Source organism: Heterodontus francisci, chromosome 1 (assembly GCF_036365525.1).
Source record: "Heterodontus francisci isolate sHetFra1 chromosome 1, sHetFra1.hap1, whole genome shotgun sequence".
Taxonomy (NCBI): domain Eukaryota; kingdom Metazoa; phylum Chordata; class Chondrichthyes; order Heterodontiformes; family Heterodontidae; genus Heterodontus; species Heterodontus francisci.
Window position 1 is genome coordinate 190,605,975 of NC_090371.1, and position 288,358 is coordinate 190,894,332.

The 288,358-nt window shown below is 43.7% G+C and overlaps 2 protein-coding genes across 2 annotated transcripts; both read right to left on the reverse strand.

Annotated features, from left to right (window-relative positions):
- Positions 1 to 4,860: 4,860 nt before the first annotated feature.
- On the reverse strand, positions 4,861 to 141,048 carry ap1ar (adaptor related protein complex 1 associated regulatory protein). The gene is made up of 10 exons (XM_068039817.1): positions 140,761 to 141,048; positions 76,903 to 76,951; positions 71,762 to 71,788; positions 68,822 to 68,847; positions 51,817 to 51,913; positions 45,504 to 45,602; positions 42,865 to 42,929; positions 41,168 to 41,244; positions 16,490 to 16,612; positions 4,861 to 5,768 (listed from the first exon to the last, which is right to left on the reverse strand). Exons 1-10 carry the CDS (start codon positions 140,892 to 140,894, stop codon positions 5,503 to 5,505), a joined length of 963 nt encoding a protein of 320 aa, XP_067895918.1. The 5' UTR covers positions 140,895 to 141,048; the 3' UTR covers positions 4,861 to 5,502.
- Positions 141,049 to 200,257: 59,209 nt separating this feature from the next.
- fam241a (family with sequence similarity 241 member A) lies at positions 200,258 to 241,915 on the reverse strand. Its single transcript, XM_068039826.1, has 2 exons — positions 241,716 to 241,915; positions 200,258 to 201,694 (listed from the first exon to the last, which is right to left on the reverse strand). Exons 1-2 carry the CDS (start codon positions 241,800 to 241,802, stop codon positions 201,461 to 201,463), a joined length of 321 nt encoding a protein of 106 aa, XP_067895927.1. The 5' UTR covers positions 241,803 to 241,915; the 3' UTR covers positions 200,258 to 201,460.
- Between the last annotated feature and the right edge of the window lie 46,443 nt (positions 241,916 to 288,358).

The following is a 288,358-nucleotide window of genomic DNA, read 5'->3' on the forward strand; positions in this document are numbered from 1 at the left end:
AGGGGTCAACTTTAAAATAGCCAACTTCTTTTGCATTGTCCACCACAGCATTGCTGTTGGCTGCTGCTATTATATTGCACATCTATTGTAGAAATAAATTGCTGTAACTTTAGTCAATCAAATGACCAGTGGCTGACCTCATACTGAATGTTACAAGAATGATTCTTGTGAAGTGAATTAGTGACTAGGCCTGAATTGGAGGACTTTCATTAAATAAATGGAAACTTTGATGCTGGAAAAATGGGCTTGACTCATTATTCTTCAATGGTTCTGTAACGCCTATTGGGAAAGCAGTGATTGAAAAAAAAAAATTCCTTTTTTTGATCTTGTTTTATATATAATCAATCAAAGGGTGCTTGGGGAAAATTCCTGACCTGAGCCAGGCAGGGTTCAGCAGCATGACAATGTAAGGGCTAGCAGCCTTTTAAAAATGGTGCAAGCACCTGCTTCTTCATCAGGTGACTCTGTGAACAGTGTCGCCGGTGACGCCCCCGCCATGAGATTTGGCTGGGGGGGTGAGGGGTGGGGTGTGGCTGCCATCCACATGCTAAGTGGCCACCAGACACAAGATCGCAGCGGGGTGGGGCGCGTGCATGGTGACCATTTTCTGCATCTGCCGCCACTCCTGGCAGCAGGAGAACAAGATCCAGCCCCTAGGTTCAAACTGCCCATCATTAATGAACCCCTCAATTTCAATTCACAACCCAATTGGTAAAAATCATAAAAATGGGACATGGCAGATTCTTCATTGCAGACGAGGAGCCTTAATAAGCTTCGCCTGGAGAAGGGACATCCGGGTAGAATAAATGTCAGGAGCAATGAGCGCGCTGATCACTCTTCTGTCTTGTCATTGAGATCTTAGATATAAAAAGTCATATGCATTCATTGATTTGCTTGATGTTTATGTAAACTGTGTTAATGCTGTGGACAATGTTTAAATCATTAAAGGTAACTTTAACTAATTAATATACAGCGAATTGTGACGTTGGCTATTGTGCAGGTGCATTAATCACTGGAACATTCATATCTCTACATGCCTTTGAATCCAAAATACAAACAGAATGCCAACCACCATAATGGGTGTTTTTGATATGCACACTCGCATAGTGAGTTCATTATTGCCATTAAGAGCAATAGATTTCTTAGTGAGAATAATCACATCATTAAAAAAAACTTCTACTTTTAAAGCCTGGAATGTGGTCAAAGCACGTTTTAAAAAGTTTTTTTTTTTACTTCAAATGCATCTTTATATTTAGTTATTGATGCATTAGTTTTGAGTGTATTAGACAAAAAAACTGCAAAATTCCTTTTTGACAAGCCATTTGAGTATAGGGCTAAAACACATTAAACAAAAAAAACTGGGGCAATAGAAGACGATCAATTCAACCCAGTCCATACAACAATTCAAAATGGTGGATATTTTTAGTAAGCGTTCATTACATGCCTAAAAGAGGCACCATTGCATTTCAAAATGTTCCATCAGTTTACATTTATTTGCTAACACATGATGGAAAAAAATTCTAATCTGCAATGTGAATATGCAATTGCATCAATGATCAAGGCTGCAGGAATGAAATGAAATGCATCAAAAAAATGTTGTACAATGACAAATCTTTCAGGCCAACATAGCAGCTCTGGTAGATTTTTTGAGTATTTTTAGGAGCTAAAGGATGGATCACCCTACAGCCATATAATTCACAGCACAGAAATAGCCCATTTGCCCAAAACATTCTAGGTCAGCTTTTATGGTCTACTTAAACCTCCTTCCACCTTACATCATCTCACCCCATCAACATAGCTCTCTATTCCTTTCTCCCTCATGTACTTATTAGCTTCACTTGGTTTTCCACCATCTACTGCACTCTCGAGTGAAAGGAGTCCAACTTCTGCCATTCTGACAGTACTTCTTTCTCCTGGGTCCTGCAAGCTACTGCTCCCTGTGCTATGCTGCTGAACAAGCAGAGTTAGTTTTATGTGTAATAAAAACAGCAAATGCTGGAAATATTCAGCAGCTCTGGCAGCAACTGTGGAGAGAAAAACAGTGTTAACGTTCCAGATCTGTGACCTTTCATCAGAACCCTGATCTTATGAAAGGTCATCGACTTGAAATGTTACCTCGGTTTCTCTCCACAGATTTTGGCAGACCTGCTGAGTATTTCTTGCATTTTCTGTCTTTATTTCAGATTTCCAGCATCCACAGTATTTTGCTTTTGTACTGGTTTTGTGTGTATTTATTCTATGTCCACAGTGTGCTATTCCTCAAGCTTGGTCTCCAAGTCTTTGGGATTGCATGCCGGATAAGAAATATAAATTAGGAAAAACACAGAGCCTGTTAGTGCAGCTCTCTCAAGATCTGATAACAGACAACCTGAAAGATAAAAGGCCTATCAGCCTACCTAAAAACAAATCAAAAAGTTGAAAATATCTTGCAGAACCAAAAAAAAACTTCAATTTGTATTTGCTGGATACTTTTCAGCTTAGAACTTCACCATTTCCTTACAAAAACTACACAATTGTTCTTATTCCTTAATGTGGTTAAAAAGAAACAGCAGAACGGGAAGCAATTTTTTGGTGAACTTCCATTTGCTCAAAGTTAAATGCCAGAACTGGAGAATGGAACACTGATCTACAGATACCAGATCTCAAGTCTTTCCAGGCCACATTTAGCACAGGTGCAAAGTAAAGTTTACTCTGCCACAAGAAGACATTATCCTTTAATCCGAGAATAGTTCCCTCTGCTGCACCAATATGTTTTTCCCCCCATTTCCTATACCAGGTAATTTTTGTGGTTTCGGAATGAAAATGCCAATTTAATGTCAAAAACTATGGGCAGTTTTGAGTTTTCAGCCTTTTCCCAGTAGACTGATTCCTGGGTTGAGAGGTTGTGCAGACTGGACCTATATTCCCTGGAATTTAGAAAAATGAGCTATGATCTCAGTGAAACATATACAATTCTTAAGCGGCTCGATAGGGTGAATGTTGGGAGGATGTTTCCACTGGTTGGGGAGTCTAGAACTAGGGGGGGTTACAGAGTCTCAGAATAAGCGGTTGGCCATTTAGGACAGAGATGAGGAGAAATTTCTTCACTCAAAGGGTTGTGGATCTTTGGCATTCACTACTCCAGAAAGCTGTGGATGCTCAGTCGTTGAATATATTCAAGACAGAAATCAATAGATAGTAGAAACAGAAGATGCTGGAAATACTCAGCAGTTCGGACAGCAGCTATGGAGAGAGAAACAATTAATGTTTCAGATCAATGACCTTTCATCAGAAGATTTTTGGATACTCAAGGAACTAAAGGATATGGGGATAGTGTGGGAAGGTGGAATTGAGGTAGATTATCTGCCTGATCAGTTTGAATGGCAGAGCAGGGCTGAATTGCCTACTTCTGTTAATTCTTATGTTCTAAAATTGTTCAAACTAATTTCACACAGGACCCCTACTGTCAGCACCAAAAAAGGCTTCGTTCTGAATGGAGGGCTGTGACTAGTGGTATTCCGCAGGGATCAGTGCTGGGACCTTTGCTCTTTGTAGTATATATAAATGATTTGGAGGAAAATGTAGCTAGTCTGATTAGTAAGTTTGCGGACGACACAAAGGTTGGTGGAGTTGCGGATAGTGATGAGGATTGTCAGAGGATACAGCAGGATATAGATCAGTTGGAGACGGGCGGAGAAATGGCAGATGGAGTTTAATCCAGACAAACGTGAGGTAATGCATTTTGGAAGATCTAATACAGGTGGGAAGTATACAGTAAATGGCAGAACCATTAGGAGTATTGACAGGCAGAGAGATCTGGGCGTACAGGTCCACAGGTCACTGAAAGTGGCAACGCAGGTGGATAAGGTAGTCAAGAAGGCATACGGCATGCTTGCCTTCATCGGTCAGGGCATACAGTATAAAAATTGGCAAGTCATGCTGCAGCTGTACAGAACTTTAGTTAGGCCACACTTAGAATATTGTGTGCAATTCTGGTCGCCACACTACCAGAAGGACGTGGAAGCTTTGGAGTAGGTACAGAAGAGGTTTACCAGGATGTTGCCTGGTCTGGAGGGCATTGGCTATGAGGAGAGGCTGGATAAACTCGGATTGTTTTCACTGGAATGACGGAGGTGGAGGGATGACATGATAGAGGTTTACAAAGTTATGAGCGGCATGGACAGAGTGGATAGTCAGAAGCTTTTTCCCAGGGTGGAAGAGTCAGTTACTCGGGGACATAGGTTTAAGGTGTGAAGGGCAAAATTTAGAGGGGATGTGCGAGGCAAATTCTGTACACAGAGGGTGGAGAGTGCCTGGAACTTGCTGCCGGGGGAGGTGGTGGAAGCAGGTACGATAGCGACGTTTAAGAGGCATCTTGACAAATACATGAATAGGTTGGGAAGAGGGATACGGTCCCCGGAAGTGCAGAAGGTTTTAGTTTAGACAGGCATCAAGATTGGCGCAGGCTTGGAGGGCCGAATGGCCTGTTCCTGTGCTGTACTGTTCTTTGTTCATACATACCAAGATATATCTGAACCCATGTTAGAGGGCAACAGGACAATTCGTTAACCCACTCTACCCTCACTCTCTGTAATTTAGTCTTAGTAGTAAAGTTACAGACCCCATACAAGCAGATCCAACTTGGAATTGCAGCCTACATGCATCTGAAGTTGCATGCACTCCTTTTGTGAGCACTGCAATACTTGGTCAGGCTGAAAGATGCTTCATTTTAAAGGAAAATTTTTACTTCAGCTAAGGCCGGTCAGGACCCTAATCACACAAAAACAGAGACAACACCTGCGCTTCCATCTACTTTCCTAGTTTGAGGAAGTAGCAGGAACTGAATGTGACAAGGAATATAGAAGTTGACATACTCATAGATCACTGAACCAAAGTAATTTTACTTGACCTGCAATATTGGAAGATTTTTGTTTGAAAAAAACATGTAACAAACAATATGTTGGAGAAATATAATCAACTAAGAATAACTAATAAAAGGATGACAGTACAACTTAACACAAACCAAGGCTTATTTCTGTTATGCAAAGAAGAAAATACCATCTCATAAGGCTTCATGATATTTACATATTATTATAACAAGTTATCAAACCTGATGAATAAACCAGTTTACTAATCCAGTGTATCCATTATTTGTTACTCCTTATACAACCAGAACAGTAGTGACGCATATAAAAATGAATACCTACAAACATGCATCTTGTAGCTAGAAAGTTTCATCAATTAAACTTCACATCACATTTTCCCTTCACAACACAGGCTTTTTAAATCAACACCCAAGGTAATGGCTTAAAAATTCATTCATAAGCTGGAAGTTAACAAGAATTGCACTTAATTATAAATTGTATGTGCTAGCACGATACAAAGCAGACATGTCCTTTTGCAGTCTATGTAGAGTCAGACCACCAGTCAAAAAGGTAAAAAGTCCCACCAGAGTTGAAATACATTCTTACAACGTCTTAAATGTTTGGTCTCAACCAATCCCCATGTTATCTGGCAAGATCACTATCTACTCTGCTGATCACCATCTGTACTTTGCACATCACTAGGAGAAAGTTCTAGAACTGGGTTCACAAAACCTGCATATTCAGAATTCCCATTATCATCCATTTCAGCACTGACAAAATCATTTTCCCATTCGAGCCCAGTTGAGTCATCTGATGCAGACAACGGGTTGCTCCCAGGTCTACGGCTACTGTGCCTCAAGGCTGCTTGGAGTATGTCTTCTTCTGTTCTAGAGCGCTCTCTCATTGGAATCATTCTATTAATTCCTTGAATAAAAACAAAAGGCATTTTTTTTTAACCCTGGAAGTAAATACTTCTCGGATTAAGAATCTCAGTTTTTATAGCAAAGTGCATTGAGAAAATTATTTTCTACTCCATTCTTAGAGAAGGGATTAAATCCAATTTTAATATTTAACGACAGAAAATGATTGTGGTCGCGTCACAATCTAAAATAATAAACATTTATATGGCAATTTTAACATAGTAATAGGTCTCAAGGCACTTCACAACAGCATTATCAGACATTTGACACAACGAGGAGATATTAGGAGAGGTGACCAAAAGCTTGGCCAAAGAGGTAGGTTTCAAAGAGCATCTTAGAGGTAGAGAGGTGGGAAAGGTTAGGGATGGAATTCCAAAGCTTACAGCTTAAACACATGGCTACCAATAAAGGTGGGAGGGGTGGGGCGAAAGAAATCAGGGATGCACAAGAGGCCAGAGAGAAGGCCAAGAGTTCTCAGTGGGTGGACAAACTAGAGGAGGTTAGAGATAGGGAAAGGTGAAGCCATGGAGGGAGCTGAACAAAAAGATGAGAATTTTAAATTTGAGGGATTACTGGACCAGGAGCCAATGTAGGTCAATGAGCACAGGGATGATAAGTGAAAGGGACTTGGTGCGAGGGAGGATATAGGCAGCAGAGTTTTAGACGAGTTCAAGTTTATGGAAGATTGGAGGCTGCCCGGGAGAGCATTAGAATTGTCGAGTCTGGAGGTAACAAAAGTATGGATGAAGGTTTTAGTAGCAGAAGGGCTAAGGAAGGAGGTAGAAATAGGCAATCTTGGTGATATGAGTGGATATGGTCAGATGTTCTGCGCTGGGTCAAATAGGATGGCGAGGTTGCAAACAGTCTTGTTCAGCCTCAGATAATGGCCAGGGAGGAGGATAGAATTGGTGACTAGGAAACAGAGTTTGTGGCGGGGGCCAGAGACAATGTCTTCTAAATATTTAGTTGGAAAAATTTTTGTTCATCCAGTAATGGATGTTAGACAAACAGTGTGACAAATATGACACCCTTATTCAAGAAAGGGTGTAAGGACAGTCCTAGCATCTAGCCACTTAGTGCATCAGTGGTGGTCAAGGTTTCAAGGTTTTAGAAGAAAAATCAGGAAAAAAAAAAATCAACACGCACTTGGAGAGGTTTGAGTTAATTAAGGATAGCCAGCATGGATTTGTAAAAGGCAGATCATGCTTGACTAAGCTAATTGAATTTTTTGATGCAACAAGGAAGGTTGATGAAGGGAATGCAGTGGATGTTGTTTATATCGATTTTAAGAAAGTATTTGAGAAGGTGCCACATAGAAGGCTGGTTAACCAAAGTGAGGCTCATGGAATAGGAGGGTCAGTGTCCAATTGGATAAAAAATTGGCTTAAGAACAGAAAACAGCAAGACATGATAAACCAGCACATCTGTCAGGCCTAGATCATGAATAACTGGTGCAAATGTTAGAGTTCTGTAAATCACAATTCCTACATCATCGATCCTGCACAATTTCTTTATTAAAGCCATATTCTAAGGGTTGATCAGCACAATTTGAACTCCCATACTCCAGTTCCGATTCTCAGTTGCATTGCTGTGAAAAGACAAGGACAACCATGCAGGGGCTGCTGATGTACATGGAACGGTCAGTTTAGAGTGACATTGGCATAGATAAGAAAACAGGCTGCTTACTTGGACTCTGAATTGTAGTTTGATGCATGCCATGGCATAAATAGTGGTGCACCATACCATCAAAAAATAAATTTGTAACATGACTTTTTAATTCTACGTGCATTCTATGAAAATACTTAGCATGGTATCATTGTTTCTAAGCCTCTCCAATACACCTAGCTGAAAGGACAATGGGGGAAATTTTATGTTCTCCACTGTGGCGAGTTTGGAGGCAGGGAGAGCATAAAATCGGGTGGGATGGTGGTGGTGGGAGGAGGGGGGGGGTTGTGGGGGGAAGGGGAAGAGAACCCCACCACCTTCCTGCCTCCAAGATTAAGTCCAGGGTGGGAAGGCCTGTGAATGGCCTTCCTGCCCCGCTGCCAGTTTTAGGCCCTTAACTGGGCAATTAATTCCCAATTAAGGGCTTCATTCTGCTGCTGCAATTAACTGTGCGGCGGGTGTCCCAGTTGCATGGGAAGCAAGGCGCAAGAAACCGTGTGGATTGCTTCCCGGCTCTGTGGGGGTGGGGTGGAGTTCCCTCATTAAAAGGCACTTAGTGCCCGAACGAGGGACCTGGCATCAGGATTGGGGAGGGGTGGGGGGGGGTGCTGACAGCCACCCCCTTACACACCGCACTTCCCCCGCAAGACCCCTCTCACCTTGATCTACCTGTGGCCTGAATCCAGTGATGCTGCTGGGCCTTGGGTAGGTGCTCCACTGGCAGCAGCCACCGCCTCTGATTGGCCAGCAGCTCTCCGAGGGAGAGAGATCAGCCACCGGGGTCCTTGATCCCGTGGAAGGCCCGCCACTGTCCACTTAAGTGTCTAATTGGCACTAGATTCGACGGGCCTTCCACAGAAGAGGCGATGCAGGATTCTAGGCATCACTTTTTCTGGACGTCAAGACCCTCGTCGCCAGGATAAAATCCCACCCACTGTGTTTGCAGACCAATGTCAATACTACACTGTATTGCCAGCACTCATGGTATGGCTCACAGTCCAAATGTGGGGCTTCATGAGTTTCTATTATCGACGTTCTGGATTGGAACGGAATCGAATAATTCGGTTTTCCTAGGGTTAATTCTGTGCTTGGAGGAATAAGTTGCTGTCTGCATGTGCCGAATGACAGCATTTAAGTTACTTGCGCACAACTCACCAGATGTCACACAAATGCTCCCGCAATCTGCTTTTGAACTTGACAAAGTGGCAAACCTTTTTTCAATCGTCAGCACCTTCTTATGGGTTCGAGACAGCAGATCTTGTCCAAGTCACTGCTTGGATCTGTGATCATTGCCAAAAGTTAACACATATCACTGGTCTGGACTGTAAGATTTTTGGATCTTTTCTGTTCTTTCTCTAAATTTCCTTCAGCCTCTGAATTTCAAATCACTCTCACAGGTGAGCAATAACTCCTCGTGAGAGTTATCTTCACTATCTGCAACAACTAGGTATGCTTTCAGCAATGTGTTCCAAGAACACAATATAATAAACTAATCCTATTATCACACCATCAATGGAGCATCACAACTTCAGATCTGGTTTTAAATTATGCAAATTTATTTTACAAAAAATGATCAAGTAACTTTGAGATATTAATACATAAGAAATCTTTCCATCCTGCTTCTTGAAAGGAAAACAATAAAAGGTTGCAATCTAATGCAAAGTTATGCTTCAGTACAATACTTTTATATACCCACTGTTTACTTTCTTCTTTTCCTACCACTGTGGGAACAGATGCTGCCTTAATTCCTAACCAAATCTCCTATGAGCAGTTATAGCTCCTTAAACATCCCAAAAAAACAGCTACTGGGATTTCCTGGATTTGAAAATAACCGCATATTGAAAAAAGGGTATTAAAATATGTAATTAAATAAATTATGCTGTCAGTTTGCTCAAAGTAACTTGATCGCCCCTTCAAGCTTTGCAGGCAACAGAACAAAAATTGAAATATCTGGATTGAGTTAAGCTTGGTATAAGAGTCTGGCAGCAGTTGGCTTTTAAAATGCTTACGTTTGTGACTAGATTTAAAGGAACATTACCAAGTTAAATCAAGACAAAAAAGAACTTCATTTTTGTCACAGATTTGCCCTCCAATTCTCCCTCTATTTAGAGAAGCACCAGACTTTATAATCAGCTCATGGAAAGCTGCAACATAACACCACATTTTACTTTTTGTGCTCTCTCAGGCTGTGACACCTGTATTAATTAAAATATTACATTAGACAAGAAAAACAACTTGCAAATGAGGGGTCAGTGAATAAACTTGTGATCCTCAGTAAACTGGCTCAGGTCACAGCACTGCCCAACATCACCACTGTTTGCAATTTACTTATTAAAGAAAATATAAAATACACTTGTCAAGTTTCAGGATTTTTTTTGATTATTTACCATAGCAAGGATTTGAGGGGGGGGGGGGGGGGGGAACTGCTTTTAATGTTCGGTTTGTGCATTCCTACATGTTTAAAAAAGGCACCTACATGAAAGGTGGTCAAAAATACTAAATGGAAGTTGGTATTCCCCAGAGATGAAACAAGAAGTTTTTTTAAAGCTGTACGGATGATAAAAAGCAGAGAGACAGAGAAACATTTTAGGAGAATTGTGAAGGCAGTGAGGGCAGTCTGGTTTTTGAATAGAAAGGTTTAGGCAGCCTAAAAGTCAGAAATGCTAGTGGTACAGGTGAGAACACATCTTGCAAGAGAACCAAGGCGATCCACTAATATGGGGAAGCAAAGTGGGATGTTTCTTTTTTTAATCATCATGCAAGCATACATTGCATTGATTGAACCAACTGAATCTGATAGCTATTGCTCACTCACTGTGAAATAAAGCAACTTAGCAGTTCATATCATGGTTTTCAAGGTGCTTGCTCAGTTTGTCTTTGGAAACTTGAAGAAACATTTGTGTGATGGGACACAAATATACAATCCAGTTCACAAGGGGACGTTATCATATAAGTACCTCTCGGGCATGTCCATTAAAAAGAACACTCCAGTGTGGATACTGCTATCATTTAAAATAAAATTCAGTTTCCCGCCCAGCAGCTGGCCAAATTGACAGCCTGGAGGACAGCCAAACAAGTGGCAGGAGACTGCAGCCAAGGACCCCTGGGGATAGTCCGCGGCAATTGGATGGGTGGGGGGGGGCAGGCGCGGGGAAGAGGGGCCACAACTGGCAGGGAGTAGGTCGAAAGCTCCCCGGCCCACCAGAACTGCTACAAAAGGCACTTAACTCATGGACTTGGCAGCTCCCTCCTCCCCTTCACTGTCTGATTTCCCAACCCCCAAGAAACCGGCTCAGCAGCATGAATTTTAAATTGGGCTGCCAAGTGCACACTGGGAGCCCAATTTAAAAATGGCAGGTCACTTGAACGCCCCGATATCCGCAGCCATAAAGGTGGTGGTGGGCATATGCATACTTGTAGTGGATCATTTCCTGTATTTAATTCATTAACAGCAGCCCCCATCTCCTCCAAAGAATGGGTAATATCGAGGTCAATGTTTCAGAGCGTCGACTATGTTTATATTAACTGTGGTCATCTTGATGTAGTGTTATCAACCTGCTACCAAACATTATTTAGTTCCAACAGTGGACTGCAAAATAATATGCATTAAAAAAATTTGAGTGTTGGGGAAAAAGACAATTTACTCACATAGCATGGGGAAATTTCAATTCAGGGCAAGTTCAGATCCCCAATATTAATTGCCATTCCCATTATCAATCCAGTTTAATTCATTCTTGGTTGGGGGTGGGATGTTGGTGACAGTGTGGGGTAATACTGACTAGACCAATCTCATGTCAATAACTGACAGAAAGTGAACTGGAGTAGCGATATAAATACCGTGGCTACAAGAACAGGTCAGAGGCTAGGAATCCTGAGGTGAGTAACTCACCTCCTGACTCTCCGAAGCCTGTCCACCATCTACAAGGCACAAGTCAGGAGTGTGATGGAATAGTCTCCACTTGCCTGGATGGGTGCAGCTCCAACATTCAAGAAGCTCGACACCATCCAGGACAAAGCAGCCTGCTTGATTGGCACCCCATGCACAAACATTCATTCCCTCCATTCATGCACAGTGGCAGCAGCGTGTATCATCTACAAGAGGCATTGCAGCAATGCATCAAGGCTCTTTAGACAGCACTTTCCAAACCCACAACCTCTACCAACTAGAAGGATAAGAGCAGTTGATGCACGGGAACACCACCACCTGCAACTTCTCCTTCAAAGCCACACACCATCCCGACTTGGAACTATATCGCTGTTCCTGGGTCAAAATCCTGGAACTCCCTTCCTAACAGCACTGTGGGTGTATCTACCTCACATGGACTGCAGCGGTTCAAGAAGGCAGCTCACCACCACCTTCTCAACGGCAATTAGGGATGGGCAATAAATGCTTTCCTAGCCAGCGACGCCTATATCCCATGAACAAATTAAAGAATTAAAAATTAAAAATAACCGGTAGAGGCATCATAAGAAAACAAATGAGACACTGAAAATGAAGTGAAAGGATTAACTTTACTACTTACTTCTCATTTTTTGAAAAGAAATCAATCATTACGAAGTAGATGCTATTTCAAGAATTGTCATTTACTATATTAAAATCAAAACCAGAAGAAACTCACTGGGTCAGTGAGTAAAAGTACAATCAGTGCACGTTAGAGCAACAAGTTTAATTTTGCTTCAATTTATACTGACGTATAAAATACAGCAGCAAAATTCTAATAGCTTGTTCCATTTAAAGATCAATCTAGGTCTTTAATCAATAAATTAGAATGATTTGTTTCTTTGATTAAAGGAGCAGAATTGTTCCCTTGAATGTAAAAGAACAGGTCTAATCAATGTGGAGAGCTTTTTTGTTCAACACAGAATTGAGAAATATTGGTATCTCTCAGGATATTCACCCGTGTATCTGAGACATTTCCATTACTGTAAAAAAATGTTTTAATCATTCCATTTAGTGCTGTTTAGTAACAAATTACTTAGAAGTCCTCTTTCCTTACACTGATAGATGATTAGCTTACGTTGCCAATGATTCCTGTGGCAGGCAATGCCCTCAAGACTATTAAATCTGGCTCATGGAAAAGTCTCTACATATTTCTGAGTCAATAATTGTGCGTGTAATAAAATATTAAGAGGAAAGATTGATTACCTTCCTGAAGCTTCAGATAAGCAGCTATTAGTAAAATCACTGGTTCTCTTCTCCCCAATCCTTTGAGCTCCAAATAAGTTCTAAATAAAATGACCCTTTTTAAAAAAAAGACTTTGTTTTTTTTCAACAGAGCATCTAGCAGGTTCAAGTCAGTTATCACTCAAGAGAAAGATGGCAGAAAGGACACAAAAGAACAAAAACAGATGGAATTTACTTTTCATAAATCAGAGTTTTGGTCAAATATAGAGGACCTCACTCAATAAAAGTAAACTTCAACTCATTCAAAGTTCTGCTGCCCATATCCTGACTCATGCTATTCCTATTCATGCTATACTCCCCCATTACCACTGTGTTCGCTGACCTACATTAGTTCCTCGTTCAGCAACCCCTCAAGTTTAAAATGCTCATTTTTGTGTTCAAATCCCCCATTGGCCTTTCCCCTACCTATCTCTATAACTTCCTCCAGCCCCACACCTTCCAGGAACTCTGCGTTCCTCCAGTTCTGGCCTTTTGTGCATCACTGATTCCCTTCATCTCTCCATTGGCAACTGTGCCTTCAGCTGTTTAGGCCCCAAACTCTGGAATTCCCTAAACCTCTGCCTCTCTCTCCTCCTTTAAGATGCTCCTTAAAACCTACTTCTTTGACCAAGCTCTACGGCACCAGTCACAATATCTCCTGCAGCTCAGTGCCAAACATTAATGCTCCTGTGAAGTGGCTTGGGATATTTTACAATGTTAAAGATGCCATATAAATACAAGTTGTAGCGATTCTTATAAAGGTAATTCACCCATTACAGATTTTTATATAATGTATATATAATATATAAAGTACTGATGGTATTTGCCATTTGCATTGTTTTATATTCCTAATTAACAGTAAATAAAGATATGCTATGTGGCCTGGTCCAATCTGCACCTTCTCCTTTGTTATCTCTTGCCCAACCCCCACCTCACTTGTTTATAATCTGTGACTTTTCTAATATTTGTCAGTTCCGAAGAAGGGTCACTGACCCGAAACGTTAACTCTGCTTCTCTTTCCACAGATGCTGCCAGACCTGCTGAGTGAATCCAGCATTTCTTGTTTTTGTTAAAGATATTATTTGCTTTGGTTTACAAATTGCTTACCCATGTACCAGTATATAACTTCAAAGAGTGTTTGGTAGCAAAATCCAAAATGGCGTTAAATCTAATAAACAGCAAACAGACTACTGGAAGTAGAGTTACTGCCAGGCTCCTGACACTCGCCACGAACAGCAAAATACAGAAAAATTACATCTTCTGGATCACAGGAGAGAAGATGGCCTTCTCATGGAAATAGCTTGTGACAAAAATGAGATATTTTTGTTTAATTTGGGTTTAGTGACTTTCCGTTAAATCCATATACAATATTAAATCCTTATAGCAACAAACCGAAGTGCAGTTGCACTGTTGCAAGTTTTGATGGTTAGAGGTGAGGAATAATTCAAATTGAACACTATTATGTGATTGGTTCAGTTAGCAGATGATTGATGTTATCCTTTTTAAATTGAAGTGGTGGGTTTCAAAATCTAGAAGAAAAACAATAATTCTGTATTTTTTCTGAATTGGAGGGAGTGATGTTTTTTTTTAAGAACATTAGAACATTACAGCGCAGTACAGGCCCTTCGGCCCTCGATGTTGCGCCGACCTGTGAAACCATCTGACCTACACTATTCCATTTTCATCCACATGTCTATCCAATGACCACTTAAATGCCCTTAAAGTTGGCGAGTCTACTACTGTTGCAGGCAGGGCGTTCCACACCCCTACTACTCTCTGAGTAAAGAAACTACCTCTAACATCTGTCCTATATCTATCACCCCTCAACTTAAAGCTATGTCCCCTCGTGTTTGCCATCACCATCCGAGGAAAAAGACTCTCACTTATCCACCCTATCTAACCCTCTGATTATCTTATATGTCTCTATTAAGTCACCTCTCCTCCTCCTTCTCTCTAACGAAAACAACCTCAAGTCCCTCAGCCTTTCCTTGTAAGACCTTCCCTCCATACCAGGCAACATCCTAGTAAATCTCCTCTGCACCCTTTCCAAAGCTTCCATATCCTTCCTATAATGCGCTGACCAGAACTGCACGCAATACTCCAGGTGCAGCCTCACCAGAGTTTTGTACAGCTGCAGCATGACCTCGTGGCTCCGAAACTCGATCTCCCTACTAATAAAAGCTAACACACCATATGCCTTCTTAACAGCCCTATTAACCTGGGTAGCAACTTTCAGGGATTTATGTACCTGGACACCAAGATCTCTCTGCTCATCTACACTACCAAGAATCTTCCCATTAGCCCAGTACTCTGCATTCCTGTTACTCCTTGCAAAGTGAATCACCTCACACTTTTCCGCATTAAACTCCATTTGCCATCTCTCAGCCCAGCTCTGCAGCCTATCTATGTCCCTCTGTACCCTACAACATCCTTCGGCACTATCCACAACTCCACCGACCTTCGTGTCATCCGCAAATTTACTAACCCACCCTTCTACACCCTCTTCCAGGTCATTTATAAAAATGACAAACAGCAGTGGCCCCAAAACAGATCCTTGCGGTACACCACTAGTAACTAAACTCCAGGATGAACATTTGCCATCAACCACCACCCTCTGTCTTCTTTCAGCTAGCCAATTTCTGATCCAAAGCTCTAAATCACCTTCAACCCCATACTTCCGTATTTTCTGCAATAGCCTACCGTGGGGAACCTTATCAAACGCCTTACTGAAATCCATATACACCACATCCACTGCTTTACCCTCATCCAGATGCTGAAACATAACCCAAAATAAATTTGGAAATTTCAGAAGGAACTGGCCAACGTGAAACTCCTGAATGAAAGAAAATTGGTTTGACATATCCAACAAACAACTTGGATCACTATTAGCTCCTAAATTGGACAGAAATTCAAGGAGAAATAGAACTACCCTGTATCTTCAAAATTTATTTACAGAAGACTAGGATAGTTCTTACAGAGGTATTCAGTACAGAAACAGGGAGGTTATGCTGAACCTTTATAAAGCCCTGGTTGGGCCACAACTAGAATATTGTGGCCAAGTCTGGCCACTGCACTTTAATAAGGATGTGACGGTCCTTGAGAGGGTGCGAGGAAATTTACTAGACTGATTCCAGGGATGAGGGATTTTTAGCTGCAAGGTTAGACTGGAGAAGCTGGGGTTGTTCTTATTTGAGCAACGGAGATTGCAGGCAGATTTGACAGGGGTGTAAAAGATTCTGCCAGGTTTAGATAGGGTAGGTAAGCAAAGATATTCCCATTAGCTGATGGCACAAGGACTAGGGGACACAGATTGAAGGTATTGGGCAAGAGGTGCAGGGGAATGTGAGGAATTACTTTTTTATGCAACGAGTGGTAATGACCTGGAAGTCACTGCCTATGAGGATGATGGAAGCGGAGATGAAGAAGGATTTCAAAAGAAAATTGGTTGAGCACTTAAGGAAAACATACATACAGGGCTACGGGGATTGAGCCGGGGAATGGGACTGATTGGATTACTCCGCAGAGAGCTAACATAAAGTTGATGGACCAAATGGCCTCCTTCTGTGCTGCTATTCGTTGTGATGTACTTGAGATAGATAATGGACTTCTTACCGCAGACCATAATTGTGCACCATTATTCAAACTGTTTACTTAACATTTACAAAATATACTTCATACTTTAAACTTTAAACTTAAAACAAGGTCTGATGTGATGCTATTCTAATCTTGAAGACTGGGGTGAAAATTTGTGGAGCCATGCGTCAGTTTAGTAGCCAAAAGCCATTCCCAGATAAAGTTTACTTGAGCTGATTTTCCTTTCCTGTCAGATTCCTGGCTTCTGCTCAGTGATAAATTGAAATTAGAAATGAAAAGCTAACAAATCTAAGAAACTTTACCTTCTTCATCCTCCCATTCGAGGTCCAGTGAAGTACTGTCATCATTTGTTGATTTGGTTTTTGTTGTCAAGTCACAGCTGCTTTCAGTATTTGGTGTCAGAATAGTAGGTTCTGAGGAGATTCCTAGCATGAAGGGAGGGACAATTCTTAAAATGAGATTAAACAAATGAATTTATATCCATTCTCAAAATATGCAGCTTCTAGGTCAACTAAAATCTGTACTGATCAAACTCCTTACAGTTATGACACAAGGCCAGAGGGACTGCATTTTTATAGTATCGTCAATCCAGCAATAACATATGGAGACTGGAGATTTACCACTTTATATTATAACCTTTGTAAAAAAAAAATCTAAATTTTTTAATGACGGTTGTTTGTACTGCAGACCACTTTGTTATTCAATAATGTTTGCATTGTGCTATCATATCATTGTGCTCATTCTGTAGTTGAATATTCTATAGGGATAATGTATCATTATAGATTAATCAACTAAGCAGCCAGAGATAGTAAGTTAACTTGTCAATATTTTATTACATAAGGTTGTGCAAAAGAATTGCTTTATTTGGCATCACTCTTCATCTACAACATTAATCCAGCTTTCACAATTTATAACAAGCTAGGATAGCATATCTGAAATTGCTAGACAAGACAGAATATGAAATAGAGCACAATGCCATCCAATATGTTAACACTGGACTTAAAATATGTAATTGTATTTCAATTTCTTTTTTTTCCCATTTGCTTTAGTTTGATATTCTAATACGAGGAGGAGATAGATAAGTAATTTTGCCAGCAAATTTCAAAGATGTGTAACAAAAATAGAATAGCAATATTAGAAGAGTTTTAAGTACCCTAATATTGACAGGGCAAAACATAGTACTAAAGATAGGTAAGAAGAATTTGAGATATGTGAGAACTTTCTCGATCAATATATCTCCAGTCCAATAAGGAAGAAAACAGTGTTGGATCCGGCTCTGGGAAATGAAGGAGGACAAATAGAGTGTGTTCCCGTATAACACTAGACTGTTGTTAAAAACCCATCTGGTTCACGAATGTCATTTAGGGAAGGAAATCTGCTGTCCTTATCTGACTCTAGACCCATAGCAAAGTGGCAACTCTTAACTGCCATCTGAAATGCCCTAGCACGCCACTCAGTTGTCAAGAAGGCAGCACAGCACCACCTTCACAAGGACAATGACAGATGGGCAATAAATGCTGGCCTTGCCAATGACGCCCACACTTGTGAATGAATAAAAAAAAAAAATTAGCCAACAGTTGCAACATAGGTCATAGTAATTTTGGAAAAAGACCAGAAAATATCGAAGCTAAAAATGCTCAACTGGTGAAAAACTAATGTCAGTGATTTAGGAATGGTCCTAGCACAGGTAGTTTGGAAAAGGCAATTGCAGTTTAAAGCAGTAACAGAGCAATGGAGGGCATTCAGGGAAGAGACAATACAGTTACAAACTTTGCATATTTATTTGAAGGGAAAAGCTAGAGCACCCAAAGCTAATGTGCCCTGGATGATGCAGGAAATAAAAAGTAAAATTAAAACAGTAAAAGGTGGTTTATTTCAAATGTCAAGAGCATGATTCTGTTAAGAATCAGTAAGATTATAGAAGTTTGGAGGGAACTGAAAATGTTAAATGGGAGGCAGAGAGAAGTTACGAGAAAAGATTAATAGACAATATTACATTGCAATAAAAACAGAAAATGCTGGACATACTCAGAAGATCTGGCAGCATTTTGGAGACAGAACCAGAGTTAATGTTTCAGGTTGATGACCTCTCATCAGAACTGGAAAAGATGTAACAGGTTTTAAGCAACTACAGAGGCAGGGAGACAGATGGTGGTGAGGTGGAGAAGAAAAGGGAAGGTTTGTGATAGGATGGAAGGCAGAAGCAATTAAATGACAAATAGGATGATGGTGCAAGGCAAAAGGAGATGGTAATGGGATAAGTAAAGAAACAAAAAGACAAGTCTGGATGATGTGTAAATGGAAACAGCAGAATCATCACGTGCCATCCGAAAAAATGGAGCTAGAGGTTATGATCTGAAATTGTTGAGCTCAATGTTGAGTTTGCAAGGCTGTAAAGTGCCTAAGTGAAAGATGAGATGCTGTTCCTTGAACTTACGTTGAGCTTCATTGGAACATGAAGGAGGCCGAGGACAAAGAGGTCAGAGTAGAAGTGGGGCAGAGAAATAAAATGACAGCTAGTTTGCAGTTGTGTTTCCCAAGGGTCAGTTTTGGGACTGTTGCTCTTTTCAATTTTTATAAATGTCCTAGACTTGAGGGAAGGGAACATTATGAAGTTTGCAGATGATAAAAACAGAACTTGGAACAGTAGATAGTTTCAGGATGACAGACAGGATGGTGAAAGAGGCAGAAGCATGGCAGATGGAGCTCAATGTAGAGAAGTGTGAAGTGATGCAATTTGGGAGGACCAATATGGAAAGACAGTATATCATAATGGCACAATTTTGAAATGTGTAGATGGGCAGAGACACCTTGGTGTACACATACATTCCCAACTTACAACACTGTGGGTGTACCTACATCACGGACTGCAGCGGTTCACCACCGCCTTCTCAAGGGCAATTAAGTATGGGCAATAAATGCTGGCCTTGCCAGAAGAGACCTCATCCCATGAGCAAATAAAATCAACACAAGCCCTTAAAGGTGACAAGGCAAGATGATAAGGTGCTTAATAAAGCATATGGATTATTTGGATTTATAAATAGAGGAATAAAATATAAAAGCAAAGAGATCATGCTCAAACTTTATAAATTAATGGTTAGGCCTCAGCTGGAGTATTGTGGGCACCACTCTACAGGAAAGACGTAAAGGCTTTAGAAAGGGTACAGAGGAGGCTTTCCAGGGTGTTACCTGGAATGAGGAACTTCAGTTATAGAGAGAGGTTGGAAACGTTAGCCTTCTTTGTTCCAAAGAGAATAGTCCTAAGAGGTGATGAGAGGTAATGATAAGAGTAGACAGAGAAAAACATGGAGGAAGGAGTTCCATAAACTATTTTTTAAAAGTAGTTGGGCAGCTATTTGAATGATGTAGAGCTTCCCTTGTGGTTTTAGATTTGAATATAGACCAGACTGCTGGGGCGAAAATTATCTCCTCTCGATCAGGTATAAAGTGTGTGAAATAAGTGCAGCAGTTTTAATCCAGTTGGTTGGTAGGTTGGAAAACTACTTATTTGGCAATATCAAGCAGCATGTGGATAATTGGTGTAGAAAGTGAAAGTGCTTTTCTAAAGTTCGGATTAAGACATGACATTTGGGTATCCAATAAGCAGCACACAACATATCTTGAAATGAAATACCAACTGACTAAAGCCACGCGACAGGGCAACCTGCCTGCTCAACACCAAAACCAGCGGACTATAGACAGCATTCTGCAGTCCCATCATCAGACCAGTAGCTCTGTAACTCAACCACATCCACTTGAGGACAGTGGTGGACACAAGCAATTATGGAAGAAGGAAGCTCCATGAAAAACATCATCCTCAGCTATGATGGAACCCTGAATTTGGGTGCAAGAGATAAAGCTGAAATGTTTGCAAAAGCCTTCAGCTAAAAATGCCAAATAATTAATCATACTGGCCTTTTTTCCAAGTTGTCAATGTCCAACCAAGTTGGTTCAGTTCATGTCTCATTAAGGAGCAGCAAGGTTCCCTGCACACAGTGGACTGGATTTGGTGAACCCGCCACGGGTCCCAGTGGCATCCCCATTTGTCATGTGGACGGTCGCCCACCGCAAATGCGCGGCGGGTGGTGGCTATTTGCATAATGGCGGCGCGGAGCCTGCCCAATCACATGATTGGGGGGGGAAAGGAGAGAGGCGAGAGGCCGAATACGGTGTCAGATGACTCCTCAGTAGGTGCTGGCATCATATTTAAAGCCTTGCCAACCCTGCTTGCCTTGCTTCCTTGTATACATTTGCTGCTAGCTGCTTAAAACTATGACCCATTTTGTCTTGACATTGGACTCCCAACCCTCCTGAGGCAGATACCACAGGATGGCAGAGGCAAGACACAGGGTGGCCCCACGGTTTAGTAATGCCTCCCTCTATATTCTCCTCCAGGCTGCAAGGGAAAGGCGGGAGGTCCTCTTCCCCAGCAATGGCAAGAAGAGGTCCTCCCGCCTGACCAAGCGAGCCTGGATGAAGATAACTGAGGAGGTTCGCAGCCGTGGGGTCACCCCCCACCCCATGAAACTGGGTACAGTGCCGCAAGAGGATCAACGACCTCCTTCATTCTGCCAAAGTGAGTGCTCCTCACCCCTTTCTCTCCTTATTGATTACTGCAAGTGGCTACGCAGGAGGAAGGGGGACATGGGGAGGTTGGCACTACAACGGTAATGGCAGAGGGTGTTAGGCATCACCTCATGCTGACAGATGCATGGTTGCATCTCGGCCACAGGCCACCTTCTTTTGCAGTTCACCCCCATTAACTCTCCTGAAAGTGGACAGATGAGCTATATGTGAAAACCCAGTTGGTGATGAGGGGCTGATACTAGCAGAACTGTCATGTTGATCTGTCTGTGAAGTATGACCATCTCCATCTTTCCACTTGCAAGACAAGAGAGGCCACAACATGAGGGAGAAATTCCAAACTGGCCTCTCACCACAACCAAGGAAGAGACGTTTGAATCGGCAGGGACACAGGGCAGCTGCGCCATATCCGATGGAGAGACTGGAGTTTCCGCGCAAGAGAGTGAGGATTGGCTTCCATTGACATAGATGTTCACTTCTGGAGACCCACATCACATTTGATAGGCATGCCGAGATCTGCACAGCCTAACCCACGATTGCGTTCTCTCATGAAAGTGAGCGTCCGCAGGACACCCAAGCAGAAGGGGGCCAGATGTCCACCTCTAAGGAATAAAAGGAGCACTCAAAGGATGCACCGTCCCATGACTCTCCTGCACCTTCCACCAGCACAGATACTTTCACTTCAGTGGGTTTCCGCTTGGTTGTAGGATCAGGGTCACAAGCTGGTAACAACACCGCACACGCGTCCAAGCAGCTGGCTGAGACAGCTGAGGCCACTGACTGTCGGAGGCAGATGACGAGCCTCTGGTGTCGACAGCAGAGGGCATGCTGGAGTTGCAGAGAGGGGTAAGACAACATCTGGCGGAGATGCAAAAGGCAATGCGCAGCCAGAGTCCATCCATGCCATGAGTGCAGCCATGTCTCAGAGATGGCTTCCTCCATTGAGAGGTTGGTGACCCTCATGGAGAGCCAGATCCCATAAATACGTGCAGAACTGCTCACCCTTGGCTTGATGCAACAGTGGCAAGGCACCTGGAGTCTCCTCCAGCTCCTCGTCCTTCTCTGATGAGCAGGAAAGTTAAAGTGAGCCTTGAAAGGGAGAAGAGGCTGGCCTCCACAGCTGGGGGCTCCCCTCAGGGTGCTCCAAGTGTGGACGCTGGCTCCTTATCCCTTTCAGGATCGGAGAGCAGTTGGACCTGCGAGGGAGCACCAAGAACTAGGAGAGATGAAATACAGCACCAGGCTCGGGGCCTTCACTTACCTTCAGGAGCTGAGAGCAGTCGGACCTGTGAGGGAGCACCTAGACAGCTTCAGGAGTCGGCACCGCTGACTGAGTTTGAAAAAAATTCAAACAGTGACATCACTGAAAGCTGTAAGGTGACTGGTTGGTGAGTAACTGCTGTTAGGGAGTAGCTGTAAATAGCTAGGCTAGTACATTGCTGTTAGGGTATGTGTGTTAATAGCGTTACTAATTGGATATTAGAAAAATGTAAAATTAAAATTTATGTAGCTACCTCATAATTAATCATAATTAATTTTGACAGGCAAGCAGAAGAGAAGTAAGCTGGTGAGTCTACTGTTCTGCTTTATTTTTAAGTTGTTATGGTTTATTGTATTACCAAGGTTTAAATTAGAGCACTAAGTGCTGGTGAGGAGAGGCATTAATTAAAAAAATAATGAAGCAAATAGTTACTTAAAACACAATAAGGATGACAGGGCAGGTGATGTGTTTCAGCTGCAACATGTGGGAGCTTGTGGACATCAGTGTGATCCATGGCAAACACATCTACAGCGTCTGCGGCTTGAGGAGCTTTGGCTCAGAGTCAGTGAGCTGGAGGCCCAGCTACAGGGAAGGGGTAAGTTACCTGGATACTTCGTTCCAGAAGGCAGTCACACCCCATAGGATAGGGTCTTCTGATTTGGTCAGTGGTCAGGAGAATGTGACTGTGAGGGAGGTAGGTAAGGGGATTGAGAAGGCAGAAATGGAGGAGCCTCGGCCCTTGCAATTATCCAACAGGTCTGACGTTCTTTCAGCTTGCATGGATGAGAGCGGGGGCTGCAGGGTGGATGAGCAAATTGACCATGGCACCACGATACAGGAAGCCATACAAGTGGGGACAGTAAATGGAAATGTAGTGGTAGCAGGGGACAGTATGGTCAGGGGGATAGACAGCATTCTCTGCAGCCAAGAATGAGAGTCCAGACAGCTGTGTTGTACCAAACCCTGGCACTGGGCAGGCATCTGTTCAGGGCTGGAGAGGAACCTGCAATGGGAGGGGGAGGATCCAGTTGTCGTTGTCCACGTGGGCACCAAGGACATAGGCTGGACTAGGAAAGAGGTCCTGTATAGAAAGTATGAGCAGCTAGGGGCTAAATTAAAAATGGCGCACAAAAGTAATAACTTCTGGATTATTACCTGGGCCACAAGCAAATTGGAGTGGGGTAAATAAGATTAGAGTGTTAAATGTGTGGCTCAAAGATTGGTGTGGTAGAAATAGTTTCAATTCATGGGACACTGGGACCAGTACTGGTGTAAGTGGGAGCTGTACTGTTGGGACAGTCTTCACCTGAACCGTGCTGGAACCAGTGTTCTGGTGAGTCGTATAAATTAGGGCGATAGACAGGGCTTTAAACTAAATAGTGGGGGCGAGGGATTAAGTGAGAGAAAATGTGATAAATTAAAGAGAGAGGATAATGCAAGGGAGCAAAGTAGCAATAAGAAAAATAATCAGTGTTGCAAGAAGGGACAGAATGTACAAAGTTAAGGGTGTGCAAGCAGCTAAGGCTAGAGGTTGCAGAAATAGTAAAAAGACAGAACTAAAGGCTTTGTATTTGAATGCACGTAGCATTCATAACAAAACAAATGAACTGACAGTACAAATAGAAATAAATCTGTATGATCTAATAGCCATTACAGAGACATGACTGCAAAATGACAAAGGCTGAGACCTGAATATTCAGGAGTAAGTGACATTTCGGAAGGACAGGAAACTAGGAAGAGGTGGAGGGGTAGCTCTGTTAATTACAGATGACATTAGTACAATAGAGAGGGGTGATCTTAATTCTGAAAAATCCAGATGTAGAATCAGTTTGGGTAGAGATAAGAAATAGTAAAGATAGGAAGTCACTTGTGGGAGTAGTTTATAGACCACACTGTAGGACGGGGTATACAGGAAGAAATAATGGGGGCTTGTGAGAAAGGTACAGCGATAAACATGGGTGATTTTAATCTACAAATAGATTGGACAAATCAGATTGGCAAAAGTAACCTGCAAGATGAGTTCATGGAGCGTTTTCGGGACAGTTTCTTACAGCAACACATTCTACAGCCAACCAGAGAGCAGGCTACTCTAGATCTGGTAATATGTAATGAGACAGGATTAATTAATGACCTCACAGTAAAGGCACCCCTAGGTAGCAGAGATCATAACATGCATAACATGACTGAATTTCGCATTCAGTTTGAGGGCGAGAAGAGTCGATCTAAGACTAGTGTTTTAAATTTAAATAAGGGTAATTATGAGGGTTTGAAGACAGCTGACTGAAGTAAACTGGGAAATTAGGTTAAGGGACAGATCATTAGAAGTGCAGTGGCAGACACTTAAAGAGGTACTTCATAACACTCAGCAAAGATACATTCCAGGGAGAAAGACAGACTCCAGAGGAAAGACGCACCATCCATGGCTAAGAGGGAAGTTAAAGATAGTACTAAATTGAAAGAAAAAGCGTACAATTCAGCCAAGAGTAGTGGCAGGTCAGAAGATTGGGTAAAATATAAAAAACAGCAAAGAATGACAAAGAATAATGAGACAAATTAGAATATGAGAGAAAGCTAGCTAGAAATATAATAATGGATAGTAAGAGTTTCTACAGGTATTTAAAAAGGAAAAGAGTAAGTAAAGTGAGTGTTGATCCTCTAGGGAGACAGTCTAGGGAATTAATAATGGAAAATAAGGAAGTGGTGGATGAATTGAACAGATCTTTTGCATGTCTTCACTGTAGAGGATACAAATAGCATCCCAGAAATAATTGTGAATCAAGAGTTGAAAGGGAGGGAGGAACTTCAAAAAATTACCATCACCAGGGAAAGGGTACTGAGAAAATTATTAGAACTAAAGAACAAAGAACAGTTACACACAGGAACAGGCCATTCGGCCCTCCAAGCCTGCGCCAATCCTGATGCCTGCCTAAACTAAAACCTTCTGCACTTCCGGGGACCGTATCCCTCTATTCACATCCTATTCATGTATTTATCAAGATGCCTCTTAAACGTCGCTATCGTACCTGCTTCCACCACCTCCCCCGGCAGCAAGTTCCAGGCACTCACCACCCTCTGTGTAAAGAACTTGCCTCGCACATCCCCTCTAAACTTTGCCCCTCGCACCTTAAACCTATGTCCCCGAGTAACTGACTCTTCCACCCTGGGAAAAAGCTTCTGGAAAAATCCACTCTGCCCATGCCACTCATAACTTTGTAAACCTCTATCATGTCGCCCCTCCACATCCGTCATTCCAGTGAAAACAATCCGAGTTTATCCAACTTCTCCTCATAGCTAATGCCCTCCAGACCAGGCAACAGCCTGGTAAACCTCTTCTGTACCCTCTCCAAAGCCTCCACGTCCTTCTGGTAGTGTGGCAACCAGAATTGCACGCAATTCTAAGTGTGGCCTAACTAAAGTTTTGTACAGCTGCAGCATGACTTGCCTATTTTTATACTCTATGCCCCGACTGATGAAGGCAAGCATGCCGTATGCCTTCTTGACTACCTTATCCACCTGCGTTGCCACTTTCAGTGACCTGTGGACCTGTACGCCCAGATCTCTCTGCCTGTCAATACTCCTAAGGGTTCTGCCATTTACTGTATACTTCCCACCTGTATTAGACCTTCCAAAATGCATTACCTCACATTTGTCTGGATTAAACTCCATCTGCCATTTCTCCGCCCAAGTCTCCAACCGATCTATATCCCGCTGCATCCTCTGGCAATCCTCATCACTATCCACAACTCCACCAACCTTTGTCGTCCGCAAACTTACTGATCAGGCCAACTACATTTTCCTCCAAATCATTTATATATACTACAAACAGCAAAGGTCCCAGCACTGATCCCTGCAGAACACCACTAGTCACAGTCCTCCATTCAGAAAAGCACCCTTCCACTGCTACCCTCTGTCGTCTATGACTGAGCCAGTTCTGTATCCATCTTGCCAGCTCACCTCTGATCCCGTGTGACTTCACCAGTCTGCCATGAGGGACCTTGTCAAAGGCTTTACTGAAGTCAAAATAGACAACATCCACTGCCCTTCCTTCATCAATCATCTTCGTCACTTCCTCAAAAAACTCAATCAAGTTTGAGAGACACGACCTCCCCTTCACAAAACCATGCTGCCTCTCGCCAATAAGTTCGTTTATTTCCAAATGGGAGTAAATCCTGTCCCAAGAATCCTCTCTAATAATTTCCCTACCACTGACGTAAGGCTCACCGGCCTATAATTTCCTGGATTATCCTTGCTACCCTTCTTAAACAAAGGAACAACATTGGCTATTCTCCAGTCCTCGGGACCTCACCTGTAGCCAATGAGGATACAAAGATTTCTGTCAAGGCCTCAGTAATTTCTTCCCTTGCCTCCCTCAGTATTCTGGGGTAGATCCCATCAGGCCCTGGGGACTTATCTACCTTAACGCTTTGCAAGACGCCCAACACCTCCTCCTTTTTGATAACGACATGACCGAGACTATCTACACTCCCTTCCCTAGACGCATCATCCACCAAGTCCTTCTCTTTGGTGAATACTGATGCAAAGTACGCATTTAGTACCTCGCCCATTTCCTCTGGCTCCACACATAGATTCCCTCCTCTGTCCTTGAGTGGGCCAACCCTTTCCCTGGTTACTCTCTTGCTCTTCATATACGTATAAAAAGCCTTGGGATTTTCCTTAATCCTGTTTGCCAATGACTTTTCATGACCCCTTTTGGCCCTCCTGACTCCTTGCTCAAGTTCCTTCCTACTGTCTTTATATTCCTCAAGGGCTTCGTCTGTTCCCAGCCTTCCAGCCCTTACAAATGCTTCCTTTTTCTTTTTGACTCGGCTCACAATATCCCGCGTTATCCTAGGTTCCTGAAACTTGCCAAACTTATCCTTCCTCCTCACAGGAACATGCTGGCCCTGGATACTAATCAACTGACGCTTGAAAGACTCCCACATGTCAGATGTTGATTTACCCTCAAACAGCCGCCTCCAATCTAAATTCTTCAGTTCCTGCCTAATATTGTTATAATTAGCTTTCACCCAATTTAGCACCTTCACCCGAGGACTACTCTTATCCTTATCCACAAGTACCTTAAAACTTATGGAATTATGGTCACTGTTCCCGAAATGCTCCCCCCACTGAAACTTCGACCACCTGGCTGGGCTCATTCCCCAATACCAGGTCCAGTACAGCCCCATCCCTAGTTGGACAATCTGCATATTGTTTCAAGAAGCCCTCCTGGATGCTCCTTACAAATTCTGCCCCATCCAAGCCCCTAGCACTCAATGAGTCCCAGTCAATATAGGGGAAGTTAAAATCACCCACCACTACAACCCTGTTACCTTTACATCTTTCCAAAATCTGTCTACATATCTGCTCCTCTACCTTCCGCTGGCTGTTGGGAGGCCTGTAGTAAACCCCCAACATCGTGACTGCACCCTTCCTATTCCTGAGCTCCACCCATATTGCCTCGCTGCATGACCCCTCCAAGGTGTCCTCCCGCAGTACAGCTGTGATATTCTCCTTAATCAGTAATGCAACTCCCCCACCCCCTTTTACATCCCCCTCTATCCCGCCTGAAGCTTCTAAATCCTGGAACATTTAGCTGCCAATCCTGTCCTTCCCTCAACCAAGTCTCTCTAATAGCAACAATATCATAGTTCCAAGTACTAATCCAAGCTCTAAGTTCATCTGTCTTACCTGTTATACTTCTCGCATTGAAACAAATGCACTTCAGACCACCAGTCCCGCTGTGCTCAGCAACATCTCCCTGCCTGCTCTTCCCCTCAGTCTTGCTGGCCTTATTTATTAGTTCCCCCTCATTTATTTCACCTGCTGTCCTACTGCTCTGGTTCCCACCCCCCTGCCACACTAGTTTAAACCCTCCCGAGTGACGCTAGCAAACCAGGATATTTGTGCCCCTCCAGTTTAGATGCAACCCGCCCTTCTTGTACAGGTCCCAACTGTCATTGAAGAGATCCCAATGATACAGATATCTGAAACCCTCCCTTCTACACCAGCTGTTCAGCCACGTGTTTAGGTGCACTATCTTCCTATTTCTAGCTTCACTGGCACGTGGCACAGGGAGTAATCCCGAGATTACAACCCTCGAGGTCCTGTCTTTTAACTTTCTACCTAACTCCCTAAACTCCCCCTGCAGGACCTCGTCACTCTTCCTGCCTATGTCGTTGGTACTGATGTGTACCACAACCTCTGGCTGTTCACCCTCCCCCTTCAGAATGCCCCCTGTCCGTTCAAAGGCATCCTTGACCCTGGCACCAGGGAGGCAACATACCATCCTGGAATCTCTTTCACATCCACAGAAGCACCTATCTGTGCCCCTGACTATAGAGTCCCTATAACTATTGCTCTTCTGCGCTTTGTCCCTCGCTGAACAACGGTGCCAGCCGTGGTGCCACTGCTCTGGCTGCTGCTGTTGTTTTCCCCTGATAGGCCATCCCCCCCAAGAGTATCCAAAGCGGTATGCTTGCTAGAGAGGGAGATAGCCACAGGGGATTCCTGCACAGACTGCCTGCCCCTTCTAGCGGTCACCCATCTATCTGCCTGCACCTTGGGTGTAACCCCTTCTCTAAAACTCCTGTTTATGATGCTTTCTGCCACCTGCATGCTCCTAAGTGCATCCAGTTGCTGCTCCAACCGATCCATGCAGTCTGTGAGGAGCTGCAACTGGGTACACTTCCTGCAGATGTAGTCGTCCGGAACGCTGGAAGCGTCACGGACCTCCCACATCTCACAGGTGAAGCACGTTACCCCTCTAACTGACATTTCTAGCACTAATTAATAAACTAATTTAAAATAAATACTTATTAAATCCTTACTAAATTATGTTACGATTAACTACATGGTCCTTAGTGCTAGATTTCTACTATAAATATTAAATGCTAACTAAATACAGTAATCTCCTTCCTCTGGTTTAGTTACTCTACTTATTAATTAGTTAATTAGGGTTTTAATCAATTTTTATCAATGTTTTTTTGGTGTAATTGGATTTCCAGAAAGCATTTGACAAGGTGACACATCAAAGCTTACTAAACAAAATAAGAGCCCATGGTATAGGGGGTAACATATTAGCATGGATACAGGATTGGTTAGCTGACAGGAAACAGAGAGTAGGCATAAATGGGTCGTTTTCAGGTTGGCAAGCTGTAACTACTGGAATGTCACAGGGTTCAGTGCTGGGGCCTCAACTATTTTCAATCTTTATCAATGACTTGGATGAAGGGACAGAATGTATGGTTGCTAAATTTGCTGATGAGACAAAGATAGGTAGGAGAGTATGTTGTGAAGAGAACATAAGCAGTCTGCAAAGGGATATAGATAGGTTTAGTGAGTGGACAAAGATTTGGCAGATGGAGCATAATGTGGGTAAGTGTGAACTTGTCCACTTTGATCAGAAAAATAGAAAAGCAACAAATGCTTTAAATGGAGAGAGACTGCAGAACTCTGAGATGAAGAGGGATCTGGGTGTCCTAATTCATGAAACACAAAAAGTTAGTATGCAGGCACAGCAAGTGATTAAGGCAGCAAATGCAATGTTGTTATTTATTGCAAGGGGAATGGAATATAAAAGTAGAGATCTTTTGCTACAGTTGTACAGGGCATTAGTGAGACCACATCTAGAGTATTGTGTACAGTTTTGGTCTCCTTTCTTAAGAAAGGATACAAATGCATTGGAAGCAGTTCAGAGAAGATTCACTCGACTAATTCCTGGGATGAGGTGGTTATCTTATGAGGAAAGATTGGACAGGTTGGGTCTGCATTCATTGGAGTTTATAAGGATGAGAGGTGATCTTATTGAAACATACAAAATCCTGAGGGGACTTGACAGGGTGGATGTTGAAAGGATGTTTCCTCTTGTGGAAGATACTAAAACTCGGGGACACAGTTTAAAAATAAGAGGTCTTTCAATTAAGACAGATGAGGAGAAATTTTTTCCCTGAGGGTCGCAAGTCTGTGGAACTCTTCCCTGGAGACCGGTGGAGGCAAGGTCATTGAATGTTTTAAAAGCAGAGGTAGACGGATTCTCAACAAACAAGGGAGTCAAACAGGAAAGTGGAGTTGTGTCCACAAACAGCTCAGACATAATCTTACAGAATGGCAGAGCATACTCGAGGGGCTGAATAGCACTCCTGCTCCTAGCTCGTATGTTTGTATGTTCACCAGCGAATCCAGCTCCAGCAGCCGCGACCCAAGGAGAGTCCTGCAACAGTGCAGGAAACTCTAGGAAACCAGAGGATGGCTGCTGAAATAATCACATGCCAAGGGGCAGCCTGCCTCCAGCCCAGCTGCTGGTGATGGGGTCGCACCTCATAGAAGCACTTGTAACCATATAAAGAAAAGCATCAAGAGACACTTGGGAGTTCACGGGTGTTTGATATCTGACATCTGAGGCTTCATACAAGTTCTTTTGTTCAAGCCATTAATATTCATTGTGTAAAAATGATTATTCTATCATGCCTTAATTATGAGCTGCTGACTACCCCCTTCATGGAAAGCCAAAGTAAGCAGAGACCTCATTTAAATATGATCTCCCCATGGGCACTAATGTGTGTTTCAGCTGGGCACTAGGCAAGGAACGCAAATGGAAAGGAGGCGACAGACTACATGCATTGAGGTCAGTCTTTATTGGTTTCTCTGTGATTGGACATCAGGGTGGCTGGAAATGGGTAATTATGAGATTGTCTCTTGCCTCCTTGGCCTGCCACAAAATCTGCCTGGCCTCCGGTGCAAGGGCTTCACTATCCAGTGTTGCTTGCTCATCTCCCTCTTCCGCGTCCTCCTTTTTGGTGGAGAAATGATACTCAGGCATCTCATTGTCATAGAAGGCCTCTCCCCTCTGCAGTGCTAGAGCACAGCAGACCACAATGATATGCACGACCCTTGCTGGGGCATACTGCAGGGCTCCACTGGATTGACCTAGGCAGTGGAATCACATCTTCAGCAACCCAATGACCTGCTTGATAGTTGCTCGGGTGGAGCCGTGACAAGTGTTGTATCTCTTCTCAGCTGCATTGCGAGAGTTCCTCACAGGCGTCAGTAGCCAAGTCTTCAATGGGTAGCCTATGTCCCCGAGAATTCATCCCTGAATGCGAGCAGTGGGCCTGAAAAGCTGTGGCACCTGGGACTGTCAAAGTACGTAGGCATTGTGGCTGCTTCCTGGGAAGGTGGCACATGCCTGTAGGAAACGCTTACGGTGGTCGCAGACCAGTTGAAAACGTTGATGGAATGAAAGCCCTTCCTGTTGAGGAAGGCGGCTGGCTGGTCAGTGGGAGCCTTGATGACATGTGTGCAATCTATCACACCTTGCACCCAGGGAAATCCAGAGATGACCTCAAATCTGATGGCCCTCTCGGCCTGACTGTCATGGTCGGTCCGGTAGCACATGGTCACTGGCCCTCTTGAACAAGGCATTGATCAGCTCCTTAATGCAGTGCTGCACTACTGCCTGTGAGATCTCACACATGTCCCTGGTGGATTGTTGGAATGATTCAGATGCATAAAAATTTAGTGCCCATTGTGATCTTCAGGGCCACAGGCATAGAGCGATCCGCAAATCCCACCGGTTGCAACTCGCCCTGCAGCAGGGTGCATAAGTCAGTGATGCCCTCCCTGGAGAGCCATAGCCTTCACTGACAATGCCACTCAGACATTTGGAGGTAGCCGGTGTGTGTCCGATGCATATTCTGGCACAGATGGGCCCTTCTTGGCATGGCTGGCTGCTGCCATCATCGTGGAGCTTCATGAGCAGGCACAGCTACCTCCTGGCCCTCCCTCAGTCAGAGGTGACGCATCACGCCAAAGGGGTCCAAAAAGACAGGGTGTATGAGTCCCATGCCAGGTGATCAGTGGGTTTACAGGGCACAGTCAATGTAGAGATGATCCTGCCCTGGCAACTGAGCTTTTGTTACTTCTCCCAGCGAAATCCCTGGTGGCCCTCAATACCCACCCTTGATGATGGCCACCCCTCTCATCCAGCAGTATTGCCAACAATGCATCTCACCCAAAGGTTTGTTCATCCAATTCAGCCACCCAAACCCAAGCCCCCTCCATTTGCAGAGCACCTGAGACCACAATCCCGCCTTTCAAAGCACCCCAGACACCAACCCCCTTGGCAGAGAACCCAAAACCCTGACCCCCTTGTCAGCATGCAGGACTGCAGGCCGAAAATGGCATCTGCACCCCACCTCTTCCCCCATGCAGTGCTAGTCATGGCTGCCTACTCATTGTGGCACTGAAGCCTCACCTCGGTGCTGCCAGCTTTTAATGGTCATAAATCCAAAGGCACACGAATGCTGCCTGGTTTCCACTTAATCCCAAGCCCCCCATGAAACAGTGATGAATTCGATGCAAATGCATTGAAATTAACTGCTCAGCATTTTAAAATACATATCTGCTGCATCAGCAATGCCACCTTGGTGCTTTCCCGCCGCATATTAAATCCAGAACCGACATCATGACTCCAGATTTCTGGGCCGACACTTCTGACGCGATTCTCCGTTCCACAACCCCTTCCCCCCCCACCCCTTCAAATGGCCACAAAAAATTTTGCCCAGCGAAGGCAATGGACCCTGACAATATCCTAATTGTTTTGCACTAGAAATAGGTACCACAGCCAAGGAATTATAGTACAGCTACAACACTTGCATGTATTCAACAATGTGGAAACACTTCCAGACATATCATCTTCAAAAAGCCAGTTAAATCTTATTCAGCCAATTATTGTACTATCAGCCTCCTCCCAAGCATTACGCGATGGAAGGAATCATCAGCAGTGCCATCAAGTAACAGCTAATGACTAATAATCCTGTCACTGCAATCTTTTGTGTTTCACCAGAATCATTCAGCTCCAGACCACGTAATAACCTTGTACTAGACATGAACACAAGAGCTAAATGCCAGAGGACAGGTGAGAGTAACTGCCCTCAATATCAAAGCAGTACCTGACCGAGTATGGAAGTAAAGAGCCCTTGCAAGACTGAAGTCATTGGGAGTTAAGAGGAACACCTTCCAGTGAGTAGAGTCATACCTGACACATGGGAAGATGGCTGTGGTTATTGGACACAAAGTCATCAGTACAGGAATTCCTAAGGGAATTCACTGGCCCAACAATCTTCAGATGCATTCCCTTCACTCCATTGTAAGGTCAAGAGTGGTGCTGTTCACTGACGATTCCACAGTATTCATCTCCAAGCACAACTTAGCCAATAACGAAGCAGCCCCTGCCTACAGCAGGACCGAGGTAACATCCAGGTTTGGCTGACAAGTGACAGCTAACATTCGTACCATATAAGTGCCAGGTATTGACCACCTGGAGCAAGAGAAAGATCAGCTATCTCACGCACTCAGGCCTAATCATTTTCAGCTGCTCAATCAAGGACCCTCCCTCCATTGTAAGGTCAGAAGTTGGGGTGTTCGTAGAATGTTCTGTTCTATTCACAATTCCTTAGATAAGGAAGTCTGCGCCCACATGCAGAATGACCTGGACAACATCCAGGCCTGGGCTGATAAGTGGTAAATAACCCACACAAGAGGCAGGCAACGACCATCTCAAACAAGAGAGAATCTAACTGCCCCCTTGACATTCAATGCTATTAGTATAGTCAAATCTCCCACCATCAACATCCTGGGAGTCACCGTTCACCATATGGATTGCCGCAGTTCAACACTTTCTCAAGATGGACACCCTTTTCTGGTGACGCCTACATCCCGTAAATGAATTAAACAAAGTATTACATTGGCTACTGTTCTGTCCTATGGCATAATTTGCATATTTAAGTAGGTTTGAAGAATTATAACCATAGCCTCTATCTCCTCTTTGACTTCTTTCAATAGTGTCATGCAGGCCCCTACCTGCCAAGAATGAGGCATATTAATGTTGTCATATGAACATTGATTTTAAACTGTTGCTGGAGTGAAGAAAGGACTTATTAAAAAAAAATCACCAGACACCTGGCTGGAAAAATATTTGCATACTGACAGACAGTGCTTGGGGAGACAAAGGACTATTCCCTGGTCTACTTAACCCAAAATGGACTGTGATCAACAGACATTGAAGGTGAGGATTAGGCACACTACAGCCTGCCGGACTGAACATTGAATTCAATAATTTCAGAGCATGACGGGCCCCCCATTATACTTTTATTTTTAGTTACTTTTTCTTTTTTTTGTGTTTATTTTATTCTATTTTATCTTAGTTTGTTCAGTTTGCCTACCCACTGTTTTTTTCATGTTTGTACTTGTGGCTGTTCAGTTTTCAGTCCATTAATACCCTATCTGTACTAATGCTTTGTCTTTCAACACACCATTAACATATTGTTTTGCCTTTGCTCCATGACCTTCTGGTCGGTTATTCTCTGTGACCTTGTCCTATCTACACCTTCTCCTTTATTATCTCTTGCCCCACCCCCAGCTTTACTTGCTTAAAACCTTTCACATTCCTAATATCTGCTAGTTCTGAAGAAGGGTCACTGACCTGAAAATGTTAACGCTGCTTCTCTCTCCACAGATGCTGCCAGACCTGCTGAGTATTTCCAGCATTTCTTGTTTTTACTTCAAATTTCCAGCATCCGCAGTATTTTGCTTTTATTGAAGGTGAGAAAGCTCACATTCTGGGATGGCTGCTAAGATGGCAGAATCCACAAACAGAAGTGGGCAAACCAGCTAGTCACAGCTAACCTGCTGGACAACCTGGGTTTTTTGAATAGCGTCACAGAGAAAGACTCAGAAGGGAGTTTTGAACTGGAACCTGGAACAAGGAAGCAGCTCTCTCTCTCTCTCACTTTCGCCCAAGCCACTGGACCCATGGAAGACACGTAACTCTCAAGAGGGAAAAGACTCCGACCTCGAAACAAGTTGAAGCGTGCACTGGGCCCCAACGAATTGCAAGTCTGACCGGCAACCAAAGACTTCACTGCAACTCAAAGGACAGTAAAATAGAAACCCATCTATTGCCTCAAACTTTTACCCTTCATCCTTTTCTACTTTTCTGTCTCTATCTGCGTATGTGTTTATCGCGTATGCATGCTAGCCTGGTCGTGTCGCATATTCGTAGTCGGTAACCGGATTAGAGTTTAAGGTTAATAAACTTCTACCTTTCTTGTTTAAAATCTAAGAAAACCTGTCTGAACTGATTTCTTTGCCTTATGATTGGAAAGTGGTGAACAAGGATTCACTAAGGGAGAGCTAAAACACTTAAAAAAAATTAAACCCCGTTACGGTTAAACCAGGCAAAGGCTAAGAGGGAACCCCTAGTCTCCTTCTCACCTGGTCGGAACAACAGCGTAGCATACATACCATCAAGGTCCGGTGACTTATCCACCTTAAGCTCTGTTGATTCTTTCAGAAATATTTCCTTTTCTACAGATTTCTTCAAAAATTAGTCCATATCCCCATGTAGTGTCACTATGTTCTCAGTTACATATCATTTGTGAGAAACTCATACAAGGTATTTACTTTCCATCTCAGCCACACATTTATCCTCCACAATTATAATCTCTACTTCTTCTGAGTGGTTCCAAACTCTCAAATATCCTTTTAACATACTTATAAAAACCTCTTTTTTAAAATAAATGTTTACTAGTCTTTTTATATTAACCTTTATCTCTTCTAAACTCCCTTTACACCTCCCTGCTGCACTCTCTATATTACTAAAAATAGTCATGGATAACACTAAATTTGTCATATTCCTCTGTTTTAAGTTTCAGTTTAGGTTTAATCTCTCAACTTCTCAAAGGAATTCTACACTTTGATGGACACCCTTTTCACATTGACGGAGTTTTTTCCCCCCTTTTAAGTGCCGCCTATTTGAAGATTTTGCATTGCTGATCCATTGGCATGCTCGTTATCTTTCTTGCCCATTAATTTGGGCCAGATTCTCTTTTTGGTTTCCTATCTCTCTTGGAATTGTTACAATCAGAAATATTGGCCCACATTTTGCTGGTAAAATACTACTTTGTTAACAACACATATAGTTATTAATGAGCAAAGTGGCTAGAAAGTTCTGTGAATTTAAAGATAAGCCATGAGTTGCAACTCTCCAGAACTTGCTGGTTGATTTATACCACTCCGTCGTTTGACTCGCACAAACAGCATCTCCATTATTTTTAAGGAGTTGCTGGATTTGCACATTAATTGTCTATTAATATTCTATGGTGAGTTTAAGTCTGATAATTAAGAGCAGGTACCTTTTTCACACCACGATAATTGCTAATGCAATGTCAATCAACCTCTCTGGCCCAGAAAGTGATCAATTTAAACTGTTCAATTGCATTCCTGCATGTAGTAAATTGTTGGGAGATTTTTTAAAAATTAAATTAATTTTTCTTACTTTTCCTTCCTCTCTTATGAGCAACCAATAGCACCACCTACAGTCCTGAATCTGGCAGGCTGACAAACAGTAAGAGACCATTTAAATTAAGCTGGCATACTTGTTTGATGACCTATTTGAACACAGATAAAAAGAAAAAGCAGGGGAAGGGTTGGAAAAAGTAGTCACTACTCCATTTACACCAGGCTAATAGTTTGTGTCAATATCATACAATATTAACTAATCAGCTTCCATCGTCAGCATTGCTGAATGGTAGCATTTTTGGTCGGTGAGGCAGAAGGTCATGGGTTCAAGTCTCAATGCAGAGACTTGAGCACATAGGCTGCATTTGTTGACAATGCAACCACTAGGTGGTGCAGGACTGGCACATGCAGCCTCATCCACTGAAACATCACTGTCGGCGATGTCTCAGGCAGCTGCCAGTAATAAAGATGGCACTGCTCAATTTGTCACAAAAAACAAATGCAGCCTTAAACCCAAATCCCTTCAGTGGCTGCGATCGCTGCCTCCATCACATCTCAAGAGTACTCTGTTCCTTCCTGCCATCAAGCTTCTCTTTGCTGCTTCCTCCCTCGCGCATCTGTTCATCACTCACTCCTGCCCTTACCGCCTTCCCCCCTCGGCCGCTCACTCCCCGCTTCCCCACACCCCCGGCCGCTCACTCCAGGCATTGCCGCTTCCCCATTACCCAGTCACCCCTCGGCCACTTGCTCCCTGCCTAGTACTTCAGTAGCTCGCTCCCCGCTGCTTCTTCAGGCGGCGTGGTGGGGAGCGATTGGCCAAAGGGGGAAGTTACGAGGCTGGGAGCGAGTGGCTGAGGGAAGGTAGCGGGGAGCGAGCAGCTGAGGTGGGAAGCAGGAAGGGTGGGCGCGAGTGGCTGAGGGAGGACAGCTGCGAAGCAGGATGGAGCGGAAAGTTTAAAGCGGGAATTGAATCGGGGTCGGCGGGAGGGAGCAAGATGCTGTTCAGGGGAATGCAGCCTGTGATGGGGGCTATTGAGGGGTGATGATTTCATTGCGTGGCAACATCAGTGTGCGCATTCATACTGGCAAGATGGCAAATGTTCACACGCACTGATGACGCCCACGATCGCTCTGTGCACACTCTACATTGTCGGGAGTCACTTTGAGCACATAATCTAGGCTGACACTCAGGCAGAGTAGTGATTGAATGCTGTGCACTTGGAGATACTGTCTTTTAGTTAAGATGTTAGCCTGATGCAATATCTGCACTCTCAGGTGGATGTAAAAGATCCCATGCTACTACTTGAAAAGGAGCACAGGATTCTCAGCATTTACCATCACTACTAAAACAGATTATCTAGTTATTTATCTCATTGCTGTTAAAGGGATTTTGATATGCGCAAAGTATTTGCCAATTTCCCTCCATTGCAACACCAAGTACTATGTTTTCCAAAATATCCTCCAGTTTAAGACGCTTCCAATTATGCATGTAGTCAATAAATTGTTGACATTCACTGTGATGGGTTTTTCAAATTCATGCACCTTATTTCCCTTACTTGCACTGCTTCAAGTTGATATCTGAATGGCTCCTTATGCCATGCCATGTGAAGGACTGCACTGCATCTCCAATCAGTAAATTACTGATAGAAACCATATTTTATCCATCATTTCAAATCCAAGAATGCATTGGTCCTGTACTGATGAGCTACATAAGCAGCTCTCAGACTCAAGGGATAATAGTTTTTTTTATTCATTTGTGTGATGTGGGCACCACTGGCAAGGCCAGCATTTACTGCCCATCCCTAATTGCTCTTAAGGTGTTTAAATCTCTTATATTGGTTTAGAAAGCATTCAAACATTTTTGCATCCATTTAACTGATGTATGCAGCAGTCTGTAACCTATTTACGATACTTCATTAAAAATCTTAGATCTATTTAATCTTGTACATAAACAGTTTTGGAGAGACAGGATTTTTCCACATATATGTGTCATAAAATTTCAAGCATCGAGTTCCAAATCGCACTATGATAATTGAAAAAATGTCACAGTTGCCAAGGCGCTGTAAAGTCTGGTAATGTGTTCAAGTCATCTCCATGACTGCCTGATTCTTACCTGGCTCCAACAATTTGTTCTTGTATACCACTTTTAACAGAGGAAAAGTGCTTCAGAGAGGGGAAAAAATAAATTCGGAGTGTTGACTAACGGTATGGTCCAAGAGGATGTTTCTGAGAATGCAGAGATACAGCAAAGCAGAGGGATTCAGGAAAAGCATTCCAGAGGCACGGCAGCTACAAGATCAACCACAAATATTCAAATGAAGGTCAAGGGGGTAGAAAAAGGAGAAGGAGGCATATAGACCAGAACCAGAGGAGCAAAGGCTGAAAGCTGCAATGAAGAGCTGGAAGAGGTAGCAGTAAGAGGATGGAAGGATTTGCAAATGAAGATTCTGAAAGCAATGTAAAGGGGTGCAAAAAGCCAGTGGAAATCAGTGAAGATGAGGAAGGTAATTGAGCCAACACAGTACGGGCTACAATGTAGTTTGGGAGCTGGAGTATGTATAGGGTAAAACTTGAGACAGGAGCTTTGCAAACTCGAGTATGGAAGTGCCAAAGACATGGATGCGAGCTTCAGTGGCAGTTTGGGCAAGTTAAGGACAGAATTAGGCTGTATTGTTGAGCGAGAAATAGGTAGCAGTGGTGATGGGGTGTGAGACTTGAAACTCAGTTCAGCATCAAACAACACTGATGACTGTTGGGTTCAACATCAGAGAGCAGATGGAAAGAGTGAATGAATTGGAGGCATTGTTGCAAAACTTTGAGGAAACGGAACAACATTGCTCTTTAATTTAATTTTAAGCTGCAGAAATCTGAGGCAGTAATGATTTGATGTTAAGTCAGGAGATCAGACAGCATAGAAATAGTTCTGGTATTCAGGATGGCAGAAGAGAAGTAAAACTGCCTTCCATCAGCATATGGATGGAAGTTGATCCATGAACAGTGTTACCAAGTGGCACTATGCAGATATGGAAGAGGAGGGGCCAAGGAGGAAGCCTTGGGCAGCCCAAAGGTAACTGTGTGGTTATTGCAGAAGAGGTGCTTGCAGGAGATGGGCTGGCTATATTTAACAAGTGTGACTGGAATTGTGGTGCAGAGGTTTTGGAGGATGGAGTGGTTAATTGCATCAAAGGCTGAAGAAAGGTAAACATACAGAATATCACTGGTGATTGTGACCAGTGCATTCTTGGGGCTATAGCTGGTATATAAATGGTGGTGGGAATGATAGACATGGTGATGGACATCAATTACATGTTTGAGAGCCTTAGAGGGGGAGATTAGAGATTGTCTTTTGGAAAGGACGGAGGAATCTAGGGTGAACATCTTAGGGATGTAGTTAGGAACAGCCTTTGTTGACAGGTTTTTTTTTAAAGATGGGGAGTGAAGAAGAAATTTATGAGGTGAACAAATTAACACACTGGCAAAAATGATTGCAACAGATTTTTCAACAGATCCAAGAAGTTGGAACCCATCCCACCAAGCAAGGTACCATTAGAAGTAAATGGAGTGAGATTTTAGATGGCTAAGCATGCTGTTCAGCAGAAGGAGATAAAACGTTGCATTGGTATGAGATGAGAAGAGAGAGCACTTTTAGGACTTTGACTAGCTACACAGCCGTAATCCTCTCTCAGATCTAGTCGGCTGGATTTCCAATCACCCATGGGGGTGAGAACGGGAGTGGTTGCACTTTGAAAAAAAGCACTCCCTGATAGCGTGTCAGGGCCCCAATGCCACCGGGACGCACTGGCATTTTCAAAGAGAGGTCGGGGAGAGCCGGGAACTAGCTCGACTCCAATTAACTGCCCATTAAGCTCCTTGAGGAACTTGAAAACGGGCTGGGGAGGGCCAAGAGGCACTTTTCAAATCACAGATAGCCACATCTTAACAGTCTGGTGCACATTAGTGCAATATAGGGAGCCATCAAACAATGTTTTCACTGATGAAAAATGTTTGGAACTTAGGATTTTTGTCTCAGATCAGATGCAGTACCCTATGGTTGGCTGTTAGGTCACTTCTCTGTGCAGAGAGGCTGCTGGCCCTCCAATGTCTGCCTCCTCTATTGTGCAAGGCAGTGGCAGGCCCCGTTATGGCTGCCGTCCGCCTTTGAAGATCATGCTCAGCAGGCAGCTCCTGCCTCCTGGCAGAGTTCAGCACCACTAATTGGGCAGCAAGCTCACCTCTGGTGAAATTAGGGCATCTGCGTATGAAAATAGCATTGTATGAACGACAAAGATATGGTGCGGGGTCGGGACCCGGAAATTATCCAAATATTGGGTTCCTGACCCCAGACTGAAAATCAAGCTCACTAATTCTACCACACACCCTGAACTCAAAACAATAATTGAAGAAGCAGTTCAATTGAAAAAGATTAGCAAAAGTCTGCATTGAAGGTGCTGTATTGAACCAAGTCACACACCATTCTGACTTGCACCTATATCACTGTTTCTTCATCATGGCTGGGTCAATATCCTGGAATTCCTTATTTAGCACCACTGTGGGAGCACCTTCATCACTTGGGATTCCTTGGTTCAAGGTGCAGACTTCCACCAGGGCAACAACGGATGGGCCTGTGCCATCCACATCCCAAGAATTTAAGATATCTAATGGTTGGACTAATTTTAAGATGTTAATTGGCATGATGCCCTATCCATATTCTAGTACAATGTCCCAATCAGCATGTTCAACTAAACAGTCAAAATAGTGATTCATCATTGAAGAAAATACATGTGGTCAAAAGCATTTGGGAGAAAGTGGGCCCTTATTTTCCAAGAAGCAAACTTACTGTGTTGGTTCCTGAAAGCCTCAGATTGAGATTTTGCATGCTGTAGATATGATTCAAAGTCTTCTTCCCCTGTCTCACTGCCCAAAACAGAGTACAAAAATAAAACAATCCATTTAGTTAGGTGCACTGTCAGTTTATAGAAGTCTAGAACTGATTTAATGAATGTGCACTTCCATTGGGGAGCCATGCCAACCTCAAATGCAAATCAGGAAATTACGGGCATGTTGCCCATGATTAAGATGAATGGGGAGAAAAATATTGAGACAGTGCCTGATTTTCTGTTGTATGTTCCTGGACTGCAATACTCCCTGCAAGGTGGATATATTCGTAAAATTGATCCTTATTGTTCAGTTGAAGATGTGCTGCTGATGAAAACATAAATTCTATATGTAGGCTGCAGTATTGAGTTTTCCAATGCTTCGAGGTGCAATATTTAACTAATACTTATTACATTTGTAACAAAACTAATATATTACAGATGTATTCCAAATTTAACATGGGAATACACTGGCAACCAGGGTCTAAGATGAACTATAACAGGTGATTAATATGAGATGCAGTACTCAAACTGGCAGGATGTGACAAATGGTGTCCCAGTCTGCTGACAATACCAAGTTCGATGGCATAATAAATAGTGTAGATGGGAGCAGAAAGTTGTGAAGGAACATTGATCAAGTGAGTGGGCAAAACTGTAGCAGATGGAATTCAATGTAGGGAAGTGTGAGGTCATCCATTTTGGACAAAGAAAGGTACGAATATTTTCTAAATGATGAGAAACTAGGAACTGTGGATCAGCAGTGACTTAGGGGTCCAAGTACAGAAAATCTCTAATTGCTAGTGGATAGCTACAAAAAAAAATTTAAAAGGATAATGGAATGTTGGCCTTTTTCACAAATAGGGTGGAATAAAAAGGTTGCACAGAGCTCTGGCCAGACTCCATCTGGCACTGCACCTCAGGAAGGCTATATTGGCCTTGGAGGGGATGTAGTACAAAATCATCAGAGTTATACCGGGGCTAAGAGCTAAATTATGAGGACAGGTTGCATAAACTAAGCTTGCATTCCTTTGAATATAGATTAAGGGGAATGTTCGCCAAGACACTGGACAAACTCCCTGCTTTACTAGTACCAAGAGCTGTCTTGCCCCAACTGCTTGTTCAGGTGGATGTCTCTTATTTATCCAAATGATAGCACGTCCAGCAACGCAGAACTCTCTCAGTACAGCCTTGAAGCGAAAGCCTAAATAGCATGCTTAATATGTGTTGGCAGGTTATCTGACTGCCAAGTGCAATACAAGGATACCAAATAGAACCAGAAAGAACTGATTTTTCCTTCCTTAATCCAGGCAGAGGTCAATTACCTCCACTGGGCAAGATTGGCCAACTTAGGCCAGACACTTGTTTGTTTGGCTCAGATGCTAGTTGCCCTAGCCAACTGCACTGCTGGGGAAGCATACATTCAAGTTACTTTATGCTACTGTTTGTAACTCCTGTGTGCTTTGCCACCTGATTGTCTTAGGGCAAATTTCCCTCCAAAAGAATTACTGGAATTCAAAACACAAACCACAAGTAATGCTCGATCTTCTTTTGTTACAAAACCGACAAGATAGTAGTTTACATTATCTGTAAATTATAAACTGAACTGCAACTTCTTGATAAAAACTCACTGGAAATTCCTTTAATATTAAGAAGTTCTCACCCTTTTTGTTGATCAGGGTTTGCAGCAGACTTTGTCCTCTGTTTCATCTTTTGCAACCTTTGTTGCTATAAAGCACAGAGATTGGTTAATTAATAATCTTTGCATACAGTATAACTTAATTTTCAGACTAGAAGCCCGAGGAGGGGACGAGGTATTAAAATATACATGTCTACCTTATAAGCAAAACTGCAATCAAGGTTATCTTAAATAATAAACATTAGAGAGCTGTAAAGCAGAATAGCAAGAAAAGTTAAAAGTATAAACCTTTGTAAAGTAATTAGCATCCAAACACGATCAGTTTTCATATTCTGTCTCCGAATCAACTGTCTTATTAAATAATGCTTTTCAGAATTAGTTAAAATCTAAACGAATCTTGAAATTCTTTTTCTAGATTTTACTGTTTCAAGATACTTTAGGAGTATGTAGTTTCACTAAGTATTTATATTAGAACAATCAGTAAAACACACATTGGAATTCGACAGGTTTGAGTGCAATTTGACAAAGAAACATAAGTTGAAGCTAAATTTTACAATGATTTGAATTGCTTTTTGATTTTACATTTTCTAACATTGCCCAGGTGTTCTGACCAAAATACTTCAAAGGTCTTCAATAACAACTTGAATTTAGATAACATCTTTAATACAGGAAACTGGCCCAAGATGCTTCACACAGTATCAACTAGCAGATGTTGACACCGAGCCAAAGATGATGTTAGAAATGGCAGTTTACAGCTTGATTAAAGAGGTAGGTTTTAAGAAGGATATTAAAGGAGGAGAGAGGTGGATAGACAAAGAGGCTTAGGGAAAGAATTCCAGAGCTTAGGGCCCATAAGACTGAAGCCATAACTGTCAATAGTGGGACAAAAGGAGTGGGGCATGCACACGAGACGAGTGTTGGAGGAACACACAGTTCTTGCATAATTGTAGGGCTGCAGTAGATAAGGAATGGTGAGGCCAGAGAGGGATTTGAACATCAAGATGAGACTAAAGGTGTTGGTGGACTGGGAGCCAATGTAAGTCAGGGAGCACAGAGGTGATAAGTTAGCGAGACTTAGTGCAGGTTAGAATTCAGGCAAGAGGATAAGCACAAGCTTGTGGAGGGTGGAAGACAGAAAACTAGTCAGAACAGCATTGGCAGAAGTGGAGATTGGCAATGTTCCAGATGTGGAAGTAAGCGGTCTGTGGAGGAGGATACTGGGTCAGAAACTCAGCTCAGGGTCAAATAGGACGCTGATCTTGTGAAAAGTCTGGTTCAACCTGAGACAATGGCCAGGGAAGGGGATCGAATTGATGGTGAGGGAAAGGAGTTTGTAGGGGTTGGGACCCAGGAAGAATGGTTTTGGTCTTCCCAATGCTTAATTGGAGGATGTTGTGGCACGCCCAGGATGGATGTTGGAAAAGTAGTCTGACAACATAGAGGGAATAAGAGTGGTTGAGATAGGTGGTGAGGTAGAGCTACGTGTCATTTCTTCAGGTGATGTCAGTGAGCGGCAACATGTACATGAGAAATAGGAGAATGCCCAGGATAAATCTTTGGGAAACTCCAGAGGTAAGGGTGTAGGGATGGGAAGAGAACCCATTGCGGAAGATTCTCTATCTATGAGCAGATGGATAAGAGTAGAACCAGGCAAGGTTAATTAATCAGTTGTGAGTGGTTTCTTTTCGGAAATTCAAGTGTACTTAAATTTCTAATGTGATCTACTTTCCAACATTAAGTAATTTGGATATAATATTTTAAAAGTCTCTCAGTGATGTTTATATCGTTCATGGGATGTGGCCGTCACTGGCAAGAACCAGATTTATTACCCATCCCTATAATCAAGATCAAATTTCACAATAATCTAGAATGTTAAAATCAATGGATTAAATTTCAAGTGATGGCACCCAGTTGGCTACCCTTTTCACATATGGCAATTGTTCTGATCATAACACTGTGGATTGTATGCAGTCAAGATTATCAAATCAGAATGTGTAGCCAGGATGGAAGAAATTCCCTAAATGTTCTTGAGTTACTTAAACTGGCACCTGCAATAAAACACTAGCTTACACTTAGAGTGGCATGAACTGGCAGCACAATTATACCAGCAGTTCTGTACCTGCTCTGTAGTCAGGCAAAGCAGAGCACTGTACTGTGTACTGAAACCAAGTGTTCTGCTCACCAGCATTGGAATATCAGTGAAATTCTGATATGAACGATGAGCAAAATTTAAAAAGCAGTCTAGCAGACCATCGTAATCCGAGGAACTAAGTTTGAAAAGTTGGCTTGCATTAATTGCTGTTATACTGAAATCCAAGACTCAAGGCTTCCAAGATTTTGATTGCACTCAGATTGATAAACTGAAATTAAAGTTATTCTGTGCTTCATGCATCAAGTTGCAGTGATGCAGAAATTGAAGTTTTGCAGACTTATTTGATTACCATATCTGGTAAGTTCAAGGCACTATCAGTGACAACTTGTCCTAAAAGGGCACACTTCTGGCTGTGGATTTATAAATAATTAAACTATAGCCTTACAGTGCATACTAAACCAGACAAGGTGTTTTGCTCAAAAAAAGCTTACTGTAATGTGTATGGCCTGTTAACAAGAAATTAGTAAAGACTTTTGCAGATCAGAACCAAATAGGGGCTTCATGCCCTCACCTCCAATAGCTTTTTCTGCTTTGCTGCCCTGGCTGCTTCACGTTGTGCAGCATAAAATGCTTCTTCTTCTATCCTTAACTGCTCCTCTTGTGCAGCTAACTGCATGTGAACGAAATAAAAAGGGTTAACAAATGATAAACCTCTCTAGAAAAACAAAATTATGTTACAAGCATTTTGAGCAGCTGGTTAATGTTCCTATGTATGAATATAAACACAAAAACAAAGAATCTACAACTTAATTAAAAATGAAAGCAAAAGAAAAGGAAATCATAATAAATTGGAGAAAATAAAGTTAAAACAGGGTGGTAATGGTGATTTTTAGTTTTGCTATTTTCTACTGAATCATCTAGATTAAATATTGTTCACGTCAATACAAAAGCTCAACATTTAGTTTCAATCATAAGCAGATCATAGCACGGTTAGGAACGCAGGTATTTTAGGAACATGCAAAGAATTTGACCCAATTCCTTTGTGGTTGATCTCAACCCATCTTCTCATCATCTTACCCTAATATTTCCTAATCGGCTCTTCTTTCAGAAAAAGGCTGTCTTTTGAGCTATTTGCTTCATCGGCCTTCACTGGTTACTTACTCTGAGCATTTATTCCCCTTTGTGTGAAACAGTTCTACCTAAATGCCCAATTTACTTCTAGTTTCCAATTTTATTAAATTATATCTTCTACTTTTTGAACCAATGTTAACAATTTGGATCTTCAATATTAATGATATTTATAATTTTTGAATTTTGATCATGTTACTCTCCTTTCCAATGGGAAGATGCCCAGCTTTTTCGATCTTCTCTGTAACCTAGATTCTTCAGTCCTGGCATCATCATTTCTAATGCTGCACCCTCTCTAGGGCAGCCATATCCTTTCCATAGTATGACGACCAGTTCTGTACAGAACTCCAGATGGAGTAAACCAGTGCCCTACACAATATCATCTATTTTGATTCCCTTTTTGAATGCAGCTCAGTATTTTTTTTTGATTTTTTTCACATCAACAATTAAATGTATTTGACTGCGAATTCAGATTTAAGAGCACATGGTAGAAAATTGTGTTTTTTTTTTGGTTGCTAATCTTTTCCCTCATTTTCCAGAAGCTGTTGATGTTCAGTTCTATGGGTGCCAGTTACCCTCAAATTTGTGGGAGAAGACGGAATGATGAAAAGTAAAACTGTATTCACTTTGATGGCAATCGCCAAAAAAAAACTTCCAATCAAGTTGGCTTGCCTGTATTGCCCTTCTTTGCAGTTTTCCTGGATAAAGCAACTGCCAGTATAAAATAGAAATATCAACTTATTACCTTTAATATGTAAGACTATAAATGTGCTAAATAACACACGGGATTGTATTATATACTTAAATAAAGGTCCTGTAGCTTAAGCCATTTAAATAGCCATTTGCTAATATATACTTCCATTGATGTTCATGCAAGAAGTTGACTAATGATGTTTGGCAACCCCTCTTCAGACCTTGTAAATATTACACGCTTAAGTATTTCTTCACAGATTTTGAACTCAGCACAGTCCACTTAAAAACAATGCCCAACTAAGCTGGCTTGAGGGACAGTTGACTTCTATTAATTTTGATTCTGCTACATTTTCCCAATCTCAAAAGGCGCTCTTGCAGGCAACACAGTACACTATCGACTGGAGGGGCAAAAGCTCGATTTCCCATTCTGTAGAGTTCATCGCAAACACACTAAACAGGATGTACTGGGCAGAGGTCAATCAATCAAGGAAAATTTGGGTGCAGGTCATATAATCTATACCACTAGTGATATCCTCTTGTGTGCAACAAAGCATATACAACTCCAGAGGAAATATAGGAGGGAAAGGATAAGGAAGAACAGGATATACAGGTGTGAGTATATCCTGAAAATCTGGTTACCTCTTAACTTAAAGAAAACACAACTGCTAAAGAGCTGAAGGTCATAAAACACTTCGAAAAAATGTCAGCATTTAACATTTGTAGTCTACACTACACTAATTTACACTTTACTTAACTTCCCCAACTAACATGTCCTTTTCACATCCCCTTTAAGCCCAAATGACTAGTAGACTACTAGTTTATACTTCTGCCATCTAATACATCAAAGAGACATGAGAACCAGCTAGTAGAGCCTGCCATGGAAGAAAAAAAAACTTGCTGCAACATCATAAATTGTCAGTTCTAATTTAAAAAAAAGGAACAAGATATTATTTTCATTTCCTCCCACAGTATTTGCATACACCGGGCTGAATTTAGTTGCGCTGGCAGAGCTCCCAGCGCCAGGCCGAAAAGGCGGTTCGAGTCCCGCCTTGACCACTTGGAGCACCCTGGCACGATTCAACAGTGCTCAGGCAATTAACTGCCCAGCGCCAGGATCCCGCCTCCGAGAGCTGTCAGCCAGTCAGAAGGCTGGCAGCTCAGTACATAAGAACATAAGAAATAGTATCGTCAATACCATCGGGAGCAGCAGCCAATGCCGGTACTGCAGGAGACCTTGGAACCAAGCCCAGTACTGGAGACCATGACCTCAGGTAAGAGAGGCGGGGTTGCCAGGGCCAGTCCAGCAAGCCCCAGCGAGGGATGTTAAGGGAGGCATGTTTTTTTTCCAGCGGGGTCCTCTGTGGACCACAGATTGCCCTCGGAGGAGGGACCCTCGCCCAGGTCTGCAGGGAGGTAGCCTCTTTTTGCTGGACGACCTCCCCTTGTGGGGGAGGCCCACCCCCACCGCTGGCTTAATTCCAGCCGTAGCAGGAATTGGTCTCTGGGCTGGAAGACTGTCTTCAGCCTTTCCCACCTCCAACTTCATCATGTTGCGACAGGCCTTCCACTGCACTACCCCCACCCCCCACGCCGCAATTCTATAGGCTCCTCTATAGCCCTCCTAGCCTGTCTCCGACAGAGCCCACTAAGTTCAGCCCACTGTGTTGATGTTAAATCAGTATCTGGTTGGTTTGAGGCCTCAGGAGTGGGGGGTGGGGGTGGGGGGCACTGCTGAGGATTGGGAAGGAGAGAACGCGTGCACAGGGGTGAACTACAGGTCAAATTTCTGTCAGGTGTTTGACAGCCCTGCTTGGTTTGTAGTATCCGAGAAGCACAGAACCAGTTCCACAAAGATATTTTCTCCCTGCCCTCATCAGATATTTATGCTGTGAAACAAAAGGTATGTGTTGAAGCCGACAGGGACTTCTTTTATTCAAAAGCGACAATCTAGAAGCAGGAGGTAAATAGAATGGTGTCAGGCTCCTTGCTCCAATCATCTCAGCCCCTTTGTTGAGAATGATCTTCCAAATGATTTGCCTTGGGCAAGCCTAAAAGCAGTCATAAACCTCAGAAATCAGAGCTTTGGATTTGGCATTAGTTTGATCAGTTCACAACTGGGAATTGGATATCTTTTGAAACTGGCACTTGTGTCACAATATACTGCAGATGGAAAGGATGATTTATCTTATTACATCTTCTGATATAGTTAATTTTTTCATTCCATACAAAATTCTTTTTGTGCAAACATCTATCGCATTTTAAGGCTTATAGATAGGACATCATAGTGGAAGATCTTTGGAGTTTTATTTTCATATTTTAATGGATTTTTAGAAATGCAAACTGATTTTTATAGGAGAGAATTAATAAAGCATGATTACACAGACTGAGGTACAAGTGGCTTTCACCCATTCATGCAATAACAATGTGAAATAACGGAAACAATTTAAATGATTTACTTCCAAAATGCAAAGTTTAGTGGTCTCAAGTTGCAATAATTTTTCACTCTTATTTATCGTTGCTGAGCTAGTTTCACTTCTGGCACTAGTCATATTATTGCCCTTACCTGAAGAAAGGAAATGTTACTCGAATTCACAATGTTGAGCCAGTTAGGAGTATTGGGTTTCTGTCCCAATGGGGGAAGGGTCGAGAACCGGAGGACACCGGTTTATGGTGAATAGCAGATTCAAAGGCAACATGAAAAACTTTTCTATGCAGCGAGTGGTTAGGATCTGGAAGGCACTGCCTGAGTGTGTGGTGGAGGCATATTCAGTCATTGCTTTCAGAAGAGTACAGAATAATTATCTGAAGAGAAAAAAAATTTGCAAGGCTATGGGGAAAAGGCAAGGTAGTGAGATTAGCAGAGTTGCTCTTGCAGAGAGACAGCACAGACACAATGAGCTGAATGGCCTCCTTCTGTGCTGTAACCATTCTGTGATTTTAGACTGCATGCCCATCTGTTCAAAAGGTGTGTATGAAAATTATCTGCCCATCAAGGCGAGAAATGACAGCAGAAAGTGGATTTTCTTTTGTTTTCGTTCAGTAAATGTTGGGCTAAATTTCTATTCAAAAGGTGAAAGGATAATGTTTGGAATTTGCTGTATCAGCCAGTCTACTTAAGTACCAATTATATCAATATTTTAACAAATTTAATTGATTCAAGGGAAAGCATGAAGCAAAATCGACTTGGCCAGGCAGCACAGCACTGTGGTGTTCATCTTGCATGTGTATGGTTGAAGAGGCTGTGCATTCCCAATATTTCATGCTTCATTGCTTCATGCTTTTGGTCATTTGCCAACTAGGACAAGAGATGAGATACTCCAACCTGAGAGGTTTGAGGGACACATGGAACACAGTATTCTGAGGATAAATTAATTGAAATGTGATTTGTAGGAATATAATTTTTCTCCAACACAGAAGTCTTCGAGGCGGCCAACATCCCCAGCTTATACACACTACTGAGTCAGCGGCGCTTGAGATGGCTTGGCCATGTGAGCCGCATGGAAGATGGCAGGATCCCCAAAAACACATTGTACAGCGATCTCGCCACTGGTATCAGACCCACCAGCCATCCATGTCTCCGCTTTAAAGACGTCTGCAAACGCGACATGAAATCCTGTGACATTGATCACAAGTCGTGGGAGTCAGTTGCCAGCGTCCGCCAGAGCTGGTGGGCAGCCATAAAGGCGGGGCTAAAGTGTGGCGAGTCGAAGAGACTTAGTAGTTGGCAGGAAAAAAGACAGAGGCGCAAGGGGAGAGCCAACTGTGTAACAGCCCCGACAAACAAATTTATCTGCAGCACCTGTGGAAGAGCCTGTCACTCTAGAATTGGCCTTTATAGCCACTCCCGGCACTGCTTCACAAACCACTGACCACCTCCAGGCGCTTATCCATTGTCTCTCGAGATAAGGAGGCCAAAGAAGAAGGAGGAATTTTCTATTACCAATGTATTTTAAATCCAGGATAAAAGCAAAATACTGCGGATGCTGGAAATCTGAAACAAAAACAAGAAATGCTGGATTCACTCAGCAGGTCTGGCAGCATCTGTGGAAAGAGAAGCAGAGTTAACGTTTCGGGTCAGTGACCGAAGAAGGGTCACTGACCCGAAACGTTAACTCTGCTTCTCTTTCCACAGATGCTGCCAGACCTGCTGAGTGAATCCAGCATTTCTTGTTTTTATTTTAAATCCAGGTTTGGTAGAAATTAATTGATAAATGGAATAAGGATATCCCAGGCAAAAGATTTCAACTCTCATCTATTTAGATCACAAATGCCACTTCAATTCTGTGCCACTTCGACAAATTCGAACACCTTGACATTGTGCAAAATAAGTCACTAACCATTTCCAAAAAATTCCCACAGGTGTAGAAGTCATCTATTTAGTATGGGATCATGCATAAAATCTAAATTATTCTCCTTGCAATATACAGAAGGCTGAGGCATTTATTTTTTTCTACTTAAGTCATGGTGAAAATTTCTGCAATGCAATGTCTCATTTGAGCCTGCCAGCCTTCAAATTATTACTTTCTGCTGAATTTGAGCTACACACATGCTTTATGTAGCTACCAGTATTTAAAATGCAACAGGAATCAGTTTCCACACAGAATGTGAATGGAATCTCCACACACAGAAGTATCTTTAATAAAAATGCATTAGACATTCCTTCATCAATCCACAGAATGGACTGATGCTGAAAAGTGCACATGATTGGTCACTCAGTTAACAGAGGGTGCATGGAGAGACCTGCTCTCCAGTTAAAAGTGGGAGATCTGTATGTCTCTATATTCTCTGGCTACGATGCAAAATAAATCTAGTGCTCCTTGGGTTTAAGGTTCCAAAAACTGCTGAATGGCAGACAGGAACTTTACAAAAAGGTGCAAGAGGTTCCTGCTTTCATGCTGCCACTTAAAGTAGATACACAGATTCTACAGAAGTACCACAGCATGCCAAAGTTTCCAACACAGGTTATTTTTGGTATTAATATTTTAAAAGCCATTAAGTTATTTTTTTTAAAATCATTTGAATACTTGAACAGCAAAGAACAAACTAAATTGCCTGCATTGTACCTCAGTCTGGAGCTGGTTGTCCATCGCCACTTGCTTCTGAGCAATAACACCATACTGTTTATTGTGAAGGATTTGGACTTCATCTTCTGTAATTGGTCTGTAGAAATTGGAACAAGCAGTGACTGTAGTAATCAGATTCACATCAAAAGCACAACAGTTGTTAGGATTAACACAACACAGCAAAGGTATTCCTGATTTTTTTTTCAAAATTGCTATGTGTGACAAATTTTTTTTATTCGTTCATGGGATGTGGGCGCCACTGACTAGAACAGCATTTATTTCCCATCCCTAATTGCACTCAAGGTGGTGGTTAGCTGCCTTCTTGAACCGCTGCAGTCCTTAGGGTATAGGTATACCCACAGTGCTGTTAGGAAGGGAGGTCCAAGATTTTGACCCAACGACAATAAAGGAACAGTGATACAGTTCCAAGTCAGAATGGTGTGTGGCTTGGAGGGGAACTTGCAGGTGGTGGTGGTCCCACGCATCTACTGCCACTGTCCTTCTAGGTGGTAGAGGTCGCGGGTTTGGAAGGTGCCATCGAAGGAGCCTTGGTGTGTTGCTGCAGTGCATCTTGTAGATGGTACACACTGCTGCCACTGCACGTCGGTGGTGAAGGGAGTGAATGTTGAAGGCGGTGAATGGGGTGCCAACCAAGCGGGCTGCTTTGTCCAGGATGGTGTCGAACTTCTTGAGTGTTCCAGGCAAGTGGAGAGCATTCCAACACACCCCTGACTTCAGGAATCTCAGAATTGTTACCGTGCAAAAGGAGGCCTTTCGGCCCATCGTGTCTGCACCAGCTCTCCGAACGAGCAATTCCCTCAGTTCCTCTCCCCGCCTTCTCCCCATAACACTACATTCCTTTTCATGTAACAATCTAATTCCCTTTTGAATGTTTCAATTGAACCTACCCCCAACACATTTTCAGCGCATTCCAGACCTTAAACACTCGCTGCGTGAAAAAGTTTTTCCTCAGATTACATTTGCTTCTCTTACTAAATACTTTAAATCTGTGCCCTCTCGCTTTTGATCCTTTCATGAGTGGGAACAGTTTCTCACTATATACTCTGTCCAGACACCTCATGATTTTGAATACCTTTATCAAATCACCCCTCAGCCTTCTCTTCAAGGAAAACAGTCCTAACATCTCCAATCTATCTTCATAACTGAAATTCCTCATCCCTGGAACCATTCTTGTGAATCTTTACTGTACTCTCTCCAATGCCCTCACATCTTTTCTAATGTATGGTGCCCAGAACTGGACACAACACTCCAGCTGAAGCCAAAACATAATTTCCTTTCTCTTGTACTCTATGTGTTACTAACCGCTCTCTCAACCTGTCCTACCACCTTCAAAGACTTATGCACATATACACCCAGGTCCCTCTTTTCCTGCACCCCCTTTAGAATTGTAACCTTTATTCTATGTCATCTCTCCATGTTCTTCCAACCAAAATGAATCACTTCACATTTCTCTGCATTGAATTTCAACTGTCACCTGTCTGCCCATTCCACCAACTTGTCCATGTTCTTTAGAAGATCTACACTATCCTCCTCACAGTTCACAATGCTTCCAAATTTTGTATCATCTGCAAACTTTGAAAATGTGCCCTGTACATCAAGGTCTAGGTCATTAATATATATGAGGAAAAGCAAGGGTTCCAACACTGATCCCTGGGGAACTCCTCTACAAACCTTATTCCAACCCGAAAAACATCCATTAACCACTACTCTTTGTTTCCTGTCACTCAGCCAATTTCCTATCAATGTTGCTACCATCCCTTTTATTCCATGAGCTGCAAGTTTGCTCACAAGCTTGTTGTGTGGCACTGTATCAAACGTCTTTTGAAAGCCCGCGTACACCACATCAATAGCATTGCCCTCATCAACTCTCCCTTAAAGGCTGGCTCGGGTCTGCAAATGAAACCCGACACGAGCCCGACAGAACCACATCCGACCTAAGCCCGACCCAGCCTGAGTCTTTTCATTTTTTGCTGCGCCCAACCTGACCGGAATGTTCAGTTAACCTAGCTTTCGTTTTTCACTTTATAAGATTGTGAAGATAAGCAACAAAAAACTGTAACTGGACTTGAAAGATTGTTTAAAAAGTACATTAAGATTGGAGCTATACCGGAGGTGGTGATAGTGTGTCTGACCCGAGCCTGAACGCCGGACTGGGAAGAGCGACCCAACCCGAAACCGACACATCGTTGGGTCCCCATGCTCTACTCTCTGTTACCTCCTCAAAACACTCCAGCAAGTTAGTTAAACATGATTTTCCCTTAAGAAATCCATGCCGGTTTTCCTTAATTAACTCGCATTTGTCCACGTGACTATTGATTTTGTCCCAAATTATTTTTTCTAGAAGTTTTCCCACCACTGAAGTTAAACTGACTGGCCTGTAGTTGCTGGGCTTATCTTTACACCCTTTTTTGAACAAGGGTATAACGTTTGCAATTCTCTAGTCCTCTGGCATCACCCCCGAGTCTAAGGAAGATTGAAAAATTATGGTCAGTGCCTCTGCGATTTCCACCTTCACTTCCCTCAGTATCCTTGGATGCATCTCATCTGGTCACTTTATCCACTTTACGTACAGACAGCCTATCTAATACTTCCTCTTTATCAATTTTAAACCCCTCTGGTGTCTGACATACCTCCTCTTTTAACATTGCCTTGGTTGCATCTTCTTCCTTGGTAAAGACAGCTGCAAAGTATTAACTTAATACCTCAGCTATGCCCTCTGTCTCCATGTGCAAATCCCCTTTCCGGTCCCTAACTGGCCCCACTCCTCCTTTTACCACCATTTTCCTATTAATATGCCTATAGAAAACTTTGAGATTTCCTTTAATACTAGTTGCCAGTCCCTTTTCATGCCCTTTGCTTCCCTTATTTGCCTTTTCACTTCCCATCTGGACCTTCTATATTCAGCCTGGTTCTCAAGTGTTTTCTACCTGGTATCGGTCATAAGCACACTTTTTCTTCATCTTAATTTCTACCTCTTTTGTCATCCAGGGTGCTCTGGATTTGTTTGCCCTACTTTTCCCCTTTGAGGGATCATATCTTGACTGTACCCGAACTATCTCCTCTTCGAAGGTAGCCCATTGTGCATCTACCTGTTTTCTTGCCAACTTTTGACTCCAATTTATTCGCCCTGACTCCATCCTTACCTGACTGAAGTTGGCCTATCCCCAGTTAATTATTCTTACCCTGGACTGCTCTTTGTCCTTTTCCATAGTCAGCCTAAACCTTATGATACAAGGATCACTAACACCTAAATGCTCTCCTACTGATACTTGATCCACTTGGCCCACCTCATTCCCAAGAGCTAGGTCTAGCAGTGCCTCCTTTCTCGTTGGACTGGCAACATCCTGTTGTCGAAAATTTTCCTGAACACACACTCGGAACTCTTGCCCCTCACTGCCCTTTACACTACTATTACCTCAGTCTCTGTTTGGATAATTAAAGTCCCCCATTATAACTACCCTATAATTTTTGCACCTCTGTAATTTCCTTGCAAATTTGTTCCTCCACCTTTTTTGTTCCTTAGCTCCAGCCAAATTGATTCTGTCCTCGACCCCTCTGGGACATCCTTTTTCTCCAGCATTGCAATGCTCTCCTTAATCAATACTGGCACCCCATTTTTTCCCTTTCCTATCTGTCCTGAATACCTTGTATTCAAGAATATTTAACACCCAGTCCTGCCCTTCTTTGAGTCAGGTCTCTGTTATTGCCACATCATATTTCCACATGGTAATCTGCACTAGTACCTCACCAGTCTTATTAACCACACCCAGTGCATTTACATACATGCACATTAACCCTGATTCAGACTCTATTACTTTCTCCCTTACTCTGACCCCAGCTAACAACATACTTTTCCCTGATAGTTGCTCCTGGTTCCCACACCCCTGACAAGTTACCAGTTTTGCTTCCCTCCAATCGGAGCTCCTTCTCAGGTTCCCATCCCCCTAACAATTTAGTTTAAACCCTCCCCAATAGCACTAGCAAATCTCCACGTGAGCATATTCATCCCAGTTCTGTGACGATGCAACCCGTCCATCTTGTACAGGTCCCACCTGCCCCAGAACCAGTCCCAATGTCTCAGAAATCTGATGCCCTCCCTCCTACACCAGTTCACCAGCCACATGTTCAATCGTTCAATTCTCCTTTTCCTATGCACACTTACATGTGGGACTGGAAGTAATCCTGGAGATTACTGTTTTTGAGGTCCTGCTTTTTAATCTCCTTCCTAGCTCCCTAAAATCTGCTTTCAGGACCTCATCCCCCTTCTTACTTACGTCATTGGTACCAATGTGGACCACGACCTCTGGCTGTTCACCCTCCCCCAGAAGGTGATCCTGAAGCCACTGCCTAACATCCTTGACCCTGGCACCAGGGAGGCAACACAACATCCTGGAGTCACATTTACTGCCACAGAAACGTCTGTCTGTTTCCCTAACTAACAACTCCCCTATCACTACTGCTCTTCCACTCTTCTTCCTTCCCTCCTGTGCAGCTGAGCTACCTGTGGTGCCACAAACTTGGCTCTGACTGTAGTCCTCTGAGGAACCATCACCCTCACCAGTACCAAAACAGAAAACCAACTAGCGAGTGAGATTGTATCAAGGGACTCCTGCACTACCTGCCTGGTTCTCTTAGACTGCTTGGTGGTCACCCATTCCCTATCTGCCTGCATGCTCCTAACCTGCGGTGTGACCACCTCCCTAACATGCTATCCACGTAGTCCTCCGCCTCACGGATGCACAAGAGCGACTCTAGTCGCCGCTCAAGTTTAACTTTAAAAATTGTTCACCACATGAACTTCTGCTGCTCACAAACGTGGCCCACCACCAACTTCTCAAGGGCAACTAGGAATAGGCAATTCATGCTGGTGATGGGCAGCAATGTCCACATCTCAAACATGAAATTTTTTTTAAAAGATTTTTTTGGTTTGAACGTCATTAAAATCACTAACAAAATTATTCAATATTTGTTTCCCAGAGAGTAATTAATAGCTAAGTTTTCAGATACCGGACATTCTTAAAAAAACTCAACACAAGACAGCAAATTTCTGTTTCTAAAACGAAAAATGTCTTGCAAAGGAACAAAATAAATCCCCCCTTTAAAAATAAAGCTGCTACAACTCTGGCAATACAATTAAATTTTACAATAAAAGGGCAGGTGAGATGATTAGATGCCACCAAACATTCCTATTGAAAAAAAATGACGATCATGAATTAAGTTCCAATTACCTACTCTTAAAATCTGAACATACAAAAAGACATAGAAGACTGGATGGTCCATCGAGCTTGTCCCAGTCATGATGCTACCAAGATTGCCACATTACTACTGTAAGATATTATAGTTCTGATGAGCTTAAGGCAGCGTACAGCGCTTTGGCTGCTACATTTTACACAATGCAAGAGGCACGATCGGGTTTATGTAAATCCATATTCTAAACAGAAGACAAATAATTAAACGTATTAACTTAAAGCAGTCATATGCCTGCAGACTCTTAAAATGAGGGAATTAGTAACATATCTCCCACACCATTGCTCACAGAAAGTTGGAGGGCTTCCTATTTTCTAAAGATAGAGCATTACACAATATAAAGAACAAGGTATTATTTTGCTGCCAAGGGTTGACATTTTTAAGGTCGACGGTCTAATTGCTAAAATGCTCACTTCAACTAGAGGTTAACTATCTCAGGGAGATTCTAGCATTTCAATTAGGCATTTTCTGCTAATGGGTAAATTTCTCTACAAATTCAAAATGTTTGGCTTTCTTTTTCTACTCTTAATGGCCTGAATGTTGTGGTCAATGGTGAAGGAATGGTGTTCGCTGTTCATTGCGCTCACAGCTGCCTGCAGACTTCTCACGGGCTTTTGTGCAGCTATTTGCTGCCACTGGGCATCTGATCCAGTGCTGCACCCTCTACAGGGGATCTATGCCATGTGAGCAAAGCAAGCAACAGCGTATCTCTTTAAGCAGATTGAAGAATCCTCACTGAAACAAGCACATTTTAAACCAGGATGTGTAAATTAGAAATTCTTTTCAAGTAATGAAGATTTATCACACCATTAAAAAATCACTTACACATGAATACACCAGCCCTAACATTTTCTGACACATTTAGTGGGTAACTCGTGGGCTAGAACTGCAAATTCACACACTTACTTGGACTTCAACGCCAAACTGATGGGTACTGGAATAGCGAAGATTGTGGAGGAGCTGAGCACAGCAGACACCTTTGAATTTCTGCTTTTAACTGTGCATCTTTGAACAGCAGAAGTTGCTACACATTTGACTTCATGATGACAGCCTCACCATTATTCCCATTACAAAATACAGACCAATTTTTTAAAAAAAAAACAAAATGCGGTGCACATTGCAAAAATGACACTCGAGTGTGATGGATGTGTCTCAAGCATTACTTATACTGTTGGAGATCCATGGCATTGGTCACTTTAATTCTCTTACTAGAATCACGTTATACCATATAACGCAGAGGGTAATTTGCTGCAGTTAGAGTAAAATGGTTTCTTATGAAAACAAAACTATCTAATTGCTGTTGCATGCTTGGAAGGAGCTGTGACGAAATAAACAATGAACTGGAGAAATTATGAACATAAGAACACAAGAACTAGGAGCAGGAGTAGGCAATTCAGCCCCTCAAGCCTGCTCCGCCATTCAACACGATCATGGCTGATCTCATCTCAGCCTCAACTCCACTTTACTGCCCATTCTCCATAACCCTTCAACCCATTACTAATTAAAAATCTGTCTAGCGCCTCCTTACATTTACTCAATTTCCCGGCATCCACCGCACTCTGGAGTAGTGAATTCCACAGACTCACGACCCTTTGAGAGAAGTAATTTCTCCTCATCTCGGCTTTAAATCTGCTACCCCTTATCCTAAAACTATGATCTCTCATTCTAAATTGCCCCACAAGAGGAAGCATCCTCTCTACATCTACTTTGTCAATCCCCTTAATCATCTTATATACCTCAATTAGATCTCCTCTCATTCTTCTAAACTCCAGAGAGTAAAGACCTAAACTGCTCAATCTCTCTTCATAAGACAAACCCCTCATCTCTGGAATCAATCTAGTGAACATCCTCTGAACTGCCTCCAATGCAACTACATCCCTCCCCAAGTAAGAGGACCAAAACTGTACGCAATACTCCAGGTGCGGTCTCACTAATGCCTTGTACAGTTGCAGCAACACTTCCCTTCTTTTATACTCTATTCTTTTAGCAATAAATGCCAAAATTCCATTTGCTTTCCTTATTACCTGCTGCACATGCATATTAATTTTCTGCAATTCGTGCATGAGGACACCCAGATCCCTCTGCACCGAAGCACTCTGAAGTTTCTCTCCATTTAGATAATTTGCCTTTCTATTCTTCTGACCAAAATGGATAACCTCAGACTTATCCACATTAAACTCCATCAGCCAAATTTTGGCCCATTCACCTAACCTAGTCATATCCATTTGTAAATTTCTTATTTCTTTATTGCAACTTACTATCCCACCTATTTTAGTGTCATCTGCAAATTTGGCTATACTACCTTCTATCCCTGCATCCAAGTCATTAATATAGATTGTAAATAGTTGGGGCCTGAGGACCGAACCCTGTGGCACCCGACTAGTTATATTTTGCCAACCAGAAAAAAATCCATTTAGCCCGACACACTCTTTTCTGTTGGTTAGCCAATCCTCTATCCAAGCTAATAAATTGCCCCTAACCCTATGTGATTTTACCTTGTGTATTAAACTTTTGTGCGGCACCTTAACAAATGCCTTCTGGAAGTCCAGATATATTACATCTACAGGACCCCCATTATCCACTTTGCTTGTTACATCTTCAAAGAACTCTAGCAAATTAGTCAAACACGATTTACCCTTCATAAAACCATGTCGGCTCTGATGGATTGTGTTTTGACTTTCTAAATATCCTGTTAATGCAGTTTAAAACAAAATTTAACCTTTTTTTGAAAAAACTACGAGAAAACCTGTTGCTGTTTGTTTATTTGGTAGACAAAACACAATTTTGAAAAAAAAATACTGTCTTGGTCAGTTGGGAGGTGAAGAATGGAAGTCACCCACATCAATTCTCCACCTGCTGGTAACAGCTTTAAAATAAACACTGGGTGTAGTCAGACTGATTGCTCTTCAGGCTGCAATCACAACAGTTGTTGTCTTTCTCTATTTTTCAAAAGTGTGATCAGCAAGGTCGTTCAGAGGTTAGACATTGTGGGCTGAATTTTCAGGACCGCCGGGGAGCGGGAGATGGCCACCGTGCCGGTTTCCCAATGCAGTTTCTGGCAACAATCACCAGGGCAGGAGGAGGGTGGCCCCAAGATCCAGTCCGATACATTAACAGTGCTAATTAACATTGTTATGAGCTCATTAAGGGTGTTATGACCAACTGCTCCAGTCAAAGCCCCCAATCAAAATATACGATTCTGATTGCGGTGGGAGAAACGCACTGTTAATTCAATCCCATCCCTCCACAGATCACCTAACATATCATTTTACACTTTCCAAATTAAATAAAGACCCAGCCAAATTGTACCATCTATTAACCCCCGAATGAGGCTAACCAAACCAGGTGTCTTTAAATTAACAAATAACTGGGTTAGTCTTAGTGAAAAAGGCTTAAAGGGGGCGGAATTCTTAAAGTGCATCCAGGAGAGCTTTTAGAGCCAGCACATAGAAAGCTCTACAGGAGAAGGGGTGGTACTGGACCTGATCTTAGGGAATGAAGCCGCACAAGTGGTAGAAGTGTCAGTGGGGGAGCATTTCGGGGATAGTGACCGTAACTGGGTAAGATTTAAGGTAGTTATGGAAAAGGACAAAGAGGGACCGGAAATAAAGGTGCTGAATTGGGGGGGAGCGCCGATTTCAATATGATAAAACAGGATCTGGCCAAAGTGGACTGGGAGCAACTACTTGTAGGAAAGTCTACATGAGACAAGTGGGAATCATTCAAAAATGAAAGAGTGAGTTCAGGGCCAACATGTTCCTGTAAAGGTGAAGGGTAGGACCAGTAAGCCCAGGGAACCCTGGATGTCAAAGGATATAGAGGATTGGATAAGGAAAAAAAAAAGGAGGCTTATGGCAGATTCAGAGTGCTGAAAACAGCAGAGGCCCTAGAGGAGTATAGAAAGTGTAGGGGGGTACTTAAAAAAGTAATTAGAACAGTGAAGAGGGGGCATGAAAAAACACTGGCGGGCAAGATAAAGGAAAATCCCATGGCGTTTTAGAAGTATATTAAATGCAAGAGGATAACCAGGGAAAGAGGAGGGCGCATTAAGGACCAACGTGGCAATGTGTGTGTGGAGCCGGAGGACGTAGGTGAGGTATTAAATGATTACTTTACATCTGTATTCATTATGGAGAAGGATGATGTAGGTGTAGAGATCAGGGAGGGGGATTGTGATATACTTGCACATATTAGCATTGACAGGGAGGAGGTATTAGCTGTTTTAGCGGGCTTAAAAGTGGATAAATCCCCAGGCCCAGATGAGATGTATCCCAGGCTGCTATGTGAAGCAAGGGAGGAGATTGCAGGGGCTCTGACACAATTTTCAAATCCTCTCTGGCCACAGGAGAAGTGCCAGGGGACTGGAGGACAGCAAATGTGGTACCATTATTCAAGAAGGGTAGCAGGAATAAACCAGGTAATTACAGGCCGGTGAGTCTAACATCAGTGGTAGGGAAATTATTGGAAAAAATTCTGAGGGACAGGATTAATCTCCAGTTGGAGAGGCAGGGATTAAACAAGGATAGTCAGCACAGCTTTGTCAGGGGGATATCTTGTCTAACAAATTTGATTGAATTTTTCGAGGATGTGACGAGGTGTGCAGATGAGGGTAAAGCAGTTGATGTAGTCTACATGGACTTCAGTAAGGATTTTGATAAGGTCCTGCATGGGAGATTGGTCAAGGTGGTAAGAGCCCATGGGATCCAGGGCAATTTGGCAAATTAGATCCAAAATTGGCTTAGTGGCAGGAGGCAGAGGGTGATGGTAGAGGGTTGTTTTTGTGATTGGAAGCCTAATACCAGCGGTGTACCACAGGGATCGGTGCTGGGACCCTTGCTGTTTGTAGTGTACATTAATGATTTAGATGTGAATATAGGAGGTATGATCAGTAAATTTGCAGATGACACAAAGATTGGTGGTGTCGTAAATAGGGAGGAGGAAAGCTATAGATTACAGGACGTTATAGATGGGCTGGTAAGATGGGCAAAGCAGCGGCAAATGGAATTTAATCCTGAGAAATGTGAGGTGATGCATTTTGGGAGGACTAACAGGGCAAGGGAATGTACAATGGATGGTAGGACCCTAGGAAGTACAAAGGGTCAGAGGGATCTTGGAGTACTTGTCCATAGATCACTGAAGGTTGCAGCACAGGTAGATAAGGTGGTTAGGAAGGCATATGAGATACTTGCCTTTATTAGCCGAGACATAGAATATAAGAGCAGGGAGGTTACGATGGAGCTGTATAAAACACTAGTTAGGCCACAGCTGGAGTACTGTGTACAGTTCTGGTCGCCACACTATCGGAAGGATGTGATTGCACTGGAGAAAGTGCAGAGGAGATTCACCAGGATGTTGCCTGGGCTGGAGCATTTCAGCTATGAAGAGAGACTGATAAGGCTAGGGTCATTTTCCTTAGAGCAGAGAAGGCTGAGGGGGGACCTGATTGAGGTATACAAAATTATGAGGGGCACAGATAGGGCAGATAGGAAGAAACTTTTTCCTTTAGCAGAGGTGTCAATGACCAGGGGGCACAGATTTAAGGTAAGGGGCAGGAGATTTAGAGGGGATTTGAAGAAAAAAAATTTCACCCAGAGGGTGGTTGGAATCTGGAACACACTGCCTGAAGGGGTGGTAGAGGCAGGAACCTTCACAAATTTATGTATTTAGATGAGTACATGAAATGCCATAGCATACAAGGCTATGGGCCAAGTGCTGGAAAATGGGATTAGAATAGAAAGGCTTGATGTCCGGCATGGATACGGTGGGCCGAAGGGCCTGTTTCTGTGCTGTATTACTCTATGACTTTAAGACTCTATAACTGTTTAATTAGAAAAACTAAATTCTTAAACACTATGAAGATGTTAACAATATTTAAAGCAGAAAAAATTAGAGTCCTTGCAGATTTATGCTCCTGTCGGTTGTGAACAGTCCAAGGCTGCTTGAAGTCCTCACAGCCATCCAATGGGGAATAACAGGTTCTTCAACAGTGGAACAGTCCATCGTCTAATTCAGAAGTCGAAATAGTTGCTCCTTCTCCAGAGATGAATTTCAGCAATTAACAACTTGCAACAGCTTTTTATTGAGTCAATTTGGCTTTGGAATTTTTGAGAGATAAAACATTGTCATAGTCTAACAGCACTTCCTTCAGTTTAAATTATCTGAGATCTCTGTTTTGGCTTGGCTTTTTAGAATTTTGAGAGAACAACAAACAGACTAAATTCTCTTTCTTCAGTTTAAATGGTGAGAGAGATTTCCTTTCAGGTGCTAACACACAACTGTCTGTCTGTTTCTCCAGTTAGAACAGTCTGTTTCCACTATAAGCCAGTTCAAAATTAAATTGCAACAATGTACCTCTCGATCTCTGGTCCTGAATGGCTGCATCCCGGGGAACGAGAATGCACTCTTTGAAGCAGTTTTTGGAGCTTGCTGCCTCAAAGCAGTATGGGTCGCTTCCCAGCCTTAAAGGCACACCGCATTCTTCCCCAGCAAAAAACTACAGGATCATAACAAGGGGCGTATTCTGATTTTGACAGGAGCGCAGGGGCTGCATATGCCTCAGCATATGCAGACCAGGTGAATGGAGGCAGACACAAATAGCGGGGAGCCAGTCATGGCCACCTCAGGGAATTAAGTGGGACCCACGAAAGGGTGAGTGGTGCGAGGGGGACTCAGCCATTGGCACACAAGTGCTATTGAGTCAGTGTGGGTTGTGGGAGGGTGGGCAGTAAGTGCTCGAGCAGTTTAGAAGATTATCACCCACCTGGCATCATGGGGAGGGCATAAGCGGAGGGGGCAAGGCTGCCAAACGAGCACAAGGAAAGCAGCAGCTGGCAATGGGGACCGACTCATACTTTGGGTCCAGTGGTGATGAGGAGCAACACCCTCCACAAGAAGGGTAGAGCCCCGGGCATAAAGAGGGCAAAGGAGAGGGATGAGGGGCAGGAAGGACACAGAGGCCATACCCTCAGCACAGGATCTACCATCGAAGATGGAGTTACCTTGAGATGACTGGGAACCAGTGGCGCCGGAGACTGCAACTCTTTAGGGGAGCTGGTCACAGATATCAGTGCCCTCATCGCTGAAGACCTCACAACTTGTTGCACTGGTCGCCATGCCCTGCCAATAACCGTCAAAGTCTCGTGATCTTGAACTTTCTTGCCTCTGGCTCTTTCCAAGGATCAGCCGCAGACCTTGGTGGCATCTCACAAACGACTGCGCCCCACTGCATCTCGCAGGTCACTGATGCCCTATTTGCGCAAACTGGACAGTACATTCAATTCTTGAAGATGCGGTTTGCAGACACAGTGGGCAGTGGGTTTCGCCTCCATCACTGGATTCCCCCAGATGCAGGGAATCATTAATTGCTCCTACGTGGCCATCAAAGCACCCAGTGAGCGGCCAGTCAGATTTATCAACAGGAAAGGCTTCCACTCCCTCAACTTTCAGCTGGTCTGCAAACGCAACAAGAGCTTCCTCCTTGTGTGCATGTGCTTTGCTGGCAGCTGCCATGACTCCTTCATCATTTGCCAGTCCAAGCTGCCGCACCTCTTCACTTCAACTCCCAAAGTATGTGAATGAATCCTCGGGGGATAAAGGATTTCCCTTGAACAGATGGCTAATGACCCGCCCTACGAGAGCCAGAGACAGAAGCACAGAGGCGATACAACTAAAGCTATCTGCTCACTAGGACAACCACTGAGCAGGCTATCAGACTTCTGGAGATGCTGTACTGGTACCTGGACAGGTCAGGTGCCACCCTGAAATGCAAGGGGCTTGGTCATTGTAGTGGCCTGCTGTGCTCTCCATAACATGGCTCTCAAGAGTGGTGTGGACCTTGAAGGTGAGGCCCTGGAGGAAGGAGGAGGAGAAGGATATGGAAGAGGAGTAGGAAGAGGCGGCGGAGGGAGAAGATGCAGACCAGAGGTGACCCGGCTGCACAAAGAGGTGGCCAGGTCCGGTGAGGGGCTTGATGGTTTGGTCAGGATGCCAATTAACATTAGGGATCATCTTATTCAGACTCATTTCGACTGAGCCCATTTGACCCAGGGGTGACAGCACTATCTGGAACTCACTCTGAGCTGCCCGTGCTAACACTTCCATTGAGGACGCAGCATGGAACATGTAAATTCCTACCGCCATTGAAGGATACACATCTGCCCAGAGGTTTCATGGTCACATGGACCCTTGCTTGTCTTCACCACTTTATACCTCTTTTCTTGTCCCGACATTAATAAAAAGAGGCTCACACATCTGGCTTATGTCAATATTTACATGGTGCTCATAAAAAGAAAACAGTGCACAGTTGCATGTAAAAGATACCCCAGTAACCGACTTACTGCTCTGCCTGAGGTGGTGTCCTCTGCCCTTGGCTATCTACACAATGCTCACCTTGTGGCCTTGGAGCAGGTGGAGGCAGCCTGCTCACTTGTCTCTGCCAGTGGCTGAGATGCACGTGGCGGTCATCCTGGTCGTAAAGGTGACTGTTGTGGCATCTCCAGAGGCTACTGCATCATTGCAGGGACAGCCTCCGTCACGGCATCCTGCTGCAGAGATGATCCCTCCGTTAGAGGGACCAAAGAGCCTGATGATGCCCGAGGGGTGGCGCCTCATCTACCTCGGTGACTGCCTCAGCCCTTGGTTGGCGCTCCAGATGTTTGGAGGGGAGCACCAGCTGGGGCACAAATGACATTCGATCCAGACATCCTGCGCTATTACCATTGACTGGTCAAGGTTACATAGTTTGGAATGCATCCTGTGAACGTCAGTGTGCAGTTCCTCCATGCACTCCAAGTGCTGTTGCATATGACGCTCCATGAGGATGGCCACAATCTAAATGGAGAAGCTCATGCGTTCAAAGTCCTAAAACATGGTGGCGCACATGAGCTGGATGGACTCCTCCATTCTCAGCCCATGACCGCACAATGCCTCAGGGAACTCTGAGGCGGTAGCACATCGGTTTCTGCTGGTCTAGGTAGAGCCTCTTTCCTGTTACTCCTGAGTCATGCTGAGCAGGGCTGTGTCTGTCCTCCATCCTCCGCGGGGGACTGCCCACAGCTGCCTCTGGTACCTCCTCCAGCACACTAGTGCTGTGCTGTGATGGCCAGTAACAGAGGGGAGGTGAAGTGTGGGACAATTGGGGAATGGGAAATTGGGGTTACATTTGCTGGTATCAGAGTCAAATGAGTCATGAGTTGATCAGGGACAGCCTGGTCAGAAAGGAGTATGTGTTGGTTGTGTCCACCTACTTATCCTCAGCTGGTTGCTGTACACCTGGTGGAAAGGACTGTACCTTCATGATGCTGAAGTTGTGCAGCATGCAGACCATGATGAATCCTGACACGCTCTGCTGAACACTGCAGGACTGTTCCAGAGCAATTTAGGCAACAGAAGTGTCGTTTAAGCACTTCAATGGTTTTCTCTTTCTCATTTTGTGTGGCAGCATGGCTGTCACTGTCTGCATCCTGCGCACTTGGGCATGGATTGCACACAGGAGTCATCAGCCATGTGGTCAGTGAATAGCCTGTGTCACCCTATAGGTACCCTCTGGTTTGTCATGATGGGTCAAGTACAGATGGTACAGCGGACCGCCACATGACTGCTGCCAGGATACCGAACAATGACATGCATGATTCGCTGCCTATGGTCGCACACCAGCTGGACGGTGAGGGAGTGGAATCCCTTCTGGTTGCAGTACACCCCAGAGTTCACATGCAGTACTTGCAAAGCAACGTGTGCGCAGTCAATGGCACTCTGCAACACGTGGAAGGCAATGAGGTCCTCGACCTGTTCTGAGGTTGCAGCAGGTAGCAGATTTCAGTGAACACCTCCTCAGTGAAGTAATGACATCTGACATACTGTTCCTTGCTGAGGTTGAAATAGGAGAATTGCTCCCTGAGCACCCTGGTCGGATATGGCCTCCTGCTGATAGCCCTTCTACCCCTCCTCCAGCAGCTTGTCCTGATCTGTGTTATCTCTGCTCACTCTCCCTGTAGTCCAAGAGGGGTACAAACTACTGCATCCATGTTTTGTGCAGAACCCTTGAAGTCAGGACTATAGCCTTCACAGCATGCCCTGTAGACTTCAGTAACTTTAAATAATGGCATAAACCACCAAATACTTCTACAAACTCAGCAAAAACCAGTAGAAATCAATCAGCAACTAACCGGAAAGTAGTTGATGATCCCTTTAAATAGCACTGGTGGGGAGTGGGGGGGTGGGGTCCTTACAGCTGAACATGCATTCAGCAGCAGGATGAATTTAAGATGGGGCATTTAGCTGAAGCGTTGAACTCTAAAATAGCAGCGCTCGTGTCAAATCAGCATTATGCCAGCGGCCACGCCCTAAGTATACGCTACAGACTCCTGCTCAGGTCTGTAAATAAGACCCGATCCTAGCCCGACAGAACCCCATCCAACCCAGAGTCCTTCCATTTTTTCCTACGCCCCACCCGACCATCAGTTAACCTACCTTCCGTTTTTCACTTTGTTACTTACCTGCACAAGCTTAAAAGCACAAAATCACCTTTAAAGTCAAAAAAGTAAATTAATATTAGAGTCACTTACCTGAGGTGGTGATACAGCGGGTCCGATCCAGCCCGACCCCGACACGTCGTTGGGTTCGGGTTGGGTAGCAGACCTTTAGTGTACGCCTGTGCTGCGAACATCATTTTGGAAACAAAACAGCATTGTAGCCCTGAAGAAATGAGTGCTGCAAATCCAAATTTTGCGACCCAAATATGCGCTACCTTCCAGGATTTTAAACTATCCTAATCTTTTGTACAACAACATTAACACCTGCCACCACCCCGCCCCCCACCCCCCCCCCCCCCCCGCATCCAGCCGTCCATTTTATGTGACTTTCTTCCTCTGCCTCAAATTCCCAACGCATCAGCTCATTTTAAACATAGCAAAGCTTAATATGAAAACCAGAATCAATGGAAAAGCTGATTTCATTATTTGTCAGGATTAGAACTGTGAACATTCAAACAGTGCCAGTTTATTGAACAATTCAAGATTCATAGGTATGTTCAGTTTGGAAGACTGCCCAAATTTAAAGTTTTGCTGTCAAGACTGAGTAGCTGAGAAATTACGGTTGTTTGTTGGAGCAACATAAGATGCTTTTGTAATATTCCTTTGTCTGCCATTTTAGCACCAGTGTTAATTCATTTCAACCAACCACTGCTTTTTCATAGATCAACCTCATCTATCCATGTTTTCACATATTCCTTAATTCCTTCCCTTTCTACAAACATGCCCAATTGTCTCTTGAATCCATTTGTATGTAAGCTTCAGCAACCTTCTCTGATCATTTTTTCCATAATTCTCTTACCTTTTCAGTGGAAAGGTTGTGCCTGACTCCTTTTTAAATTCCTAACTGATCATCGGTTGGCAACAACAGAAACATAAGTAGCGCAAGCATTCCTGAGCTTGAGGGAGAGGAAATAAAATCATCCTCTACATACAATTAACTAGGTCATCATTCAGAAATAGGTGATTATCACCTTCCATGAGTTTGAGACTATATAGTGAGCAGAAGATTTCTGTACCTCTGCATGTGTAGGACCTCGAAAGGAAAGAACATTTGTTTGAGTGACCATTATGTACAGGTTAAAAGAGAAGGAATCTTTAATTTAAATGTTAAGCTGAATGATATAGCTAATTCCTGTGGATACACAAAGAAGTTAGGATTCAGCTTCAAAGCGTACTCCTTCAATTATACCACTTTTCAAGCTTCTTACCTCTGGTTGAATACTGGGCTTTCAGCCTGTAAAAATAAAACAAAAATCACAAAACTCACAATAGGTTTCTACTTTAAAATGCTTAAAGAATCATTTTTTTGCCCATCTTGTGTCATACATTTTAAACTTTTGCATATAAGACAGCTTGTTTCCCCTGTTTATAAATTACTGTAACGTTTGCAAATTATTAGAATCCATGCCTTACAGCTTGTAGCACAGTAAATGTATGCATTAATAAAGGACAGTGTTAACAATATGATTTCCATTTCAGAAGCAGCAAGCCACAATCAATACTAAAAATAAATATTCAAGAATAATTTCATTTATATTTTATGTTAATAGGAGACAAAATGTTTATGCTCCAAATCAAACTGTCAAAATTAATTCTAATACCTGTAACATAAAAATTATCTTTACTTGCATAAAGATCCTTAAAAGGATGATTTTTTTTTTTAACGTTACATCATGAAAACTAAGCAAATTTTGTGTGTTCATTTTGTTTTAACAAATATCAAGCAAATACTAAACAAAAAGCAGAGCAAATTTGCAGCATCTATTCTCTATTGTAAGCTCATGATTTAGTTATTCAACTGAGCCAGCAATTGGTGATGACACACAGTACTCTTGTTCATCACGGCTGGAGTGCGACTTTTGCAGGCGTAGCCTCTGGACACCATTAGGGCTGGTCCTATTCCAATAGCAATCCTTGCCTCGGAAATGTATTAGGTGATGAAACTCAAATATTCTGAGGATGCTCCATGTGTTTGGAAAATGTCTTCCTTGAAAGGGAAAAATATCTTTTCTTTCTCTAGTGTTTCACTGCATAACACAAGAACGCAAGAAATAGGACCAGGAGTAGACTATATAGTCCATCGAGCCTGCTCCGCCATTCAAAATGATCATGGTTGATCTCAGGATTCAACTCCATTTTCCCACCTGCTCGCCATCCCCCTTGATTGACTGAGACACCAAAAATCTGTCTATCCCAGCCTTAAATGTATTTAACGATGGAACATCCACAACCCTCTGTGGTAGAGAATTTCAAAGATTCACAACCCTTTGAGTGAAGTAATTTCTCCCCATCTCAGTCCTAAATGATCGGCCCATTATCCTGAGACTGTGCCTCCGTGTTTTAGATTCCCCGACCAGCAGAAATAATCTCTTCGCGTCTACCCTATCCAGCCCCTTTAGAATCTTCTATGTTTCAATGAGATCACTTCTTATTCTTCACTTTAGAAATTAACTTTAGAAAAACTTTAGAAATTAAAGGTCTTACACCAGATTAAATTGTGTCACTAATATTAGAACCTTACAAGTTTTTCCAACTGTAAATCTGGAAATGGTTATAAGGTCTTTATTTTTGCAAATTTCAAGTCAGTCTTTTGCCATAATTTTTTTTATTCATTCATGGGAAAGGGTGTCACTGGCTAGGACAGCATTTATTGCCCATCCCAATTGCCCTGAGAAGGTGGTGATAACCGCCTTCTTGAACAGCTGCAGTCCTTTCAGTGTAGGTAAACCCCAGTGCTATTAGGTAGGGAGTTCCGGGACTCTGACCTAGTGACGATGAAGGAACGGTGACATCATTTCCAAGTCAGGATGATGTGTAACTTGGAGGGAAACTAGCAGGTGAAGGTGTTCCCATGCATCTGTTGGCCTTGTTCTAAAATTGTGAATGTTTGTCATATTTATTTTAAAATTGCATAAAAATATTGGGGAAAGTGCACAGTAGTTGTATTTCAGCTATTTCTATTAAACAAAATCATGAACACAATATAAAATCACTAACAGTGACATGCAGTGTTATTCGCATAACTATTCATGTAGCAGTATCAATGCACAGCAAATGGTATTATTGTAATTTGATTTACAGTATCAGTAGTGTGAAACAGGGTATGTTTAATATCTTATATTCAATCCTTAGCCTAATACCTTTTCAAATCCCAGTGTAAGGTCGCTTGGCCATTTGCAGTGACCACCAGTTTGGCACGCAGCAGTCTTAACTTTGCTGTTGTGTAAAGTGATGAGCATAACCTAAGACATCTCGTTACGTAAAAAAAAACTTTAAGGACTGCATCCATGTGCTTCATAGCTTCTACTGCAGTCTGTTTTCACTCAGGCAGAACACTGCTAGAGTCTGGAAGCTACCAAGAACAATATTTTTAAGAGATCTGCCTGTGCACATCACTTTACACAACAAGGGTCAAAGGTGTATTATAACTAAGCAAATTTTTCCATCAGGCTCACTCTTGTAAAAACATTGCCCTGCAAAATTACCCAAGTTACACTACAAGCGAATATAGTTCTCTGTCCAACACATTCACCATATTGCAGAACCATTAACCTCACCATTTGTCAGAGAACTACTATCCCACACAGGTTAAAATATTTTGGTACCATCTTCACTGGTTGTCACTTATATTTTATGACCATGATACCAAAATGGGATGACCAATTATCACAGGCTTTATTTATGCTATATATCTTATACATTTGTATGCAATCACTAACGGATCAATACAGGATAGAAGCTATCTCAATATTGTTGTTAATTGTTAAGAGAACTAGGAAAATATTTTGTAAGAAAACAAAGTAAAACGACGTCACTTTAGTATAGTTAAGGAAAAATAATTCTAAATGCTTTTCCCATTTCTTCTGAAAAATAAATCCTAGAATTAATTCAAACAAAATCACAGAAATTAATGCTTGGAAACACGAGGCCTGCAGATACTGATTTTCAAGTACCAAAATTTGACACAAAGACAACAGAATTTCCAGCATTGTTTCAGGTTTAGACCTTGTGTCTAGCCACAATTGTAGTGATTAGATATGTCTCATAGTGATCTCATGAGTCTGCTGGGAACACAGCTGTGACAGTTAACGCTAATAGACAATAAGTGCACTTTGACAGATTCCCCAAGGGAACCGATGTAAACGTACCTCATCACTCTCCACCAAATTCTCAAACTGTAAATAAGCAGAGTGGTGGTTAATTTTAACTTAGTGTCATACATCATGAAGAGAAGCTTTTTCTATACAATCTGATATATGGGACTCAGTGGTCAAAGGACATTAGACAGAAATTTTGTACATAAGAGAACAGTGTGCCAAGTCAAAGCTCCCCAGTTTCTGTGAAAGGCATAAAGAAGTTGACCACAGCAAGTCTTCCCTACAGAAATCAAAAAGGTCAACTTTGTTATATAGTAATAATAATTTTAAACATTAGAAACAGGTGTTACAATAAGGATTCAAAAGTAATAAGGCGACGACTACATGTAGGTAATTTAGACCATAATGTATTGCAATACAATCACCACAACCACACCCTCAAAAAACAAGCACATCTATCAATGCACCAGCTATCAGCATCTAGAGATCCATTATTAGCACATCTCAACAGTGATGCCTAGTGAAGGAACTTCATTTTAATTCAGGTTTTGCACTTAACTATCTGTCAGATTACCATGACTGGATGGATTGCTGTTCTGCACCTCCAACTGGTGAAACAATTTGGATGGCGCATGGTGTGCTCATATACTGTGGTCAGGAAGACAGTGGCAATATAGTCAGCCTTTATGGTAAGTTGTGCTGCTCATATACCATTCGCGAGAAGACTTAGAGCCCTTGCCATCAGTTGTCAAAGGACTAGCTAGTCACTGATCTGTTTTGTGGGGAGGGGAGGAGGGGGAAAATCTCTATGGGGTTGAGGTGATTCCAAGGTGATACAATTGATAACAGAAGCTGAAAACAAAGTCAACCCTTTGTGGCAGACTGAATAATCCAATACCTGAACCAGGCAGTCTGCGATACCCCAGGGTACAGTTGATGATTGAGCAACCAGTCTGAGTCATTAACGGCACATGGTGCAATAAATCTGTCACTGGGATTCTTTGTTCTTGGCTCTAGATAAGCCTGTAAGCCAATGACTTCGAGTAAGCCAGTCCTTAATGGATAAATAGTGCTAGATGGTGTTATATAGCAGTTTTACCTTGAAAGTGCAAGACTTCAGCCCAGCACAAAACTAATTAGAATTACAAATATAGTACACATCAGGATTTCTAGATTTTTTAAAAAACAAATTATTTTCTTCTATATAAAAAGGGGAGTTACTTTTAACAAAAACCTTTCTTCCACTTTAAGTATCAGAAGTTTCAGATATATTGCAGTCCTCAAGAACTGGCAATGATGCTATAATGAAAGCACAGATTACATCAATTTGGCCTCCAGCTTAGCATGCTAGGATGTTCTTTCTGAAGGGTTCAAGTACGAGGATACAAGGAAATGTTTGTAGCATAAAAGTGCACTGATTGAGGTCAGCTATTTGGCTCCTACAGTACACAGTGCGCACAAAGCCTTCGTGCCCTTCAGATGATGAAATAGCAAAAATTTGAAGGCTGACCACTTGCTAATAATAAGACACTTTGTAAAAATTTATGCATATCTGCTAGCATTGTATAAGTTTATCTCACATACTCCACTTTTATCCCCTCGTTTTACCCCTTGAGCCTGTTCCACCATTCAGTACGATCATGGCTGATCTTCTGCCTCAACCCCACTTTCTCGCCCACTCCCAATATCCCTCGATTCCCAGAGACACCAAAAATCAATCTGTCTGGGCTTTGAATATACTCAACAATGTAGCATCCACAACACCCAGGGGATAGAGAATTCCAAAGATTCACAACCCTCTGAGTGAAGAAATTTCTCATTTCAGTCCTAAATGATCAACTCCTTATCCTGAGACTGTGCCCAGATTTCCCAGGCAGGGGAAACATCCTCGTAGCATCGACCCCGTCAAGCCCTTTCAGAATCCTGTGCGTTTCAATGAGATCACCTCTCATTCTTCTAAATTCCAGAGTGTATAGGACCAATTTACTCAGCCTCTCATCAGAGGACAACCCTCTCATCCCAGGAACAAATCTAGTGAACCTTCACTGTACCACCTCCAAGGTAAGTATATCCTTCCGTAGCTATGGAGACCAGAACTGCACACAGTACTCCTGGTGTGGTCTCATCAAAGCCCTATACAATTGTAGCAAGACTTCCTTATTTTTGTACTGCAATCCCCTTGCTCCTTAACGAATGTCTTTTGGAAATCCACATATACTACTATAGACAGTAGGATGTTTCCCCTGGCTGGTGAGGCCAGAACCAAGGGAAATAAGCCGGAATTTTACTCTCATTAGACAGGAGCCATCCACCGACCAAAAAGTTGGTGATGATCATTCCATTTCCACCGGCCTGGGGATCCAGATCATATTTTACGGTCCCCAGGCTCTTAATTGGTCTGCAGGCACGACTTCCACCTCAGTGAGGCAGGAAGTCCCGCCTAATGGAGCTGCTGGCCAATCTGCGAGCTGGCAGCTCTTAGTCCCAGCTGCGCCACCAGGACCAGTGGCCACTGCTGGGACTGCAACCCAGCTTCAAGAAGAGGAAGGACTAAATGCCTGCTACCCAACCCGAACCCGAAGGGACCCAACGGCATGTGCCCGGTTCGGGCTGGGTCCGGGACACACAGTATTATTTGGACTTGAAAGGTTGTTTAAAAAGATGAAAATTGGAGCCACGAAGTCAGTGATTGTTTGGTCATGAGTTAAACAGAAACCCATGGAGCTGTGCCCAGACAGATTGTGCCACACTGTACCAGTATCTGCATTGCTTAAAATAAACATAGCAATTGCCTGAAGGCTCAGAAAATGTTATACATTACCTAGACTCCTGCTTTACAGGTTGAAATACTTGCTGCAAGTTTATTCAGTGAGCAGCTGAGATGCAAAGACCAGGAAGGTCCTCAGTGATTAATTATTATAAATATACAGCATTTATATAAAAATATAAAATGGTCACTGTCAGGACTCTAGTCTACACACATACAGAACTATACTGTTTGTGTGTAGACTAGAGTCCTGACAGTGACCATTTTATATTTTTTATATAAATACTGTATATTTTATCATAATGAATCATTCAGGACCTTCCTCCTGGTCTCTGCATCTCAGTTGTGCACTGGATAAACTTGCGAGTATTTCAACCTGTGAAGTAGGAGTCTAGGAGGTAATGTATATTTTCACTTAAGGGCCTTGAATGACCTGGGGCGGACGGGCCTTTTTGCACCACTGCCGCCCTGTGTAAAATGGCAGTGGAGGCGGTAGCAGGTTGGGAAGGGCCCCCCGAGCCTCCCACTCCATTATATGCGCCCCTCCACCCTCGCCACCATCCTGCTCTTTTCAGGGGGGGGGGGGGGGGAGGGGGGGGCGGGGAAAGAGGGTGGGAATGGTGGTTGGTGTAAAGTTCTGGCCATAGGCTCAGAATAAGGGGTAAGCCATTTAAGACTGAGATAAGGAGGAATTTCTTCACTCAGAGGGTGGTGAATCTTTGGAATTCTCTATCCCAGAGGGCTGTGGAAGCTCAATCATTGAACAAGTTCAGGTCAGAAATCGATACACTCCGGATACTAATGACATCAAGGGATATGGGAATAGGGCAGGAAAGTGGCACTGAGGTAGATGATCAGCCTTGATCTAAATGAATGGTGCAGCAAACTTGACAGGCTGAATGGCCTACTCCTGCTCCTATGTTTCTACATCTACTGGCTCCCCTTTATCTATCCTACTTGCTACATCCTCAAAAAACTCCAATAAATTTGTCAAACACTATATCCTTTGCATAAGACCATGTTGACTTTGTCTGATCATACTAAGGTTTCCTCAGTGCATTAAGAGTTCCTTAACACAAGGAGGTAGCCCATGAGGTCCTGGAGATTTGTCAGCTTTTAGTCCCTTATGCTTCTCTAATACATTTTCTCTGCTTATATTACTTTAAGTTTTTATTTATTTATTGATACAGCACTGAAACAGGCCCTTCGGCCCACCGAGTCTGTGCCGACCATCAACCACCCATTTATACTAATCCTACATTAATCCCATATTCCTACCCCATCCCCGCCTTTACTCAATTCCCCTACCACCTACCTATACTAGGGGCAATTTATAATGGCCAATTTACCTATCAACCTGCAAGTCTTTGGCTGTAGGAGGAAACCGGAGCACCCGGCGAAAACCCACGCAGTCACAGGGAGAACTTGCAAACTCCGCACAGGCAGTACCCAGAATTGAACCCGGGTCGCTGGAGCTGTGAGGCTACGGTGCTAACCACTGCGCCGCCCTCACTCTTATAAGCCCCTTTGGTTTCCCTCTATTTCTGATATGTAATTTGTTTCTTTTACTGTGAGGACAGACACAAAATATTGGTTCTACCTCTGTTATTTCCTCAATCTTCATGATAATTTCTCCTATCTCTGCATATAAGGGACCCGAGTAAACTTTAGCTACTCTCCTTTTATATGCTTGTAAAAGATGTTTCAATCTGCTTCAATATTCCTGGCTAATTTATTCATTCTATTTTTTTTCCCCTTTTTAATCAACTTTTTGGTCGTCTCCAAAGGCCACAAGAAATCTCCTGACTGGCTCAAAAGGTTTTCAAACAAAAACTAGAAAAATTGCTGAAACAGTGAATGTACTGATTGTGTAAAAACAGGTTCAAGGCCTTGTGTAGCCTGAAGCCAAGACTGTGCACAATGCTCAATTCTCTATTGATCAATCACTAACAGCAGCTACTCTCTAATAAAACTCATTCACTTTTTTTATTGGAGTGGGTGGGGGGAGATGAATTTAAAAAAAAAAATCACTAAATTATGCCAATTTACTTCAAGGATTTGCAATCAGCAGTTAGGTTCACTAAGAACTGGGCTGATTCCGAGATCATTCCTCCAAGGCACGGGACAATAGTTAAGCTTGCAGTAGATCACAATGGAAAATGCAAACAAGTGTCACACCAGTGAACGGGATTTAAAAAAAAATCAATTTGGCATGCAGAAATATTATTTATACCTTTCCAATGGCAACATTAAATGATGAAGCAATGCAGTCTTCTACAGGCATGTTAATTGCATCAAATGCAAAATCTGTTGTGCTCAATTTTTACAGTAATTTACTCAGCCATCTTTGTCACTGCACAGTATTAGTCAATAAGGTGAATGGTGTGCAAATCAGATGATGTGTAATAAATGGCATATCACATACCTCTATAGTAAAGTGCTCCCCAATAGAACTGGTTTTAAAATACTTTGATCTAGAGAAAACAAAGATTTTGTTAAGTTTTGCTTGTTCACTATATGATGCCTCAGATAACTAACTAGGCAGCCACACAGCAATCAACATTGTGACTAGTTTTTATACTGTACAAGGCAAATAAGATGAGTCTAGATGATGGCACTTGCTAACCACTGTGAAATACAGCAGAGTGCATACATGACATTTTTGGTTATTTCTTTTGACTGATGCATTGTGTGTTTCCTCCAACAATTTTCATGGTAAATTCATTGTTTATATAGATTGCCAACACAATTTCACTTGTTATTAATGTCACCAATAGGCTTATTTACCAAAACATTCAAGGAAAAAACAAATCACACTTCACATATCATTATGCTTTAATGCTGCACAATAATCTTTCTTCACCACAAATTGCTTGCAGCACTACCATCATCACTGTCACGAGGGAACACACTTGCAATCATCAACATTTCAGCTTGATATTATACACCTAGTCATGTTCTCAACAACTTGCAATTTTATAGCATTTAAAATGTAGAAAAGATGCTTCACAGAGGCGTAACAGAAAATATGACTTATGACTTTAAATGAATGCTGAGCCAAAGGAGGAAATATTAGAAGGGGTGACTAAAAGTTTGGTCAAAGAGGTAGGGTTTCAGAAGGAAAGGAAGGTGGAGCAAACATCAGAAGACCAGCCTTGGTGGCTGAAAGTTTGGGACATACACAAAAGGCCAGAGGTACAAAGTGCTTCAGGGGTTGTAGAGCTGAAGGAGGTTGCAGAGATAGGTAGTCAAGGCCATGAAAGGTTTTAAACTCAAGGTTGTTCATTTTAAGTTAAAGACATTGGGAGACCAAGAGTGGGATAGGATATGAGCAGCAGATATTTGCATGAGCTGGTGTTATTGAGCATGGAAGGAAGGCTGGTTGGCGAGGAGAGTATTGGCATAGTCAACTCTGGAGGTGAGAAAGGCAAATGGGCCAAGGTAGGAATGGAAATGAGCAATGTTGGAAATCAAAAAAGACAGAGATAGCTAATTATCTGATTCAACCCAAAAACATGGCTGGGAGGGAGATGGAATCAGTGGCAAGAGTACAGAGTTTGTAGCTGGGGCTGAAGAGGATGACTTTAATCTTCCTAATGTTTAAATGGAGAGTGTTGCTGGACAAGCAGTATAACACACAGGCAGTGGAGAGGTTGAGAGGGGTGGTGCAGAGGTAGAGTTGGTTGCTTTCAAAGTTTATGTGGAAGCTAATCCCATAGTTTCAGATGTTGCCAACTGGTAGAATGTAGATAAAAAGATAGAACCATGGGGTGGTACTCCAGGGGTAATAGCACAGGAGCAAAAATAAAAGTGCTTTTGGCTACGATTAGATAGGCAAGAATAAAATCAAGCAAAGGCTGGCCTCAGGGGAGGCTGGAGGCATTGATCATGTCAAAGACTGCAGAGAGGTGGAGAAAGACACGGAGGGATAATGCAACAGTCACAGAGGATGTCATTTGTGACCTTGATTAGGGCCATTACAGTGCTGTGGCAAGGAGATAAAACTGATTGGAGAGGTTCAAACATGACGTTGTGGGAGAGATAGGCATAGATTTGGAAGGTGACAATATGTTAAAGGATTTTAGAGAAGAAAATTGGAAAATGACCAAGATGGAAAAGAGCAAGAAGTTTACTGCGTACAAGGGCATCAACGGTGAAGGTGAAAGAATAGCTAAGCAGATTGATAGCTGCAAAAGTATTGTAGCGATTAGAGGGCCAAATGTTAGCTAGCTGGCAGCTTGAAAGTTCACTTGTAATGACTTGGGGGAAGTGTTTTTTTGAGGGATGGTCACAGAAGAAAGTGGGGTTTGGAGGGGGTAGGATGATGTTGCTGGTTGGGCACACAAGAAGTGGTCTAGTGATTGTGGGAGTAGAGAGGCCATGTGAGATGGCAAGGTCAAAAGGGAGGCTATGAATAGACGTAGGGGAGTTTTAATGGAGGGACAGGTTTAGGGAGGACAGAAGGGCAGTGCAATCAGAGGAGAGAGGGCAAGATGAAGTGAGATCTCATCAGGTACAAGTTTTGAAGGACAAAATTTGTAACTATGTTACCAAAGGTAAGCAAAAGAATCTGTAAAATGCACAGAAGCTTTTGGAATTATTTCAATATTTAATCAGTCCTTGAACGAAAAGACTGGGGGGGTGGTGGTGGCGGTGGGGGGCTAGAGGTGTGAAGACAGAAAAAAAGTGTTTTAAAAAAATTATTCGTTCATGGGATGCGAGCGTCGTTGGCAAGGCCAGCATTTGTCGCCCTTGAAACAGCGATGGTGAGCCACCTTTTTGAACTGCTGCATGGTGTTGGCACACCCACAGTGGTTAGGGAGGGAGTTTCAGGATTTTGTCCTATGAGGAAAGGTTGGGCCTATACACATTGGAGTTTAGAAGAATGAGAACTGATCTTATTGGAATATATAAAATTCTGAGGAGGTTTGACAGGGTAGGTGCGGACAGGATGTTTCCCCTCGTGGGGAAATCTAGAACGGGGGAGGGGGGGAAAACAGATTCAGAATAGAGGGTATCCCCTACAGAAGAGGAGGAATTTCTTCTCTGAGAGTCGTTAATCCTTGCAATTCTCTCCCTCAGAGAGCAGTGGGGTAAATATATTCAAAGCTGAGTTAGACAGATTTTTGGTCTACAAGGGAGTCAAGGATTATGGGGGGCAGACAGGAAAGTGGAGCTGAGGCCAGATTAGATCAGTCTTGATCCTATTGAATGGTGGAGCAGGCTCGAGGGGTCGAATGGCCTACTCCATCTCCTATTTATGTTCTTATGTTCTGACTCAGACAGCGAAGGAATGACAACAGTTCAAATTCCAGGATGGCATGTGACTTGGAAGGCAACTTGCAGGTGGTGGTGTTCCCATGTACCTGCTGCCCTTGTCCTTCTAGGTGGTAGAGTTCATGGGTTTGGAAGGTGCTGTCCAAGGAAGCTTGGTGAGTTGCTGCAGTGCACCTTGTACTGCATAGTACTCCATTTGCATTGCTGAGGGTGCCTCCAAATTTTTATTTTATTTCATATTGTCACGATGGATTACATTGTTTAGATGAAAAGCAGCTGCACAATACTGATACTGTTGAGTAGTTAGACACACTTCTTGTGCAGCTGCTGAAAACTGTAATACCCTGTAAACACTATTTTTAATTGTAAAGAGAATACAATATGTCAATGTTCAGTGTAATGATCTGTGAGAGTAAGTTTGTGAATCACAATTAGAAATTTCAATTAGTGATTTCAAGGTTAATAAAACACAAAATGAGTGAACAGACTGTCCTGTCTCTGATCAAGTGTGCTTTCTATTAAACTGCCGTAAATAGTGAATCATTAGTGCAGTATCAGGAAATCATTTTCAATTTTTTTTTTGAATTGCAGGAACCTTGCACCCAGCATAATTCTAAAATCCATTTTTTTTTCTTCTCACTTTTAAGACAGACAGGACCCATTTCCAGGCCATACTCTCCAATTAATTACGAGGGAATAATTCAGAAAGATTGTGAATTATTCTCTTGCTGATTTTGTTTCTCTTTGGGGATGTATTTGGTTCCCTCTCTGAGCCATGGTCAAGATGAAAAACCTGGAACATGGGGCAGGGATATGGGGATAGAGTAGTGGAATGGGACTGACTGGATTTCTCTGTCGAGAGCCAGCATGGACTCGATGGGCCGAATGGCTTCCTTCTGCGCTGTAAAATGACTGCCTTTACGAAATCATTGATGTGACCTTAATGCCCATGACTTTCTACAGCATGCTGCAGCACTAATGCAATAAAGCCTCTTGTGCTTTCTAAATATCTAGCAAAGTATTAATTCTAAGAACATATTGAATTAGCATCAAGGCATTCAATTCTTTTCAACACTGGGACTAAATTGCACAATGCTGTATGCACAGAGACGAGAAATTAGAAATACCTTATGTAGCGCCACCAGCTATCAGAAAACTGCATTCACCATATGTAAATAGGAAATACAGCAAGTACAATTTGAAGGAAGGCGAGACAGATAGGTCTGTCAATGATGCAACAAGGTGATTGAAGAAAGCTTCAGATCAGCTGTATCTATTCCACAACTGCAGTTAGTAGAAATAAGGCATTATGCATATTTTTGATGCTAAATAGATTACCAAGAATTAATAGATGCACAAAATCCATTTCAACTTCCTTTGAGGGAATCTGCTTACATCACATTATATAGGAAAGCACTAGCAATATTTTGAAATCACCATAGTGCCAAATTGGGCAGCTCACAATGTAGCACTTGAAGGAATCCACACAGTAATACAAGCAGACTGATGCACAAATGTAACTGAGATACTAGAAACTCCACCGTCCAGCTCCCTTATGTGTCTATGCTCAGTTGTGATTTGCACCTGCAAGCTCAAGTCACGCCATAAAATCCATGGCACACCTTTTAGTTAAAAATAAATCAATTCAACACAGCTAGGATTGTGTTGTTTCTTCCACTCCAGTTTCAAAACTGTTGTCCACAGCACTAATTTCTTGGCATCCATTTTAAATTAAATTACACTTTAAAAAAAATCAAATTCTGGTGGCATGTAACATTATCTAAATGACAACGCTTATTGTCTGGGTAACTATTTCATAAAGTGTTTGTGCTTCAACAATTTGAAGAAACTACAGTGAAACCTGTGAATTAGGGCCATCTATGCAACTTAGAGCAGGTGCCCCTATTTTCAAAATGGTCATTTGTATGTACTTTTATCTACAGTATTTTGTCAGGTTGTAAAAAGATAGTCTTAAGTTGGCCACATAGGCTTGTTCACATGGTGCTTTTAGCTGATTGATAAATTTTACCCAGCGAATAAATACTAATAAATTCACACCAATCTATTAAATGGTATTTTTATTTTCATACAAATAAAACACATACTGTACCAACATCATTCAAGAGTCAATTAATGAAATAGTCAAATTGTAAGTGATTGATGCCTGGACAATGCGAGCTTCTGACTGCATGCAACAAGTCTATCACATCATAGTCAGCAGCATTAATGTGGGAAAACAATGTGTTGCAGCCTTTGTGGGAGACAAATGACTGAACCTTGGATATCAAGGAAAAAGACTTCTTAGAATGTAAGCTGTAGCACTTGGACAAATGAAAGGATCAATGAAATCTTGCTCCCAGGACTTGGTCAGAGATCCTCAATAGGAACTTCATTGTTAAAGGAGAAATACTCCTCTGCTAAAATGAGGAGGAGGCTGGGCAAGGGAAGATAGCAGGGGAGAGAAGTCAGGTATGGCAGGCGGCAGCCCTGTTTCTTCTACATTGACAGGGAAGCAGTTGGTGACAGTAGGCAGCTTGATCTGCTCTACTGCAGAGGCAGAGGGAATCCAGCAGTAGGCACCCAGCACATTGACTTTCCAAGTGATGAGGATTGTGAAGAGGATGCAGACTTAGAATCGATGTTAAGTGACAAGAGAATTCAGCAGACGCTTGATGTAGTGGGTTTTGATTTTGCCTTGGTCAAAGGGTTGAAGAATGGAAGTGGTGCTGGGTGGGAGAATTAAAAAGGCAATGATCAGTAGGGCAAGAAGGGTATTGTCCATAAACAGAATGACCGTGTGTCTTTGGCAGCGCATTTGACTGCTCTCGTCCTTAACCCAGGAAGTGAAGATTGCACTGCTCTTTTTGTTGTGCTCCTAGATGATTGGAAGGGTGGATAAGTCCAGATTACTAAAATACCTGGACTTAGCAGCACGGCTGACGATCAGAAACTCCCCCACACTCTTGCAGCAAAATGCTGTGATGCCTTCATTGGGCTTTTGCTGTCTTTATATTGCTCACAGGACAGCATGAGGTTCATGTCAGACAAGGCACAGAAAAACATGCTGATCTCCAAGTTATAGATGACCCTTGGTTCATATGATAAAAGCAAAATACTGCAGATGCTGGAAATCGGAAATAAAAACAAGAAATGCTGGAAATACTTCGCAGGTCTGGCAGCATCTGCAGAGAGAGAAGCAGAGTTAATGTTTTAGGTCAGTGACCTTTCATCAAACTGGCAAAGGTTAGAAACGTAATAGGTTTTAAGCAAGTAAAGCGGGGGTGGGGCAAGAGAGAAAATAACTGACCAGAAGGTCATGGAGCAAAGGCAAATGGTATGTTAATGGTGTGGTAAAACACAAAGCGTTAGTACAGAGAGGGTGTTAATTGACAGAAAAATGAACAGCCCTGGCTCCAAGCACAAACATGAAAAAAAGTGGGTAGGCAGAGTAGAAACGAACAAAAATAAAACAAATAAAAAAGAATAACTAAAAATAAAAAGGAGGGAGCTGTCATGCTCTGAAATTATTGAACTCAATGTTCAGTCTGGCAGGCTGTAGCGTGCCTAATCGGTAAATGAGGTGCTGTTCCCCGAGCTTGCGTTGATGTTCGCTGGAACACTGCAGCAATCCCAGGAGAGAGAGATGTGGGCATGACAGCAGGGGTGTGTGTTGAAATGGCCAGCAACCGGAAGTTCGGGGTCATGCTTTCAGACTGAGCGGAGGTGTTCCGCAAAGCGGTCACCCAATCTGCGTTTGGTCTCACCAATGTAGAGGAGACCACATTGAGGGCAGCGAATACAATATAATAAATTGAAAGTAGCACAAGTAAATCACTGCTTCACCTGAAAGATGTGTTTGGGGCCTTGGATAGTGAGGAGAGAGGAGGTAAATGGGCAAGTATTACACTTCCTGCAGGGGAAGGAGACGAGGTGGTGGGGGTGATGGAGAAGTGGACGAGGGTGTTACGGAGGGAACGATCCATTCGGAATGCTGATAGGGGAAAGAAGGGGAAGATGCCTTTGGTAGTGTTTCATATGACTTGCCGATGGGCGCAAGGTGCTGCTTCCAGTCATTGATAATATTGGAATCGACACGGGGATTCTCATCCAAGATGACTTGGCTGGAGATGGAATGACAGTTGCAGAACTCCAGCCACCCACTGGAGGCCTTGAGCGTTGTTACATCGAGGTACTAGGCATGCTGGAGGGCTTATTGTTAAAGGAGTGGATCAGAGATGGGAATGGATTTTGACTAAGCACAATGGAATCGCTCCCACACTCTGGAATTCACCATAGACAGTTCATATCTGTACCAGGGTCCTTTTAGGTAGGAGAGCACTGGGATTCATAGGCAACAAGAAACACATGTTTACACAGCAGGATGCTGGAAACTTGGTTTTGCCACGAGAAAGTTTTGCCAACTCACAGGTGCTTTGCTTGCCACCCTTGTGCTGATTGATGGGCTTGCTTTCTTGGTCCAGTGATAACTCATTAGATTTTGGTTTACCAATCATTTTCTCAAATATTTCCAGGTAAATGTTTTCCCAACAAACTTGAAGAACCAGCTGAGATCATAAGCAGCAGCTAAGCACTGCAACTACACCAAGACCTAACACAATGGACACGCCTGTACACTGGAACATGTCCGTAACGACAACCTCAGATCACGGACACCCATACTGCATGGGATTGGGTGCATGCACATTTTGTAGGTCCATGTGCAGTAGGGTGCATGCGCATCTTCTAGTGTGTGTTATCAAGAAGGCTGCAGCAGAGGACATTGGTGGTAGGTGGATTCAAAACCCAAAAGCAGCAGGAACAAAAAGGAATTCAATAACATCACGGCCTTCAGACTCAGATACAGTAGGTACTTTAAACATTTTAAAGTGTGTTGTCAGGTAGTGCCCCATGATTTAAGGTTTAAATGGGCTTGGCACACTGAAGGCTGCTCGTAGTTCATAATTTGCAAGTGTTCATAGCTCCAAGGTGATGTTTGTATCTGTTGCAATGCTTGTTTCCTTTTTTGTTTGCAAGCGCTTTTTTTTTTTTGGACATGTCTGTTCATACAAATTTCACTATAACTAGTTAACCTTAGAGAAGTTTAACTGGAGACAGCCAAATAGATGGCTGCAGCTCCAAACATAGTGCTACAGATACCAATTTAAGAAAACTGTCTCTCTAAGGGGTCACCAGTCACTCAGGTTTATCATTTTCCAAATGAACTGGAACGTGTTCACGTCAAAACTAATTTTCCTTATTTCTTTTCACTGCTTATTATGGACATGACTACTTTACTCTAGCTACTTAACTGTTGTCAGCATAAAATATCACAGCTAGGTTTACTAAGCAGATTTTATTATGGGACTCTTGCTGCAATTTGAGGTAAGCAGGATGCAAGGGTTTTAATGTTTAAAGGGCCCCCTTCAGGCTCGAGCAAAAAAAGTTAGGCAATACAGCTGCTCCTGATTGCTATCCAGTGTCCCCTGCTGGAATGTACATGTGTAGATGTTAAGTGAGAATAGGGATAGGCTCAGCTGTGATAGCCTCCAAGTTAGAAGAAAAAAACTTGCATTTATATGGCATATAGAACGTCCTGAAGGCCATGAAATAAGACTTCAGTGTCTATCAATTACTTTTTAAACTTCTTTTTTTAGACAAATAACCTGCCATTCCTAGCCCAGGATAACATATGAAAAGCAGGCACTAGATGAATTACTAGGCAGAGGGTACCCTGTGCTAGTGAAACGATAACTAAATTACAAACTATTAAAATTGGTATCTACAAGTATACCTTAAACACCAATACATCAAAGTAAATCAACATTTTCCCCTTTGGCCCAAGTTTCTATTATTCTTGCCCATTAATTGGAAATTTAAAAATGACTTTCTCAAATAAAAATGCACCCCATTTATAATGAACCATTAATTCAGTGTAGAAAGTACTTTTATTCCACTCCAAATTGGAGTATCCCATGCCTAGTTAGCTGACAGGGTCTGTCTAGAACAGCAGCAAAATGCAATTAATACCACCCAGCCACACCAGCACATTTGACCTGGGAAACTGGATCAGGAACAGTCTGCATGGCAGCAAACTGCATGGCAGCCAGAGTACACTGCTTGCACTTAAAGGATTAGGCCCTACAGACAATCTTATTCAAGTACTCATTTCAAAATAACGAACAATAATTATTTCTGCCTAAAGGCGATCTAATTTTGTGCAAATCCCCAAGATGATGTTTCAGAACTATGGCATGGATTGGTTCAGATCAAAAAGGGATGAGGAAGGGCCTTCAGCAATGTTCCCTCTAAGCTGTGTGGGTATGAGACTGCACAGCAGTAGAGAACTTACTGCACAGGGGACAAACAGGTTGTGAACAAGAAGTAGTCCATTTAAGATGTGCACATGCGCCCGCACAGCAATCTTAAGGGGACTGCGCACTGCAAATGGGCCGTGCACAGTGGAGGAAAATTAGAGGAACATTGGCCTTCAGCCCATTTTATCTCATTCTTCCAGAATAGTAATCCTACTGTTTTCCCAAGACACCAGTTAATGGATGGATTGTTCTGGCAAAACATTGTTTCCAGCTGCTCAATCATGTGGGTAGAGGCACTGGCCAATTTTGACACAAAGGCCATATTTGCATAGCTGCCCAGGTGTTGGGATTGCTGAAGGCAGCCCGCCCAGTTGGAAGGCTGGATTTCTAAGACCTGCACTGTTTAAAGGGTGAAAGCACTTCTTAAAGGGATGTCAAGTCACTCTGTCAAAAGTGTTCCCTGATGTCTTAAATTAACTTCTAAGCAATTGTTATTGGTCTGATTTGAGCACTGCTTGAAAATCATTCTCGGGATGTGGGTATCGCTGGCAAGGCTAATATTTATTGCCCATCCCTAATTGTCCTCGAGGTGGTGGTGAGCTGCCTTCTTGAACTGCTGCAGTCCATGTGGTGAAGGTCCTTCAAGAATGCTGTAAGGGGGAGGGAATCCTAGAATTTTGATCCAGTGAGCGATCTTATTCCAGGTCAAATGGGTGTGTGACTTGGAGGTGGTGGTGTTCACATGCGTCTCCTGTCCTTGCCTTCTAGGTGGTAGAAATCACAGGTTTAGGAAGTGCTGTCAAAAAAGCCTTGGCGAGTTGCTGCACTGCATCTTGTAGATGGTGCACACAGCAGCCACGGTGGCGGAAGATGTGAATATTTCAGGTAGTGTATGGAGTGCTAATCAAGTGAGCTGCTTTATCCTGGATGGTGTCCAGCTTCTTGAGTGTTGTTAGAGCTGCAATCATCCAAGCAAGTGCAGAGTAATCCATCACATGCCTAACTTGTGCCTTGTAAGTGGTGAAAAGCCTTTATGGAGTCAGGAGGTGAGTCACTCACTGTAGAATACACAGCATCTGACCTGATCTCATAGCCTCAGTAGTTATGTGGCTTGCCCAATTAAGTTGCTGGTCAATGTTGATGGTGGAGGATAAAATGACGGTAATGCTACTGAATGTCAAGAGGGGGCTAGACGGTTTCTTGTTGAAGATGATCATTGCTGGCCACTTGCGTGGTGCAAATGTTACTTGTCATTTAACAGTCCAAGCCTGGATGATGTCCAGATCTTACTGTATGTGGGCAGATTGCTTCATTATCTGAAGTTGCGACTGGAACGAAACGCTGTTCAATCATCAGAGAATATCTCCACTTCTGACCTTATGATAGAGAGGTGGTCATTGATGAAGCAGCTGAAGATGGTTGGGCCTGGGACACTACCACGAGGAACTTCTGCAGTGACGTCCTGGGGCTGAGATTATTTACCTCCAACAACCACAACAATCTTCCTTTGTTCTAGGTATGACTCCAACCAGTGGAGATCTCCCCTCATTGATTGCCACTGACTTCAATTTTACTCGCGTTCCATGGTGCCACCCTTTGTCAAATGCTGCCCAACTGTCCAGGGCAGTCACTCTCACCTGACCTCTGGAATTCAGCTCTTTTGTTTGTGCTTGGATCAAGGCTGTAATGAGGTCTGAAGGAGAGTGTGCCTGGCACAACCCAACTGAGCAGTGAGCATGATATTGGTGAATAAGTGCCACTTGATAGCACTGTCGACAACACCCTGTATCACTTTGCCAATGATTGAGAGTAGGCTGATGGGGCAGCTGGATTGGATTTGTCCTGTTTTTGTGCACAGGACATAGCTGGACAATTTTCCACTTTGTCGGGTACATGCCTGTGTTGTAGCTGCACTGGAACAGCTTGGCTAGAGGCACGGCTAACTCTGCAGCACAAGTCTTCAGCATTACATCCAGCCTTTGCCGTATGCAGCGTACTCGACCGTTTGTTGATCTAACATGGGGTGAACTGAATTGGCTGAAGACTGGCATTTGAAATGGTGAGGCCCTGAGAAGGAGGCAGCTGAATCATCATTCAGCAATTCTGGTTAAAAATAGTTGCAAATATTTCATCCTTGCCTTTTGCACTCACATGTGTGACTCTGCAATCATTGAGGATGGGGATGTTCATGGGTCCTCCTCCTCTTATTTGTTAATTATACACCTCCATTCACAACTGGATGTGGCAGGACTGCAGAGCTTTGAACTGATCCGTTGGTTTTGGGATAGCTTAGCAAGCTGCTTCTGCTGTTTAGCATGTGTCGTAGCTTCCCCAAGTTGACACCTCAGTTTTAGATACATTTGGCGTAGCTTCTTGTAGGTTCTACACTCTTCATTGAACCAGGGTTAATCACCTGGTTTGATGGTAATGGTCGAGTGAGACACATGCTGGGCCATGCAGATTGTGGTGGAATACAATTCAGCTGCTGCTGATAGCTCACAGCCAGATGTCCAGTTTTGACTTGCTAGATATATTCTGTATCTATCAGATTTAGCACGGTGATAATGCCACACAATACGATGGAAAGTGTTGTGTGTGAAGATGGAACTTTGTCTCCACAAGGACTGTGTGGTGGTAATTTCTATCAATACGGTCATGAACAAACGCATTTGTGACATATATATTGGTGAGGACGAGGTGAAGTAGGTTTTTCCTTCGTGTTGGTTCACTCACCACCTGTTGCAAGCTCAGTCTGACAGCTATATTCTTCAGGACTCAGCCAGATCGGTGAGCGGCGGTGCTACCAAATCATAGTGAAGGACATTGAATTCCTCCACCCAAACTGGTGTTCAACAAGGAGGAGCACTGATTCATCAGCTGAGAGAGGGCGTTGGTGGTAAACAGCAGGAGCTTTCCTTCCCCATGTCTGACCTGATGCCACAAGACTTCAAGGGGTCCAGACTCAATGGGTTGAATTTTATAAGATCCTGATGTCAGAAGACGTGGTGGGAGCACCTGGAAAATACTTCCGGGAGAGGCCCGCCACGGGCCTCAACACCGGGAAGGCCCTGCCCCATTTTACCGGCAGTGAGGTCGTGGGGTGGCTCCCCCTGCTGCTCAACGGCAGAGCCTTCATTTAAATAAATGTAAGTCAATGAATAAACACTTACCTTGCCCCAACAGCCATCCCACGCCAATATCCCGGCCGGTTGCCAGATGTCCTGTGCCTTTGGATCTCCATTTGGAGATCCGAGGCATGGCACTGATGGGGCCGGGGGTTGAAAAGGAGTGAATTTTTCAGGGCGGGTGGGAGAATGAAAGCAGAAAACTCTTTCAATTGGCTGAGGAGATGGTGGGAAGGGGTTGAAGGGCAAAGATCTGTATGTTTGGGGGTGAAAGGTCAGGATTGGCATAACATTTTTCGGGGGGGGGGGCGGAGAAGAGGAAAATTAAAAACTTGTTAGGTCATTTGGGGAGGGGGGTGCGTGGAAGAGGGGCTTCATTCGTTTTTCTCATTGTGAAAATTAAAAACAGTTGTATTTCACTTTAAAAATGTAAATGCCTTGTAAAGGCTTGAAGCCCTTTAAAAATGGTGCACCCGCTCCCTCTACGTCATCTAAATATTGTGGCTGCTCCATGCTGCATGTCTCGCACGCGCGCTGCGCCGATCTGGAAGCTCGCCGAGATTGGCAGCGAGTTATTGACATTCAGCGCAATGTTGAGGACTCCCAGGGCTATTCACATGTGACTGTATACCACAGTGCCACCACCTCTGGTGGGTCTGTTAGTGAGAACTAACTAATTTGTGGCAACGACTCGGCTGGTTGTGCCTTTGTCATGTCCTTTATCCTCAATCTGATATCTAGGTCAATTCCAAGTGGTCCGTCTGGTTTTATTCTTATGTTTTTACATAGCAGTTTGAAATATTTGAGTGGCTCTGACCATTTCAGAGGGCAATTGAGAGTAAGTCACATTGCTGTGATCTGGAATCTCACACAGGCCAGACCAGGTAAAGACAAGGTTCTTCCTAAAGGACCAGGTGCTTTTTTTTTTTTTACGACAACTCAATAGTTTCATGGTCACATTATTGATTGCTAGCTTTTTATTCCAGATTTATTTAATTAACTGAATTTAAATTCCCTGACTGCTATGTTGGGATTTGAACTCATGCCTCCAGATGATTAGTCTGGATTACTAATCCCATAACGCAGCCACAGGGAATACCACAGGGATTCATTTCTATCACTCAGTTCTGATCAAAGGTCACGGTCCTAAAATGCTAACTCCATTTCTCTCTCTCCTCAGATGTTGCCTGACCTGCTGAGTATTTCCAGCATTTTCTGGCTTTATATCAGATTTCCAGTATCCGCAGTATTTTGCTCACATATCGGCCAAGGCTGGTTAAGGAGTGCGGCTTTCTTTTCCAAAGTCCTTAGAAAATGGTGCAAAGCAGTTGCTGCAATTGAGAGGTCATCCATTGCAAGACAGAGCTTTTAAATTTAATACTAAATAAAGTTCTTAAAAAGAATGGATTTCATTTTTGAACACATTCAAGAATGGGGCTAGACCAATGCAGGATTTCATTGTGAAATACTTCTTTATTGCGTTAGTGAAAAAATAATTTAATAAAATTTGAACAAATATTTCAGTTGTATTCCATGCATTTGGTGGTTTGAGTTATGAATTCCTAGTTGGCTTGCAGCCCTGCACTCTTCTGGCAAGTTCAAGCTCTAAACTCGAACATTTCACTCACAGGTAACGTCACATGACAGGGAACAATTAGATTACATTCACAGAACTGTTCATGGATGAAATTTAAATTTCCTTTTTCATGCTATAGTACTCAACCTGCACGGAATAAGAAAAACGTAAAAAGTGTAGGCACTTGAATTTTGTTCTTTTACATTCTCCCTTTTAAAAAGATGCAACTGAAGTATGCTTAGATGTCAGTGCTGACACCCATTATTATTTCGCAACATTTTGGTGACAGCCCTGCATATAGTTCAGCTTAAGATTCTATAAAGTATTTCTGTTCATTGCAATGTTGCAGTTGTACAGAGTAAGCATCTGTATCAGGTTGTGATACCAATGTACGCTAATAGGTTTCCAAGCTGGAGGCTGTGTGGTCCTTAGCTTTCTGCTTATTTGCCTTGCGATTTCTGTATTTTTCGACTGACTAGCACAAAATATCTGTTGGTTTAATAACGAAAGAAAGAATTTGCATTCAGATAGCACCTTGCATATCCTCGTGATGCCCCAAGGCATCAAGACCAATTAAGTAATTTTGCAGTGTAGTCACTGTTTTAACAAACAAAGTGATTCCTGACAACGCAGCTCCCCACTGACGTCATCAGGCTGCGCCGGGGTGCGCACATGCGCAGATGATCTCCTGCTCTCTGCGCATGTGCTGCGTTCCGGCTTGCTAGGACTGGTTAGCGCATGCGCCGATGACGTCTTTACATGGACTTCCTCGGGCAACGCGCCTGGTCGGCCTCTGCGCATGCACTTTATGCAACGCCAACGGGTATTCACGCATGCGTCAATCTTCCGATATTCACGTATGCGCCAAAGCTTCGGCGCGAGTTTCTGAAAGTGGAAGGAGGAGAGGTTTCGTCGGGCATTTTCTCGCAATTATTTAGTCGTTTTGGAGATTTCAGTCTGCTTCATTTTTATTAGAAAGAGGAGATTGCTCCAAGGTAAGTTGCTCTGCTGTTGTAAGATTCTCTGAAAACATTACCATTGTCTGGGGCACTGCATGTGCTCCAGTCCCTGTTGTAAGTTGCTCTGAAAACATTTCGGTGAGGCTGTGCTGTGTACACTATGGGCAGCCACGCATCCGTTCTACTGGGGTGAGACTGAATCAGAGGTAGGTGCTGCTGTCACTACATTTCCACTTGTGTAGCTTGTCAGTCCTGTAAAGCTGTTCCTTGATGTGCATCGAACCAAGATTAGATTTGCAGTATCAATACATCTAGTCAGTGAGATCCTGTGCCCACAAAGCCACGCGCATACCACCCCCGTGTCTACGGACTGCCTTTGTTGTGATTTCCTGGATGGAGCAATGGCTGGTCAACCACCTCGGCGCAACCTCCTCTGCACTGCGAAACAGATGCGCGACAGATTTTGGGACCTTGTCATGGTGCACATGTAAACTGCTGCCAACAACACACCTGGGGATGGCTGACGTTTTGGTGAGAGCACGAGGAACTTGGGGCATGCTCATTGAATGTCTGTGTAACTTTTCAGGTATCTCGCCCTGGGCTGTGAGGTCTTCATCAGTGTGAAATTCAATACGAGCAAGAACAAACTGTGTGTCAGCTCCTACCATCTTGTACATACCGGTCATGTTTTGCATCCAGAATGTTTACGCTTCTGTGCAAGGAGACGACAACTGAACCACGATGAAAGGCAGAAGGTAGAAGAGTTGGTCAAGCTGCAGGCTGGGAACAAACAGCTGAAGTATTATATCGAGCATTCATTCAATAAGACCGTGACCCTTAGTGACATTAGAAATGTAAAATCCCGGCTCAAAACAGGGGATGACAGCATGGAAGCGCTGTGTGATACACTGGAGAAGATTCAGCAGGACGGGGCTACAGTGTGGGTTGGCCTGCAGGGAAGCAATATCCTCTATATTGCCTTCATGACACCAGCCATGAAGGCCCACATGCAGGCCTTTCCTGAACTGCTGTTCATGGACGGAACGTACAAAGTGAACAAATGCGGCTACCCTCTGTACCAAGTGATGGTGCAGGACAATGTTGGTAGAGGCAGGGCTGTGTTCTATGCCATGGTGAGGAATGAAACGGCTCAGATGCTGGACGAGATTGTGGGTGTTTTTGCCGATTTCATGGGATCCAGCGCCTGCTGCGTGAGATCAGCCATTGTGGATAAAGACATCAATGAGATCAATGCGATCAGGAAGCATCTCCCAGCTGCACCCAACAGAGCAGTGCACATGGACACACAGCCACCTGTTCCTGCTCCCATCAGAGCAGTGCACATGGACACACAGCCACCTGCTTCCCCATCCGCCCTTGAAACAACCATGCAGAGCCTTGTGAGACTCTACAATTGCCAGCTGCTGCCTGTCAAGCAGAGAGGGCGTCCAAAGGAGTCAAGCACTTGGGGAACATTCAGCAAGAAGAGACTGAGCACTAAAAGAAACAAGTATGCCGTGTCCAGTGGTAGCACGAATGTGAATGCTCTTGCTGCGTACACAACTAGTGAGGTGGGAGTGCAGCCACACCGTTCTCCATCCTCAATGTTGCTTTAAGGCAAAGGTAGGTAAGAGTGAAAGAAATGGAAGGTGATGCTGATAGTAGTAGGCAGGATTAAATGGGAATGGATGGGAAGGCGCAGGAGTAGCATAATCACTAGCAGGGAACAGCTGGGCTAAATGGCCTGCTTTATGTTCATAGTCCAAAAGAAATGTGCTTTGTTTTCCAGCACCCTCACATCATTCATGTTTTCCCTGAGAGCAGCATTGAACCATCACAAGTTGGGGCAGTTACAGCTGAGGTGGGTACTAAGTGATTCATTGGCATTGTTATCATTACATGCCTATACTGCAGAACATAAAGCATGCTCAACGGTAATTTAATTGGAGGGAGGGAAGCTCTGACACTCATGTCCTTTCCTTATTTCTTTTCATGTAAAATGTGCTCGAGAAAACAATCCTTGAGACTTAAGGACGGCATTCAAGCAAAGGAGGCAGTGCAGGAGAGGACGCAAGGATGTGCTGATTCCTGCATCTGAGGTGGCTAATAAGTGCTTCATTGGCGATGTTATCAATTGGTGCCTTCATTGCAGAACTTAAAAAGGTGTGCACAACAGTAATTTCAGTGGATGGAGGGAGGCAAGCTCTGACTCTGATTTGCTTTATTTCTTTTCATGTACATGCCGTTGAGAAAACAATCCTTGAGACTTAAGGTCAGCATTCAAGCAACGAAGGCAACTGGATCATGCTGCGGAGCTCATCACGATGTGGAAAGGAACATTGCATTTATGGATGAAGTGGGAGTGCACATTGGGATGCGCTTGGGGAACATTCACCAAGAATAGACTGAGCTCAGACTCTTGTGACTTTGCCTTCTTCACATGGACAATACAGTAGTGGAATAGAGAGCCAAGCGTTCATTCACCACAAGGCTCTCCAGGAACAATCTCTTTAGCTGTGCATAGCAGAGGCTCGGCCTGTCTGTCTCACGGGAATGCTGGCGACACAACACTCATGTATCCATGCACAGCAGTTCCTCGGATGCTTAATGAACTTAATAAAACTTCTCAATAATTAAACCCAGAATTGTTGAGGTTTTGTTTTGGATGCTATTTCCCCGACTTTGCAACTGCACTTCAGATATTAAACTGTGGGGGAAGAGGGGGGGGGGGGGAAGAGAAAGAAGGGGGAAGAGGGGGGGGGGGAAAAGAGAAAGAAGGGGGAAGAGGGGGGGGGCAGGGGAGGGGGAAGAGGGGGGGGGCGGGGGAGGGGGAAGAGGGGGGGGCGGGGGAGGGGGAAGAGGGGGGGGCGGGGGAGGGGGAAGAGGGGGGGGCGGGGGAGGGGGAAGAGGGGGGGGGCGGGGGAGGGGGAAGAGGGGGGGGCGGGGGAAGGGGAAGAGGGGGGGGCGGGGGAAGGGGAAGAGGGGGGGGCGGGGGAAGGGGAAGAGGGGGGGGCGGGGGAAGGGGAAGAGGGGGGGGCGGGGGAAGGGGAAGAGGGGGGGGCGGGGGAAGGGGAAGGGGGGGGGCGGGGGAAGGGGAAGAGGGGGGGGCGGGGGAAGGGGAAGAGGGGGGGGGGCGGGGGAAGGGGAAGAGGGGGAGGCGGGGAAGAGGGGAAGAGGGGGGGGCGGGGGAAGGGGAAAGAGGCGGGGAAGAGGGGAAGAGGGGGGGGCGGGGGAAGGGGAAGAGGGGGGGGCGGGGGAAGGGGAAGAGGGGGGGGCGGGGGAAGGGGAAGAGGGGGGGGGCGGGGGAAGGGGAAGAGGGGGGGGGCGGGGGAAGGGGAAGAGGGGGGGGCGGGGGAAGGGGAAGAGGGGGGGGCGGGGGAAGGGGAAAGAGGCGGGGGAAGAGGGGAAGAGGGGGGGGCGGGGGAAGGGGAAGAGGGGGGGGCGGGGGAAGGGGAAGAGGGGGGGGCGGGGGAAGGGGAAGAGGGGGGGGCGGGGGAAGGGGAAGAGGGGGGGGCGGGGGAAGGGGAAGAGGGGGGGGCGGGGGAAGGGGAAGAGGGGGGGGCGGGGGAAGGGGAAGAGGGGGGGGCGGGGGAAGGGGAAGAGGGGGGGGCGGGGGAAGGGGAAGAGGGGGGGGCGGGGGAAGGGGAAGAGGGGGGGGCGGGGGAAGGGGAAGAGGGGGGGGCGGGGGAAGGGGAAGAGGGGGGGGCGGGGGAAGGGGAAGAGGGGGGGGCGGGGGAAGGGGAAGAGGGGGGGGCGGGGGAAGGGGAAGAGGGGGGGGCGGGGGAAGGGGAAGAGGGGGGGGCGGGGGAAGGGGAAGAGGGGGGGGCGGGGGAAGGGGAAGAGGGGGGGGCGGGGGAAGGGGAAGAGGGGGGGGCGGGGGAAGGGGAAGAGGGGGGGGCGGGGGAAGGGGAAGAGGGGGGGGCGGGGGAAGGGGAAGAGGGGGGGGCGGGGGAAGGGGAAGAGGGGGGGGGCGGGGGAAGGGGAAGAGGGGGGGGCGGGGGAAGGGGAAGAGGGGGGGGCGGGGGAAGGGGAAGAGGGGGGGGCGGGGGAAGGGGAAGAGGGGGGGGCGGGGGAAGGGGAAGAGGGGGGGCGGGGGAAGGGGAAGAGGGGGGGCGGGGGAAGGGGAAGAGGGGGGGCGGGGGAAGGGGAAGAGGGGGGGCGGGGGAAGGGGAAGAGGGGGGGCGGGGGAAGGGGAAGAGGGGGGGCGGGGGAAGGGGAAGAGGGGGGGCGGGGGAAGGGGAAGAGGGGGGGCGGGGGAAGGGGAAGAGGGGGGGCGGGGGAAGGGGAAGAGGGGGGGCGGGGGAAGGGGAAGAGGGGGGAGGGAGGGGCGGGAAGAGGGGGGAGGGAGGGGCGGGAAGAGGGGGGCGGGGGAAGGGGAAGAGGGAGAGGGAGCATGCAAAAGGCAGGGACCAGACAGTTGCAATTTCTGAAGTAGAGTTGAGAAGTAGGGGAGAAAGCAACTGGATTGGGGATTCGCAGCTGGAGGGAACGGCTGGATGGAGGGGGCCGGAAGCGAGAGGCCGTAGAGCGCCGCGGGGAGCGAGCGGCCGAAGACCTTGGTGTCGCCGGGTGCGGGGACCGGCCGGTAAGTCTTTTGCTGTTGCGTTTATGGCGCATGCACAGAAAAACGCACTCATCCTCCGCTTCGCTGCTCCCCACCTCCGCACTGCTCCTCCCCGCCCCGCTCCGCTCTCACTCCAGCCATTGTATGCTGCCATGTGTTTGTTAGGTTGCCTCTGTGATTCTTTGAGCAGCGCCATCTTTAATCCTGGCAGCTGCTGCAGTCGCAAGCGGTGACGTTTTAGTGGCACATGCTGTATTTGCACATGTGCCACAACAGCGCCACCTACCGATAACTTTGTCAACAAATGCAGTCTTTAACAAATTCATGCAAACAGCAATGAGATAATCTGTTTTTGGTAGTGTTGGTTGAGGAGTAAATGTTGGCCAGAAATAGCAGCGCGGCATCATTTACACCTACCTGAGGGCACATTTGACACTGATATAATGTCCCATCTTAATGATGGTATTATGTGTTCACGATTCTGGAGTGGGGCTTGAACCCAAATCTTCTAACTCTAAAGGGGTGAGAGTGCTACTGATGAGTCAAGACTGATGGCTACTATTAATAAAAATAGTTTCTGCAACAATTGTACAGTTTTTATTTGGGACCTGACATCTTTTGTAAGTTAATTTGAGGGTTTCTGGGATTGTGTCAATATTTGTATTTTCTCCATACTGAAAAAGAATTTAAAGCTAAGGCACTGCCAAAGACAGCAGACTCCAATTCTCCACAGAGAATCACACAGAGGGAGGTAAACATTACTTGAGCTTCACACTGGCTGCAGCCCAATGCAAAATCGATTCAAAAAAGTTCCCAAGTGGCACTTGTTAATGGTAACATTAAACACTAAGCTGATCAGAAAACAGATTAGTTTCTCCGATTAAAATTTGGGCACCATTCTATTTTTGGACGCTACACCACTGACATATTTGGAAGTAAACAAGCACGCAGCTTTAATGTCCCAAGCCAGACGGTGACAAGGAAATCAGCAGTATGATTGCTGCACCAGAAGCAACGATCTGAGATCAGTGAGTGCAATATACCTGATTTTGTTGTCTCCAATATACATACATTCAGTTCCGCAGTTCTAGGAATTTTTCTGCATCATAATAGTTCAAAGAAAAATAAATTCATAAATCTACAACGTTCCTCCCTGCTTTTAATTTTACTTTATAATGGTTCAGAAACTTAAAAAATCAATCCCAAATCGCTCATATGAGAGAACCGACATGCATTTTGAAAATTGGTAAATTACTTTGAACCTGAAAGGGTCATAGAAGAGTGGCATACTCACCTTGCATAGTTCTTGTTATCAGGAATTGTCCCGGGACTCAAGGCTTACAATCTAAAAGACCTGACAAAATCAGTTCATTCTGTACTCTTGCTTATTTAACACATTTAAATCAAGGTTTTAATTACATGTTTGGGTGGGGGCAGTTGTTCACTGTTTTATCTTTTCAGCTCCAACTTTCATGTCACTCAAATGGGGGATTGGGGTGCTAGGGATGGAGAGAAGAATCCAGTAAAGTGCAGTGTATGCTCCTATGATTTTTTTTCAGATTCTCAAGATGTTCATCTTGTTCTCGGTTGCTCAATTACTATACCTCACGTTTATATATAAATACGCTTAAAATATAATCAAATTATCCAGTAAGTTACACAGAAACGCAATATATTCTTTGAGGGAAAAGTAACGTAGCTGCAACACTACATCATCGGATTGAAAAGTTTCTAATTAATATGGAATTGTGCCTAGTTTCAGTTTTCAAACTTTAATAATTGACATTATTTTCCTCAATGGCTCCAGGTTCTTTTTCACTCACCATTACGGTGTTGTACTGAGCCACATAGACTGAGTCCCAGGTGCTGATCCCAGCCAGGCCAGCAGTGTTCCTGAGCAGACAGCAGGGAAAAATGAAAAGATCAAATGGGTGGTCAATTCTTAACCGCTATCAAGTGGCCCACTCTGTAAAAAGGCAGCACATATCTCACTGTATGAAGACTCATTTGGGTTATTTTCCTGGTACTAGATTCCATATGTAGGATTACAACACTCAGCTCTATCTCTCTACCACCTCTCTCGACCCTTCCACTGCCTCACTGTTGTCAAACTGCTTGGCCAAAATTTAATCATGCATGAACCACCATGGCCTCCAGTTAAGCATCGGGAAGACTGAAATCATCTCCATCCCTGTCCCAGTCTCCATACCCTTCGCACAAACAAGAAATACCACCTCTGCCACCACCCCCTCCCCCCACGCCCCCACTTCACGGACTATGTCTCAGGCCATCCAAATGAGTTCATAATCTCAGCCTATAAAGTTGAAATGTCAGAGTGACATTTAATAAGCTTCAGACAAAATATAATTTTCCTTCAACTCAGTTTTTCAAATAAATATAGCTAAAGTCATCCTGCCAGAACAAGTAGGAGTTTAACTCTGCTTAAAAAGGTCCAGTGTTAAAGACAAGATGATGTATTACAGCTAACATGATACGGTTTACTTTTCCCAAGCAATTTTCAAATTATTATTTATTTGAAAGCTGTGGGGTCAGTAAACATTGGCCTAAGATAAAGGGATTGAAGGATCATCCCTCGATTGCTCTTGTACAACTCATCTACCAACAACCCTTTAAGCTGGGCATAAATGTTTGCCCATAGATAGTATCAAATATGGAGATACAAATAAAGAATCAAAAATTAAGTGAAAAAGTCCAATTAAAAGCATTACTCCAAAGGAACAATTTGTGACCTTCATTCCAGTAGCTTCTACTTCATACTTGAGGCTTCACTTATGTGCCGACTACCTGTTCTATGCACTGAAATAATGGTCATTATCAGATGCTCAAAATTTTTTTTTTTAGGTAAATTGAAAACTGAGGGGGAAAGAAACACATTAACAGGGTAGCCTATGGTTTTGAAAGAAGTTTAGACCACATTTTTGCTTAACAAATTTCAAATAACTTTATGAAGTCATAAATCTTCTAATAGCGGAAATGCTAATAAGGGAACACTTTAAACTGTTTTACAATACACGGTGTGGCTAAAGTCCAGGACTTGAAGTTCAGGTGTCAGCCATGGTTCAGTGACACCATTTTCACATTTCAGTGCAGCACTGAGGGAATGCTGCACTGTTTGAGGTACCAACATTTACCCATCAACTACCAGCACCACAAAACAGATCATCTGGTCATTTATCTCATTGCTAATGTGGGATCATGTTATGTGAAAATTTGCTGCCAAGTTTTTCCATCGTACAAGCGACTATTCATCAAAGATAGTTCATTGGCTGTGAAGCATTTGGGGGAATTCTGAGAAAATGAAACGGGATATATAAATGCAAGTGCTTCTCTCTTGCTAATTTGAGAGTTGACCATCGTGACATGTAAATTGTGACAGAGTGGAACATAGGTTGATTGCTTCTCATGAAAAGCTCTGTGCCATGCAAGGCTTCCATAAATCAATGGTTAAAGGATATACATGCAGAGATCAGAAAACAATACATCAAAATGGCCTATTATGCATGCACTCTTATCTAGGGTATGGTCCAATAATCTGAACAATTGGATCAGGTCTCAGGATTGAGCAAAGAAGAGCAAGGAAAAATATATAAATTTTGATCAAAACAACCTTCAACTTTGGCCCAAAATGGATGTAAAGTCAGTGGAATGGCTGCCCGTTCAAAGCCCATGTCAGGATGCTCAAACCAATATCAGGTTTAGGCCTCATCAGCATAAGTTGGGTGAGCTGCTGTGTGCAAGGTGAGGGGGAGAAGGGACAATCCAGTAGCTCCATGGATAAGCTGATATAGAAGTGACCACAGTTTTTGGGGAGCTAGGAGTTGCAGGAAATTCTCCCTTAAAAATTCTCCCAACAGTTCCTTTAAGGTGCCGCTCAACTTCTGGTACAAATTGTCGGGGGCACTCTCCACCCATCTGTACCTGAAAATGACAAAAGTGGTCAAACATATGCTGTAGAACCCCAATATACACCCTCAAACCGCTTTCAGGGGAGTGTGCTATGTGCTCATTTACAAGACCACCTGAATATTGCAGCAGGTGCACAAAGGGTGTCCAATTGGATGACTGAAATGCCCCCTTCCACCATCCCCAATTATAAGGTGAGAAATGGGCAAGCAGCAGCTGAAAATTGTCCCCCATAGGTTTTACAGTAATCAAGTTATAGATTTTAAATATCTGTAGGTCAAAGACAATTCCTTGAAGCTAGTGATGAACCACTACAAACTCTCTGCTGGTAGCAGAATAGTAGCTGCCTGAACAGTATCAATTCCAGACATGCAATAGCTATACATTACACACTACTTCAAAACGTGTCATAAAAAACTGCTCAAAAAGTAAATTCTATGCTTGCTAAATTGTAGATGGGTTTGTTGCTATGCAATGCCTGTCTCGATTATATTCTCAGAGGTACTGGAGACTACTTTCTGCTGCAGAATTGTCTCAGGCATACTAGTGTTACAGTAATTAGCAATTATAACAGTACAACTGCAAGCAGCCCTTCTGATCGGAGTCTTTTAAATGGTTGCATGCAACAATGCCATCAAAATAAAATGTTCCACATTGAATGTTTTGGTGGGCCTAGAATAAGCAGCAATTAAGAAATACTTTATCTTTGAATATTTGTGTGCAACTTGAAGAGAAAAACTATTCAGTCACGATTAATACATACCATACCTTGAACTTAGTTCACAGACGGCTTCAGTAAAAGATGCAGTGTGACCTGTAGTAACTGGTAATTTACAAACACTGATAAGCTGTTCATGGTTGCAATAGATTTGAATTGCTGTCCTTTATCTCCAGTACCTGTCTCAGTGCAGATTTCACCTCACCCATCCAAGCTCTGAATAATATACTGAACAGAATCAATGCATGTGTCAGTGAGGTGCTGATTAACATGCACTCACGTATTAGGTTGTTGCAAGTGCCTAGAATACTTCATCCACCAAAATATTTAAGTTCCGAGAGTAACAGGCTTACAAACTGCCCGGAATAGGAAGTGAGACATGTTTAGTAATATTTGCTGAGATACAGTTTTACATCAACACGTGTTAGGATACCCATTTTCCATACTCTTCAAAAAAAAATTCTGAATGGCATTAAAATCCAAATACAGCCCATTAAAAAAAGTTTGAATGATATTAAGTATTTATATGCCCTCAATGACACTGTATCAAATCAATATTCCAAGCAAGATTATAGTTTCAAACTGGCAGATAACACAATGTAAAATGAAGTCTACACCTACCTTTTGATAAGTTACTTCACACCATAATATTTTCCAGTTGCATTTTAAGCTGACTGGAGCCATTTCCCAGTTCATGTGATGATGTAAGAATGCCTGAAGCTAAGTCTGACACACACCAACTTCAGCACTGTGATGACAAATTCAACAATAGACTACCTTCTAGTACAGCTGGCAGTATGTGGTGACATTTTATACAATATATGGCGTTACGTGTAAGCATCAATCAGAATTAAATTGAGAAGTCTCACATTATGATTTGGACAGTTGTGTGCCACCACATAATTTTGTACCCATTATTCGAAAATTTAACGTGGCCTTTGGTGTTAACTATAAATAAGCTTCAATAAACTTAGACTAATAAAGGAGAGCCAGCATGGATTCGTTAAGGGCAAATCATGTTTGAAGAACTTGATAGGAATTTTCTGATGAGGTAACAGGAGGGTGGATGAGGGCAGTACAGTCAATGTGTATATGGACAATTGGCCAAGGGATAGAAAACAGAGGGTGACTGTTTTTTGGACTGGAGAGTGTTATATGGTGGTGTACCCCAAGATTTAGTACTTGGACCACTTCTGTTCCTGAAATACATGAATGATGAGGACTTGGTACAGGGCACCATGTCAAAATTTGCAGATGACACAAAACTCAGAAGTGCAGCAAATAGTGAGGAAGATAGCAACGGATTTTAAGAGGACAGAGGATGGTGGAATGGTCAGGCGCATGGTAAATGAAATTCAGCACAGAAAAAAGTGTGAGGTGATATTCTTTCTGCCAAAGTGTGAGGAGACACAATGCATGCTAAACGGTACCAATGGGTGTAAGGCAGAGACTGGGAGGTTCTGGCACAAAAATCTTTGAAGCAGCAGGACAAGTTAACAGGGCAATTGATCAAGCATATGCGATTCAGGCTTTATAAACAGGGGAATAACATTCAAAAGCCAGGAAGTAATGCCTAACTTATGTAAAACACTAGCTCGGCCCCAGCTGGAGTATTGTGTCCAATTCTGAACATTACACTTTAGGAAGAATGCTTAGGATTTGGAGAAATTTACTAGAATGGTTCCAAGAATGAAGGATTATAAACTACATGCATGGACTGGAGAAGCTGGGGTTGTTCGCCTTAGAAAGCAAAGAGAAGATTTGATAGAGGTGTTTAAAATAATGAGGATTTAGATGGGGTAAATAGAGAAACTGTTTCTAATGGCTGAAGTGTCGATAACAAGATGGCACAGATTTAAGGTGATTGCAAAGTACCAGAGGCGACACGAGGAAAATACATTTTACAGGCAAGTGATTAGGATTTGGAATGCTCTACCTAACAAGATGATGGATACATATTCAGTAGTAACCTTCGAAAGGGAATTGGATAAATACTTAAATGAGAAAAAAATTGAAGGGATATGGGGAAAGACCAAGGAACGGATCGAACTGGATTGTTCTTTGAAAGAGCCAGCGCAGACTTAACAGGCCAAATGGCCTCCTTTCCATGCTTTTTTAAAAAAAAATTGTTCATGGGATGTGGGCATTGCTGGCAAGGCCAGCATTTATTGCCCATCCCAAATTGCACTCAAGGAGGTGGTAGTGAGCTGCCTTCTTGAACTGCTGCATTCCGTGTGATTTGGTGCAACAACAGTGATGTTAGCTAGGGAGTTCCAAGATTTTGACCCAGCGATGATAAAGGAATGACAATATATTTGCAGGCCAGGATGGTGTGTGATTTGGAGGGGAACTTGCAGGTTGTGGTGTTCCAATGTGCCAGTTGCGTTTCTCCTTCTAGAGGTCGCAGGTTTGGAAGCTGTTGAAGAAAAAGTCTTGGCAAGCTGCTGCAGCACATCGTGTATATGGCACACACAGCAGCCACTGTGCGCCGATGGTGGAGGGAGCGAATGTTTAAGGTGGTGGGTAGAATGCCAATCAAGCGGGCTGCTTTTTTCTGGATAGTGTCAAGATTCTTGAGTGCTGTTGAAGCTGCACTCATCCAAGCAAATGGAGAGTATTCCATCACACTCCTGACTTGTGCCTTGTAGATGGTGGAGAGCCTTTGGGGTGTCAGGTGGTGAGTTACTAACCTCAGAATATCCAGTTTCTGACCTGTTCTTGCAGACAGTGTGTGGGGCTGGCCCTGTTAACTTGCTGGTCAATGGAACCCCCAATGGTGGGGGGATTCAGTGATGGTAATACTGTTGAATGCCAAGAAGGGGTTAGACTTTCTCTTTTTGGAGATGGTCATTACCTGGGCAGTTGTGTGGTGCAAATATTACTTGCCACTTATCAGTTCAAGCTTGAATGTTGTCCAGATCTTGCTGCAAGCAGGCACGGACTGTTTTATTATCGGAGGAGTTGTGAATGGATCTGAACACTGCAACCATCAGCGAACATCCTCACTTCTGACCTTATGATGGAGCAGTTGAAGATGGACACTGCCTTGAGGAACTCCTACAACAAAGTTCTGGGGCTGAGATTATTGGCCTCCAACAACCACAAACATCTTCCTTTGTGCTAGGTATGACTCCAGCCAGCAGAGTTCTGATAAAAGGTCACAGGCCTGAAACTTTAACTTTGTTTTTCTCTCCATAGAAGGTCAGGAAGCATCTGAGTATTCCCAGCATTTTCTGTTTTGATTTCAGATTTCCAGCATCTGCAGTAGTTTGCTTTTGTGTTTGTGTGGAGAGTTTTCATCCCAGTCTGACTTCAATTTTACTAAGACTCCTTGGTCAAATAACACCTTGATGTCAAGGGCAGTCACTCTCACCTCATATCTGGAATTCAGCTCTTTTGTCCAATATCTGGACCAACGCTGTATTGAGGACAGGAGTCGAGTGGTCCTGGCATCAGAGGTGACAAAGAAGATAAACAGCTGCTGCTCATCTGAAGCTTTAAGGCTCTTTGTGGAAAAATACTGTATTTTAAAAAAGCCACCTAGAGCAGGGGTTCCCAAACTGCGGTACTAGGGGTACACAGGAGAATTTGTGTCATCACAGTGGATCCTGATGCACATCCCCTCCACTTGTTCACTTCCTTGGCTCGCTAGCCTTTCTCGTGAACTTCCTCCATGCACTTTAGCAGACACTTCCTCCGTTGCTCTTTCTTAATTTACAGTGCGCAATTTCTCTGTAAAATGAAGCCTTTCTCGTGATCACACGAGAGGGCTCTTAAGTACTGCGATTTTGCAAAATTGTTGCTAAGATTGAAGTGAAACCATCTTTCTGATCACTGCTGCATGCTGTTCTAATGCAACCAATAGCCCTATCTACCCCTTTGCCTGGGCTGTGGAACAGCAGCCTGGAATTCCTGGCTACTTTGTTCAGTCTGGGAACAAAGCTGCTCTCGAGCTGCTTTCTGAAGTAATCCTGTTACACTGGAAGCTTCCAAGAGACAGTAAGTGTTGGCTGGCTCTCGTGGGCCATGTGTACAGCTCCAGACACTGAGAACTAACGAGTTAATGCAACCTGCATCCGACAGCAGGTCCTGATAGGCAGTGGGGATAGTTGGCGGTCTGGGTGGCAGTTAGTATCTGTTGGGGGGCTGGGAGCTTTATTTTTCAGTTGTATACGTTGCCCTGTAACTATATCTGCCGGGACTTAACATTGAAAAATAGAAAGGTGGGTAACGACAGGTAGTGTTAAGACGAACACACACAGTATGAGTGATGAGAAGCAAAGTAATGACATTTGCAGTTGCTGAAATCATTGGTGATACAACTACTGACTCAAGATGTGAATCTCAGCCTGTGAAGCGAAACCTTGACACCAGGCACAAAACAGGATCTCTATCAAAGAGATGTAAATATGATTAAAAAGTACATTGAAATGGGATTTACTTGGACTGAAGCTGAATACTCTCAGCTGCAGTGTGTGTTATGTAGTGAAGTCCTGTCGAATAACAGCCTAAAACCATCTCTACTACACAGACACTTGAAACCAAAACAAACACAAGGACAAACTAACAGAACTTTTCAATGGCGAGCAAGACAATTTTGCTCTCATCTGCTGCTGACGACAATGTTAAGGCCCTTGAAGTCTCATACTTTGGTGAGTTAGAGTTGCGAAGTCAGGAAAACCTAATACCGTGGCAGAGGAACTGTTACAACCAGGTGCGAAAGGTGTTCAGGGGTCTGTTACTATCTTCAACTAGTTTTATTTTAACAGGGTTTCAATTTTAAACACACTGTTTTGAGCTTCCCCTTTGTGAATCCTTGTTCACAGTTTTTCCAATTATAAGACAAAGAAACCAATACACACAGGCTTTCTCAGGTTTAAAGAAAGGTGAAATTTTATTAAAACTTAAACTTGTGTACGGTTCACGCCTACGGATATACAACGTGCCCACGCTAGCATGCACACGCGATATGAACATGCAGATGGGGACAGAAAAGAGAAAATAAGATAAGTAGAATATTTGAGGCAATATCTTGTTAGTTTCTCGAGCTCGCTCTAGTCCTTGACTGAATATATGATCTTGCATTTCGTTGGGGCCCAGTAGTCTTCTTAAAACCTTGTTCACGTAGGAAACCTTTCTCAGAGTTTAACGTGTTTTCACAAGATTCAGTTCTGTGGGAAGGAGATGGAGGCAGGCAGACAGGAGAGGAGATGTTCTCAGTCAATGAGCACATGGCGCTCTGAGTTCAAATTCCTTGTTGAAAGTTCAAATTCAAAAACTCCAGCCAGTCATGTGACTAACACTGGTTTGTCCATTTTGTTTATTGGGGAAGCAACTACTGGGTTCCCATTGTTTCAATATTGTCTGGTACTATGCAAATATCCTTCCAGTCAGGGCTTACAATTTTAAGTTTCTGTTCATGTGGTGAAATAATGTGTGCCTCAGTCTTGGCAGGTGGGGGTTTGCCTGACAAGAATACTACATGCGGCCACAGACATGGTAAGCACTCTCCTTGGAGAGAAAGTCCAGAAATTAATTCAGTTAGTGCCATATTCAAACAACAATGTCACAATGAATTAATGACATGGCCAATGATGTCCTAAATCAATCAGTGAACCATGCCATTAGCAGTCAGGGCTTAGCTGGAAGAAATCACAGATGTATCGGCTTAGCTTACCTTCTGGTGTATGTATGGGCTATTTACGAAGGAGCAATACAGGAGGACATTTTGTTTTGCCAGACACTGTCTACCAGAACAGCAGCTGAGGTGGTTTTCCGGTTGCTTGACAGCTTCATAAATCAATACGATATCTCTGGTCACAATGTACTGGCATCTGCACCGATGGAGCAAAGTCAACAGATGGCAGAAACAGTGGAGTAGTGACATGTATCACAGCAGTCCCTCCTATTGCGATGAGGGCACACAGCAGTATATATAGGGAAGCATTTACTGCCAAAAGCATGCCCAACAACTTGGACGTGGTCCTGGACAATTCTGTGAAGATGGTAGTCTTTATAAAAGCTCAAACCTTGAATTCCAAGATATTTTTCTGCTCAATGGAATGAAATGGAAGTGAGCATGTCAATCTAATACTCCACATGGAAGTTAGATAGCTGTCATGTGGCAAGGTCTTTGTACGTTTCTTTGAAGTTTACGCTGAAGTCAAGTTGTTCTTTAAAGGCCACCAATTTCTACTCTTTCATTGTCTGCATAATATGGCCTGGCTACTTGTCAGATATATTTTCTCACCTGAATGAACTACATTAGGGACTTCTATCACTGAGGAGAACTGACTTCAATGTTTGAGACAAAGTTCAGTCATTGATTAAAAAGCTCGAATTCTGGGCTCGCTTTGTGAAGGAAAACAACATTGAAATTTTCCCAAACATGCATGAATTCCTGAAAGCAAATGAACTAAAATTGCAGAACGGTTTTAAAGGTGACATCAAGCAACATCTCTGAACTGGCGAGGCAATTTTATTTGTTTCAGAGATACAGCACTGAAACAGGCCCTTCGGCCCACCGAGTCTGTGCCGACCATCAACCACCCATTTATACTAATCCTATATTCCTACCACATCCCCACCTGTCCCTATATTTCCCTACCACCTACCTATACTAGGGGCAATTTATAATGACCAATTCACCTATCAACCTGCAAGTCTTTTGGCATGTGGGAGGAAACCGGAGCACCCGGAGGAAACCCACGCAGACACAGGGAGAACTTGCAAACTCCCCACAGGCAGTACCCAGAATTGAACCCGGGTCGCTGGAGCTGTGAGGCTGCGGTGCTAACCACTGCGCCGCCCTAATTACGTGATTATATTTCCTCAATGGGAAACGCAAACAGCTGGGTCCGCTACCCTTTCAGATTTTCTGCAATACCTATGCAGCAAGACTTGTCAATAAAAGAAGAGAAACTCCTGGGCATCTCAAGTGATGTCAGACTCAAAATTGAGTTTCACCAAAAGCAGGTGGCCAAGTGGGGTCTAAATGCGAACAGATTGTCCCGAATTGTCAGACAGGGCTGACAATTGCTACTGTTTGCTACAACTTACCTGTGTGAAAGTGGATTTTCATCACTCACTGGAATAAAATCAAAGTAACAGCACCTATGTGCAGAAAGAAACTTATGACAAACTATCACTCCAAATATTATGTGCTAATGCTTGACAAACAAGCTCATCCGTCACAGTAATGGCTTTAAGTTGTATATATGTGTACAATGCTTGGGCATTAAAGGGGTTAAACTATTAAGCCTGTATGCTGGTAGGGGGACATAAGCAGCTGGTAGATCTAGGTATGTAATAAGTAAAGTTTGGGGACCATTGGTCTAGAGAATATGGAGCTAAACAAAATGACAAGAGAAATGTTTAAGCCTGTATTTTCTCACTGCCATTATTTTATGGCGATAATACAGCGATGATCAGCAAATCTAAGAAACGAAATCTGTCTACTGATGTAGCACGAAACAGACTCATAGCGAATTGACAACCCCTTTTACACAATGCCTGAATTTCTCTTCCACTGACTTCGATGGAAAAGAAAACTAGGCATAATAGTAAATTGGCAGCCCGTTTTACATCAGCCTGTTCTACACTAGTGGCGTCATTCAATTTCATGCCCCCAACCTTCAATGTCCAGAGCTAAGTTTATTACTTGTACAGATTCAATACGTTTTGTACCTTGACGTAAACTATGTAAAACAAGAATATTTTTTAGAAATTCAAATTATGTAAAATACAAGAGGAAAGCTGCAGATGATATAGAGTTATGGCACCCGTGAGTAATATTACTAAAATTGAGATTAAGCAACAGTGTCTCTCACAAATAAAGCTAAAAACTAGTGCTCTCTCCCTCCCAGTAGCATATGGAAGGGAAGTGTGTTTGGGAGTAAAGTGAAGTTCATCTTTTTGCAAATAGCACCAAGTACCACTTTCAGTTGAATATGGGAATGCAGATTTTTCCGTTATAGGAAACTAGCAAAAGGCCTTTTTTTTCCTGAACTATTAAAATGTAATTTTAAATATACTAACATTTTTAATAAAAAGGTCTCCTCAGTTATATTGTGGGTGTATATTGCGCCCATTTAGAAACACAAGACATTCGAATGCTGAAAGCAGCGCAGAGATGAGCTGGAAGAATTCACCCTAGTTTCAGGGGTCTGAGTTGTGAGGAATGACAGGATATACTTGGGTTTTTCAGCCTGGAAAAGAATTCAAGTGATGATCTTATAAACTCATTAGGTTAAATAGACAAGAGGCCAAAACGGAATGTAGGAGAAATTTTGGATCATGTCATAGAGAATTATTACAGCCCATTAGGAGGCCATTCAGTACATCGAGTCCATGCCAGCTCTCTGTAGAGCAATCCAATCACTCCCATTCCACTGCTCTATCCTCAGAGCCCTGAAAGTTTATTTCCTTCAAGTGCCTATCCAATTTCCTTTTGAAATCAGTGATTGTCTCACTTCCACCACCCTCAGACAGTGAGTTCCAGGTCATTGACACTCACTGTGTAAAAAAGTTCTTCCTCACATTCCCCCTGCATCTTATTCCCAAAACCTTCAATCTGTGTTACCTAGTCCTTATCTTTTTTTTTTCTTTTGGGCCTCCTTATCTCGAGAGACAATGGATACGCGCCTGGAGGTGGTCAGTGGTTTGTGAAGCAGCGCCTGGAGTGGCTATAAAGGCCAATTCTGGAGTGACAGGCTCTTCCACAGGTGCTGCAGAGAAATTTGTTTGTTGGGGCTGTTGCACAGTTGGCTCTCCCCTTGCGCCTCTGTCTTTTTTCCTGCCAACTACTAAGTCTCTTCGACTCGCCACAAGTTAGCCCTGTCTTTATGGCTGCCCGCCAGCTCTGGCAGCGAGGCCTGGACAACGTATGCCAGCCAAGAGCGACGTCTCAATTCATTCCATCTTCGCTGCCTTCGGAGAATACTTGGCATCAGGTGGCAGGACTATATCTCCAACACAGAAGTCCTTGAAGCGGCCAACACCCCCAGCTTATACACACTACTGAGTCAGCGGCGCTTGAGATGGCTTGGCCATGTGAGCCGCATGGAAGATGGCAGGATCCCCAAAGACACATTGTACAGCGAGCTCGCCACTGGTATCAGACCCACCGGCCGTCCATGTCTCCGTTATAAAGACGTCTAGTCCTTATACCATCAGGTAATGGGAACAGCTTTTGTCTACCTTATCCAACCCTGTCATAATCTTGTATACGTTTATCAAATCTTCTCTCAATCTCCTTTGCTGCATGGAGAACAACCCCAGCTTCTCCAACCAAACCTTGAAGCTAAAATCCCTCACCCCTGGAACCAATCTGGTAAATCTCCTCTGCATCCTCTCAAGGACCATCACATCCTTCCTAAAGTGTGATCAGAACTGGATGCAATACTCTAGCTGTGACCGAACCAGAGCTTTATACAGGTTCAGCATAACTTCCCTGCTTTTATACTCAATACTCTTATTTATGAAGATCCATATGCTAACTTCTCTCAATATGTCTTGTGCATAGATCTTTGAAGGTGACATGAACCTCCAGGCTCCTCTGTCCCAGTACACTCTTCAGAACTGAAGCATTATGTCAATATTGACTCTCCCTATCCCTTCTGCCAAAATGCATTATCTCACACTTCTCTATTAATTCTCTGCCACTTGTCTGCCCTTGCTGCTAGCCTATGTTCTGTCGCAGTCAACTTTTTTTTATTCAATCATGGGATGCGGGTATCCCTGGATAGGCCAGCATTTATTGCCCATCCCTAACTGCCCTGAACTGAGTGGCTTGTTAGGCTATTTCAGAAAGCATTTAAGAGTCAACCACATCGCTGTGGGTTTGGAATCACATGTAGGCCAGACCAGGTAAGGACGCCAGATTTCCTTCCCTAGAGGACAAGTGAACCAGATGGATTTTTACAACAATCGACAATGGTTTCATAGTCATCATTAGACTAGCTTTTTAATTCCAGATTTATTAATTGAATTCAAATAACACCATCTGCCATGGTGGGATCTGAACCAATGTCCCCAGAGCATTAGCCTAGGTCTTTGGATTACGAGTCCAGTGATATTACCACTACACCACTGCCTCCCCATCAACCGGCATCATCCTCACTGTCTGCCACACCTTCAAGTTTGGCATCAGCAAATTTTGAAATTTTACTCTATATTCCAATATCCAAGCCATTTAAATACATCAAAAAACAGTGGTCGTAGCCTTGTAAACACCACTGTCAACTATCCTCCAGTCTGAAAAACAACCATTTTCCACAACTCGCTGTCCTTAAGCCAATTTTTTATTCAAGCTGACAGTGACCCTCCAATTCCATGAGCCACAATTTGGTTAATCACACTTTTATGTGGTACTTTGCCAAATGCCTTTCAGTTGACCTCCCTATAAAATAAAGTGACTTCAGCACAAGAGAAGCAGCTGACTGGTGAGTTGTTATCTAATTCGTAAGTTTAATAGTCAAATAAATAGAGGCACGGCTAGGGAGCTCAGTCCTGTGGAGTGCGCATCCTGCTCCCTATGGAAACTCCAGGACGCTTCTCGTGTCCTGGACAACCACATGTGTAGGAAGTGTCATAAGTTGCAACAGCTCAAGCTCCAGGTTCTGGTGCTTGAGCAGCAGCCAGCATCACTGCGGCGCATCCGTGAGGTTGAGAGCGTCGTGGATAACATGTTTATAGATGCGGTCACCCCACAGCTTAAGGGTGTGCAGACAAAGAGAGAATGGATAACCACCAGGCAGGTAGTGTGCGAGTCCGAGTGCATCTCACTCTCCAATCAGTATTCCGTTTTAAGTACTGATGAGTGTGATGGTTCCTCTGGGGTGTGCAGCCAGAGCCAGGACCACAGCACCACAGTTGGCTCAGCTATATAGGGGTCAGGAGGAAGATTGGAAAAACAATAGTGATAGGGGATTCAATAGCTAGGGGAACAGACAGATGTTTTTGCGGCCACAGAGACGAATGCAGGATGGTATGTTGCCTCCCTGTTGCCAGGGTCAAGGATGTCACTGAGTGGCTACAAAGCACTCTGAACAGGGAGGGCGACAGACTGCAGTCATGGTCCATATCAGTACCAACGACATGGGTAGAAAGAGGGATGAGGTCCTGCAGGCAGAGTTTAGGGATCTCGGAAAGAAACTAGCAAGCAAAATCTTAAAGGTAGTAATCTCTGAATTATTTCAGGTTCCATGCGCACGTGAGTAGAGAAATAAGACAGAGCAGATGAATGCTTGGCTGGAGAAATGGTGCAGGAGGAAAGGCTTTAGATCCCTGAAACATTGGGACCAGTTCTGGTGGAGATGGAACCTGTACCAGCTGGATGGGTTGCAGCTGTACAGAGACACCAATGTCCTTGCGGGGCGATTTGTTAGAGTGATTGGGGAGGGTTTAACCTAACTTGGCAAGGGTGTGGGAACCAGGAGGTAAATTTAGAGAGGAAAACTGAAGTGCAGAGAGAACTGGGAAACAGATAGCACTAGAATAGGAAACAGCAAGGTATTAGGTGGAGTCAGAGTAAGAGGGAATGTAATGAGGTCTAAATTAGGTTTATTGTGCATGTATATGAATGCACAGAGTGTGGTAAATAAGGTTAGTGACATGCAGGCTCAGATAGCCACGTGGAAATATGTCATGGTGATAATGGAGACCAGGCTCAATAAAGGGCAGGACTGGGTACTAAATATTCCTGGATACAAGGTGTTCAGGAAATATAGGTAAGGAAAGAAATGAGAAAGGATAGTAGTGTTGATTAAGGAGACCATTATAGTGCTGGAGAGAGAGAATGTCCTAGATGAGGCAAGGACAGAACCTATTTGGTTAGAGCTAAGAAACAATAGAGGGACTATTACATTGCTGGGCGTCTTCGATAGGCCAACTAGTGGGAAAGATAGAGAGGAACAAATTTGCAAGGAAATTACCGAGAGGTGCAAGAATTATAGACTAGTTATAATGGGGAACATCAATCATCCTTATAGATTGGGATAGTAATAATGTGAAGGGCAGATAGGGACAAGAGTTTCTAGTGTGTGTTCAAGAGAGTTTTCTACATCAGTATGTTTCCAGTCCAACGAAGGAGATATTGCTGGATCTAGTTCTGGGGACTGAGGTTGGTCAAGTGTCAGTAGGGAAACATTTAGGGGTCAGTGATCATAGTATCATAAAGGTTTAGGTTAGCCATGAAAAATGACGAGAAGCGATCCAGAATAAAAATATTTAATTTGCAAGGGCCAACTTTAATGGGGAGAGAACAGATCTGGCCCAGGTAAATTGGAATCAATGATTGGAAGGCAAAAGTATAATGGATCAACGGGCTGCCTTTAAAGAGGAGATAGTTTGGGTATAGTCAAGGTATATTCCCACAAGGGAGAAAAGACGGAGAAACAAATCCAGAACTCCCTGGATGATGAAAGAGATAAAGAGCAAGATGAAGCTGAAAGGGGTGCCTATGACAGATGTCAGGTGGATAATACAATTGAGAACCAGGCTGAATATAGAAGGTTCAGAGGGAAAGTGAAAAACCAAATAAGAGAGGCAAAGAGTACATGAAGAGACTAGCAGCTAACATAAAAGGGAATCCCAAAGTCTTAACATAACGTAACGTAGCCGTAACTAATGGGGTGCCACAAGGATCGGTCCTAGGACCTCAACTATTTACCCTATCTATAATAATGACTTGGAGGAAGGGACACAGTGTAGTGTATCTAAATTTGCTGACGATACAAAAATAGGTGGAAAGGCATGTTGTGATGAGGACACAAAGAATCTGCAAAGGGATTTAGATAGGTTAAGTGAGTGGGCAAAAACTTGGCACATGGAGGTCAATGTGGGAAAGTGTGAGGTCATCCACTTTGGCAGGAAGAATAAAAAGGCAGATTATTTAGATGGAGAAAGACTACAAAACACGGGGCGGCACAGTGGCGCAGTGGTTAGCACCGCAGCCTCACAGCTCCAGCGACCCGGGTTCAGTTCTGGGTACTGCCTGTGTGGAGTTTGCAAGTTCTCCCTGTGTCTGCGTGGGTTTCCTCCGGGCACTCCGGTTTCCTCCCACATGCCAAAGACTTGCAGGTTGATAGGTTAATTGGCCATTATAAATTGCCCCTAGTATAGGTAGGTGATAGGGAAATATAGGGACAGGGGGGGGATGTGGTAGGAATATGGAATTCGTATAGGATTAGTATAAATGGGTGGTTGATGGTCGGCACAGACTCGGTGGGCCGAAGGGCCTGTTTCAGTGCTGTATCTCTAAACTAAACTAAACTAAACTGCAGTACAGAGGGATCTGGGTGTTCTTGTACATGAAACACAAAAAGTTAGCATGCAAATGCAGCAAGTAATCAGGAAGGCAAATGGAATTTTGGCCTTTATTGCTTGGCGGTTCGAGTTTAAAAATAGGGAAGTTTTGTTACAATTGTACAGGGTGTTGGTGAGGTCGTATCTGAAGTACTGCATAGAGTTTTGGTCCCCGTATTTAAGGAAGGATATACTAGCATTGGAGGCAGTTCAGAAAAGGTTCACTAGGCTGATTCCTGGGATGAAGGGGTTGTCTTATCAAGAATGGCTAAACAGGTTAGGCCTTTATTCATTGGAGTTTAGAAGAATGAGAGGTGATCTTATTGAAACATATAAGATTCTAAGGGGGCTTGACAGGGTAGATGTTGAGAATATGTTTCCACTGGTAGGGTAATCTTGAACTAGGGCTCACAGTTACAGAATAAGGTGCCACACATTTAAAACTGAGATGTGAATGAATTTCTTCTCTCAGAGGGTGGTGAATCTCTGGAATTCTCTACCTCAGAGTTGTGGAGGCTAGGTCACTAAATGTATTTAAGGAGGCGGTAGATAGATTTTTGAAATCTCGGGAGTCGAGGGGTATGCAGAGCAGGCCCGAAAGAGGAGTTGAGGCTTGGGACCGATCAGCCATGATCTTATTGAATGGTGGGGCAGGCTTGAGGGGCTGAATGGCCTACTCCTGCTACTATTTCTTATGTTATGTTCTATAGGCATATAAATAGTAAAAGGGTGATAAAAGTAGTGTGGCATATTAGGGGCTTAAAGGATGGTTTATGCATGAAGGCAGGGGTTGCGGCTGACATACTAAATGGGTATTTTGCATCTGGCTTTACCAAGGAAGATGATGTTGCCCAAGTCATGGTGAAAGAGGAGGTAGTTGAGACATTGAATATACTAAAAATTGATAAAGACGAGGTATTAGATGGGCTGGCAGTACTTAAAATTGGACTGGATGAGATGCATCCAAGGATACGGAGGGAAGTTAGGGTGGAAATTGCAGAGCCACTGGCCATAATCCTCCAAACCTCCTTAGACACACGTGTGGTGCCAAAGGACTGGATTGCAAATGTTACGCCCTTGCTTAAAAAACACTGCAAGGACAAGGACAGCAACTACAGGCCAGTCAGTTTAACCTCAGTGGTGGGAAACCTTTCAGAAACAATAATACGAGACATGTTTAACATTCACTTAGACAACTGTGGATTAATTAAGGAAACACAGCACTGATTTGTTAAGGTCAAATCATGTTTAACTAACTTGTCAAGAGTTTTTTAATGAGCTAGCAGAGAGGTTTGCTGAGGGCACATGGTCTTCCAAAAGGCATTTGATAAAGTGCCACATAACAGCAAAGTTAGATCCCATGGAATAAAAGGGATAGTGGCAGCATGGATACCACCATGGCTGAGTGACAGGAAAGACAGTAGTGGTGAATGGTTGTTTTTTGGACTGGAGGAAGCTATATAATGAGGTTCCCCAGTGGTTGTTGTTTGGACCCCTGCTTTTCCTGACATATATTAATGACCTAGACTTGAGTGTACAGGGCACAATTTCAAAATTTGTGGATGATACAAAACTTGGAAGTATTGTGAACTGTGAGGAGGATAGTCATAAACTTCAAGAGGACAGAGACAGGCTGCTGGAATGGGCAGACAACTGGCAACTGGGGCTGTTCTCCATAAAGAGAAGATTTGGAGGAGATCTGATCAAGGTGTTTAAAATCATAAGGGGTCTGCTCAGAGTAGAAAGGGAGAAACTTACCACTGGCAAAAGGATCAAGAACCAGAGGACACTGATTTAAGGTGATTGGCAAAAGCAGCAACAGTGGCACGAGGAATATTTTTTCGTGCAGCAAGTGGTTAGGATCTGGAATGTACTGCCTGAGTGTGTGATGGAGGTAGATTTAATTGTGGCTTTCGAAAGAGAATTAAATAATTGATCTGAAGAGAAAAAAAATTGCATGGCTAGAGGGAAAAGGTGGGGGTGTGGAATTCGGTGAGCTGTTCTTGCAGAGAGCCAGCACAGGCAAGTTGAGCTGAATGGCTTCCTTATGTGCTGCAACCATTTTATGATAGTATGAAAATCCATATAGACAGCATTTATTGCTTTCCTTCATCAACCTTCTTTGTTACTTCATCAAAAAATTTAATTAGATTAGTCAAGTAGATCTGCCTTTTACAGATCTGTGCTGGCTCTACTTAATTAACTCAAACCTCTCCAAGTGCCTGTTGATTTTTTCCCTCATTACTGTTTCTAAAACCTTACCCACCACTGATGTTAAACTAACTAGCCTGTAGTTACTTGGAATGTCCTTACACAGTGTCAGGAATAAGGGTGATGAACTCAGAGCATGGATCAGTACTTGGAGCTATGATGTTGTGGCCATTACGGAGATGTGGATATCACAGGGGCAGGAATGGATGTTGGATGTTCCGGGGTTTAGATGTTTCAAAAGGAATAGGGAGGGAGGTAAAAGAGGTGGGGGAGTGGCATTGCTAATCAGGGATAGTATCACAGCTGCAGAAAGGGAGGTCGTCAAGGAGGGTTTGTCTACTGAGTCATTATGGGTGGAAGTCAGAAACAGGAAAGGAACAGTCACTTTGTTGGGAGTTTTCTATAGACCTCCCAATAGCAACAGAGACATGGAGAGACAGATTGGGAGGCAGATTTTGGAAAGGTGCAGAAGTAACAGGGTTGTTGTCATGGGTGACTTCAACTTCCCTAATATTGATTGGAACCTCCTTAGTGCAAATAGTTTGGATGGAGCAGATTTTGTCAGGTGTGTCCAGGAAGGTTTCCTGACTCAATATGTAGATAGGCCGACTAGAGGGGAGACTACGTTGGACTTGGTGCTTGGCAACGAACCAGGCCAGGTGGCAGATCTATCGGTGGGAGAGCATTTCGGTGATAGTGATTACAACTCCCTGACCTTTACTATAGTCATAGAGAGGGACAGGAGCAGACGGGATGGGAAAATATATAATTGGGGGGAGGGGAAATTACAATGCTATTAGACAGGAACTGGGGAGCATTAATTGGGAACAGATGTTCTCAGGGAAATGCACGACAGAAATGTGGAGGTTGTTTAGGGAGCACGTGCTGCGACTGCTGGATAGGTTTGTCCCGATGAGGCAGGGAAGGGATGGTAGGGTGAAGGAACCTTGGATGACAAGAGATGTGGAACAGCTAGTCAAGAGGAAGGAAGCTTACTTAAGGTTGAGGAAGCAAGGATCAGACAGGGCTCTAGAGGGTTACAAGGTAGCCAGGAAGGAACTGAAGAATGGACTTAGGAGAGCTAGAAGGGGACATGAAAAAGTCTTGGCGGGTAGGATTAAGGAAAATCCCAAGGTGTTCTACACTTATGTGAGGAACAAGAGGATGGCCACAGTGAGGGTAGGGCCGATCAGGGATAGTGGAGGGAACTTGTGCCTGGAGTCGGAGGAGGTAGGGGAGGTCCTAAATGAATACTTTGTTTCAGTATTCACTAGTGAGAGGGACCTGGTCGTTTGTGAGGACAGCGTGGAACAGGCTGATATGCTCGAACAGGTTGAGGTTAAGAGGGAGGATGTGCTGGAAATTTTGAATGATATGAGGACAGCTAAGTCCCTGGGGCCAGACGGGATATACCCAAGGATATTACGGGAAGCGAGGGAAGAGATTGCTGCGCCTTTGGCGATGATCTTTGCGTCTTCACTGTCCACTGGAGTAGTACCGGATGATTGGAGGGTGGCAAATGTTGTTCCCTTGTTCAAGAAAGGGAATAGGGATAACCCTGGGATGGGAATTATAGACCAGTCAGTCTTACGTCGGTAGTGGGCAAATTATTGGAGAGGATTCTGAGAGACAGGATTTATGATTATTTGGAAAAGCATGGTTTGATTAGAGACAGTCAGCATGGCTTTGTAAGGGGCAGGTCATGCCTCACAAGCCTTATTGAATTCTTTGAAGATGTGACAAAACACATTGATGAAGGAAGAGCAGTGGATGTGGTGTATATGGATTTTAGCAAGGCGTTTAATAAGGTTCCCCCTGGTAGGCTCATTCAGAAAGTAAGGAGGCATGGGATTCAGGGAAAGTTGGCTGTCTGGATACAAAATTGGCTGGCCCATAGAAGTCAGAGGGTGGTAGTAGATGGAAAGTATTCAGCATGGAGCTCGGTGACCAGTGGTGTTCCACAAGGATCTGTTCTGGGACCTCTGCTTTTTGTGATTTTTATAAATGACTTGGATGAGGAAGTGGAAGGCTGGGTTAGCAAGTTTGCTGATGACACGAAGGTTGCTGGAGTTGTGGATAGTGTGGAAGGCTGTTGTAGGTTGCAACAGGACATTGACAGGATGCAGAGCTGGGCCGAGAAGTGGCAGATGGAGTTCAACCTGGAAAAGTGTGAAGTGATTCATTTTGGAAGGTCGAATTTGAATGCGGAATACAGGCTTAAAGATAGGATTCTTGGTAGTGTGGAGGAACAGAGGGATCTTGGGGTCCATGTCCATAGATCGCTCAAAGTTGCCACCCAAGTTGATAGGGTTGTTAAGAAGGCGCCCCTGTTGAAATGTACCTAGCCTGTACCCGAAACATCCCCTCCTTAAAGATCACCAATTGCTCCATTAGTTTTTCCTGTCAGTCTTTGGTTCCATTTTACCCCGGCTGGATCCCTTCCAGCACCAGATCTGGCAATCCCTCCTTCCTAGTTCAACCAAGAACATACTGATCAAGGAAGCTCTCGAACATACTTCAGAAATTTCTCTCCCTTCTTTCCCTTTACTCTGACACTGCCCCAATCAATATTTGGGTAACTGAAGTCCTCAATTTCACCACCTGATAGTCCTTGCACATCTCTATGATTTCCCTTCTGATTTGCTCCTCTGTCTCTAACAATTGAGGCATATAGAATACTCCCAGAAGCATGATCATATTCCTTTTGCTTCTCAACTCTAACCAAACGGATTCTTGCCTTGTCCCTCAAGGACATCCTCCCTTTCCAATACTACAATGTCTTCCCTAATCAGTACTGCCATCTCACCTCCCTTTTTTTTCTTCCCTAACTTTTCTAAACACTTTGTATCCTTGAATATCAAGCCAGTCCACACCATTTTTCAGACATGTTTTTGCCACTACATCATAGTCCTTATTTGTGCTAGACACCAACCTTATTCACCACACTTTGTGCATTTACATAGATGTACTGTAAACCTGTCTTTGTATTCCTCGTAGTCCTTCTTCATCTGCTATCTAATATGGTACTACTTCCTTCTCTAGTGTTACCCAACACTTTCACTTTATGCACCTTATTTCTCTTTTCTACTTCTATACGCTGCTGCCCATCCCTCTGCCAATTTAGTTTAAACCCTCCCCAACCACACTAGTGAACCTCTCCGAGAAGACATTGGTGCCAGTCCTGTTGATGTGCAAACCATCCCATTTAAATAGGTTCCTCCTGCCCCAGAACTGGTCCCTTTGCCCCAAGAATCGGAAGCCCTCCTCCTGCACCATGCCCCAATCCTCCCTATCTTCCTATTTCTATTCTCGCTAGCACATGGCACTGGGAGCAATACAGAGGTTACTAGCTTTGAGGTCCTACTTTTTAAACTTCGTCCCTGGCTCCAAAAAATCTGACTGTAGGACCTCAATAGGTCATAATGCAAGATGTTGGCTATTAAGCTAAATTCTACTCAAGTTAAATTCATAGCATACAACCTTTGGGAATGGCAATTAAAACACAGCACAAATGATTAGATTCAGTCGAAGGGTGTATCCAGAATGGTATTTCTCACACATTATATCAGTTTGAGACAATTCATTAACACATCACAGAGAGAAAGCTGAGTATCACATGTTGGAATGACTTCATTTCTGTGACACATAGCTTTTCAACATGGCCAGTCATCAAGTGGAAAGAGGTTGAGGGGATGGGGAGGGGGGAGAAAAAGACATGAGGGAAGACAAAAAGAGAATTGAGAGAGAGAGGAAAACGAGCTCTTTATTTATAGTGCTGACTACATTCAGGATAAATATTTGTCAGAAAATATATTTAGCCCACTAATACTTTATATTCAGCTGTGGGAGAAGGACAAGCAGGTTACAAGGACAAACTAGTTACAGTTAATTTTAGGACCAGGGGCAGGAGATTCTTCCTGTAAAAAGGGATTGATGTGGGCAACATTATTTCAGAGTTGTGGAGGAGAAAACCCTAGGTTCATTTACGAAACAATTAGATGCTACAGTAAAATAACTTTAGGATCTTTCTAGATTGAATTAAGATGGGCTGAATGACCTTCCTCAACCGTAATTACCTTGTGATTCTGTAACCGCTTGTGGGACAGCTTCATGTCTCTAGAAACAGGAAGCAAATGGAACTGAAAAATTCCCAAACACTAGTTTAATATTGAAGGTAATATGCACTGACCACCTCCAGGCGCGTATCCATTGTCTCTCGAGATAAGGAGGCCCAAAAGAAAAGATGCTGAATAATAAAAAAAACAGAATTTCTGAATAACGGTGGAAATGGAAGAAAGCAGCAGCAAATCTGCAGGGAACAGAAATTGTTGACCGCTTCTAAAATATGAAACTGGAAAAGCTGAAAGCGGAATCCAAATTTTCAGACATACAACTATTCATATTTTTACTTCCTTTCTGCAGTTACTTGTATTTATGCTCCAATGAAGCAAATCTGTTACATTGCCAAGTGTTTGTAATTTAAACTAAACAGCTACATAAGTGCTTTTGAAGCTTCTGTTGGCAATTGCATGCTTAGGTGAACTGAGTCACACAGATCAATGACGTCTTCAGGTTGTGCTGTGCTGTCTGATTTCAGCTGTGGGACAATAGGAGTGCTACAACAGATATCAGTGTTCTTAGACCTGAGGAAATAAATCAACCAGCATTTCCACTTCACAGGATTGCTGCCCAGTTATTCCTGCTAGAGATGTATGCAACCAGGGATCTCGAGTGGGTGTGGTTTAGTGTTCACTCTCCACAGTTGAATAGCGTATTGTCTTTCACTGTCTAAGCATACACATCGAATGGATATATGGATAAGGTCCTGGCAGGTTACTCGCACCCATACAGTCTTCCAGCAGCAGTCAGCTTAAAGATAAATTTAAAGTGCCATTTGGCTTTTTTGTAAAAAAAAAAGCATGTGATTCTCACTGTTGGTGACAAGGTTGGGCGAACACTGACCTATAGCCACCGGTGCTACTCCATTACCTGACAGAAGGAGGACTGAGTAGGTCATGGCTATGTCTGCCCAAAGAAGGGAAATATATAAGTTTGCCATGGGATTTCTCATGGAGAAAAGTGAAAAAGAAATGAGTCCAAAATTATTATTTTTTGTTTTAAGTGTAAATACACACATCAGCGCACGGACACACAAGTTCACATTTTTAGGGGTTCAGAGTTAACATGTTCCCAAAAAGAAAAAGGGTGAGACGGCCAAATCTAGAGCCCGATGGATGTCAAGGAGCCTACAGGATATGATAAGACAGAAAAGGAAAGCTTATGTCCGACACACAGAACTCAATACTGCAGAAAGCCAAGAGGAGTACAGAAAGTGGAGGGGTGAAATCAAAAAGGAAATTAGGAAAGCAAAGAGAAGACATGAAAGAATATTGGCAAGCAAAATCAAGGTGAACCCAAAGATGTTTTATCAATATATTAAGAGTAAGACTAAGGAGAGAGTAGGGCCCATAAAAGACCAAAAAGGTAACCTATGTGTAGGGGCGGAAGATGTTGGTATTGTTCTTAATGAATACTTCGCGTCTGTCTTCACAAAAGAGGGGGACGATGCAGATATTGTAGTTGAGGAGGAGTGTGATACATTGGATGTGATAAACATAGGGAGGGAGGAAGTATTAATGGGATTAGCATCCTTGAAAGCTGATAAATCACCAGAGCTGGATGAAAAGTACCCTAGGCTGTTAAAAGCAGCAAGAGAGGAAATAACAGAAGGTCTGACCATCATTTTCCAAATCTCACTGGATATAGTGTGCTACCGAAGGATTGGAGAGCTGCCAACGTTGTACCTCTGTTTAAAAAGGGAGTGAGGGATAGTTGGAATGATTACAGGCCAGTCAGTCTAACCTCAGTAGTGGGCAAATTATTGGAATCTATTCTGAGAGACAGGATAAACTGTCATTTAGAAAGACACAGGTTAATCAAGGATAGTCAATATGGATTTGTTAAAGGAAGAGCTTATTTGACCAACTTGATAGAATTTTTTTGAAGAAGTAACAAGGAAGATAGATGAGGGTAGTGCAGTTGATGCGGTCTACATGGATTTTAGCAAGGCTCTTGATTATATTTTACCTCAGTCTCTATTTTTTCTTTAACTTCTCCAATGTCAAGCCTGTTATATTCTAATCTGCCTCCAAATCTTTCTAGTACCAATCACCATAGTCTCCTCTCCACGTGCCTCTGCATGCACCTGGCACTGCCCAAAGATGTGTCTTCCCCATTCACCAGGTGCCTTGTATTGAATTGATCAAGAAAACCCGATCACTCAACACATGCTGTACTTTCACTGTACATTTGAAAACTTTAAACATATCCACTCTAGACCCGATCTCTCATTTAGAACCAAATCTAAATGCCAAAAAAAACTTTTCATTTGCACAACTCACGTCTCTTAATAAACTCTCTGGTGAGTGCTGGCTCCACCCACCAATTCAACTTACCGACCAATCAGAAAAATGTGGAGACAGAAATTGTGTATTATAAGCAAGTGGTTGAGACTGTAAATAGAAATTGAAACAATATATTTGAAAAATTACATGAAATTATGCTTTTTTTCCTTTGTAATTAGATAGGGTTACTAATAAAAGGACAGCAAGTGAAAATAAAAGACATCAATTTTTTTTAATCCATTCACCACATGCCTGAGCTCTTGACCCTAGCCAATTTCCTGGCGATTAAGCTGTGATGTGGGGGAGAAAGGGAAACTTCTTTAATTGGGATTGCTTAAAAAAAAATGCAAGGCTGGGGAGTTGATTTAACTGTTCCATCCCCAAACTGATTCAACTCCTTGCTGGATACTTAAAATTGATATATTTCAATCTAAAAACCATAACAATGTTAAACGTCACAAACGCAAGTATTCCTAGTGTCCAGCATCGTGATGTTACAAACAATGGAAAGTAGACAGGGTCGGATTTTCCCTTCAGTGGCGAGCGCCATTTGCTAGGCTATGAGCAAGTGCAAGTCTATGGGCTTTTGCACTGAAAGTTCTAGCCAGCCAACCATCGGAAAAGTGCAACACCCTCTACAGGGCATCTGGAAGCCACGTGAAGGGGCAAAGAACTGTGCTTCTCCTTAATCAATCAGATTAAAGAATCAGTAATGAGCAGCACAAAGTCTGAACTAGGTTAGTTTGATGATCAAATTTGCTGTCAAATCAAGTACAGACAGCAAAATAAAGAGGGGGGGAAATAATGGGCTGGATTTTGTTGTTTTGCAGATAAAGGCAGCAGCCCCGCATGGGATGCGCACCGCCGCGATTACGTGGCAGGCGGCCACTTAACATATTGACAGCGGCCGCCCCCCCCCATCACAACCCCCACCCCCGTCCCCCACACTGTAATCACCTGGCAAGGGTGGAATTGGCGATGCCGTTCATGGCATCACATGATGTCAGAACAGGTGCTGGGGCCATTTTTAAGAGGCTGCCAGCCCTGCAAACAGTTCAACATAACAGAGTTGACTCATTCCCCATACAAATTACGCAGAGTTCACACCTTCCCCAGCTCCGTGGCACCAGCTTCTCCTGGAGGGGAAAGTGAAGGCGTGTGAATGCCGCACAACATGCTCAAGATTGGGATCTGAAGGTAAGATTGTGGCAATTTAAGTTTATGCAGAGAAGTATTTTATCTATTTAAAGTAGGATCCCAGCTGCAGAGGTGCCTCCACGGTCTTGTTTGTTTGCTGTATAGAACCTTTTGCTGAGTCCATTAGGAAGGATGCTGGCATTAGAGGAGTGACAATCCCAGGCAGCGGAGGCACTCAGGTACGTGGACGACGTCCCCGTCTTCTGCTCGGATCTGCCATCCATTCGCAGACTGATGAGCATCCATGACTAGTTCGAACTGGCCTCGGGAGCCAAAATAAACCGCGGCAAGAGCAAGGCCATGTTCTTTGGGAACTGGGCCGACTGATCCTTTATCTCGTTCACCGTCAGGTCAGACTACCTGAAAGCGCTGGGAATATGGTTCAGAAGGGCGGGGGCGGGCATCAAAACCTGGAAGGAGCGAGCAGCCAGGTTACACCATAAACTGAGCATGTGGGAGCAGCGATCTCTCTCTATTGTGGGTAAGAACCTGGTCATCGGGAGCAAGGCACTCACGTTGTTGCTGTATGTGGCGCAGGTCTGGCCCATACCCCACTCCTGCGCTGTGGCAGTCACCCGAGCCATTTTCCGCCTTATCTGGAGATGCAAAATGGACAGTGTCTGAAGGGAAACGATGTTCTAACCTCTGGATAAGGGTGGGAAAAACGTACACAACGTCGCCCTTATCCTGATGACCACCTTCGTGTGCGGCTGCATCAAGCTGTGTGTGGAGCCCCAGTATGCAAACACCGTGTCACTACGTGCTGAGGTTCTAGCTGTCCCCGGTGTTGCGAAGGATGGGTCTGGTCACATTGCCGAGCAACGCTCAATCCAGTTGAATCATGCTGTACCACCTATCCGACGTGGACAAGTTTGTGCAGAAAAACACCTTTGACCACCAATCCATCAGGCAGTGGTCTGCACGGAAGGTTTTCAAGGCCCTACGGGATAAGGAGATGGTGGATCCTGTCGGATGGTTCCCCGAGTAGACTGCCAAAGTCATTTGGCAGAATGCCTCACCACTCGAACTTTCAAACAAGCACCAAGATGTAGCTTGGCTGGTGGGAAGGGCCCTCCCCGTCAGATCCTTCCTGCACGCCCGGAGTCTCATCCCCTCCGCATGCTGCCCTCGAGGTGGCTGTGGTGGGGAAGAGACTGTTGCTCACCTCCTTCTGGAATGTGCCTTTGCAAAGCATGTGTGGAAAGAAATGCAGTGTTTTTTGTTGATGTTCATCCCGAGCAGCTCTGTAATACAGGAGTCTGTGCTCTATGGGCTGTTCCCAGGGATGCACACCGAGATAAACATCAACTGCTGCTGGAGGACCATCAATTCGGTGAAAGACACTCTCTGGTCTGCCCAAAACCTGCTGGTCTTCCAGTGCAAAGAGTTGTCCACGACCAAGTATTGCAGACTGGCACATTCCAAGGTCGAGGACTACGTGCTGAGGGACGCGCTAAAGTTTGGGGCAGCCGCCGCTAAGGCTCAATAGAGAAAGACTGATGTATAAGGTCCTCCCGCCGTAGTGAACTGAGGGGCTGGACCCATGGAAAACCCCTCGGGCTGTATACACCGAATATGGTTTTGCTGTAAAATGTACATGGCATGTAAAATAGAATGGAAGGGTTGTGAGGCAACTCACTCCTGTATCGAAGAAAACTGATTTCCTTTGCACTTTTTGTAATGTCAACTTGGTGCTGTTTTGAACTGTTTTGTAATGTATTTTCTTTTACAGGATTTTTTTTAATGAAGAAAGTATATTTTTGGGAAAAAGAAACTTCACGCCTTTCAAAGTATTTGAATGGTGAGCCAGACAGAGAGGTGCCATTTTCAAAAAGTGTTTGGAAGAGGAATCTCGGACAGGAACTTCCTGATTTCCATGTTTAACAGTGCACATGCAGTCACTGGAAGTTGCTGTTCGGGTTCCAGGTAAATGCTGTTCGCCTCAACATTATTTCTACAGCAAAAATCCAGCCCAATTATTCTCATAATTTGCCCATCATTACAATATACCATTTGCATTTTGGGCAGATGCATTGAACGCCCTGCATCAATTCAGTTGGGTAACCAGGCAATTGTTTGGGAGCCGGCGTAATACCTGGGGAACAATAGGCCCCATTGTTATTTTTTATACAACTTGTTTATTTGATTTAAATGTCTATGGTATTTTAAATAAATACACATAATAAAACTAACAATTTTATATTGGTGTCCATTTTTGGTGAAAGCGAATGTGCTGCCACATGGCAGGTGCCACGTGGATGGTGAGGAAAGGATCTGGCTGTAGCTGCAGGCTGTCAGACCATGGCACATCCAAGGTCGCTTGAGGAAGGGGGACAAGAAGCGATCCGGCCACTGCTGAAGGACGATCTTTGAGTCGCAGTTGCGGGGAAGGAATCCAGACATGCCCTTAGGCTGATTACAGAGGGAAAATATAAGCACTTAACCTTGGGATATTTTATTTTAATTCATTCACAGAATGTGGGCACTGCTGGCAAGCCCAACATTTATTGCAGATTCTTAATTGCCTTTGAAGGTGGTGGTAAGCCACCTTCTTGAATACAACTGAGTGGCTCCGTAGGCCATTTCAGAGGGTAGTTAAGAGTCAACCACATCCCTGCAGGTCTGGAGTCACATAGCGGCCAAACAAGGAAAGGACGGCAGATTGTCAAACAACCCAAGGTGCTTTACAGGATTGAATAACAAAATTCAAAACCAAGCCACATAAGGAGACATTAGGATATCTGACCAAAACCTTGGTAGCTTTTCCGGAGCGTCTTAAAGGAGGTGTGAGGCAGAGAGATTTAGGGAAGGAATTCCACAGCTTAGGGCCTAGGCCCCTGAATGCACTGCAGCCAATGGTGGGGCAAAATAAAAAAATCAGGATGCACAAGAGGCCAGAATTGGAGGAATGTAGAAATCTCAGGACTGTTGAATTGGAGGAGGTTACAGAAATTGGGGGCATAGTGGGAGGTGATGCCATGAAGGGATCTGAAAACAAAGATGAGAATGTACAAAAAGGTCTTGCCAGTCTAGGAGCCAACGTAGGTCAGTAAGCACAGGATCGATGGGTGAACAGGACTTGGCGCAGGATAGGATACAGGCCGCAGAGTGTTGGATAAGCTCAGGTTTAGAGGGTGCAAGCTGAGAGGCCAGCCAGGAGAAAATAGGACACAGCAAAAAGCCTTCAATTGTAATCAATTGATTCTAGAAAAGTGTTATGTCTTCAACATTTATAAAAAAGTTTACATGGTTTATCTATAGAATTAAAATGGCTTTTCTAATTTTATTTGTTTGACAAAAATCAGAGCCGAGTCCAGGATCGATAGGTTCATGAGGGAGATGTTTCAGGTCAAAGAGACCTTTCAGCAGAACGATATCTTCATGCACTGCTCAAAATGATTCTTATAGCATGTATACTGTGTACCAATATCTAGTCTGGCAGAACTCACCTCCTCTTCTTCATAGGCTAGAATATAACACTGGAGATGATCTTCATCGCCAATAATGTGGGAACCTCAAACTGACAACAGAATTTGCAATACTGCATTTATTTATTTAGTCCATTTAGTTCCAGCAATTTTCCACAGCAACTAATCAAAGTGTATAATGCTGATAAATATACAAAAGTCAGGTCCGAATAGAAATTTATCAGAAGCTCATCGATAGCTCTGCAGAACTCAGTGATATAATCAATATTAATATGCGAGTCCATCACAATGCCTGTTTCCACTGTTATTTTACAACTGAATGCCCTTTACAGCTGTTAGTACGGCTGCTTGGTCTTGAGTTACAGACAGGTTCAAGTACAGAGCTGGTCTGGCAGAATTAAATAATAAAATTTCAGGTAATAAAGAACATTTTCTAACTGAAAACCTGGCTGGGACAGCAATCAACTGGCAACCTGAGCTTTAAGGGAGAACAAACTGGGTATCCAGCAAATCTCAATTCCTTCAGTGCGTGCTAAAAATATTAGCTCTCAATGTCTTAACCTTTACAAATGCTTAGCAAGAAAATCAGAGGTGAGGATTCAGCTTCTTATTTCCAAATCTTAGACACACCTGGGCATCAGGCGCTGGTTACTTCTCAGGAATATTTTTAATTAGATCAACACGTTTTACAATTGCACAAGATTTGAAAATTCTAGCTTGCTTTTTCAGGTGGGGTTCATCTAGCTACGCAACAGAATTTGCAAAGAGAATAATGACATGTAAACGATGCATGCCATTATTAAGGTAAAAAAATTCAGTCAGCAACTTGTGGCGAATACAACATACCCCATGGATTGCGAATTGCCACAAGTTGCTAGACGCTGCATGAAAATGGCATTTGCCCGTAACCACCACAAGTTTCATGAAGTTGCTGCATTTACATATTCATTGCCCATTAAACTCACCACAGAAAGTAATTAATAATGCAAGTATCCCTTTAACGATGCAGACATTGATAACAACTGCCAATCAACTTACCAGGCCCAGGAAGTGAACAATTTAAACTGAGTCTCATTCCTTCAGGTAGCGAATTGTTGTTAAAAATGTCATATTTGTGTTTTAGAAATTACAAAATTTAATTTTTTCTATTTCTCTTCTTGTACCTGACTTGACATTGAATTCACTCACTCTAATTCACCCCCTTCACACTCCTTGCATTATTTCTCAATCCTTAAATCTCACTGGTTAAGATTATAAACTGTCAATCTCCTCATTTACCAAGATCTTGGATACCCACTTGCCCGAGCCCCACTGTTATCAGCTCACACTTCCATCAATGTACAAGGCAAAAAAAATTGAGCTGAAAGGAGCAGAGAAGAGTCTAACTGGGTGCCCCACTCCAGTAAATTCCAGTCCAGAAAGAATTCATTTCTGCACAGCAGCCAGTAATGAACTCAACAACACTTACTAGTATCTTTGCACAGGATCATGCAACTATTAGCTTCACAACTTGTGTAAACAGCAATATCTGGGGTAGAAATGACCAGCTGAATCTGAGTCACAAAATAATTACGGCACAGAAGGAGACCATTTGGAATGAAATACTCTTTCTAATTTGTAAGGCAAGGATTAATCAAATCTAGAGAGATGCAACTCATGAGATATTAGGAATTATAAAATGTACTGTTACGACCACATAGTGAGGGGTTTGGGTGGTTCCCACTGTTCAACTCCCACCTGACCGCAGCAAGTGTTCTCTATTATTTATCACTATGCCCTATCTCAACATTATCGCAACCACATCCATTCACTCACCCAAGAGTGCGCACGCACGCACACACGAAGACAGAGGGAGAGAGAAAAGGGGTAAAGTGGGGGTCACAGTAAACCTGTTGAATTTGCTTGGAAGTCAAGTTCCCGTTGGTTCCAGGCCTGAGGTATTTGTAGATTACTCTTTTGGTTGAAAGTTTATTTGAAGACAGTGGAACACTTCTAATTCACTGTTGTATAAATGGAGATGTAGAATTCTAGCAAGGTGCGCCCTTCTGGTTTGCTGGATGTTCTCCTGCCCCTTAGCTGGAAAAGCTGTTTTGGATGCTGCTTTCTGGCTGTCTCTCTCTCTCTCTCTCTAGGCTGCCTTTTAAGATAAAGATGTGTTGCATCTCACCTCTTTTGGAAGACAGGTATTTTCTTCCCTGTAGTGATTGACAATGGCATAGGATATGGCTGCTTCACACCTACTTTGCTTCAGAAGAATCAATTCAATAGTGTCTCTTGATGGATTCAGGATGAGAATAATCTGGTTATGATGTTTCCACTTCACGCTTTCTTTGTTGCAGAAGAACCCATTCAATTGAGGAATATTTCAGGATGGGTGGACTTGACACCTCTTAAATTTGAAGATATTCCTTTGTCCCTGTCCAACAGTTTGAATATACAAAGGCCAAGTCGTTTTCCTTTGGTGGCCATTTTGGAGGACATTTTTCAGTTTTTAAAAAGATAAAAATTTTTTTGAAAAAAGTCAATTTTTATAACTTTTCAGTTCTAGTCTGTAATTTTTAATCGTCACACTTCTTGTACATCTTTTACAGTTGCAGTTTCCATACTGTTTTTAAAGAAAATACTTTCTTCTGCTGCTTATTTCACACGTTTCACTTAATTGTACAACTGTAGTGTGAAACATATAATTAGTCTTGAAGCATTGCATAACCCACTTTCAAGTTCAGATGGCCTCTTCATTCATGGACCAAACTATTATATTTCATCACTGTGTGCATCCTCTTTAATTGTCATGAATTTAAACAGATCAACTTTGCATGCGATGAAAGGCACTTACTATTGAAAGAAAAATGTGTCAGCCATACTAGCAAAATCCTTCAGCCAGAAAAAGCTACCAGCACATAGAAAGAACAAGCTTGCATTTATATTGTGCCTTATCCTGTCCTCAGAAAGTCACAAGGACTGAACATCCAATGAATGACTTGGTTTGTTTCTCTTCCTGTCTTGTTGTTCTATGTTACAGTGGTTTGTCTTTGCCTTTTTCGATCCCCATGATCCTTTGGATTGATTCGCTGAGGCTACTGCTATGCCACCACATCCTGACAGCTTGCAACATGTTGCTACAACATTAGTTTATTGAGCTAAATTGGTGTGAGAAGAGACCCACAATAGCCTACCAGTTTTTCTCTCTACATTACCCATTCTGAGATGAGTTTTAGAGTTGTACTTCATTTAATACATAACCTGATGCTACAAGAGAGAGTTTTTGGGGGCAGCTGGGTTGTAACTTTTCTCTAATGAGCCTGTGATGATCAAAATCCATATGTAAAAAACCTTGCAAAGTACAGTAGGGCTGCTGGCTTCAGGATGACCATGCTACAGAAGGAAATCATTTTTTTTTAATGAGAGTACCTCTGCTTGGTTTTGCCCAAAAGACAGCACAGCATAACTAACCCTGCCAGTGATACTGGGCTAAAATTCTCCACTGGCTTCACTAACAGCTGCCCTCATTTATTTGACTGCTGCCTAGCTGAAGATCACTGGTCCAAGCAGAAGCGTTACTTCAGCATCCTTCCCTCGGGAGGCAAGACACGTAGAGCTGCCTCATCTTGGATAGGGTGCAGTCTTGAACTACAGTGCTGCACAGGGTATCCCTGATTGATCTATTACATGTTCGTTGAATGGAATGTCCATTTAAATTCAGACTGTGCTGTTAGTGCAGTGTTCTCATGGTTTCTCACATCACCTCCCTGCACTGTAACTCAGTCCTGCCTGACTGGCACTGTCCAGATCTGCCTAGAGAGCAGTATATTGAGCGGCACACTGCAGGCGACTTGCTGCTGCTCTACGCACCACTGCTGTGCTTGGAGTTGGACCAAGGATTGGTAGCCTGACTCTAAACAAAGGCACTTCGGCTGATTGTGTTGATTTAGCACAAGCTGGGCTCCCTCTTCCAGCCAATCCTTCCTCACCAGTGGTCACAGAAACATAGAAAAATAGGAGCAGGAGTAGGCCATTTGGCCCTTCGAGCCTGCTCCGCCATTCATGATCATGGCTGATAATCCAACTCAGTAGCCTGTTCCGGCTTTCGCCCCATACCCTTTGATCCCTTTAGACCAAGAGCTATATCTAACTCCTTCTTGAAAACATGCAATGTTTTGACCTCAACTGCTTTCTGTGGTAGCGAATTCCACAGGCTCACCACTCTCTGGGTGAAGAAATTTCTTCTCATCTCAGTCCTGACTTCCATATCGTCTCAATCATTCTCTAATAACACCTCAAGTGACATGGATACGAAACTCCCACTTCCTTTATTTCATATTAAAATGAAGGCTACTCTAGACAAAATCTGCATCGAAGAAGTCAATTGCCCCTATAACCCATGTGTGCAGTATTAACCTGTATGCACCATTTGCAATTGTACTATCAGAGTACATTTTGTATCGTTGAACACATGGTCACCTTAACCAGGTGCAAGAATGGCTCCATATTCCTTGCACTCGTTTCCTGCACATCCCGCAGACTTTTTGGACCATATGGCCCCAATCTATATCGATGACTGGGAGTCGGTTAGCTCAGTTGGCTAGGCGGCTAAAGTATGATGCAGAAAGATGTCAGCAGCATGGGTTCAATTCCCATACTGGCTTGGTAGTTCATGGAGGCCTGCCTCCTCGCCTTGCCCCACTGTTACGGAGTGGTGACCCTCAAGCTATACATCAACTGTCTCTCTCTAATGGGGATGATGCCTATGGTCCTTTGGGACTATGGCTAGAGTAATAATCTCTATGAATATGCTGTGGAACCTCTTTTGAATACCAATTGGCTGTTATGTGCTTCATTTTACTGCATCGAAAACAAAGAACTTACTTCATAATGACATCATGATCTGCTTCGCTGCACCAGCAAAAGCTATCAGCTCAAATCATCAAGTTTAACACCATTCTATCAGCATGGATCCTTGTCTTCTCACCTGCTCAATAGTTTCCCCATGATCGGCTATCTTGTTTCTCCATTTGATCAAGCAACCATTATCTTTAATCTGAAACAACTTTGCAATTGATCTCCCAATATAACATCTTTGATGATCTCTTCATGCAATACTACACTTGTGTCCAATAACCAGTTTCCACACATCATGCAACTCCAGAATCAATTCTTTGTATGTGATATTTGGCTTTTTATGCAGTTTTATTTAACTGGCAATGGCTCTGTGAAGCACCTATGTTAAAAGTGCTATATAAATGCAAGTTATTGCTTTAAACCAATGTCTATGAGCTTCAGGCATAAGATTATAAATTGCAGATTGCACCTTTCACTATTATATTTCATAGGATGGATGCGTGAGAATGCAATCACTGAGTGCTGATACCAATCTTTCTGCCCATGTTCTTCAATCCCAATTGTACTGCCTCATCAACAGCTCAAAATTCCTTTAAAAATCTGTTTTGTTTGATTTTTATGATTACAGCGGCACAGTGGTTAGCAACGCAGCCTCACAGCTCCAGCGACCCGGGTTCAATTCTGAGTACTGCCTGTGTGGAGTTTGCAAGTTCTCCCTGTGTCTGCGTGGGTTTTCTCCGGGTGCTCCGGTTTCCTCCCACATGCCAAAGACTTGCAGGTTGATAGGTAAATTGGCCATTAGCAATTGCCCCTAGTATAGGTAGGTGGTAGGGAAATATAGGGACAGGTGGGGATGTGGTAGGAATATGGAATTAGTGTAGGATTAGTATAAATGGGTGGTTGATGGTCGGCACAGACTCGGTGGGCCGAAGGGCCTGTTTCAGTGCTGTATCTCTAAACTAAACTAAACAGTAGATTTACTAAGTTTTTTATGTATTAGATTATGGGCTAGAGCTTCTCACTCATCACTTACTTAGACTGCATTTTCTGCAAATTGTGATACTGTCATGGGCTTTTGCAGTCACTGTTTCTCCCTTTCCTCCACCAGTTGCTTATGTACATCCACTCTTCATTCAGGTCTAGATCTTTGTTTCTTTATAAACATAGATTTACACAGAATCCACTTACAGTTCCTCCTTAAAGCTCCACTCAATCTCCTTTTCCAGCTTTGAACCAAATCCATTCTTTTTCTCCTAATATTGGCACTGTCTCCAGTCTAAGCATTTTTAACTGCTACACACATTTATCGTCCTTTTCCTCCACAGCTAGACATGCGAATTATGGCTTGCGATCCATGACTTTCATGCTTTTGTACTCACTATCAAATACTGCTGTTTGTTTCCAGTAATTAACTTAAAATTTGAACGGCCTATTGTGGTGTGCAGGTGGAATTTGATGTCGCCTATACTATTACCAATTCTTACAATTCAGGCACCCACAAGAAACTTACTTTGTGATCAGTGCAAAAGGTTGTTTACATATGCACATGCACTCTTATCAACCAAAGTGTGACATTGCCCCTGTGCTCATTGACCAACATTGGCTCCCAGTCCACTAAAGGCTTGATTTTAAAATTCTCATCTTTGTGTTCAACTCCTCGGTAGGCTGCTTCAGCCCTACAACTCTGAGATCTCCTCCAATTTTGGCCTCTTGCACATCCCCAATTTTCATTGGTCCACCATTGGCAGCCATGCCTTTAGCTGTCTGGGCCCTGTGCAGTGGAAATCCCTCCCCAAACCTCTTCGCCTCTCTCCTCCTTTAAGACACTGCTTAAAGCATACGTCTTTCACCTATCCTAATATTTTCTTCTTCGACGATGTTAATATTCGTCTGGCTAGGCTTCTCTGAAATGCTTTGGAATGTTTTATGATAAAGGTGCTACATAAATGCAAGTTGTTATGTGCAAAGTAGTCAATTGTGCAGCGCCGAGGTGAACAATAAACCTCTTATGCTGATAAGATTTAATTAAAACATAAAGTACCTAGTACTCTGCTAGTTTATTCAACTGAAACAACATTGACTGACTTAGGCTATAGATCATAAATCAGGTTTAATAAATAAAATTAAACAGAAGTTCAATTGTCACTTGATTACAGAAAAATACGACTGATTTTTCACCAGCGTTTTAAAACCATTTTGGGAACAACATCTCAAAAACATAATTCTTGCAATCTGGAATATGTGTGTGAGGAAACACTTAAGTAAACATGTATGTTGGTTGAATGCTTCCACTAGCTTCAGAGAGTCAGTCATTTACAGCACAGAAAGAGGCCATTCAGCCTATCTAGTCTATACCGGCTCTCCTTAAAGCAATGCAGTCAGTCCCATTCACCCACTCTATCTCCATAGCCCTGCAAGTTTATTTCCTTCAAGTGCCCATTCAACTTCCTTTTTAAATTAATGATTGTCTCTGCTTCCACGATCCTCATAGGCAACGAGTTCCAGGTCATTACCACTCGCTGTGTAAAAAGCGTTCTTCCTCACATTGCCCCCTGAATCTCTTGCCCAAAACTTTACATCTGTGACCCCTAGTCCCTGTATCATCGGCTAATGAGAACAGTTTTTTCCAGTTTTTCTTTGTCTATCTTATCCAAACCCGTCATAATCCTGTACACCGTAAATCAAATCTTGGTGCAATCTCCTTTGTTCCAAGGTGAACAACCCCAGCTTCTCCACCATAACCTTGCAGCTAAAATCTCTCATCCCTGGAACCATTCTGGCAAATCGCCTCTGCACTCTCTCAAGGATCTTTACATCCTTCCTGAAGTATGGTGACCAGAACAGGACACAATACACTAGTTGTGGCCTAACCAGAGCTTTAAAGGTTCAGAATAACTTCCCTGCTTTTGTATTCAATACTTCTATTTATGAAGCTAAAGATCCAATATGCTTTGCTGACCACTCTCTCAATATGTCCTGCAACCTTCAAAGATCTATGCACATGAACCCCCAGATCTGTCACTGCACATCTTTAGAACTGTGCCATTAAATCTATATGGCCTCTCCCCATCCCTTCTGCCTAAATGCATCACCTCACATTTCTCTGTTCTAAATTCCATTTACCAGTTGTCTGCCCATTCTGCTAGCCTATCTAAGTCCTGTTGCAGTTGGTATTTTCCAATATCCAGTCATGTATATACATCAAAAAAGCAGCAGTCCTAGCACTGACCCTTGGGGAACACGAATGTCTACCATCCTCCAGTCCAAAAACTAACCATTTACCAGGACTTGCTGTTTTCTATCCTTCAGCCAATTTTTTTATCCAAGCTTACACTGACCCTCCTATTCCATGAGCCTCTATTTTGTTAACCAGCATCCTACGCGTTATCAAATGCCTTCTTAAAATCTAAATAGACACCATCTATTGCATTCTCTTCATCAACCTTCTGTTACTTTATCAAAAAATGTAATTAGATTAGTCAAGCATGATCTGCCTTCTACAAATCCATGCTGGCTATCCTTAATTAGCTCAAACCTCTCCAAAAGCCTGTTGATTTTTGCCCTGATTATTGTTTCTAAAATCTTACCCACCACTTATGTTAGACTGACTGGCCTGTATTTACTAGGAATGTCCTTACACCCTTTCTCGAATAAGGGTGTCACATTTGCCATTCTCCAATCCCCTGACACCTCCCCTGTATCGAGGGAAGATTATGGTAAGCCCTTCTGCTATCTCCATCCCCACTTCCTTTAGCAATATGGGATGTAAGCCATCTGGACTAGGTGACTTATCCACTCTAAACATAACCAGCCTTTCCAATACCTCCTGCCTATCAATTTTCACCCCATCCAGTACCTCTACCATCATTTTGTCAGCATCCTCTTCCTTAGTAAACACTGATACAAAGTACACATTAAGTATTCTAGCCTTGCCTTGCGCCTCTAAGCATTTAAGCATATTGCCCCGCATAAGCATATTGCCCCGCATAAGCATATTGCCCCGCATAAGCATATTGCCCCGCATAAGCATATTGCCCCACCCCACCTCTTACTAGCAGCTTATTACTTAAATGCCAGATGATGATTTTTGGGCTCCCTTTTATGTTGACTGCCATTCTATTCTTGGTCCAAGAGAAGAAGCAATTAGGTTCGTGAGGATCAGGGAGATAAATGTAAATTGCAAAACTTTAGAACTAGAAGCAGCGATTTACTTGTACTTCTTTCAATGTAGTATACTGTATTCGCTGCTCACAATGTGGTCTCCTCTACATTGGGGAGACCAAGCGCAGACTGGGTGACCGCTTTGCAGAACACCTCTGCTCAGTCCGCAAGCAGGACCCTGAGCTTCCGGTTGCTTGCCATTTCTACACTCCCTCCTGCTCTCATGCTCACATCTCTGTCCTGGGATTGCTGCAGTGTTCCAGTGAACATCAACGCAAGCTCGAGGAACAGCATCTCATCTACCGATTAGGCACACTACAGCCTGCCGGACTAAACATTGAGTTCAATAATTTCAGAGCACGACAGCCCCCCATTTTACTTTCATTTTTAGTTGTTTTTTCTTTTTTTTTCTTTACATTTTTTACAACTTTTTTTGCATTTATTTCATTTCATCTTAGTTTGTTCAGTTTGCTTACCCACTGTTTTTTTTCATGTTTGCACTTGCTGCTGTTCAATATTCAGTTCATTATCACCTTTTCTGTACTAAAATGCTTTGTCTTTCAACACACCATTAACACATTGTTTGCCTTTGCTCCATGACCTTCTGGTCAGCTATGTGGCCTTGTCCAATCTATACCTTCTCCTTTGTTATCTCTTGCCCCACCCCCACCTCATTTACTTATAACCTGTGACATTTTTAATATTTGTCAGTTCCGAAGGGTCACTGACCCGAAACGTTAACGCTGCTTCTTTCCACAGATGCTGCCAGACCTGCTGAGTATCTCCAGCATTTCTTGTTTTTATTACAACTTCTACAGGTACTCTGATTCCCATATTTCTCAAATCAACTTATTATCTAGTCCTTTGTTGTACCCTGAATTCCTATAAATTCTAGTTAAAATAAAAAAGCAGAATTTGTTTTGAATGGAGAGAGACTGGGATATTTTGCATTTGAAAGGACCTGGGTGCCTCGTATATGAATCTCAGAAAGTTAACATGAAGATCTTCTTCTTCTTCTCTTCTTTGGCCTCCTTATCTCGAGAGACAATGGATAAGCGCCTGGAGGTGGTCAGTGGTTTGTGAAGCAGCGCCTGGAGTGGCTATAAAGGCCAATTCTAGAGTGACAGGCTCTTCCACAGGTGCTGCAGAAAAATTTGTTTGTCGGGGCTGTTACACAGTTGGCACTCCCCTTGTGCTTCTGTCTTTTTTCCGCCAACTACCAAGTCTCTTCGACTCGCCACACTTTAGCCCCGCCTTTATGGCTGCCCGCCAGCTCTGGCGGACGCTGGCAACTGACTCCCATGACTTGTGATCAATGTCACAGGATTTCATGTCGTGTTTGCAGACGTCTTTAAAGCGGAGACATGGACGGCCGGTGGGTCTGATACCAGTGGCGAGCTCGCTGTACAATGTGTCTTTGGGGATCCTGCCATCTTCCATGCGGCTCACATGGTCAACATGAAGATACAACAAGCAATTAGGAAGGCAAATTGTATATGACTCTTGATACAAAGAGATTGGAATACAAGAATAAAGACTTACTACAATTATACAGGGCATTGGTGAAGCCACACCTGGAGTACTGTGTGCAGTTTTGGTCTTCTTACCTAAGGAAGGAAATACTTGCCCTAGTGGGAGTACAAGAGAGGTTCACCAGACTGGTTACTGAAATGATAGGATGAGGCAAACAGTCAGGATATGAACCACCTGCAACAGGACACAAATAGATTAGCAGAATGGGCAGACAGGTGGCAGATAGAATTTAATACTGAAAAGTGTGAGGTGATGCATTTTGGCAGAAGGAATAGGGAGAGGCAATTCAGACTTAATAGTACAGTTTTAAAGAGTGTGAAGGAACAGAGGGACCTGGGGGTGCATGTGCATCGATCTTTGAAGGTGGTAGGACATGCTGAGAGAGTGGTTAGTAAAGCATATGGGATCTTGGTCTTCATAAACAGAGGCATTGAGTACAAAAGCAGGGAAGTTATGCAGAAACTTTATAAAGCTTTGGTTAAGCCCCAGCTGGAGTACTGTGTCCAGTTCTGGTCACCAGGGATGGAGGATTTTAGTTACAAGGTTAGGTTGGACAAGCTGGGTTTGTTCTCCTTAAAACAAAGGAGATTAAGGGGAAATTTAATGCAAGAGTACACGATTATGAGATACTTAGATAAGTTAGACAAGGAAAAACTGTTCCCATCAACAAATGGCACAAAGCCTGGGGGACACAGATTGAAAGTTTTGGGCAAAAGATGCAGGGAGAATATGAGGAAGCACTTTTTTATGCAGCGGGTGATAATGACCTGGAACTCACTGCCCACAAAGGTGGTAGAGGTGGAGACAATCACTGACTTCAAGAGGAAGTTGGATGGCCACCTGAGAGAAATAGACTTACAGGGCTATAGAGATCGAGCCAGGGAGTGGGACTGACTGCATAGCTGTGGAGAGCCGGTATGGACTCGATGGGCCGAATGGCCTCCTTCTGTGCCCTAAATGACAGAGGAGATTGAGTAGACTAGACCTTTATTCCCTGGAGTTTAGAAGAATGAGACATGATCTAATTGAAACATAAAACTCTTAAGGGGCTTGACAGGGTAAATGCTAAGAAAATGTTTTCTCTGGCTGGGGAATCTAGAACATGGGATCACGGTCTCAGAATAAGGGGTTGGCCATTTAGGACAGAGATGAGGAGGAATTTCTTACTCAAAAGGTTGTGAATCTTTGGAATTCGCAACCCAAGAGCTGTGGATACTCAGTCATTGAGTATATTCACGACAAAGGTTGATAGATTTTTGGGTACTAAAGGAATTATGGGATATTGCGGGAAGGTGAAGTAGGCTTGAAGGAACCACTTCAGTTCCTACTTTTTATCCTATCATATTGGTTACATGAAAAAATACAATTGATTCAACATTCACATCAGAGGGCTGGATTCAAATCTAGTGCAAATAAATATGCTTAAATTCTTCTAGTCCATCTGTACTAACTACGTAATATCCTAACTGCAAGTTCACAGAATATTCCTGGCCATATTAGGCAGTTTTTTCAAAGACTGGCTCATGTCAGAAATGGAAATGTCAGAGAACAGAGCATCCTTCAGGAGGTTACAGTGGTAGAGAATGTTTTTTACTCTGTACTTGATCTGTGCATGATAGACACTGGCACTGAAAGAAAGGGACTGAAGAGAGATGATGGATCAGATTCATTATGTTCTCTAGCAATTGCTGCATTGAACTGATGAACATAAAATTACCCAATTAAACCAAAGGTGCAATCATTTAATGGACTGATTTTTTTTTAATGAAATGATGTGGAAAATGTTATGGCAATACTATGAGTCCATTGTCCAGGATGCACTCAAGCTGCCCAGATGCATTACAAATCATATTTGTATACAGTAAAGGGACACATGATCTTGAACAGCCAACGAGTTAATACCATAAGTTTGTTCATTTATATTGACCTTTACAAACATAACTTTTGAGGGTGGAACAGGGCTGAGCTAGATAATCAGACCAATGCTCTTGCCTAGAAGTGAAAAAAACAGAACATTAGCTATTTTGTGAAGAATATTTCTAGTACTCATTCTCCCTTCTTACAAATAAGGGTATACAGTATAGAATAAAAGTCCTGCTGAGTATTTCCAGCACTCTCTGTTTGGACAGGACAGTATAAAAGCTTGACAAGTCACACATTGAAATATTCCTCAATTTACTTCTAACTGCACAGACAACTGCAACGTATCATTGTATTCTCCTGAAAATATAAATCACACAGCAACTTCTCAAAATGTGTCTATAGAAAAACACCTCAACATTTCAATGAGGTACATTTTTGTTTTTAAACTTATCTAAATTCTAAACTTACAAAGAACGTTCTCCTTTACTTTTGCTCCTGCAAATTTTCAAAGTGAGATATGGAGGGGAGACTTGTGTTGTGAAAAGTGACATCATCCTGTACTGAAGTCAAGCTGTATTTAAATGACGGCAAGAGGTGAAGGAGGAGAAAGGTTGCACCCCTCCCTGCATGATTTGGCACAGATTCAACACGACAAACACAAGGATCTCCGTGACAAAGTATAAAAACTTCATTTTTAAAAAAGAAAATAAGTAGTACCTTTCAGTGTCTGACAACTGGAACTAAAAATAATAGACATGCACTAAATAATTTAACTATTAAACGACTGTGCTGCATAGGCTGGCCGCATGTTCATTTAAAACCATGCCGCATGAATAAAACAAAAGCTGATTTAGCTGCATTCTGAACAATGATTTAAAGGCTCACCCTCCACCTCGTTGGATCCTGTTGGCCTCTTTCCTAAACAACCGAAAGCACTGAGTCCAGCAATTCCCCATGACACATACTCTTCGGTCAGCACCAAGACACTGGGCTAGAAAGAAGTGCAACCCCGCATCCATAGGACAAGCCCATCCTCCCCAGATTTACAATAGCAGGACTTTAAATAAACTCAGTAACACCGGCTGACAGACAGCTACAGCTGCACTGCTGCTACAAAACCCAGGACTCTCGCACGCGCCTGCCCATCACCTGCTCGCGCATCGTCTTCCGGCAGCCCCGAGACAGCAGCGGCTCACGTCCGGCGCCGTAATGGTAGCCCCGCCCCCTTGCCCACCCGACCCGCTTTTCATCCTCCCGGCCGCAGGCGGCGCTTTTCCCACCCGATCCGCTGCTCCTCTTCCCGGCCACAGGGGGCGCTGCCGCTGCTGCCGTCGCCGCGCTCCTGGAACCTCGCCTCAGCGCTCCCTCTTGTGGCAGCGCGTGAGAGAGCAGCCCGCACACGCCCGGGGTCCGCCTTCCGTGCAGCTTGTGATCAATGATTGTTGGTTCTTCACGTTTCAGACGCAGCAGAAGGGATGCGGACAGATGTCTTCCTTGTCACCTGTTTTCAGAATTTTACAAGCATAGTTTATTATTCATTCATGGGATGTGGGCGTGGTTGGCTAGGCCAGCATTTATTGCCCATCCCTAATTACCCTTGAGAAGGTGGTGGTGAGCTGCCTTCTTGAACCGCTGCAGTCCATTTGGGGTATGTACACCCACAGTGCTGTTAGGAAGGGAGTTCCAGGATTTTGACCCAGCGACAGTGAAGGAACGGTGATATAGTTCCAAGTCAGGATGGTGTGTGGCTTGGAGAGGAAATTGCAGGTGGTGGTGTTCCCATGCATTTTAGATTTGAGATACAGCACTGAAACAGGCCCTTCGGCCCACCGAGTCTTTGCCGAACATCAACCAGCCATTTATACTAATCCTACTCTAATCCCATATTCCTACCACATCCCCACCTGTCCCTATATTTCTCTACCACCCACCTATACTAGTGACAATTTATAATGGCCAATTTACCTATCAACCTGCAAGTCTTTTGGCTTGTGGGAGGAAACCGGAGCACCCGGAGAAAACCCACGCAGACACAGGGAGAACTTGCAAACTCCACACAGGCAGTACCCGGAATCGAACCCGGGTCCCTGGAGCTGTGAGGCTGCGGTGCTAACCACTGCGCCACTGTGCCGCCCTTGTCCTTCTAGTTGGTAGAGGTCACGGGTTTAGAGGGCGCTGTCTAAGGAGCATTGGTGCGTTGCTGCAGTGTATCTTGTAGATGGTACACACTGCTGCCACTGTGCATTGGTGGTGGAGGGAGTGAATGTTTGTGGATGGGGTGCCAATCAAGCGTGCTGCTTTTTCGTGGATGGTGATGAGCTTCTTGAGTGTTGTTGGAGCTGCACCCATCCAGGCAAGTGGAGAGTATTCCATCACACTCCTGACTTGTGCCTTGTAGACGGTGGACAGGCTTTGGGGAGTCGGAGGTGAGTTACTTGCCACAGTATTCCTAGCCTCTGACCAGCTCTTTTCTTTTGGGCCTCCTTATCTCGAGAGACAATGGATACGCGCCTGGAGGTGGTCAGTGGTTTGTGAAGCAGCGCCTGGAGTGGCTATAAAGGCCAATTCTGGAGTGACAGGCTCTTCCACAGGTGCTGCAGAGAAATTTGTTTGTTGGGGCTGTTGCACAGTTGGCTCTGACCAGCTCTTATAGCAACGGTATTTATATGGCTACTCCAGTTCAGTTTCTGGTCAATGAAAATGCCTATGATGTAGATAGTAAGGGATTCAGCGATTGTAATGCCTTAGAATGTGAAGTGGAGATGGTTAGATTCTCTCTTGTTGGAGATGGTCATTGCCTGGCACTTGTGTGGCGTGAATGTTATTTGCCACTTATCAGCCTAAGTCTAGATAATGTTCAGGTCTTTGCTGCATTCCTACACGTACTGCTTCAGTATCTCAGAAGTCGCAAATGGTGCTGAAGATTGTGCAATCATCAGCGAATATCTCCACTTCTGACCTTATGACTGAAGGAAGGTCAGAGAGTTCAAAATAATGTGAATATACAAAGAAAAAGCCCAGGAAAAGATCGCATTTATGGGGGGAGCGTAGTCTTTGAGGATTTTCTGCATTTGCAATCCAGACTGCAAGAGTCTATGTTGGGCAGGGTGAGGGATATTTCAAAGCGATTGCAAATGAATTTTGGAGGTGTGACGGAAAACCCACATACCAAATGGAAAAATATTAATTTTGTCGTATGGAACTCTGCCTGAGACTTTTTACTGGACATTACAAATAACTTTTTAAAAACAGAACAGAACAGCTAAAGATAGCCACACACAATTTGCATATGAGAAGCCAAAGGCTGGCTGGGAGACAGAGGTAATTAGTCAGTCTAATCAGAAAAATAGGTGTGCACTCTGATTCAATCACCGAGAACGGTTTTTGTCAATATTAGTCATCAAAAGCCATCGACACCCATTGATTTTGAAAGACCAACTCCCCACCCCCCAACCAAGTATGTCTGAAGAATTTTGAAAAATCAAAAAACCTTCCAGAAGTTTCTGTTTCAAACAAAGAGGTGATCACATGACATACGTGCCTGTGCAACTCAGAGTTTGTGAATTGTGCCTCAGAAAAAAGACAGTAACTGAACTCCAAGGAAGGAACATCTCTCTCTCCCTCTCCAGCAAAGTCCCAGGGGAGCCTCGGCTGCAGCTAAACCTCGAATCTACAGGATGGATAAAGCCACTCTCCTGCCTTCCGGAACCAAAGAAGCAAGCCCGCATTGTGCACGTGATCCAGCGAGGACTTCAAGACTTTGACTTCAACTCAGGACACTGAAATATTTGACTTCCATTTATTATTTTCAATCTCTCAGCTCTTTTCCCCCTCTGTATCTATTTATGTGTGTGTGTCTGCCTCTCATATGAATGTGAGCGTGGATGCGTCGCGTATTTTAGTAATTTTAACCAGTTTAGAATGATAAGGTTAATAAACTTACATCTTTCTTGTTTAAACCCAAGGAAACCTGATTGGTTCATTTGTAATTATATTCGAGGAACAGTGAGCAAGGCCTCACTGAGGTGGTAAGCTAAATCATGGTGTCAAAAAAATAAATCCTGTTGCAGTCAAACCAGAGAAGGAGTGAAAGGGGAACCTGAGACCCCTTCCTTAACTGGTCGTAACAGGGGGGAAAGAACCAGTTGTCATAGTGCATGTTGGAACCAACAACTGAGGTAAAAAGGGAGGAGGTTCTGCTTTTAATCCAGTGTTACAGTTCACAGAAAACCAGTTTATACTTGACATAAGTATTCTGCGATCTTTTATACTGGTTTGGCCGCGTTCAGGCAAATTGCACTATTGTAACCAGTACAAACCAGCTAGACCGTTACCTTATCTCTTTTTGTACCTTGCTTATCTTTCCTTATCTTTAAGTTACAATGTCCACCAAACCCACCCCCCAACACTTTTTACTCGTTTAAAGTCTCGACAACAGGGGGGTTAGTGATCATGCAAATGATTAAATATATAAGAAGATCAACAGGGAGGATGCACTGCTAGACCTGGTAATGGGAACTGAACTGGAACAGATAAAACAATTAAGTGTGGGATAACATCTAGGGAGTGGCGATCCCAATATAAGGCTTAAGATTATAATTGAGAGAGATGTAGGTAGTACAAAGACCAGGTTAATAGACTGGAGAAAGATACCTATTTGGGATGATGATGGATCAAAGGAAGATAAACAGAAGAAAAATACTGACAGATAGAACCACAGTGAAGGAGAGATCAATAGATAGCAAGATAAATACATTTCACTAAAAAAGAACAAATTAGCCAACAATGAGATGTCATGATTAAATAAAGAGGTAAGGATAAAATTGAATCTAAAGAAAAAGGCAGCCACAAAGTACATATACAATAAAGGAAAGGATGACAACAGGGAATATGAGTTTATTAAAAAGGTTACACAGACAATTAAGCTAGAGGGAAAATATGAAATGAAAGTATCAAAGAACATAAAAAGAAATAGGTATTCTGTAAGCTCATGGATGACAAAAAGAGAAATAAGATAGGATTAGAGTGGTAGAATCTTACAGAACAGAAAGAGGTTATTCGGCCCATCATGCATGTGCTGGTTCTTTGAAAGAGCTGTCCAATTCAGTCCCACATCCCAAATGTTTCCCCATAACACTGTAAATTAGTCCTCTTCAAACTCATATCCAGTTGCCTTTTGAAAGTTCCAATGGAATCTGATTCCAACACCTTTTCAGGTAGTGTGTTCCAGGAAAATAATTTCTGCTTATTTCTGCTCTCGTTCTTTTGCAAATTATTTTAAATCTATGACCTCTGGTTAGCAACTCACTTGCCACAGCAGTTTCTTCCTATTTGCTCTATCAAAACCATTCATAATTTTGAATACCTTTATTTGGTCTCCCCTTAACCTTCCATGCTCCAAGGAGAACAATCCCAGCTTCTCCAATCTCTTCACCTGACTGAAGTCCCTCATTCCTGGTAGCATTCTGTTCTCCTCTGTACCCTTTCCAAGGCCTTGATATCCTACCTAAAGTGTGGTGCCTAACAATACTCAAGCTAAGGCCTAACCAGTGACCGCTAAAGATTTAGCATGACTTCCTTGTCTTTCTATTTAATGTACCTATTTACAAAGCCAAGTATCTCGTAGGCTTTCTTAACCGCCTTATCAACTTGCCCTGCCACCTTCAATGTTTTGTGAATAAACACACGCATGTTGCTCTGCTCTTGTGCCCCTCTCAAAATAGTGCCATTTAGATTATATTGCATCTCCATGATGTTTTTCCAAATTGCATCACTTCCGACTTATCTACGTTAAAGTGCATCTGCCATGGTCTGCCAAATTCACCAGTCTGTCTATGTCCTCCTGGAGTCTGCTATTATCCTGCTCACTACAACATTGCCAAGTTTTGTAATGTCCGCAAACTTCAGAATTGTACTGTCTGTACTCTGTATTCTGTCATTTATGTATAACAATAAAAGCAAGAATATTGCCACTAAGGGATTTATATTGCACCTCTAACATAGGAAAACATCCTAAGAACCTTCACAGAAGCATAATCAGGCAACATACATTATTCAAATGTAACATTAAAATACTTGTTTGGTTCTACATAATTCTATTTCTTGAAAATAGTCATACATACATAGTGGCATCTAGAAATTTCAGTTTTTAAAAATGTCTCTATAATTTTTTCCCCATACTTAGTTTTTCTTACTCTGGGAAATTCACTTGGTGATGAAATTAGTGTTATATCCCTATTTCACTTATTCTCCCTGCGATCTGTGCTTTGCTCCATTCTCTCCAATATTTTGGTGCAATTCCCAATTCTAAGCATTCCACCATGACTTACTTTATTGCTTATTTTAGTAAGTAGCCTTGTGTTCAGGATCTGGGTCCTTATCTTGTTCCTTGTCAGCATTTTGACCAGTCACTGGAGAATTTCTATAGGGTCATGTGCCAGTCAAACCGTTTCATTACCAGTACAATGTCAGCAGGAGGACAAGTTTCTCAAGCTGGCATTAGTCCTGTTCTTTTTTCTATTTCTTTCATCTTTGTCCCGCTAAACCACTTCCACTGGAACAGAGTGATCTTCACAGGAGGAAGATGGGAACATAAATGTACAGCAGCTTGGACAGAAGCAGAGGTACGGAGCGAACTTACAGCTGGGAGGTCAATTTCAGTGTAAGTTAAAAGTTAATTCCCTTTTGTTTTCGGAGGACCAGGGGACTGCTGGGTAAGTGAAAACTATATATTTGGGCGGTGGCTGTACCCGAGACACTACACATGTACTGTCTCCCACCCACCCTCCTCCTCTAACCAAAAAAAAGGACTCTGGTGTGTTGATAAGGTAAGCTTTTTATTTAAAAAGTTCTGTCCGTCGGATTGCTAAGCTAACAAGTTTTGACTTTTTTTGGGGGGTTTTTCAGTAGATTTGTTGGGAATTTAGAATAGTGGGAATGGAGGTTAAGGCAGTTGTATGTTCCTCCTGCAGAATGTGGGAGGTAAGGGTCGCCAAGAGTGTCCCTGCTGACTGCATCTGTGGGAAGTGCACCCAACTCCAGCTCCTCGAGAACCGCGTTAGGGAACTGGAGCTGGAGCTGGATGAACTTCAGATCATTCGGGAGGCGGAGGGGGTTATTGAGAGGAGTTATGGGGAGGTAGTTACACCTCAGGTAAAAGAAGTAGGTAGATGGGTTACCGTCAGGGGAAGGAGAGGGAACCAGCAGGCAGTGCAGGGATCCCCTGTGGCTGTTTCCCTCAACAACAGGTATACCGTTTTGGATACTGTTGCGGGGGACGACTTACCAGGGGTAAGCAATGGGGTACAGGTCTCTGGCACAGAGTCTGTCCCTGTTGCTCAGAAGGGAAGGGGGAAGAGGAGCAGAGCATTAGTCATTGGGGACTCCATAGTTAGGGGAACAGATAGGAGGTTCTGTCGGAACGAGAGAGGCTCACGGTTGGTGTGTTGCCCCCCAGGTGCCAGGGTTCGTGATGTCTCGGATCGTGTTTTTGGGATCCTTAAGGGGGAGGGGGAGCAGCCCCAAGTCGTGGTCCACATAGGCACCAACGACATAGGTAGAAAGAGAGATGGGGATTTAAGGCAGAAATTCAGGGAGCTAGGGTGGAAGCTTAGAGCGAGAACAAACAGAGTTGTTATCTCTGGGTTGTTGCCCGTGCCACGTGATAGCGAAGCGAGGAATAGGGAGAGAGAGGAGTTGAACACGTGGCTGCAGGGATGGTGTAGGAGGGAGGGTTTTGGTTTCCTGGATAATTGGGGCTCTTTCTGGGGTAGGTGGGACCTCTAAAAACAGGATGGTCTTCACCTGAACCAGAGGGGTACCAATATCCTGGGGGGGAGATTTGCTAGTGCTCTTCGGGGGGGTTTAAACTAATTCAGCAGGGGAATGGGAACCTAAATTGTAGTTCCAGTGTACAGGATGTTGAAAGTAGTGAGGTCAGGGATAAGGTTACAAGGATGCAAGAGGGCACTGGCAAGCAAGAACTTGGTTTAAAGTGTGTCTACTTCAACGCCAGGAGCATCCGGAATAAGGTGGGTGAGCTTGCAGCATGGGTTGGTACCTGGGATCTCGGTGTAGTGGCCATTTCGGAGACATGGGTAGAGCAGGGGCAGGAATGGATGTTTCAGGTTCCGGGATTTAGATGTTTCAGTAAGAACAGAGAAGATGGTAAAAGAGAAGGGGGTGTGGCATTGTTAATCAAGGAGAGTATTACAACGGCAGAAAGGACGTTTGAGGACTCGTCTACTGAGGTAGCATGGGCCGAGGTTAGAAACAGGAGAGGAGAGGTCACCCTGTTGGGAGTCTTCTATAGACCTCTGAATAGTTCCAGAGATGTAGAGGAAAGGATAGCGAAGATGATTCTCGACAGGGCGAGAGTAACAGGGTAGTTGTTATGGGGGACTTTAACTTTCCAAATATTGACTGGAAATACTATAGTTCGAGTACTTCAGATGGGTCAGTTTTTGTCCAGTGTGTGCAGGAGGGTTTTCTGACACAGCATGTAGACAGGCCAACCAGGGGCGATGCCACATTGGATTTGGTACTGGGTAAGGAACACGGCCAGGTGTTAGATTTAGATGTAGGTGAGCACTTTGGTGATAGTGATCACAATTCGGTTAGGTTTACCTCAGCGATGGGCAGGGACAGGTATATACCGCAGGGCAAGAATTATAGCTGGGGGAAAGGAAATTATGATGCGATTAGGCAAGATTTAGGATGCGTAGGATGGGGAAGGAAACTGCAGGGGATGGGCACAATCGAAATGTGGAGCTTATTCAAGGAGCAGCTACTGCGTGTCCTTGATAAGTATGTACCTGTCAGGCAGGGAGGAAGTTGTCGAGCGAGGGAGCCGTGGTTTACTAAAGAAGTTGAAGCGCTTGTCAAAAGGAAGAAGAAGGCTTATGTTAGGATGAGACGTGAAGGCTCAGTTAGGGCGCTTGAGAGTTACAAGCTAGCCAGGAAGGATCTAAAGGGAGAGATAAGAAGAGCAAGGAGAGGACACGAGAAGTCATTGGCGGATAGGATCAAGGAAAACCCTAAGGCTTTCTATAGGTATATCAGGAATAAAAGAATGACTAGAGTTAGATTAGGGCCAATCAAGGATAGTAGTGGGAAGTTGTGTGTGGAATCAGAGGAGATAGGGGAAGCGTTAAATGAATATTTTTTGTCAGTATTTACAGTAGAGAAAGAAAATGTTGTCGAGGAGAATACTGAGATACAGACTACTAGGCTAGATGGGATTGAGGTTCACAAGGAGGAGGTGTTAGCAATTTTGGAAAGTGTGAAAATAGATAAGTCCCCTGGGCCAGATGGGATTTATCCTAGGATTCTCTGGGAAGCCAGGGAGGAGATTGCAGAGCCTTTGTCCTTGATCTTTATGTCGTCATTGTCGACAGGAATAGTGCCAGAAGACGGGAGGATAGCAAATGTTGTCCCCTTGTTCAAGAAGGAGAGTAGAGACAGCCCTGGTAATTATAGACCTGTGAGCCTTACTTCGGTTGTGGGTAAAATGTTGGAAAAGGTTATAAGAGACAGGATTTATAATCATCTTGAAAAAAATAAGTTCATTAGCGGTAGTCAGCACGGTTTTGTGAAGGGTAGGTCGTGCCTCACAAACCTTATTGAGTTTTTCGAGAAGGTGACCAAACAGGTGGATGAGGGTAAAGCAGTGGATGTGGTGTATATGGATTTCAGTAAGGCATTTGATAAGGTTCCCCACGGTAGGCTATTGCAGAAAATACGGAAGTATGGGGTTGAAGGTGATTTAGAGCTTTGGATCAGAAATTGGCTAGCTGAAAGAAGACAGAGGGTGGTGGTTGATGGCAAATGTTCATCCTGGAGTTTAGTTACTAGTGGTGTACCGCAAGGATCTGTTTTGGGGCCACTGCTGTTTGTCATTTTTATAAATGACCTGGAAGAGGGTGTAGAAGGGTGAGTTAGTAAATTTGCGGATGACTCGAAGGTCGGTGGAGTTGTGGATAGTGCCGAAGGATGTTGTAGGGTACAGAGGGACATAGGTAGGCTGCAGAGCTGGGCTGAGAGATGGCAAATGGAGTTTAATGCGGAAAAGTGTGAGGTGATTCACTTTGGAAGGAGTAACAGGAATGCAGAGTACTGGGCTAATGGGAAGATTCTTGGTAGTGTAGATGAACAGAGAGATCTTGGTGTCCAGGTACATAAATCCCTGAAAGTTGCTACCCAGGTTAATAGGGCTGTTAAGAAGGCATATGGTGTGTTAGCTTTTATTAGTAGGGGGATCGAGTTTCGGAGCCACGAGGTCATGCTGCAGCTGTACAAAACTCTGGTGAGACCGCACCTGGAGTATTGCGTGCAGTTCTGGTCACCGCATTATAGGAAGGATATGGAAGCTTTGGAAAGGGTGCAGAGGAGATTTACTAGGATGTTGCCTGGTATGGAGGGAAGGTTTTACGAGGAAAGGCTGAGGGACTTGAGGTTGTTTTCGTTGGAGAGAAGGAGGAGGAGAGGTGACTTAATAGAGACATATAAGATAATCAGAGGGTTAGATAGGGTGGATAGTGAGAGTCTTTTTCCTCGGATGGTGATGACAAACACGAGGGGACATAGCTTTAAGTTGAGGGGTGATAGATATAGGACAGATGTTAGAGGTAGTTTCTTTACTCAGAGAGTAGTAGGGGCGTGGAACGCCCTGCCTGCAACAGTAGTAGACTCGCCAACTTTAAGGACATTTAAGTGGTCATTGGATAGACATATGGATGAAAATGGAATAGTGTAGGTCAGATGGTTTCACAGGTCGGCGCAACATCGAGGGCCGAAGGGCCTGTACTGCGTTGTAATGTTCTCATTCTAATTCTAATTCTAAAAAATAATTTTTGCGGCGGTTCAGTATCAAGAAGCAATTCTATACTGTAAATAATTGCACTTTGTGGCCTTATCTTGATTAACACCTAATCTTGTTTTACCGCAAGTGCAGCTAGATTGTTTTCTTTAGTTTGGTGTGATTGATGGCAATTTTTAATCCCACCTCTTTTTTCTCCCTTCACCAGTTTTCACTTCTTGCCCTTTTCTTCTGTCCGAAGGAAGTCCTCAGGTGTGTAACAATTTGTAATTCTTCAGGGTTTTTAATGGCCTGATTTTTTTCAGAGTTTTTATGACTTGCAATGCTTTGTGTGTGACTCAGATTTCACCATGGGGGGCTTCATGGCAAAATTAAAGCCTGGCCTAACTGAGAACGCAAACACTCTTGCAGTATGAGTATTGGATAATGAATATGAGCTGCTGATTTCCTCACTTCCCCAAACTCAGGGAGATTGAAGCTATCCTGCCACACCATGTATGGCAACTTCCTGCATTACATAGGAACTGTCAACTTTTCAGATGTAAGCCTGCATTTTCTACTTCCGGCATCCCATCGTGGTTCCTCTTTCCATACAAACTGGTTATTGTAAACCCCCCGTTCTTCTCCAATTCTTCAATAGATGGAACTAGTAAACACTCTGCTATGACAAGATCAATGTTAAATCACGATACCGGTTTCTTTTGCTGAATAGACTTGACTGAACAGAAGTAGAATTTCCAGACTTAGTAAAACTTCTCTTACAATATTTTCTGTACCAACACAAAGTAACAAAAACAATGCCATCTTTGCAGAATATTCACTTTTTGTTTTGCTTTCTTTCAAGTCAGCTTCTAGCTGAGAAAACCTACCTGCTATATTTTAATTTTCACCTCAATAATAACAATTTGTAATTATAAAGCTTCTTTAACATAGCAAAACTTTCCAAGATGCTTCACAGGAGCATTATCAAACAAAATATGACACCGAGCTACATAAAAACTATTAGGGCAGATGACAAAAAGCTTGGTCAAAAGGTGGTTTTAAGGAGTGTCTTAAAGGAGGAAAGTGAGGTAGAGAGGCAGATAGGTTTAGAGAGGGAATTCCAGAACTTAGGACCTTGGCAGCTGCAGGCACGGCCACCAATGGTGGAGTAATTAAAGTTAGGGATGTACAAGAGGCCAGAATTGGAGGTGTGCAGGCATCTTGGAGGCTTGTATCTTATGTTCTTATGTTTGTAGGCTGGAGGAGATTATAGAGATAGGGCGGGGCAAGACCATGGAGGGATTTGAAAACAAGGATGAGTTTTTAAAAAATTGAACAGTTGCTTAACTGGGAACCAATATAGGTCAGCAAGTACAGGGGTGATGGATGAACAGGGCCTGGTGCAAGTTAGGGCAACAGAGCTTTGGATGACCTCAAGTTTACAGAGGGTCGAATGTGGGAAGCTGACCCAGGCGAGCATTGGAATAGTAAAGGCTTCAGGTAACAAAGGGATAGAGTGGCTAGGGAACGGAGATTTTGATGGAGGCTAAAGACAATGGGTAGAATTTTATGTTGGCGGCAGGAGTTTCGACGCGGGGGAAACCGATGCTGAAATCAATGCGTTGCCTCTTGTACAGAAGACCTGCTGAATTTTGTGCCAATCAGGCATTTAACTTGGCAGCGGCAGGCCTTCCGTAGGACTCCACTGCCGGAAGTTCCGGCATTGCAGAGCTGCTGGCTAATCAGAGGTTGGCAGCTTCAGCGCCACTGAGGAAGCGGTGGCTGCTACTGGAGTTGCAGACCAGACACTGTGGAGTGGCACTGGAACCAGGCTTAAAGTAGGTCATGGCGGGAGGAATCTAGCTGGGTGGGGTCACGGGGAGGGGTGTCAGCAGCAAGAGCAGGGGGTTGCCCTCAGTGGGCCCCCCTTCCCGATGCCGAGTCCCTCATTCAGGCACTTAGTGCCTTTGAACGGGGACCCCCACCTTCCCCCCACCCCCTGCAGCCAGGAAGCAGACCGCACGATTTTTCATGCTATGCTTCCCGTGCGGCAGCAGGGCCATCCGCCGCATGGGTAAGTGTGGCTGCAACGGGAAGAGGACCTTAATTAGGGATGAATTACTCAGTTAAGACACTCAATTGGTGGCGGGAAGGCCGTTCACAGGCCTTCTCACCCTGGACTAAATTTCGGCGGAGGTGGCATGGTGGTGGGGGAGGACCGACCCAATTTTATGCTCTCCCTGCCTCCCATCGTGGGGGAGAGTATAAAATTCTACCCAATATCTTCAGTCTTCCCAATATGTAGTTGGAGGAAATTGCTGCTCGCCCAGTACTGGATGCTGGACAAGCTGTCTGACAAATTAGATGCATTGGAGGGATTGAGAGAGGTGGAGGTGGGTATCACAAGCATACAGTTGGAATTGGACTCTGTTTTTGGATGATGTCACCAAGGAGAAATAGGAGGAGGCCAAGGATAGATCCTTTGGGAACACCAGAGATGGGGGACAGTGCAACACCTTCCTTCTCACAATCTTAGTTAGATATGACTGATACCGAACATGGAATTCTTGTTTTCCTTTTTGTTAACTTTGACCCTTGGAAGCCAATTCTCATTAGACTACCCAGTTGTCCCATGAGCTCTCTAACTCAGAGCTAAGATTATCTCAGTTGTAACATTTTTAATATATAGGATATTTGGCTTCCTTCTTGGAATCAGAAATCACAAAATGTGACAGTGTCATTCCCCTCTGCCTCACTCTAATTTCCCAGAAATGGATGACGCGGAGAACCTGCTTGGGAGGAATGGAGTGAGTGATGATGCATACTGCAAAGTGCTGTCATCTTTGGATCCTGAGTGGTGTGTTCCTTATGTTTACCATGGCACAATGGATAAAGTGGGAGAGATATTAGAATGGTTTCCCATGAAGTTAAATTTATGTCACTTTCATTAAGAAAAAATTATGAAACTTTTATAATTGTGGTTCATTGACAATTTCTGGGTACAACAGGAAGAGAATGAAGAGAAGCAGAATACCATGAAAAATCTTCAGCTGGCACATGCACTCCTACTTCCTCATCTCCAACACCAGCTATACCTTTGCAGTATCTTAGGGGTTTTTTGGTGGGGTGCAGGGTTTCTGACCCATTGCTTGTCTTTTCTGGCTGTTATGAGCAGTCTGCTCCTTGAAAACAGTGCAAAAAGTGATAATTATCTTTGAATGCAAGGACAAGCAATAACACCCAAGCATCAACATGGAGCTGATAATGATCCTCCCCTTTGAAGTAGAGCTGAGCATTAACTTCGTGAGTGCCAATGATGAATTAACTAATTTTGATACATTTAGCTCCCTGGGTCACCAGCAAGCTACCTTGCCAATGGTTGTATTTTTAGACACAAGGAAGTCGATGAGTTCCTCTCAATTGGCACAAAAACCTCTGAGAGTGACAGCAGAAAACAAAGTTTAGGAATAAGCCAGAAACAGCTTTGGATGTTAATTTTTTTCTGACCCATTAAATTTCTTTCTGTATACTGCTTAGCACCTAACAACTCCAAACCTCATTTATAAGGTGGTAATTAGAAGGAATCTCCCTGCTCAGCATAGTGGGGAAAGTCTTTGCTCGAGTCACTTTAAACAGGCTCCAGAAGCTGGCCGAGCGCGTCTACCCTGAGGCACAGTGTGGCTTTCGTGCAGAGAGATCGACCATTGACATGCTGTTCTCCCTTCGTCAGATACAGGAGAAATGCCGCGAACAACAGATGCCCCTCTACATTGCTTTCATTGATCTCACCAAAGCCTTTGACCTCGTCAGCAGACGTAGTCTCTTCAGACTACTAGAAAAGATCGGATGTCCACCAAAGCTACTAAGTATCATCACCTCATTCCATGACAATATGAAAGCAACAATTCAGCATAGCGGTGCCTCATCAGACCCCTTTCCTATCCTGAGTGGTGTGAAACAGGGCTGTGTTCTCGCATCCACACTGTTTGAGATTTTCTTCTCCCTGCTGCTCTCACATGCGTTCAAGTCTTCAGAAGAAGGAATTTTCCTCCACACAAGATCAGGGGGCAGTTTGTTCAACCTTGCCCGTCTAAGAGCGAAGACCAAAGTATGGAAAGTCCTCATCAGGGAACTCCTCTTTGCTGATGATGCTGCTTTAACATCTCACACTGAAGAGTGTCTGCAGAGTCTCATCAACAGGTTTGCGGCTGCCTGCAACGAATTTGGCCTAACCATCAGCCTCAAGAAAACGAACATCATGGGACAGGAAGTCAGAAATGCTCCATCCATCAATATCGGTGACCACGCTCTGGAAGTGGTTCAAGAGTTCACCTACCTAGGCTCAACTATCACCAGTAACCTGTCTCTAGATGCAGAAATCAACAAGCGCATGGGAAAGGCTTCCACTGCTATGTCCAGACTGGCCAAGAGAGTGTGGGAAAATGGCGCACTGGCATGGAACACAAAAGTCCAAGTGTATCAAGCCTGTGTCCTCAGTACCTTGCTCTATGGCAGCGAGGCCTGGACAACGTATATCAGCCAAGAGCGACGTCTCAATTCATTCCATCTTCGCTGCCTCCAGAGAATACTTGGCATCAGGTGGCAGGACCGTATCTCCAACACAGAGGTCCTCGAGGCAGCCAACATCCCCAGCTTATACACACTACTGAGTCAGCGGCGCTTGAGATGGCTTGGCCATGTGAGCCGCATAGAAGATAGCAGGATCCTCAAGGACACATTGTACAGTGAGCTCGCCACTGGTATCAGACCCACTGGCCGTCCATGTCTCTGCTTTAAAGACGTCTGCAAACACGACATGATGTCCTGTGACATTGATCACAAGTCGTGGGAGTCAGTTGCCAGCGATCGCCAGAGCTGGCGGGCAGCCATAAAGGCGGGGCTAAAGTATGGCAAGTCGAAGAGACTTAGCAGTTGGCAGGAAAAAAGACAGAAGCGCAAGGGGAGAGCCAACTGTGTAACAGCCCCGACAAACAAACTTTTCTGCAGCACCTGTGGAAGAGTCTGTCACTCTAGAATTGGCCTTTTATAGCCACTCCAGGCGCTGCTCCACAAACCACTGACCACCTCAGGCGCTTACCCATTGTCTCTCGAGACAAGAAGGCCAAAGAAGAAGAATTGGAAGTGATGTGTACCCCATATGAAGGCAATATTGCATCATGTCCGTGGTATCATATAATTTCCAAGTTTCCACCTGGTTCAGTCAGGAGCAATCTATTCTCATCTGCTTGCCCACCAAAAATACACAAAAGAGTTGGAGACCAACATTACTTTGTTGCTGCTCCTCTTCAAATCACCTTAGAGAAAAGGATTCACACACCTCTCTCTGTACTTTTATGGATTGTGAACAGGTGCACACGGTGACTCCGGGGGAAAGTTGGCCCCAGGACATCTGGGATTTTTTCTGGTCTTTACAGCATAATGGATACAATCAGCACAGGGTTCACAGGATCATTATCAAAATGTAACGGCCTTTGAAAATGATGCCGATAATTTGAAAGGACTAGACCTGAGTCCAGCATTTCCTGACTTTCCTACTGAGCCAAATGTTGACAAAAAATAAAATGTAATTATAAAAGGGTCCTGGCCTCTTAGCAGGCAGTCCTTCAGGTCTTTTACAAATATTGTTTGGGTGAGGTATTTAAATAATTATATCTGTAATGAACTGGCTAGCAGAAAGGTTGAAAGATATTGGAGCGATAGTACACCCAACAGAGATTATGAATAATCATTGTGGAACAGGAACTAGCAAAGGAAACAGGATGCTGAGCTGTCTTGTCATGTGAGTACAGGTCATCGTGCTAAAGTTACATGGCGCTGTGGTCAGGTTGTACTCCAGTACTGTGCTCAGTTTTGGTCACAAGGGAAGCATCTAAATCCAGGAAGTGATGCAAAGAAGAACCATAAGATGGATCCCTAAGGACCAATTCTCCCAATGACATGCAGCCCCACTGATGACGGGAATTTAAAAAAAAAATCAGAAAATTGAGCCTCTGATCTCAGGTGACAATTTTAGGGCTGGATGGGAAAACCTCATTTAAATAGCATAGTTAAGTAAATTTTGCAATCCAAAGAGGAGTGTGTATGCAACAGGATGAAGAGCAGTCCCACCAGCAAGAGAATGAGGAAGAGAAGAGTGACAGTGGAGATGATGTACATGGAAATTGGTGCGGAATTCAGTGACCGAGAATTACTTTCAGTAATGGACACGTCCTGTCACTGATCAATTTTGCTTTTCTCCTACATGTTGTTGCACTAAGAATATGCTGCATATTCATTGTTCAGCCTCCTTACAGCACTATTACCTTATGACCTTTCCACAACACACCCCAAAGAACATTGTCCATACAATGAAGAAATAAGAAGACCTATATGTATTCTATGATGCTTACATTGCTAGTGAGTTCTAAGCTTCACACCTGTGCATCCCCTTGACAAAGCTATTAAATGTATTTGTCCTGCTTAGATTGAAGGCTATATCTTACTGCTGCCTGAATGGGAGGAGTAAGGTTGGTCGTGTAACTCTGTTGGGGTTTTCAAGGCTTTGAGCCTACAGATACAGAGTCATGCAATATCTCTCCAACAATATAATGCCAAGGCTACCAGAACCTGCCCACTCCTAAGCACTTCTTCAATCCTTTGAGGAGCCTGGCTGAGTGAAGAGGATACGTAGCCACTTTAAGAGGAACCAACTTTATTGGACCCACCCCCACCACAATCCAAGTGCTGGTCACCACAACTGGCAGATCAGGGATCTTCTTGAGACCAGTCGATAGGTTGTTTCTGAAGTGGGCAAAGCCTGCTTCCACTGTACTTTCCAAACTATTTTCCAGTCAGATCCAACAGTGAAAAACTCCTACAAGGGCTCAGCATTACCAAAGAATGCTGCATTTGTGCCCCATCATTTGGGTTCCCTGCAAATGGCCATTTAGCACTTGAAATCTAAAAAATGTCCTCTCACTAAACTGTGGTGATGTGGGTAGTGCACTGCTGCACATTCACCACCAGGTGCTGCAAGTTGCTCATTTATTTATTTATACAGCACTGAAACAGGCCCTTCGGCCCACCAAGTCTGTGCCGACCAACAACCACCCATTTATACTAACCCTACAGTAATCCCATATTCTCTACCACCTACCTACACTAGGGGCAATTTACAATGGCCAATTTACCTATCAACCTGCAAGTTTTTGGCTGTGGGAGGAAACCGGAGCACCCGGCGAAAACCCACGCGGTCACAGGGAGAACTTGCAAACTCCGCACAGGCAGTACCCAGAATTGAACCCGGGTCCCTAGAGCTGTGAGGCTGCGGTGCTAACCACTGCGCCACCCTAAAAGGATGTTGTAAAAGTTTTTTTGCTTGTGCATTAACAGCACTAACAATGACAATATGAACTGTCAGTTCTGTGGACATCCGTGCCAATCCTGCGTCCGACTGCTCAGTCATGAGAGGACTCGCAGAAGACCAATGAAATCATTTACAACTTGAACATACCCGAACTACGAGTAGTCTAACATGACAATTAACTCCTGCCTGAAGACAGTGCACTTATCAACCATCATGCTAATTGTCAGCAAATTGTGGGCCTTCCCAGCATGTAAGCATTGGCAAACAAAAATCAATGACAACGTTAAACCGGGGGCAAGGGGCAGGGTGTGGTGGGGAAGGTGGCAGGTGGGGTTGGGAGTGAGGAAAAAGTATTTGGACAGGATGTATAATAGGCAGATTACAGCTCATATGGATAGTGAAAATTATCCATACTGTGAAGTACCTGAGTCTGTCTTTCTTTTGTTCAGTCTTCATTTCAGTCTTTCTTTTTCTTTCTTTCTTGATTGTCAGACAGGATCATTTGGAATATAATCTCTGAAGGCAATCCCATTATTTCTAAATCTATGATAAAGAAAGTAAAGGAGGGAAATCAGCAAGTGGAAGCCTGCTAAATAATGTTGTCTCAATGAAGATCCATGTTCTCTCACAGGTACCCTGACAATGATGTTCAGAGAACTAGGAGAACCTGTCAAAGGAGATTGCAGTTCAGTTTTGAAGCCCTGAAAGAGCAATATTCAATGTTGCTGCCAGAACTGCAAACCATCACCAGACCAAGGATTACCCTTACTGTAACAGAAAAGGTGACCACTGAGCTAAACTTTTATGTTAATTGTTCCTTCCAAAATACAGCAGGTGAGTTCTGCCATATTGGTGTTCACACCAGCATTAAACAAGTTACAAACACTCTGTCAGGGCTGCCAACTTCATCAAGTTTGATACTGGTCATAGGCAACCAAACAAACGTGCTGCTGAGTTCCAAAGAGTTACAAGATGCCCTAGGATCATTCAGCTGAAGAGATATACAATACATTTTATAGGGGGGAAAATTCTTAAAGAGAAAGCAATGGGAATGCTAAAACAAAGGTTCAGACAGGTGACGGGAACACTTCAGTATGCTTCCAGGATGATGAACATTTACATCGGGTCTGTGCCTTGTATAAAGAAAGGGATTTGCATGCATATAGAGGTGCCTTTGTGTACCTTGGGGCCACAGAGCTTTTACCTTTTATTTGCTTCCAGGTACAGTGGACCTGGAAGACTACATTCAGTCACTCCGATACTTCTATCTATGTAGCTTGTACCTGAGACTTTACAGGCAGGTGCCCTTTGGCACAAGAACACCCTCCTCTGCACTTCTGTTGTCAAAGATGGGAGCCACTCTCATGATGCACATGCCCAATTTGGTGATGTCCATGCCTGACTCTCTGTGCATATTGTCCACATTGAGCGAGTTCTATTCAAATGAAGGGAAGCAGCTTGCCTTGCGTAATTTAGTGAGGCCAGACTGCCTCATGCCTATATTGTTAGTAAGAGCAGCCTTAGTTTTTCCAGACTTAGAAAGTTGGGACTCTAACGTTAGAAGGCATAGTCCTGAGGAAAAGCTAGAAAAATTTGCAATGTTCAATCTTGAAAAGATTCAATGGGAAAGGACTGTCTAGAAATATATGTATATATGATATTAAGTGGTACGAAGGGTTAATCTAGAGCACTAGTTCAAGTGAAATTCACCCAGTATAGACACATTGAAGAAACGTAGAGTAGGAATTCCCCTGTGGGCTTCTGAACCCCGCTGTCAGACTCAAATGGGGGTCAGAAGACGGCAATGTGTGGGAAACAGTCACTCAATGTGCTTTTCCCCAGAGCTGCCAATTAATGGCCAGAGGGCAGGTTCTTGAAGCTGGAGGGCCAATCAGAGGCCTTCAGCTTGGAAGCTGCAGCAGGATGCCATGGCAGGTAAATGAGGGAGTAGGTGCTTCAAAATGGAGACATCCTCTCTCCAACTTTTTCAAACTTTAAATTAAAAATGGCCTTTGCAGCTAAGCCATCTCTGTTTTGTGGAGGGTGGGGGGGCCTTTAATTGGATCGGTTGGCTACCCGCCACTTGCAGGCGGGTAGCCCTGCCACCCTGCCCCCCACAATCCTGCCCCCAGGAATATGCTCTGGGGCTGGGATGGAGCCAGGAAACTGGCACACAGGCCAGCGGCATGGAATTCTTGCCCACCTGCCTCTGTTCCCGGCCCTAGAGGGGGCTAAAGATTTAGCCCGCAGTATCAGAGATCACAAAAAAATTTGACACCCTCAATCCTGTTTTGTTAATTCCTGGTGCTTTTTTTCAGAAAAGAAAATGATATACATTCTTCAAATGGGATAACTGATCCATTAACTTTCTGCTGTGATATTTGCATTATATCAAGTAGATGGGACCAAGGTCCTGTCAGTGCAAAATGAGGTTATGTAAATAAAGCTGCTTATCTGCAATTGTAGCAGCAAGTGGATTAATTAGGCTCTTGTTATTGTTCTGGTGCGTTCTCTCAAAAAGTCAGTTATATATCTCTAGAGAATCCTTTTAATTTTGCATCGCCCTAGATCATCAGCAGTGCTACTGTTAAGCTGAGAAGGCCAATAATACGTATATGAAAGTGGAGATTACCTCTCCGAATATTCATTTTCTTCAAATGAATAGCCATTTTCTATCTTTAGGTGAGCTTGGATACTGAGTATTGAAAGGCTATCAGACTAATGCATAGTCATTTTGGAGAACTTTCTGTGCAGGGAATGATTGTGGCGTAGTGGTAATATCACTGGATTAGTAATCCAGAGGCCCAAATTAATGCCCTGGGGACATGGGTTCAAATCCCACCAAGGCAGCTGGTGGAATTTAAATTCAATTAATTAATTTAGAAAGTTCTATCAAAAGCCAGTCTCAGTAATGGTGCCATGAAACTATCATTGATTGTTTGTAAAAACTCCAAGCCCACTTTTTTCCCAAAAATATACTTTATTCACAAAAATCTGTAAAAAGGGGAGGCGGTGGCGTAGTGGTATTGTCACTGGACTAGTAACCCAGAGACCCAGGGTATTGCTCTGGGGACATGGGTTCAAATCCCACCACAGCAGAAGGTGGAATTTGAATTCAATTAATAGATCTGGAATTAAAACGCGAGTCTAATGATGGCCATGAAACCATTGTCGATTGTTGTAAAAACCCATCTGGTTCACTAATGTCCTTTAGGGAAGGAAATTTGTTGTCCTTACCTGGTCTGGCCTACATGTGACTCCAGACCCAGAGCAATGTGGTTGGCAACTGCCCTCTGAAATGGCCTAGTAAGCCACTCAGTTCATGAGCAGTTAGGAATGGGCAACAAATGCTGGCCTTGCCAGCAACACCTACATTCCATGAAAGAATAATAAAAAACTCACGAACAAATTTATGACACAGCCTATCAGAGTACCAATGTGCTACACCATCATAATAAAACTAATCAATGATATCAGCTGTGCTAGCAACCTAGGAATATAGATTCTGAAAGACTGGACACCCATTATGCAGAAGAAAGGAGAACTGAAAATGGAGATCAGGTAAGCAGGACATTGGCCTTGATTTCGTGATCAGTGGCAAAGCGACAGCAGTCGCTGCTGACCTCAAAGAAATCTTTCCACAATAATCTAGAATTTTCTGTGGTGTGTATTTCCCCTTTCTTGATGTCAGTTTGAATCTGGCACCAAGTCAAGGGGAATTCCAGGCATCAGAGATATCATCAAGCAGGATAAGTGGCCAATCACATTAAAGTATTCTCACAGACCGAAGTAAAATGGACTGAATTTTTCACTTTTAATGAAAAACTTTGCAGAGGGCAAAATAAATGATTGTGACATACACATGGGATTAAGGTAGAAGCTGAAATATCACATTTATAAAATTATTTTGAGAATACATTTTTTATCACAATGTAGATATTTGATATTCCACAAATATAAAATAAGCTTTTCAGGGCCAAGGAGACTGTTTAGCAGTAATTATGAACTCAGTGTGCCGTTAAAAACTCATTCAACATAGTGTAACTATCAAGGATTTTAACAGCGAGTCTAATTATGTAAAAGGACAAGTTCTTGTCAGTTCAGTGATTTCTAATTGATTGCAGTCTGGGGGACTTTATCAGAGTACACATGGGGAAGCATAGAATCAAAGAAAGTTACGGCACAGAAGGAGGCTATTCGACCCATCACATCTGTGCCGGCCAGAAAAATAAGAGCTATCCAGCCTAATCCCACTTTCCAGCTCTTGGTCCGTGGCCTTGTAGATTACAGTATTTCAAGTGCATCTCCACTGACAGCAGCTTCTGGATTTCCATGTTTAACTGCGCACGTGCAGACTCCAGAGGTTGCTGTCAATTTCAGAGGAGGAATGACAGCAAATACAGATAGTTTCACCTTCATTACAACTGCAAAATTCAGGCCTTTGATTCATTTCAGTTTTTTAGTAAAATTAAACTGAGAAAAACCCTTCTACAGAAAGGCATTTCATTTGGCGGATAGGCAGTCCTTCGTGGGCAATTTGTGGCCCACGGAGGACCCCAACAGGAACCACTCTACCCCCTGGGATCTCCCTCCCCTAGACTACATGACCAACCCCCAGCCCTCCTCGCTGGGGCCTTTTGGACTGACCCTGGTGACCCTGCCTCACCTTCCTCTGGTCTGAGGTTCCATGCTGGGCCTGGTCCGAAGTTTCTGCAGTACCAGCAGTGGCCACTGCTCTTGGTGACGCTGCTGATACCGCTGAGCTGCTGCCCCCTGATTTTCCGGCAACACCTGGAGGCAGGATCCCCGTTTTTAAAGAGACGGGGATCCCAACACGGGAAACTTGGAGGTTAAAAGACTGGAGGGTCACTCCGGTTGCGGGGGGTGGGGGGTTGTGTGAAAAGGCCGACCTGCCTTTTCGGCCCAGCGGTGGGAGCCCTGCCTCCAACGCAAAATCCAACCCGTAATCTTTTCATTCAAGTGTCGTGACCCTATGATGTTATTGGTGCTGCGACAGAGATCTAACTCCATGTTGAGATTCAACGGAGTGGTCAAAAGATGACAAGGAAGTATTTTTATTTATTGTTTCTGAGGATTTCCTCTGGGTGAGGAGGAGAAGGAGTGCTCCTCCAGGTCCCACAAAGAATCTTTGGGCTCTCCAGCCTCGGCCTTACCTCTTCCTCTCACATCTAGCATTGCCTTTCCAGCCTCTACCCCAGCACTAACTTTATGCCAGGGACCATTCTCTTGTATCTCTGACAGCTTCCAGCTCCCATCCAACTTGACTTTTCTGCCCGTCTTACATTACGTCACTCTCACTAAGTGGGAGACAGCTTTTCCAAATGCTAACAAGGCTCGAGAGTTAAAATAGCCAGGGCATTACATTCATAGGAACAAAGGAGCAGGAGTAGGCCATTCAGCCTGTTGAACGTGCTCTGCCATTCATTTAGATCACGCCTGTTTATCTACCTCAATGCCACTTTTCCGCATTATCCCCATACCACTTGATGTCATTAGTATTAGTATTCAACTCCACAAGGGCGTTTCCTGCCTGTCCAAACACACTCGAGTTAAAATTAACCCCACTATTTTGATTTTGTTTTAATGGACACAATAATAATGAACCAAACTGCAAAAAACCTCTGTGGTACCTTGGAGTCATGCTGTGTGTGGACAGCTAGATTTTGAGTGGAACAGCACCACAAAGATTCTAAATTTTGTTGGGAATAATAAAAAGGATAATTTTATGGATCTGTCATGTTGGCAGCATACAATTGGATATTTGGACTTGTACTGGAAGAGAAGTCTCTCAAGTTTGAAATCTATATTTACAGATGCTACCAACTACATATCTTTTTCAGTGCAGTTTTGGAGTATTACTTAAAATTAAGGTTAAAATTTACTAAATTTGTAGTGTAAGACATCATACATCATCAATCATATTTTCCCTCCCTTGTGTTCAGAGTTCTAGACTGATCTTTTACTCCCATGTGCATTCCAGCGTGCCTTTGAATCTCTTGCTGGTTTCTGCCAAAAGCTAACTACAGCCTGAAAAGTATGGAAACATTGCGATTATGGTGGTATTTTGCTAACTAATAATATCCGATTCATTGCTACTTACTCAGTTAATTTATACCTGAAAAAAACCACTATATAATCTGCAGCCCTTTGCTCCCAAGTTGCAGTGTTTCCACCGACTGAGAAAGGACTGGCCCAGACAGCACTAGGAGGTTAAGAGCAAAATACTGCAGATGCTGGAAATCTGAAATAAAAACAAGAAATGCTGGAAATACTCAGCAGGTCTGGCAGCATCTGTGGAGACAGAAGCAAGATGCTTCTCTCTCCACAGATGCTGCCAGACCTGCTGGGTATTTCCAACATTTCTTGTTTTTATTATAGCACTAGGAGGTTGATTGGTTCTGTGGAGGACAAATCTGAAACACACAGGAGTATCCGTGTTAATTTGGAGTCTTGTGTATAAACATATAAATTCTATCTGTGTACAATTCTCTAACACGTTGACACCCTAAACCAGAATAACATGGCTCAGATTTTGCCATCGGCTAAGAAACAGTGCTCACTGTTCACCTCACTGACAGCTGCCCACAAAGTTTTTTGCGGGCTTTTGAGCAGAGACTTGCTATAATCTGGCATCTACTCCTGCTGTGGCCCCTGTACAGGGCATCTATGTATCTCTTAACAGGGCAAGAAACAACAAGGCTCTTCAACCAATCTGATTAAAGACTTTTCTCTGAGTCTAAGCCAAGTATAAACCAGGAAGTTTAAATGAGATTTAAATCATGAACAGAGAGCTAAATAAAATTTGGGAAAGGCAGATTGGATTATGATAGAGAGATAATAGATATAAACAGAAAACATTAAAAAATTAATTTATTAAAAAATCTCCAACACTAATTAACTTCTGAAGGAGTAAAACTCCACACTTATAAAATCCAAGTTTTAGGGTCAGACATGTGATTTGGCAGTAATTATCAATTATCATGCCTTTATAAAGTCACTTACTCCTGAATGCACTTGACTTAGATTTTTATAGGGCATCAATAGTAGGGAACTAATGAGAAAGTAACCCAAGTTCACACCATTACATGTCTTTCCATGCCACGACTATCAGCGAGGACTTACAGTGCACCCTGTGGTGGAGTGGGTTATCTCTGACAGCAATTTCTGGACTTCAACATTTAAATGTGCATGCATGAACACCAGAAGTTGCTGTCCGATTTACTGCACAATAACGGTGAACATTGTTATTCTCACTGTTATTATTAATCAAAACTAAGACCCTTACTTTCTCTTTTTAATTTTTTTAAATGATACAAATCTCTCCCAAGGTAACACAAGTTTCTGGAGGTGAATTCCCATGGGGATCCACTCAACCACTTCCTCTTTCTCTGATTCAGCCCCAGCCTCATCTTTCTTCTCCTCCTCCCCCAACACCACCGTCCCAACCTCATCACTCTGTATTTTCCCCTGCCACCTTTTGATCTCCTCGATGAGACCAATTTTCTGTGCCTTCAATTCCCCCCTCCCCCGAACAGCTCACCAGACACTCTCTCCTCATCCCAATACTCACAGACATTGTCAAAGCTCCCTTTCCTTGGGCTTTATTGCGCCACCTTTTAAGAGTACATTTATCATCCGCTGTTCAAAAAGTGAATCTTCAACCTCTTTATTCTCTCTAGCATTGACCGATCTTCTATCTAAAGTGCTTGAATGTGCTATTGTAACCCAGCTCTGTGCTCACTTCTCCCTTTGGCCCTTTATTTAATCTCTTCAGTCTGGGTTCTAGCCTATAGACAGAAATAGAGTGCCTGGCCAAATGTCACCAATGATATCTTCTGTGTTTTGCTTGACCTCTTTGCAATGTTTGTTTCTTTGGACAAATCCATTATCTCTCTCCTTTCTCTTGATTCCACTTGTACCTCCGAATGCAGCTAATACAGTTCCTGAAATTGGTTTGCTTCCTGTCCCCATACAGTCTTTCCGCTTCCACAACATTGTCTGTCTCTGTCCCTAACTTGGCCCAACCATTGCTAAAACCCTCATCCATGCCCTTTTCACCTCAACTATTCCAATGTTCTTCTCATTGGCCTCCCAAGTTGTATGCCGCGTAAACTGCAATCCGCTATTTCAAATAGCAACTGCTATTTCATACTAGCTCCTGTTCTTCTTTCATTCCTGTCTTTGCCAACGACCTCCCAGTGCATCTAATTCAGAATTTTTCTCCTGAGGTAATGGTGCCTCTGCAGTCTGATCCCTCCATACCCCTGAACCATTCTCTGATACTAAATGCCTTTTTGAGTGACCTCCATTCTTCGGAAATAAAAACTGAAAATGCTGGAAATACCCAGCAGGTCAGGCAACATCTGCGGAGAGAGAAACGGAGTTAGCATTTCAGGTTCATGACCTTACATCAGAATTGGAAAAGGTTGGAGATGCAACAGGTTTTCAGGAAGTACAAAGCCTGGTGTTCGGTGGAGCTGGTCGAAAAAGAAAGACAAAAGGGAAAGTCTGTGATAGAGTTGAGGACAGGAGAGATTGAATGAGAAAAGGGATAATGTCACAAGTCAAAAGGGGTTGGTAATGCGACAAGTAAAGAAACAAAAGAGAGGTCTAGAGGAACTTTAAATGGTGACAAAGGAATCATTATCAGCACCTGTTGTCTGAAAAACAATAGGTTTCTTTTGCTTTCTGTTTCTCTCCACCCCTCCCCTGCACCCCATTCATCTTCACTGTCACTCTGCAATCCTCATTCTAAACCCCTGCCTTTCCAGATCTTTCCTTCAAAAGTTTTTAGAAATCTACCTCTTTGAATGTGTCTGAGTTCACATTCCCTGATGCTTTTCTCGCTGCTCGGTCTGTGTTTTCATCTCTGTGAAGAATCTTTTGATGTTTCTTACGTTAAAGAATTATAGAAATGCAGTTTGCTGTTGATTTAGATATTACATCATGTGTTTATGAAGATGTTTTTTGCCAAACTTTTTTTTCATGGAGTTACATAGGGTTAACCATCACATAATGAACCAGAGCTATCATAACAGGGAGTGAAATTTGCAAGACCCCACTGGTAGAATGAAGCTCCAAACATTATCCTTTATTAGGCAATGGGAAACTTGTGCTATATCTATTGTCATGCCAGTACAATGTTGCCAAACATTCCTGTGCTCCCAGCATCTAGCACAGGCAAACTAATGAGGTTCTGATGAAAGGTCAGGTCATCAACCTAAAACTTTGGGGGGGGGGGGGTGAATTTCAACCACAATGAGCAGGAAAGGGTTGGGGATAGGGTTAAATCAGTAAATATGTGAAGCCCAAACCCGCCCAAAAATGCTTACCTCTGATTTAACTGCAACGGGCTTGGGGACGTCTGTGCTCTGCGGGCTGTTCCCAGGGACACACACTGAGATAAACATCAACTGCTGCTGGAGGACCATCAATTCAGTGAAAGATGCTCTTTGTTCTGCCCAAAACTTGCTGGTCTTCCAGCGCAAAGAGTTGTCCACGACCGAGTGTTGCAGACTGGCACATTCCAAGGTCCAGGACAATGTGCTGAGGGACGCACTAAAGCTTGGGGCAGCCACTGCAAAGGCTCAATGCGAAAAGACCACTGTGTAAGGTCCTCCTGCCATAGTGAACTGAGGGGCTGGACCCAAGGGAAACTCCTCGGGCTGTGTACACCAAATATGGGTTTGCTGTAAAATGTACACGGCATGTAAAATGGAATGGAAGGGTTGTGAGGCAACTCCCTCCTGTATTGAAGAAAACTGATTTCCTTTGCACTTTTTGGAATGTCAACTTGGTGCTGTTTTTTTTTTATTCATTCATGGGATGTGGGTGTCGCTGGCCAGGCCAGCATTTATTGCCCATCCCTAATTGCCCTTGAGAAGGTGGCGGTGAGCTGCCTTCTTGAACTGCTGCAGTCCATGTGGGGTAGGTACACCCACAGTGCTAACGGTTAGATACAACTGAGTGGCTTGCTAGGCCATTTCAGAGGGCATGTAAGAGTCAACCACATTGCTGTGGGTCTGGAGTCACATGTAGGCCAGACCAGGTAAGGACAGCAGATTTCCTTCCCTAAAGGACATTAGTGAACCAGATGGGTTTTTACAACAATCGACAATGGTTTCATGGCCATCATTAGACTCGCGTTTTAACTCCAGATTTATTAATTGAATTCAAATTCCACCTTCTGCTGTGGTGAGATTTGAACCCATGTCCCCAGAGCAATACCCTGGGTCTCTGGGTTACTAGTCCAGTGACAATACCACTACGCCACCGCCTCCCCTTTTTACAGATTTTTGTGAATAAAGTATATTTTTGGGAAAAAAGTGGGCTTGGGGCTGTCCAAGTAACCTGCTCTGGAGCGGCTGGTCCATGATTATAATATTTAAATGAAATTACATTCCTCAGATTTTGGGAGCCATTCACATTTAGCACCTGCGGGCCGCGTTTCCGAGCGCTCAGGAAACCAAACAGCCAAAGGGCTGGCAGATTCAGAAGGTAATTGATTTTCCAGCACTGTTTGTGAGCCAAGATGAGCAGGAGTGCTTTCCCCGGCCCCCAAGCAAATCTTCTGCCGCAATCTTCAGACCCCCTACACTGTGATCTCTCCCTTCCTCCTTGCTACTGTACTGCGAACCCTCACCCCCAAACATGGCCCAATAACTGGGACTGTCCCCAATGGTCCCCCATTCTAGCCTTCTACCGCAAATTTTCCCGCCCAACAGCTGGCTTGCCTGCCAATCTGGTCGGCTGCTGGGCGGGAATTGAAGTAAAAAAGTTCTAATGAGGTCCTGCCATTAAATTTGGCAGGATCTTTGTGTTCCTGGTATTTCCAGATTTAGCAGCTACAGATACGCGGCACCGCTCTCTCCCCACCTCCTTATAAATATCAGGGCCATTATCTCTGGTGTTGCCTGATGCATTGTTCCCAGCATTTTCTGTTTTTATTTTTTGCCATATCGATCCTGTCTCTTGAGACATTTCATTGTTATGCAACCAAATGTTAAAAAGAGTATTTAATCTTACTCAGAGGTTCCCTAAGAATCAATAATGTGGGAAGTGGAGAAATTCTTACTGGATGGAGTTGAATGGCTTTTATGAGATCAAATTCAAATAATGCTGGGCTGGTTTTTTTGTTATTGAAGTATTTTAGACAGTTACATGACATTAAGCACAGAAGCCTATCAATGCAATGCTGCACATATTGGGCTGAATTTATTGAGTGGTGCTGTTCCCACCGTGATCACGTGGCAGTTGGCCATTTTGAATAGTGGAGACTTGGCCACCGCCCGCCCCCCCCCCCCCCCCAAATCACATGGCGGGGCAGAATGCGATTCACTGATTATGGTGTCAGATGACTCCAGTGCAGGTGCTGGCGCCATATTTAAAAGCCTGTCAGCCCTGCAGTCACTCCTGCCTTAGGGCCATTGTCAGCTTTGTGCAGCTTAAAATGTTGCTTGACTGGTTCCTGCATGGTTGACATGACGAGATCTGCACAGACTAACCCACACATGTTTGTGTTGTTCTGCCATGCAGGTCGGAGTTGGGCAGGAGACTGCAGCTACAGGGGGCAGCTGTCAGCCTCTGAGGAGGAGGACCACTCAGAGGATGCACCGTCCAATGACTCTCCTGCACCTTCCACCAGCGCAGATACTTTCATTTTCAGTGGGTAACCGTTCAGCTTTAGAATCAGCATCACAAGCTGCTGAGAGCACCACACACAAGCCCAAGCAGCTGGTTGAGGCTGAGACAGCCAAGACCTCCGACAGTTGGAGGACTGGGTGTGGCCAGGCACATGCTGAGCACCAGGCTGATGACAAGCCTCTGGTGACGACAGCACAGGGCATGCTAGAGTTGCAGAGAGAAGTAAGACAACATCTGGTGGAGATGCCAGAGGCCATGTGCAGCCATGAGCAGATGATGGAGAACTCCATCCATTCCAAGAGTGCTGCCACGTGTGAGCGCTTGGCTTCCTCCATTGAGAGGCTGGCGACCCTGATGGAGAGCCAGATCCCACAGATGTGCGCAGACCTGCACATCATCACCTTGGCCACGACCTCAATGCAGCAGTGGCAAGGCGAGAGATGGAACAGGAGACTGGAGTCTTCCCCAGCTCCTTGTCCTTCTCTGATGAGCAGGGAGGTTCAAGTGAGCCTTGAAAGGGAGGAGAAGCTGCCCTCCACAGCCGGGGGCTCCCTCAGGACAATCTGAGTGTGGACACCGGCTGCTCAGTCTCTCCACCTGTGAGCCCAGCTCCATCAGCCGCAATGCTTGGGGAGAGTCCTGCACCAATGCAGGACACCTTCAGGCAGCTGGGGCCTTCCAGAGCTCAGGAAACCAGAGGACACCTGCCAAAGTCATCATAGGACAAGGGGCAGTCGGATCAGCAGCCTGCCTCCAGCCCAGCTGCAGTCGCAGGGATCACACTGTGTAGGAGCTCTCGTAAACATATTAAGAAGACCACCTAACCACACTTTGGGACTCATGGGCGTAGATAATATGTAATGTAGTGATTAATTAAAAGTTCTTTTGTCCAAATCATTACCCACCATTGTCTGAAAGCCATGTTCCATTATGCCTTAATTGTGAGCTGCTGACTTCCCCCTTCCCCTTTAATTCAATGCCAATGTGACTACAGCACACATTAACATATATTCTCCTGTGGGCACTAGCGCAGTTTGGTCATAAGTCAGGGAACACAAATGGAAAGGAGGTGACAGACTACATTAAGGTGAGTCCTTATTGTATTCTCTGTGAATGGACAGTAGGATGACTGCAAGCGGATAATTATGAGGTTGTCTCTTGGCTCCTCGGCACGTCACTCAATCTGTTTGGCCTCCAGGCACAAGGTTCTCACCATCCATTGTAGCTTGCCCCTCTCCCTCCTCTGTGTCTTCCTCGTTGGTGGATGAGTGTCGCTCAGGCTTCTCATCATCATGTAAAGCCTCCCCCGTCTGCAATGCTAGATTGTGCCGGGGAACAGCAGACCACCACGATACACAAGACCATCGCTGGGACATACTGCAGGGCTCTACCAGATCGATCCAGGCAGGTGAATCTCATCTTCAGTCAGTCAATGGCCTGCTCATTGGTCACTCGAGTGGAGCTGTGGCAATTGTTGTACCTCTCCTCTGCTGTCTTCAATGGGTATCCCTTGTCTCCGAGAATCCATCCCTGAAGATGAACGGGGGGCTTGAAAAGCAGTGGCACCAGGGACTGCCGACGTATGTAAGCATCATGGCTGCTTTCCGGGCAGCGAGCACACACCTGTAGAAAACGCTTTAGGTGGCTGCAAATCCCAGAGGTCGCAACCCGTCCTGCAGCAGGACATATCAGTGAGTGACAGCCTCCCTGGAGAGCCGTAGGCTTCACTGACACTGCCACTCGGACAGTTGGAGATAGATGACCCGAGTCTGGTATACTCTCTGGCAAACGTGGGCCCTTGTTGGCATGGCTGGATTGTGTTGCTCTCATTGTGGAGCTTCACGAACAGGCACAGCTGTCTATTGGCCCTCCCTCCATTGCAGGCACTGCATCACGCCACGGGGTTCCAAAAATTCAGGGTGTATGAGACCCATGCCAAGTGACCTGTGGGCCTGCAGAGCATTGTCAATGCAGAGACGAACCAGCCTTGGCAATTGAGCTTTTGAATGCTGGAGTTGGCTGGAGTCACTGTTGTGCATTTGTGAGGCAGAGAACTACGTGGATGGCACGTTTAGGGAGGTGGTCACACCACAGGTTAAGAGCATGCAGGCAGACAAGGAATGGGTGACTGCCAGGCAGTCGAAGAGAACCAGGAAGGTAGTGCAGCAGTCCCCTGAGACGATCTCACTTGCTAATCGGTTTTCCATTTTGGATACTGGTGAGAGTGATGGTTCCTCAGAGGAGTGCAGTCAGAGCCAAGTTTGTGGCATCGCAGGTGGCTCAGCTGCACAGGAGGGGAGGAAGAAGAGTGGAAGAGCAGTAGTGATAGGGGATTCGTTAGTTAGGGAGAAGGTCAAAAAACAGGACCTCAAAAGCAGTCATCTCAGGATTACTCCCAGTCCCACATCCGAGTGAGCATAGGAATAGGAGAAATGAGTGATTGAACATGTGGCTGGAGAACTGATATAGGAGGGAAGGCATCAGATTTCTGAGGTATTGGGACCGGTTCTGGGGCAGGTGGTACCTGTACAAGATGGACAGATTGCATCTTAGCAGGACTGGGACTAATATCCTTGCAGGGAGATTTGCTAGTGCTGTTGGGGAAAGTTTAAACTGGATTGGCAGGGAGATGGGAATGAGGGAAGCAAAACTGGTAACTTGTCAGGGGTGTGGGAACCAGGAACAAATATCAGAGAGGAATACCAAGGTGCACAGAATACTGGGGCAGATAAATAGCACTAGATTAGGGAATAGTAAGTTATTAGGTGGGGTCAGAGTAAGGGAGAAAGTAATAAAGTCTAAATCAGGGTTCATGTGCATGCATGTGAATGCACTGAGTGTGGTTAATAAGACTGGTGAAGTACAGACGCAGATTGCCATGTGGAAATATGATGTGGCTATAATAGCAACCTGGCTCAAAGAAGGGCAGGACTGGGTGTTAAAATATTCCTGGATACAAGGTGTTCAGGAAAGATAGGAAAGGGAAATAAATTGGGAAGGGGTGGCGGTATTGATTAGGGAGAACATTGCAGTGCTGGAGAAAAAGGATGTCCCAGAGGGGGTGAGGACAGAATCAATTTGGCGAGAGCTAAGGAGCAAAAACGGTGCGGTTACATTGCTCGGTGTTGTCTATAGGCAACAGCTAGTGGGAAGGACGTGGAGGAACAAATTTGCAAGGAAATTACAGAGAGGTGTAAACATTATAGGGTAGTTATTTGGGGGACTTTAATGGGAAATGAGGCAGTCGAAGAGAACCAGGAAGGTAGTGCAGGAGTCCCCTGAGACGATCTCGCTTGCTAATCGGTTTTCCATTTTGGATACTGGTGAGAGTGATGGTTCCTCAGAGGAGTCAGAGTCAAGTTTGTGGCATCGTAGGTGGCTCAGCTGCACAGGAGGGGAGGAAGAAGAGTGGAAGAGCAGTAGTGACAGCTCTTGAGAAAGGAGGCAGTGTTAGACTTGGTACTTGGGAATGAGGTGGGCCAAATGGATCAAGTATCAGTAGGAGAGCATTTAGAGGTTAGTGATCCTTGTATCATAAGGTTGAGGCTGACTATGGAAAAGGATAAAGAGCAATCCAGAGCAAGAATAATTAACTGGGGGAAAGCCAACTTCAATGGGGTAAGAATGGAGCTGGGGTGAATAAATTTGAGTCAAAAATTGGCAGGAAAACCAGTAGCTGAACGATGGGCTACCTTCAAAGAACAGATAGTTCGGGCACAATCAAGGTATGTTCCCTGGAAGAGGAAAGGTGGGGCAAACAAATCCAGAGCATCCTGGATGACAAAAGAGGTAGAGGTTAAGATAAAGAAGAAAAAGTGTGCTTATGACAGATGCCAGGTAGAAAATACTATTGAGAACCAGGCTGAATATAGAAGATCCAGAGGGGAAGTGAAAAGCAAATAAGAGAAGCAAAGAGAGAGCATGAAAAGAGACTGGCAGCTAGCATTTAAGGAAATCCCAAAGTTTTCCATAAACATATAAATAGTAAAAGTGTGGTAAAAGGAGGAGTGGAGCCAATTAGGGACCATAAAAGAGATTTACACATCGAGGTAGAGGGCATAGCTGAGGTATTAAAAGAATACTTTGCAGCTGTCTTTACCAAGGAAGAAGATGCAACACAGGCAATGTTGAAAGAGGAGGTAAGTCAAACACTAGAAGGGTTTACAATTGATAAAAAAGACATCTAGATAGGCTGTCTGTATTTAAAGTGGATAAGGCACCAGAACCATATGAGATGTATCCAAGGATACTGAGGGAAGTGAGGGTGGAAATTGCAGAGGCACAGGCCATAAATTTTCAGTCTTCCTTAAACTCAGGGGTGGTGCCAGAGAACTGGAGGATTGCAAACATTACACCCTTGTTCAAAAAAGGGTGCAAAGATAATCCCAGCAACTACAGTGCGGCACAGTGGCGCAGTGGTTAGCACCGCAGCCTCACAGCTCCAGCGACCTGGGTTCAATTCTGGGTACAGCCTGTGTGGAGTTTGCAAGTTCTCCCTGTGTCTGCGTGGGTTTCCTCCGGGTACTCCGGTTTCCTCCCACATGCCAAAGACTTGCAGGTTGAGAGGTAAATTGGCCATTATAAATTGCCCCTAGTATAGGTAGGTGGTAGGGAAATATAGGGACAGGTGGGGATGTGGTAGGAATATGGAATTAGTGTAGGATTAGTATAAATGGGTGGTTGATGGTCAGCACAGACTCGGTGGGCCAAAGGGCCTGTTTCAGTGCTGTATCTCTAAACTAAACTACAGGCCAGTCAGTTTAACTTCAGTGGTGGGGGAATCTTCCAAAACGAATAATTTGGGACAAAATTAATAGTCACATGGACAAATGCAGGTTAATTAAGGAAAGCCAGCATGGATTTCTTAAGGGAAAATCATGTTCAACTAACTTGCTGGAGTTTTTTGAGGAAGCAACAGAGAGGGTTGATGAGGGCAATGCTGTTGATGTGGTGTACATGGACCTACAGAAGGCATTTGATACAGTGCCACACAACAGACTTGTGAGCAAACCTATAGCTCATGGATTAAAAGGGATGGTAGGAACATGGATATGAAATTGGCTGAGTGACAGGAAACAAAGAGTCGTGGTTAATGGATGTTTTTTGGGCTGGAGAAAGGTTTAGAGTGGAGTTCCCCAGGGATCAGTGTTGGGATCCTTGCTTTTCCTAATACACATTAATGACCTAGACCTTGGTGTACAGGGCACAATTTCAAAGTTTGCAGATGATATGAAACTTGGAAGCATTGTGAACTGTGAGGAGGATGCACTTAGCAGCATGCAAGTGGCAGAAAGTGTCATAGACAGGAGTTTTAGAGAAGTGGTTACACCCAAGGTGCAGGCAGATAGATGGGTGACCGCTAGAAGGGGCAGGCAGTCAGTGCAGGAATCCCCTGTGGCTATCCCCCTCTCGAACAAGTATACCGTTTTGGATACTGTTGGGGGGGATGGCCTATCAGGGGAAAACAGCAGCAGCCAGAGCAGTGGCACCACGGCTGGCACTGTTGTTCAACAGGGAGGGATAAAGCGCAGAAGAGTAATAGTTATAGGGGACTCTATAGTCAGGGGCACAGATAGGCGCTTCTGTGGACGTGAACGAGACTCCAGGATGGTATGTTGCCTCCCTGTTGCCAGGGTTAAGGATGTCTCTGAACGGACAGGGGGCATTCTGAAGGGGGAGGGTGAACAGCCAGAGGTTGTGGTACACATCGGTACCAACTACATAGGCAGGAAGAGTGATGAGGTCCTGCAGGGGGAGTTTAGGGAGTTAGGTAGAAAGTTAAAAAACAGGACTTTAGGGTTGTAATCTCAGGATTACTCCCTGTGCCACGTGCCAGTGAGGCTAGAAGTAGGAAGATAGTGCAGCTAAACACGTGGCTGAACAGCTGGTGTAGAAGGGAGGGTTTCAGATATGTGGACCATTGGGATCTCTTCAGGGACAGATGGGACCTGTACAAGAAGGACGGGTTGCATCTAAACTGGAGGGGCACAAATATCCTGGCTGCGAGGTTTGCTAGCGTCACTCGGGAGGGTTTAAACTAGTGTGGCAGGGGGGTGAGAACCAGAGCAGTAGGACAGCAAGTGAAATAAATGAAGGGGAACTAGAAAATAAGGCCAGTAAGACTAAGAGGAAGAGCAGGCAGGGAGATGTTGCGGAGAACAGCGGGACTGGTGATCTGAAGTGCATTTGTTTCAATGCAAGAAGTATAACAGGTAAGGCAGATGAACTTAGAGCTTGGATTAGTACTTGGAACTATGATGTTGTTGCTATCACAGAGACTTGGTTGAGGGAAGGACAGGATTGGCTGCTAAACGTTCCAGGATTTAGAAGCTTCAGGCGGGATAGAGGGGGATGTAAAAGGGGTGGGGGAGTTGCATTACTAGTTAAGGAGAATATCACAGCTGTACTGCGGGAGGACACCTTGGAGGGGTCATGCAGCGAGGCAATATGGGTGGAGCTCAGGAATAGGAAGGGTGCAGTCACGATGTTGGGGGTTTACTACAGGCCTCCCAACAGCCAGCGGGAGGTAGAGGAGCAGATATGTAGACAGATTTTGGAAAGATGTAAAGGTAACAGGGTTGTAGTGGTGGGTGATTTTAACTTCCCCTATATTGACTGGGACTCACTTAGTGCGAGGGGCTTGGATGGGGCAGAATTTGTAAGGAGCATCCAGGAGGGCTTCTTGAAACAATACGTAGATAGTCCAACTAGGGATGGGGCCGTACTGGACCTGGTATTGGGGAATGAGCCCGGCCAGGTGGTCGAAGTTTCAGTAGGGCAGCATTTCGGGAGCAGTGACCATAATTCCATAAGTTTTAAGTTACTTGTGGATAAGGATAAGAGTAGTCCTCGGGTGAAGGTGCTAAATTGGGGGAAGGCTAATTATAACAATATTAGGCAGGAACTGAAGAATTTAGATTGGGGATGGCTGTTTGAGGGTAAATCAATGTCTGACATGTGACCAGCATGTTCCTGTGAGGAAGAAGGATAAGTTTGGCAAGTTTCGGGAACCTTGGATAACGCGGTATATTGTGAGCCTCGTCAAAAAGAAAAAGGAAGCATTCGTAAGGGCTGGAAGGCTAGGAACTGACGAATCCCTTGAGGAATATAAAGACAGTAGGAAGGAACTTAAGCAAGGAGTCAGGAGGGATAAAAGGGGTTATGAGAAATCATTGGCAAACAGGATTAAGGAAAGTCCCAAGGCTTTTTATACGTATATAAAGAGCAAGAGGGTAACCAGGGAAAGGGTTGGCCCACTCAAGGACAGAGAAGGGAATCTATGTGTGGAGCCAGAGGAAATGGGTGAGGTACTAAATGAATACTTTGCATCAGTATTCACCAAGGAGAAGGACTTGGTGGATGATGAGCATAGGGAAGGGAGTGTAGATAGTCTCAGTCATGTCATTATCAAAAAGGAGGAGGTGTTGGGTGTCTTGCAAAGCATTAAGGTAGATAAGTCCCCAGGGCCTGATGGGATCTACCCCAGAATACTGAGGAAGGCAAGGGAAGAAATTGCTGGGGCCTAGACAGAAATCTTTGCATCCTCATTGGCTACAGGTGAGGTCCCAGAGGACTGGAGAATAACCAATGTTGTTCCTTTGTTTAAGAAGGGTAGCAAGGATAGTCCAGGAAATTATAGGCCGGTGAGCCTTACGTCAGTGGTAGGGAAATTATTAGAGAGGATTCTTCGGGACAGGATTTACTCCCATTTGGAAACAAATGGACTTATTAGCGAGAGGCAGCATGGGTTTGTGAAGGGGAGGTCGTGTCTCACTAATTTGATTGAGTTTTTTGAGGAAGTGACAAAGATGATTGAATAAGGAAGGGCAGTGGATGTTATCTGTATGGACTTCAGTAAAGCCTTTGACAAGGTCCCTCATGGCAGACTGATACAAAAGGTGAAGTCACATGGGATCAGAGGGGAGCTGGCAAGATGGATACAGAACTGGCTCGGTCATAGAAGACAGAGGGTAGCAGTGGAAGGGTGCTTTTCTGAATGGAGGGATGTGTCTAGTGGTATTCCGCAGGGATCAGTGCTGGGACCTTTGCTGTTTGTAGTATATATAAATGATTTGGAGGAAAATGTAGCTGGTCTGATTAGTAAGTTTGTGGACGACACAAAGGTTGGTGGAGTTGCGGATAATGATGAGGATTGTCAGAGGATACAGCAGGATATAGATCGGTTGGAGACTTGGGCAGAGAAATGACAGATCGAGTTTAATTCGGACAAATGTGAGGTCATGCATTTTGGAAGGTCTAATGAAGGTGGGAAGTATACAGTAACTGGCAGAACCCTTAGGAGTATTGACAGGCAGAGAGATCTGGGCGTACAGGTCCACAGGTCACTGAAAGTGGCAACGCAGGTGGATAAGGTAGTCAAGAAGGCATACGCCATGCTTGCCTTCATCGGTCGGGGCATAGAGTATAAAAATAGGCAAGTCATGCTGTAGCTGTACAGAACTTTAGTTCGGCCACACTTAGAATATTGCGTGCAATTCTGGTCGCCACACTACCAGAAGGACGTGAAGCCTTTGGAGAGGGTACAGAAGAGGTTTACCAGAATGTTGCCTGGTCTGGAGGGCATTAGCTATGAGGAGAGGTTGGATAAACTCGGATTGTTTTCACTGGAATGACGGAGGTGAAGGGGCGACATGATAGAGGTTTACAAAATTATAAGCGGCATGGACAGAGTGGATAGTCAGAAGCTTTTTCCCAGGGTGGAAGAGTCAGTTACTAGGGGACATAGGTTTAAGGTGAGAGGGGCAAAGTTTAGAGGGGATGTGCGAGGCAAGTTCTTTACACAGAGGGTGGTGAGTGCCTGGAACCTGTTGCCGGGGGAGGTGGTGGAAGCAGGTACCATGGAGACGTTTAAGAGGCATCTTGACAAATACATGAATAGGATGGGAATAGAGGGATACGGACCCCGGAAGTGCAGAAGGTTTTAGTTTAGGCAGGCATCAAGATCGGCGCAGGCTTGGAGGGCCGAATAGCCTGTTCCTGTGCTGTACTGATCTTTGTTCTTTGATAGTGTAGAACTTCAAAAGGACATAGACAATTTGGTGGAATGGGCAGATGAAGTTCAATGCAGAGAAATGTGAAGTGATTTATTTTGGTAGGAAGAACATGGAGAGACAATATAAAATAAAGGGTACAATTCTAAAGGGGGTACAGGAGCAGAGGCACCTGGGTGTATACATGCATAAGTCAGTGATAGTGGCAGGACTGGTTGAGTGAGCAGTTAATAAAGCATACAGTATCCTGAGCTTTATTAATTAGGGCAGAGAGTACAAGAGCAAGGAAGTTATGTTGAACTTGTATAAGACACTAGTGCGGCCTCAGCTGGAGCATTGCATCCAGTTCGGCGACGCACTTTAGGAAAGATGTGAGGGCATGGAGAGAGTACAGAAAAGATTCAAAAGAATGGTTCCAGGGTTGAGGAACTTCAGTTATGAAGATAGATTGCAGAAGTCAGGACTGTTTTCCTTGGAGAAGAGAAGGCTGAGAGGTGATATGATAGAGGTATTCAAAATCATGAGTGGTATGGACAGAGTAGATTGAAAAAACTGTTCCCACTCATGAAAGTATCGAGAACGAGAGGGCACAGATTTAAAGTATTTGGTAAGAGAAGCAAAAGTGACATGAGGAAAAACTTTTTCAGGCAAAGAGTGGTTCAGTACTGGAATGCACAGCCTGAGAGCATGGTGGAGGCAGGTTCAATTGAAGCATTCAATGGGAATTAGACAGTTATATGAAAAGAAAGAATGTGCAGGGTTACGCAGAGAAGTCGGGGGAATGGAACTGAGTCAATTGCTCTTTCAGAGAGCCGGTGTGGACACGATGGGTCGAATGGTCTCCTTCTGCACTGTAACAATTCTGTGATTCTGTGAAACTTCTCTCGGCGGAGTCCCTGATGGACCTCAGAGCCCAACCATGCTGATGGCTGAGCCTGTCTTTCAGCAGTGTGAGCGACCGTACATATCACAGAGCAATTTGGTAGCCCAATACAACCCCCGCCAAACCCACACCAAACCCTTGCAGAGCCTCATAGACCCCAAACCCCCCCTCTTCTCCTATACAGCAATGCTCAGGGCTGCCTCCTTGTCGCGACAGTAAGGCCTCTCACCTCAGTGCTGCCAGGTTTTAACAGTCATGAACCCAAAGGCCGCCTGCCGTCCACTAAATCAAGGGCCAATCATTAAATGGGAAATATTTAGTTTTTTGTTCTTTGGCCTCCTTGTCTCGAGAGACAATGGGTAAGCACCTGGAGGTGGTCAGTGGATTGTGAAGCAGTGTCAGGAGTGGCTATAAAGGCCAATTCTAGAGTGGCAGACTCTTCCACAGGCGCCGCAGATAAAATTGGTTGTTGGGGCTGTTACACAGTTGGCTCTCTTCTTGCACCTTTTTTTTTCCTGCCAACTGCTAAGTCTCTTCGACTCGCCACACTTTAGCCCCGCCTTTATGGCTGCCCACCAGCTCTGGCGATCGCTGGCAACTCCCACGACTTGTGATCAACGTCACAGGACTTCATGTCGCGTTTGCAGACGTCTTTAAAGCGGAGACATGGACGGTTGGTGGGTCTGGTACCAGTGACGAGCTCACTGTACAATGTGTCCTTGGGGATCCTGTTTCGTTGCAGGCAGCTGCAATCCTGTTGATGAGTCTCTGCAGACACTCTTCAGTGTGAGATGTTAATGCAGCATCGTCAGCAAAGAGGAGGACTTTCCGTACTTTGGTCTTCGCTCTTAGACGGGCAAGGTTGAACAACCTGCCCCCTGATCTTGTGTGGAGGAAAATTCCTTCTTCTGAAGACTTGAACGCATGTGAGAGCAGCAGGGAGAAGAAGATCTCAAACAGTAAATTAGGTTTAAATGCATTTTAAAAAGCCGCTCAGCAATTTAAAATAGCTTCCTGTTGCGTCGTTGATGCTTTCCCGCCACTGACAAAATTCAGGACCGATTTCACGCCGTCAGATTTCCGGGTGGATGTTCTGTTGCAATTCCCTGCCCACCGCCCCCCGCCCCCCCCCCCCCCATGCCACCATTTCCACCTTAAATGGTTGCATTAAATTCTGCCCACTGATGCACAGTGGGTCAAAACTTCCTCTGTGCACCATTGCAGCAAAATCACAAATGCATTTATCAAGAATATGTTTACAATTTTGCTACAGTAGGGAACAGAGGAAAACTTTGCTCTTTATCTTGACTTGGAGGTGAAACTCTGGTATGTTTATTGTACCATTCTGCTGCTGGTTTTGTAGTTAATTTGGCAACATACATCAGTACTATAAACAAGACATTAGAAGCACTTGCATAAGGGTCACCTCTGTGCTGCTGCAGCGCAAGCAGCTGCTCTTGTAGACTGGGATTTTTTAATAGTTACAGCCACAATAAAATTTGCTGAATGGGACATTATTATTTAATGCAGCTGTAAATCAATCAAGGTGATGTGGAGGGAATTTCTACATCGGATAAGTGAAGGAAGAGAATACACTGAAAAAAAATCAAAGGACTAAAATTTTATACAAGGATAGGTAGCGATGCTGTTAAAGAACCCTGCCTATCCCTCTGCTTGCAAACAACCCTCTCTTCAATATGAAAAATAGCATCACAGATACCTCGGAACCAATTCTGCTAATGTATACACTAAGCCTCGTCTGCCAAGAGAGCACATCTGGAAATCATGGGTATTGTTATGACCAGGTGAGCAATGTCTAGGGTCTTTTGCTGTCTTTACTTGGTCTTATTGTAACGGTCTAATTTTAAACACACTGTATTTTGAGCTCCCCTTTTGTAAATCCTTGTTCACAACTTTCCAATTATAAGGCAAAGAAATGAGCACAAACAGGCTTTCTGTGGTTTAAAGAAGAAAGATTAAATTTATTAAACCTTAAACTTAAACTCTAATATGGTTCACGCCTACGGATATACGATGCGCCCACGCTTGCATGCACACGTGATATAAATATACAGATAGGGACAGAAAAGAGCAGAGGAAAAGATAAGTAGAACAGTTTGAGGCAATATCTTGTTACTGTTTCTTGAGCTCGCTGTAGTCCTTGATTGAAGATATGTTCTTGCGTTTCATTGGGGCCCAGTAGTCTTCTTAAAACTTTGTTCACATAGGAAACCTTTCTCTCTTTGAGTTTCACGTGTTTTTACAAGATTCAGTTCCATGGGAAGAGATGGAGGCAGGCAGACAGGAAAGATGTTCTCAGTCCATGACCACACGGCGTTCTGTTCAAATCCTTTGTTGGAAGTTCAACTTCACTGCAACAGCCAGTTAGTCATGTGACTTAAACTGGTCTGACCACTTCTGTGTATTGGGGAAGCAACTGCTGGGTCCCCTTTGTTTCAACATTGTCTGGTACTATGCAAATGTCCTTCCCGTCAGGGCCTACAATTTTTAAGTTTTTGTTCATGTGGCGAAAGAATATGTGCCTCAGTCTTGGTAGCTGGGGGTTTGCCTGACACCTCCACACCCAGGGAATGAAATGCGATTTGAAGAAAATGGCACATTTCATTACGGAGTTTGAGAGAAATATAAGTTACAGAAAGAAACCATGTATTTCTCTCATTCATTTCCATTCATTCACCAATCTTGAAGCTCATTGAAAATGGTCTGTTCTGGGCTGCTTTAATTTCCCCCTTTTCTTTCCTCAGCAGAGTTAGTAGAGGGGCGGGTATATCCTGAACTCTGAGTCATGCAAAGACTTTTGGCTTCAGGGGATGGGTGGTTCCCTTTTCCTCTGACTGTGGGGGAGGAGTCTCTGTTACTCTCCCCTTTGTTCTCTGGGACACTCCTACCTGCAGGTATGTGTGCAGACTTAACTGCATTCCCCTGTGACACTTCGACTAGGTGAGGCATCACCCTCACGGTTTCTCTGCCCCTTGAGGTCTCTCTTTGTCTCTGCAGGTTCCTGTAAAGGCTGTTAGCAACTCTGGTGGGGTGCTTCTAGAGTCTGCATTCACATAGGAGGATGTGGGGTCTAACTTTTCACATTTTTCGAGGTTGGTTGACCCAGCAGTAGGGGTTTTCATCCGGGATTCTTTCCGGACTTCCTTTAACCTGCCCTCTTGGTTACTTTTTCCCCTTCTCTTTCTGAACTTTTGCCAGCCATGTGCCTGCCTGTTTTCGGCGGGGATCCCTTACAGTTCACCAGCCCTCTGCTGGAAGGTTCTCCTAATACCGGTTAAAGACTTAGGGTGCAGGTTTCACTGTAGGTTGGGGTTTCCCCTCAACCTGGCACATGTGGCAACTCCTGCAGTACTCCACCACATCTTTGTGGAGTTTTGGCCAGTCGAACTGCTGTCTTATGCTTTGGTCTTTTGTATACCAGCATGTACAGCCACTGTAGTCTCATGGGCCCTTCTTAATATTTCTCCACGGTACCTCTGTGGCACCACTAACAGATGAATTACTGTCCACTCCTTGCCCTCAGGTCTGTGAGGAGAACTCCATTTCCTCATCAGTACCTCATTCTTTAAAAAGAAGTCAGGGACTCCCTCTGCTTCACTTTCAGATTGGGCAGCCTGTGCTAACTCTCTCAATACTGGGTCAGCTCACTGAGCCTCAGCTAGGGAAAATCCATTTAATTCATCCCCTGGGTCTCCTAACTTTCCAAAGAAAGTCTCGGACAGGCAGACCTCATGGTCATTTGCCTGCAGTGTCAATGCAGTCTCATTTGGGGGAGCTGGTTTGATCATAGCCTGACCCACTACACATTCAGGGACTCTGCAGGAGACCGTCTCCTGCCACTGCCCTGCCTCTCTGTATTGCTGTCTTTACCTGGTCTTATTGTACTCAGTATCCTACATACAATTTTGTAAAATTAATCTTTTGACTCTATGCCTAGTTAAATTATTACAGGATTGCATTTATTGCCTTTAACTAATGTCTTAAGATGGTGCAATCATTTAGTTAGTTTATTCCATCGATTGTTTGTTGTAAGTGTAGCAGTAATAATGTATTACATATTTTCTTCTCTCTCATGTAATAGTCCAAATTATTTTGTTTTTATATCTTTTTGCCTTTATGTTTGCATCAAAACAATATTATAGTTGGCCATACTTCTTGTGGAACTTTTTTTGGGGGAAACTCTGTTCTCAGGCAAGAGGGTGGGCAGGTGAACTGCTCCTTTTCTTGTATGATTGCAAAGAGTCTTAGGGCTTTGTCAAACTCTGTCCCTGAATGGTAGGACATAGATTGTGTAGCAGGGTGATTGAGGCAGGGCTGTGTATATATAGATAAATAGATATGCATGCACCCACACTGTAGCCCTTTGTTTCCTTGAGCAAGCCTGAAAATGACAATCCCCAGGTAGAACAAATCATGGTTAAAAATAATACTACATCCACTTTTTTATTATATTTTTATATATATATATATATATATATACACAAAAATACCAAGTTGATCTGTCTGGTGTCTAGATGCAGCCACGTTAATAATCAGCTGATGCTTTATAATTGAATATTTCTGCCTATTGCTGCCATTGTATACTGATTTTTTTTGTACTTTTTAGTTCATCTTATGTAAGCATGAGAAGCATGCAATCTCAGGGCAAGGCAGAATGTCAGCAATTGACTGTAATATTCAATTTTAAAACACCAACTGATTATTAACCTGTCTAAATCTAGACAGACAAGTTCAAAGGACATTTATAAAAAGAAAAATGTTCTCGCACAGAGTTCCAAGGATGGTTTGAAAAGTAATTGTTTACTAAAAAGGAACTACCCTGCTTGGCAGCATTCTTTTCCTATGCTACTCTTTGTAAAAGCATATCATCTCACACAGCAGGGGTGGCGGAAGATAATAGTGTACCTTCCAAGCCACCACTACATCGTTCTGTGTTCTTTCTCCTCCCTACACCTTCACTGTATTGAAATGAATACTGGTCGCAGCCTCTATCTCTATCTAATTGAGTTCTCAGGATCTCTAATCTTTGAGTCTGCTGTCTTGCACTAAACCATGGTCACCCATTATATCCGATCCTCAGTGACTTACACTGGCTACCTGTTCCCTAACACATTAAATTTAACATCTTCATTCTCAAGCCCATTCATGACCTAGCTCCACCTGTGCACTCTCCTCTAGCCTTGCAATCCAACCCATACTCTTCAGTCTTTCAGCTGTGGCCTTTTCTGTATTTCACATTCTTCTTTTATTCCACAGAGATTTCAATTGCCTTGGTGCTGCTCTGCAGAACTCTCTTCCTAACCTGTCTCAAAAACCAGCTTTTAGTCCCAGTGGCAGTGGGGCACTTCCTAATGCTCATACTGCTACTAATGAGGCCTTGGGCTTCTGCCCACAAGCCTGTCTCTTTTCCAGCTTGAAAATGTTGAAGGATCAGAGTGATTACACCAGACTTCACTACCTCAATATAGCCGACAGGTCTATTCCCATGCAGATTACTGGATCTGCTGAGGGAGTGCTTGACAGTTAGAGTAGGTTCTGATGACGGGGGTACTATTTCTCAGGGTGATGCTACATCTGCCCCATCAAAGCCCAATTTCAAATAACAGTAGATATTCTAGAAAGAAAGCAGTACCATGATACCCATTACTGGTAGACATGGAAAAACAAGTAGCAGGATCATCTCATGACCCGATAGAAGAATAGATGGCCAGCTCAATCAAAAAAGAATACCATGAATAACTACAGCAGGCACTTCACTTACTCTTTCCATCAAGGGACACTCAGAAGCAGCACTGAAGCAGGTTCAGAAGATATACATTATATATTGTTGCACAATGAACACATATTTAATGATGCAGAATAAGATGGCAGCCGATGTCAAGATAGGTTTCCACAGTCTTAGGGTAGTGCTGATGGCAATTTTGCAGATGGTATTTTGGGCCACTGTGCAGAGCAGTGCACAGGCATGCCTGTTAGTGAATTGGGTGGGCCATCCAGCTGGGGGAGTATATTCTCAATGAGATGTATTATTTATATTGGCTCCAACATCCTCAGAGTTACTCTCAGTGTCAACATCTACTTCCTGCAAATGGGGTTTTTTTCACAGTAGTTAGACATTTTTGGATGGTGAAATTGTGGAACATGCAATAGGAAGATGACCTTGGAGATAAAAGCAAAATATTGCAGATGCTGGAAACCTGAAATAAAAACAGAAAGTGCTGGAAATACTCAGCAAGTCTGGCAGCATCTGTGGAGAGAGAAACAGAGTTAATGTTTCAGGTCTGTGCCCTTTCATCAGATCTTGGAGACCCTGGTGGCCTCTAATGTAATATTCCTCCTGCCCAGGCAACTGGAGTCCTGTTTCAAGATGCAAATCATCTGTATGATCACCTTGCTAAATGTATGGGGATCATTGTATCTGCATTCAGTTTCTGACTGTGGGTCATACAAAGATGTCTTTAGCCAGGGCCTTTCTTTCTTAGCAGCCATCCTTCAAGACTGGCTTCTCCCTCAAATAGTCCAGACGTGGAAGAAAGACTTAAATTAAAAGAATTGTGACTGCTGCCTAGGAAGAGGCCATTCACCGTATGCTGCTGTGCTGCTGGTCACTTGCCACATGTATACTGGTGCAATGACACATTAGGAATGATTCTGCAAGGTGCAGAATTAGTCCCTAGCTATTTATTCATATAGTTTCAACCAAAAACAACAAATCTGGTGGAGAGGACACCTGATGTGGACCCAGCAAGATCCCTAAACCTTTGTTCTAATTAATTGCAGGAGAGGATACCGTGGAATTTGGCACTGACATTCCTTTCAACACCAAAGGAGTCCTTAGTGTTCATAAATTTGTCTTCCAGTGAGAAATATTTGAAAGTGGTTGAATTTTATTAAAGGTTCAATGCCAGAAAAGCACATTCCTCTAAAGCACCCTGCAAATGCAGTTCCACTTACACAGTATAATCTGCTAGAAGTCATGCACACTGAATAGGGTCAAAATAGTTCAAATCAAATTATGCCAAGGAGCTGTGAGACTCCAAGTTAAATAGGGAGACACCAATGTTTCAAAGCACATGCAAAAAATTAAATCACGGCTAAATCACGGGGTACGGGGAACACTCACTGCCCCTGTCTGGATAGGCTCGAGGTACACTTAATATTGAGGTTTGAGCCTCATTTGCATCAAAACAGCGAGATTCCAACATCTAATGGGCATCCCTAAGCAGCTTGGCAGAGGAGACCTCAAACATTTGGCTTCCATGTCACTGGCGGTGGCCCCTCAGTTCAGTCCTTACAGGGGACCAGGAGAGGGTGGTGGTCGAGAGTGGGTAGTTGATGTCATGATCGAAGTGGGACTGAGCAGTGGCCAGAGGGGTGCGTGTGGTTTGAATGTGGAGCTGGAAGAAGCACTTCTGCTACTCCCAGCTCCACATTCAGGTAAGCACTTCGAACAAACTTACCTTTCTGACATGCTGCAGCAAATTTCTAAGCTACGAACTCAGATCGTAGCATTTCCAACTTATTCTTAGTTTTCAGTAGATGTCATTTTGATGCCATGCTGGGTAACAGGCTCCAATTCTTTGACACAGGTGCAACTGTGGCAACTGTGACTCAGTTGATAGCACTCTCACCTCTGAGGTAGCTGCAGAGATAGTGGATGTACTGATTATGATTTTCCAAAATTCTCTACAATCTAGAGCTGTCCCAGCAGACTGGAAGTTTGCAAATGTAACACCATTATTCAAGAAAGGGGGAGAGAGAAAACAGGAAACTACAGTTAGCCTGACATCAGTTGTCGGGAAAATGCTGGGGCTGGATTTTTCCTCCGGGGGTGGGAAACAGAGTCAAGACAGTTTATGGGTCCCAAACCCACTCCCCCAACCCAGAAACAGTCACACATCGTGATTTTCACAGAGGCACCCCCTTAATTGGCAGGCAGACAGCTTCTCCAAAGGTGGTGGGTGGGCTCTCAAAGCTGGTGGGTCAATTGGAGGCCTTCCAGCTTGAGAGAAACAGCAGCCTGTAATGGAAGGTAAGTAAGCTGCTTCAACATGGAGGTGGCCTCACTCCAACTTTTTTTACATCTTTAATTAAAAAAGAGATTCAGCAGCCAGATCACCACTGTGGGGGTTGGGAGGAGGGTAGTCCCTCTATAGGGCAGCCTGTTGCTACTCTCGTACCAAGGCAGGCAGGGAGGGCCTGTAGGTCTGCCTGGAGCACTACACACCCCCTTCCCCACCCGGCCTGCTGCTGATTGCCTGCCTCCAGGCACCTAAACTGGCCCCTGCCGGTACAGGAAACTATAGGCCAACTGGAAAATCCCAGTCGGCTTCCTTTAATTGGACTTAATTACACCCTTAACGAGTCTAATAAGCCAACTGCCGCATGTGAATGGGTAGGCCCGCCAACCCCAATCCTGCCTCTGCAAAAATGGTCCAGAGTTGGGATGGAACCAGGGAACCAGCACGTTGGCCGACGGGTCTAATTTTCAGCCCTACACGCCTCCGGGCCGTAAATCCAGATGCTGGAATCTATTATTGAGGAAGTCGTAGCACTTAGAAAATCATAGTATAACCAGAGTAAACATAGTTTTACTAAATAGAAATTATGTTTGGCAAATTTATTATAGATTTTTGAGGATGTAACAAGTAGATAAAGTGAAGTGAGTAGAACGGCATTCGATAAGGTCCCACACAAAAGGTAAATATTCAAGATAAGGGTTCATGCAGCCGGGGGGTAATATATTAGCATGGATGAAGCATTGATTAACAAACAGGAAGCAGAGAGTAGGGATAAATGGGGCATTTTCAAGTTGGCAAGCTGCAACTAGTGGAGTGCTACAAGGATCAGTGCTGGGGCCTCAGCTATTTACAATCTATATCAATGACTTAGATGAAGAGACAGAGTAATGTATCCGAGTTTGCTGATGATACAAAGCTAGGTGGGAATATAAGCTGCAAGGAGGATACAAAGAGGCTGCAAAGAGATATAGACAGGTTAAGTAAGTGGGCAACATGGTGACAGATGGAGTATAATGTGAGGAATTGTGAGGTTATTTACTTGGTAGTAAGAATAGAAAAACAGAATATTTTTTAAAAAGCATGAAACTTTTAAATGTTAATGTCCAGAGAGATTTGGGTGTGCATGTACAAGGAACAGAAAGTTAGCCTGCAGGCACAGCAAGCAGTTAGGAAGGCAGATGGTATGTTGGCCTTTATTGCAAGGGGATTGGAGTACAAGAATAAGGAAGTCTTGTTACAGTTGTACAGGGCTTTGGTGAGACCACACCTGGAATACTGAGCACAATTTTGGTCTCCATATCGAAGGAAGGATATACTTGATTTGGAGGCAGTACAGCAAAGATTCACTAGATTGGTTCCTGGGATGAGAGGCTGAGTAAATTGGGCCTATACTCTCTGGAGTGTAAAAGAACGAGAGCTGATCTCATTGAAACATGCAAGATTCCAAAGGGGCTTGACAAGGTAGTCACTGAGAGACTTTTTCCCCCTGGCTGTGGAATCTAGAACAGAGGGATACAATCTCAGGATAAGGAGTTGGCCATTTAAGACTGAGAGGATGCAAAGTTTTTTCAATCAGAGGGTTGTGAATCTTTGGAATTCTCTACCACAGAGGGTTGTGAACGCTCCATTGTTGAGTATATTCAAGGCTGATATGGATGGATTTTGGTCTCTCAGGGAATCATGGGATATGGAAAGTGTGTACAAAAGTGTAGTTGAGGTAGAAGATCAGCCACGAACATATTGAATGGCCGAGGGATGTATGGTCTACCCCGATCCTATTTTTTATGTTCTTAGGTCCCACTCCAGAGATTTGAGCACACAATCTAGGCTGACATTTCAGTGCCATACTGAAGAAACATTGCAGTGTTGGATGTGATGGTTTCCTGATGAGATGTTAGATTGAGGCCCCATCTGTCCACTCAGGTGGAAGTAAATGATCCCATGGCAGTAATTCAGAGAAGTGCAGGGGAGTTCTCCCCGCTGTCATAGCTAATATTTATCCCCCAACCAACATTATTAAAACAGATTACCTGGGACTTTGCTGCATACAAGTTGGCTGCCAGATTTTCTACATTACAATAGTGACGGCAGGTCAAAAATACATCATTGCCTCGAAAGCTTTTTGAAGTCCTGAGGTCATGAAAGGCACAATATAAATACAAGTTGTTCTCTGTTGGGTTACAGACACCCTCAGTGATAGAAGTATTTAATAAGAACAGCATTGTTACATGGAATCAGAAAATGTGTCACATGAGTTGGCCTCAACAAAGACTTGTTCTTTTATGACTCCAGCTTTTGTAGGCTGCCATTTGAAAAATAGAAAGAGACAGAATACTGCAAGACTTAGGCTGTCACCCATCCAATTCAACTAGATATAAAATGGAACAGCACCCTACATTTGCAGTTCAAAAGCAATAACTAGATTTCAGCTCTACTGAGCATCCCATTGGGAGTGAGCACACCTCAAAAGTATGGATTTTGAAGATGAAATGGAGAGGACAAAAGGGACAGAGACAGATCAGAAAAAAGAGATCCAGACACTTCACAAAAAATGAATTTCTTGAAAGTGCAGCCACTGTTGCTATGTGAGCAAATGGTGCTACCATTTTGTGCACAGTAAACAGTAATAAATTGAATTTTGGCTGGAGCAATAGGAGAACTCCCTACTCTTTGAATAGAGCAATTGGAGCTTCAATGTCTACCTGATCCACAAAGGAAATGTGCAGATGGAAGGACAGTAACTCTGACAATGCAACACATTGTCAACCTTGTGCCCAAGTGAGCCTCAAACAATGAAAACTTCATATACTACTTTAATGTAGAAAACCAAATAATTCCCAGGAAGTACATATAGATGTAATCAAACACAAATGGATGCTAAGTCAACAAAAAATTATTAGGTGGGGTGACCAAAAGCTTTGTCAGAGTTAAGCTTTTACAGAAGGTCTTACAGGAGAAGAGAGAGTTGGCAAGATAGAGGTGCTGAAGGAGGGAATTACACTTGAAGGCAAAGCAGCCAATTATGGGCTGACGAAAGTGGGGGTGGGGATTGGGGAAATGTACAAAAGCCTCAGAGGAAGACAATTCAGGTGGGCTTAATAGTTGGACTGCAGGAATTTACAGAAAGGAAATGGTGAGACCCTGAAGGGATTTAAACTCAAGGATAAGAATTTTAAATTGGAGGTGTTGGGACCACAAGCTAATGTAGGTTAGTTAGGACAGACATCAAACAGCCATTTTCCTCAGAAGTGAAACAGCTATCAGGTAAACTGAGCTGATATTAATATGAGGAGGCCTGCTCTTCTTTCCCACCCACCACCCCCCTTGAACATTTCATGCAATCAGGCTGACCCGTGTTTGTGAAAATCATGTTTCAAAAAATGCAAAATCTATTAGTAGATCACTGAAATCCGAACAAAAGGTGGCAATATACATAAACTGGCATGCCTGTATATACACACTCAAGTGGTCTCTGGGATGAGCAGGTTGTCCTATGATGAGAGGCTGAGTAAATTGGGCCTATATTCTCTGGAATTTAAAAGATTGAGAGATGATCTCAGTGAAACTTACAAGATTCTGAATGGGCTTGACAGGGTAGATACTGAGAAGTTGTTTCCACTGGCTGTGGGGGCACAGTCTCAGGATGAGAGGACTATCATTTAGGGCTGGGATGAGGAGAAATTTCTTCACTCAAAGGGTTGTAAATATTTGGAATTCTCTACCACAGAGAGTAGTGGATGCTCCATCATTGAATATATTTAAGGCTGAGATTGACCGATTTTTGGTCTCAGGGAATCAAGGGATAGAGGGAGCAGGCGGGAAAGTGGAGTTGAAACCCAGGTTCAGCCATGGTCATATTGAATGGCAGAAAAGGCTCAACTGGCCGTGTGGTGTACTCCTGCTCCTGTTTCTTATACAGATGAGTTTGTGATACATACAAAACTTATGTAAGGTAATTTTTTTCAAACAATTGCTTCTTGTGTACAGCCTTCCTTACTGGGAGATAGCATTCATAAATCTGGGTCTTCCTGAACATGCTTTCAGGAAAAAGTAGGAACATAAATGGGTGGGCAGACTGATTAGAGGGAAAATAGAATGCAAGTGGCTGGTTTAATAAATTGAGTGAATAAATCTGTTTTACTGTGTTTTTAAAAGAAATTTGGAAGGATAAAGTTTCACCACCTTTGTCAGAATAATGTGGTAGACAAGATGGGATTGAAGAAATCCAAAGGAGGAAAACCATTTGAAAATAGAAGTTACATTAAACTGACACATTGCTGCAAATTGGTTTCCATTTCATAGTGACACTTAGGTTGCTCCATAAATCCACAGATGGGCCTGACTCGACGATAATAAAGTGGTACAAGATTCCCTGGATGAAGCAATTTCACACCACTTGGCTCTGAAAACTGCATTAAAAAAAAATTCAGAGGGTCTCTAGGACCTCTTGACTAACTTTTATTTAATGACTAATATGTTATTTATTTTGTAATAAACCACAAACTACAAAATATTTGGGTACAGTAGCCTAGTGGTTATGGCACTGAACTTCCAACTTTGAGGTCAGAGTTCAAAACCCAGAATGGCAAATTGTGAAACTGAATTCAACAGATGTGGTAATGTATTGGCTAGTACCAGGAAACATTGGGCTGGTATTTATACCTCTGCCGCCGTAATCGGCGGCAGCCAAAAACCATGGCGGTCTGTCCTCACGGACTGCACGTTGCGGAGCCGCCGGGACCGCCCACCCCGATGACATGGAGGTAGCGAGCGGTCCGTACCCGGCAACGGCATCCACTGCCTTTGCGCAGGCGCTGATGCCATTTTTAAAGGGTTCCGAGCCCTAACATTCAATTTAAATATTTAAAGGTAACTTCAATAAAAAAAATTAAATCCATTTAAATTGCTCCTCTCCCACCCCCCAAAAACATAAAATTAATCACTCGCCCTCTCCCCCAAAACACTTCTCCTGCCCACGTGACCTTCTCCTCCCACTAAGTTCATAAACTTTACAATCTAACCCTTCCCACCATCCCCTACACCAATTATATAATTTTGACCCCGCTATCCCCGCGCACACTTAGAAACTTACCTGCTCGCCCCTCATCACCAGTGTTCCGAAGGCGCGGGATATTGCAATGGGACAGATGGCGGGAGCGAGAATTAATTAAATTAATTTACATATTTAAATTTGGCTCTCGTCACCAAGTGGTGGGGGGGGGGAAGAATGCTGCCATGAGGCCTTGCCGCTGCTGGCAATATCGTGCCGGTCCTTCCCGGTCCTTGCCCATGGCAAGCCTCTGCCGGAGGCAATTTCCGACGTTGGGGGCATCTGTAAAATTCTTACTTTGAAAGCTGCCCTTTTAAGCACAGCTGGATATGAGGATGGGTGAGGAAGGTTATAATGGCACATAGACAGATTGACTGAGTGAGCAAAACTGCAGCAGATAGAGTTTAATGTGGGGGAGTGTGAGGTCATCTACTTCAGAGTCAAGAAAGTGTCATGCTCAGGAAAGGAGAATTTATGAAATATATAATGAATTTATGAAACAAAGCCAAAAACACTTTTTCTACAAAACAAAATGGAGTTGAGAGGTCAGGTGACCTTATCCTGTACTGCTAATACACATGGAAACTGCAAGAACCCTGAGCCAATCTTCATGTTTGGACAAGCCTTGGAGAAGGCTTTAAAATGTAAATCACCCATTCTATGTTAATGGCTACCTCTGTCCAACGAATTTGGTTAACAATGGCATTGCAGACATGGTAACTCCAAATTCAAACTCAAAAGAATGGGTGTGAAAAAACTCCACTTTATCAAGACGACATCCAGTGACACCCAGACCCCATCGTCTAACAATGGCCTCACCATCAGACCATTTATGAGAACAATGAGAGCAAAACTCTGGTTATATGACAGAAATCAGGTTTCTGAAAAGGAGCTTAATAAAGGTATTATGCTGGGAAGACAAAGCCAGCAGAGAAGAGAGAGAGCCATCTATGCCATCGAAGAGACAGGACCCTGTCTAAGATTACCAGCTTTGAATTACATGTAGGCAGCGATTTGAGTTTGGCCTGAACTCCCTATCTGAGAAATCATCTCAGAACTATGCCAGTGACCTTTGGAATATAACAAAAGCAGTCTACAGCAGTGCATCTGGCTTCCTAAACCTCCCAAGTCTTTCTTCAGTGAAGAAGAGAAAAGAATACAGGCCTGCACCATTTCAAGTCTTCATCCCAGGGAAACAAAAGTTAAACAGAGGACACGTTAAACCATCAGACCTAAATGCATGTTATCTTTTAATCGCTATCTTTTCTTGTGTGTGGGTGAAGTTGTGTACATTTTCAGTGTTGTATAATAAACATTTGTCTTTCTTTTAAATTTCTAGGAAAACCTATCATTCGTCTGTTTGTTGACTATTAAAATGCTCAGGGAATAAAACCTTTTTTTTAAAGACAATGCTGTCTTTGGTCAGTTGAGAGGTGAAAAAGGGGCAACCATCCCTATCATCTCCCACCTTTCTGTAACAAAAGACAAATTAGAATATTTTCTTAATATCGAGAGACTAGGAACTGTGGAAGAGCAATGGGATTTGGATGCCAGCTCCACAAATCATTAAAAGCGAGTGCATGGATAGGAAAAGAGGTCCAAAGGGCTATTGAAATATTGGTCTTCATCTCAAAAGTGTTTGAATACAAAGAGGAGAAAGTTATGTTTTAATTGTAGGGAGCCTTGGTCAGACCACAGATGGGGTGCTATGTTCAGTTTTGGGAATCGCATCTCAGGAAAGGATGCATTGGTCTTGCTGTGGTTACAGCACAGATTCAGCAGAATGATACCAGGCTTAAAACGAGTTAAATTATGAGAACATGAAGCTTAATCTTGGTTTGTATTCACTGGAGTTTAGAAGGTTGAGTGCATAATCTAATTAAAGTGCTTAAAATGATAAAAGGAATTGATAGGGTAGATACAGAGAAGCTATTTCCTTGGGCAGAATCTTAAAATTAGAGCCAGGCCATTCAGGACTGTAATCAAAATGCTTTTTCACACGAAGGATAATGGAAATCAGGAATTATCTCCCCAAAAGGCTTTGAATGCTGGGTCAATTGACTTTTTCAAGACAGATTGACAGATACTTTATAAATTAAGGGTATCAACCATGATCTAAATGAATGGCAGAACAGTTTCAATGGGCTAAATAGCCTATAAAAAATTCAACCATAGGAACACAAGTTGTTATGCAGCAAAACATAGAAAACAGCATAGAAAATAGTACAAGTACTGCACTGCACCCCTGTTATATTCCTGCAGGCCCCTTTCTAAGTAACCCAATCAGAAACTAGAAAAAGTGCAGACATAAAAACAATGCAGGTGCTTTGCTCCATCTGGAATGAGCCAAGCATTTCCAATTTAGCTTCCCTATGTTTCCTGACATCAGAAAGAAAGTTATATTCTGGACAACAACCTAAAAGGAAGCTTTTTCTCAGTGGCATAACAATTCCATATCTTAGCTTTATATAGAATTATGGAATTTACAGCACAGGACATGGCCATTTGGCCCATTGTGCTTGTGCCAGTGTTAGCATTTCAAATGGAGCTGACTTTTTAAAAGTTATCCATGGGATGTGAGCATCGCTGGCAAAGCCGGCATTTGTTGCCCATCCTTAATTGCCCTTGAGAAGGTAGTGATGAGCCGCCTTCTTGAACCGCTGCAGTCCATGTGGCGCAAGTACACCCACAGTGCTGATTGGGAGGGAATTCCAGGATTGTGATCCAGCGACAGTGAAGAAATGGTGATATATTTCCAAGTCAGGATGGTGTGTGGCTTGGAGGGGAACTTGCAAGCGGTGGTGTTCCCAAGCATCTGCTGACCTTGTTCTTCTGGGTGGTAGAGGCCATGGGTTTGGAAGGTGCTGTTGAAGGAGCCTTGGTGCAGTGCATCTTGTAGATGGTATAAACTGCTGCCAGTTTGCCAGTGGTGGAGGGAGTGAATGTTTAAATTGATGGATGGGGTGCCAATCAAGTGGGCTTCTTTGTCCTGGATGGTGTTAAGCTTCTGGAGTTCTTTTGGAGCTGCACCCACTCAGTCAAGTGGAGAGTAGTGCATCACACTCCTGACTTGTGCCATGTAAATGGTGAACAGGCATCAGGGAGTCAGGAGATGAGTTACTCACTGCAGAATTCCCAGTCTCTCATCTACTGTTATAGCCACAGTACTTCTATGACTGGTTGAGTTAACTTTCTGGTCAATGGTAACCCCCAGGATGTTGGGAATTCAGTGATGATAATGCCATTGTATATAAAGGGGAGATATTAAATTTTCTCTTGTTGGAAACGGTCATTGCCTGGCACTTGCATGGCACAAATGTTACTTGCCACTTATCAGCCCAAGTCTGAATGTTGTCCAGGTCTTGCTGCACAGACTGCTTCATTGTATGAGGAATTACGAATGGTGCTGAACATTGTTCACTGATGATTGCACATCCCCACTTCTGACCTTATTTTGCAGGGAAGTTCATTGATGAAGCAGGTCTAGGGTCTGGGTCACTACCCTGAGGAACTCCTGCAGCAATGTCCTGGGGCTGAGATGATTGGCTTCCAACAGCCACAACCATCTTCCTTTGTGCTAGGTATGTCTGCAAGTGTATTGAGGCTAGCTGCAGCTACCAACCGCGTTGGTGGGTGGCAGATAGCTAGAATAACCTTCGGGTATGGTGGCTAGCTGTGAAATAAGGAGGACCTCTCCTGATGAATAAACAGCTGCGGATCACAGCAGCATGATGTTTAGGGTGGGACAAGGTAGAGGGTAGTGCCTCTGCATCATTCAAAAGCCCCCATAAATCTACTTTACAGCACCCTTTTTATTCATTAATGGGATGTGGGCAGCACTGGCTAGGCCAGCATTTATTGCCCATCCCTAATTGCCCTTGAGAAGGTGGTGGTGAGCCACCTTCTTGAACCGCTGCAGTCCATGTGGGTTAGATACATCCACAGTGCTGTTGGGAAGAGAGTTCCAGGATTTTGACCCAGCGACATTGAAGGAATGGCAACATTGTTCCAAGTCAGAATGGTGTGTGGCTTGAAGGGGAATTTGCAAGTGGTGGTGTTCCTGTGCAACTGCTGCCCTTGTCCTTCTAGGAGGTAGAGGTCATGGATTTGGAAGGCGGTGTCGATGGAACCTTGGTGCGTTGCTGCAGTGCATCTTGTAGATGGTACACACTGTGCATTGGTGGTGGAGGGAGTGAATGTTTGTGAATGGGGTGACAATCAAGCAGGCTGCTTTGTCCTGGATGGTGTTGAGCTTCTTGAGTGTGGTTGAAGCTGCACGAGAGGTGTGCAAAGGAAACCCGATGCGAGCCCGAATTCTGGACCCGACCCGACCTCAGGACCGGCTTGGGTGGCAGACCTTTACATCAGTACATGGGTAAAGGCCTGCTACCCGACCTGACCCCGACGGGATCCGACAGCACGTGTCGGGTTTGGGTCTGGCTTCTGGGTCCAGCATTCAGACTTGGGTCGGGTTTCCTTTGCACACCTCTAAGCTGCACCCATCCAAGCAAGTGGGGAGTATTCCATCACACTCCTGACTTGTGCCTTGAAATGGTGTACAGGCTTTGGGGAGTCAGGTGAGTCACTTGCCACAGGATTCCTAGCCTCTGAGCTGCTGAGCTGTCCTGATGGAACCCAAACTGAGCGTCAATGAGCAGGTTATTACTAAGCAAGTGCCACTTGATAGCACTGTCGACGACACCTTCCATGGGGCGGTAAATGGCTGGGTTGGATTTGTCCTGCTTTTTGTGTACAGGACATACCTGGGCAATTTTCCACATTGCCGGGTAGATGCCAGTGCTGTAGCTGTATGGGAACAGCTTGGCTAGAGACGCAGTAAATTCTGGAGCACAGGTCTTCAGTACTATTACCGGAATGTTGTCAGGGCCCATAGCCTTTGCAATATCCAGTGCTGTCAGTCGTTTCTTGATATCACTTGGACGCGAGATATCCTGTGACATGGTGAGCAAGGGCTGCCATTCAATAAGTTCGACCACAACAAAGTCCTTCAACAGTGATGGCTGATGACCGTGAAGGCAGACGAAAGTTCGCAGCAGGGCCTTTTCCTCAATTATACAGGCTCGCCTAATCGTTGAATCCATCAATATCCCGCCAAGACAGTGTGGGGCCTGCTGTGCAACATGCCTCCCACTGAAAGATACCACATAAAGCCCCTTCTACGGATATAAAATTTCCTCAAGCCCTTTGGTGATCAGCAAGTGGCAATGGGGGCAGAACAGTGATATTCAGGAGCTTCTAGTCACAACCTGACACAAAGGCGTCAGTTACCAATTAATGTGGATAATGGGAAACCGGTGGATGTATTGTACTTAGAGTTCCAGAAGGCATTTGATAAGGTGCCACATCAAAGGTTATTGCGGAAAATAAAAGCTCATGGTGTAGGGGGTAACATATTGGCATGGATAGAAGATTGGTTAGCTAACAGGAAACAGTTGGCATAAATGGGTCATTTTCTGGTTGGCAGGATCTAACAAGTGGTGTGCCACAGGGATCAGTGCTGGGGCCTCAACTTTTTACAATTTATATAAATAACTTGGATGAAGGGACTGAAAGTATGGTTGCTAAATTTACTGATGACACAAAGATAGGTAGGAAAGTACGTTGTGAAGAGTACATAAGGAGGCAACGAAGGGATATAGATAGGTTAAGTGAGTGGGAAAAGATCTGCTAAATGGAGTATAATGTGGGAAAATGTGAAATTGTCCACTTTGCCAGGAAGAATAAAAAAAGCATATTATCTAAATTGTGAGAGATTGCATAGCTGAGATGCAGAAGGATCTGGGTGTCCTAGTGCATGAATTACAAGAGGTTAGTATGCAGGATCAACAAGTAATTAGAAAAGCCAACAGCATGTTATTGTTTCTTGCGAGGGGAATTGAATACTAAAGTAGGGAGGTTATGCTGCAGTTATACAGGGCATTTGTGAGACCACATCTGGAGTACTGTGTATAGAACTGGTCTCCTTATTTAAAGAAGGATGTAATTGCGTTGGAAGGATGTAAATGTGTTGGAAGCAGTTCAGAGAAGGTTTACTAGGCAACATACTCCAGGCAATGGGAATGGCGCCCAGCCTCCCACTCGATTTTACGCCTCCTCTCGCCTCCCAGGTGTAGTAATTTCTCCTCATCTCAGTCTTACATGATCGGTTCTTTATCCTGAGACTGTGTCCCCGTGTTTTAGATTCCCTGACCAGTGGAAACAATCTGTGTGTCTACCCAATCCAGCCCTTCAGAATCTTGTATGTTTCAAAGAGATCATCTCTCATTCTTCTAAAGCCCAGAGAATATATGCCCAATTTACTCAGCCTCTCATCATAGGACAAACCCCTCATCCCAGGGACCAATTTAGTAAATCTTTGCTGTACTGCCTCAAATGCAAGTATATCTTTTCTTAAATATGGAGACCAAACTGCACACAGTACTCCAGATGTGGTCTCACCAAAATCCTGTACAATTGTAGCAAGACTTCCTTACTCCAATCCCCTTGCAATAAAGGCCAACATGCCAATTGCCTTTTTAATTGCTTGCTGTACCTGCATGTTAACTTTTTGTGTTGCTTGTATCAGCACACCCAAGTCACTTTGAACATCAACACTTACAAGTTTCACACCATTTAAAAAATATTCAGTTTTTCTATTCTTACAACCAAAGTGAATAACTTCATACTTCCCTACATTATACTCCATCTGTCATCTTATTGCCCACTCACTTAACCTGGCTATATCTCTTTGCAGCCTCACGTTTTCCTCCCCACAGCTTACTTTCCAGCTACCTTTGTATTATCAGCAAACATCTCTGTCATTAATATAAATTGTAAATAGCTGAGGCCCCAGCACTGATCCTTGCCGCATTCCACTGCCTGCCAACTTGAAAATGCCCATTCATGCCCACACGTTGCTTCCTGTCCATTAACCAATCCTCTATCTACGCTTATATATCACCCCCAACTCCATGAAACCTTATCGAATACCTTTTGAAAATCCATGTATACTACATCTACTGGTTCACCTTTATCTACCCTGCTAGTTACATCCTCAAAAAACTAACAAATTTGTCAACCAGAATTTCCTTTTAGTAAAGCCACGCTGACCTGTTCTAATCATACAAATTGAGTTCTATGATGAATTGGGGAGGTCTGTCCAGTGTCAAAGGTACCAGAGAAACCTGTTGGGATGTAGAGTGGCCAGATGTTATTTTTTTGGATGAGGCAGAAGAAATTCTTCTGTGGGTTTGTGCCCACTAAAGTAAATGCAAAAGTTTTCAAATAATGCAACCTGTGTTTTTTTTTGTGGGGGGGACGGGGGGGGGGGGGGGGGGGGGTTTGCGGGAAGGCATTGCGCAAGGCTGCCTGCTCTAAATATGTCCATTTCATATTTTGGCAACAAAACTTAAACATACGTTAAGAATTTTTTTTATATCAATAAAGGCAAAAATACAATCAAGTGGTTTAGAACACTTGAACTGTAATTTAATTCAATTAAGCCATGCAACTCCAGCCATTTTAGAATCCCGGACAAGAGCCCAAGGTTCTTTTTGTCATGTTCCTTTAAATGCGGATTTATTTATCTTAAAGAAATATACATCATAAAAGAGGTTTCAAAAATAACTGAAAATGCTGGACGTGTACAGGTTGTCCCGAAATAGGAAACTAGATTAACGTTTTGAATATAGCTCTCTCATTTACATTTTGGGAACAACATATACATTAACCAGAAGGGAACATATTTACCAATTAAACACAAAAAAGGGAAGTGCTGGGAAACTTTTTTTTTACTGAAAGGGCAACAAGAATGTGGATAAGATTACTGGAACTGGTGATGAAACAAGAAAACTTAACAGGTTTCAAGAAGGAATTACAGCTCTTGTCAGCAAGTGGGATTCAAGGTTATTAGAAATGCATGAAAAGGCTAGTCTCGATAGGTGGGCTAGTTGGACCAAAGCCTGCTTGAAACTACTGCTATGTTATCATTTTCCAATTCTAAACTCTTTAGGGTTTATCTGAAATACTCTCATTTATACTGTCATTATTGCATTGCTTCCTTAAATGCTTTCTTCTGTCCCTACACAGATTTCTATCCTCTTCTCAATATTGGTAACTCAAAGTGGGCTACGGTTCCATAGAAACAGGAAAGATTCAAGAAAAAAATAAAACATGGTGTACAATAGATAGTGTTGCACTTTTAATTTACAAAATGTTTTATTTTAAATATCCATGTATTGTAAAGCAAGTTCAGGAGTATTGATGAAATCAAAATTTGGCTTGAGAAAAACACATTTCAATTAATACCACTGCTAAAGAGAACAATGCAAAGATAAATCTGATACTTATGCAAACAGTTTCCTTAAAATGTTCAGGGTAAAAATAACTTTACAATAACAAACAAGACTTTTACCTGTAAATAACAAGGCAACTATTTATCTCATACTTCATGCCCTGAGCTTTTCTGAACAAAGGATCTTTGAGACATCTGTAGTTTGGTGCCCCAAAGATGAAATACATTCAATAAAAATACTGCATTTCAGCTAAAGCCTTGTAAATATTGTGTTTGTATATACAATTTTTTGCAAAGGGGATTAAAAAAGCTTAAAAGTTGGTAAATTGCAATACTTTAAAATTTATATGGGTGTTTCCATATTATGGCATTATTGTATATATTTATAAATATATACATACACATCAATACAAATTTTGAACATAATTATATAACATCTACAAAGTAGAAAACTGAATATACATTCTAGTGAAACCTTTTATTCTTGGATGAAAATGATAACAAGGCAGAGAGCTCCCACTAAAGTTAAAGCTTGTAATCCAAGGAAGCCCAACATGACCCAAAAAAAAACCGTTACAACTGGCTCAACAACACGAGTCCCAAAATGCATCCGTGAGAAGCCTATACTGAGCAGGCATTTGTTGAGTTCCCCAAAGAGTGTCCCCATTTTTTTGCAGTCATCAATCGCACTTTCTTCCTCATCCACAGGAATCTGTTAAAGAAAAACAAAGGGAAAGTAGTACTAGCTATTTGCCACATACACTGGAAATCCTATTTAAACTATTTATGTTTCATATAATTAAAATAAGTGATCAATTACTCAATCAGAACTAGGGGACACAGTTAAAACTGAAGTAATAGGGGATAGTAAAACTAAAGTCTGAGTTTTTCAGCAAATTAAAATCTAAGGTTTTTAGATGAGTTAAGTAAAAGCATTTTAGTTAACCTCCCTGTAAAATAAAGGGACTTAAGCCCAAAAAAGCAGCTGATTGGTGAGTCATTTTTTATAGTAAGTTTAATAGTCTAATACATAGAAGCAGGGCAGTTCAGACCAGTGGAGTACACGTCCTGCTTCATGTGTCAACTCCAGGACACTACCTGTGTTCTGGACAACCGCATCTGCAGGAAGTGTCGTCAGCTGCAGCAGCTCGAGCTCTGGGTTTCAGAACTTCAGAAACAGCTGGTGTCACTGCAGTGCATCCATGAGGCTGAGAGTTTTGTGGAGAGCATGTTTATAGATGCAGTCACACCGCAACTTAAGAGTATGCGGGCAGAGAGAGAATGTGTGACTGCCACGCAGTCAAGGAGGACCAGGCAGGTAGTGCAGGAGTCCCAAGTGCATCTCAATCACCAAACAATAATCCATTCTGAATACTGGTGAGAGTGATGGTTCCTCTGGGGTGTGCTGTCAGAGGCCAGGGCTCAGCACCATGCTGGCTCAGCTGTACTGGGGGAACACACAAGAACAAAAGAATTAGGTGCAGGAATAGGCCATTTGGCCCCTCAAGTCTGCTCCATCATTCAATAAGATCATGGTTGATCTGATTGTGGCCTCAACTCCACTGTCCTGTCTGCCCACCATAACCTTTGACTCCCTTGTCGATCTAAAAATCAATCTAATTCAGCCTTAATTATATTCAATGACCCAGCCTCTACTGCTCTCTGAAGAGAATTCCACAGACTAATGACCAGAGGAAAAAAAATCTTCTCATCTCAGTCTTAAATGAGAGACCCCTAATGTCCCCTAGTTCTAGACTCCCCCACAAGGAGAAACATCCTTTCAACATTCACCCTGTCAAGTCCCCTCAGGATCTTACATGTTTCAATAAGATCATCTCTCATTCTTTTAAAATCCAACAAGTATAGGCCCAACCCGCTCAACCTTTCCTCATAAGATAACCCCTTCATCCCAGGAATCAGTCGAGTGAACCTTCTCTGAACTGCTTCTAATGCAATTATATCCTTTCTTAAGTAAGACAACCAAAACTGTACACAGTACTCCCGATGCGGCATAACTGTACAGCTATAACACTTCCCTACTTTTATACTTGATTCCCTTTGCAATAAACGGCAACATTCCATATGCCTTCTGAATCACTTGCTGTAGCTGCATGCCAACCTTTTGTGATTATGTACAAGGACACCCAGATCCCTCTGTACTGTAGAGTTCTGCAATCTCTCTCTATTCAAATATACTGCTTTTCTATTCTTCCTGCCAAAGTGGACAAGTTCACATTTTCTCACATTATACCCCATCTGCAAAATCTTTGCCCACTCACTTAACCTATCTATATCCCTTTGCAGACTCCTTATGTCCTCTTCACAACTTACTCTCCTACCTATCTTTGTGACATCAGCAAATTTAGCAACCATACATTTGGTTCCTTCATCCGAGCACTGGTATAGATTGTAAATAGTTGAGGCCTGAACACTGATCCCTGTAGCACTCCACGAGTAACGGCTTGCCAAATCGAAAATGACCCATTTATCCCTACTCTCTGCTTCCTGTTGGCTAACCAATTCCTTATCCATGCTAATATGTTACCCTCTGTACCTTGAGCTCTTATTTTTTGTAGTAACCTTTGATATGGCACCTTATCGAATGTCTTTTAAATCCACCACATCTACTGGTTCCCCTTTATTGACCTTGCTTGTGTTCTTGTGTATTAGAGTTCTTTGAAGAAGTAACAAGAAATATGAGCAGGAGTAGATCATATGGCTCATTAAGCCTGCTCCGCCATTCAATATGATCGTGGCTGATCTTAAGCTTCAACTCCACTCTCCTGCTTGGTTGCCATATCGCTTGACTCAGAACACAAATCTGTCTATCCCAGCCTTAAATGTATTCAAAGATGGAACATCCACAACCCTCTGGGGTAGAGAATTCCAAACATTCACAATCCTTTTGAGTGAAGTAATTTCTCCTTATATCAGTCCTAAATGATTGGCCCCTTATCCTGAGACTGTGCCCCCGTGTTTTAGACTCCTGACCAGTGGAAACAAATCAGTGTCTACCCTATCCAGCCCTTCAAAATTTTGTATGTTTCAATGCGATCGCCTCTCATTCTTCGAAACAACAGAGAATATACACCTAATTTACTCAGCCTCTCGTCATAGGACAAACCCCTCATCCCAGGGACCAATTTAGTGAACCTTCGCTGTATCGCCTCAAATGCAAGTATATCCTTTCTTAAATGTGGAGACCAAAACTGCACACAGTACTCCAGATGTGGTCTCACCAAAATCCTGCACAATTGTAGCAAGACTTCCTTACTCCTATACTCCAATCCCCATGCAATAAAGGCCAACATGCCATTTGCCTTCCTAATTGCTTACTGTACCTGCATGCTAACTTTTTGCATTCCTTGTATGAGCACACCCAAGTCTCTTTGAACAACATTTACAAGTTTCACACCTTTTAAAAAAAATTCTGCTTTTCTATTCTTACAACCACAGTGAATAACTTTATACTTCCCTACGTTATACTCCATCTTCCATCTTGTTGCTCACTCACTTAACCTGGCTATAACTCTTTGCAGTCTTTCTGTGTCCTCCTCACAGCTGACGTTTCCACCTGGCTTTGTATCATCAGCAAACTTAGATACATTACTCCGTCTCTTCATTGAAGTCATTGATATAGATGGGAAATAGCTGAGGCCTCAGCACTGATCCTTGTGGCACTCCACTATTCATTGCCTGCCAACTTGAAAATGCCCCAGTTATGCCCACCCATTGATTAGATTAGAGATACAGCACTGAAACAGGCCCTTCGGCCCACCGAGTCTGTGCCGAACATCAACCACCCATTTATACTAATCCTACACTAATCCCATATTCCTACCAAACATCCCCACCTGTCCCTATATTTCCCTACCACCTACCTATACTAGTGACAATTTATAATGGCCAATTTACCTATCAACCTGCAAGGGGCGGCACAGTGGCGCAGTGGTTAGCACCGCAGCCTCACAGCTCCAGGGACCCGGGTTCGATTCCGGGTACTGCCTGTGTGGAGTTTGCAAGTTCTCCCTGTGTCTGCGTGGGTTTTCTCCGGGTGCTCCGGTTTCCTCCCACAAGCCAAAAGACTTGCAGGTCCCTCTAAAGGGACCAATGTTCACTTTAGTTACTCTTTTCCTTTTTAAATATTTGTAGAAACTCTTACTATCTGTTTTTATATTTCTAGCTAGCATTCTTTTTTTTATTCTAATTTCTTCCTCAATTTTTTAAAATCATTCTTTGCTGGTTTCTAAAATCTGTCCAATCTTCAGACCTATCTCTAATCTTCGCAGTATTGTACACTTTTTCAATTAGATACTATCCTTAACTTCCTTACTTAGCCTCAGACGGTGCAGCCTTCTCAGAGTCTCTTTCTTTCGCAAAGGAAGATATCTTTGTTGAGTTATGAAATATCTCCTATAATGTCTTCCACTGCTTCTTTACTGTTCTACCTTTTAATCTATTTTCCCAGTTCACTTTAGCCAACTCTGTCCTCAACCTTTGTAATTGCATTTAAGACAGTAGTCTTAGACCTACACTTCTCACCCTCAAAATGAATATGAAATTCTATCATGTTATGATCACTGTTGCCTCGAGGCTCTTTTACTATTAGGTCATTAATTAATCTTGTCTCATTGCACAGAGCTAAGAAACAATAGAGGTACCGCTACATTACTGGGGGTATTCCAAAGGCCACCAACTAGTGGGAAGGATACAAAGGAACAAATTTGCAAGGAAATTACAGAGACGTGCAAGAATTATACAGTAGTTATAATGGGGGGACTTTAATTATCCTAATATAGACTGGGATAGTAATAGTGTAAAAGGCAGATAGGGGCAAGTGTTTCTAGAGTGTGTTCAGGAGAATTTTCTACATCAGTATGTTTCCAGTCCAACAAGGAAGGTGGCATTGCTGGATCTGGTTCTGGGGAATGAGGTAAGTCAAGTAAATCAAATGACAGTAGGGGAAATGTTAGGGAATAGTGACCATAGCATCCTAAGATTTAGGTTAGCTATGGAAAAGGACAAGGAGCAATCCAGCATAAAGATAATTAATTGGGGGAGGGCTAACTACAATGGGGGGAGAACAGATATGGCCCAAGTAAGCTGGAATCAAAGATTGGAACGCAAAACTGTAACTGAACAATAAACTGCTTTTAAAGTGGAGATAGCTCAGGTTGAGTCCAAAGCTCTCTGGATGATGAAAGACAGAGACAGTAAGATGAAGCAGAAAAAGGGTGTATATGACAGAGGTCAGGTGGATAATACAATTAAGAACTAGGCCGAATATAGAAGGTTCAGAGGGTAAGTGAAAAAATAATTAAGAGAAGCATAGCGTATGAGAAGAGACTCGCGGCTAACATAAAAGGGAATCCAAAAGTCTTATTTCGGCACATAAATAGTAAAAGCGTGGTTAAAGGAGGAGTGGGGCCAATTAGAGACTTAAAAGGGAATTTACGCATGGAGGCAGAGGGTATGACTGAGGTACGAAATGAGTACTTTGCATCTGAATTCATCAAGGAAGATGCTGCTGCCCAGGTCATGGTGAGAGAGGAGGTTAACTGAAACATTGAATGGGTTAAAATTGATGAAAAGGAAGTGTTACTTAAAGTTGATAAGTCATCAGGACTGGATGAGATGCATCCAAGGATATTTAGGGAAACTGTGGAGGCACTGGCCATAATCTTCCTTAGATACAAGCATGGTGCCAGAGGACTGGAGAATTGCAAATGATACACGCTTGTACAAAAAGGGTACAAGCAACTACAGGCCAGTTAGTTTAACCTCAGTGGTAGGAAAGCTTTTAGAAAGGATAATTCAGAACAAAATTAATACTCACTTGGACAAGGTGGATTAATTAAGGAAAGCCAGTATGGATTTATTAAAGGCAAATCATGTTAAACTTAACTTGCTTCAGTGCTTTTTATTGAGATAATAGAGGGTTAGTGAGGGTAATGCAGCTGATGTAGTGTACATGGTCTTCCAAAAGGCATTTGATAAAAGTGCCACATAACAGGCTTGTCAGCAAAGATAGTGCCCATAGAATAAACAGGACAGAGATTTGATAGAGATGTTCAAAATCATGAGGGGTCTGGACAGAGTAGATGGGAAGAAAGTGATTCCATTGGCTGAAGGAGCCAGAACTAGAGGACACCGATTTAAGGTTATTGGCATCAGAAGCAACATGAAGAAAAACTTTTTTACACAACAAGTGGTTAGGATCTGGAATTCTCTGCCTTGGAGTGTGGTGGAGGCAGATTCAATCGAAGCCTTCAAAAGGGAACTGGATAATTATCTGAAAAGAAAAAATTGCAAGGCTATGGGGAAAAGGCAGGGGAGTGGGACCAGGCAAGTTGCTCTTGCAGAGAGCCGGCAAGGACATGATAGGCCAAATGGCCTCCTTCCGTGCTGTAACCATTCTATCATTCCATGATTTACCCACGCATAAATCAATTTTTTTTTAATTGAATAGCTCTGTTAGGCATGTTATTCTAATAGACATTGTTGGGGAAGCATCTGTTTTAAATTCTGCAATATCAAGGCATTCAAGCAAAATTTAGAAAAAAATTTACATTAGGTGCAGAATATGTCAGCAGAAATCTGACATTCTGTGGGATGCTCATGAGACTGACAAGTGAGCAATGAGCAGACGGGAGGGAAGATAGAATTAAAATACGACACAACTAGATTAATTAAAAGTGTTCAAGGAAACAGTTGTTACAGTGAAGTAGTAATGAACGCTGCAAATCCATTGTCAAAATCATGAAATGCTGAAGATGGACAGCAGATTATTCAGTATCTAAATGACAAAGGAAGGTTCATGCTTTGAGTATGGCCCTTTATTTCACATTTTCTGTTATTTCAGATTTTTCTTCTTTTATCTCGATAGAGGCTCTTAGACCTTGGAAAGCATATTTGGTTGTTAAATGATGTCATTAGACATCCTCCTTCCATTCTCAGGCAAAAAAAAAACATATGTTTACTACAGCCTCCAAAAAAGTATCAGCCCAGTAATTATATATGAAGCATGCAACATATTCTACCTCATACCTTTATTTTTAAAAAATAAGAAAATTAAATTGAAAGTCTCATGGTCAGAGGACAATGACCTGGAATTTAACCCTGCTAACACCCGACAGGCAGGAAAGTGTCAGGTGAGGGAATAAAATTTGAAAATTACAGCTCCCGGCAACAACCCACTGTGTAAAGCAACAGTGACTCATGGCATTGGCGAGACTCCTGCTACAAGCAGGAAAAGGACTATTTAACATTCAAAAACTGCAGTCCAATGACATCATTGGTACGGCGACGTAATTTTAACATACAGATAATGGAAGTCTCAGTCTGCAGCCTGGCAGCCAAACCACAATGGGAGGCACCGACTGGCAAAGGTGATGGTTTCTTAAATTTTCTTCTGTTAGAACTCTGTGTTCTTTTCTTACAGGACCTGCAAGGATTCTTTGGGTCTTCCCACTGGCCCCCAGGTTATCCCTCCCCCACCAATCCCCTCCTCCCACTGACCATTCCCTCAGGTCCCCAGCTGCAGCGCTCTGCCCAGTTAGTGGTTCTGCTCTGTTAATGAGGTCCTGCCGTTAAGATTGGTTAGGCCGCCATGTCCCTAGACTCTCCAGTGCACTGCCCCCTTTAGGACTTGCATGCACTGTTCCTGTCTCCCTTTTAAATTCAGGGCCAATGAGAGGGATAGTCCAGTACATTATATGCAAATACATTAACAATGCTTTTTTTAAAAAAAAACGTAGAGCACTTGAGCCTTAGAAGATTACGGAGTAGGCAGCAACAAAGCTATGAAGTGATTTAAACATGAGGATGAGAATTTTAAATTTGAGGCATTACGGAACCGGGAGCCAATCTAAATCAGTGAGCATAGGTGTGATGGCGAGCAGGACTTGGTGCGAGATTGAATATGGACAGTACAGTTTTGTATGGACTGAGGAGGCTGGCCAGGATAGCACTGGAATAATCAAGTCTGGAGGTGACGAAGTATGGATGAGGGCTTTGACTGCAGAATAGGTTGAGGCAGTACAGAGACGGGTGATGTTACAGAGGTCTAAGCAGGCAGTTTTGTGTTGGAGAGGTTATGGGATTGGAAGATCAGATCAAGATCGAATCAGTCCAATTGCCCCCACCCTTCATCACTCTCTCCTCCTTTAGGGCCCTCTTTAAAATCCACCTGTTTGATTTTGTTTTTGCTCTTCCTTTATCATACTTCCCTGTCTCTGTCATTTTTGTCTGGAAAGCGCCTTTGGCTATTTTGCTACATTAAAAGCACTATGTAAATACACATTATTTTGACATGGAGCAAATATGCATTGTACACACAAACTGAAGCCTTTAAGTGACCACCTTCTGATCTTGGATCAGTTAAACAGACGGCACAAAAATGCTCTGACAGCAATTGAAATGTTCTGAAGTGTAGCTGCAGGGTAAATCTCAACACAGCTTACTTCAGGAATATTTTATATTCCTTTAATCTATGCAGTGCTTAACTTTACGTTGTAAAGCTGTTTTAAACTTGTCTGAACAAATTCAATAAACATGAATACAGTGAAATGTAAATTATGCATTTTGCGGGCACAAAGAGGTACTATGCAGGAAGAAGTGCAATGTTACTAATTTCCCAATAGTGCAAAACCAGAATATTTAAAATAGGCTGAAAACAAATGTCCATGAACATTAGAACATAACATAAAAAAAAAACACAATTCTCCCATCCCAGATATCAGGCAGGAACGGTATCAACATCAGGCACATGATGGTATAGAAAGGTTTGTGCAGTTAGAAAATGCACTGAGATTTTACTAACATATATTTTCCAATACACTGATTTTGAAATTACATAGTGGGTCTTAGTATACAACTACTGAATGATAAGACCCATTTATTAAAATAGCAGAGAGCAACTTCAGACAAGTATTTATATGTGAGCATCCTATTTAATTTCAAGACGAATACTATACAAAATAAGTTGAAATGTTTTATTCATCTCCTAGTTGCATGCCTTTACTGTAGTAATACATTAATTACCAAGAACAGACTCTTTACAATATTGTACACTTCTTCCAGCTAAACTTCAGGAAAGCTGAAGGTATTTTCTTCAGTCTCCACCACAATCATCAATCCTTCACTATTTACTCGAACCCCTATCACTAGGTTAAACTAACATTTCCAAAACGAAAGCATCTTGCTGATTTTCCAACTCCGTAACCCTCACCATCACAAAGAGTCATTACTTCTACCTCTAATAGTGGACACCTCCACCCCTAAATTCGGTGGAATATCATTAATGCCATTACCATCTCCAAACTTGATTATTCCACATTGTTCTTTTTCCCCCACCTCTCATTCTCCAACAGCTGCTGCTGGCTCAATATTCTGCTGTCCCACACCAAGTCGTACTCAATCACTCCACCCTTGTTGATCTACAGTCGCCGGTTCCCCAGCATCCTAATTAAGATTCCTGCTTATCATTGGTGCAGAACGATTTCTGCTTCACCACCACGTTAAATTGGCAGTGTAAATCTGGAGTCAGGGACTGACCCGATTCCAGAGTGAAATGCAGCAAGATTCCCTGGAATGCAGGGTATGTAAATTCAGCGTGTGTCAAATCTTAATTGCACAGCTCTTGATTTGTTGAACCCCTCAGCCCTGACAAATGTTGAGAGCGCTAAGATTTAACCATCCCTTTTCTCAATTTCTAGTTGTTAGGGAATAACTCTATAACTGCATATAAATAGCAAATTATATTTATATAGCACCTTTAATGCCAGGGTGCTAAACAGGTGTGTTAGAAAACAACATTTGACAATGAGTCACTTTAGGAGATTGTTACGACCAGGTGAGCTAGGGGTCTAGGGGTTCCCTCTCAGCCTATGCCTGGTTTAACCGTAACAGGCTTTAATTTTTAAGAACACTATTTTTAGCTCCCCCTCAGTGAATCCTTGTTCACTGCTTTCCAATTGCAAGGCAAAGAAATCAGACAGGTTTTCTTAGATTTAAAACAAGAAAGGTGGAAGTTTATTAATCTTAAACTCTAATTCGGTTAATGAAAACGAATATGCGACACGACCATGCCAGCACACATACGCGATAAACACACATGCAGATAGAGACAGAAAAAGGAGGAATAAAGGAGAAAGTTTGAGGCAATATCTAGTAGTTATTTACGGTCCTTAAAGTTCAATATGGAGTCCTTGGTTGCCAACAAGTCTTGCTGTTTGTTGGGGCACAGTGTAAGCTTCAACTTGTTTCAATGTTGGAGTCTTTTCTCTCTTGAGGTTTACGTATCTTCAGTGGATCTGGAGGCCTGTGAGAAAGCGAGAGCGCGCCAGCCAGGAGACAGAGCTCTCTTGTTCCAGGTTCTGTTGCACTCTGCAGTCTGACCCCAAACTGTCCTGTGACTAGTTCAAAAAGCCTGGACCAGCTAGTTAGTCATGCGACCAGCTGGCTTAACCACTCCTGCGTTTGAGGATTCCAAAGCTCTCGTGTGGGGGGGGGGGGGGCGGTTGAAGTGCTGTCTCCCACCCCGACAAGATGTGGATCACCATTGCCCAGCCCAATCTCTTAACTGAATCAGTGAGCAATTCTTTTGTCTCTCCAAGCACAGGCTCTTAATATGCAAATGTCCTCCAGCCAAGTGGCTGGTGATCTCTTGTAAAACAAGTCATTTCTTCACTCCAGCAACAGTTTAAAATTAATGTTCATATGACAAAATTAATATGCCTCATTCTTGGCAGGTGGGGTCTTCATGACAAGATATTAGGGCAGATGACCAAAAGCTTGGTCAAAGAGGGAGGTTTTAAGGACTCTCTGAAAGGAGGAAAGAGAGACAGAGAGGTGGAGAGGTTAAGGGAGGCAATTCCATAGCTTTGGAACTTGGCAGCTGAAAGCACGGCTACCAATGGTAGCGTGATTAAAATTAAGGATGCTCAAGTGGCCTGAATTATAGAATTGTGGGATGGAGGAGATTAGAGATAGGGACAGGCGACGTGCCATATAGAGTCATAGAGTCGTATAGCATAGAAACAGGCCCTTCGACCCATTGCGTCCATGCTGACCATAATGCCTGTCTATACTAATCCCATCTGCCTGCATTAATTCCATATCCCTCGCTCATTCAAGTACCTGTCCAGATGCCTCCTAAATGTCGCTACTGTTCCTGCCTCCACCACCTCCTCAGGCAGTTCATTCCAGATACCCACTATTCTTTGTGTGAAATATTTACCCCTTTGATCCTCCTACCTCTCACCTTAAATCTATGCCCTCTAGTTTTAGTCACCCCTACCATGGGAAGCAGACTCTGGCTATCTACCCTATCTCTGCCTCTCATAATTTTATATACCTCTATCATGTCCCCTCTCAGCCTCCTTCGCTCCAGGGAAAACAGACCCAGCCTATCCTATCTCTCTTTATAACCCAAGCCCTCCTAACCAGGCAACATCTTTGTGAATCTTTTCTGCACCCCCTCTAGCTTAATCACATCTTTCCTGTAGTGCGGCGACCAGAACTGCACACAGTACTCCAAATGCGGCCTAACCAACGTCTTGTACAACTGTAACATAATGTCCCAACTCTTGTACTCAATGCCTCGGCCAATGAAGGCAAGCATGCCATACGCCTTCTTTACCACCCTGTCTACCTGTGTTACCACTTTCAGGGAGCTATGTACTTGCACCCTAAGGTCTCTCTGCTCAAGAACACTTCCCAGGGCCCTGCCATTCACTGTATGTGTCCTGCCCTGGTTTAACTTCCAAAATGCATCATTTCACACTTGTCTGCGTTAAATTCCATTTGCCAATCCCTTGCCCACTTTCCCAATTGATCTATATCCTATTGTAACCTTAGACAACCTTCTTCACTGTCCACTATACCACCAATTTTGGTGTCATCTGCAAACTTACTAATCATGCCCCTTACATTCACATCCAAGTCATATATATTAATGACAAACAACAGAGTGCCCAGCACTGATCCCTGCGGCACACCACTGGTCACCGGCCTCCAATCTGAAAAACAACCCTCCGCTACCACCCTCTACCTCCTATCACCAAGCCAATTTTGTATCCAATTTGCTAGCTCACCCTGGATCCCATGTGTTCGAACCTTCTGGACCAGCCTACCATGCTGAACCTTGTCAAAGGCCTTGCTAAAGTCCATGTAGACAACATCCATCGCCCATATATTATGAATGAATATGCAAAGTGCACAAGGATATGTAAGAATATAACTAAAGGGGTTGACAATAGTGGTTTACAAATACTATCTTAATTAAATCCCCTTGCATCCCTAGTTATACCCCATCTCCAGTTGCCATTTGCATCATATTGTTGACTATATGTTGAAATGATATCTGCTCCTGCTAACAAAGGATCCTTCCTTTTAAAGGAGTGAAAATTGACAGCAGCCTATTTTCACTGGAAAATACCCGACAGAAACAGCACAGGATTTTCCTGTTGGTGTCCTGCTCAGTAGAGTTTGAAACATATTTTGCTCCAATGTGACATTTGAGTTATATACTTTTGTCAGATAATAACTGCTGCAAGTCTTAATGCAACTTACTTGGTGTTGCCATTTTCTGTACCTAACCCCGCCAGTTTCTGATAAATGGATGAGAGGTTATTTCTGTAGAGACGATATATTTTGAAGCCACAAGTTAATATTGCACAAGGAAGTTTTTTTTTTGAGTATACTGTATATAAACAAATAGAATCCAATAGGTCCAACTAGGCTGTCAGTGCCAGATGAGGCATCATAGCCTGAGGCAGCTCACATGGGTTTGACAGTGAAAAAGGAAAAGAATTACATGAAAAATTGACAGTCAAGTCTATACATGAACATGTGAATCTTTAGACTTCTGAAACTTAATATCCTGACATGTGTTTTGAGCCAGAGACAGTTCCTTTCCTAATCTCTCATGCTGTCCATCAAATGAGCTGTTGTGTCCATGAAGCAAAGATGACCAGGAAGAGTTTTACATGCAAACAAAAAAGACGTACAGAATAGTTAGCATAGGTTATCTTAGTTAGAAATAAAGAGATAGATAATGGGTAAATAAGAGAACAGGAGGAAAAGGAAGCACGCAAAGTTTTTTTTAGTATTTCTACTAAAAATAATCTATTTTCAGCAGTTTGTTGTCAAGTTATGCAGCTACTCCTGGTATCCTTGTAGCTTTGTTACATTAGTACTAGGATTTATTTTTGTGCAAAAATGTATGAATAATAGTTTTTAAAAAGGCAGTCCTTGAAGTCTGCAATGCCAACAGTACAGACTCAATGGTGCACAATATTTTCTTGTGGTTTAGATTCAGTGTAGCCAGAAGCAGTGCAAGAGCTGACGAGCTTGTAGTGCTTTGATAATGTTTTTACCATGAACATCTCTCAAACAAAATAATAAACTAAATAACTTGAATGTGTTATGTGTATGTATATATAGTTTCTCTCACTCGCACATACATCTCTGATTCAAAATACTAATAATGAAAGCTCCCTCACAAACTCAGCTCACAAAGCAGAAAACTAACACTTCTGCAATCTTGTTTCTCATTTGCTTGACATGAGTAAACATGGAAGTGGGAAAACCCTCAATTCTCATCCATTTGATTTTATCAGACATCAGAGCAGAGCTCAGCTGAAAACTGAACTATTTCAGGCATGCAGTTCAAATCAATTTGAGGTATTTTATTTATTCCAATGCTGGCTTTATTGGTTTTAAGTCTTTAAAAGTCCCCTTACCTATGCAATGCAGAATGCCAAAGCCAGATTTACATATTTTTACAGTGATCTGGAGAATACAAATCCTGTGAAGTTGAAAGAGTACATATAGTGTATAGTGTTCACAACATAGACCCACTATTTCCTCCACAGTTCTCTCCCTACTGAGTGAAAACAAACACTGAATATATTTACACACAAGGACCTGTTGAGTAGTAATTGCATTCATTATTCATCAGTATCTGTGAAATGAGCAAGACAATTTAGAGAATGGACACCAGAGACTGATGAATATGTAATACAGTAACCTAGTACTTGGTATGTAATGTGCACAAGAGATGTTTACATAAAGATTTAGGAATTACTTTAATCCCTAACACCTAGAATGCACCCACATTTTAAGCAGATTTCATAGCAGGCTGTGTAATTAAAGTTTCTACCACTTCCTTTGCACTGCATCAAACCACACCAGATTACAACACTGTATAGGACATTAAACACAACCAACCATTCCTACCGTATTCTACAGAAAAGCCACTTTAAAGCATGCTTTACAAAGTTACAGACCTGCAGCAAACAAAATTAAATAAAACTCAGGTATGTTTAATTGCATAATCAATTATGAAAGCTAAGGAAAAAGCAATTATACATCTTATTCATGTCGATAACCCTTACTGCACTATGAATGAAATTCTTTGTCCTACAAGGATTGGATTCAGAAACATAGCCAACAGCTTGACACATCCAGGTCAATTAACAGTCTATGTTGCTTTTGATCAACAGAAAAAAATCCCTGGAGGCATGAGCCAAATACTGGAAGCCCAGTTTTCCTGAAGTTGTTTCTGCTCCAAAATGCGTGCAATTAGGAAGGAGGAAGGAGAAAATAATAGTCATGTTCAAATTTTTTTTAAACTATAGGAAGAACAGAATCAGAATTTATTAGGTTCAATAGAAAGGTCATTAAACAGAAAGAGAAAATGGGGAGGATGACAGGACAAACAGAAATGTTAATCTTCTAATTATGTAAAATTGCATTATTTAATTCTATTTAAGCAAATATTGTAGAAATAAAGCTACCCCTGGCTTTCTGTGCTCATTGCATGAACTGAAAAATATCCAACAAGATGATTTTAATTTCCCTCTTCCTGCCCGACTCTAAGGATTAATGCAACTCATACTCATTTGTTAACATTAACAATCGGATGACTTTCCACACAGCACAAGAATCACCATATCCCTGGAGAATCTATTTATATCCATCCTTATTACCTTCCATTTTGTTCCTTAATATTTACCCACTTTGTGGTCCCAGTTACAGCCTGCTTGCTTACATCTACATAACACACCATTATAGAAGAAACCTTATTTGACAAGACCAATAATGTCATTTTTGAAAAAAAAATGTTCGTAAGAAGCAAACTACATTTCAAAGCATAGCCATAGAGTACTGCTACATTTCAGTCAGTACCTGCTATTGTTCATAGTTGACAAGGACAGTTTAGATTGAAAAATATTGAAGCAGACAAATTATTCTGATTTTGAAAATAGAGGTTGGATAAATTTATGTAGATTTTTCCCCAAAATATATTTCATTCATAAAATTTGTACAAGTACATTATTACATGACAGTTCAAATTTCACATTACATAAAGTGTAATACATACAAGTTTCTGTCAATACAGTATGTGGCACTCTGAGGTGCCTCATTACACTTAAAATTACAGTTTATATTTAGAACATACATTTCATGTCAAATGTACTGCCCAAGGGTTTTTTTTTATAAAAACAGTTTCCAGCCTCAGCGTACTATGGTAGGTGGGCCTCAGAGTGTGGCCTTTCCCCACGCAGCCTTTGTGGCAACTGCCTCAAGATTTAGTGTATCCCTTAGTACGTAGTCCTGGACCTCGGAAGGTGTCAGTCTGCAACATTAAGTCATAGACAGCTCCTTGGACTGTAAGACTAGCAGGTTTCAGGCAGACCAAAGAACATCTTTCACCGCGCTCATGTTACTCCAGCAGCAGTTGATGTTTGTCTCAGTGTGCGTCCCTGTGAATAGCTTGTATAGCAAAGTCCTGCATCAGGGAGCTGCTTGGGATGAACCTGGACAAAAAACACCGAATCTCTTTCAAGACCTTCTTTGCGAAGGCACATTCCAGGAGGAGGTTGGTGACGGTCTCTTCCCCACCGCAGCTGCCACACGGTCAGGGGTAGTGGCGCTGAGATAAAGGATCTGACGGGGACGGCCCTTCTCACCACCAGCCAAACTATGTCTTTGTGCTTATTTGAAAGTTCTGATGAGGCATTCTGCCAAATAACTTTCACAGTCTGCTCAGGGAACCATCCGACAGGATCCACCAGCTCCTTTTCCCGCAGGGCCTCAAGATCGTTATGTGCAGACCATCGCCCGATGGACTTGTGGTCAAAGGTGTTTTTCCTGCACAAACTTTTCCATGAGGGACAGGTGGTGTGGCACTGTCCAACTGAATTGAGTGTTCTATAGATGCTCTAGCTGCTATGGATAGATACAAGCATGATTGCTCATTTCCTTTCAAACTTATGGGATATTTTGGAGACAACCCACCTTTAAATGAGAATGGACAGAACATTAAAATTGGAGCCATGATCCACAGAAACTGGAGCTTTGTCCAAGACAAAATCATTTATACTTTACATACTGCAGAGCATGCAGAAACTCTGGATTAAAACCTTTCAATTATGGTGAGCATTTGTCAAACACAGAAGATCTACCACATACAAGATAAAAGCAGTGAAGGAAAACAATAAAATGATCCTCCCTCCCCCCCCCCCCCCCCACATATTTGCTGAGAACTGCAATCCCTACATCTGTGAACAGACTAATAGTGAATCATGCAGCATATTTCATTGTAAAAGGAGATTGTAGATTTTTCATTGTCAATACAAAACCTTGGTCTGTGTTGCTTTAAGAAAAATGTAAAACATGTGCTGACGCTGAGCTAACAAGACTTTTAGATGAGATGACTTGGTTTTCATAAAGCTTCCAGGAGAAAAGCCAAGCTGCAACCTCAATAAAAATCTTGTTTAGGGAACAAAGTGAGAGACAGAAGAAAACACACTTCTTGTTTGCCCCAACAGGGTCCATTAAATGCTTATAATAATCAATTAATTCCCAAATAATTATTTGTTCTGCCTCCAGTTTTACTTCAGGCTTAGTTTTAAACCTGTGTCTTCTAGTTCTGCGATCACAGTCCAGGTCAAATAGCATGTTTACATCTACATCAATTATATGTCTTAGCATTTTAAAGAGCTGGATCATATCTTTCCTCAAATCCTTTTCTTCAATGAAGACAAGTTCAGCTTAGACAGTCTGCCCTAGGGTAACCATATTTTGAAACCCAATCCAGGGTTACACAAGTTGGGAGCACAGCAAAGGAGCCAGAATGGCAAATGGAAGTTGCGCAGTGTAGTGAGGCAAAATTTTTTAGCAAACAATATTTTAAGCACTTGCATATATACACTACAAATGCAAAATTAATGTGCATATGGTTACTGTGGATGTGACATCACACTACTGAAGAGCATTCTGGCACCATTTATAAATAATGTAATAACACTGTTTAGGAAGATCAGTTTTTCATTAACTACTATCCATTCAGTCTAGTCTCTGTTGGCTCAAGGTAACAGAACTTGAACTAGCACATGCTGTAAGAGCAGCTTTATGTTTAATGGTACCTTTGTGTTCTGTTGAAAAACTGTTTCCACTTGAGGGTGAGTCCAGATCAAGTGACCATAAAAATAAATTTTCAATAACAGATTAAAGCTAGGAATTATTTCTTGAGTGGTAAAAATGTGGAACTTGCTGTCACATGGAGTGGTTGAAGCAGATAGCATTGCTGCGTATAAAAGAAGGCTTTTTAAAAAATTTGTTCTTCACCTATGAACATTGCCAGCAATGCTAACATTTGTTGCCCATCCCTAATTGCCCTCGAGAAGGTGGTGGTGAGCCACCTTTTGAACCGTTGCAGTCCACCACGTGCTGTAGGTACTCCCACAGTACTGCTAGGGCGTTCCAGGTTTTTGATTCAGTAGTGAAAGAAAGAATGGCAAACTAGATCCAAGTCAGGATGGTGTGTAACTTGGAGGTGGTGGTATTCCTATGCGTCTGCTGCCCTTGTCCTCCTAGGTGGTAGAAGTCACAGGTTTTGGAAAGTGTGGTCAAAGGTGTGTCAAACAGGCCCCCACCTGCCAGGAATGAGGCACATATATTTCGCCACATGGACATTAAATTTTAAAATTGTTACTGGGAAGAAAAGGTGGCCTATTACAAGGGGTTGTCAAGCCCCTGGCTGGAAAAACATTTTTCATACTAGCAGACAGTGTTGGAACAAAGGAACCAGTCCCTTCCCCAATACACAGGAGAGACCTGGTCAAACCAGCCGGTCACGTGACCACCTGCTGGCCAACTAGGGGAGTTTTAAATTGGAGAAAGCTGTTTGCTCCTGGACTGACTAGACTTCTCGTGGCTGGCTTGCCACCAGCTCTCCTGTCTGCTCACATCTCCTTCTCACGGAACTGAAGACCCATTGAAGACACATGAACCCCGAGACAGAAAAGTCTCCTACAGTGAATGAGATTTAAGAAGAATACTGGGTCCCAACGAAAAGCAAGATCTACCTACAAGCAAGGATTACAGCGAGCTCGAAGCACAGTAACAAAAATCCCTCTTCAGAGATTGCCTCAAACTTCTCCACTGTTTTTCTTCTGCTCTTTTCTGTCTCTATTTGCATGTGTGTATTGCATCTGCATGCTAGCGTGGGATGCGGCGTGTATGCGTAGGCGTTAACCGAATTAGTGTTTAAGTTTTAATAAATTTCACTTTTCTTCATTAAACCTAAGAAAGCCTGTTTGTACTCATTTCTTTGCCTTATAATTGGAAGGCGGTGAACAAGGATTCACAAAGGGGGAGCTAACACAAAACCATGTTACAGCAAGACCAGGTGGTGAAGGCTAAAAGGGACGCCTAGACACATTTCTCATCTGGTCCTAACAGGTGCCTTGGCAAGTTGCTGCAGTACATCTTGTATATGGTACACCGCTGCCACTGTGTGCCAGTGGTGGAGAGAGTGAATGTTTAAGGTGGTGGATGGGGTGCTGATCAAGTGGGCTGCCTTGTCCTGGATAGTGTTGACTTTGAGGTGTTGTTGGAGCTGCACCCAGCTGGGCAAGTGGAGAATATTCCATCACTCATGCCTTGTAGATGGTGGACAGGCTTTGGGGTGCTAGGAGATGAGTTACTCACTGCAGAATTTCTACTCTCTGACCTACCCCTGCAGCCATTGTATTTATATGACTGGTCCAGTTAAGTTTCTGGTCAATGGTAACCCCCAGGATGTTGATGGTGGGGAATGCAGTGATGGTAATGCCAGTAAACATCAAGGGGCAAGGACAATGGTTAGATTCTCTCTTGTTTGAGATGGTCACTGCCTGGCACTTGTGTGGTGCCAATGTTACTTGCCACTTAGGCCATGTCTGAATGTTGTCCATGTCTGAATGTTGTCCAGGTCATGCTACATGCAGGCACAGACTGCTTCAGTAACTGAGGAGTTGCGAATACTACTGAGCATTGTGCAATCATCAGCAAATGTCTCCATTTCTGACTTTATGATGGACAGAAGTTCATTGATGAAGCAGCTGAAGACAGTCAGGCTTAGAACACTATCCTGAGGAATTCCTGCAGCAATGTCCTGGAGCTGAGATGATTGGCCTCCAACAACCACAATCATCTTCCTCTGTGACTCCAATCAGTGGAGAGATTCCCACCACACATCCCACCCCCACTTCCCACTGACTTAAAGTTTGCTAAGGCTGCTTCATGCCCCACTCAGTCAAATGCTGCTTTGATGTCAAGGGCAGTCACTCTCACCTCTTTTGTACATGTTTAGACCAACGCTGCATTGAAGTCTGGCACCAAGTGGCCTTGGTGGAATCCAAACTGAGCATCAGTGAGCAGGTTGTTCCTGAGTGTCACTTGATAGCACTTGTGATGACACCTTCCATCACTTTGCTGATAGCTGATGGTACAAGGACTAGGGGACACAAATTTAAGGTTTTGGGCAAGAGATGCAGGGGAGACCTGAGGAAGAATTTTTTTTTACGCAGCGAGTGGTAATGACCTGGAACACTCTGCCTACGAGGGTGATGGAAGTAGAGACAATGATTTCAAAAGGAAATTGGATGGGCACTTGAAGGAAATGAACTTGCAGGGCTACGGGGATACAGCGGACTGACTGGATTGCTCTACGGAGATCTGGCATAGTCCAGATGGGCTGAATGGCCTCCTTCGGTGCCATAAATGACTCTGGGAGTAGACAATGGGTCGGTAATTGGCTGGATTGGATTTGTCCTGCTTTCTATGGACAGGACTTACCTGGGCAATTTTCCACTTTGTCAGTAAATGCCAGTGTTGTAGCTTTACTGGAACAGCTTGGCTAAGGACATGGCTAGTTCTTGAGCACAAGTCTTCAGTAGGACAGCAGGGATGTTGTCAGGGCCCACAGCCTTTGCCGCATCGATATGAAGGAAAAGGGAATAAAGTGATACCGTGCAGAGCTGCAACAAAGAATTAGAGTGGGAGCAGGATCATGTCGAGTCACCTGAATATATTACTGCATGAGGCACTCAGCAACATTGAAATCACAGAAATAGAGTGCTGCAATGTCAAACCCTTCAAAGCCATCAACCTGTGCCAATCTCTCATACGCAAAGTGCTGCTAGCAATGGGCAGAGGGTAAAACTCACTTTGATGCAAAGTAAATTATACAACGTTTGGTTTTCTACCTGAGATTATGTTGCATTTTATAAAGTTGTTATTGTCTACAGTGTGTATGGCTCAAAGGGCAGGACTGGGTGTTAAATATAAACATCTACAAAGTGTCCAGGAAAGACAGGAAAGGGAAAAAAGGGGGAAGGGTGGCAGTATTGATTGAGAGCATTGCAGTGCTGGAGAAAAAGGATGTCCCAGAGGGGTCAAGGTCAGAATCAATCTGGTTCGAGCTAAGGAACAAAAAAGGTGCGGTTACATTGCTCGGTGTTGTCTAGAGACCACCAGCTAGTGGGAAGCACATGGAGGAACAAATCTGCAAGGAAATTAGAGATGTGCAAAAATGATGGAGTAGTTATAATGAGGAACTTTAATTATCCAAATATAGACTGGATAACAGCAGTGTAAAGGGCAATGAGGGGCAAGAGTTCAGGAAATTTTCTACAACAGTATGTTACTAGACAACAGGAGGCACTGCTGGACCTGGTTCCTGGGAATGAGGTGGTCCAAGTGGATCAAGTATCAGCAGGAGAGCATTTATGGGATAGTGATCAGTGTATCCTAAGGTTTAGGCTGACTATAGAAGAGGACAAAGAACAATCCAGGGTAAGAATAATTAACTGGGGGAAGGCCAACTTCAATGGGGTAAGAATGGGTGAATAAATTGGAGTCAAAAGCTGGCAGGAAAACTGGTAGATGAACAATGGGCTACCTTCGAAGAGGAGATCATTCGGGCACAGTCAAGATATGTTCCCTCGAAGGGGAAAAGTAGGACAAACAAATCCAGAGCTCCCTGGATGACAAAAGAGGTAGAAATTAAGATAAAGAAAAAGTGTGCTTATTTCAGATGCCAGGTACAAAATACTATTGAGAACCAGGCTGAATATAGAAGGTCCAGAGGGGAAGTAAAAAAGCAAATAAGAGAAGCAAAGAGAGAGCATGAAGAGAGACTGGCAGCTAGTATTAAAGGAAATCCCAAAGTTTTCTACAGGCATATTAATAGGAAAAGGGTGGTAAAAGGGACCAGAAAGGGGATTTACACATGGAGGCCAAGGACATAGCTGAAGTATTAAATGAATACTCTGCATCTGTCTTTACCAAGGTAGAAGATGCAACACAGGCAATGTTGAAAGAGGAGGTACGTCAGACACTAGAGGGGCTTAAAATTGATAAAGAGGAAGTATTAGATAGGCTGTCTATGCTTAAAATGGATAAAGCACCAGGACCAGATGAGATGCATCCAAGGATACTGAAGTGAGGGTAGAAATCGCAGAGGTACCGGCCATAATTTTTCAGTCTTCCTTAGACTCGGGGATGGTGCCAGAGAACTGGAGAATTGCAAACGTTTACACCTTTTTTTGAACAATGGTATAAGATAAGCCCAGCAACTACAGGCCAGTCAGTTTAACTTCGGTGGTGGGAAAACGTTTAGAAACAATAATTTGGGACAAAATCAATAGTCACATGGACAAATGCAGGTTAATTAAGGAAAGCCAGTATGAATTTAAAGGGAAAATCATGTTTAACTAACTAGCTGGAGTTTGTCATGCAGACCCCTCACCTGCCAAGAATCAGGCTTGTTAATTTTGTCATATGAACATTGATTTGAAAACTGTTGAAGAAAGGACTGGTTTAAAAAAAAAATCACCAGGCCCTTGGCTGGAAAGTCATTTGCATATTAACAGACAGTGTTTGTGGAGAGAAAGGGGTTACTTCTCTTATCTAATTTAATCCACAATGGGCTTTGAGCACCAGACATTGAAGGTGAGGGAGCTCAAATTTCAGAATGACTCCTGGGATGGCCAATCCACAAACAGACGTGGCCAGACCAGCTGGTCATGTGACTAGCCTGCATGGCAACCTGGCTTTTCTGAATTGTACAAAGGGATTTGAACAGAGAGACTGCAGTATGCTCCCGGACTGAAGACGACCTCTCGGGTCTGGCTCTCCCTCTCTTTCTCACGGAACTCCAAATCCACTGAAGACACATTAACGCCAAGAGAGAACAGTCTCCTACAGCGAATAAGGTTTAAAGAGGATACTGGGCCCTAACGAAGAGCAAGATCTACCTACAATCAAGGAATCTACAGCGAGCTCGAAGAACTGTAACAAAAACCCTCTTCAGATATTGCCTTAAACTTTTCCACTTTATTTTTCTTCTGCTCTTTTCTGTCTCTACCTGCACGTGTATATCGCATATGCATGCTAGCATGGGCACGTCATGTATCCGTAGCTATTAACCGAATTAGAGTTTAAGTTGAATAAATTTCAACTTTCTCCTTCAAACCTAAGAAAACCTGTTTGTGCTGGTTTCTTTGCCTTATAATTGGAAAACAGTGAACAAGGATTCACCAAGGGAGAGCTAAAACATGGCGTGTTTAAAATTAAACCCTGTTACGGTAAGACCAGGTGAAGGCTGAGAGGGAACCCTAAACCCCTTTCTCACCTGGTCGTATCAAGTTTTTTTGAGGAAGTAACAGAGAGGGTTGATGAGGGCAATGTTGTTGATGTGGTGTACATGGACTCTCAAAAGGCATTTAATACAGTGCCACACTACAGACTTATGAGCAAACTTGTAGCTCATGGAATAAAAGGAACTGTAGTAACATGGATACGAAATTGGAAACAAAGTAGTGGTTAATAGTAGTTTTTTGGGCTGGAGGAAGGTTTGTAGTGGAGTTCCCCAGGGATCAGTGTTGGGACCGTTGCTTTTCCTGATATATATTAATGACCTAGACCTTGGTGTACAGGGCCCAATTTCAAAGTTTGCAGATGATATAAAACTCGGAAGCATTGTGAACTATGAGGAGGATAGTGTAGAACTTCAAAAGGACAGACAGATTGGTGGAACGGACAGACAGGTGGCAGATGATGTTCAATGCAGAGAAATATGAAGTGACTCATTTTGGTAGGAAGAACATGGAAAGACAATGTAGAATAAAGGGTACAATTCTAAAGGGGGTGCAGGAACAGAGGGACCTGGGTGTATACATGCATGCCATTGAAGGTGGCAGGACAGGTTGAGAGAGCGGTTAATAAAGCATACAGTGTCCTGAGCTTTATTAATAGGGGCATAGAGTACAAGAGCAAGGAAGTTATGTTAAACTTGTATCAGACATTTGTTCGGCCTCAGCTGGAGTATTGCGTCCAATTCTGGCGCCGCACTTTAGGAAAGACACAAGGGCATTGGAGAGAGTACAGAAAAGATTCACGAAAATGGTACCAGGGATGAGGAATTTCAGTTACGAAGATAGATTGGAGAAGTTAGGACTATTTTCCTTGGAGAAGAGAAGGCTGCTGTAAAACTGTAAAAGAAGTGGTGATTTGAAAGAGATCTTCAAAATCATGAGGGGTCTGGACAGAGTAGATAGAGAGATACTGTTCCCACTTGTAAAAGGATGGAGAACGAGAGGGCACAGATTTAAAGTAAAAGCAAAATACTGCGGATGCTGGAAATCTGAAACAAAAACAAGAAATGCTGGATTCACTCAGCAGGTCTGGCAGCATCTGTGGAAAGAGAAGCAGAGTTAACGTTTCGGGTCAGTGACCCTTCTTCGGAACCAGTTCCGAAGAAGGGTCACTGACCCGAAACGTTAACTCTGCTTCTCTTTCCACAGATGCTGCCAGACCTGCTGAGTGAATCCAGCATTTCTTGTTTTTGTCACAGATTTAAAGTATTTGGTAAGAGAAGCAAAAGTGACCTGAGGAGATGCTTCTTCACGCAGCGAGTGGTTAAGGTCTGGAATGCGCTGCCTGAGAACGTAGTGGAGGTAGGTTCAATTGAAGCATTCAGAAGGGCATCAGACAGTTATATGAAAAGGAAGAATGTGCAGGGTTATGGGGTGAAGGCAGGGGAATGGAACTGAGGGAATTGCTCATTCGGAGAGCCAGTGAGGACATGATGGGCCAAATGGCCTCCTTCTGCACTGTAACGATTCTGTGATTTCCTAAGTTTTCAGCGTTACACAAATTAGGATATTTTTTGATCGCCATTGTTGGTGATCAGTGAAAAAGGTGTCAGCGAAGGGAAGCTTAGAAATCTACTTGGAGACTGATCTCACTGAATCCCATCTCGGTTCATTTGTGCACAATCTTCTGGTCAGGCCTTAATATGGGTCGAAGAAGCTACTGCAGAAACAGACAAAAGCTTCAATTTAATAATTTGATGTATATTTGAATGTATTGTGTGCTAAGTTAAGCTATATTAATTAGATGATGGCACTAATTGGGCTGACCATAGGTTTGCATTTAAAAAGACCTACTGTATTTTTAGAATATTATAGATCATTTCTTATTTTGCCATGTGCTACATGTTATTTTCACTTAATTTTTCTCAGGCTTTTTGCATTGAGAAAACTGAATCTCAGCCAAGATTAAGACAAAAATCCAGAAAATATTCCTGCAAGGGTTTTCACAAACAGCAAAAGGGGAGAAATTGTGGGGGTCAGTTCAAAGTCATCTTGTTTCAACCAAGAAAGATGAGAAGTATGGCATATTCTTTATTTTGCATTTATGCAAATTAAGTTGCACCATTTGAGTAATTGAATCTGATCGTAACAGATTCACCTTAGAACAACTTGCATTTATAGAGCACATTTATCTCAGGTGCTTACTGTGCAATAAAGCAGATTAATATCAGGCCTTGTTTCACCAAATGTTTGCTCAGTCTGCTTTCAGGGAGACTGAAGAAGCATTCATGAAAGATATGACTGTCCAATCCAGGTTACAAGAGGGTATTGTTGTTACCCCTGCCTCAAGGTTACTTTATCACTCAAGTAAATATAGAGCGCATGAGTCATAAAAGCAAGCTATTCAGCGGCAGAACACAAGGACATAGCTAAAATTAATCTGTTAATTGTGTATCAACTGTTTGATTATATGCAGGTGGAGGGTGTTACTGAAATAAAAAGAAATGCTGGAAATACTCAGCAGGTCCAGCAGCGTCTGTGGAGAAAAAAGCAGAGTTAACGTTTCAGGTCAGTGCTCTTCATCAGAACTGGCAAAGGTTAGAAATGTAATAGGTTTTAAGCAAATAAAGCGGGGGTGGGACAAGAGATAATAAAAGGGAAAGTGTTGATAGGACAGGGTCACAGAGAATAACTGACCAGAAGTTCATGGAGCAAAGGCAAACAGTACATTAATGGTGTGAAGGACAAAGGGTTAGTGCAGAGAGGGTGTTAATTGACAGAAAAATGAACAGCCCTGACCCAAAGCACAAACATGAAAAAAAAGTGGGCAAGCACATCGTAAAAAAAAATGAAAGAAACAAACTAAAATAAAACAAATTAAAAATAACTGAAAATAAAAAAGGGAGGCCCCGTCATGCTCTGAAATTATTGAACTCAATGTTCAGTCCGGCAGGCTGTAGCGTGCCTATTCGGTAAATGAGATGCTGTTCCTCAAGCTTACAATGATGTTCACCGGAACACTGCAGTAATCCCAGGACAGAGATGTGGGCATCAGAGCAGGGGGCTGTGTTGAAATGACAAGCAACCAGTAGCTTGGGGTCATGCTTTCGGACTGAGCAGAGGTGTTCTGCAAAGCGGTCACCCAATCGGCATTTGGTCTCCCCAATGTCGAGGAGACTGCATTGTGAACAGCGAATACAGTATATTAAATTGAAAGAAGTACAAGTAAATCGCTGCTTCACCTGAAAGGAGTGTCTGGGGCCTTGGATAGTGATTGCAAGGGAAGGTGCCATTGGAAGGGGACAAGGTGTTGGGGGCAATGGAGGAGTGGACCAGGGTGTCGCAGAGGGAACGATCCTTTCGGAATGCTGACAGGGGAGGGAAAGGGAAGATGCGTTTGGTAGCGGCATCACGCTGGAAGTGGCACAAATGGCAAAGGATGATCCTTTGGATGTGGAGGCTGATGGGGTGGAAAGTGAGGACAAGGGGAACTCTGTCGCGTTTCTGGGAGGGAGGGGAGGGTAGAGGTGTGGGAAATGGGCCAGACACAGTTGAGGGCCCTTTCAACCACAGTGGGGTGGGGGGGGGGGGTAGAAAATCATTGGTTGAGGAAAAAGGAAGACCTATCAGAAGCGCTGTCGTGGAAGGTAGCATCATCAGAACAGATGCATCAGAGACGACGAAACTGGGAAAATGGAATGGAATCCTTTCAGGAGGCGGGGTGTGAAGAAGTGTATTCGAGGTAGCTGTGGGAGTCAGTGGGCTAATAATGAATATTAGTAGACAGCCTATCACCAGAGATGGAGACAGAGAAGTCGAGGAAGGGAAGGGAAGTGTGAGAGAAGGGTGGAAATGGGAAGCGAAGTTAACAAACTTTTCCAGTTCGGGACGGGAGCAGGAAACAGCACTGATAGTCATCAATGTACCAGAAAGAGAGTTGGGGGAGGGGGCCAGAGTAGGACCGGAACAAGGAATGTTTGACATATCCCACAAAAAGACAGGTATAACTAGAACCCATGCGGGTACCCATAGCAACACCTTTTATTTGAAGGAAGTGAGGGGAGTTGAAGGAGAAGTTGTTCAATGTGAGAACAAGTTCAGCCAGGTGGAGGAGGGTGGTGGTGGATGGGGACCGGTGGGGCCTCTGTTCAAGGATGTGGTGAGCCCTCAAACCATCCTGGTGGGGGATGGAGGTGTAGCGAGATTGGATGTCCATAGCGAAGAGGAGGCAGTTAGGGCCAGGAAACTGGAAATTGTCAAAATGACGCAGGGTGTCTGAATAGTCACAGATGTAGGTGGGAAGAGACTGAATCAGGGGGAAAAAAAGAGTCAAGATAAGAAGAAATATGTTCAGTGGGGCAGGAACAGGCTGAAACAATGGGTCTGCCAGGACAGTCCTATTTGTGGATTTTAGGAAGGAGGTAGAAGCGGGCTGTCCGGGGTTGCGGGACTATGAGGTTGAAAGCTGTAGAGGGAAGATCTCCAGAGGAGATAAAGCTAGTGACAGTCCTGTGGACGGTAGCTTGATGTTCAGTGGTGGGGTCATTGTCCAGGGGTAAGTTGGAAGAAGCGTCTGAGAGTTGGCACTGAGCCTCTGCATACAACAGCACCACCCTGTCTACAGGTCTGATGACAATGTCGGGGTTAGACCTGAAAGAACAGAGTGCAGCAAGTTCAGAGGGGGACAGGTTACAGTGAGTGATGGGGGCAGAGAAATTGAGACGGCCGATGTCTCACCGGCAGATTTCAATGGAAAGATCAAGAGTGGATAAGAGGCCAGAGGGAGTGGTCCAGGTGGAGGGAGAATGCTGGAGGCGGGTGAATGGGTCTGCTGGTTGAATAGCTTTGAGATAAGGTGAGGTGGTGCTTCTGGAGAGATAGGCCCAGTGTGTACATGTGGCAACACATGGCACGGAGTGTGGATCTCGGGATGCAGCGAGAACAGCAGGTTGAGGAACGTTGTATTTTTCAGAGATATCTGTAATCCTGGGTGGATTCAAAACACGAAGGATGAAAGTTCAGTTGGAATCCACATGCAATAAGTCAGAGCCGGAGACAGCCACTGAGGAAGGAGATGTGGCTGTGAAAACGAATTTTGGTAGACACTTTATCAAACACCAGGATGGAAATAGAAAGCAATGAAGGTGAACAAGGTAAGAGACAAACGGAAATCTCATCGGAGAGAAGAGCAGAACTTCTTCAAGAAGGGTGTTACTGAGATTGGGGAGGGTTTGAGGGAGGAGTTACATGTTTGTTACCCTTTTACCCTGTACAATAAATGTGAAACTGAGTAAAGAAAGGCTCCAGCATTATCTTTCCATAAAAAACTTTCTCGAGTTTAACATACATCACACCTAAATTTGTAATACCAACAGCGGAAAATCCCACAAGATCATCCCAGTTTGATTTGGCAAGTGATATATTCACAACCGCTTAGTTTTAGGATGGATAAATTCCCCCTCCTGTTAATTACATTTTGGGCTTTTTCTATAGTCATCACTGACTTTCAAAATTAACCTGCAAAATCTATTTGCAATGCATTACATCTCCTACAATACCCTAAATAATGCTGTACAGACACACTGAGAACAAAAAATTACATTAAAACCCAGCTTAACACAACGAAAGAATGCAGCACCCTGTCAGAAGGAAGTCCAGAAGTTTGCCACATCCTTACAATGCACTTGTATGTGGCAGCAAATATACGGTCAATTCCTTTAGCCTAAGATCCAAGATATTATAAATCTGTATCTAACTGGAAGCATGTAACTAAGTACTTTAGCTCAACAAAGACCCAGGAGAACAAATTATTCAGGTGTGCAGCCTCTCCCAGAGGAATTCTTACATGGTTTGAATTTCTCTAAAGTAATTTTTGTAAATCCACATGTAAGAGTGTAACACTTTTATACTCTTCCTAATACACACCATCTCCTATTTCACATATATGAAAGTGCTAATGGTGTTCTTACAACCAGGTGAGAAAGGTGTCTAGGGGTCTCTTTCAGCCTTCACTTGGTCTTACTGTAAGAGGGTTTTATTTTTAAACAGTGTTTTGAGCTCCCCCTTGGTCAATCCTTATTCACAACTTTCCAATTATAAGGTAAATAAATGAGCACAAATAGGCTTTCTTAGAAGAAAGGTGAAATTTGTTAAAACTTAAAACTCTAAATCGGTTCATGCCTACAGGTACACGACGCGCCCACGCTAGCATGCATACGCGATACACACATACAAATAGAGACAGAAAAGAGAAGATAAAATGGAGAGGTTTGAGGCAATATCTGAAGAGTTTGTTACAGTTCTTCCAGCACACCATAGAGTCCTTGCTTGTATGTAATTCCTGATTAGCGTTGGGGCCCAGTATTCTTCTTAAACCTTGTTCACCGTTGGAGACTTTTCTCTCTTGGGGTTCCTGTGTCTTCAATGGATTCCAAAGCTGGTGAGAAACAGATGGGAGCAAACAGGAGAGAAATGTTCTCAATCCAGGAGCTTCGTGTCTTTAAATACACTGTTTCTCCAATTTAAAACTCTCAGTTCAAAACTCTGCAACAGCCAGTTAGTCATGTGACTAAACTGGTCTGACCACGTCCATTCTGTGTATTGGGAGCAGGGGCTGGTCCCTTTGCTCCAATACTATCTGCTAGTGTGCAAAAATGTCTTTCCGGCTAGGGGCCTGGCAATTCCTTGTAATAGGCCCGCTTTTCTTCCCAGCAACAATTTGAAGTTTAATGTCCACATGGTGAAATTAATGTGCCTCATTCTTCGTAGGCAGGGCTTGCATGACAGTATCCAAAAATTGCATGTATAGTTTCACCCAGACTGAAATATGTAGCATGGAGTCCAGCTGAACAGAATACTGCTTCAACAAAATACATAAGTCAGGGAATTTGGTGAGTGAAGAAATTTTAAGGGTTGATTGCTTTCTAAAATCTAGTCAAGTTTTGCATCAAGCATTTTACTTGAACCTTAACTTGTAGTTTCTTTCACAATGTTAGCCAGCGGTGAACAAGCTGCCTGCTCGTGGCAGCTGCACAGTTAATTAGGGAGAGGGGGTCGTTAGAAATGGCTACCTGGTCAGCAGGGGCTGACTCAGCTCTTTAGGATTTTTGCTAGTATAAATAGAGGAGGCTTTTACTTATACACAAAGTCTAGCCTGATGGAGTGCTGCTTCGACAGAGTACTATTTGGTGAGTGAGGGAATTTAGGTCAGTGAGGAAGAGGGTGCTGTTCCAGTCTTTTACAAAACGAGCAGTCCAAATGAGGGAGCAGGAGGCAGTGAGACCTGAGGCATTAAGTAGGTGAGCAGGGCTGTGTTTATCTATATTACAGAGTGACTCACTAGCACAGGTGGTGGCAGACCTGGGTAGACCTGCTGAGCGCAGCAACCACAGAGTCAAAGCGGGGAAGACAGCCTCCAGTGAAGTCTCTGACAACTGAAAGCAACATCGGCAAAACGGCTAGTGACGTCCCAAGCAGAGAAAGAGCCGATTGGTGAGTCATTGGCACGTGTTTCCAGATAATAATCTAGAATGTAAAGGCCTGGCAGGGAACCTCAGCCTCATGGAATGCACATCCTGTGCCATGAGGGAAATCCTGGACGCTTCTTGCGACCTGGATGACCACGTGTAGGAAGTGTCGCTAGCTAGAGCGGCTCAAGCTCGGAGTTTCAGAGGTGGTCACCCCATAGCTTTAAAATGTGTAGGCAAAGAGGGAATGGGCGACTGCCAGAATGACAAGGAGGCCCAGGCAGGCAGGGCAGGGATCCCAGGAGTACATCTCACATTTCAACCAGTATTCAGTTCTCAATACTGGTGACAGTGATGGCTCCTCTGGCGAATGCAAGCAGAGCCAGGTCCATGGCACCTCGGGTGGCTCAGCTGCACAGGGAAGGGAAGAAGAGTAGAAGAGCAATAGCGGCAGGGGATTTGATGGTTAGGGGAACAGACAGGCACTTCTGCAGTCATAGACATCAATTCCGGGATGGTATGTTGCCCAGGGTCAAGGATGTCACTGAGCGACGACAGGACATTCTTAGGGAGGAGGATGAATAGCCAGAGGTTGTTGTCCATATCGGTACCAATGACATAGGCAGAAAGAGGGAAGAGTTTAAGGAGCTAGGAGAGAGATTGAAAAGCAGGACCTCAAAAGGTAGTAAACTCAGGATTACTCCCAGTGACACGTACTGGGGAGTACTGGAATAGGAAGATAGAGCTGATGAATACGAGGCCGGAGGGATGGTGCAGAGGGAGGATTTTAGATTCCTCAGGCATTGGGACCCTTCTGGGGGAGGTGGGACCTGTGCAAGGCGGATGAGTTGCACCTCAACGGGGCTGGGACCAATATCTTTGCAAGGGGCTTTGCGAGTGCTGTTAGGGAGGGTTTAAACTAGCTTGGCTGGGGGATGGGAACTGGACAGTAGATTCCAAAGAGAGAGAAGAAAAGTTGGAAATGGAAGGCACAAGCAGCAAGATCTAGAAAGCAGATATCAAAGGAGTTTGGCAGTGCTAAATGGTATATAGTTCAGTGCAAGACAACTAGGGAATAATGAAGATGAGCTGAAACCACAGATTGGCATGTAGGAATATGATATTATGGCTATCATTGAGACATGATTGGAAGGGCAGGAATGGCAGCTCAACATTCCTGGTTACAGGGTTTTATAATTCAAGATAGAGGAGATTAAAAAGGAGAGGGAGGGGTCGCAGTATTGATTAAAGAAACAATTATAGATGTGAGCAGGGATGATATGGTAGATGGATCAAATTAGGCCATATCGGTGAAATGAACAAAAAGGGGCAAACGCACTACTGGGAGATTACTACAGACCAGCAGTCAGAGGGAGGTAGAAGAGCAAATATGCAGGCAAATCTGAGAAGTGCAAAAACAATAGGGCAGTAATCATGGGAGATTTTCACTACTCGAATATTAGAATTAGTGTGAAAGGCACAGAGGCAGTAGAATTCTTAAAATGCATTCAACAGAACTTTTCTAGCTAGTACATAGCAAGCCCAACTAGAGAGGGGGCAGTTCTGGACTTAGTTTTAGGGAATGAAGCAGGGCAAGTGAAAGGGGTACCAGTTGAGGAGCACTTTGGTGGAAGTGATCATAATTCAGTTAGATTCAGGGTAGTTATAGAAAAGGACAAAGATAGACCAGGAATAAAAGTTCTCAATTGGGGAAAAGCTAATTTTATGAAGCTGAGATATGATTTAGTTAAAATGGTCTGAAAGCAGCTACTTGAAGGTATCAGAACTGCATCAGATCAGTGGGAGGCATTCAAGGAAGAGATAGTGAGGGTTCAGAGCAAGTATATTCCCTTAAAGAAAAAAGGGTGGGACTAACAAATCCAGAGCCTCCTGAATGTCAAGGGGCATAAAGGAGAGGATAAAGAAAAAAAAAGGGAAGCTTATAACAGATAGAGGGCTCAATACTGCAGAAAACCTACAGGAGTAGAAATAGTGTGGTGGCGAAATTAAAAAGGAAATTAGAAAACCAAAAACAGAGGACATGAAAAAATATTGGCAAGTAAAATCAAGGAAAACACAAAAGGTTTTTTATAAATCTCTTCTTTTTTCTCTTTTGGGCCTCCTTATCTCGAGAGACAATGGATACATATAACAGCAAGAGGATAACTTAAAAAAAAGAGTAGGGCCTATTAGGGACCATAAAGGTAACTTGCCATGTGAGCCGCATGGAAGATGGCAGGATCCCCAAAGACACATTGTACAGCGAGCTCGCCACTGGTATCAGACCCACCGGCCGTCCATGTCTCCGTTATAAAGACGTCTGCAAACGCGACATGAAATCGTGTGACATTGATCACAAGTCGTGGGAGTCAGTTGCCAGCATTCGCCAGAGCTGGCGGGCAGCCATAAAGACAGGGCTAAATTGTGGCGAGTCGAAGAGACTTAGTAGTTGGCAGGAAAAAAGACAGAGGCGCAAGGGGAGAGCCAACTGTGCAACAGCCCCAACAAACAAATTTCTCTGCAGCACCTGTGGAAGAGCCTGTCACTCCAGAATTGGCCTTTATAGCCACTCCAGGCGCTGCTTCACAAACCACTGACCACCTCCAGGCGCGTATCCATTGTCTCTCGAGATAAGGAGGCCCAAAAGAAAGAAAGAAAGACAAAAGAAAAGGTAACGTGTGCACGGAGGGAGGACGTTGGTATGGGTTGCTTTTACAAAAGAGACAGGGATGATATAAACATTGCAATCAGGGAGGAGGAGTGTGAAATATTAGATGAAATGGTAAGAGAGGAAGTATTAAGGGGTTTATCACAAAGTGGATAAATCCTCAGGCCTGGACGAAATGCAACTTAGACTGTTAAGGGAAGCAAGAAAATAAATAGCTGAGGCTCTGACCATCATTTTACAACCCTCTCTGGCTATAGATGTGATGCCAAAGGACCTGAGGACTGCTAATGTTGTACCATTGTTTAAAAAGGGGGAAAAGGATAGACCAAGTAATTACAGGCCAGTCAGCCTAACCTCAGTGACGGGAAAATTATTGAAAAAATTCTGAGGGACAGGATAAATCTTCATTTAAAAAGACACAGATTAATCAAAGACAGTAAGCATGGATTTATTAAGGCCAGATCTTGTCTGACTAACATGACTGAATTTTTTGAGGCAACAAGGAGGGTCGATGAGGGTAGTGCATTTGATAGTCTGCATGGATTTTAACAAGGCTTTTGGTAAGATTCCACATGGCAGACTGGTCATGAAAGTAAAAGCCCAAGGCAAAATGGCAAGTTGGATCCAAAATTGGTTCAGAGACAGAAAGCAAAGAGTAATGATCAATAAGTGTTTTTGTGACTGGAAGGCTGTTTCCAGTGGGGTTCTGCAGGGCTCAGTACTAGGTCTCTTGATTTTTGTGGTATATCTCAATGATTTGGACTTGAATAGAGGGGTCATGGTTAAGATGTTTGCAGATGATACAAAAATTAGCCATGTGGAAGATATCAATGGACTAATAAGGTGGGCAGAACAGTGGCAAATGGAGTTCAATCCAGAGAAGTGAGGGAATGCATTGGGGAAGGCTAACAAGACAAGGTAACACACAATAAATGGTAGAATACTGAGAAGTGCAGAGGAACAGAGGGACATTGGAGGACATGTTCACAGATCCCTGAAGATGGCTAGACAGGTCGATAAGGTGGTCAAGACGGCATATGGGATACTTGCCTTTATTAGTCGAGGTACAGAATACAAGAGCAGGGAGAGTATGCTGGAACTGTATAAAAACACTAGTTCGGTCACAGCTGGAGTACTGCCTGCAGTTCTGGTCACTGCACTATTGGAAAGACGTGCTTGCAGGAGAGGATACAAAGGAGCTTTACAAGGATTTTGCCTGGACTGGAGAATTTTAGTTATGCGGAAAGATTGGATAGGCTAGGGTTGTTTTCCTTGGAACAGAGGAGGCTGAAGGAAGACCTAACTGAAGTGTATAAAATTGAGCGGTCTAGATAGAGTGGATAGGAAAACTCTAATCCTCTTGGTTGAGGGATCCATAGCCAGGGGACATAGATTTACAGTAAGAGGTAGGAGGTTTCAAGGGGAAATTTTTTCACCCAGAGGGTGGTGGTGATCTGGAATTCACTGCCTTAAAGGGTGCAAGAGACAGAGACCCTCATAACATTTTTAAAAAAACGTACTTGGACATGCACTTGAAATGCTGTCATCTACAAGGCTACAGACCAAGAGCTAGAAAGTGGGATTAGGCTGGATGGCTACTTTTCAGCCAGTGCTGACACGATGCACCAAATGGCCTCCTTCCGTGCTGTAAATTTCTATGTTTCTTCTCGCCTACCGTCTGTGCACCTAAAGTGATCTGTATTAATGCAACCATTTCAGTAATGAGGATACATTTCTTCTGGGAAACTAGAATTCCAGAGACATCTTCAAAAGATGTTATGTAAATTATTTAATAAATGTCCGTTTGGATCAATTGGTAGTGTTCTTGCCTCCAAGTTGTAGTGTTGTTGGTTTAAGCCGCAATCCAAGAATAAGCACATAATCTAGGCTGGAACTTCATTGCTATACTAAGGGATTGCTATATTGTACCAGATGCACTTTTCAGTAATTAAGCCAGGCCCTGTTCCAGTGGTTCAGGCTGATGTTAAAGAACCTACGTTATTACTCAAAGAACAAGGCGTTCTCCCCCCCAACGAACATTCAGTTACCACTGCCCATATCAAATCACTGGTCTTCCATCTCTTTGTTGTTTGTGGGACCTAGCTGTGTGAAAATTAGCTGGCACTCTTTTTCGCATCACAAAAACTGCACAAGGGAATCTGATCTATGTGGGTGCTCTGAGATATTTGAGACACATGATAATACGTTACAGGATGCAAAATATTATTTTCTGTCTCCTTCATTTCTTTAACATCTTTCCGAGACATGAAGATGATGCACAAGACCGGTTCCAAGATCTCTGCCATTACTACACTGATGGCTTAAGACATTCCTTAGAACGCCAAACAACCTGAGATATTAGGAACAGCTTTAAGCCTAAGCTATTAAAAGTAACTTTGTTAATGCCCTATAATGAGATAAATGGAATTTCTCTGCTCTATTTTTATTTCCTCAGGCTTTAACTTTACAATACTGTTTTCTAATCTAACCCATCATCCTCATTACCCTTGTTGAAAGAAATTATGTTTTAAATTTTCAATTTACAGTTTCTTCTAGCATCTGAATGTTCATTGGAGTTGGCAGAAAGTTTTAATATTTCAGCATGAATCATAATCAGTGTTGTAAAAATCACCTGAAGCTGAAATATTAAAATGTAACCATTTCCCAATATTTTTGATGGTAAAGAAATATTCAGATTTGTCAATGCACATTGGTCCTTGATACCATTTTTAGCAACATTAATTAAAATAATTATTTTGCAGTAAAGAATTTGACTAACTTAAAATCATTCCAAAGATATTTATGTAGTATGTGTGGGCCAGGCTCTAGATTTAAATGCTTTCAACACACATTTGTAAAATTTGGGGTTATTCATATTCCACAGACCCAGAGAGACAGAAAGCAGTAACATTTCTTCGTGTAATTGTGGCTTCATGAAGGGGGATACTGAGCCGAAACTTGATCTGTTTTATCTCATAATTAAGTCAAGATGTGACCAATTTTCCTGTCCCAGTTCATGGGCACTAGGGACAGGAAATAAAAGCAGATTCTTGTAACTGCCGCTTTCTTTTTATTCATGAACATTTCCAATGTGTCAGTTGAAGGAAGCTTGCAGTTGAAACAGATTGGAATTTTGTCATATTTAAATTATGAGAGTATATCCTCCTGCATCTGCTTGCACCCTTTACACCAAGCAGCTAGTAATATTAGCAACTGATAACAGGGTGCTGAAGTGTTTAGATAAATCCATTTAAAGGGCCAGAAAGATCCTTGCAGCAATTTTGAAGTCATTTCTGACCAGCTTTTATATTTTGTTATCTTTTCTCATGACATTTAAGTTCATCAGTGGTGGGTAAGGTTTTAGAAACAATAATCGGGGGAGGGGGGGAGAAAAGAGATGCTCGGAGAGGTTCAAGTTAATTAAGGACAGCCAGCACGTATTTTTGATGTAACAGAGAAGGTTGATGAAGGGAATGCGGCGGATGTTGTCTATATGGATTTAAGAAAGCGTTTGATAAGGTACCATATAAAAGGCTAGTTAACAAAATTGTGGCTCATGGAATAGGAGGGTCAGTGTCCAACTGGATTTTAAAAAATGGGCTTAAAGGACAGAAAACAGCGAGTCATAGCAAATGGTTGCTTTTCAGACCAGAGGATGGTAGACAATGGTGTTCCCCAAGGGTCAGTGCTGCAACCACTGCTTTTTTTGCTATATATAAATGACTTGGATCTGAGCATACAGAGTAGAATCTATTTGCAAATGACATCAAACTTAAATATGTGGCAAACGGTGAGGATGATAATGAACTGCCTGCAACAGACATAGATATGCCAGCAGAATGAGCAGACAAGTGGCAGGTGGCACTTAATACTGATAAGTGTGAGGTGATGTATTTTGGCAGAAGGAATAGGGAGAAGCAATATATACTTAATGGCACATTCCTAAAGAGTGTGCAGGAACAAAGAGCCCTGGGGATGCACGTGCATCAATCTTTGAAGGTGGCAGGACATATCGAGAGGGTGGTTAGTAAAGCATATGGGATCTTGGGCTTCATAAACAGAGGCACTGAGTACAAAAGCAGGGAAGTTATGCTGAACCTTTATAAAGCTCTGGTTAGGCCCCAACTTGAGTACTGCGTCCAATTCTGGTCACCACATTTCAGGAAGGATATGAGGGTCCTTGAAAGTTTGCAAAGGAGATTTACCAGAAAAGTTCCAGGGATCAGGAATTTTAGTTACAAGGTTAGGTTTGAAAAGCTGGGTTTGTTCTACTTAGAGCAAAGGAAATTGAGGGGAGTTTTAATAGAGGTGTACAAGATTATGACAGGCTTAGATAAGTTAGACAAGGAAAAACTGTTCACATTAACTAATGGTACAAGGACTAGGGGTCAAAGATTGAAGGTTTTGGGCAAGAGATGCAGGGGGAATTTAAGAACCTTTTTATGCAGCGGCTGGTAATGACCTGGAACTTGATGCCCACAAGGGTTGTGGAAGCGGAGACAATCAATGATTTCAAAAGGAAATTGGATGGCCACTTGAAGGAAATAAACTTGTAGGGCTAAGGGGATCGAGCGGGGGAGTGGGACTGATGGATAGCTCCATAGAGAGCCAGCATGGCCTCGACGGCCAAATGGCCTCTTTCTGTGCCATAAATGACGATGACTTTGCACCCATTATTTTAATTTATAACCACCTTATCTAAGGTGCTGGGAGAAGAGAAGGACCATATAAAGAATTCACAAGAGGTGCTTTGTGTCCACCTGCCAATGCCTGCACAACCCTATGACGATAGAAGTGACGACCTCAATGGCATGCAGAGGTTCTGACTTTGAAGGTAGGTTGTGAAAGCAGGCCTGATGGTACAGATAGATGTGAATTGACCAACCACTATGAGGTATGATTTGCGCATTCACAGCACGTCATGGTACTAACATGAAAGGCAGTATCAGCTAGCAAGCCTAACTGGCCACACCCACCTAGATGCCACCATACTTAGTCATTGTTGCACTTAACTGGCAGCAGCTGTAGGAAAGTCTCTTCACAGGGCCCAGAATAGCACATGCCACTAACAAATACTGTAGGAATGGCAGAGCCAGTGGCAGAACCAGTTCGTTGTAGCTTCAACTGGCATAAAGCATTTCCTGTCCCTTCAATTTTGGCTATTTCTTAATCCCCAGCCTTTTAACCTGCTCATGGGTTGAAATGCATTTCTAAAACCTCAATTTCAAGTGGATCCAACAAGGCATTTGTTAGGCTCTCTCCAACTTGCTGGGGTAAGGGCCAGGGCATTTTAATTCCCTGTTCTCATTTCAATATACTAAGCTCAACTCCTGCCTGAACTAATGACATTTGGCCAGCAGACAAGAGTTGGGTGAGTGCATCAGGAAGCCATAGGCAGGACCTGCGGGAACAGTCCCAAACAACATTGGTAAGTGGTGGTGGGCATGTAGGCAATTGTGATCGGGGGAGGGAAGCCCAGAGCCCTAGGTTTCCTTGAGAACCAGAGGACCACATCTGCTCCTCCAAGTTCAAAGAAATATTTAGCAATAAAAAAAAGTACTTATCTTTTTGGTCCTCTTCTGGGCTTATTGCTCCTTGTGCTCCAGGTGAGGTCGACACTAAGTGAACACAGCTGTCAAGAATCGGAGTTGAAATGACATCAGATCCCAACTTTTGTTTTTCAAAGAAGCCCTTACCTGCTTAATGCAAGAGCCTTGCTGGCTGTCCAGAACGTGCCTGTAAAAATGCCATGCAGTGCAACACCAGCCAAGATCAGGTGTGTAGGTCACTGCAAGCATTTTAATATGCTGCACACCCTGTTCTCGTCATGAGCAGGGGTGTTTAAAATCAGGGCTTAAAATGCTCTCAGAATTTTTGTGTCTCCCCCTCCCATTGCGATACTTCTCGTCAATTGGTCCCCATTGCTTTAAATTACACTTGCAGATGATTTTATATTTCCACCACTAGTGTGCTTCTCACATTTGTTCTGGTATGTATCTGGATCAGTGATGAATTATAGAAATAAGTAGACCAAGGAAACTTGAGTACTTAGCACTGGTAGACAGGCTTAACACCAATTCTTAATCTTTTAGACATGAATTGCACAATACATGGTTACTCCTCAGGATCACCTTGCTGTTTGACATGGGTCTTGATGAAAGATAAACTGGGTCGTTTGGCATTTAGATACACAAAATCAAATTACGCCTCATATACATTTTCATACTTGTTAAAATTAACAGAATGCAAAACGCTTTGGAAACGACAGGAAAGAACCAAACATTTCTGAATCTGAAATAGGGGAGGGGAGGGGAGGGGAGTGCAAAAGAGAGGAAGATAGGGAAAAAAGTTTTCAACAGGACTCCTGACCAATCTTCAAAATTCTCTACCGATTATAGAATTTCTGGGATTCACACTGACTGATGCTAGGTACAGGTACTGCTCATTGAGTGCAGTATTAACATTACATTTAAATTAGGTTTAGGCACAAATATCAAATTGTTTCTCCAAATACAAAGTTTGTACCCAAATCAGATGAGCCCCCCTTTTGAATGAACTTCAACACCTAACCTTTTAACACCAAGCCAGAGGCCAGGCAGTCCTGAAAAGCAACCCCAAAATAAAGCAATTCATTTTAGTTCCCTATATTAACTTAGGACCAGGTGCTCTCAGTCAGCGCTTAGACTGGCAGAAGTCATTGGATAGGAATCACGAGCAACATAGGAATGTGGCCTGGTTTTTTCCATCCTTTGTGGAAAGAAAACCAGCTGTAACTCACATCACTAATCTTGAATGGGATCAAGCAACGTAGCACGGACAAGGAACCATTTGTAAGATCTAATCTTCCTGGTCTGTAAACCCGAGCACCACACCCACTGCACCACAGTATTGTTCGTAAACGTTTGAATTAACATTAAATTATGAGGATTGCTAGTATGCACATGGCGTGGGTTCAGAAAACTGCAGCTGCGTGTTCTGTTTCACCTGATGTTTGTGTCTTATTTTCACTCTCACGGTCACTCTTGTTACAACGGATTTGAGTGCAAGGAAATATGGCTGGAGGCGGGGAAGACAAGCACTGCAATCTGGCTGAATGACTGTACAGTATCCTCACACTTAAACAGGGCACATGACTCCATTAACTTACTCATGTATAACACAATTCTTCATCTATCCTACGCACAGACAGTTAAAAGATCACTTCCATTCATCATTTAGAAACAAATGATAGTACAAGTCCCAGGGCGCAGTGCAATAAGAGTTCGCCCCCTCCTGGCTCTGACAGTGTAATACGCCACCAATTTAAAAGCAGACAACACATATTTGGACTCCGGTTTTATTTTTCATACTCGGTTTGAGCATCTGGCTATGCTTCACTCTGCACACTACAACCCCACAATGTAACAGCATTGCCTAAAATTAAACCACACGGTGGGACTACAGCCAAACTAATTACTGAAAGGTTTAAACACATTCCTCTGGTTTCCACCCCCCTTTTTAAGGAAGAGGGAGGGGGAGGGGGGGGGGGGGGTTCTAACGTAAATTCAGGCTGATTTGGCCGCGAGCAACTCATTATATTTTGTTTAGCAACCCACCCCAAGTGAAAAGTTAAATCAAAACAGCCTGGTTTACAGCAGTCAGGAGCTGGCAGCATGTGCCGGGGTTTACCTGTGGGCTTCTGCCGTTGCTCTTGCTGCCGGCATGGCCATTCTCGCTGCTGGCGCTGCCCTGATCCTGGTCCCAGCGGCCCTCCATGGCCCGGGCTGTCAGTCTGTCTGTCACTCACTGTGTAGATCAATCTGTCTGTCTGTCCGGCTCCGAACCCGTGCACCACCCTTGGAACACACCGATCCTGGCCTCAGTGACGTCAGCCCGGGAGAGGGGCGGTTCCTTCGCAACCACAGTGATAGACAGCTTGAGCTGGGCGCTGCAGAGGAGGAGGAGGGAGTGGTGGGGTGGCATAAGTATCTCCTTTCACCTTTTCCCTTCCCACCTTCCAAGGCTACAAGCTCTCCTTCCGAGTGAAACAGCGATTTACTTGTACAGCTTTCAATTTAGCATACTGTATCTGCTGCTCACAATGCATTCTCCTCTCTGTCAGGGAGACCAAATGCACATTGCTTTGTGGAACACCTCCGATCAGTCCGCAAGCGTGACCCGAGCTTCTGGTCGCCTGTCATTTTACTTTTCTGCCCCGTTTCCACTCTTACTTCTTTGTCCTCAGCCTCCTATATTGTTCCAATGAAGATCAAAATAAGTTCAAGGAACAGCACCTCCACTTTCAATTAGGCACTTTACAGCCTTCCGGACTCAACATTGAGTTCAATATTTTCAGATCGCAACCCCTGCCCTCATTTTATTTTGGACAGCTTTGTTGGTAATGATTTTGCTTTTCCCATTTCCACCTCCTCTAACCCATCTTTTATTTCTTTACTTGTCCCATTACCACCCCCAGTTGCCTTGCACTCTCATCCCTTTAGTCACTTAAGCTCTCCTGCTTTTCATCCTCTCATAGACGTTCTCTCATCGTTTTTTCCTCCCCTCTCCCGTTTCTCTGCTTCTGTACTTGCTTAAAACCTGTTTCATCACTAACTTTTTTCCAGTTCTGCATTTCCAGCATCTGCAGTATTTTGCTTTTGCACAAGAAAAGCCAGACAGTTTGTGCAGAGCAGCAGGTCTGACACCTTTGTGCTTGGATGACAACTAGGCAAAGCTTCTCATTCGGCAAGAGCAACCAACACGTCAATCTAATCCAGATAAACATTGATCCCAGATAATAGGGATAGTCATGCATTCTTTATTTGATGTTGTGTGTGTCATCCAACAGATCTCTCACATCCCATTCACTGATTGCCAGACAGTGGCTGTTTTTGGTGTGAAATTGGATATATTTTTGTGTCTCAGTGGGAGAAAAAAATAACAATTTCAGTATGTTTGCAATCTACTGCATTCTCCTCTGAGTGTGATGTTTGAGGGTATGCGCCTGTTTGTAAAGCTGAAGTAGCTCATGAGCAGTGTCTATTTTCATTATATAATATTCCGCACTGCATTGCTGGTGGTAAAGTGGAACAGATGCACTGAATTTTGCTTCTCTCTTGTCGTTTACTTGCTTTTGCTTTTTTCCCGACTGCTTCAGTATCCCTTTTTCTTCTTTTGCTGTTTTATTTGCTTTTGTGTGAAAGAGATAACATCCAAAACAGAAATTCCACCAGTTCTGCCTGTCCTGTGGGCAACATAAAAAAGTTGGCATCATGCAGCTCTATTTACTGTACAAAGACGGAAGGACAGGTGGCAACAGGAGAATGGAGGGTGGCACATTTCAGGATTTTTAAACTACTTTTCCAGAACAACAACAACTTGTATTTATATAGCATTTTTAACGTAAGGAGCATTTTAAAACAAAATTTGACACCAAACCACATAAGGAGATATAGGACGTGTGACAGGTATGTTTTAAGGAGCATCTTAAAGGAGGAAAGAGAGGTAGAGAGGCAAGAGATTTAGGGAGGATTTTCCAAGCTTAGAGCCAAGGCAGCTCAAGGCACGGCCACCAATGGTGGAGCAATGAAAATCAGGATGCTCAAGAGGCTAGAATTAGAGGAGTGCAGATATCTGCGAGGGTTGTGGGGCTGGAGGAGAGTTCAGAGATGAGAATTTTAAAATCGAGGTGTTGCTGAACCGAGAGCCAATATAGGTCAATGAGATAGGGATGATAGGTGAATGACAGTGTGAGTTAGGACATGGGCATTGGAGTTTTGGATGCCCTCAAGTTTAGGAAGGGTAGAATATGGGAGGCCAGCCAGGGGTGTGTTGGAGTAGAAAGGAGTTGAAAAAGAGTCCCTTTAATGCTTGGTTTTTAAAAGCAAAGTGTACTCTCAGAATTTTTTCAAAAAAAAAGGCACCTAGATGATGATTGGCAGTTGTTTCTCCCAAAAATGGGAAAATAAGCAATTCCTTAGTTGGACTGAGTGTTCAGAAAGGTGTTTCTCATCATTGTGTTGAAAAATTCTTTCATCTGATTTGTTTTGTGAGGAGCTGGCTTTTTGACGCCAAATGAGAGGCTTTTAAAAACAGAACAGAGACTGGAATTTTATGTTCAGGTGGTGGCCCCGCCCACCAGCTGAGAAATTGGGGGAGAGACCGCCTCCACCAGGCCTGGAAGCCATGCTGCTATTTTACATGGACCAGGCCCTTAATTGGCCTCGTTCCGGACCTCCACCCCACTGAGGCAGGAAGTCCCGCCTCCAAGGGATGCTGGCCAATCAGAGGGCCAGCAGCTCTTCAGTCCCAGCAGTGCCACCAGGAGCAGTAAGTGGGGATCAGGGCTCACTGGGGACATTCTGCAGGGTCCTGGTGAGGGGAGTGGGGGTTGGACTGTAGGGCTGGGCACATAGTTTTAGCCGGGGTGGCCCGTGCTCCTGGGGAAGAGCCCTCCGTGGGGCACAGGGTGCTCGATCAGGAGTGCTGGGGGGGGGGCCCTCTGTGGGGCACAGGGTATTATTGGGCAATCTCCTCAGGTGCTGAAGTGCCCGTCCGTGAGATACCAGCAGCAGTGGGAGGAGGCCCTCAAGTGGCAATTAATTGACTACTTAAGAGTTTCAATTGGTCTGGGGTGGGCAGGCTGTTTGCCACCTCCCCTGTCACTGGTAAGATAGCAGTGGGGGTAGGTAGGCGGCAGGAATGGCACCCCCTGCCTCCCACTCGATTTCACACCCTCTCCTCCCCCACACCTTTGCCTCCCAGCCTACTGCCAGGGTTGGGGGGCGGCGGGTGTGGGGGCACATGTAAAATTCCGGCCATAGACAATAAAAAGTCAGGCAGCCAGCAAAGTGCTGTTAACAGGTTAATAAAAGAACAGGAGATTATAGGGAAAGAAGTTCTGCCCAGGCTGTAGGGCATAATGCAGAGAAATTCTGTTCGATCAAGAAGATAAGATACCAATGAGAAAATGGGAGTTTCCTTGATGAATATGTTGGACTGATTGAACTAATCTTACCTGTTGTTCTGTATATCACATCTTACTATGGAATAAAGAAGCTTACTGATATGCACCAACTTTACCTCACCTAATGTTAACCCAGTCCGCCATCAGATATACAAATACAAAAGATGCAAATCCAGATAGCAAAGGGATTCTATTATTATACCTGGGTTATACTACCATCCAAGTAGATGGTGGGCAGCCAACACTCAAAAAAAATTGTTTAGACTGTTTAAAGGAGTAAAGCAGGCTCAAGGAACTTTGGCCTCAAGAATTCTAATAAATTACAGATGATTCTACCGCATAGTTTCTGTAAAATCAATACTTTCAATCTGAAACACATTGGAATTTAGTCAGTGAAGGTACAGAAGTTATTTAGTTTGTGCACATTGTGTACAGTTTTTTGAAACAACTAACTAGAACTCATTAAATATTGGTTCCTACATTTTTGCACAAAAAGTATCTTGTAATTAATAAATATCAGAAAATAACATTCTGGGATGCGTTTTTTGAGTAATTTGAGATTTGGTATGTGGTAAATGTAGCAAGCTTGGGAGATATAGATGACCTTAGACCAATAGAGGAAGAAATTCATCTGCATATCTCTGCTTCTATAATTCTTCAATGATATCTAGAAGTGGCACTATGCATAAAAATTCTCCCCCATAGTTTCCAAAGCTCTCCACCACTGGGGTTTTCCTCAAATCATATATGGGTTTGTTGTAGGCTTATTGTGATTGAGATTGATTGCTATGACTAGGAAACAATTCCATTATCATTGTATCATGTGGCTGCTCGGATGTAGAAGGGGAACTACAGACCTTAGTCTTTTTCATCTAGCAGTCCCTATGTCCTTTTGTTCCTATGTTATGGTACGGAAATACATGCAGACTCAAACTTTGAAAAGTAGTTAGCATTAAAGATATAAATTTTGTTAATGGCTTACATTATTATGATGAACCTTTTATCATGAAAGAAAATTACAAGCCTTTTAACGCTGAGAACTCAAGCTGCAGTTTCACCTCATTATTAAGCATCAATTGAAAATAATTCTTGATCTGCCCTGTAAAACTCTCTTCCAGTGTTGTTGTTTAGAACCCATTACTCAGATGAGTTAGTTTTAACACAGTTAACCATCACTAGCTGAACTCGTCAGCTGTCCCTCTATTCGAGGATGGCGTCTACTCAAGGTCACCAGTTTCTGCCAGGGGTCTTCATGTGACTGAACAGGCCGATTCTTGACCCACAGATCTTTGGGCACATGGGGGCAGGATATCCCATGAGGTAGTGAATTCTGGAGTGCAGGGTTTTCTTCCTTTTCTTTCCTTCACTGCCGCTGCTCTGCATCAACAATAAGGTGTTTGGACTTAAAGCATGATGCAGCTTGATGGACAAGTTGTCACCATTTTGAACGGTTGGTAGCAAACTCCTCCCAGTCATCAATGCCAATGCTGCCGCACTTCAAAGAGAGCTTCAGAGTGTCTTTGAAGCGTTTTCTTTGTCCTCCCCTGGAATGCTGGCCATTTGAGAGTTGGGAAAACACGACCTGGCAGGAGAGACAGTGTTTGGTTATCTGGACACAGTGTCCAGTCCATCAAAGTTGATTTTGCAGGTGTTTTGTCTGAATGCTTGTGGAGCTGGCATCAAGAAGGACACCAGTGTTCGATGGTCCTCCCATTGAATCTGGAAGATGTGGCAGAGGCATTGCCGATGGAATTTCTCTGGCGCTCTTATGTCACTGAAGCACAGTCCAGGTCTCACTGCAGTACAGGAGTGTGGTGACAACAACTGCTTTGTACACTAGGACTTTTGTTGACTTGCGGAGGTCTTTGTTGTCAAACACTCGCTCCCGTAGTTTGTAGAAGGCTGAGCTGGCACAGCTGGTCTGGTGTTGGATCTCCTGTCAATGGTGACCTTTTGAGAAAGGTGGCTGCCAAGATATGGGAAGTGCTCAACATATTCCAAAGTCTCTCCTTCAACATAAATGGGAGGTGGACTATTTGGCTGAGCAGGTCACTATCCGTCATTAACTGAACTATCACATCTTGAAATGTACTAGAGCTGTGACACTGTATTGGTGAGAAAAGCTACTATCCTATATACTTTGAAATTAGTTTTTTTCAACAATTGAATAAGATAAGAATTAGAAAATAAACAAAGTATGCAAAGGCATACTTTAAAACAACTGCTACTAATGATCACAGATTATACAATCAACATTTATATCTTGGTTAGCTTCTGAGATAACTGCGATAGGAAACTTAATCTGAAAGAATGGGTCTCTTGTGATTCAACTTCATGCTGACCCTGCTATTCAGAGTGGCTGCATACAATATTCCTAGCAACTGCTGTATGGAAGCCCGCAAAAGAGATGGGTCTGATTTTCCTATCCCCATCTTCCATGCAAAGGCACTGGACAGGTGCAGTATAATCAAAGTGACTGTGCCTGCGATGACTTGAGCATATCTATATTTCTGATTTCAGCTCATTATCCTGTCCCTGCCAGGCCTGTTCTCCATCAAGACTTTGTGCCTGGAAATGCGGACAGAAATACATCTGCTTCTGCAGGCTTGAGATGCCTGTAGCAATGGGAATGGCAATCAGCACTGGGGCCTTCTGGCTGTTATACAACACAGTTGCAAGAAGATCTCCAGCACTGATCTCTGATTGGGGTTACCAAACCTCCAGAAATTGAACATCAATCTAGGACATTGCTGTGAGCAACCCTGGAGAAAAATCGTAGGAACATGAAAGAATTGTGTATTTTTTCATTTTCTTTGAATACTTCTGTTTATTAGTAATAAAAATATGGGAGATGGGGAAACAGGCTCTTTGACTCACAGTTTAAAAATCACAAAATTGGGTAATGAAGAATCTTTTTGCTTTCCAATTGGTGTGGGAAGGTAGGGTGCCATGAGGATGGATGGATGGATGGATGGATGTTTTGGGCAACAGTGGCAGGAGCATGTGGGTGGGGCAGTTGAAAGCAGATCTTGTGAGGAAACCTCCAGGAATATATTAAACCAGTGTTGGAAGGTTATCTCAGAGCCTGGAGGAAATAATGGCCTTGGTGTTTGCTGCCTGTCCCTTTATGATCCTCTGATTAGAGAGGGGCTGGGTACAGGACCAATATTCCTGCTGGGTTTCCCTCAATATAGTGCCCTTCTGGCATTAGAGATTAAATGAGGTGTCAGGGGAGTGAATGTATCCTTCTGCCTCATGGTCCTGGACCTGACAACATAAAGGGAGAGTTCCCCAGACACACTGGAGAGTAAAGTTGCTCCACTTGAGTTTTTGATGTTTGAAAAGATGGACTTAATCGGACAATTTTCGACACACTTGTTTTTGCCCAATCCAGGGTTAGTTCTGTTCATCAGTGTTTAGATGCTGAACAAGCCATCGCATTGTAAAATGATTTTTATCATCCTAATATTACAATAGTCTTTATGAGGGTTTATGTACAATCAAATATGGAACAACCTGATGCAGCAGTTTGCCTGCAAATTTTATCCAATGCTATGTAAATGCTACTAAAAAATGTATTCTGTTTAATTAAACACTCATTTATTCTAACATCTACATTCCATAATCCTTTCAAGAAAAAAGACCGATTAAAATTGCTCTGAGTCAGTTGACTTCCTTAGCCAATGTTGTTGTGTTTCAAACTTTTTCTAAAGGAGGACTATTGTTGTACCAATAATGGGATGTTGTAATATTGATAGTGCCACTATCAGCTTTATAGTGAAACACAAAAATATGGAACAGCTACAACAGGCCCACACAATTCTGCTGTTAATGTTTAACCTCAGTGTAATATTTCATTTGGAGGACGTCCTTGTTACTGTACTGGCAGCTTAAATTAGCTATTCAGATCTTGAGATGGTACTCAAACCCACAAATCCAGCCCAAGAAAGCTACAAACTGAGCCAAGATGATACTTAAACCATAATGGATTAACTAGAGGTTAGTTTGCTGAACATTTATGATTGTAAAATTTTTGGATGCAAATTGAACACAGTACAAGCAACAATTAAACTTTAAATGTAACTAGTTTTGCAAATATTTCAGCAACTGTTTGAATAAATATATCTGGTTGAGAATGGGGTTATGGATTGGCAGTTATCAAAATAATTATAGGCTGAGATGATCAAATACGCTGTGTGATACAATGGTCCTCAGCTCCAGTGGCTAGAGGGGATTCTTTCTACGTAGAGCAGCTGACGAGCTTTGAACAATGTTGGAGTCATGAAGAAAAGAGGAATATTAAATAAAATAAGGACTGAAGCAGAAAGCATGACGTGCACTAGTTACCAATCTCCAGAGCAGAGAAGACACATAAGGTTAGATTTTTTGATGTCCATTTGCAGTGGATAGATACAATACTACAGTTGAGCACTTGTTAAATCTACATAGAAAGACAAAGATAATTTCCCTTGCTGTCACAATGGTTTTAATGCTATGAGCTTTTATGGGATGACATTAGGTGGACACATGAAGAAAAACACTGGTGCAAACTTGCTGGGCAGATAAGCACAACAGCAATGTTTTCCACAAACTACCTATAACACCAGAGTAGAAAGGCATGTAAAAACCTATGGAATTAAGACTATTGTGACAGCAAGGGAGAGTATCTTTGACTTAAAAGATAGATTTTACAAGTTCTCACTTGTAGTATTGTACCTTCCCACTGCAAGTGCACATCAAAAAATTCATGATGCCATATTGCACTGCATACTGCATTGATGTATTATGTCAGCCCTGAGGGAACACTTTCCAATTCCATCACTCATTTAGCCACCTTCTTCTTTACTTCCTCTAGCTCCATTACCATTAACTTTTCCAGGCAGTAATAAGCCCACACAACTTTCCTTGTGACTCTCAAATAATGGGCTTATACCATGCCATTTTTCTGATTATAATGAGCCACAATACTCTTTTTGGTCTTGCACTAGTCCCAATGACCCTCTCATTAGCCATTCTTTTTCAGCCACTAATTTTCAGCATATATCTGTGACTGAATTATACAACCCATTTGTGAATCTTGTCCTTGTAAATCTCCTACACTTTAGTTAAAATTGAAAATATGAACCAAGCTGCCGAAGCCTATGTCACCCAAAAATGATCTGCAACTATATGCCATTTAACAAACTGTTAGCGTATCAAAATATGCGCTAATATACATTAAATTTGTAGTTTCTTTGAAGACACATTTAATAAGTGCAAAATAAATACAAAGAGCGGAATTTTTACACCTTTGAGTATTTTCTGAGATCGGGACAAAAATCGGGCCCCGACCCCGCTAATATTGCCTGACCGCCCACCTGAGTGATCTTATTGGAGGCGTCCATTTATTAAGAGGCTGCCTTCGGGAACGCCAACAAATTAAGACCAGTGGGCAGATCAAGCACTCAAATGGCCTGCAGTGTTGTCCTGCCAGCAGCCACACTGGGACTGGCAGGAGAACGCAGGCGTGCCTCAAGATGGAGGTGCCCTCGGAAGAAGTCTGAAATTTTAAAAATTATTTGTGGCCACAGCTGCTAGGCTATCATTGGGAGGGACCCCCCCCCCACCTTCCCCCACCAACAGATTGGCTGGTAGGGGCAGCTGTGGCAATGTGGCATAAATGGCTCTGGGGTGGGGAAAATAAAGGAGACCTTGTTGCAGCCCCTACCTCGCCTTGGCTTGCCACAAGGAGGCTGTCTCTCGGGACATGCTGCAATGTGGGGCCCATTCACTGCTGGTAAGATCCCAACGATATTCCCAATCTCGCCCAAGTGGCCAGTTACTTTCCAATAATTGGCTACATGCTGCTGCCTGGTGGGTAGCTGCTTCTGTTGCTCACCCACCTCTGCAAGATTGCCTGGAGGCAGGAATGCATTGGGTGGCCAACCCAACACTGTATTCTGTAAATTAGCTCCCCCCCACTCCCAGCCTGCCTCCAAAGTTGCCTCTGAGCAGCTGGTAATATCCCGCCCAAAGAAGCTGAAATACTGCAATACATCTTAAGTATTCATCAGCCTTAGAATCATAGAACTTTACAGCACAGATGGAGGCTATTTGGCCCATTGTGCTGTTGCTGGTTCTTTGAAAAAGCTATCCATTAAAGTCCAACACCTCGGACTTCTCCACATAACCCTGTAAATTAGTCCACTTCTACACTTTGTTATGACCAGGTGAGAAAGGAGACTAAGGATTCCCTCAGCCTTCACCTGTTCTTACCGTAACAGGGTTTAATTTTTAAAACACCATGTTTTAGCTCCACCTTGGTGAATCTTTGTTTATTGCTTTCCAATTATAAGGCAAAGAAACCAGCACAAACAGGTTTTCTTAGAAGAAAGAAAGTTGAAATTTATTAAACTTAAACTCTAATTTGGTTAACACCTACGGATACACTACATGCCCACGCTAGCATGCATACGCAATACACACAGGCAGATAGAGACAGAAAAGAGCAGAAGAAAAATAAAGTGGAAACATTTGAGGCAATCGCTGAAGAGGGTTTTTGTTACAGTTCTTTGAGCTCACTGTAGAGTCCTTGATTGTAAGTAGATCTTGCTTTTCGTTGGGGCCCAGTATTCTTCTTAAACTTTGTTCGCTGTAGGAGACTTTTCTCTCTTGGGGTTCATGTGTCTTCAGTGGATTTGGAGTTCCGTGAGAAAAAGATGGGGAGCAGATAGGAGAGGCTGTGGTGAGCCAGCCAGGAGAGGTCTTTTCAGTCCAGGAGCAAACAGACACTCTGAGTTTAAATCTCTTTGTACAATTCAGAAAAACCAGGTTGCCAAGCAGGCTAGTCACATGACCAGCTGGTCTGACCATGTCTGTTTGTGGATTCTCTTGTCTTAGCTGACCCTGTAATGTCTCTTCTTACACACAATACCTGGTGCTCAAAGTCCATTGTGGGATAAATTGGATCAGTGAAGTCCACAAGCACTGTCTGTTAATATGCAAATGTCTTTCCAGCCAAGGGCCTGGTGATTTTTTAAACAAGTAATTTCTTCACTTCAGCAACAGTTTTCAAATCAATGTTCATATGACAAAATTAATATGCCTCATTCTTGGCAGGTGGGGGTCTAGCATGACAGCTTTCTAGCCTTTTGAAAGTTCCTAATCTTTGTTTATATTTCAACTGTCCTAGATCCCTCCTCAAATCACTGAAATTGGCACTCTTCCAGTTGACTACTTTAAACTTAATTATATTATGATCATCATTATCCAGATGTCACCCACTGAAGCACACTCCACTTGCCCGACTTCATTCCCTAGAATGGATCCTTCTTCATTGGGTTAGAAACACACTTATTAAGAAACTGAACTATCTTTCTGTTTCTGTACTCACTAGCATGTGGCACTGGGAGTAATCCAGAGATGACCACCTTTGAAATCCCATTCTCTAATCATTTTCCTAGTTTGAAATTGGCATCAATGCTATGTTTATTCCCAAGCAGCTGTTCGCTGTTCGGAGAGGGCATTAGTTGAAGCACTATCTACCAAAATGTCATGCGGCCTCTTTAATGAGTACTAGCAGTCATTTTAAGTGGCAATCAGCTGTTTATTGAGCCTCTGAGTGTCCATTCCTAGCACTGGCTTCAGTGCCTTTACAAAGGTAAAGTCTTGCGCTAAATGTGGGCTAAACTGGCGTTGCAGCTTAAGACCCCATCTTGGTCAGCTCAGAGGCTCTTTAGCACCTAAAATATTCAGTGAAAATCACTGCCTTTGTATTTTAGAATAACTTTGGTTTTGGTTGAATTTGTGGCGAATGTTTTCATTCATTACCACTGGCCATATGCAGCAAACAAATACCATCATTTAATTGGAAGAAGAGGATAATATACCTTCAACCTCCTACACCATTGCACTCTCATTGCCTGTCACAAGCTGCTTAGCACCAATCTTAATTTTAAGTATAACCTGGAATTTTCAGCTAACTTGGCACAAATTGAGGGTGAAACCTGGGAACTTTATGGTTTATTATGGCTCGACTCCACACTGGATAAAGTAGCTAATCCATAAGGGATGTAATGTGTGCTGCATCTTAATGTGTATTGTATTATACATGCGGAATCAAAATATTTATTATTATGTATGACCCTGAACTTCCTCAAAGTTTCTGGAAGGTGTCTGTTGGAACCAACCGGAAAACATTAGGGACCCAGATGTACCAGATTCCTGCCGTTTCCAGGACTTTCTGGTGGGCCTTCAAAGGGGTGGAACCATTGTCTGTTCCTTCCAAGGTCAGTGATGTAAAGTATGATCCTGAAATCAGGGCCATCAAATGCCAGAAATTACTGCTTGACCAGCTTTCTTGGGTCCCAGCATAAGACTGGAGTTTGCTATGCCAAGTGTGATGTGTACTGTCCTCCAGATGGGTCCCAAAGCAACAAAAACATTAGATTAGATTAGATTAGAGATACAGCACTGAAACAGGCCCTTCGGCCCACCGAGTCTGTGCCGAACATCAACCACCCATTTATACTAATCCTATATTCCTACCAAACATCCCCACCTCTCCCTATATTTCCCTACCACCTACCTATACTAGTGACAATTTATAATGGCCAATTTACCTGTCAACCTGCAAGTCTTTTGGCTTGTGGGAGGAAACCGGAGCACCCGGAGAAAACCCACGCAGACACAGGGAGAACTTGCAAACTCCACACAGGCAGTACCCGGAATCGAACCCGGGTCCCTGGAGCTGTGAGGCTGCAGTGCTAACCACTGCGCCACTGTGCCGCATGGTCAGAATATTTATTTAAATCTTTATTGGAATGGACTCTTTGCAAAGCGACCCAAGGAGAAGATGGGTGGAGTCTGAGGAAGACTGGGCAATTGCCTCCCCACACCTTCCATAGCAGGCAGGCACAGATCCCAGTGTATCTGCCAGAATCGAGGCCTACAGGTTGTTAGAGCCATGTTTATCAACCTGTGAAATGTTGTTTCTGACAGATTTGTTTGGTTATCAAGATCCTTGGATTAACAAGGGTCAGAATAAGGTTTTGTGGCTACCTAGTAACATCAATAAAGAAGAAAATCAGGTGGGCTGTAAAACAGGCGTCCGATTAGATTTTTCCAGCTTTCTGCATCTGTTGAAGTTGAGAGTTTCTCCCGTTGTGCTGATTTTATTTTAACTCCTTTATAGTAAAAGGAAATGTGCATTAAAAATAATAGTAAGTTTTGTTAAGCAAGAATGATGCATAACTAATGTAAGAAGAAGAAGCATTTATATAGCAACTTTCACAATCTCAGAACTTCCTGAAGTGCTTCATAGCTGATGGATTACTTTTAAAATACAGTCACTATTGCAACACAAACTAATGTTCATACAGCAAGGTCCAATGAACAGCACTGAGACAAATGATGGTGCAGGTTATAGAATTAATGTTGACCAGCATAATTCTCCTGCTCTTTGTTAAATAGTGCTAAGGGATCTTTAATGTTCACCTGAACAGGTAGACAGGGCCTTCGTTTAACCTCCCATCTGAAAAGACGGCAGTCGGGATTTTATCCGGGCGACAGGGGTCTCGGCCTCTGACAAAAGTGACGATGAGAACCTCAAGTTGCCTCTTATGTGGGAGGCTCGCCAAATGAAGTGCCAATTAGGCACTTACCTGGACAACTGCGGGCCTTCCACAGGATCAAGAACCCTGGCAACAGAAGTCCCGCCCTCTGAGAACTGCCAGCAGGGGTCAGCAGCAAGGGCAGGGGTTTGGCTCTCAGTGGGTCCCCCCTTTCCCGATGCCAGGTACCTCATTCAGGCACTAAATGCCTTTTAATGAGGGACACCCTGCCCAACCCTACCAGAGCCTGCAAGCAGCCTGCACGGTTTCTGCTGTCGTGCTTCCCGTGCAGAGACAGGACGCCCACTGCTCGGCTAATTGCAACAGCAGGATTTATTAATTAACTAATTGGCTAGTTAAGGGCCTCAATTGGTGACACGGCGGGAAGGCCATTTACACGTCTTCTTGACCCAGACTTAATTTTGGTGGAAGTGCTCTTCCCGTCTTCAAACCTGGCGCGGGGGAGAGCATAAAATTCCCCCCAGCATCACCAACAGTGCAACACTCCCTCAATACTGCCCAGAAGTGCCAGCATGTATTATGCACTCAACTCTTTGGAATGGGGCTTGAACCCACAGCCTTCTGATGTGGAAATGAGAGAGCTGATACTGAGTCAAGGCTAACTGTCAATTGCAATGATACGAAAAAATGTGAAGGTAAAGTTGCTTACATAGCTAATATGCTCGTTGCATGTTCAAGATAATGCTGGTCGCTTCATCTTATTCAGTGTTTACTTTCACTTAAATATGCTGCACACCCAGTGAATGTTACTTAATTTAAATATTTACACAATATCCTTGAAGATTATCTTTAACTTGCAGTCACTTTGACTCATATCTCATTATTTTGCAACATTAAATACTGGAAGTTAAAAACTGCTGGCTCTTGACAGATCAAAATTCTTGATTTGTATTTCAGACCAGACCACTGAAAGGAAAAAATTGTTTTGGAATTGCATTTGCTGCCACTCTGTGGCAATAGCAAATTATTACATATAGGTCTAACTTTTCCAACTATGCCCTAGTGGTGAGCAACTGTGGCTGCTGCCATTGCATATCAAAATGTCACATGCAGCTTGAAATCAATGAGCAGAAAAATACAGACAATGGGACTGGATTTTCAAATTGGGATCGGGAATCTGACACCTGGATGTATTGTGTCGGCATCAAAGACACGACATGCAGAGAGGTTTGCTAGTACTATTGGGGTGGGGGGGGGTGGTGGGTGGTGGTGGGGGCGGTGCCGTTGATACTAATTTGGCAGGGGGATGGGATACAGAGTGGAGGTACAGTAGAGGGTGATGTACAGTCAAATATAGAAGAGCAACTATGTCAGTCTGGAAGGCAGAGCAAATATAGACCTGTTAAGGCACAAGCGAATAATGCAAGGCTGGATTGCATCTATTTTAACGCATGGAGTCTTACAAGTAAGGCAGATGAATTGAGGGCATTGATTAACACACGGGAATATGATATTATTGCCATCACAGAGATATGGTTGAGGGAAGGGCAGGACTGGCAGCTCAATATTCCAGGGTATAGAATCTTCAGGCGTGACAGGGGAGGGTGTAAAAGAGGAGGTGGCATTGCACTGTTGATCAAGGAGTCAATTACTGCAGTAAGGAGGGATGATATCTTAGAAGGTTTCTCAAATGAGGCCATATGGGTACAACTTAAAAACAAAAAGGGGGCAATCACTTTGCTGGAAGTGTACTGCAGGCCTCCAAACAGTCACGGAGAGATAGAGGAGCAGATATGTAGGCAAATCTCAGAGAGGTGTAAAAATAATAGGGTAATAATAGTAGGGGATTTCAACTTCTCCAATATTAACTGGGATAGTCTTAGTGCAAAAGGATTAAAGGGGGCGGAATTCTTAAAGTGCATCCAGGAGAGCTTTTTGAGCCAGCACATAGAAAGTCCTACAAGAGAAGGGGCGGTACTGGACCTAATCCTAGGGAATGAAGCCGGACAAGTGGTAGAAGTGTCAGTGGGGGAGCATTTCGGGGATAGTGACCATAACTCTGTAAGATTTAAGGTAGTTATTAAAAAGGGCAAAGATGGACCGGAAATAAAGGTACTGAATTGGGGGAAGGCCGATTTCAATATGATAAAACAGGATCTGGCCAAAGTGGACTGGGAGCAGCTACTTGTAGGAAAGTCTACATCAGACCAGTGGAAAACATTCAAAAAGGAAATAGTGAGAGTTCAGAGCCAAAATGTTCCCGTAAAGGTGAAGGGTAGGACCAACAAGTCCAGGGAACCCTGGATGTCAAGGGATATAGAGGATTGGATCAGGAAAAAAAAGGAGGCTTATGGCAGATTCAGAGGGCTGAAAACAGCAGAGGCCGGAGAGGAGTGTAGAAAGTGTAGGGGGGGGGGGGTACTTAAAAAAGTAATTAGGACTGCAAAGAGGGGCATGAAAAAACACTGGCGGGCAAGATAAAGGAAAATCCCAAGGCATTTTATAAGTATATTAAGGAAAAGAGGATAACCAGGGAAAGAGTAGAGCCCATTAAGGACCAAAGTGGCAATCTGTGTGTGGAGCCAGAGGATGTAGGTGAGGTTTTAAATGATTAATTTTCATCTGTGTTCACTATGGAGACGGACAGTGTAGGTGTAGAGATCGGGGGGGTGGAGGGGGGGATTGTGATTTACTTGAATAAATTAGCATTGAAAGGGAGGAGGTATTAGCAGTTTTTGCGGGCTTCAAAGTGGATAAATCCCCAGGCCCAGATGAGATGTATCCCAGGCTGTTATGTGAGGCAAGGGAGGAGATTGCAGGGGCTCTGACACAAATTTTCAAATCCTCTCTGGCCACAGGAGAAGTGCCAGGGGACTGGAGGACAGCGAATGTGATATCATTATTTAAGAAGGGTAGTAGGGATAAACCAGGTAATTACAGGCCAGTGAGTCTAACATCAGTGGTAGGGAAACAATTGGAAAAAATTTTGAGGACATTATTAATCTCCACTTGGAGAGGCAGGGATTAATCAAGAATAGTCAGCATGGCTTTGTCAGGGGGAAATCATCTCTAACAAATTTGATTGAATTTTTCGAGGTGGTGACTAGATGCGTAGATGAGGGTAAAGCAGTTGATGTAGTCTACATGGACTTCAATAAGGCTTTTGATAAGGTCCCACATGGGAAATTGGTCAAGAAGATGAGCCCATGGGATCCAGGGCAATTTGGCAAATTGGATTCAAAACTGGTTTAGTGGCAGGAGGTAGAGGGTGATGGTTGAGGGTTGCTTTTGTGATTGGAAGCCTGTGACCAGTGGTTTACCGCAAGGATCGGTGCTGGGACCCTTGCTGTTTGTAGTGCACATTAATGATTTAGACATGAATATAGGAGGTAGGATCAGTAAGTTTGCAGATGACACGAAAATTGGGGTATCGTAAATCGTGAGGAGGAAAGCCTTAGATTACAGGACGATATAGATGGGCTGGTAAGATGGGCAGAGCAGTGGCAAATGGAACTTAATCCTGAGAAGTGTGAGGTGATGCATTTTGGGAGGACTAACAAGACAAGGGAATATACAATGGATGGTAGGGCCATAGGAAGTGCAGAGGGTCAGAGGGACCTTGCTGTATTTGTCCATAGATCACTGAAGGCAGCAGCACAGGTAGATAAGGTGGTTAGGAAGGCATATGGGATACTTGCCTTTATTAGCCGAGGCACAGAATATAAGAGCAGGGAGCTGTATAAAACGCTAGTTCGGCCACAGCTGGAGTACTGTGTGCAGTAGTGGTGGCCACACTATAGGAAGGAGGTGATTGCACTGGAGAGGGTGCAGAGGAGATTGAACAGGCTGTTGCATGGGCTGGTGCATTTCAGCTATGAAGCGAGACTGGATAGGCTAGAGTTGTTTTCCTTAGAGCAGAAAAGGCTGAAGGAGAGACCTGATTGAGATATACAAAATAATGAAGAGCATAGATAGGGTAGATAGGAAGAAACTTTTTCCCTTAGCGGAGGTGTCAATAACCAGGGGCATAGATTTAAGCTGAGGGGATGGAGGTTTAGAGGGGATTTGAGGAAAAATATTTTCACCCAGAGGATGGTGGAATCTGGAATACACTGCCTGAAGGGATGGTAGAGGCAGGAACCCTCACAACATTTAAGAAGTATTTAGATGAGCACTTGAAACACCATAGCATACAAGGCTATGGGCCAAATGCTGGAAAATGGGATTAGAATAGGTAGGTGCTTGATGGTCCGTGTGGACATGATGGGCCGAAGGGCCTGTTTCTGTGCTGTATAACTCTATGACTCTATTTTCAAATTTAGAGCAGCTAATTGGCCTGGGGGCGATTCTGGTGTCCAATCAACAGCGTCGGGAGTGGCCTGGAGGCAGCGCATGGATCTGGAGGGCCCTTTGAAAAGGTGAGCAGCAGCCATGACTGGGCTCGCTGCTCGCTGAGGACATGTCTCAGGAGAGTGCTGATGGGGCTGCTGCTGGCACAGGCAGGCATCCACAGGTGGCACCAAGGTTTTCCAGTGCCTGGCATGAGGCATTAACAGAGGTAGTGGCCGTGAGGCAAGAAATTCTTTTCCCAGTGCCTCAGAAAATCAAAAGGACCTGAATGGAGGTCGCCACAGAGGTCAGCAATAGAGGCGTGACATGGAGGACATGGGTCCAGTGTCGCAAGAGGTTCAATGACCTATTAAGATCTGGGAAGGTGAGTGGCAAACGACACCTGGGTGATAGGCATCTAACTCTGCATGCAGAAGCATGCAGATGAGCTGAGCAGACTGAGTGCCCATAGTTCTCCCTAATATTGTCAGAGCAAGGGTTCAGTTTCATCACTGAGACGTCAGTCACCATCACAGATGGGGTGCAATTGAGAAGGGAGCATGACTGAGAGGTGCACCAGATCATGTCAATGTCATGCTGGAATAGGTGAGGGAAGGCAGCCTACTTATACATAGTTGTGTCCTCATCCTGTAGGAAGAGCGAGCATAAAACAGGTGCAAGATAGCTTGAACAGGTGGTGATGATGCTGACGCTTACGACCAACACCAATAGAGGAGGCGGCGCTTGATATTGCACGGGTGCCATTGTGTCAGGCTGTCAGCGATGGCGAGACTGGAAACCCTGAAGAGCAGGGTCGTTTGATAGCTCTATCTTCAGGTGAAGGGCGTGAAGGAAACTCCAGCCCAATGTGCGCTGTGGTTGTACAACCGCTGTTATCAATGGTCTTGGTTGTGCTGAGGCACCTGCTGAGTTGCCTGAGTTCTCATCACCACCTTCTTGTGTTTCCCACAGGCCAGTTGTGGAGGGAGAGCAGGATATTTTAGCCCAGTCCTTGCCAGCCTCCTCAGGGTGGGGAGAATCCACAGAAAATCCAGAGCCTGGACCATCATGCTTTCGACCACCAGCACCGACACATTCAACTTGGTTGGGCCTGAATCAAGATTAGACGGGGGAGCAGTGGGTGAGCGGCACCTTACAAGTGAGCAGGAGGAGGTGAGGCACAGTTAGCTGTGGACTGTCCCCCTCGGAAAACGGAGGATAGACACAGCCATGCATCGCTGGGTGAAGATACAGCAAAGGCGATGGGTCCTGATAACATCTCGGCAGTTGTACTTGTTATGCCAATGTACTTTGTTGAAAGATAATTTTCTTTAATCCACTGACTGGAGATCTGAATTTATATTTCTTTTCAAAGACATTAAAAAAAAAGCTACAAGGATGACTTTGCTGGCAGCTTAGTCACCTAATTTGTAACACTTTATCCTACATTGCAAAGGACTGTGAGGAGGGAGACGAAATGTCTTCTAATTCCCCAGAAAGAACCAAGACTCACGAAGTTTAAGGGAACTGTTTGTTTTCTTTCTTTTAGCAAGAAGCAGAAATACTGCTAACTGTTTGAATCACTGAGTGACTGTTACGTGACAAGTCTCTCCCAATCTGTGGTTTTAAGCGGGTGTTTTCTCTGCAGCAGAGGGGAAGCAACTGGACTCTGGCAGGAGCAGACCCAAGTGGGGGTCTCTCTCTCTCTCTATTCCAGCTTGAAAACTTTCAAATCCTGCCTGTTGCATACTCCAGCTCCGATCAGAAACCCCTATGGAGGAAAGCATCCGCATCGCTGTCTCCAAGGGCCCAACTGAACCAGTCATCAACCTCTTCAAACTCAAAGTTTCAGGGCCATCGTATTCAGCTAGGAGCCAGCCGAATCACCAAACTCCAAAGACTGTATACCCTATTTTATGGACACTAACTCAACCTAACTATGTTTCCCCTCTCTATAACCTATTTGTGTGTGTGTGTATGTGAGTGAAAGTTGGCGCATTGTTTATTATTTTTATTAGTTCGGTTTAGGTACAATAAAGTTAACCTCTTTCTTTGTTAACTCAAGAAAACCTGTCCGATTGATTCCTGTTATAATCATAGCAAGTAAGAAATCAAACACCTACTGAATTGGCCAATACATCTACTTTAAAAAAGAATTAAACCTATTGTGGTCAAACAAGGAAGGAAAAGAGGGAAGCCCTTCAACCCCCTCACTTGACCGTAACATACTGAAGACGTGTGCTGCAGAAATAGCTATGCCCCTAGCCAAGCTGTTCCAGTACAGCTACAATACTGGCATCTACCTGACAATGTGAAAAATTGCTCAGATATGTGCTGACCACAAAATGCAGGATAAATCCAAACCGGCCAATTACCGCCCCATCAGTCTACTCTCAATCATCAGCTAAGTGATGGAAGGTGTTGTCAACAGTGCTATCAAGAGCGGCTTAAACAGCAATAACCTGCTCACTGATGCTCAGTTTGGGTTCTGCCAGGGCCACTCAGCTCCTGACCTCATTACAGCCTTGGTCCAAACATGGACAAAAGAGCTGAATTCAAGAGGTGAGGTGAAAGTATTTTCCCTTGATATCAAGGCATCATTTGACTGAGGGTGCCATCAAGGAGCCCTAGCCAAACTGAAGTCAATTGGGATCAGGGGAAAACTCTTCACTGGTTGGAGTCATACCTAGCACAAAGGAAGATGGTTGTGGTTGTTGGAGGTCAATCATTTCAGCCCAGGACATTGCTGCAGGAGTTCTCAGGACAGTGTCCTCGGCCCAACAATCTTTAGCTGCTTCATCATAAGGCCAGAAGTGGGGATGTTCGCTGATGATTGTACAATGTTCAGTACCATTCACAACTCCTCAGATACTGAAGCAGTCCGTGTCCATATGCAGCAAGACCTGGACAACATCCAGGTTTGGGCTGATAAGTGGCAAGTAACATTTGCGCCACAGAAGTGTGTCACGCACACCAGAAGTGTGATGATACAACAATCATGGACTAACTCTGAAAAGTTATTAAAAATGGACTATGTCTTTAAAAAATGAACTTTTATTTTTAAAAGTGAACAATGGTCCAAAATGGCCACTTAAGCAAAGGGGATTGGCCTTTTGTGTATTCAAACAGTCTGACACAGACAAAGGGCAAATCTTCAAAACCAAAAGATATTAATGGAACCCATCTTACACCTATCCTGAAACATTTCAGAATTAAATGTCTTCCTCTGAAACAAAGGAGGTGTGAAGTAGCCACATCCTGGGCCATTCTGTGATCACCATGGGGAAGAGATAAGAATGTCTCCGACAGGAGGTGAGAGGTGGCACAGTTTTACCTTTAAAAAAAAGAGAGCCAGAGAGAGAAAGAGAGAGACCCACCCATGAGAGAAGCAACTTGTAACAGTTGAAGTTCCAGCCAAGCCAGGAAGCACAGTGCCCTGCTGAAAAAAATCCGACATCTACAGTATACAGCAGTGAGTGCTAGAATTAACCAATCATCTTCAATAGAACCTTCAATCAGGAGAGAAATCTACAATCATCTGAGGTCTGCATCCATCTAGAACTTGATTCTCAAAAGAATTCAACAGGTTTATCGTAAACCTCTCCCCACCACCCCCCCCCCCCCACCCCGCACCCCCACCACCACCCACTAAAAACAACCTTCCTCTTTCCCTTCTCGATCTGTCTCTGGTGTGTGTGTGTATGCAAGCGAATTCGTGAGTGGATGCAGTTGTGACAATTTCGGGATAAGGTGTATTGATCAATAAAAAATGGACTTTCTGTTTTTAAAATCTACAAGAAAACCTGCTGCTGTCTGTTTATTTGAAAAATAAAACACCAAGGGGCTAAACTCTAATTCAAATACACTTGCTGCGGTCAGGTGAGGAGTTGAACAGTGGGAACCACCCATGTCACACCATGTGGCCGCAACAAGTGCCAGGCAATGACGATCTCCAACAAGAGACAGTCTAACCATTTCCCCTTGACATTCAATGGCATTACCATCGCTGACTCCAGGACAAAGTAGCCAGCTTGATCGGCACCCCATCCACCACCTTAAACATTCATTCCCTCCATCACCGATGCACAGTGGCAACAGTGTGCACCATCTACATGCACAGCAGCAGCAACTTACCACACCTCCTTCGACAGCACCTTCCAAACCCGCAACCTCTTCCACCTAGAAGGACAAGGGCAGCAGACGCATGGGAACACCACTATGTGCAAGTTCCCCTCCAAGCTACACACCACCAGAACTTGGATAAATATCACCGCTCCTTCACTGTCATTGAATCAAAATCCTGGAAGTTGCTCCCTAACAGCACTAAATGGACTGCCGCGGTTCAAGAAGGCAGCCCACCACTACCTTTTCAAGGGCAATTAGAGATGGGCAACAAATGCTGGCCTTGCCAACGATGCCCACATCCCATGAAACAAATAAAAACAATGCTGGTCCTCGGGATCATGCACAAGGAGGGTCTTTATGGAACATCAGAGGCAGATGAGTTCCCAAATGTCAGAGATCCCTGAGGCATTGCGGAACCATGGGCAGTCAATGGAGGAGTCTCTGCAGCACATGTGCTTTGTCATGGCTCAGGGATTTGAGCGCTTGAGCTCCTCCATTGGGAAAGTGGCTAACCTCTTGGAGAGCCATATGCAGCACCACTCTGAGTGGATGCAGGAGCAGCATGCTGACATGCACAGAAAGACTGACACTCTCTGTGGCCTGGATCACTCAGTGTTGCTGTTAGCACAGAGATGCTTGGAGTGGATGCCAGCTTTTTCCCAGCTGGTGGCATTGTCCAGCATGCAAGATTGCCATGAAAGGGCTGAAGAAGTCGAAGAGGCTGATGAGGGGGGCACCCCTTAGGGGGCACTGGCATCATCCCTCATCTCCTTGGCCCCTCAGACTGAGGAACAATCCATGTCACAAGGCCCTGTGATAGAGGCTGCCTCTGCAATAATGCAGGCATAGCAGCCTGTGGAGAAGCACCCACGGTCACCTCTATAACAAGGACAGAAGGCACAGGCATTTCAGCTGGATGCAGATACATTACAGCAGGCTGCCTCCAACTCATCCTCAGCCACGGGGAGCACCCTGTAGGAATGAGCATGAGCGGAGGGCACCCTGGCATTAGTTGCACTTGATGGGTCACCTGGGTGAAGTTCTCCCGGTTTGTTTTGTCATTGATTCATCTTGTTGTAATGAAAACTTTTGATGATCCCGATCAGACTTGTGTGTTTTTAAAGCTTGCTGAGAAAATTGAAATGATCGTTAAAAGGGTATGCCTGGGTTGGTTGGCCTGCATTTGCTGCAGTGCCATGATCTGTGATATGGGAGAATTTTGGCAGTGGAGACTCCATTTTCAATGTCTTTGGATGTCAATGGGATTCTTCAGATGCTTGCTGGATGGTTTCTCTCTCTAATGGAAGGTGGGTTGCAGAGTCAGCTGTCATAAGGGCTGAGAGGTGCTCAAGTGAAGCGTTGCTGAATTAGCGTGGTCCTTGCAGCCAGGCCCGCCTCCCAATCGCTGTACGGCCTGCAATAGCCTTGGTGGTCTTCCTCCAATACCTGGGCACTGGGATCCTCTGCAGTGCCACCTTTGTTCTCCTATTCCTTCTCCTCATCCTCCTCTGAGGAAGAGTGCCGTACCAGGTCTTCCTTGTCATCCAGCTCCAGTTCTTTTTGTACAGTCATGTTTTGCATTGCGCAGCAGGCGACCACAATATGAGACACTCTGGCTGGCTCATTCTAGAGGGCACCACCTGACTGGTCAAGGCAATGGAAGCGCATCTTCAAGATGCCAATGATCTGTTCAATGTAGGTTCATGTTAGGAGATGGCTCTGGTTGTAGCATCTCTCCTCATCCGTGTCTGGGCACTGGACGGGCATCAGGAGTTCACCGCCTCAGAGAATAGCCTTTATCCCCCAGTAGCCATACACGGAGTCGGGATGTTGGCCTGAAGAGGTGCGGCACCTGGGACTCTCAGAGGATGAAGGAATCACAACAGCTGCCCGGAAACTGAACGCAGACCTGAAAGATGTGCTTCTTCTGGTCATGGACAAGCTGGACGTTCAGTGAGTGGAAGCCTTTTCTGTTCAGGTTCTGGCTGGACAATTGGTGTCTGGATGGTTGCCTGCTTGCAATCTATGGCCCCCAAGACCTGCAGCAATCCATCGGTGAGCAAAGCCCAATGCCCTCTGTGCCTGCCTTGACTCATCCATTTCAAAATGGATGTATTCCCCAACCTTCCAGAATAGGGCATCTGTGACCTGCATGATGAGCTTCTGACTGCAAGATGCCACCCAGGTCCACAGCAGATCCCTCGAACGACCCGGAAACATAAAATTTCAGGGCGACGGTGACCTTGATGGCTCCAGGTAGGGGATTGCCATGTCGGCCAAAAGGCATCAGGTCATTGTGAACCAGAGCTCAAATATTGGAATCAAACTGTCTGGATAGGCGAGTCTCCTACGGCACTGGAGTTCTGTTATTTGCAGGTCGCTGACTTGTGGTGGTACACCTGATGTCTTGGGTAACACCTTCTTCCCCTTGCAGCCCCTTCCTCTGCTCCGCTGGCATCCTCTTGATCCGGATGATGCATCTGCTGCAGCTCCTCCTCGCTACTCTGTCCAATGTCAGAGTAGTCTGCTCCCATCTCAACTCCCTCAGCTGGCCTGTTCACTGGGTCTTCCTCTGCCAACCTCTGCTGCCCATGTGATGCCAGTAGCCTGATGCCTCTTTCAGGATTTCTACCTCTCACTGTTTATAAATACAAACCTCTCAGTACCAATGATGGCAACTCTGTGCCACAGGTTGAGTAGCCCAGTTTTATTCTCCCTTTTAAATGAGTTGACCAGTACATCCATTAACCCTCATGGCTCCCTGCTGTGTTCATACCAGCTGAACCCTAATGTGTCTCACACACTGTATGTTCCCTGTGCCTTGTTTTGAAGATTGCATCATGTTCTGGAGGCAGTGGGACCCAGTGCCTCCCTCCGGAAACCCGATTTTCAAATTGCACCTGCACCCGCTCCTGCCCCCACCGGCATTTGCAAATCCAGCCCAACGTGTCTGTGAATTTTCATATGCATTTGCAGCAGGTGTGGTTCCTCACTTGAGATAGTTTAGGCAACAGCCTGAATGCTCCTCTTACCAGGTTTACCTTCATCAATAAAAAGGGCTAATCTGTTATCAGTGGGAAAAGAATTAAAGTAGGAATGATCCAATCTCTTCGTGTAAGCAATGTGCACGTCTACAGAGGGAATGCTAAAACTTAACAATGTGTTTGTTAGGCCACACTTTGAGTGCTGTGCTCATTTCACAAGATTCCAAAATAATTACTGACGAGAAAGACCATTCGGCCCTTCTTAAGTCATCCATCCAGAAAGATCCTAACACTCCGATTTTTAGTATCATATTGCTTCTTAAATGTATTTTGGGTTTTACTTCCACTACAATATCTGGAGCTTTATTCCACTTATTGATCACTCTTTCTGTCAAGAAGAATTTTCTAATATTAGGGCCACAATTACCTTTTACTAGTTTGTACCTGTGTCTCCTAGTTCTACTTCATTGGTTTAATTTCAAGTAATATTCTATATTAACCTTTTCTTAACCATCATGTATACCTCCGCAATAGTTCCTCTCAAGATGGCTCCTTTTTAGACTGAAAATTCCGGATCTAATTGATTTTTTCTTATAATTCATTCCACTGACTTGTGGCAGTACACCTGATGTCTTGGGTATGATTCAAACAAGTCAGCATGGTTTTACTAATGGGTGATCCTGTTTGGCAAATTTATTATAGTTTTATTAGATATAACTAGTAGGGTAGATAAAGGGGAACCAGTAGATTAATAGGCAAAATAATGGCTCATGGTGTTGGGGGTAATATATTAGCGTGAATAGAGGATTGGTTAACAGACAGGAAGCAGAGAGTGGGCATACATGGGACATTTTCAAGTTGGCAGGCAGTGAATAGTGGGTTGCCGCAAGGATCAGTGCTGGGGCCTCAGCTATTTACACTCTATATTAATGACTTGGATGAAGAGACAGAGAGTAATGTATCTAAGTTTGCTGATGATACAAAGCTCGGTGGAAAGGTAAGCTGCGGGGAGGATGTAGAGAGGCTGCAAAGAGATATAGACAGGTTAAGTGAGTGGGCAACAAGATGGTAAATGTAAGGGAGAGTGAAGTTGTTCACTTTGGTTGTAAAAATAGAAAAGCAGAATATTTTTTATAAGGTGTGAAACTGGTAAATGTTGATGTTCAGAGAGACTTGGGGGTACTTCTACAAGGAATGCACAAAGTTAACATACAGGTGCAGCAGGCTGTTCAGAAGGCAAATGGTATGTTGGCCTTTATTGCAAGGGGATTAGAGTGTAGGAATAAAGAAGTCTTATTAAAATTGTACAGGGCTTTGGTGAGACCGCACCTGGAATACTGTGTGCAATTTTGGAGATGCGATTTGAGACATACAAGATTCTGAACGGGCTTGATAGGGTAGAAGCTGAGAGATTATTCCCACTGGTTAGGAAATCTAGAACACTGGGACACAGTCTCAGGATAAGGGGCCAATCATTCAGGACTGAGATGAGAAGAAATTTCTACACTCAAAGGGTTGTGAATCTTTGGAATTCTCTACCCCAGAGGGCTGTGGATTCTCTATCATTGAATACATTTGAGGCTGGGATAGATAGATTTTTGGTCTTGCAGGGAATCAAGGGATATGTGGAGCAGGCAGGAGAGTGGAATTGAAGCCCAAGATTTAACTCAGCCTTGAATATATTTATTGATCCAGTCTCCACTTCTCTCTGGGGTAGAGAATTCCAAAGATTAACAACCCCCTGAGAGAGGAAATTCCTCCTCATCTCCATCTTAAATGGGAGACCCCTTAATTTGAAACTATGCATCTTAGTTCTAGATTCCCTCAGGAGGGGAAACATCCTCTCAGCACCTATCCTGCCAAGCCCTCTCAGAAACTTATATGTTTCAATAAGATCATAATCTTCTAAACTCCAATGAGTATCGGCCCAACCTGCTCAAACTTTCCTCATAAGACAAACCCCTCAAGCCAGGAATCAGCCTAGTAAACCTTCTCTGAACTGTTTCCAATGCAAGTATATCCCTCCTTAAAGAATTAGCTCACAGCCTGAGACATGGCAGTACTCATGGCATAGATGAACTCCTCTGTTGTCTGCCCATGGCTGTGCATTGCCTCTGGCATCTCCACCAGATGTTGCTTTACCTCTTTCTGTAACTCCAGCATGCCCTGTGCTGTCGAAACCAGAGGCTTGTCATCAGCCTGGGGCTCAGCATGGGGCCTGGCCACCCACAGTCCTCCGACTATCAGTGGCCTTGGCTGTCTCAGCCTCAGCCAGCTGCTGGGGTGCATGTGCAGTGCTCTCACTAGCTTGTGACCCTGATTCTACAGCAGAGCGGAAACGCATCAAAGTGAAAGTATTTGTGCTGGTGGAAGGTTCAGAAAAATGGGATGGTGGAGAGTCATGGGATGGTGGAGAGTCAAGGGATGGTGCATCCTCTGAGTGCTCCTCCTCCTCAGAGGTAAAAGTCTATTCCCCTCTTGGCTGAGTGCGGCCGTCGACCTGCATGAGAAAACAAAAACATGTGTGGGTTAGGCTGTGCAGATCTTGGCATGCCAACCATACATGATGTGGGCCACCAGAAGTGAAATCTATGTCGATGGAAGCCAATCCTCCCTCTCTTGCGCAGAGGCTCCAGTCTCTGATATGGCACAGCTGCCTTGTGTCCCTGCCAATTCCAAAGCTTCTTTCTCAGTTGTGGAGAGAGGCCGAAGATCTGGTGTGCCTCCTCCTGTTTGGGCTCTCTCCCTCCCATTGTGCGCTCTCTTGGCCTGCAAGAGGAAAGATGGAGATAGTCATACTTCATAGAGAGATCAACATGACAATTCTGTTAGTGTTCGCCCCTTGTCCCTTTCGGCTTTCACATATAGCTCTTGCTCCAGTCCACTCTTAGGGGAGTTAATGGGAGTGAACTGTGAAAGAAGGTGGTCTGTGCTTGAGATGCAGCCATGCATCTGTCAGGATGAGGTGATGCCTAACCCCCTCTGCCATTCACGTGGTACTGCCACCCTCCCAATGGCCTGCTTCCTCATGCGTAGCCACTTGCAATCAGTAATAAAGAGAGAGGTGTGGAGCACTCACCATGACCGAATGCAGGAGTTTGTTGACTCTCTTGCGGCACTGTACCCAGTGACGGTGGGGTGACCCTACAGCTGCTGACCTCCTCAGCTATCTCCACCCAGGTTTACTTGGTCAGGCCGGAAGACCTCTTTTTGGCATTGCTGAGGAAGTGAACCTCCCTCCTTTCCCTTGCAGCCTGGAGGAGAATCTGGAGGGAGGCATCACTAAACCATGGGGCCACCCTGTGTCTTGGCTTGGCCACCCTGTGTTGTCTGTCAGGGGGCTAGGGGAGTCAAGGCAAAACGAGTCTCAGTTTGGAGCAGCTAGTAAGGCTCGAAGGCCTTTATATATGGCGCCAGCACGTGGCCTGGAGTCATCTGACGCCGTTATTGGCGTCGCACCTCCAGCCCCGGCACTTGATTGGGGGTACCTTGCGCCTCCGGTATGCAAAATGGCCACCTGCTGCGTGATCACGGCAGGGTGGCTGCCCACATGCCAAATGGGAATGTTGCCCATTTCTGAGCCCACTGCCGAGACCAGCGACGGACTCACTGAAATCCAGCCCCAAGAATTTATAGTACATTGGTCAGATCACATTTGGAGTACTGTAATCCAGTGCAGTCACCTTGTTAACAATAGGATGTATATGTATTAGAGATTGTGCAACAGAAATTATCCCTAGTGTAAAGAAGATAACCTATAAAGAAGAATGACAGAACCGTAAGCTCAATAGTCTAGAGCTATTAAGATGGGACCTCATTGAGGAATAGAAGATTTGATTTTATCAGTCTGCCCTGCTAGCAGGGAGCCCCGCTTATGGGCAGTACATATCAGAAATTCAGGCGTGTGTTGGGCATAATTTTCTAACTAGCAGGCAACGCAGATCTAAATTTCTGGTATGTGTTGCAGTTTGACAATATGGACTCATAAATTACCTATCAACGTATTAAATGATTTAAGATATCTTAACCAAGAATATTACTTAAAAGTTAATCAGGCCAATGGAAATCCTGTGGCGAATAACCTACTTCCTGACTCCCCAAAGCCTGTCCACCATCTACAATGCACAAGCCCGGAGTGTGATGGAATACTCTGCACTTGCCTGGATGGATGCAGCTCCAACAACACTCAAGAAGCTCAACACCATCCAGTACAAAGGCGCCGCTTCATTGGCACCCCATCCACAAACTACCATACTCATCCATTCCACTATGTTGGCTCTCTCTGATCAGCTGAAAATTTTCAGAATGTTCAGTCATCTTATCCTTAAGTATAGACTATTAACTTCCCGACAACAGATGTTCGGCTAACTGGTCTACAATTTCCTGGTTTTCCTCTCTAATCTTCACAATTTTCCAATTTAAAGGAATGGTTCCCAAATCAAGAAAACTCTGAAAGATTATAGTTAGGGCATCTGCAATGTTCTCACCTACTTCCTTTAAACTCCAGGATGGAAATCATCTGGTCCTGGGGATTTGTCACTCTTTAGTGCCATTATTTTCTGCATTAATGTTATTTTGCTTATGTTAATTTTGGTGACTCCCTGTCCCTGATTCAGTATTAATTTCCTTGGTTTGTCCGACATGCTCTCCACATCCCGTACTGCAAATACTGATGCAAAGTAATTATTCAACATGCCAGCCATTTCCTTATTTTCATTGACAATATTACCGTTATTAGTTTTGAAGGCTCCTATAATACTCCTGACTAACCTCTTTTTCCTAATATAATTGTAAACATTATTTATGTTGATTTTGATATCCCTTGCAAATTTCTTTCTATACTCCCTTTTTGTAACTCTTACTATCTGTTTTCTAACCCTTTGCTACTCTTTGTATTTTTTTTTTGTTCATGGGATGTGGGCTTTGTTTGCATGGGATCTGTGCTATTATTTGCATTTTTGTATGCTTTTTCTTTCAGTTTTATGTTGTCTCGTACCTCTTTTGTTGTCTATGGCTGCTTTTTTTTTGGCAAGTGGAGTTCTTGTCCCTTAGGAGTGCAAACTGGTTCTGTATCATATTAAATGCTTTTCCAAACACCTCACACTGATACTCCATCATTTGATCCATTATCAGACATCCAGTTTACTGTTGGCAGTCTCTGTCTCATTGCATTGAAATGAGCCTTACCAAAATCTGGAATCTTAGTAGCTATTTTGCATTGCTCCCTTTCAAACGTTATATTGCACTCGATCATATTATGATCGCCATTAGATAAACATTCATGCACTGTTAGGCTGTTAAGTAAATCTAACCCATGGCTCATTACTAAATGTAATATGGCCTGCCCCCTCGTAGTTCCTATGACATATTGTTGTCGGAAAGTATATTGGACATACTCAAGAAATTCACAACCTTTCTGACATGTGCTGGTCTGCTTGTCCCAATTTTTATGTAAATTAAAAGTCTCCAATTAAAACTATTTTACCTTGTCTAATCTCTGCATTTGTGCCGTCTACCACTTCAAACCTATATACAACTCCTACTACAATCTTAAGTCTTTTTCTATTTCTTATTTCTCCCCATAAAGTCTCCACTTCCTACTTACCTCTCGTTATATCCCCTCTTATCATTGAAGTGATTTCTTCCTTAACTACTAAGGCTACTCCTTCCCATCTACTGTCTTCCTTATCCTTCATGTAGACCTGTATAACTTGACCATCTTGCAACCATGTCAGACCCACCAAGTTGGGTTTGCACCTATAACTCATTCAGTTTGTTCTTTCTACTCCATGTGTTTGTACAAAGAACGCTTATTTGGGTCATATACCCTAACCTGTCCTTCTGCTGTCATATTGTGTTTCTTAATTCTCTCACCTGGTTTAATTATTTTACATCTTTTAATTTTCCTTTAGCTGCATTGCCTAAAGCACAATTTCTGTCTGTTACTTTACTCTCTTCTCTTTTGTTTGTTTTTGAACTATTATTAATACTACCATTTCCATCTGAGTCCTCCTCCCAAAATGAGAACAGGAAGTGCTGGGAATACTCAGCAGGTCTGGCAGCATCTGTGTTGCTCTCATTTTGAATCCTCCTCCCCACTAATTAGTTTAAAGTCCTTGTGACTGCCTTATTTATCCTTTCCGCTAAGACCCTGACCCCAGCCTGCTTCAGGTGGAGTCTGTCCCATTGGTACAGCTCCTTCCTGTCCCTGTACACGTGCCAGTGTCCCATGAAATGGAACCCCTCTTTCCTACACCACTTCTTCAGCTACGTGTTCACATCCCTAAAGTAAATGTAAAATACTGTGTATGCTGGAAATCTGAAATAAAAACAGAAAGTGCTGGAAATACTCAGCAAGTCTGGCAACATCTGCGGAGAGAGAAGCAGAGTTAACGTTTTGAGTCGGATATGACTTCTTCAGAATTGGGATGGTGGTAATGGTGCTGGCAAATCACTCACTGGCGTATTTAATGTCTGCTATCATTTCCAACAGAAAGTATCAAAAGTAGCAGTGAAGGTTGGGAAGCCGATTAAACATCCTACCCACTACATTTCTCACTCCCGAGAGGTGGGCACAGAGCTGGGATGTGATAATATGTTCATGGATCTTAAGGAAGAAAAAAAGGTTAGAGATAGGCAGATAGTTGGAGGCCCTCAGATCATTTGGCACTCTAGACATAACAAGATTCAGGTTCATGAAATATCTGGTCCTGTTGTGGTCACTTTTGTTTGCTCCCTATTGTTATGACACAAAATGCACACACAAAAATGTATAATCATTTTAAAAGGATAAGGACAAAATCCTGAATTGACAGTGAATAGCAGACCATTGCTTAGCAACAGGCAGATGAGAGATTATAATAATGCGCATTTCCCAAGTGAGAACATAATTGACAAAGCAGACTGAATGGCCTTTGCTCCTTCCAACAATTTCATGCTTAGTTCATACATTATATATCATCAATCAATATTGTTTATTTTTATCATTTATGAAGCTTCAAATGGAGAAGAAGATAGGGAACCTTTCCTTGTATTTAACTTATGGTATGCTTAACATGTGAATACTGATACTGACATTGTGCCTTAAAAAAGAAAGAAATATCTCATTTGGCAATGCTGATAAGCAATATATTTGATTCTCATAAATTGGTACCAGAAAGAGGCTTGCTACAGAGGTGGAAATAAAATTTATATGGTGTCTTTCAGCTTAAATGAGGGCTGGGAATCAATGGGAAAGGAGCGGAGTTTATGGCAGGTACCAGAAATTATGGCTTTGGTGTTTCCGTTGTTCAGTAGTAAGACATTTTTATTGATTATATTTAATCATGGGATGTGGGCATCGCTGGTAAGGCCAGCATTTATTGCCCATCCCTAATTACCCATGAGAAGGTGGTGGTGAGCTCCCCTCTTGAACTGCTGCAGGCCAAATGGTGTAGGTTCACCCAAAGTGCGGTTAGGAAGGGAATTCCAGGATTTTGGTCCAGTGACAGTGAAGGAATGGTGATATATTTCCAAGTCAAGATGTTGTGTGACTTGGAGGAGAACTTTCCGGTAGTGGTGTTCCCATGTGCCATGAAAACATGCTTTATGTCAAATGATGATTTTTAATCCACCGGTTGGAAACCCAAATTGAATTAAAAAAAAGATTAAAGGTGACTTGAGTTCTCAGCTAAACTTGGCCACCCCAATTTGTATCACTGTACCTTCCACATTCTAATCCATTAAGATGGAGATACCATGTTTGCAAAGACCTGTCAAGGACAATGATATGGGGAATCTGTCACCATTAACAAGGCATCAAGGTAATCACCTGAGGTATTCAACTGGTTGAGACGAACCACTAAACCTAATCACTTGAAGATTGGGACCCTAGCTATGAGAAGGACATTCCCAGACATGTACTAATTAAGTTGCAAGGGGGAATACATTAGTTATGACCATGTTTGAATCACTGGGTGACAGTCATGTGACAGGCCCACTCTCCGTGTGCTTAATCTTCTTCTTTCTCTGTAGTAAAGACACTGAGGAGAGTAGACCCGAGTGGGGTCCCTCCTTCCTCCCTCTCTCTCCAACCCACTTTGCAAGCTTCGAGCTATGTTTGCGGACTGTGACCACCCAGGGACACCCCTGCTGCAGACAGAGCCTCCTTGAAAAATCAATCCCATACTACTGTCGCCAGGACAACAGACAAATCAGCCATCTACATTTTTAAATCAGAAGCATCGGGGCCACTGAGGGAAAGTTGCATAACCATCAAATTCAGCCTGAAGCCAGCTGATTCACCAACCTCCATATACCTCCTTTTATTTCTCTGGACTCTAATTGGACCAAGCTAACATTTCCCATTCTGTAGTGTGTGTGTGTGTGTGTGTGTGTGTGTGTGTGTGTGTGTGTGTGTGTGTGTGTGTGTGTGTGTGTGTGTGTGTGTGTGTGTGTGTGTGTGTGTGTGTGTGTGTGTGTGTGTGTGTGTGTGAAAGTTGGAGCATATTTTATTATTTTACGTAGATCAGTTTTAGTATAATAAAACTAACTTCTTTCTTTATTAAACACAAGAAAACCTGTCCGATTGGTTCTTTTATGATCACCATGAGTAAACAGTTAAACACTTGCTGAATTGGCAAGCATATTGTTTTCTAAAAAGAGGTAAACCTGTTGCGGTCAAACGAGGAGAGGGAAAAGATAGGCTCCATTCAACCCCTCCTCACCTGATTGTAACACCATGCATCTGCTGCCCTTGTCCTTCAAGGTGGTAGAGGTTGCAGGTTTGGAAGGTGCTGTCGAAGGAGCCTTGGCAAGTTCCTGCAGCGCATCTTGTAGGTGGTACACATTGCTGAAAATGTGCACCGGTGGCGAAGGGAGTGAATGTTTAAGCTGGTGGATGGGGTGCCAATCAAATGGGCTGCTTTGTTCTGATGGTACAGGAACAAAATACTGCAGATTTGGAAATCTGATATAGAAATAGAAAATGTTGGAAATACTCAGCATCTCAGACAGCATTTGTGGCGAGAGAAACAGAATTAACACTTCAGGGCAATAACCTTTCATCAGAACTCCTTCATGGTCCTAGATTTTTTTGCATGGTGTTTAGCTTCTTGAGTGTTGTTGGAATTGCACTCACCCAAACAAGTGGAGAATGTTCCATCACACTCCTGACTTGTGCCTTGTAGATGGTGGACAGGCTTTGGGGAGTCAAGAGGTGAGTTGCTCATTACAGAATTCCCAGCCTCTCACCTGCTCTTGTTGCCACAGTATTTATATGGCTGATCCAGTTAAATTTCTGCTCAATGGCAATCCCAAGGATGTTGATGGTGGGGGAATTCAGCGATGGTAATGCTGTTGAACGTCATGGGGAGATGGTTAGATACTGTCTTGTTGGAGATGGTCATTGCCTGGCACTTGTTTGGCATGAATGTTACTTTCCACTTATCAGCCCAAGCTTGAATGTTGTACAGGTCATGCTGGGTGTGGGCATGGAGTGCTTCAGGAGCTGAGGAGTTACAAATAGAACTGAACACTGTGCAATCATCAGCAAATATCCCCACTTCTGACCTATGATTAAGGGAAGGTCATTGATGAAGGAGCTGAAGATGGTTGGGCCTAAGGCACTACCCTGAGGATCTCCTGCAGTGATGTCCTGGGGCTGAAATGATTGGCTTCCATCAACCACGATCATCTTCTTTTGTGTAAGTTATGACTCAATGCTCAAATGCTGCCTTGATGTCACTTCACCTCTGGAATTCAGCTCATTTGTCCATGTTTGGACCAAGGCTGTAATGAGGTCTGGAGCCGAATGGCCTTGACGGAACCCAAACTGAGCTTCAGTGAGCAGGTTATTGCTGAGTAAGAGCTGCTTGATGGCACTGTTAATTGACACCTTCCATCACTTTGCTGATGATTGAGAGTAGACTGACATGGTGGTAATTGGCCGAATTAGATCTGTCCTGCTGTTTGTGGACAGGACATACCTGAGCAAATTTCCACATTGGCGGGTGTATGCCTGTGTTGTAGCTGTACTGGAACAGTTTGGCTAAGGATGCAGCTAATACGGGAGCACAAGTCTTCAGTACTACAGCCAGGATGTTGTCCGGGCACATCACCTTTGCAGTATCTAATGCATTCAGCCATTTCTTGATATCATGTGGAATTAATTGAATTGGCTGAAGGGTGGCATCTGTGGGGACTTCAGGAGGAGGCCGAGATGGATCATCAACATGGTACTTCTGTCTGAAGATGGTTGCAAATACTTCAGCCTTGTCTTTGTACTGATGTGCTGGGTACTCCCATCATTGAGGTTGGGAATATTTGTGCAGTCTCCTTCTCTGGTGAGTTGTTTAAATGTCCACCGCAATTCATGACTGGATGTGGCAGGACTGCAGAGCTTTGATCTGATCCGTTGGTTGTGGGATCACTTAACTCTGTCCATAGCATGCTGCTTCAGCTGTTTAGCATGCATGTAGTCCTGTGTTGTAGCTTCACCAGCTTGGCACCTAATTTTAGGTATGCCTGGTGCTGCTGCTAGCATGCTCTTCTACACTGCTCATTGAACCAGAGTTGATCCCCTGGCTTGATGGTAACAGTAGAGTGAGGAATATGTTGGGCAATGAGGTTACAGATTGTGGTTGAATACAATTATGCTGCTGATGGCCTACAGTGCCGCATGGATGCCCAAATGTGAGCTGCTAGGTCTATTCTGAATCTGTCCTATTTAGCATGGTGGTAGTGCCACACAACACGATGGAGGATGTCCTCAATATGAAGATTGGAATTCATCCCTGCAACGACTATGTGGTGGTCATTCCTACCAATACTGTCATGGAGAGGTGCATCTACAACAGGTAGAGGAAGTCAAGTAGGTTTTTCCCTTTTGTTGGTTCTCTCACCACCTTCCAGAGGCCCAGTCTAGCAGCAATGTCCTTCAGGACTCGGCCAGCAAAGTCAGTTGTGGTGCTACTGAACATTGGACATTGAAGTCCTCCACCTAGAGTACATTCTGTGCCCTTGCTACCCTCAGTGCCTTTTCCAAGAGTTCAACATAGAGGAGTACTGATTCACATGTTGAAGGGGGGCAGTAGGTGATAAGGAGCAGGAAGTTTTCTTGCCCATGTTTGACCAGATGTCAGAAGACTTCATGGGGTCCAGAATCAATTTTGAGGACTCCCAGGGCCACTCCCTCCCAACTGTATACCACTGTGCCGCCACCTCTGGTGGGTTTATCCTGTTGGTAGGACAGGACGTACCCATGGATGGTGACGGAGGAGTCTGGGACATTGCCTGTGAGGTATGATTCAGTGTAGCTGTTGCTTGACTAGTTTATGGAACAGCTCTCCTAATTTTGGCGCAGATGTTAGTGAGGAGGATTTTGCAGTGTCAATTCCGGTGCCTAGGTTGATGCCGGGTGGTCCATCCAGTTTTATTCTTTTTTGACTTTATCCATATTTATCCATAACTTATTGTCAGACAGTTTTCTGACAGCATGGAATTTTCATGTACTTGAAGGACATCATGGAAAGGTAAAGATGGGTGCCATAATATGTGTATGGAAACTGACCCCATGCCCATGGATTTTGCCAACGTGGATTAGCAATCATATTCATGGCCACCCCCTTGATCTTGCCATCTTGTTTGGTCTCCCTACTCCCTTGGTCTTGATCATGGACAAGTCCCTTTCTGACCACTTCCTTCTGTCACTCACCATCCACATTCCCTTCCAACTCCATTTTCTTCTGCATCCATCCATGGAAAAAACTCTCCTTCAAGCCACATGCACTGCAATTTCAAACTCTCAGTCGCCTTGTCTTTGGCCTTCCAGTCACTATGATACTTCCGCAGATGTCGATTTGCTCAACCACTTCCGTGCTTCCATCTTTAATGCTGTTATCCCCAGAAGCATGTATACTCTCTCCAATCACGCTCATTCCCCTTGTATGGCCCACATCTTCGCTCGCTCATGCCCAAGGGACAAAGATTCAAGCATATCTGGCGCACAGCTGGTTTAGCCATCCATTAACAGATCTGGCTGGAGCACATCAAGTGCCATTGAACCTCACTTTCCTTTGCCTAAACCATGCACGAGTCCACAAACTTTCTGGAGAGCAAAAATAACCCATTCATTAGCTTGACATGAATTTTTGTCTGATTATAGCTCAGTGAAGCAGCTTGGGATGTTTTGCTACATTAAAGATGCAGGTTATTGTTGGAGGTTATGAGTTTATTTTATTTTTGTTTATTTATTTAGAGATTCAGCACTGAAACAGGCCCTTCGGCCCACTGAGTCTGTGCCGACCAACAACTACCCATTTATACTAACCCCATATTCTCTACCACATCCTCACCATTCTCCTACCACCTACCTACACTAGGGGCAATTTACAATGGCCAATTTACCTATCAACCTGCAAGTCTTTGGCTGTGGGAGAAAACCAGAGCACCTGGCAGAAACCCACGCAGACACAGGGAGAACTTGCAAACTCCGCACAGGCAGTACCCAGAACTGAACCCGGGTTGCTGGAGCTGTGACGCTGTGGTGCTCGCCACTGTGCCACCCCACATCATAAAGGTATAAAATAAAATCCACTATTAGAACAATTGCAGGAACTGTCATGTTACAAATTGCACAGCACTTGACCTCAAGATATCAATGCTTATCATGAAGCTGAATATTATTGATAACACAATGCAAAATATACTTTGGTTATTAATATAGCTGGATTTCTTTATTTATGCCTGAGGATACAATTGCATACATAGTTACTTCTACACCACAAATAGTTTTCTTTCCATTCATTCCATTTAAATTTTACTTTGAACTTTTCCGGCTGGTATGGAAGCAGTGGATGGGAAAAGTATAGAAAATGTGAGCCAGCCAGTGGAATGCAACAATGGTTGAGGTAGCAGCGAGCATGCTTTCTTGCAAAACAAAAATTCACCTGTTATTGCCAAGTTGTACAAAAATTTACTTGCTTTTCAAAGTCATGGTGGATGACAGTGACATTGAATTTTCATCCTGTCTCTTTGTAAAACTGTCTCATGATATAAAGGGGCTAGTCTTACACAAGTTTGAATAGATCTGACTTCAGTTATTTGTACTCATTAAGGGAGAGGAAATATGCATTAAGTGAGCCTTTGCATTGCTTACATCGACCTTTACCCCACTTTTCTGCACAGGGTGGTAATAGCTTGGTCCCACCCTGTGTAATTTTAGGGAGTGAAAAGGGTCGACTCATTTCAGAAGTGAATAACCTAATATTATCTGATGTCTATACAAGCTCTTTCATGTTGGGTGGGGTGACATTACCCTGAATATGACCTCAGGCAGTTTAGTTTAGATACTGATACTATCTGTGCTTCAGAAAACCACAGGGGATGTGCATTAGTGTTTACTGTAGATCAGTCTGCTTGGGGGATTGACTCATCTCCAGAAGTTTTCAATTTTATATCCAGTGACGAAAGATTTTAATATTTTTAACGAGAAAATATTACCTAATGATAAAAATAATTGCCCATACAGTTAATTGTTTGATCAGCCACTGGCTAGAAGAAAGAGTTTATATTTATAGAGCACCTTTCATGATATCAGGACACCTCAAAGCACCTTGCAGCCAATGAAATATTTTTCAAGTGTAGTCACTGTTATAATGTGGGGAAACACAGCAACCAATTTGCGCACAGCATAGCCCACAAACAGCAATGAGGTAGTGACCAGATAATCTTGTTTAGTGGTGTTGGTTGAGGGATAAATGTTGACCAGGACACCGAGAAGAACTCCCCTGCTCTTCTTTGAAATGGTGCAATGGGATCTTTTACATTCATTTGAGAGGGCAGACTGGGCCTCGGAGTAACAACATAGGCTGGAATTTTATGCCTCCCCGGAAATGGGCTGGGAGGCAGGGGGGTGTAAAATCAAGTGGGGGGGGAAGGGTTTGGTGTATGTGGGGTGCTGTTCCCATTGCCTACACACCCCCGCTGCTATTTTACCAGCGGCGGGGAAGGTGGCAAACAGCCGGCCTGCCCCAGGCCAATTGATGCCTTTAAGTGGCCACTTAATTGCCACTTCAGGGCTTCCTCCCACCGCTGCTGGTATATTACCTGCAGCAGATGGGCACTTCAGCACCTGAGGAGGCCATCCAGTAATAACTACATTCTGATCCCCACCCCCCTTGCAGGGGCCCAGCCAATTGTCCCCAGTGAGGCCAGACACCCTCTCACATTTTCTGGGCCTCCTCCGTTGTTGCTCCTCTCGCTGCGTGCAGTCCCAGCAGTGACCACTGCTCCTGATGGCACTGCTGGGACTGAACAGCTGCCGACCCTCTGATGGCTGGCAGCTCTTGGAGGTGGGATTTCCTGCCTCAGAGGGGCAGAAGTCCCAACTGGGGCCAATTAAGGGCCTGGGCCATGTAAAATAGCTGCGTGGCTTCCAGGCCCAGCAGAGGCAGGCTCATCCTTGATTTTCTTTGCCTGTGGGCGGGGCCACCGCTTCAAGGTAAAATTCAGGCCACAGTATCTTAGTGGATATTGCCACTCCACACAAAACTATCACTACAATACATTATCAAATGTACTCAGACAGCTCACAGAATTGTAGTAAATAGATAATGGAATGTAGGCACATTTCGAGTATGAGCTTGAAGTGTATCATTCAGCAGAGTTGATGGAACCTTTGTATATGTACTTAATACTGACCTGGAAGTGTGTGACGATTCTAGTCTCCAATGCGAAAAGTTCGCATCCTCATGAAGACAAAAACTTGTTTAAAAATTTGAAGAAATAAAAACAGTTATATCCTTTACATTGTGCAGAACACTTGGACCTAGAAGTTCGATGAAGCTGTGCATGTTTTACAGGTATAATTGGGTACAAAAGTGTCCAATAAAGCAGGTGGCACACTTGCATGTTTTCTGAGTTTGAAGTGGCCTTCCCACCACGTTGGTATAGGCATCAAAAGAGGCATGAAATAGGTGTTAGGCCCATTGCATAAGCAAAGAGGAGATCTAATGCCTATTAGAAGCCCCTTTTGTAAAATGCTTCTTTTTTTAAGTCCTTCTTTATCTCAGAAAATTAAAGCTTGAAGCCATCAAATCATTATTTGTACACATTAGGAATAGCATTTTTAGGGAAATATAATTACGTTAGTTCTTCCATTTTTAACGTAACAGATTTTGAAGCCATAAAAAGGCATTGAAAAGCGATAGAAAACTCAGCACAGGTCACAGTAAGAGAAAATATTTTCAAATCTCTCAGAAAAACACTGTTAAAATCCATCAATACTGATCTACAGGCTGTACTGCATCTAATTCTTTTTTAGCTTAAAGCTATGTTAGTGTATTTGTATTGCAAATCCAGGAAATTTGCATTTTGAGCTCTTTTGCTTGGGGGAGGAGCTATGTTCATGAGCTGCAGATGTTTTCAGCAGAAGGTTCGAGGAAACAGCATAAAGGATCGAAGAAATTTGTATATCGTGTCAAACTGCATTTAAGTAAATTGTGCTCAAATTCCTTGATCCTTTGTGGAAAATTGCAGATGGGAGCCCCAAGATTTCACAATAGCCTCAATTTTCTGAGACCCCTTCTGAAGTGTGGTGCTGAATTACTCTCTGTTTTTTGGGAATTACATGTGACTACGTGGGAGGTGCACGACTTGGGGAGAGTAACATTACCACTGCGATGGCAGAGGGGCTAGGGTATTATCCCATCCTAACAGATTTATGGCTGCCTGTCAGCCATAGGCCACCTTTCTTCATAGCTCACCACCATTAACTGCCCTGCCTGTGTGTCAGCATGAGGTATATCAGATCCTCCGGTAGGAGCGAGGGGCTGACACTAGCAGAACTGTCATGTCGATCTCTCTGCCACTCTCTACTACCTCCATGATTCCTCTTGCAGGACAAGAGGGCCCACAGTAGGAGGGAGATGGCCCGGAGAGGCGAGGAGTTCCAGATCTGCATCCTGTCAGTAACACCAAGGAAGAAGCCTTGGAGCTGCCGGGTTCTCAAGGCGGCCGAGCTATTTTGGACGGAGAGACCAGAGTCTCTGAACAAGAAAGTGGGGATTGGTTCCATCAGCATACTCGTTAATGTTGGAGACCCACATCACACATGGCTAGCATTAGGAGATCTACACAGCCGAACCCACACATGTTTGTGTTCTCTCATGCAGGTTGGCATGCACAGGAGACTACAGCCACAGTGGAACAATCACCCACTTCTGAGGAAGAGGACCACACAATCCCATGACTCTCCTGCACCTTCCACCAGTACAGATACTTTAACTTCAGTAGGTTTCTGCTTGGCTGTAGAATCAGGATCACAAGCTGGTGACAGCACCGCACACACACCTGGCTGAGGCTGAGACAGCCGAGGCCTCTGACAGTAGGAGGATTGTGGATGGTCAGGCCCATACTGAGCCCCAGGCTGATGATGTGCCTCTGGCTTCGACAGCACAGGGCATGCTGGAGTTGCAGCGAGAAGTAAGGCAACATCTGGCAGAGATGCCAGAGGCCATGAGCGGATGATGAAGGAGTCCATCCATGCCATGAGTGCTGCCATGTCTCAGGTGTGTCAGCACATGGCTTTCTTCATTGAGAGGTTAGCCACATTCATGGAGTGCCAGATCCCACAGATGTGTGCAGACCCGCACATCATCCCCTTGGCCATGAGCTTGACACAGCAGTGACAAGGAAAGGGAAGGAACAGGAGTCCAGAGACTATCCTGTTCCGGGTCCCTCTCCAGTGAGTGGGGAGGTTCAAGCAAAGTTCAAAGGGAGGAAGAGAGACTGCCATCAACATCTGGGGGGGCTGCCCTCAGGGCGCTCCGATTGTGGACAGTGGCTCCTCAGCCCCTCCCGCCAGTGAGACCAGCTCCAGTAGCTGCGACATCTGAGGAGATTTCTGCTCCAGTGCAGGACACCTTCAGACAGCCGGGGCCCTTCAGGCCTCAGGCAGCCAGAGGACGGCCGCCGAAGTCATCATAGGCCAAGGCAGCCTGATCAGCAGCCTGTCTCCAGCCCAGCTACTGTCGCAAGATCACACTGTGTAAAAGCACTCACAAAAGTATTAAAAAGATCATTTAGCCACACTTAGGGTCTCATGGGTGTTTCTATTATGTTCTGTAGTAATTAATTAAAAATCCTTTTGTCCAAATCATCATTGTCTGAAAGTCATGTGCCATTATGCCTTAATTGTGAGCTCTCTGTCTCTGTATGCCCCTGTCTCTGTTTCTCTCTATGTGTCTCTCTGTTTCTCTGTTTCTCTCTCTCACATACATATCTCTGTCAGTGTGCTTCTCAAGTTATTTCTAACTGTATCCCAGTGGCAGGAGCGGGGCCGGGGAACCGGGACACTGGTTGGCGCCACTATTTTCAGTGCCTCCGTTTCCAGTGTGGCAGACCTATAAATTAGCCCATAACATTCTCTCAATATTTTTAGTTAACAAGTAAAGTTTTTCCATTGTGCAATAGCTTCTCTTTATTTCATTTAAAACATGACTTTTTTCCTTTGATTCATATTTGTTACTGTACAATGAAACGACACAGGAACACTGAAATATCCTGAATTTCCCATTTGCTGTACTGTCACTCTGCCATCAATGTTTTATTACTTATTCAATATTAATCATTTTAGTTTCCATAGATCTCAGTGTACATGTGCCAAAGGTATTAAGAAATTCAAAATATATGGACTGTTTTTGTAGTCATAAATAAGGAGGTATTGTAGTGCCTTTAATCTGTATACCTGTGAGGACAAATTACAAAGCAGACCATAAATATATGAAATTCTGTCACTTTACCATTTGGTCCATTTTAGTATGGTTCAGATCTGGCTTACTATGAGAGGTGCACTCAGCCATTGACATACAGGTGCCATCAGATGTGCACATTTTGCGGGGAGCGTGTTGACTATGTGCTTGGGTCGTGCAGGGGGGTCATCAACTCTTAGCATCATGAAGGCATAAAAGGAAGGAGCAAGGCTTCCAGGCACAATTGGGAGGCCACCTGAGCACAAGGAAGGCAGCAGCAGGCAATAGAAGCATGACTCTCAGATTTTGGGTCCAGTGGCAATGAGGAGCAATGTCCTCCGCAGAGCCCCAGCCATGAGGAGGGCAGGGAAAATGAAGGGCAGGAAAGCCATGGAGGCCATACCCCCAGAATAGGATGTATGAGTGATGAAGGAGCTATCTTGAGATGACCGAGAACCAGTGCCACAGGAGACTGTGACTCTCCAAGCAGATAGTCACATAAGTTTGTGCCCTCGTTGCATGTGAACGCTCGCTTTCCTGGCAGCTGACATGACACCTTCATCCTTCGCCAGTCCAGGCTGCCACAGCTCTTCATTCCACCCCCAAACTAATTGAATGGATTCTAGGAGACAAGGGTTACCCCTTGAAGAGATGACTGCATACATCTTTATGTGACTGCAGACGGAGCCACAGAGGCACTACAACCGAAGCTATCTGCTCATAAGGAACATCATCGAGCAGGCCACCAGGCTGCTGAAGATGGGATGCTGGTGCCTGGACACGTCAGGTGGCACCCTGCCATACACTCCTGCAAGCTGCTCGGTCATTGTAGTAGTCTGCTGCGCTCTCCATAACATGGACCTCCAGAGAGGTGTGGGCATTGAAGATAGTGAGGCTCTGGAATGGCACAGCTCATTGAGGAACAGGAGGAGCAGGACAAGGAAGATGAGGAGGAAGAGGAAAATGCAGAACACAGAGGGTCCTGGCTGCACAGGGAGGTGGCTGGACCCAATGCAGCAATTGAGGGTTTTTTGAGGATGCCATCAACGTCAGGGACCATCTGATCCAGGCGCATTTCAGCTGAGCCCCCCTAACCCAGGAGGACGACATGGTCTAGAACCGGGTTGTCCAACATATGGCCCAAAGGCCAGAATCCGGCTCACCAAAGGTTTCCATCCGGCCTGCCAAGAATAAGAAATTTCCACTGGAAATCTGCCATTGGCTTCTTCTGGCCCACCAAATCTTTCTGTGACTGACAACAGCTACAGCTCCTTTGATGACATGGTAGAGACACCTCATTGTGCATGCCTTCCTTTACCAAGATGGCAGTACCTGATAGTCTGGCTCCTTTAGTAAGATGGCGCCAGGTGGACTGAACTGCATGTCTGCCAGCGCTTCCCACCCAAACTCCATTCTCAGTACGGCCTTCCCAGCCTTGAGCTCGGGCTCCAGGCTCTTTATCTTTGCCACCGCCATCAAGGAGGAGCCATTTGAGGACTTGGCAGGGCACAGGCATGAGCCCTGGAAGCAGGGTGCTGGGGTAACTGGGCCCTGGGAGCCAGGTGGTGCAGGGTGCGGAGGGTTGGCGGGAACACAGAGAGGAGGGGAAGTGGTCACAGAGGGAGGTGGGGAGAAAGAGAGAGAGAGAGAGAGAGATAGAGACAGAGAGAGAGACACACAGAGAGGGAGAAAAACACAGAGAGACACATAGAGATAGAGAAACACACAGAGACAGAGAAGGACAGAGACAGAGAGAGAGAGACAGGGAGAGGGAAAGTCAGGAGAGAGAGCAATGAAGATCACTCCTGACAGATGGACATCTATCTGGAATACTCCGTCTTGCTACATCAAGCATGCAGGCAGATATTGTTTACTTCCGCAAACAAAAACAATGCCAGGTAGCTCACTAAATCAGTATTCAACATAGTGATGAGAATGTAAGTTCATAAATTAGTCTTCTCATTTAAAGCTTGTTCACAAAAATGCATATTTTTTGTTGTTTTGATTATTAGTAAAAACATTTCAAATACCTTTATCTTTCTAAAATTTGCTCACTGGCCCCCTATGTAGGACAACATTTATAATATGGCCCCTCATGCGAAAAGGTTGGAAACCCCTGGTCTGGAACTCATTTTGAGATATGTGATGGAACACTTTTATTGAAGACGCAGCCTGGAATAGATCCACTCGTACTGCCAATGAAGAATGCACATCTGTCCAGACGTTTCACTGTCCCCATTCAAGGACCCTTCCTCCCCTTCACCACCTCATCCCTCTTTTCCTGTGTTGCCATTAAAAAATGGAAGCTCACATGCCTGGAGTCAAGTGTCAATATTTAGATGGTGTTGAAAAATAGAAGAAGTGCATATTTATCGGTGAGGCAAACCCCAGTGACCCAGTCAATGCTCTGCCTGACACAGTGGCCTCCACTGTCAGCCACTCCTACACAGTGCCGCTGGAGGCTGCCTGCACATTTGTATCTGCTTGCGGCTGAGATGCATGTGGCGGTCGTCCTGTGGGAGCACCTCCATAGGCTGCTGTACTGGCTTCAACAGAGGGGCAGCCTCTGTCACTGAGCTCTGTTGCACAGATGGTCCCTCAGTCAGAGGGGCCAAGGAGCCCAATGATGATGGCACCTGTGAGGGGAGGCACCCTCATCCACCTTGGTGATCGCTTCAGCCCTTGGCTGGCACTCCAAATGTCTGGAGGGGAGCACCAACTGGGGTGCAACTGGCATCCCCTCCAAACATCTCTGCACCACCAGTGGCACAGACCAGTCCATGCTACAGAGTGTGGCATGCATTCTTTGAACATCAGTGTAGTTCCTTCATGCACTCTGAGTGCTGCTGCATATGGCTATACATGAGGTTGGCCACTCTCTCAATGCAGCAGCTCATACATTCAAAGCCCTGAGCCATGCTAGCACACAAGAGCTGAACGGACTCCTCCATTCTCAGCACATGACCCTGCACTGCCTAATGTACTCTGACATGTGGGAGCACATCTGTTGCTGCTGGTCTAAGTAGAGCCTCCTCTCTCGTGACTTCGAGGCCCTGCATTAGCACCCAGCTGAGCAGGGCTGTGTCTGTCCTCTATCCTCTGAGGGGAACGGCCACAGCTGCTTCTGTCTCTCTGACCTCCTACTGCTAACATATGACGCGCTCATCACCCAGTGCCACCCTGTTTATGCACGCATGAGAACCCACTGAGGTGACTATATCTGAGCTGGTGGAGGGTGCACATGTAAGATGTGACAGTGCTTGCTCTGAGGTCTCTGCTGGCAGCACTTTCCCCTGTGCAGACACAGGAATCTGTCCTTTCCGCTCAATGTCTGAACTTGTGGGAAACACAACAAGAGATCATGAAAACTAGCCTTGGAGAGTAGAAGACTGCAGTGCTGAGGCTTCCCAATGCAGGTGAGTCTTTGGCATTCTGTCGGATGGTGTAGAGTGCACTGCACTCTCTTCATCCATACATTGCAGTATCTATTTACCCTCTCCACCAGCGATGCTCATCTCACCTTCCCCGACTTGTTCAGACTAAAAGGAAGTGTTGTTTAGCTTACCTATCAGGACGGGGCTGTATAGTTTGCTATTTTTCTTATTTATGAGGAGAGCCCTGGATTGAAGTGAAGTAAGTGAGTTTACATTACAATTCTCACTCTGTAAGTTCACTTGTCTGTGAAATTTATATGTGTTACTAATATATTTTCTGTACACCTACTGAAAGACTGGAAAAGTTGTTCTAGACAATGAGCTCTGCTCCACTTCTGTCTCTTTTTTGGTGATGCTAAAATGCTTGCTTATCTCAAAATGTCCAGGCTCTCTTTAAATATATGATACAAAGGCCATTCAGTTACAGTTTTCACAGAATAATGGATAGTTATGGAATCTGGTGCCATCAATTTGACTTATTCAGCTACTGTAAATCAATGACACTTCTGTTATGACCTCCTATTGGTATAAAGTACATTCTCTGACTCACTTTGAGCAATGCCATGGGATATTTGCCAATACATGTAAAAATACAAATTACAGTTAAATTATTCTTATTCAAAACTTTTCCTTCACTTTAAAAGTTGTGCCCACTAACTGTTTAATTATGAATTAAAGTGTCTCACTATGGTCTTGGAATGTTTTTGGGCAGGTTTGGATGCTGTGGCAGCAAGCCCGAATTACTCCAGCACTCAGGTTTAGGTAGGTATAGGACATAGGTAGGAAAAGGAATGAAGTCTTGCAGGCAATTTTCAGGAGCTAGGAGAGAAACTAGCCAGCAGGACCTCAGAGGTAGTAATCTTTGGATTCCTCCTGGAGTCACGCACTAGTGAGTATAGAAATAGGAAGATAGAACAGTTGAATGTGTGGCTTGAGAGATGGTGCAAGAGGGAGATCTTTAGATTCCTGGGACATAAAGACCGGATCTGGGAGAGATGGAACCTGTACAGGCTGGACAGATTGCACCTGAACAGAGGGGGGTTTGCTTGTTCTATTGAGGAGGGGGATGCAAACCAGGATGAAACATTAGAGAGGAAAAACAAGGCGCACTAAGAATTGGGAGAGACAGATAGCACTACAGTAAGAAATAGGGATGGTATTAGGTATTAGCTGTGGTAAGAGTAAGAGGGAATGCAATAAGGTCTAAATTGGGT

Coding starts and splice junctions, on each gene's coding strand:
- ap1ar (XM_068039817.1), bottom strand. CDS start 140,894: ATGGATGCGGGGTTGCACTTCTTTCTAGCCCAGTGTCTTGGTGCTGAC. Junction 71,789..76,902: donor GGGAGCACTTTACTATAGAG/GTATGTGATATG, acceptor GCTTATTTACAG/TTTGAGAATTTGGTGGAGAG. Junction 42,930..45,503: donor AGCAGAAAAAGCTATTGGAG/GTGAGGGCATGA, acceptor TGTGCTTTATAG/CAACAAAGGTTGCAAAAGAT.
- fam241a (XM_068039826.1), bottom strand. CDS start 241,802: ATGGAGGGCCGCTGGGACCAGGATCAGGGCAGCGCCAGCAGCGAGAAT. Junction 201,695..241,715: donor GCAACGGCAGAAGCCCACAG/GTAAACCCCGGC, acceptor TTTCTTTAACAG/ATTCCTGTGGATGAGGAAGA.